This window comes from Carassius auratus, chromosome 16 (assembly GCF_003368295.1).
Source record: "Carassius auratus strain Wakin chromosome 16, ASM336829v1, whole genome shotgun sequence".
NCBI classification, from domain to species: domain Eukaryota; kingdom Metazoa; phylum Chordata; class Actinopteri; order Cypriniformes; family Cyprinidae; genus Carassius; species Carassius auratus.
Genome location: NC_039258.1, coordinates 976,951 through 1,243,399, shown reverse-complemented (window position 1 = coordinate 1,243,399; position 266,449 = coordinate 976,951). Strand labels below are relative to the sequence as shown.

At 35.9% G+C, this 266,449-nt stretch overlaps 9 protein-coding genes and 1 non-coding gene across 15 annotated transcripts; 6 read left to right on the top strand and 4 right to left on the bottom strand.

The window, feature by feature from the left end:
• Positions 1–5,256: 5,256 nt before the first annotated feature.
• Positions 5,257–10,505, bottom strand: gpsm3 (G protein signaling modulator 3). Its single transcript, XM_026283236.1, has 5 exons — positions 10,148–10,505; positions 9,345–9,857; positions 7,065–7,221; positions 6,747–6,985; positions 5,257–5,695 (listed from the first exon to the last, which is right to left on the bottom strand). Exons 1-5 carry the CDS (start codon positions 10,208–10,210, stop codon positions 5,561–5,563), a joined length of 1,107 nt encoding a protein of 368 aa, XP_026139021.1. The 5' UTR covers positions 10,211–10,505; the 3' UTR covers positions 5,257–5,560.
• A 1,034-nt stretch (positions 10,506–11,539) lies between these two features.
• Positions 11,540–23,401, top strand: pbx2 (pre-B-cell leukemia homeobox 2). 2 transcript variants are annotated; one of them, XM_026283234.1, is made up of 9 exons: positions 11,540–11,843; positions 12,465–12,538; positions 14,406–14,650; positions 15,429–15,619; positions 16,404–16,539; positions 16,676–16,817; positions 17,868–17,962; positions 18,103–18,153; positions 22,871–23,401. In XM_026283234.1, exons 1-9 carry the CDS (start codon positions 11,599–11,601, stop codon positions 22,949–22,951), a joined length of 1,260 nt encoding a protein of 419 aa, XP_026139019.1. In that variant the 5' UTR covers positions 11,540–11,598; the 3' UTR covers positions 22,952–23,401. The 2 variants fall into 2 exon arrangements, with proteins under 2 accessions (XP_026139019.1, XP_026139020.1); XM_026283235.1 differs by lacking the exon at positions 18,103–18,153 and having other exon boundaries at positions 11,543–11,843.
• Positions 23,402–26,272: 2,871 nt separating this feature from the next.
• Positions 26,273–36,076, bottom strand: notchl (notch receptor, like). Its single transcript, XM_026283233.1, has 11 exons — positions 35,811–36,076; positions 34,176–34,320; positions 33,136–33,468; positions 32,192–32,418; positions 30,706–31,018; positions 30,458–30,594; positions 29,470–29,528; positions 29,180–29,309; positions 28,546–28,643; positions 27,524–27,858; positions 26,273–27,445 (listed from the first exon to the last, which is right to left on the bottom strand). The coding sequence occupies exons 1-11, from the start codon at positions 35,866–35,868 to the stop codon at positions 26,929–26,931; spliced, it is 2,352 nt and encodes a 783-aa protein (XP_026139018.1). The 5' UTR covers positions 35,869–36,076; the 3' UTR covers positions 26,273–26,928.
• A 1,467-nt stretch (positions 36,077–37,543) lies between these two features.
• Positions 37,544–46,637, top strand: tap1 (transporter 1, ATP-binding cassette, sub-family B (MDR/TAP)). The gene is made up of 13 exons (XM_026283231.1): positions 37,544–37,725; positions 38,233–38,567; positions 38,686–38,881; positions 39,630–39,744; positions 40,126–40,256; positions 40,363–40,568; positions 41,483–41,680; positions 42,095–42,223; positions 42,441–42,629; positions 42,899–43,072; positions 43,383–43,542; positions 44,186–44,322; positions 45,731–46,637. The coding sequence occupies exons 2-13, from the start codon at positions 38,241–38,243 to the stop codon at positions 45,959–45,961; spliced, it is 2,193 nt and encodes a 730-aa protein (XP_026139016.1). The 5' UTR covers positions 37,544–37,725; positions 38,233–38,240; the 3' UTR covers positions 45,962–46,637.
• Positions 46,638–47,433: 796 nt separating this feature from the next.
• On the top strand, positions 47,434–61,261 carry LOC113115684 (bromodomain-containing protein 2-like). 3 transcript variants are annotated; one of them, XM_026283229.1, is made up of 12 exons: positions 47,434–47,571; positions 49,403–49,706; positions 50,603–50,740; positions 51,317–51,464; positions 51,717–51,892; positions 53,670–54,101; positions 54,567–54,695; positions 56,535–56,798; positions 56,932–57,176; positions 57,766–58,082; positions 59,221–59,349; positions 60,776–61,261. In XM_026283229.1, exons 1-12 carry the CDS (start codon positions 47,474–47,476, stop codon positions 60,904–60,906), a joined length of 2,511 nt encoding a protein of 836 aa, XP_026139014.1. In that variant the 5' UTR covers positions 47,434–47,473; the 3' UTR covers positions 60,907–61,261. The 3 variants fall into 3 exon arrangements, with proteins under 3 accessions (XP_026139014.1, XP_026139015.1, XP_026139013.1); XM_026283230.1 differs by having other exon boundaries at positions 49,400–49,706; positions 56,535–56,786; XM_026283228.1 differs by having other exon boundaries at positions 49,400–49,706.
• A 1,252-nt stretch (positions 61,262–62,513) lies between these two features.
• LOC113116792 (H-2 class II histocompatibility antigen, A-U alpha chain-like) lies at positions 62,514–66,887 on the top strand. Its single transcript, XM_026285116.1, has 4 exons — positions 62,514–62,968; positions 63,082–63,339; positions 65,372–65,656; positions 66,651–66,887. Exons 1-4 carry the CDS (start codon positions 62,869–62,871, stop codon positions 66,782–66,784), a joined length of 777 nt encoding a protein of 258 aa, XP_026140901.1. The 5' UTR covers positions 62,514–62,868; the 3' UTR covers positions 66,785–66,887.
• Positions 66,888–70,414: 3,527 nt separating this feature from the next.
• LOC113115683 (raftlin-like) lies at positions 70,415–166,107 on the bottom strand. Of its 3 annotated transcripts, XM_026283225.1 has the most exons (11): positions 165,919–166,102; positions 165,649–165,812; positions 153,898–154,069; positions 120,509–120,686; positions 108,777–108,885; positions 105,151–105,565; positions 98,310–98,513; positions 93,329–93,444; positions 85,570–85,673; positions 80,703–80,778; positions 70,415–77,169 (listed from the first exon to the last, which is right to left on the bottom strand). In XM_026283225.1, the coding sequence occupies exons 3-11, from the start codon at positions 154,040–154,042 to the stop codon at positions 76,714–76,716; spliced, it is 1,803 nt and encodes a 600-aa protein (XP_026139010.1). In that variant the 5' UTR covers positions 154,043–154,069; positions 165,649–165,812; positions 165,919–166,102; the 3' UTR covers positions 70,415–76,713. The 3 variants fall into 3 exon arrangements, with proteins under 3 accessions (XP_026139010.1, XP_026139011.1, XP_026139012.1); XM_026283226.1 differs by having other exon boundaries at positions 105,151–105,562; positions 165,649–166,107; XM_026283227.1 differs by having other exon boundaries at positions 105,334–105,565; positions 165,649–166,102.
• Positions 166,108–170,733: 4,626 nt separating this feature from the next.
• LOC113116791 (cysteine-rich venom protein ENH1-like) lies at positions 170,734–177,211 on the top strand. Its single transcript, XM_026285115.1, has 9 exons — positions 170,734–171,694; positions 172,454–172,525; positions 172,782–172,785; positions 172,892–172,992; positions 173,085–173,175; positions 174,879–175,021; positions 175,834–175,919; positions 176,005–176,087; positions 176,176–177,211. Exons 1-9 carry the CDS (start codon positions 171,617–171,619, stop codon positions 176,316–176,318), a joined length of 801 nt encoding a protein of 266 aa, XP_026140900.1. The 5' UTR covers positions 170,734–171,616; the 3' UTR covers positions 176,319–177,211.
• Positions 177,212–178,745: 1,534 nt separating this feature from the next.
• LOC113115682 (inactive phospholipase C-like protein 2) lies at positions 178,746–219,974 on the top strand. Its single transcript, XM_026283224.1, has 6 exons — positions 178,746–179,354; positions 194,245–196,731; positions 199,601–199,804; positions 206,753–206,828; positions 214,686–214,795; positions 218,868–219,974. Exons 1-6 carry the CDS (start codon positions 179,130–179,132, stop codon positions 219,078–219,080), a joined length of 3,315 nt encoding a protein of 1,104 aa, XP_026139009.1. The 5' UTR covers positions 178,746–179,129; the 3' UTR covers positions 219,081–219,974.
• A 6,710-nt stretch (positions 219,975–226,684) lies between these two features.
• Positions 226,685–226,848, bottom strand: LOC113116870 (U1 spliceosomal RNA). Its single transcript, XR_003294091.1, has one exon. It is a non-coding gene; the product is annotated as a U1 spliceosomal RNA (small nuclear RNA).
• Between the last annotated feature and the right edge of the window lie 39,601 nt (positions 226,849–266,449).

The window sequence follows — 266,449 nt, the reverse complement described above, 5'->3', positions numbered from 1 at the left end:
TGTACTTAAGTACATTTTTCAAGTATCTGTACTTTACCGGAGTAGTTTTATTTTAATTAACTTTTACTTTTACTTCACTACATTCCAAAGCATAAGATCGTACTTTTAACTTCACTACATTTCATAAAACATATCGTTACTCCCTATAATATATCATGCACACAGAAGCGGTGTCTGATTCATCATGAACGAACTGAGTCTTTTCAAAATAAACTTTAATCGGATCGCGAATCGCACCAAACGATTCGTTTACGAATTAGAATGATCCGATTGCAGCTGTTCTGTAGTCGACCACTCACTGATTCAAATGAACCGTTTAGTGCGAGTCTCCAGAAGTAAGAACCGGGAGATCTTGTGAGCGTGCGTGCGTCTGAGGCCGGCGACACACTGGATGCGTGGCGCAAGCGTCTCAGCCGCGTGGCGTGTCGGTTTTTAATTCGGCTCCCATGTTAACAGGTTAGAGTTTACAGACCGCCTGCGTGAGACGCGTGTCTCAGGCGCGGCTCCAGCTGCGCGGAAAACGCTTGCTTGCTAGAAATAGAACCTACGCCTATTTTTACCGCGACGCGCGCGCGTGTTGGAAGCTTTCCCGATCAAAATATAATATGAAAATGTGTTTAAATGTCATTTTGTACACAAATACATATGAATTCCTGATATTTTGATATTTGAAACTCTATAGGTTGACATAAATTCAGATATAAATGTAATTAAAAAAATAAATAATTATCGATTTTCAAATATTGCACCTGTCAAACATAATCTATTTCGCCGTCAATACTTTTGTATCAGTAGTTGTAAAGTATATATTGTTGTAATGAAGACTGGTCTGTCAACGGTCTCCCTCTACAGCAGCAGCGCGCCAGCCTGATATTTGGTAGCACAACTATTAATAGTTCTAATAATAAATCATCATATTTTCATGATTTCTAAAGATCATGTGACACTGAAGACTGGAGGAATAATGCTAAAAATACAGCTGCACATCACAGAAATAGATTATATTTTGAAAGGTTATTAAAATAGAAACCATTATTTTATATATTTTATTTTGATAATTTAGAATTAGCCTACTGAAATACAACCTTTTTTGTTTCAAACAGTTCATTGAACAATAATAAATGAAGTACCTGAAGCTGACAATGAAGTAAATGTATAATAATTAGCAAAGATGATTAATTTAGCGCTGTAAAGGCGCGTATGAGGGACGGAGACGCGCCGCGGAGCGTCAGACGCGCGTGAGGACCAAACAGCAGAATGGTAGGAAACTTCACTCCTCTTATTATTTATCTTTTACTATAGCGATTTATTTTTCGATAGGTGATCTGAGTCTTCATAGATTTATAGAGTTATTAGCCTAGAGTATAGAGTTATTAGAGAAATGGAGTTATTTTTTACATTCTTTGGTCGAAGTTTTCAGATCGGCAATTCGGAGCCTGTTCGCGACTCTGTTGATTCAGATCGGCACTTCGGACCCTGTTCGCGACTCGGTTGATTCAGATCGGCACTTCGGAGCCTGTTCGCGACTCGGTTGATTCAGATCGACACTTCGGACCCTGTTCGCGACTCGGTTGATTCAGATCGGGACTTCGGAGCCTGTTGGCGACTCGGTTGATTCAGATCGGGACTTCGGAGCCTGTTCGCGACTCGGTTGATTCAGATCGACACTTCGGACCCTGTTCGCGACTCGGTTGATTCAGATCGGGACTTCGGAGCCTGTTGGCGACTCGGTTGATTCAGATCGGCACCTCGGAGCATGTTCGCGACTCGGTTGATTCAGATCGGCACTTCGGAGCCTGTTCGCGACTCGGTTGATTCAGATCGGGTCTTCGGAGCATTTTCGCGACTCGGTTGATTCAGATCGGGACATCGGAGCATGTTTGAGATTTTTTTTAATTCAGATCTGGACATCGAAGCAGGAAGTGTTTGTCAAACAGTTAATTGCTGATAAATTAATATTTGGACTTGAGGCTTTTTTTTTTACCTGTCAATTCAGCATTTACATGGACCCACACACAAAGGTGGACACACTCTAGACTTAATCATCAGTAGAGCTCTAAACTTTTCATCCATTGTTATTAAGGACGTTATTCATAACCGTACTGAAAATAAGTAAATATTGTTAGCTGATGCTTGCTGGTGCTAACTTGAGGTAATTTTTATAAATAATGTCCAAATATTTTTATTCAACCACACACACACATCAATTAACAAAAATCATTATGAATATATAATTATATTTTCCTTAAAATCTTCAGGCCTTATTATCATGTAACTGTGGTGTTCTGTAAAACAACAAACTTTAAAATACTTTGTTCTTACTGGTGAAAATCAGATGGTCATCTCTGTTTTCTCTCAGGAGTAATATTCTATTAACGTATCTGTACTTTTACTCAAGTAGCTACTTTATTTGTGTACTTCGTCCACCACAGTCAGTTCGGGAGTTCGTAGCGGGTTTGCAAATTATTTGAGTCAGTTTGGGATCAACACATAACAGTAAAAAACCCTTTTTGGTATTGCTACTCTTGCTTTTGTGTGTGTGTATGTTGTATGCTAAAGTCTGATTTTGTCTCTGCTGCTGATTTATCTGGTTGCTCAAGTATTTATACAAAAACTAATGACTGTTTAGAAGAAACCATACTGAGTCCATGTTTCCTCTTCTCACACAAATACGGCAATAAATCATAATCACGTTTGGTTCAGGAAACACAGCTGCCGCTGACAGGCTCCGTCAGAAAGCGTGCTTGTGTTCAGGGCCATCTAATCTTCCTGCAACAGATTTCTTTCATTTGAGGAAACATGAAGCAGCTGTAAGAGTCTGACAGAGCCTCCTCGACCGTGAGCACAACCCGCTCACTTATTTGAGCGACTGATGCAGGGGTTTGGATGAGGACAGAGCGTCCAGAACAAAGCGTAATCTGATTACTGTCTGATACAGGGAACAATCTCAGATGAACTCTGACCTCAACATCATCTGGATTTAACATTTTTAGTTCTTTTTGTAATTCCCTTTTTTCTTCTCTTTTTAAATATAAAATGTACAGTAATAAATAAATAAAAATATATTGTATTATGGTTAATTATAGTTAATTCAAATGTATTTGTATGATAAGTATTAATAAATAAATAGTAAATAAAATTGTTATATAATAATATTGGTTTACAATTACATTTAGTCACTATACATATGCTTTTATCCAAAGGGACTTACAACTGAGGGACACATAAAGCAATTCTTCTTTAAATTTATATAATAATATATTTCTAATATAGTAGTATCATATTTTGTATAAGAAATTCTACAATAATATAATAAAATATAATTTATTCATATATAGATAGATAGATAGATAGATACATTTATATACTGTTTTACTGAGCAAATTCATTAAGTGTTGCTATATATATATTTATTTAATATTTTAATTATTAAATAATTAGATATCAAATCAATAATAAAATAACATGCATTTTATAATTGTTATTTATTTTACAATAATATTTCTAATTTAATATACAGAATTATTTACTGAGCAAATTCATCGTATTTCTTTGACAGTTACAGTTATATTACAGCATTATTTTCATGAAAACATTATTTTAGCAAGCAAATTCATTAAGTGTGAACAACTATTTTGCAGGAAGGCGTGAAATCAGCGATAAGATTTGTGTAATGCAGGAGCAGTTTAATAAAGCGGTTTTAGAGCGCTTTATGAACGTGCCACAGATATCGTTGTGCTCGATTAAGCTTGTTTCAGTGTGCTAATATATTCAGAGCCAGTGACATTCAAAAGGATATATAAAACTGTGCATGCTAAAACAGAAAACTCATTCTAATGCTTCTCTTACACCCCACTGACTCTCTCTCCAGCCGGCCGTCATGAATCCAGAGCCCTGTGGGACGCCACAGAGGTCACAGGTGAGCAGAGAGGTCAAAGAGGGTCAAGGAGGCGAGGCCTGTGCTAGCATTTACTACAGGACAACATCTTCAACACAAACGCCGAATGTGGGTCTCTTATAGCGACTGAACTCAGTCAGAGCTTTCAGAGCGATAGAAATCACTGGTGTCCAGAATTCAGTGGAGGACATGTGTAATACGTCCTCTCTTAGTGTTTCAGTGAAAATACCTAACATTTACATTGAAACACACTGAAAGCATTTCCAGAACCTGTACATAATGACCCTTTTTTCATGCAAACATTTTCTGCCTCATGATCTTGTAATTGAGCACAAATTGCTGGTAATGCGCAGACAGTGTCATGTTCACAAACCCGATCGCCGCAGGGGAAGCTCGTGTAAAACCAGGCATGAAAAATGCTAATTACCAATGTTAAGAGTATAGCTGGTGATTAGTGAACAACACCTGACAAGTATCGAATGTGTCTCAATGAAGCACCTCATTAAGCTGCAATCCGAAGAGAAGGAGCATCATGTGTGACCTTCAGCGTGTGCTTTAGTTTGAAGTCACTCTCATTAGCCTTCACGTCTGCTCACCTCCATCACCAGAGAACAGGAATCTAATGAGATCTGACTCACAGAGGAGGCCTTCATCTTTCCTCATGCCGCTCAAAACTCGCTTTTTGTCTTTGAACAATGCAAGCACTGGTTTCAAGATCTAAAGCTTAACAAAGTTCTTTTTTTTCTTTAATACTTGGTTTAAAAAATTTGCTTTCTTTTAAAATAATGTCATTTTGTGTCCTGTTTTATTATCTAAAGCAATCATTTTTAAATGTACAAATACTTTTTGGGCCTACCATTATAAGTGGACACACCATAACTGATTATACACTAAAATAACACTTAATATTCCTCAATATAAAGACCCATATGGCAAAAAAATAAATATTATTTTTTATTTTACAAATTATATAAAAAAAATGAACCCAAAATATATTAATGATAAAATGTATTTATGATATATTTAAAATATATGATGCAACAAAATATATTGTAAAAATATACTGGTGATAAAATGTATTAATGAAACATAAACTATATATATATATATATATATATATATATATATATATATATATATATATATATATATATATATATATATATATATATAGGTTTTTTTGTGCAGTATGTGGTTTCTTCATGATACTCAAGTGAGATTCATATTGTTAGTCTCTGTCGCCATCTGGTGGCTGAATCTGGGATGTAAAACAATGGAACTACATCTGAAACATCAGAAATGTTTCATCTGTGCTCTTGAGTTTACACTATTTCTTCATAATAAAATAAACTTTATAATTCACATTTAAACATTTATTTCCATATTTTTGCATATACATATCAGGCAGAGGCAGAGATCCTTCAAATGACCTTTATGTTTAAAGCAAGAGATATTCTGTGAGTCTCCCATTCATTATAGAACTATGAATTCAAGCGCAATGAATGCAGCAATGTTGAGAAGTAGTGCAAGTGTTCTTATACTGGTAGTCTGATCTTAATAGATACTTGTACAGGAAGAGTCTGACAGGATAAACTCACACACTGTAACAGACCCAGTAAAGCAGGAACCTCCCGTTTGATTCTCAGCTCATCAGAGCAGCTATTAATGACCAGGTTTGAGCTCCGTTCTCTGTTCATCCATTCTTCCGCCCTGGACCTTCAGCAACAAAGAAAAGAAATCTTCATCGTCCATCGGTCCTGGAGCTGCACTGCGCTGCTCCTCCAGCCGCCCCTGGGCCTGAAAAAAAAAACAAAAAAAAAAACTGTTTAATAATATAATAAATCTAATGATAATAACATTAGCCTTTACCAATCTTACATTAGTGACCAGAAATAATTGTACTGATTATAAATGTTTTGTGATTTAAAAAAAGGGGCAAAACAATACTTTTTAATATTATAAATATTAATAATTCTAGTAAGATTAGTATAAACAGTAGTATTAAAAAGTTAATAATATAACAATAATTTCAGAAATCAAAAACATTAACCAATTTGACATTACTGACCACAAATTATCATAATATTCATGAACATTTTGAAATTATTATTGTTCAAATTATTATTATTGTAATAATGATTCTTTTTTATGGAATGATATATAATTATAATTATTTTAGAAATCAAAAACATTACCCTTTACCAATTTGACATTACTGACCGGAAATTATTATATTGATTACAAACATTTTTTTATCTTAAAAATTATATTTTTTGCGTTATAATAAATTATTATTATTATTAGTAGTAGTAAAACTTAAGACAATAATAATAAAAATAATTTTAGAAATAAAAAAAATGTGCTTTTACCAAGTTGACATTACTGACCATAAATTATTATCTTAATCAAAAACGAACAATTAATAATCATAATTATAATAATAATTGTACAAATTAAAAATATTTAATATAAAAAAATAAAAAACATTTACTGATTTGACATTACTGAGCAGTAATGTTATTCATTGTCTTTTTGTATTGAGTTTTCAATGGCAAGAAATAAAAATAAATAAACAAAGAAACAAATTAATTCATAATAATAATAAATAAATAAAAATCTAAAATAATGTTTACTATTTTTCTCACACATGCAGTTTAACTGTCTTTTTGCACATATACAGCTGCCTATGTAATATATATTTGGAACGGGGTTCCTCAGAAGAGGATTTGAGGCCCTTGGCATCATCAAGTTTGAAAACCTCTGTGTTGACACACAGACAAACATGCCAGTTACAGACTGTGTCTGTTCCCGCACTGTTGAACAGCGTCTCATTCTCAGCAGCGCTCACTTGTGAGTTGACGATCATGTGGTAGAAGTCCTCTTTGGGTGTTTGCACGGGGGCGGCCCGGGTGACCTCTGGGATCTTCCAGCTGCTCTTCCTCTGTTTGGCTTTGGGCAGCGGAGGTGGGGGGGCAGAGGGAGCGTTCTGGAGCTCTGCTCGCTGGTCATCCAGTCGCCGACCCTGAGAGGTGGCCAACAGATCGAAGAACTCCTCCTTCTGCAGGGACGTCATGGAGGAGAACACCACTGTATGGAAAGACACGGTTCATGAGAGTTCTTGTCTGTGTTTATGGTGAGGAGATGCGTTCGGATGGTGTCTCCTCACCTCTCTGGCTGTGGCGAGGTGTGCCTGGCTCTGAGTAACATCTCCTGCGGCCCTCCAGACGGAACGAGCAGCGCTGGTCATTGAGCCGCCGGCCCTCTTGTAACGCGAACAACAGCTCACACAAAGCGTCTGGGAAATCTGGAGATGTCCTGTGAAGCTGAGCACATCATCATCATCATCAAATCCTTTCACCCAAGATGAAAATTCTGTCACTGTTTATCCATCCTCGTTTTGTTCCAAACCTGTATGAGTTTCTGTCTTCTGCTGAACACGAAAGAAGATATTCTGAAGAACGCTGATGGTAGCCATTGACTTCCATAGTATTTTTTGGCTTCTGCCAACTGTTGGTTACCAATTTATCAAAATGTATTTTCTTTCATGTTTAACAGAAGAAAGGAGCTCATGCAGGTTTGAAATGACACAAGGATGAATGAATGGTGACAGAATTTTAATTTTTAAGTGAACTATACCTTTAATTCAAAAGAGTCCATCCATAAGCATCTAAATATGGTTTAATTTCCAAAAGTCAGATGCTTAGAAAAGTAATATTGTCTCCTCAACACAATCAGTTCCTGAAGGTTAAAATCAAGGCCCTTTTCTTGATGAATGTAATTTTTCACTCAGAAATGTTTATGGAAGAATATTGCATTTATATTAGAAATATTAGAAGTATTACAGAAGTTGTGTAGACTTTTTTTATGCTGATTTTAAATTCTTAATGAATAATTAGATATGTCAGTTTGCATGTTTCAGGACTAATCTTTTGTATTTTTGTCAATAATTTTTAAAAGAAAATAATCCCATGTAATTCCATGACAACCAAAGTAATAATCAGTATTATTATGTGAAGGTTTTTAAATAATATTAGTCCATGCCTGATAGCTTTAATGCTGCTTTACAGTACCGGAGTTAACGTTTGGAGTTAAAAAAGTGTATTATTGTTATTATTATATTAATACTTTTATTCAGCAAAGGTGCATTAAAATATTTTAAAAAGTGAGTATCAATGTTTCCACCAGAATATTTTCTTTCTCTTCGGAGAGTCACAAATTCTTGGTGCAAAAGGAAGATCTGTAAAGTTGCAAAGACTAAAGTCTCAAATCCACAGAGATATTCTTTATCAAAGACGAAAGCAAAATAACTTTTTTATTTGGTCTTCTGAAAGTAAATGCATTTAGGAATCTTTAAGAGCAATGCATTTTATGAACGACTGTTTTGTGAACCTAAGAGACAAGGTCATTCTGACTTTGCTACGACAATCTGGTGCTTCTGAATCAGCTTCTGTATGTATGTTTTGTTATTAGTTTAAGTATTTTGATTCTTTTTAAGTTTCAGAGTTCTGCACGCCGCCGAGATGGTCACACAGTGGAGTCAGCTGTCTAAACCGTTGGTGACTTGTGTACTGCAAACACATACGAGCTTCATCACTGTGTCTGTCACTCCTCTCTGTTCCTCTTTTGAGCTTGAACTGATGGTAAAACTAAGGACATTATTAAATGTCTTTACATTTGTTTTGAAAGATGAAGCTTGCAATTATGGAAAGGGGCATTACATTTTCCAATGAGTGCTTGCAGTGTTCGGCCAATTACAAAGCACGAGTTCAGTTGGCCAATCAGAGCGGACTTTGTAGAAAATGACACGTTTGAGAGAGGCGGGGCATAGAGGACCTACAATAATGTACAGTATTAAAAGAAATATGTGTTTTGTGAACATTAAAGCATGTAAGCATATTCTGTTACACCAAATACACAAAATAAGAATTTTTTAAAAGGCATCACATGACCACTTTAAGCAGCAAATCAGCATATATTAGAATGATTTCTGAAGGATCGTGTGACACTGAAGACTGGAGTAATGATGCTGAAAATTCAGCTTTGCATCACAGGAATAAATTACATTTTAAAACATATACAGACAGAAAACAGTTCTCTAAACTAAAATAATATTTCACAACTTTACAGTTTGTACTTTATAAAAATATTCAACTCTAACAGAAAACTTTTGAAAAGTAGTGTGTATGCTAATTAAATAATAAATAATAAAATATTTATTTAATTTTAGTACAATTATTAAAATTTCTAGAAGTAAAATTCCCTAGCTGTAACTAACACCTATTGGCTTAAAACTAAAAAAGAGGAGAACTTCAAAGGTCCCGCCCACTTAATGATTCAATAGGAAATACATCAACATAGGAAAAACTGCACTTGTTAAGCCATTTCATGGTGTCTTCTCAATGCAATTAGACACACTATTAGATTTGGCATAATTATTAAACGTTACCATTAGTTTTGCATCGTCAGGGCTGAGCCTGTCTTTGGGCCGCAGTTTTACTTCTCCTTGAGTGCTTGGTTTGTCTTGAGTCTCTGCTTGTAGCATCTTCTCTGGTCCCGCAGCCGTCCCGTCTGATGATCCCTTGTCCGTTTTCGCAATATTTTCACAGCCTGCGTGATCTTTCACCATGTCCTCTTGTTGATTTTCCAGAGTCACATTCCTCTCCTCATCTAGTTCGGCCTGCATTGCTTCACTTTCACCTTTTCCTACTTGGACACTGTTGTGATCATGTGAACTTCCCTCTGTGGCTTCTCTATTGCCATCTTTTGTGTTTTCATCAGTCGTTCTAACTCTCAGTACGGTCCTCTCTCTCTCTATGTTGTTTATCACATCCGAAGTTTCATCCCCCTCTTCGAGGATGAGAAGAGGTTCCAACTGCTTGTCCACCGAGGTTTCAACGTTGACCTCTGAGCCGTTCATCGTAGCTTCTGCCAAGCCGTCCGTTGAAGAAAATATGAGAGCCTATAAAAAGTATGAAGTTAGAGATCCCTCATTTCCATATATTGACCAAGTCGAGAGACACTGAACAATCATGCATGTAATCAGCATATATATCTAAAGTGTGCTTATCATTTATAATGCCACTTTTTATCGAGCAATCAAAGTGTAGCCTGTAGTAGAACGACACATATGACAACTAATCTTATATAACACGTTTTCAGCACACGACATAATTATTAAAATATAGTTATAACATGTAACTGCACTTATTTCGATTTAGATAGTGGGTGACATTTTACAGCCCTGCTTACCTTCTCAAACTTAGACGAGTTCAAATGAGGTCCTCTCAGCGGAATGTCAAGTAAAGCCCACATGCATCTCACCTCCGTGTACGGACATGCATTAACTCCCACATATCTCGGCTAAACTTTGAGTGTTTCTCACAAACGAATCTGAAAAGAGCTAAAAGCTGACACGATGCATCGACAGCTTTACTGCTTCACAGTCTGCTTGCTCTGTCTCTTCCTGTTCCTCTCTTATGGCCCTGATCCACCCCTATTTATTTGGCATGTTTCAGTTAATCTAGTGAAATAGGTTTATGTATAGAAATGAACTATAGAAGTGCATGATGCAATGTGCTTCATTTGAACTCACTTTTATTCAAATGCTAAGCTATTTTATAATCGTGCGTATGGGAAATGCGTGCTGCTGACGCTCAACAGCTCTGAAGGTCTAGCATGTTGAAACTGGCTGCCTGTTTGTTTAACACAGTATGTGGTTTTGCAGATTTCCTGTTGACTACCAGCAAAACGAGAAGTAGACTTGGTGATATACTTGAGCACAGAGGAGAAGACGATTGAGCGACTAGAATTTAAAATAAGACACTTGACATTCAAGAAACACGTCCTGTTTCTCCCGCTGTTGATTATACTCCAGACCTAAAGCCTCCAGGCCGTGACATGATGACATGTAAACTGTGCACTTGCAGAAAGGAATTTTGTATATGTTGAGCAACTCAGTGCATGCAAGAATATCACATTTCATAATTCAGAAGTAAAACTGTGCCTTAATAATAGTGAATATCATGAAAATGGTCGAGAACATGACCAGACTTCACATTTCACCCTTAAAACAAACAAACTAATGAATGAATGAAATAATTAAAAAATAAAAATAAATGTAATTTATTTTATACTATTTTTATTATAATTAAGGCAGTTTCTACCATTTTCATTTAAATAATCTCAATGTTTTACTTTTTTTAAATACATTTTTAATTTAACTTATAATTCACGTCATATCATTAATGTAATATGTTTTTCTTCTTTAAATTGGCATAAATTAAAGCATAATCACATTTACATTTACCTTGGTATTTTTTCCTTTAGATTTCAGAATGAAATGTAAACTGAACACGTTACTGACATGTTTTGTGAGATTTATTCACAAAACCCCTGAGGTTCATATTTGTGCATTTAGGCTGCATTTTCATGGAAGCATAAATCCATGTTTCATGGAATTGGTTAGATGAGTTTTCATTTCATTTTACCTCTGTGTGTTGTCATACTGTTTTTGACCCATGCAACAGACTGTGTGATCACAATGTAGTCATATCTTGACTTTTGCATTTGCAGAATGTCTATTTCCATTCAAGGGCACGTTTTTTTATGTGTCAATCGCTAGGGGACTCTAGAGTGGTGATGCATGGACACACACTCACTCACACTCACACACACTCATCTAGATTAATGTACAGCTCAGGATGTTGCAGCCACAGCAGCCCATCACAGGCAACGGGCCCAGCGCAAGCCGCGGTCTCGGGTTGAACGTACACCCTGGAATGCATCCCCTTAACCCGGTACACCCGACTTCTCAACACCGCCCCGATGGAGACCCCGCGGGCCTCGAAGGAACCGAAAATGGACACAACAACCGCCGAGACATCGGAGATATCCTGCAACAGATCATGACGATCACCGACCAAAGTTTAGACGAAGCGCAAGCAAAGTTCGTTATTTAAAATGATTTATTTGAAAACTTAGAAGTTTAGCATTTAGCTAATGGTCGCGTGAGACATGGGTATGCTAAAACATAGAAGAATACATTTTAAATACCTTTTTAATGACATTATTGCATCTTTAATCCACCCAAATACATTTTTATTTTATTTAACAAAACCTAAAATATAAAAAAGGTATCACTCTTAAGATAATTATTAGACTGAAGTTCACGGGCTTAGCTGCTATTGTTTACGTTTTTTTCGACTTCAAACTAACTCTTTTTCTTCGCAATATATACGTAGCAGAACAACGATTCGCTATTAGATGTACATAAATCGATTTATTTTTATTTATCTTATTACAGGAGTAACTTTATTTTTATTAATTTCACAAAAACACAAATCACTGCCTGAAGCTAAGGTGAAAGGCAAATGTGTCATCAAAATAGAGTATTTATTACTTTGAAACAATCTAAGTATTATAAATTGTGAGGTGGTTAAATATTCTATTTTCACTAGAAACGCGATTTCAGCCTTTTATGTATTTAATACGAGTCTTATTGTCTGTTACATCGGTAGCATGCTAATATTAGCCAACTGACTTGCTTTTGTATGTTATTTTGTGACAGAAAACACGCTTTAAACTGTCATCGGATGAAACCGGCTTTATTCAGCGTCCTGTGCGAAATTAAGGAGAAAACTGGTGAGTAACTGGCATGCATTTTATTTTAGAAGCGGTAAATATCATAACTTCAACTTTATAATTGGCTTAAAAGTTGGCATTGGATTTGACACAGGCGCCATGTTCTGCAAGAACAAAGCCAGAGAGTGTACACCTAATAAAAACACAATCATTAGATTTTTTTTTCTTAATAATCGTTTATATTTTATTCTAGTTCAGAAATATATTTCGAAAACAATGTCGTTTGCATGCAATTTTGCATGGTTTAACAGCACGTTTTATTCAAACAATAGCATAATGATTATGGTTTTGACAAGGTTTGCCGCTTTTAAAAATAAAAAAAGTTGCTTTCAAATAATAGTAATAATCTTATACCAAAAAACTGTCTCAGACTGTGTTATTTGCATGCATCATTCTATTTGCATGCATTATTATTATTTATTTTTTTAATAGCATAGTAAGCACACCAATAACAAATGGTTTCTGGTTTGTGTAAAGATCACATTTGCAGTTCCTGAATACCAAATGAAAATTTTTCTCACTATTTTAGCGTTTTGCATTTGCATGCATTAGGATATCAGTGCTTGTAACTTGCTTGTATGAGAAGGTAAATAGCCATCCAGCATATTAACACAAACCTTTTTACACGCATGCAGCTTCCTATTATTGGCATGGAAGAATTGAACTATTAATAATTGTGCAATGTCTTTTGTTTGTATGGAGACTACGTGTAGGAAGTCCCATAAGGGGACTGTAATGTTTACTGTGATGGTTAGTAATTAAATGGCGTTGTGCCTAATGGAGTCTTTTAATTTTCGTGGTTTGGCATGCTCCCTTACATCCCGTGGTATTGAATGCTGTGCACCATTAATCAAACAGTACTGCCCTGCTCTATTCACTGTTTATTGCACAGTGCTGTATTGAACCTTTTTGTAAAGTACATGAATACAAATAAAATCTCTCCTAATCAGACTATGTATAATAGAATAAAGCAGTATTTAGGGTGGTTGCAATGTTAAGCAGTGATGACACAGGAACTGTCAAAGTGAGTCATCCTGCCTCATGTTTTGCCCTTGACTGAAGCACTTAACCTTGTGTTGCTTCAGGGAATAAATTAAAATAAATTCAAATTCATATTTATCTTGTAGGTCATTGACTGCCATTACAGTATCAAACATAATGGATTGTAATATTTCTACTCCTCTGAGAAAATCGATATAGTGTTGACACCCATAAAAACCCAAATTTAGTTTTAAGAAATATGGGTCTTGAATATCTAATTTTTAATGTTTTACATTTTAATAACTCCAAAGTAGTTTTCAGTATGAACATAAACAAATCATTTGGTATTGCCTTCAAATAAATAATGTTATTACGGAAAAATGTGTAAAATTATGTTTTTATTATATCTATTAATGTTTTTTATTGTTATGCATACTGTTCATAGGCACAATTTCTTACATTTGAAGTACTAATACCAGTGTTGTACAATCTGTATTATTAAATGTAAACATAATTTGGTGAATATTAAAGTGGTAATTTTTATTTTTGAATCATGATGCATGACTAAAGGAACAGGGCAGAGATGAAAAAAACATGGAAAAACGTCATTACCCATAATGCATAAGTTCGATCAGACGATTCCTTAATCAGGGATACAAAAATATGAAAGTACAATCTGTAGTTTTCATAAAAGTTGTAAAACTTGTTATATGGCAGACCTTTGCTGACAACTAAAATTGTTTTTTTGTTTTTTTTTGGTGTAGGCAACACATAAAAATAATACAAAATGTTTGTTTATTTATACTTCCGACATTCTAACAATACAAAGCTGCTTGTAAATCAGTGAGTGGATGAATCCTTTAATGGATTAATATCTTATTTGCAGGTCTTGCCATGAGAAATGCTCAGGAGGAGGAGCCTCCAGACCCACAGCTCGTACGATTGGACAACATGCTGCTGGCCGAAGGTGTGGCCGGTCCAGAGAAAGGGGGCGGGGCCGCCGCCGCGGTCTCTGCCGCGACCAGCTCTGGCGGGATGTCACCTGACAGCTCACTGGAGCACTCCGACTATAAAAGCAAGTTGAGCCAAATTCGGAACATTTACCACACAGAGCTGGAAAAATACGAGCAGGTACATATCACTGCCATTGTGCTGGGTAGCCACGCCCACAGCAAAATCTCATTGGTCCAGAATTCTGAATCACAACAATAGAGTGCAGCAGTACACACACACTTTTTTTTAGCAGCTTTCTTTCTGGAAGTATTGTTCTCATTCATTTTTTTCTCATAATGAAGTAAAAGTAAAAAAAAAAAAAGTCTCCCATTACAAACTTTGATTTGAAGAAAAAAGTATTTGAAAATTGGACAAAAGACTAATGACGTTAATGAGGAAAAGAACTGCAAGAACTATTGATTTAAAGATGTTGATTAAATGTAAAAAAAAACTATATATTAATTTTATTGCAAAATAAGGATATTATGCTTACAAATATTTTAAGGTGCAGTAGGACATCTTGGAAAATGCTAACTTTAGCTTTCCCACCCGCCTTCCAAAGCCACACCCCCTGAACACCTGAACGAGAACAGATCAGACGACTAGAGACAACATCAGTACAATACCTCATATGTCGTTAACGAATAATCGAAAGAGTATACCAATGATTAACAATCTCACAGTTCACAGTAGATCTGACTTTAATGGTTCATAAGTTATTGTTCAAAATCAGTTGTTTTATGGAGAAAATGAATGAGATTCTTACTTCTGGAACCTTACTGATGCACTCTATTGAGCCTGAAATACATCTTGATCTTTTGTTTGCACAGCATTGTGGACAGAAATGTGTGTCTGACACAGGAAGACACAGGCTCTGTGTGTCCTCAGCTGTTTTCTAACCTCAAGCTGTTTCCAGGCCTGTAGTGAGTTCACTACCCATGTTATGAACCTGCTGAGGGAGCAGTCTCGCACCCGTCCCGTGTCTCCGCGCGAGATCGAGCGCATGGTGGCCATCATCCACCGCAAGTTCAGCTCCATCCAGACGCAGCTCAAACAGAGCACCTGTGAAGCGGTCATGATACTGCGCTCACGCTTTCTGGATGCCAGGTGGGATTTGTGATATGACATCTTTGCTGTAGTGCACTAATGCATCAGTTTCAGAAAGTGCAATTTGTTTTAGGGACCCTAATAAAAGGTCTCGAATTAGAGCAGAGAATCTTAAATTCATAAAGTCATGGCATGCATTGCAAACTTATTTTTCTATGTATTTTTGTTTCCAGATACAAATATTTAAACATACTCAGGAATTACTCAAGACGTCTTGAAAAACTGAACAAATTTAAGTGAATTCATGCTTAAAGCAAGAACAAATATATGTCAATATGGAATGAAAACTTGCTTTTTTCTTTGAATTAAATAGATTTTACTGAGCCCATTGGCAGTTATTAGTTCGTATTTTAGTCATAAACTCACTTAATTTTGATCAGTTTCACAGAAAACAAGACTCCTTGTGTCATGTCGTTTTTTTCTCAAGTTAATGTTTCGTGATTTGAGAAAACAAGACAAAAACACTGGAAAAATTTAATTTTGTTTTTGCAGTCTGATCAGAAAGTGCAGTGTTCTATCTCCATGTTCTAATCCCAAATACTTTTTATTTTTGATAAACCAGTTAAAAAGAGATCAGCTGGGGTTGGGTGTTTTCAAACTTATACAACATATTGTTAGAATGTACATATTGCGTTCCCTACAATTTATTCTTTACTTGGTCTTAAAAGAATCTTTAAAAAGTCTTAAATTTAGCTTTATGAAACCTGCAGAAACCTTGTGTTCTTCATGTGGATGCTGATTGCACATGTTTTTTTTTTTCTATGATATTTTCTTGTTTTGTCAGGCGTAAACGGCGCAATTTTAGTAAACAGGCCACAGAGGTCCTAAACGAGTATTTCTACTCGCATCTCTCGAACCCTTACCCCAGCGAGGAGGCCAAAGAAGAGCTGGCCAAGCAGTGTGGTATCACTATGTCTCAGGTACCAGCTCCTCTATCAGATCTATTTTCTCTATCTAATAGACCTGTTTTCTTTTGAGCCTGGCTCTCAGTCCACTACGGGAGCGTCCGGTCATCAGAGACGGATCAGTTTCATTCTGGCTCTGAAATCATGACAGGTGTCCAACTGGTTTGGCAACAAGAGGATTCGCTATAAGAAGAACATTGGGAAGTTCCAGGAAGAGGCCAATCTGTATGCCATGAAGACGGCCTTAGGGGCGACACAGAGCGAGGAATCCCCCCACACTCCAAACTCCACTGGTCAGTTCAAGTCTTTAGCTCCAACAGGGCATTTTTACACTAGTTTTGGAGATTTGAAATAGTCCTGAGCGGTATATATTGTTGGCCACCACTGTATGTAAATGTTTATGTATTTGCAAAGAAATACTCTTTACAGTGGCATGCGAAAGTTTGGGAAACCCAAGCTTTCCAAACAAGATGCATTAAGAGGGGGTGAAAACTTTTGAACATGATGATGATGTCCAAGTTTTTCTTATTTTGTTGAAATATATATTTTTTCCATTTAGTTCTGCCCTTCGTAATCAACAGAAGATACTTGTATGTTTCCCGGAACACCAATTAAGTACAATTTAGCTTGATCTTCAAATTCCAAAAGTTTTCACCCCCCAGCCCCCCCTTAATGCATCTTGTTTCCTTCTGTAGCATCAGAGAACGTTTGAACCTTTTTTAATAGTTGTGTTTGAGTGCCTCAATTGTCCTCAGTGTAAAAAAAATGGATCTCAAAATCATGCAGTCATAGCTGGAAAGGGTTCAAATATGCAAAGATGCTGGAAAACTGAAGAATCTGCAGGACCTTAAAGGTTTTTCTGAAAAACAGTTCTCAGTTTAACTGTTCAGAACAAACAAGGGATTCATGCACAACCATCACAAAACAGAAAGACAGTTGAGGATCATCAGGTAACAGCACACAGTATTAACAACCAATAATTTCAGCAATTTTTTGTCTTGTGGTCTATATGCAAAAATCTTTTATGTAAAATATCTTACTCAGGACAGTACTAAATAAAAAAATAACATGCATTTAGTATGATCTCTCTTATTTTGTTAAAATTATTTACATTTTCACCGATTCTTCAAGGGGTCGCAAACTTTCGCATGTCACTGTATACTACTGGTAACACAGTGCAAAAACCTTCTTAATTCATTACAGTTTATATAAAAATTGTAGTACTCGAATACAGGGGTTCCCAAACGTCTCAATTCCACAGTACAGATTGAAAACCTGTGCTCCAGTAAAAGGCATTGTAGTAATGTTTTCCAAGGTTTTTCATATACGACTCGTTCTTCCAGGCTCAGGGTCGTTCTCGCTCTCAGGGTCAGCTGACTGCTTCCTAGGAGTTCCTCCAGTGAACGGAGAGCAGCCGTCCTATCACATGGGAGCTCAGGTATGACTCTCTCACACTCGATCAGCATTCCTGCGACCCGCTGCATGTCTTCGTCTCTGTGCATGAGTTTGGTTCTCACTGTGTGTTTGCTTTGCCATGCAGCTCTGCCTAAATGTCCTTCTCCTCTCTCTCTCTGGTAGGACACTCAATCACGCTTCTCAGAAAGACTCTGTAGTACCAGAGAGAGCCGGGTGAGGAGCTCATCACATGCTCGCTCGTCTCTGCCGTCTATCAGTCTCGCTCTTTAAGTGACTTCACTGTGATCTTTACCCGGTTTTGCTTTTATGCGAGAATTCAAATGCTCTTCTGATTATAATTAAGGCCTATTCATATCAAGAGCGATGTGTGAAGTGGCACATGAATTTTTATGAGAAGCATTCGCACAAATGAACAAAGGTGAATTGCACATATGTGGTCTTACATACAGAATATACATTTTCTAAGCTCTTTGAGTGGAAGTATCCAGAAAAATACTGAGTAATTTTTTTTATTTAAAATTTTTAAATTAAATTTAAATCTGCTAATACAGATTTCACATAATAAAATATTTCAAATGTTCAAAATATTATTATCTAATAATACAGATTTTAGGCTACTTCAAATAAATGTGAAATGAATGTATCTTAATTATAAAGATATGGTCTATTATCAGTATAGTAAATAAGGTGCTGTGGGAATGTTAAAAATAATTATATTTATTATCTAATAATACAGATTTCACTTCAGTCAAGTGTGAGATATGAATATCTTTGTATAATGATAATAATAGTGTTTTATTATTAATAATATAAAAAAATAGATAGTAATAAAACAATTTAAGTGCTGTATAAATGTTTCAATTATTATTATAAAATGTGTATTGTTGTTAAAAATGTTCATTTATATCACAATTTAGATTATTATCAGATTTCACTTGCTTTAAATAAGTGTAAAATAGCAATATATTGGAATAATGATAATATATTATAAGTAATAAAAATATAGTGTGGTATAAATGTTGAAATTATTATTATTATATTTATTATTTAACAGTATATTTCACTTGCATTTAATAGGAATATATCTTGATATAATGATCCTCAAGATATATTCCTATAGGAATATATCTTGATATAATGATCCTCCTGTGGGCTCACCACCTGCAGGAGGGAGCGTAAGGGGCCGGTGCATAGTGGATCGGGCGACAGTCGTAGGCGAGATCCCCGACGACCCGATCTCTGGACACGGAATCTGGCTTTAGGGACGTGGAATGTCACCTCGTTGGCGGGGAAGGAGCCTGAGCTTGTGCGGGAGGTCGAGAGGTACCGACTAGAGATAGTCGGGCTCACCTCAACGCACAGCTTGGGCTCTGGAACCACACTTCTTGAGAGAGGTTGGACTCTCTACCACTCTGGAGTTGCCCATGGTGAGAGGCGGAGGGCTGGAGTGGGGTTGCTAATAGCCCCCCAGCTCAGCCGCCATGTGTTGGAGTTTACCCCGGTGAACGAGAGGGTCGCTTCCCTGCGGCTTCGAGTCGGGGATAGGTCTCTCACTGTCGTTTGTGCCTACGGGCCGAACGGCAGTGCGGACTACCCGGCCTTCTTGGAGTCTCTGGGAGGGGTGCTGGAAAGTGCTCCGACTGGAGACTCCGTCGTTCTACTGGGGGACTTCAACGCTCACGTGGGCAGTGACAGTGACACCTGGAGGGGCATGATTGGGAGGAACGGCCCCCCTGACCTGAACCCGAGCGGTGTTCTGTTATTGGATTTCTGTGCTAACCACGGTTTGTCCATAACAAACACCATGTTCAAGCATAAGGGTGTCCATCAGTGCACGTGGCACCAGGACACCCTAGGCCGGAGGTCGATGATCGACTTTGTGGTCGTGTCATCAGACCTTCGGCCATATGTCTTGGACACTCGGGTGAAGAGAGGGGCGGAGCTGTCAACTGATCACCACCTGGTGGTGAGTTGGATCCGATGGCGGAGGAGGAAGCTGGACAGACTCGGCAGACCCAAACGTACTGTGAGGGTCTGTTGGGAACGTTTGGCCGAGCCCCCTGTCAGAGAGATCTTCAACTCCCACCTCCGGCAGAGCTTCGACCGGATCCCGAGGGAGTCTGGAGATATTGAGTCCGAGTGGACCATGTTCTCCACCTCCATTGTCGCTGCGGCTGCTCAAAGCTGTGGCCGTAAGGTCTCCGGTGCCTGTCGAGGCGGCAATCCCCGAACCCGGTGGTGGACACCGGAAGTAAGGGATGCTGTCAAGCTGAAGAAGGAGTCCTATCGGGCCTGGATGGCTTGTGGGACTCCGGAGGCAGCTGACAGGTACCGGCAGGCCAAGCGGACTGCAGCCCGGGTAGTCGTGGAGGCAAAAACTCGGGCCTGGGAGGAGTTCGGTGAGGCCATGGAGAAAGACTATCGGTTGGCCTCGAAGAGATTCTGGCAAACTGTTCGACGCCTCAGGAGGGGGAAGCAGTGCCCTACCAACACTGTTTACAGTAGAGATGGGCACCTGTTGACCTCAACTGGGGATATCGTCGGACGGTGGAAGGAATACTTCGAGGATCTCCTCAATCCCACCGACTTGTGTTCCGTTGAGGAAGCAGTGGCTGGGGACTCGGAGGAGCACTCGTCCATCACCCGGGCTGAAGTCATCGAGGTAGTTAAAAAGCTCCTCGGTGGCAAGGCACCGGGGGTGGATGAGATCCGCCCCGAGTACCTCAAGTCTCTGGATGTTGTGGGGCTGTCTTGGCTGACACGCCTCTGCAACATCGCATGGCGGTTGGGGACAGTACCTCTGGACTGGCAGACCGGGGTGGTGGTCCCTCTTTTCAAGAAGGGGGACCGGAGAGTGTGTTCCAACTATAGGGGGATCACACTTCTCAGCCTCCCTGGGAAAGTCTATGCCAAGGTACTGGAGAGGAGAATTCGGCCGATAGTGGAACCTCGGATTCAGGAGGAACAGTGTGGTTTTCGTCCCGGTCGTGGAACACTGGACCAGCTCTATACCCTTTCCAGGGTGCTGGAGGGTTCATGGGAGTTTGCCCAACCAGTCCACATGTGTTTTGTGGACTTGGAGAAGGCATTCGACCGTGTTCCTCGCAGCATCCTGTGGAGGGTGCTCCGGGAGTATGGGGTCGGCGGCTCCCTACTTAGGGCTGTTCGGTCGCTGTACGACCGGAGCAAGAGCTTGGTTCGCATTGCCGGCAGTAAGTCAGACCTGTTCCCGGTGCATGTTGGACTCCGGCAGGGCTGCCCTTTGTCACCGGTTCTGTTCATAATTTTTATGGACAGAATTTCTAGGCGCAGCCAAGGGCCGGAGAGTGTCCGGTTTGGGGACCATATGATTTCGTCGCTGCTTTTTGCGGATGATGTTGTCGTGTTGGCCTCCTCAGACCAGGACCTTCAGCGTGCACTGGGACGGTTTGCAGCCGAGTGTGAATCGGCTGGGATGAGAATCAGCACCTCCAAGTCCGAGGCCATGGTTCTCAGTCGGAAAAGGGTGGATTGCCCACTTCAGGTTGGTGGAGAGTTCCTGCCTCAAGTGGAGGAGTTCAGGTATCTTGGGGTCTTGTTCACGAGTGAGGGAAGGATGGAACGTGAGATTGACAGACGGATCGGTGCAGCTTCTGCAGTAATGCGGTCACTGTACCGGTCTGTCGTGGTGAAGAAGGAGCTGAGCTGTAAGGCAAAGCTCTCGATTTACCGGTCAATCTACGTTCCTACTCTCACCTATGGTCATGAGCTGTGGGTCATGACCGAAAGGACAAGATCCCGGATACAGGCGGCCGAAATGAGCTTTCTCCGTAGGGTGGCTGGGCGCTCCCTTAGAGATAGGGTGAGAAGCTCGGTCACTCGGGAGGAGCTCAGAGTAGAGCCGTTGCTCCTCCACATCGAGAGGAGCCAGCTGAGGTGGCTCGGGCATCTATTTCGGATGCCTCCTGGACGCCTTCCCAGGGAGGTGTTCCAGGCACGTCTCACCGGGAGGAGGCCCCGGGGAAGACCTAGGACACGCTGGAGGGACTATGTCTCCCGGCTGGCCTGGGAACGTCTCGGGGTCCCCCCGGAAGAGCTGGAAGAAGTGGCTAGGGAGAGGGAAGTCTGGGCGTCTTTGCTTAGACTGTTGCCCCCGCGACCCGGCCCCGGATAAGCGGCAGATGATGGATGGATGGATGGATGGATGGATGGATAATGATAATAGTGCTCTTTTGTAATTAATAAAAAAAAAGATAATTTTACAAAAACTTTTGTTTATTAAAAGAATTTACAATATGGCTTCTGCAGTGAAATCACAATAAAATATGCCAATATACCGTATTTTCCGGACTATAAGTCATACTTTTTGTCATAGTTTGGCTGGTTCTGCGACTTATAGTCAGGTGCGACTTATTTATCAAAATTAATTTGACATGAACCGAGAGAAATGAACCAAAATAAATGAACCAATAGAAAACATTTCCGTCTCCAGCCTCGAGAGGGCGCTCTATGCTGCTCAGTTCTCCTGTAGTCTACACTGAAGACACGCCCTCTCGTGGCTGTAGATGTTAATGTTTTCTCTTGGTTCTTGGTTCTAAATAAATGCGACTTATAGTCCAGTGCGACTTACTGTATATATGTTTTTTTCCTCATCGTGACGTATTTTTGGACTGATGCGACTTATACGGTAAAAGGTGAATGCTTCTGTGTTACTTTTAAGTACAATGCGAACAACATTGCAAAATCTACAACAAACAGCAAAATGTGAAAAAAAAATATCTAACTTTAAGCCGGATCATTGTAAATAACATTTTCAGCATTATAAGATGTTTTTTTTTTCACTTACTCACTGTGAATAGGCCTTAAATTCTGGCACGTATGCTAGTATTTTATCTCGGTACTGGACGACTTGTGTTGTTCTGGTCTGAACAGCAGTTTTCTTTGTCTGCAGACTAATGGTAGCTGGCAGGAGCAGAACACGCCACCCTCCGCCACTTCACCCAACAGCGATCACTCCGACAACTCGGACTGATGAGCTCCTTCCGCTCAGATCCCGGAGGACACACGAAATGACGAAAGAATGATCACTCTTCTACCCAAATGCAGTTTTAGTTTTTCGCATTTATTTAGTTTTTAGAAGCTCATTATCAGACTCTACATGAAACACGAGAAGAGATCTTCCATGTACACCGTTCATAAAGCTGAGCATATGACAATTGTCGTATTCCATTCAATACGGTAATTTACCAGAATGGGCCTCATTCATGAAGCATGATGTAAATTGTTTGCAAAATCTTAAAAAGAATAATGCATTCAGTGCAGTGCGAGCAGAACAGATTTCTGTCCAAATGTCTCGCACACACATATATATTATATATATACATTTGTGACCCTGGACCACGAAACCAGTCTTAAGTCTCTGGGGTATATTTGTATCAATAGCCAAAAAAACATTGTATGGGTCAAAATTATCAATTTTTCTTTTATGTCAAAAAGCATTAGGATATTAAGTAAAGATCATGTTCCCTGAAGATATTTTGTACAAGTTGTCACGATCATTAGCTGGTGCACCCATAAACTCCAATAGAGGGCACTTTACTCAGGGCTCTGACATTTTTTTTTTTGTCATCCCCTTTTTCGAACTCCATTTCCCATCCTGCCTCATTCCTGGGACTGATTGCACATACACACACACATAAGCAGCACAATCACTCTCAGTCTGGGCGAAGACTTGTTTAGCCCCGTGTAGCATTTCAGAGCATTTTTCCTGTGTTTGTTCTTCCCGTTTTGATTTTGGATTGTGTATACCGCCTTTGCTTCTCTGCCGCCTGCCCCGACCTCTGCTTGTGACTGTTGATTATTGATTCTGGATATCCCTGACGCCATTCCTGATTACTGCCTGTCCGACCAGTCTTATAATAAAGTTCTGCGTATGGATCCCAACATCTCTGACTCTCCTTGTAACAGAAGATTTCGCCCAGACTGAGAGTGATTGTGCTGCTTATATGTGTGTGTAATTAGATTAAGTTGCATCTCTGCCAAATATTGTCCGAAACGTATAAATAAATCATCCAAACATCAGTGGAAAGCTTATTTATTCAGAACTTATGCTTAATCACACTTAAGACTGGTTTTGTGGTCCAGGGTCACATATATATGTTACAGTTAATGCATACATATGTGCATGTGTGTGTGTCTGTGTGTGTGTGTGTGTGTATATATATATATATATATATATATATATAGGCACACACACATGCACACGTATATGGTGTTAGAAAAAATGCTAGCTAATATTAATATACATAAGTTTTAGTTTTGCAAACAATTTATGTTTTTGTTGAGTTGTATGTTTCATGAATGCCCTTTTCTCCGTTTGGATGAATGAGTGTGTTTGTGTGAGAGAGAAGAGTTGGATGAGTTTGTGGCGTTTAGTTGCCATCATGTATTTTATTTGAGTTTTATTTTCACTTTTCCACTACATTACAGCTTCCACTATTTGTTACTGCAATATCTGGGTGTTGAAAGGGGAACTTTTTAAACTGCATTAAGACTGCTTTCATTATAGTTATTATATTATTGTTATCACTGCTCTATATTGTTTATTCAAAGCTCAGATAGAATTGGCTTGGGTGACGGGGGCAATAGAGAAAAATCCAAAGATTGTTTGTTTGGCTTTTTTGGTGTGTGTGTGTTTCTCTTTTGTACTGGGTTTGTGTATGTATCAGTTATATGAATGAGGTGTGTTTGCTGTCTTTATTTCTCGTTTGAATGAGTATATCAACAGTGCTGTCTTTTCTCTGTACAGTGAAACACCTGTATTCTCTACCTCTTTTACAATAAAGACTGTCTGTGTACACATTCACCATTTGCGCTTTAATATTGTTTTTCTAACCTTTATTTTTATCACTGAAAAATGTTTACTCCATTATCATAATATGGCACTTGAAGCCTATTTTACTTTAGTAATCTGGTAAATGTTATTTGGTGGTACTGAATGGTATTTCTGTCAAGTCAGAATCTATGGAAGTAGCATCTAACTATATGTATGTATGTATGTATATATATATATATATATATATGTGCATGTGTATCTATATTTGTTATGTATATATAAATACACGTACAGTATATAATTAGAAAATACATGTGTTAATATATATTCATAAGTTTATTTTAATATATTTAATATTTATATTAATTTTTTTATTGAAAATATACATGCATGCGTGTGTATTTATATATACATAATAAATATATACGGTACACAAAACTTGGATGCAATTAATCGTTTGGATGAATATAATATGTTTTGTCGATAGCATGTATAAATTGTGTTTCAACTCTAGATCAAAATAGGTCAAGGTCAGTTTATTTATATAGCAGATTTAAAATAAGCTAGTGTATGCAAAAGTGCTGTACATAATACAAATGAAGTAAACATGGATATTAAGAGAATAAAAAGAAATGACTTTTCACAATCCATACAAAAACACATTCACAAACATAAAACATACATTTCATCCAAATGCCAAGGAATACAGATAAGTCTTCAGGCGGGATTTAAAAACAGGAAGGGAAGCCGCAGATCTAATGTGTAGAGGTAAACTGTTCCAAAGTCTAGGATCGGCCACAGAAAAAGCCCGATCCCCCTTAAATTTCAAGTGAGAGTGATGTGCAAGAAAAGTTGATCAGAGGATCTGAGGGAGCGGGAGGATTGCTGATATCTGAGAAGTTCGGACAAGTATGATGGGACTAAATCATTTAGTGCTTTATACCAGTGCTTTAAGTGGCCCAAAAGAGGTGCCGGTACTCTATTATAGTCCCCCCCAAAAAAATTTTGTTTTGTTTTTGTTTTTGATGACTCCCCTCATCCCCTGAGGTAACAACAAGTATATTGAAGGGGTTTTATATACAGCAGTCAACAGGCGCCCTTAATAATAAATCCTTTTATTAGTTTGTGGATTTGCTTGAGCTAGAAAGAACTACTGAACATAAATAAAATATGCAAAATGATTTTTAATAACTCCCGAACTGACTGAAATGATTCGCGAACCCCCTACAAACTCTCGAATTGATTCAAATGATTTGCGATCCCCAAACTGATTTAAATGATTCGCGATCCCGTTCCGAACTCTCGAATTGATTCAAATGATCCGCGAAGCTGCTCCAAACTCCCGAACTGATTAAAATTTGCGATCACCAAACTGACTCAAATGATTCGCAATCCCGCTCCGAACTACCAAACTGACTCAAATGATTCGCGATCCCGCTCCGAACTACCAAACTGACTCAAATGATTCGCGATCCCGCTCCGAACTACCAAACTGACTCAAATGATTCGATCCCCAAATTGAATATTTTGTGTTGTGTTAGAGTAAAGTAAACCCTAAATCACAATAAAGCAAAACATCCAAACATTCAACACTTATGTACGGAGCCCTGCACACGACATGCAAGAAAAAATAAATAAACTGTTACTTATTCGTTCCCTCAATGTACTAAAACGTGCACTCGATTACTATTGCATTCCCTCGATTTACTATTGCATTCGCTCGATTAGCTACATTTTAGCAAAACGGGGGAACAAATTAGTAAATCAAATGCACAATTTATAAATCGACGCAATAGTAAATCGAGGGAATGCAATAGTAATCGTGTGCACGCTTTAGTACATTGAGGGAACAAATTAGTAACTCGTGCGCACGATTTAGCCTTATATTTTTTCCTGCATGTCATGTGTGGGGCTCTGTACTTATGGGGGAATAAATAAATATTCTTTATTGTCCTGAAAATAATGTCAAAATGCAAAGTGAAATGCAAAAAGAAGCTCTAAAAAATTTTTCAAAATATATTTTATTTTCTTCATGCAAATTTTTATTGCTTTTGATTTTGGGGGCGAGGACAAGTTTTCCTGAGATTCTACCAATAATATTAAATTATCTTAATAGTCAATAGAGAAATCGATGCATTTTTGAGTTGCCTAATTTCTTTTCTCTGTATCTTCTCTCACATGCTGCTTTGGATGATGATGGGAAGCTCATTACTGACCCTCTCACTCATTTTAGAGTTGATGTTCCTCATACTTTCCCTCTCAGAGTCCATCTGAGCTGCACTGAGGCTGTTCCCTGTGGTTTTGTTCTCTGATTGGTTGGCCACTTCTCTTGGGTGTGGCACGATCACTATTTCTACATGCTCATTGGCTATTTTTTCAGCTGGCGCAGCTACGGACAGCTCTGGTTGGTTACCACTGGAGCGGCGGTTCAGTGCATGCTGGGTACAGGAGAACGAGCGCTGTCGAGGTGCGGGTTGTGGAGACAGGAAGTAAGGCGTTGCCGCTCGAGTAACGTCATGGTTCATCTCCCTCTCCTCGTCCTCCGCTTCTGATGTCACTTCCTGTAGAGTGCTGATAGGCCGAGATGGGCGGCCTAGGATCCTGGGGGTGACCAATGCCGTTGCTGACTGGTTGGGGGATGGACGCCAGTTCTGGGGGGAGGAGCACTGCGTTCTTCCCATCTGCCAATCACTGTTGAGAACAAAACATTAGAAAATGCTGGTAAAATTGTATATGCAAATGGAAGGAACAGCTGCAGAGCTGACTTACACAGGCGGAGGTGTTGACATCCCCCTGTGGCTGATCACTCCTGAAAATGAGGCACTTCTTCCGGGTAGATATGGAGGTGAAGCGACCCAAGGAGAACAGACATACGTGCGATCGTCCCAGAGCACCTCAGTGGTGGGATCTAGAGGAACTGGTGCCCTGTGAACTCTGTGAGCCAATAGGAGCTCGAGGACCTGATGACGTAATCCCTCTCGAGCCACATCCAGTGGCCGCCGCCCCTTGCAGTCAGAGAGATCCTGATTGGCCCCGTTGAGCAGCAGAAATCGTGCAGTGTCATAGCAACCGTGGAGAGCCGAGAGAAATAAAGCGGTTTCACCCTATCGAGAAAAATTTAATTTTATTCCATTATTATTGGTATTTATTATGATAAATGATTCATCAACTTATTGTTCATTCTCTCTGTCATTCAATCTACAGGACAATCTATCTATCTATCTATCTATCTATCTATCTATCTATCTATCTATCTATCTATCTATCTATCTATCTATCTATCTATCTGTAGAGCCCTGGTGGTAGATTTTCAATGTTGAAGCTCTTTTCTTACAGCCACTTTCTATTTTGTGAAGCGCAACAATCTTGTTCTGTACATCATAACTATATTCTTTGGTTTTACTTTTTGGTTTTACTTGTGATGTCCTTTGTGTTCCTCATATTGACAATTCTGTGGATAAATATGAATGGGAATATACTTCAGAGATAAGAATTTCTAAGGGTGCCAATACTTTTGGACAGCATGCATTGGAGAAAAACATTTCTTTCATCCTAAAATATTCTCCCCACTTTAAATTGTTTTACTTCAATGAAAGGTTAGAATATTTTGAATGTAAGATCTAAAAAAGATCAACGATGCAGATTTATTTTCACAGCTATCTTTGCTCATATTTACCAAGGGAGCCAATAGTGGAGGGTACTCCATCTATCCATTCATCTACCAGAATTCAAATTCTGAATGGTGCATAACCCTGGTTTATTTGATTGGTTACGGGTGACTTTTTCTTTACCTTATGGTCCTGTAAGTCCACTGCAGCACCGTAGCGAATGAGAGTCCGTGCCAATGGGAGGTGGTTTACTGAGCATGCCCAGTGGAGGGCAGATCTCCCTGGATGAAGAGAACGGAGAGAGAGAGAGAGAGAGAGAGAAAGAGAGATGCAAGAAGGAATTGACAACAAAGGGCAAGGGTGATCAGGAAATGGCGTGTTGTGGCGCACAGAGGGGCCAGAAAGTAGAAGACGAAGCCAAAAAAAATGGCATGCAAGTGTGTGTTATGAGAAAGGAAAACAGGAAGCAAACATTCAAGACAATAAAAGAGGGAAAATTTAGAGAGATGGAGAGAGAAACAGAGGCATGGAAGGTTAATACATTATTTCCACATTGACCGGGCGCTACAGCACATTAACTGTGTTCTGAATCAGACGTGTTTATCAGGGGTGCTGGAGTGATGTGAGGGAAGCAGGAGGAGGCGGAGGACGGCAGTGGGGAGTTCAGGACAGGACAGAGACAGTGACAAGGACAAAACCAGAAAGGACAAAACACATTACTCCCCAACTGCAAAGGAAACAAAAACTATTCCTGTAATGTATTTCCACTTTGACTGAAGGGCCTCGTTGCACATGCAAGGGTTAATGGTGTTCTTACCCGTATGGTCGGTGTTGTTGACTGGCACTCCGGCTCTCAGGAGCTCCAGAACCACTCGGTCAAGCCCACTTCTGACAGCTCGGATCAGCACGACCGAGCCGTCCGGACCGCACCACTGCACCGGAGCGGCCTGAGAGAACACATTACAAATGATCAGCTCTACAGAGAGAATTCTTCAAATGCATAATGATGCAGCATGCAGAAATCCTTTTAATAACAGATATCATGAGAGTTGTAGTATAATAGGTTTTTAAATGTGCAGGCAGATTGTTAAAATGAGATCAACTCACTGTTCTTGGTGGTCTTTGAGGTGTAGGAACCGCATTTCTTTCCCATCCTCTAGGGGGAGCTAAAGGTAAAACATAGAAACACAACTGAAGCACAGTAGCTGTGTAACATCTCTCCTCCTAGCTGTGCTGAATAGTATGCATGATTAGAATTGGCACTTTTTCCATTCATGATGCATTGAAAATAATATGCAAATGTTATTCAGATGCGCATGATTTTCAAAGGTTATTCTGGGGATGTAAAACAGGTTTTTCAACATGAATCTGTTGAAAGATTTGCTTGAAATATCACTAGGAGATGAAGTTCCCACATGGCATTTACATACTTTTAAATGTTTTAGTAAAAAATAATGTATATATTTATATAGATTCATTTAATATATTATCTAAATTAATCCAAAAACTATGCTTTTAAAATATTTTTTATTAACTGAAATTACAAAAAAATAAAATTAAATGTAAATATTAAACTTAACATTTGTTCTTGTAACTAACTAAAATAAGTTAAATTGAAGTAAAAAAAAACATAAAGTCTAATAAAATATAAAAAATGACCAAAACACATCAGAATTACTAAAACAAACAAACAAAAAAACTAAATTTAAAATGGAAACTGAAAATATAAAAATAAAAGCTCATTTAAAATAATAATACTAGTAGTAGTAGTAGTAAATAAGGTAAAACTGAATTAATCACATCAACTGCATTGTTTACATTATACATTATATTGTTTTCTGTAATATTTTGAATTTGTTTGGCTGTTCTATATAGAGAAAGAGAGAGAGAGTAAATTAACATTTACTAACTACATTTTAATGTAATCTGTTGAATCTACATGTTTTTTTTTTTTTTAAGAAATATGGTTTTGCATATATATATATATATATATATATATATATATATATATATATATATATATATATATATATATATATATCATATATATAACTCTTTTGTTCATTTTCAGCCCTCTCATTCCAGCAGGTCTCACCCAGCATGCGAGGCTGTTGGTGGGTGAAGTGTTTTTGGTCTGGTGATCTGTGGTCACAGATGGTCTTGTTGATGTCCTCCATGGAGCTCTGGGTCACATCGGTGTCACTTCCGATGTCCAGTTCCTTCCTCAGGGGTCTATAATCAGAGTAAAGGACATGGACAATTCCTCCCCATTAGTGCGGTTTCCTCACTCACAGTATGAAAACTCTTCAAAGACCCTCGAGTTCCTCTGAACATCAGACTCACCGCATACGGATCGCATCCTCACCGAGGGGCTCCTTGCGTCTTTTTCCTGACTCCTTTCCTTTCTTGTTTTTCTTCGTCCCATTTCTGTCTTTATCTCTTCCCGATCTGCTTCTTTTCTCCTCAGAGCGGCGGCTCCAGGCTTTGCTGCCGTTATTGCTGTCAGTCACCATGGATCTGTGACGCACACGCTCTCCTCTTTCTCGTCTCTGTCTTCTTCTCTTTAACCACAGAAACAGCACGGTGATGATCACGGCAGCCGCCACACTGAGTCCCGCCGCCACACCGACCACAGGCCACATCCAGACAGGAGAGGCTTCAGGAAACAAAACCTGACATTAAGCAACTAAATAATGCTCAGGAATACAAGAAAACATTTATCACAGCTATAACATTTTAAAACTCTCTTATCTTTTGCAGAGACTTTAATCAGCAGGAGATTAATACATATTTTAGTGCATGGAGGGGAGGATGATTAGTGAATAATGATTCAAATTTGAGTTAATTTCTCACACAAAGCTATCATGTTGTTTCAGAAGAGTACTTTTATGGTGCTTTGTTGTTAGTTAAAAATAGTGTTAAAAATAGTGCTGCTTTTTTGTTTGACAGCATTGTTGTTCTTGTTGAAATAAAGCTGAAATAAAGTAAAATATCAGATGAACAACTTAAAAATAATTAAATTAAAAATTGTGTTGTCTTGGAAGTTGAAATTAGCTTAAATTGAAGTACTAAAAAGGAAATAAATATAAAGATATAGATTTTTTTTTTAATTCTTATAAAAATGGAAAAAGCGCAAGCATAAATAAACAAACAAATAATACAATCTCTAAATATTAAACCATACTATAATAATAATATGTAAATAATAAAATAAATAAATTATTAACATTTAATTTTACAATAAAATAAGTAAAATTAAAGTTTAAAATGTAGAATATTGCCTTAATTATTTTCTTTTCTTTTATAAAATACGTAAAATAAAACTTAAAATGTAGAATATGGCTTCTTAATAAAACTAAGTAAATATAAAGATGGATAAACCTAAATATGAAAACTTAAAAATGTATTGTCTTGGCAACTAACTGAACTTTGAAGTAATAAAATTACTAAAACTGAAATAAAAATAAACCTATATAGAAATGAAAATTAAATGGAAATGTAAAAAAAATGTTTTATCTGAAAATCAAATAAAAGTTAACAAAAATGTTGTTTAAATAAGTAAATAAAATATATAAAACAAACATTTAAAATGTTAAATATGGGCTCTTTAAATAAAATTAATGTTACGTGAAAAACTTAAACCTAAAAATAACCCTCAAATAATTTCAAAATCAAAATATCATACTAATACTAAAATAATACCTTATGCAGATAAAATAGTATAATGGTTTGAAACAATAATAGTAAGTTAATAATAACAGAACTAAACAATTTTTGTAAGTGTCTGAATAACATGCTTATGTTTTGGCAAAGTACAAAGAAAACACACCCTTGTGCTCCTCCTTTGGTAGTTTCACCTCCTCTCTGTCTCCTATTTCCTCATCGACTCCACGTACACTGATCACAGCCTCCAGGATCTCTGGGATCATGGGAAACGAGGCATGATTCTGTGCCAGGATGGCATGCAGGAAGTGTGCCGCCTCGATGGCATACTGGAAACAGGTGGAGGGAAGACGGGAGCAGGGTCTGTTATCCAGCTGCAGGAATAACACTGACCTGTGATACAAAAAAATATGCATGCAGTCAGCACACGTTTGAAAAACAGACCACTGATTATTGAAAAATACCTGTATGATATCATTACTGAAGGCTGTCACAAATAATATCTTACTAACAGTAAAACAAAATGGCCTTAAAATCAAACACTGAATTGTATTAAATTAAATTAAAATAATCTAAAAATAGTCCCAAGAGAGGCTCATAGAAACGGTGTAAAATAGCTGTACAAATGTTTACATTATTATGTTTTTTTTTTTTTTTTTTGCCTTTTCTTTATGGGTTATTTATGTCATGAATATTTTTGGTGCATAATCCCTTGATTAACATGAAAAAAAGAAATGTAGGATCTTTTTTTTTTTGATTTACTTAACATTACTTTTAATTATATTTTATGCTTTTTACAGTTTATTTATGAGTACTTTTGATGCATAAACTATTTACTAACACGGACTATATATATATATATATATATATATATATATATATATATATATATATATATGTATGTATGTATGTATGTATGTATGTATATATATATATATTTAAATTTAAATGTAGTTTATAGTTAGATATTTTTGGTGCATAGCCCCTTGATTAACATGAACTGTAATTATATATATATTATTTTTAAAAGTTACTATTTCAAAATTAAATTAAAGCTTGAAATGTAGAATATGACTTCTTTAAATGAAAACACGAGACAGTATTGCTAACCCATTGCTGTCATAGGATGGTGTTTGAGTGTACAGCTTGTCCAGCTGTTGGGGGTCCAGTGAAAACAGGTCTGTGGTGGGCAGGAGAGGGGCCGTCCCTCTGAGTTTGACGCTGGTCTGCAGGACAGTGCTTAAGGGCCATAACAGAGAGCTGTTCTGGGGCTGACCCCTCTGGAACGGGATTCTAGTGTGCAGTATGAGGCTTCCTTTGGCCCAGACGGGGTAATGCTTTTTTTGGCAGTCCGAGCCGTCCCACCCACAGGGGGCGGTGTTGCATCCCTGGTCGCAGTGGCCGTTGTCATAATGATTTCGGCAATACTGAATATGCCCTAAACTGAGAAAACAAAACATTTTACTTCAAGCATGCATATAACAAATTATAAATATTTGCGTTGCACTGCAACAGATTAATATGCATATCAGTGGTAGGTTCTCGTGAATGGTTTAATAACAACTGCATCCTGTTATGCTTTATACTTTTTAAGGCGTGCAATTTGATGCATTGTAATGGTTACAATTATTTATGACAAATATCGAGTTTTCGAAGGTCGAATTATTTTTACTTCGTTATTGTAGACCTAACGTTACTTAAACATTTTTCAAGTAGGCTTATCTGTAGCCTGAGTATTTTTTATTTTGAGAAACTTTACCTCAGTACATTCCAAAGCATGATATTGTACTTTTTACTCCAAATATTAGTATTTAAGCTGTTATTGTAAATTAAAATCACATTTAGGTAACGACTGAGCTGCTTGTGAACTAAATATGCTGTAAAAAAGTGAGCCATCTATATATTTAGGCCCACCAATGTATGAAATGCACACATTTGTTTATCACCATCTCAACGGGGTAAGTTTTCCTCGCTTTTAAAAATTTATCATTTATTTTGATTTTTTTTTTCAATTATTTGCACAAATAACATATCAGGAACCTAAACTGATATTTTAATATATTTTTATATATTTTGATATATTTTAATATAAATTGAGTAATTTGTATTTTTAAATTGTTTTATGTGATTTTAGCATGTTGGTTTCTTACTTGCAGATGCGTTTGTCTTTGAGGCAGTCGAATCCATCTCTCAGACAGTCAGAAGCGGAGCACTCCTCATCACAAACTCCATTCCCAAACTTGGCCTGGCACATTTTTCCTGACCTACAGTTGCTGTATGGATCACTAGGGGAGCCTTTTTAGGAAAAGCCAAAGTAAGTATGATTATCATGTCATAGAAAAGCTTAGAGTAGCAATGTCGAGCATATTTTTTGAGCTATTAAAAGGGCCCACATCACTAAAGAGGTTCAGCATCATCCTGGCTGGAGGGGGCGGGGCCTTGACCTGAATTCCAAGAGAAACAGGAAACGAGGGGCATGACACAAACAGGAAGTGTCCAGAAGAGTTGAACAGCAACAGGAAATGGGGTGGAAGGGGGGTGGATGAAGGCTGAGGGCATAACTGCCGCGATGAGGGATGTAATAGAGAGGGACAATAGCTTTGACAGGTGTGTGAAGCAAAATCAAGCCATTATGGCTAAACAATAAACCAGAATTTTGTAAAGCAAAACACAGAAAGTATAAATGGGTTTACTTTTACACTGTATATATTTTTAAAATCATACCATATGTGTTTATGGATTGCAGTACTGCAAGAATTATGTTGAAGCAATTTTGACATGACAACCCTTATCACACAAAAATCTTCTCTTCTCTTCATTACACATTCAATATCTAATTTTTGTTGTCTGCTAAAAATCCTGTACATTTAGCATTTTCTCTATTAAAGATAGGCCATGGACAATACCTTAAAAAAAAAAAAAAAAAAAAAAAGTTTGGGTCTGTAATATTTTTTAAACAAAATTATTAATTTTATTTAGTTAGGATGCATTACACTGATCAAAAGTTTCAGTCGTTTATTAATAATTATTTACAACTAATTTGTAATGTTAAAAAATGTTGTATTCAAAATAGAAAAAATATTTTATTTTTTTTACTTTCTATTCATTAATCAACTTTTTTTCTGTACAGCAAAATACAGAAAGTACATATGGACAAATGGACATATCAAGTAGATAGATAGATAGATAGATAGATAGATAGATAGATAGATAGATAGATAGATAGATAGATAGATAGATAGATAGATAGATAGATAGATAGATAGATAAAATACAAATAAAATACTGATGGGTTTACTTTCACACACACATGCACACACACACACACAATAACTTTCTTTTTTTGTAATATTCTATTTTTCAATACAAATATATTTACTTTGCGGGTCTGAGATTAAAGTTTGTGAATTAAACCTGAAAGTAAAAAAACAACAACAACAAAAAAAACGTACAGTCGATACATATTTTTGATTTTATACAAATATTACACATAAAAAACATAAACGAATAAAACTAATAATAATAGAACTAAACTAAACTAAACTAATAATAATAATAGAATGTTTAATTAATTTGCTTGTTTGTTCACGTCTAATTTAATAAAAATGATATACATATCAAATATTTAATATCAAGTTTCTATTCATGTGCCTTTAAATTCAAGTTCTTGCAGCTAGTTAGTGGTACAGTAGATATTAGACAGTGCTATTAACCATCACAATATCATGCAGTCATCTGTGTCCATCCATTCATCCATCGATCCATCAGTTCTGAATTTGACTCACCTTGAGATAATCTGCAGAGAGTCCATATGATGAAGGAGAGTCTCACAGTCAGGTGCATCTCTGAGCACAGAGACGAGTCAGGAGTTAGTCAGGTTCCTCTTGATTGGACACAGCAACCCCCTCGAGTATGAATCACCAAGACCAAGAGCTGGTGTCTTCTCATTTGAGGCTGCTCTTATGTCTTCAGGGAGTCTTGGATGGTTTCTTCAGATGGATGCAGCATTATCCGTCCAGTAAGACTGTGTGAAGTATGTGAATGTTCATGGCTACACCCTCAGCAGCTCCCTCCCCAAATTTGTCCCTCATTCTTTTTCAGAAGCACGGCGGATATCTGGACGACTTCCTGCCTCTGTGTGGAAAAGAATAGGAGCGAGTGTGTGTGTGTGTGTGTGTGTGTGTGTGTGTGTGTGTGTTTGAATCTGAAAGGTCGGTGTTATCGCAGGAGTTTGACCTGATTATGAATTATTTTACTGCATGAATTGTGTTGAAGGAAATTTGACAGGACAATTGAACAATACCACACAAAAAAAAACCTTTACTTCCTTGTGTTCAAACTAGACATAATATCTCATTTTTTATATACCTGCTAAAAGTCCTGCACATTTGTGTTAATTTTTTTTTTCAGTAGTTGAAGACGGTTACACACTACTGATTAAAAGTTTTGGATCAGTAAGATTTTTTTATGAAATTCATACTTTTATAAAGCAACAACACATTAAGTTGTTCAAAACTGTCAGTTAAGACATTTATAATGGTATAAAATATTTATATTTCAAATAAATGCTGTTCTTCTGTACATTCTATGCATCAAAGTATTATAAAAAAAAAATTAAGCAGCACAACTGTTTTTAGCATTGATAATGGTTGGAAATGTTTCTTAAGCAGTAAATCAATTCAATTCAAATCAGCACATTAGGATGATTTCTGAAAATCATTTGACACTGAAGAATGAAGTAATAATGCAAAAAAATCAGCTTTGAATCACTTTTGCAATAATAATAATAATAATAAAAAAAAAAACCTAAAATCAATCAAAAAAAATAAATATATAATATATATACCTTTAAATAGATACTTTTTTTTCCTGCAGTCATTGCTAGCAAGGCACAGAGAGACAGAAGGTAGTATTGCAATATATATATATATATATATTATATATATATATATATATATATATATATATATATATATATATATATATATATATATATATATATATAGGTATTACTCTCTCTCTCTTGCTCTCTCTCTCTATATATATATATATATTATTACACTAATTACACTAAATATTTATGAATATTAATTAGGTCATGCTGACGTTGCTAGGTAACATGTTTAGAGATGTGCACACAACGCGCAGCGAAACGTGTGTAAAGAGACCAGAGACGGGTTCCTAAATGCTGAACTATTTTTAAATAATTTAAAAACACAGCGTCTTAAAACTTTGCACTCAATACGCCAGAGCCTTAATAAAACAGCGATATGAGTCGCAGCCGTCAAAGACGCCTATTTACATACGGGGACAAAGAAAAAACAGCGAAAACCGACGTAAAATACGTCCTGTGCGGGATTTGTACAGACGTTCAACGTTATGAATATGTAATAGATGCGCCCTCCTTGATTGGCCAGTTGCCTACCAACGCCTGCCTACCAGCCAATGAGGTAGGACAACGTCGTTACGTAAAGTGACTTACGTAATTAATATTCATGAGTGGATGGGGTTTTTCCTTGCAGTTAATACTTTCGGTTTCAGGTGTATAGCCCCTGTGCAGGCTACACGAGCCGCACTCTTATTTATCGTCTTTATTTTCAGTTTTTGAACTATGCTGTATTAAATTAATGTGACGTCGACACTGAAAACATTACATTCTTACATTTTAAAGCAGATTTTCAGTCGTCATCTACTAACAAGGTACGTATTGTCCTTCTTTCTGTCCATTGACGTCAACATACAGTGTTGGGCACTCTTTAATCTTGATTTTACACAATACTTAAATAATCTTGTACAGTCAATAATTATTCACTAGGTTTTTATGAAATGGAGTAAGCTAATACTTATTAAACATAAATGAAAAATTTTTTTAGAGTGAAAGTGAAAGTTAGTTACTTACACGAAACCAATAGCAAAAAAAAAAAAAAAAAAAAAAAAAAATACCATTGTCTTACGTTGAACATGGCAACATGATGATAATGACATGTTGTGGTTTCATAAAAGCTGTTTTTTGCACATATTATCCTGGGATGCGTTTCCCAAAATCGTAGTTGCTAACGGGAAATTGCATTGCAACCAACAAAGTTGCTAACTTAGTTAGCAACTATGGTTTTGGGAAATGCACCCCTGGTTGTTTGTAATAGCTAATGCATTTGTTCTGTGACAATACTCAGATATTAGTTTTAAATGCTGTTTTCTCTTTGCCAGTGCTGGAGATGAAGGATAAGATGGCTATCCCTCTGTTCGCTCTGTTGGCTGTTTGTGTGGACGTGAGTGCCGTGATGTTCATCAGTGCCATTCAGCTCTCCCCGTCCTTCATCAATAACACCTTCATCCTGCTGTGGGCCGGTGGACTGCTCCGAACATGTCTCCTCCTCTTCTTCTCCTTCACTTACCCTGGCAGCCCGGCGTGGATGAAGGGATTCGAGGGGGTGCAGACGGCCGTAATTCACGGTCTTCTCTATCCAGTGTATATTTCTGTCCTCTCGGCTTGTGAGAGATCTACAGTGGAGCTGGTGTGGGGCTGGCACACCTTTCAAGGGGTATGTTGTATTTTAACTCGTTTGGTAGTACAGTCACCTGGAAGAGTACTTTTAAATGTCAGGTGTGATGATACAGGGCTATTTTGTGTGTGTGCATTAACATCTGAGTATATTTCAGCTCCTGCAGGGCTACGCAGTGTTGGCTTTGTCTCTACTGCTGTGGAAACGCCATGTTCCCACTCTCCTCCCGACAGCCAAAAAGCAGAAAACAGAGCAGAAGGGCCAGGCTTCACTGCAAAGGCTGCTGGGATACATGAAGCCTTATAGAGGACGTTTTGCACTAGTCTTCTTCTTTGTTGTTATTTCCTCATTAGGTAAAAACGTGCTTATGTATTGTGTCATACATATAAATACACTTCTTCTGTCTAATTTTATGAGTCAAAGTTGGATTTGGAAATACTTTTATAGGCCAAAGACCCCCAATATTAAGATTCTTCTGCAAATGACTCCAATTCTAAAATTAAAAAGGCAGCTATATTTTTTTTATTGTATAAAGACCCATTTTATATAGAAAAAATTACTATTATAAATATGTCTAAAATATTATTTGGCAAATAATTACTTTCTATTACTATGCTGTTAGATGTACTATTTATTAAATCAGTTTATCAATTTATTTATTATTATAATCTAAATTTTCTCTCTTACTGGCCATTAAAAAAATTATTTCACATGACATGTCTCTTATGGCTTTATGATCTGTAAATAATTACCTTGAAATCTAGCCTACGGTGTAATTTAAAACTATAGTCTGACAAATGAAAGAAAGTTAAATGAGATCTAATGTTACTTTTACTTTCACTTTGGTAACGTCTCGTCGGATAATTGTTCAGTACACAAAATCATCCCAGGTTTGCAAACACAGTAAACGTTTCAGGACTTTTCTGAAACTGTGTTGAACATATTGATTAGTCTCTACAGAGATAAGACATTTTAATGTTTTGATTGCAGGATAATGTGGGCCACTGATCATAAATCTTATATATTTTGTCTGTAAGCATATTAGAAGATATAGACATGAATGTAATGAACATGCACATTTGCATACATATTGTCCTGCAGGTGAAATGGCGATTCCTCATTACACCGGTAAAATGACAGACTGGATCATGAACGAAGATGAACCCGAGGCCTTTAACCATGCTATCACTGTCATGACACTGATGACCATTATGAGGTAAAACCAGAAGAAGGACAATCTTTTACACCACTGTCAGGACACTGCAAAGAAAAAACACATTAAACTGATAGAAAGTGACAGTAAAAACATTTAAAATGTTACTTGTTACATATAATGTTACATTTATAAAGTTTGCACAAAAACATTAAGCTTTTTACAGAATTAATGATAATAAGAAATGTTTCTTGAGCTGCAAATCAGCATATAAGAATGCTTTCTGAAGGATCATGAGGCTTTGCATTACAGGAATAAATTACACTTTGAAATATATTCAAGTTGAAAACATTCCTTTTAAATTTTTCACAATAATACTGTAAAAGCTTCTCCAATGCGTTAAAGAGAAATGCACATCTCAGGATTTCCGCCTGTTTTCTCCAGCGCTGTGTGTGAGTTTGTGTGTGACCTCATCTACAACATCACCATGAGCCGAATACACACGTCCATCCAAGGACTCGTCTTCCAGTCTGTGCTGAAGCAGGAGATTGGGTTCTTCGATAAGGCTTCCACAGGTAAACCTGCAAACATATTCAATAAGTGCTGGATTTTTTTGAATACACTGGTGTCTTTTATCATAGAACTGTTGCTATTCTTTAATGCACGCTGTTTCCTGTTCAGGGGACATTGTATCTCGCATCACCACCGACACCAACACCATGAGTGAGTCTCTGAGTGAGAAGCTGAGTCTGCTCATGTGGTACTTCATGCGTGTCATCTTCCTGTTCGGCTCCATGATGCTGCTCTCCACCAGGCTGTCCTTCTTCACCGCACTCGGCCTCCCCATCATCTGGATCATCCCAGAGTTTTCCGGACGGTTTTACCAAGTAAGGTTATTATATATGTAAAGAGTGTGAAGAGTTTTAATACACAGTAGTTATTTCTCTCATACAAAATATGTCATTATTTGGTCAAAGCATGATCATTTTCAGTGATAAACTTTCATTTGAATAATAATATAATAATTGACACTGTTAATATATAACTATGTTAACCACAGATAAATAGGTTAATATTTAAACTAATAGATATCACCATTTTTACTCAGTTGATTATTAATCATAGTGTAAGGCAATTATTCTTTGTATTAAAAGTTTTCTGAAATGGTATGTTTAGATTTGTAAAAGGGGTATTGTGTAATTAAATATGCCATAATTTACATACATCTAAAGAACAATAAAATAATATTGAATAAGACAGGTTTATAATTTTTATTTCATTTTGTGTAAATAGTCCACAGCAGAAATCTTGAGAATATGAAATAATAATAAAGATAAATAAAACTGTAAAGTTCGGTGTATGTAAGTGGCTGAAACTGATTTATTTATGTGGGGAAGGTTTTCTTTTTCATTTTCAGAAAATAGCCTTTTAAGATATGTAATTGAAATTGACTGACGAAATAGAAAATGTAGTAAAAAGGCCTTTGTTTTAAATGTTTTCTTTTCAATGGTCTGTAAGAATACTTGTCATGGAAGCAAAAATGAGAAGTGCATGAAAAAACTATGGTTTTATCTGTAGGAAATAAATGTTCTATGGAAAAAATCATGCACCAAAAGACAAAAGAATGTGCATTAAAAATAGGTTATTTTGTGTAATTGTATGGGAGTAAAATAAAATGAAGCAGCTTTTTCCTAAGGTTGGGTATGCAGATGTTTGTAATGATGCTTTCAGATTTGCTGTTGTTTTTTTTTAGTGCATCGAGAGCATTTGTGTTGATGTGTGATAATGTTTATCCCCATAGAAACTTTCTGTACAAGTGCAACAATCTCTCGCCAAGGCCAATGATGTTGCCACGGAAACCTTTTCTTCCATGAAGACAGTGAGGAGCTTTGCAAACGAGGATGGAGAAACCGAGAGGTACAGGAAGTGCTTAGAGGACACATATGCCCTGAATAAAGTGGAAGCCGCAGCTTATGCTGCCTCAACTTGGACCAACAGTGTAAGTGTTTTAATGCTACACCGATGACCATATTACAAGAGGAGAGAGAAAATAGTAATAACATTTGTCATTGAAGCATATCTTCATTTATAATGTAAATGTTTGTTTGAACTTTTTCGTTTAATTTTTGCATAAAAAAAAAAAAAAAAAACAATATAAGTGAATTTGATGAAAAAAATATTTGACCATTTTCCAAAAATGTATATATATTTTTTTATTTAAAATGATTCAGAATGTAATATATTTTAATATTATATATTTGGTTATAATGCAACATGTACAATTGACCCAGCGGTGCTCAGTCAAGTTTGATTATTGGACTTTTTGTATTAAAAAACTTCAGAAAACTGCGTTGCGTGAATATCCACACTACATTTCTAAGTCAATGTTTGAAATCAAATGTGCATTTCTCAGATGTCCAGTCTGGCTTTGAAAGTCAGTATTCTGTACTATGGAGGGCGGCTTGTGACAGGAAGTGATGTCAGTAGTGGTGATCTGGTGTCCTTTGTGCTGTATGAGCTTCAGTTCACATCAGCCGTGGAGGTAAGACTTCAGATGCCAGACTTCAGTCTGTTTGACTGCAGGCATCATGTTAAACAAGTATCACTGTTTAAGCAAACCCCTAACGCTTAGTATTAAACTTTAGGAATGCTCTGCATATACCCCAGACACCCTAACATTGTTGTGGCAAATTTTACAAGGGAAAACACCACTTTTAGTTTGCTTTTGTGGCTTCAAACCAATGCTTGTTCAATCACAGGTACTGATGTCATACTGGCCGCATGTAAAGAAGGCAGTCGGTGCTTCAGAGAAAATCTTTGAGTATGTGGACCGAAAGCCTGAAACTCCTGATGATGGATCCCTCACTCCTCAAAAACTGGAAGGACATGTGCAATTCAAAAATATCACATTTGCTTATCCAACACGACAGGACACAGATGTGTTAAAGGTATGTATCGAAAGTCTCAGTAAAAAACTTATATTTCACAAAATAAATGCAAAAATAAGAAATCATGCTTTGCTCAAAGAAAAGGAAGTCTGTTTTGCATTGTGACAATGCAACATATTTTTATTACTTTATTGCAATTAAAAATTATCATCTTCGTACTGTAATGACAAAAATATGTGTATATTAAAATTGTAAAATATTTATACAATATTTATAAATTTTATGTATTATATATTTATATATATTTATGTTTTTGTTGGTCTTTCTAGAACATTTCTCTTGAGCTGAAGCCAGGTCAGATCACAGCTCTAGTGGGTCCATCAGGTTCGGGAAAAACCACTATTGTGAGTTTGCTGGAGAGATTTTACCAGCCTCAGAACGGGGAGATTTTACTGGACAAGAAGCCACTGCTGGACTACAAGGACCAGTATCTACATGAGAAGGTAATCTTATTCTTATCTATATACTCTCGGAGAAAAGGTACAATAGCTGTCTCTGGGGTGGTACCATCTGAAAAGGTACACTTTTTTACCTTATTTATGCCTAAATGATGCATATTAGTACATTATAAGGTACGCATTAGTACCTAAATGTTACATTTTAGGTGTCTTTTGAAAGAGTGCCACCCCAGTGACAGCTTTTGTACCTTTTTTTTCTGAGACTGTTCTAATAGCAGCATCTACTGTATATAAATACTTTTCCTTTGTCTGAATTCTTTGTTTGCCGACCTTGTTTAATCTCCACCCTCTTCAGATTAGTGTGGTGTCACAGGAGCCGGTTCTGTTTGCTCGGTCGGTGCGGGAAAACATCAAATATGGCAAAGAAAATGCCTCGGATGAAGAAATGCGTGCTGCTGCCAGGCTGGCCAATGCAGATGACTTCATCAACAGTTTACCTAAAGGATATGACACAGGTGAGTCTTGAAGTCATAGTCCACCCAAAAATTACAATTTGTGGCAAATGTATTCACCCTCAGGTCATCCAAGATGTAGATGGGTTTGTTTCGACATTGGAGCAGATTTGTAGAAATGTAGCATTACAGTACATCACTTGCTCACCAGTGGATCCTTTGCTGTGAATGGGTGCCGTCAGAGTTTTTATTGGTAAACTGGTTGCTTCTGGCCAAAATACAAGTCCATAATTCAAACCAACACTTCATCCACTGAAAAAGTTGATTTCCTGTTGTCCTCTCACATCAAAGTCCTCACAACATATTTGTTTAGAGCTGTTTTGGACAGTTTTTACATGTAAGCTATGATTTATTTGTGCATATTTCTCTCCTGATTCAGAATTTTTCACTGGAGAAGGCATTATTATGGATAGAGGACTCATATTTTAGTCAGAAACAACATCTTAATGATAGATTTCTCTCTTTACAAGTCATTAACTGATGGACTGGAGTGGTGTGGATTTCTTGTGGATTATTGTGATGTTTTTATCAGCTGTTTGGACTCTCATTCTGACGGCACCCATTCACTGCAGAGGATCCTTGGTGAGCATTTCATGTTTAAAAGAGTTGTTTGAGAAAGTAACACATGTTGTTTTGTGTTTGTCAGAGGCTGGAGAGAAGGGCGGTCAGGTCTCCGGAGGTCAGAAGCAGCGTATAGCCATCGCCAGAGCTCTGATTCAGAAACCACAGATTCTAGTGCTTGATGATGCTACCAGTTCCCTGGACACTGAGAGTGAACACAGGGTAAGAGACACACTAATTGCCATCATGAAAACACCTGATGTGTATATTAGGGCTGGGTGATGTATTGAATATTCACGGTACAAGTGCAATAACTTGCATTACACTTAATTATGAATAATGCAGTTACTTTTTATTGGAATAACTTTTTATTTTTAAATTTGTCCATCAAGTTTACTAAAGAGCATATCACTATTAACAAATGTTTGTGATTTACATCTGATTTTAAGTTCAATAGTAATAAGCTTAATTCATTTTTGTGAAACGGTTCAGACTGCCTTAAAATATCCATTCAGAACTCTGTGTAATCAGTAATTTGCATCATATTAAATGCAAATGTTTGTAAAATAAATGTGGGTATATATATATATATATATATATATATATATATATATATATATATATATATATATATATATATATATGTATATATATAGTCCAAAAATAGGTCATGATACAGTCATGATGAATAAAAAAACATATATAGGTCGCACTGGACTATGTCGCATTTATTTAGAACCAAGAACCAATAGAAAACATTACCGTCTCCAGCCGCGAGAGGGCGCTCTATGTCTTCAGTGAAGACTACAGGAACACTGAGCAGTATAGAGCGCCCTCTGGCGTCTGTAGACGGTAATGTTTTCTGTTGGTTCATTTATCTTGGTTCATGTCAAATTAATTTTGATAAATAAGTCGCACCTGACTATAAGTCGCAGGACCAGCCAAACTATGAAAATAAGTGCAACTTATAGTCCGGAAAATACAGTTTATATTTGTTGCATCTATTTAGAAAAAATGGCCAGATGGTTCAGATGGTGGTTCCTCATTAAAAAAGGCCATTTAAGAGCAAAAACCTAAATTATAAATGCATTTATACCAAATATCAGCTAAGTTTGAAAAATATTGAAATTTATCTGTTTAATGATGAATTTGCATAATACATGTAAGTATTTTTTTTTGTTTTAAGTTTTATTTCTTACAGTTGAAAATATACATTTACATTTATTCATTTAGCAGACGCTTTTATCCAAAGCGACTTGAGGACAGTGGAAGCAATCAAAAACAACAAAAAGAGCAATGATATATAAGTGCTATAATATAACACTGAATCTGTTTATAGCTGTTTAATTATTAATTTTGATCATATAAAATAATTAAAACACTTTTTAGCTAAATATATATGGGTTAACAAGTCTTTTTGAGGTTTTATTTTATAAAACAATTTTACAATTTTACCAATGTCTGCTTGGTTAAAATGATGACTCCTCTGAAGGAATAAAAAAGGCATTTAGGAGCATATTAATAACTATGTATTTATACCAAACATCACCTAAGTTTGAAAAATATGGAGATGCTTTGTGTGTTCTTGGATGTGATTTTCCCTGATCTTATGTTCTCGTGCACTTCTCAGGTGCACAGCGCTCTGAAGGAGCTGAAGAACTGTACAGTGCTGCTCATCTCTCACAGACTGAGCGGCGTGGAAAAGGCAGATAAAATCATCTTCCTTCAAGATGGTAAAGTGGCCGAGGAGGGGAACCATGAAGAACTGAAGGCCAGAAATGGACTCTATGCAGAGTTCGTGAAACAACAGAATACTTCAATCCATCGCAACACAGAAGACGTTACAAACTCTAGCCAGTGATCTAGAACAGCTGCTCTACGTTTAATCTCAGCCAGCACAATTCAGATCACAAATCTATGCATTCTTTTTCCATTAGCACATATTTCTCAGCTTTTCAGTTATGTAAATGCTACTAGTGTTTTTAAATTAGGTGTAAATATCACAAAAAAATGCAAGAAAAGATATGGGTGAAAAATATTTCCATTTCTTGTACTACATCAAAAGAATAGTATCTGATTGAAATTATTTGTTGCATAGATTATTTTTAATCTATTTTTAGGGAATTGATTTGACTATAATGTGGTTTACTTTTGAGCTTCGCATTTCTCATTTCTCTTGTTCGTGTTTCTCATTGGAGAAGAATGAACAGAATGATATACAGTGCCTAACAAGCATAATATGCACAAAAAGTAACTAGTACACACATATTATTTTTCATAGTGTTTGTAATAGTAACCACTGGACATGTATTGTATTTCCATGTATTATGTAATGCTTAGCATTAAATTACATGGGTGTATTTGTATAAATGTATTGCATTTGTTTAAATTATTTAAAAATAGGATTAAAATTAAAATTTGGATTATTTTCTCCATAATTTCCCCTATCATTTCTGGATAAAATATGTCCTGTTCTTGACATTTTTCCTCACCCATATACTGTTAGCCAAGGCTTAATAAATCACTTTCCCAGCAAAGTTCTTCATTCATGTCTTTATTTTTGGGGGTTATGGCATTTGTGTTTTTCTAAGGTTTAAATTGTCATGTAAATAAACATAGTGCTTTGTAACTTACAATAATATGGTATTTTAATAAACATTATTGCTTTACAGATGTTGATTATAGACATTTTATGTGTTTACCCAATAATATTGATAGATGTTTGTCAAAAAAATTATAATTATCTATAAATGAAAATTTTAAGAAAGTCCTAACAATTCACTTTTTTAAAGACTGTCCATAATCTTTTACATTTTGCTGTTCATACTCTTCTAATATTTCTTGGGACCATTGATCATTGAAAAAAATCCTACAGTGCAAGAATAACACACGCTCAAATAGACTTGCAATGTAGCACACATCCATACAAAATAAAAGTTTAAAGTATTTTACAGAAAGAAAAACATTTTATTATTTAAAAGGTTGAAAAAGCTTTCGATATCAGTAGGAATTTAAGGGTTATGGGCCTTAATTAACATGCTAAATAAATTATGTAGTGGTTTGTATCATAAACTTCATAAAAATATTATAAATAACGTTTTTAATTATTAAAAAGATTCGTTTAGTTCCTCACAAATTCATCACTAGATGGAAACCGTGAATCATATATAATAAATTCTCTCAGAGCACATTTGTACATAGGCGGTTCTAGCGCTGCTGAAGGACTTGACCCTAAACCAATAAGAAACCAGCTTCGGAGGAGGGACGAATTCTGATTGGTCAGTGGCGTTCTTATATAAAAACCCTGGAGCGGAAATTGAAAGCGCCATTTGCTTGTTGGACGGCGCTGAGAAGATCAAGCACAAGGAGTTGAATGATAAAAAAAAACAGCTGCAAAAACGCAGGATTCCGTGTCGCAAAACAACCCCGATCCATCCGAATGGAGGCGGCCATCAACCCGTCTCTTGACAGGTATTATCGGCGTGCCCTCGGAGCCTATAAACTAATCCTGTGTGGCTATTTAATCACAAAGGATGAGCAAAAGTGAATGAAACGTTAATTTTCCTCCTCAAAATAGGGATGTTACTCGTGTTAAAACAGCCTTACGTCTTTTTAAATGAGTTCCAGCTATTAAAACAACAGAATGCAGCGAGCATCTCTATGTTGTGGGTCTGTACTGCATCATTTTTCAACCGCCATCTTCAGCGTTTAAAGGGCTAACGTTACACTATAACACACACACATACATACACACACACACACCATGGTAAAAACTTAATTTTTGATATAAACGGGCATGTAATTATGTTAACTTGATATTCACACGGTTACAGTGTCATCTCGTATCAATAAAACATTGCTTTATTTAGTAACTGTGCTATTTGGGCGCAAACTGTTTACATTGTGGTACAGTTTTAGTGCTCTTTACATGCATCTCAGCGTTTTGCATGGCTTGCATCTGTCTGATGGTGCTTGTGCATGCAGTTGATGTTTGTGTTTGAGCTGTGTTGTTAAATGTGTGTGCAGGGATAGGGAGGGGTTGATGATTCATGTGGCTGCTGTCCTGTGCTGATTGGGCTTGAATGCACTGGACGCTTGTTTACAAACAGAGCAAAGGCGGGACAGACTTACAGTGTTTCTTACAGTGTCTTTTATCATGCATTGATGATATCGTCTTGCTGCTATTGCACAATTTCCCTCATGAGATAAATTGTCTACTGACTGAATGTGTTAGTAATTATTTTCTAAATTGTCTGATCCAGTTCATGTGTTATTATTCATTGTAAACGATTAGTTGACTTGAAATAAGGACAGTGATATTGGAAGAATAAGAATCGAATGATAAACAAATCAGTAGTGTTCAATATTGAATGTTATTGTTTTTCCGTAAAGCTAGCATGGAGTTAAATAAGGATTATTATTTTAATTGTTGTGATATGATGCAGTATTACTCATGCATTTTAATACATTTTGGACAATGTTCTTGAGTTTCAAACATAAATGCCTGCATTTGACAACATTTGTGCTGACCATGTTATAAAACTGTTGTTAAAACTGTTGGTATATTTTCACTCAAACTTAAAAATATTGCTATTTATTTCTTACATGTTTATTTTATCCGTGTGTATATAACCAGTTGCATCTATAATCAAAGGTTTGTGGTCAGTATTTTATTTATTTTTTTATAAATTAATATTTGTAATCAGCAAGTAAATGAACGCGCCAAATTTAGCGAAATTGACAGTAGATAGGTACCATCATAATGTGACATTAAAGATTTGTTTTAAATGATGTTTTTTAAATCACATGAATAACTTAAAAAAAATCTACATTCTTCAAAATATTAAATTTGTAATTTTAAAATGTAATAAAAAAGAAAACAGTTTTGATATATATTGTAACAATATTTAAACATTCTACTCTTTATTCTATTTTTTTATCAAATAGAGGCAGTTTATTTTTGGCATGTAAAAAATATGGAGATTATTTTATTATACACAATACATAATATGTAATAGCTTTTGAAACTGACATGAAGTTTATCACTACTGGTATATACCATTAAAATTGCCAAATATTTGATTATTAATTCACTTAGCCGATATGTCAGTCTGGTTGTAGATTATGCATGTTTTATGTATCTAATGTAGATTACACGGTTTGTGCAGGCACAAAACAATGCAATATTCAATATGCAATAATGTTTATATTGCATTATTAAATTAATGTTTTTCTCCTTATCCTCTATATCTCAACACTAAATGTGACATCTTTTGTGTTTTGTTGATGACTCCTGCAGCAGCTCTGTGGGAGTAGGGCTGTCTGTCTTGGGTGGGATGGAGCAGAGTTCGGGCAAGCGTATTCGGAAACCCTCGCTGCTCTTTGAGGGCTTTGAGAGCCCGTCTCTGCCCCATGTGCCTCCGCCCCACGTGCCTCTTCCCGGACCCCCTCCGCCCCAGCAGCCCCCGGTGACAGACCCCAGCCGACTGGGACGCTCCACCAATCAGCTGCAGTTCCTCCACAAGGTCTTGGTGAAAGCGTTGTGGCGCCATCATTTCGCATGGCCCTTCCATGAACCTGTGGACGCGGTCCGACTCAACTTACCTGTGAGTGAACGCTTACTTCCTGAGAATAACTTTACGCTTGATTGACTTGATGCACTTTGTTATAGTCACACACCACTGATGAACTGCTCTTAATTGTAATGTAAAAACATAATTTTTCTGTTAAGCTGCTTTGCAATGATGTGTTGCATGAAAAGTGCATGCAAAATGAATTGTCATTGTCAAGTCAATCAAATGTTTTGATTTCACGTATTTTTTCTGTAGAAAGATAAACATATGTAGTTATGAAAGCCTAAATATTGAATGTCATGGATGTATAATTACGGAGTAATCCACTATTTTGTAGAGTGTGTCAATTTTCACCTGAAATTATTTTTGGAGACAAATAACAGGGGGGTCAAAATGACTTTAGAAAGACGGCAGAAATTATATGTTATTTTTACAGAGAGATTGATATGTCTATTTGTAAAACCTGTTGACTTCAGCAGTCTTGGTTGTATTATATGCCAGTGGCTACAGTTCAAAAATGGAAAAAATGCACTTTTCAAGTTTTCTTTTACAAAGTTTGCCCACCAGTAACTCAAGAAGTATTAAAGATATCAAAACCCCCTTTTAGACTCTGGGTCTTAGTAAACTTTTCTTGTAGTATCTTAGATTGTAAGGCCCTGTGTGGTTCAATTGCAGTGATATTGGGATGTAAATATGACTCCAAGAGTAAATTTGTAACTTTCACAACCTTCAACCTTTGCTTTTATTTTTTCTTTGGTATTGCATTAATGAACAAAGACTTTCCAGTTGGAAGTCTAAAGCATGTTTTTGTTGTCTTGTGACAGAGCATCTCATATTACCAGTAATCTACAAACCTTGATCTTGCCTATTATATTCTTATGCACAGATAATATGATCTCCAATGACGCTATTTCCTGTTTTGCTTTCAGGACTACCATAAGATCATCAAACAGCCGATGGACATGGGCTCAATCAAGAAACGACTGGAGAATAACTACTACCGCAGCGCCAGCGAATGCTTGCACGACTTCAATACCATGTTCACCAACTGCTACATCTACAATAAGGTGTGCTCCTTTGGCATTTCCTAATGGTTAGAGCACAAACATAGTCATTTCATATAATTCCTGTGTTATTAAGCACAAAAATTAAATGTGAGAGATTTAAATGGTTGTAGGTGACATAAAGAACATGCATCATTTAGAAATATGATGTTTAAACAGATGTCAGGACCATGCATGTATTAATATTTATATTTCTAATGCTACAAAATATTACATAAATAATACATGCTGTTCTTTTGAAATTACTATAAATAGTTTCCACAAAAAATATGAAACTGCGTTTTCAACATTTATAATAATCAGAAATGTTTCTTGAGCAGCATATTAGAATGAAGGATCATGTGACACTGAAGACTGGATTAATGATGCTGAAACTACATTCAGATTTACTTTTTTTTATTATTATAATAATATTTTACAACTTTACTGTATTTTGATCAAATAAATGCAGCCTTGGCGAGCATACGGATTTCCAAAACCTCCAAAACCTAACTTTTGAATGGTAGTGTACATTTACATAGCAACTGTTGGGGCTGTTCAGGTTTTCTACAGAAGTGTATAATGTGAATTGTCTTTCAGCCTACAGACGACATTGTGCTGATGGCACAGTCTCTGGAGAAGGTCTTCTTACAGAAGGTTGCCCAGATGCCCCAGGAAGAGATCGAGTTGCCTCCTCCTACCCCTAAAGGCAGAGGAGCAAAAACGATCAAAGGACGTAGAGGCAAAGGTGAGTTACACAGTCATATAGGCTTTAGTGTCACATTTCAAGTCAAGTCTGCTTTATTGTCAAATCTTTCACATGTACAGTACATACATACAGAGAATCGAAATTGCATTACTCTCAGACTCAAATCTAGATAATTTGTAGCTAATTCTGGCCAAGAACCACCTATTCAGACTGGAAGATCTCACCTAACTGTCATGTAAAGCGATCAGAACCAGTTCGCCACTTTTGTAAAAATATGTTTATATCCATCAGGAGGAGGAAGTGGTACATCTGCACACCAGGTGCCTGCCGTGTCCCAGTCAGCGTACTCTCCTTCCTCACCCGACACTCCAGATTCCCAGTTTTCCACCCCACCACAGACCCTACTGAGCAACAGCGGCCCTCCTCCATCGCTGATGACCCCAACACCCACCCAACCCACTGCAAAGGTACATACACACTCGATTCAGAGCATCACTCTTACATGGCTGAGCCTGACGCTGGGCATTCATCATCATCTGGCTCACCTGGAGTTACTTGTTGATCTATTATATTATATTATATTATATTATATATTATATTATATATTATATTATATTATATTATATTATATTATATTATATTATATTATATTATATTTTTCTTTGTATATTTAATATATATATTTAATATATATTTTTGTATCTATATATATATATATATATATATATATATATATATATATAATTTTTCTTTGTATATTTAATATATATATTTAATATATATTTTGTATATATATATATATATATATATATATATATATATATATATATATATATATAATTATTTTTTTACACACACAAACAATTAAATATATGCACTTATATGCTTGTTTTTTCTGTTCAGTTTTTTTCTGAATGAAATGAATATTTTTGTTTATCAAGAATGCATTGAATTGCTCAAAAGAAAAGTTTTAAAAAGAAGTGGTTTCAAATAAATGCTGTTCTTTTAAATAAATAAAATAAAAAAGCATATACAAACTATCATAATTTCTACAGAAATATTACAACCATAATCAATAACGGTTTTCAACATGTATAATTATAAAAAAAACTTGTTTCCTGAGCACTAAATCAACATATTTATCAGCATATATAGGATTTCTGAAGGATCATGTAACTCTGAAGACTGGAGTAATGCTGCTTAAAAGCTTAAAATTTAGCTTTGAATCACAGGAAAATATGACATTTGAAATTATATTCAAGAAAAAACATATGTATAGAATGTACATCAGTAATCGTAACTGGAAAGAGTTTGACTGGAAAACAAAAACTACGTTTTTTAGAATACCATTGATGATATCAAAACGTGTTAGCAGTCCAGAAACAGAAATGTTGGAGAAAATAGAAGATCACACTCACATTTTGGGAATGTCTGAAAATATCTACATTTTGGCGAAGGGTAAAGGTTGAGATTAGGAAAATTTTACTCACCTGTTTTTATAGCCTGAAGGGATATACCCCAGGATTTGTGTAAAAACCAGAGGTATATACTGTATATAATCAAACTAAGTGCAAGAAAAACCAAAACAATTAACTGGATGAAGCCACACCCTCCAAAAAAGGAACCTTGATTTATTCCCCGTTGTATTATTTGACAAGTTTGTATGTTTTTACTTTCTGCTCCTCTTATTTGTATTTTTTTTTCTTTGAGTCACTGCTGCTGTCAAGGAATGTTTTAATTCATTGTTTGTAATTTGCTTAAATGTATAAAAGTAAAGTAAAAAAAGAAAGAAAAACGCATTCAAATAGAAAATGGTTATTTTAAATTAAAATAAAATATTTCACAGTATTACTGTTTTTATTGTATTTTTTATCAAAAAAAAATCACAATGTTGGGTGTTGTATATGTAATAAATAATTATGTATTGTGTATATAATAGTAATTTGATGTGTTATATATTTCTATTTATTTAATAAATTAACTAGTTTAATTAACATATATATATGATCAGTATTTAATGCACTTGCATATTATACTGCACTTAGTCTATGCTACTTGTGGGCACTACTCCAAGTCTTCTGAAGCTTTTTGGTAGAAATGTGTGCGGAGCAGACTGAAATTTAATGAATTATTCACTATAAAATGTTGCCTTCTTCAAACATTTCCAGCTAGTGGTAGGTTCAGTTGAGTATGTAGTTATAACTACCTCTAACTGAAAGCCTTATGTCTCTGTCCTCTCTGCAGAAGAAGGGAGTGAAGCGTAAAGCCGACACCACCACTCCCACCACACTCGGCTTTCCCGTGAAGGGAGGCATGGGGAAAGGTCACGGATCGGCCGGAGAGATGCCCCACTCGCTCTCCTCAGTGCCCGTTGATTGTTCACCCAGCATGGGTGTGAATGAGCCCACAAACCTCCAGCCCATCTTGGGGCGACCGCTGTCCCGTCGTCCAATCAAACCTCCCCGTAAGGACCTGCCCGACTCAGTGAGGCCCCATCAGCGGCGGGGGAAACTAAGCAAGCAGCTTCGCTACTGCAGCGGCGTCCTTAAAGAACTGCTGTGCAAAAAACACGCGGCGTATGCCTGGCCCTTCTACAAACCTGTGGACACATCAACACTGGGCCTGCACGACTACCACGACATCATCAAACACCCCATGGACCTCAGCACCATCAAGGTGACTCACATGAACTACACACACAGTACTGGTGCTGATTGGATGGTCATGTATACATGGTTCTGCTGCAGTTTTATGACTCTGGAAAAGTCCTCTGCACAATCTGACTTTGCTGCAGCCTGGAATTGAACTACTGGTTTGGTATGGCCAGAGGAGACCTGGTTCCCCAACTGAGCCTGGTTTCTCCCAAGGTTTCTTTTCTCCATTATGTCACCGATGGAGTTTTGGCTTGCTTAGTTAGGGAAATTTAACATCCAGCAACATCGTCGACTTGATTGCAAAGATAATATTTAAACTAAACTAAGCTGGATGATGACATCACTGACACACTATTTTTCTTATTTTAAACTGTAACGTTGCTTTGACACAATCTGTATTTTTAAAAACACTTTATAAATAAAGGTGACTTGACTTGACACTAAAGTAATCTGAGGTAAAACTGTGCCTGTGCTTTGTGTTCTTCAGAGGAAGATGGATGAGCGTGAGTACAGAGACGCCCAGCAGTTTAGCGCTGATGTCAGACTCATGTTCTCTAACTGCTACAAGTACAACCCACCTGATCATGACGTGGTTGCCATGGCACGAAAACTGCAGGTACATGAACTCAACTGCATCTGCTGTTTTATATAAACATACACCTATATAGAAATGCTTAATTCTGCTTAAATTTAAATAATAATAAAAAAGTAATGTGTTTTTTTTAATGTCAGTTATTTTTATTATCTTTTTTTTATCGTATACTATATATTTATCAGTATTACTATCTATCTATCTATATATATATATATATATATATATATATATATATAGACTTGCATAGACTAGTCAAGTGATTGATTACTTCAACCACTAGTCGGCGCTGTCGGAAACAATCGACTACTCGAGCATGCATTAACCATAATGCGTACAAAGAGTTTGCAAGTACGACATGAATTTTAGGATTACAAAATTGCGTGTAGCTGTTTTTTTCTTTGACCTTATCTATGTTGCATGTAAAATTTAAATATGTAATGTAAAATTAGGGATGTTTCTGAAGCCCAATTACATATTCGGAATGGCACGGATAATGACTTCAAAAATGATTAACAGACAAATAAATTCAGAATAATTCTGCCTGAATACTCAGCTGAAGCTGACACAGGCCGGAGTTTGCTAGATAACAGTTGAGTCGGGATCAGCGCAATATTATACACAGTCCTCTAAAGTCACGAGTGTGAAGTGAATGAATGTAAACTTTATGAGTGAAAAGAGCGCAAATCAAAGCAACAGCATAGCTGTTGTCTCTCTGTGAATCTCTCAGAAATCAGAGCTTGGCAAGAGTGATATCATACCTATAATAATACATCATACACGTTCTATTATTTGTATATATTGATTTAAACCTTAGGCTATGATATGATACGAACTAATAGATTAAGCGCAGCGCGCTCACCAATCAAACAGGCGCTTCAGTCTCTCAAAAACCAAACCAGTTCTAGCAGGCTAATAATCAACTTCGATATGGATAAATTATCTACTTGTCCTACGTGTTTGCATCTTTACCTTTTGCTGGTTTGCGCGGCACACGCACATTTGTTTAGTGAAGTTCACTAAACAGAAAGACTCGCTTAAAGTGTTCTGCATAATGAAAATGTGCACATTGAATTGATTCAGCCGTGTTCAAATGATCACAAAATGTTTGTCATGACATCTCTGCTTGCATGATAAATGTTATTTTAGAAATGATTAGGCTAATTATTTTAGTTTAACACGACATACTTGTTCAGTGATAACTATGAAAAAAAAAAGATAGCCATAACGGTCTTATCAATGCTGTATCCGAATGCAGATACGAAAAATGTTATGACTGTTACAGACACCAATAAAGATACAAATACTGGCTGTTACATGAAAATTTAAATATGTAATGTCATAATTATAAAGTTTTCTCAATTTACATATGCAATTGTTGCATACGGCTATGAATTAATAAGCGTTTATTTATAACAAAAAACAAAAAAACAATTTAATGTCTTTTCATTTACAATAGCATGAACCACAAGTAGTGAGTATTTTTTTTTTTTTTTATTCGACTAGTAGAAATCAGTAGTCGTGCACCCTAATATATATATATATACACAATTTAAAATGTTTTTATTTTTTTTTATTTTTTTTTATAATTAAGAATGTAACATTTTAAGATTCTGGATAATATCAGTTAGTTTTACGTTTTAAATTTTAAATAATTTTAATAAAATAAAATAAAAATTTACTGGAAAAAAATATTATGATATTAGCTGCCTAGTCAAATAATTGTAAAATAAATTTAAATAAAGCCAAATCTATATAAAAAAAAAGATATACAGTAATTAGATAATAAAAATATTTGTATTGTATTTTTTCTTTTTTTTCGAAGTGTCATTCTACAGATGTAATATTTTTCTCTTTCCACAGGATGTGTTTGAGTTCCGCTTCGCGAAGATGCCTGACGAGGTTTCAGAGGAGGAATTGTCTCCAATGCCATTAGGTCGGAATATGGGCATGCTGGGAATGCACCACTCCTCCTCTTCATCCTCCTCTTCCTCGTCCTCTTCCTCCTCGTCGGAGAGCGAGCCGAGCAGCGACAGCGAACCGAGCAGCGACAGCAGCCCGAGCTCAGACAGCGAGGAGGAGAGAGCTCAACGCCTGGCCCAGCTGCAGGACCAGGTGTGTACTCAGGTACACAGACCTTCCTGTTACTCTCTACTTCATACATGAACACAAAATCAAAGACCCTTTTTCTTTGATAAATCTCTCTAGTCTTACTGTGCACGATTCATCCATTCACACATAGAATATGCCTGTGTTTTAGCTCAGAGCGGTACATGAGCAGCTGGCAGCCCTCTCCTCCGGCCCGATTGTCAAACCCAAAAGGAAACGAGAGAAAAAGAAAGACAAGAAGAAGAAAAAGAAGCCAGAGAAACGCAGAGGAAGTCGAAGTGTGATGAGTGATGAGCGGGACAAGCCTGCCAAACTGCCTAAAAGCAAATCTAGCCGTGCTTCACTGTCATCCACACAGAGCAAGAAAGGCCCCGCGAACAAAAGCAGCAAGAACAAGTTCGTATTTTTCACTTCACTTGTTCTTGTTGGGAGTGGAGTAGCTAATATAAGCCCTAAAGAACTTAGCCAAACTAGTGTTGTTACTAAACTAAGACTAAAATCAAAATAAATCTGAAATACAATACAAAAATAGATATTCGATGAAAAAAAAAAATCTAAGAAATGAGAAATGTTGCCTCGTCAACTAACTGAAATAAGTTTAAGTACAAAATTTATTAAAACTGATACAAAAATAAAGTTGTATAGAAATATTTAAAATAAAATTAATTAAAATATATTAAAATATAAAAATTTTAATACATATACCATTGTCTACACATTTCATTTTTAAACTATCATTTATTGCAACAAAAAACATTTTAGCCAAATATTATAAACAACCAGTTTTTCACTCTGATTCTGACCTATTCAGTTTGTGAGTTGTTGGATTAATTCAGTAGACTGATTCAACACAATAACCTGAGATGTTGAAGTACCATAGTAGCATTTAGTTAAGATCTATATAAGATATCTTCACTTTAACCAGTAGCTTCACCCTCCCTCTGTTCAGCATTACAAGTCTCTCTTATTTGATTTACTCTGGCAGGAACACAAAGAAATCATCCTCACCTTGTTTTGCGGCGGCTGCTGCCGTCTCCTTACCGCACTACGACTCGGAGGAGGAAGAGGACGGTCTTCCCATGAGTTACGATGACAAGCGGCAGCTCAGTCTGGACATCAACAAGCTGCCCGGGGAGAAACTGGGCCGCGTGGTGCACATCATCCAGTCACGGGAGCCCTCGCTGCACGACACCAACCCCGAGGAGATCGAAATCGATTTTGAAACGCTGAAGCCGTCCACGCTGCGTGAGCTGAAGCGATATGTGATGACAGTTCTGCGCAAGAAGCCCCACAATCCGTACGGTGAGCAGAGATTTAATGCTTGCTACCTATGACATCCCAGTCAGATGAGAAAGCTAGAAAATATCTACATGTCATGGCAAAACACACACACGTTTGTTTTTGTGAAAAGTGGGTTCATCCTATAGGCGTAATGGTTTTTATACTGTACAAACTGTATATTCTATCGCACTTCACTAACCCTACACTTAAACCTAACCCTCACAGGAAACTTTGTGCATTTTTACTTTCTCAAAAAAACCTCATTCTGTATGATTTATAAGAGTTTTGAAAAATGGGGACATGGGTTATGTCCTCATAAGTCACCCTCTCCTTGTAATACCTTTGTCATACCCATGTCATTATACAGAGTTGTGTCCTGATATGTCACAAAAACATGCCCACACACACACACTCACACACATTTTATATATTTACAATTTATTTGTAATTTAATAAATATAATGCAAAGTAAATATACTTTTAATTTACGTTTTACTTTATTTTTGCTGTCAAACGATTAATTAAGATTTATTGCATACAAAAAAAGGTTTTTGTTTGCATAAAATGTGTGTTCTGTGTATTTATTATGTTTATGTAACATATATTATAATACACACACATATAGAGCATATATTCTGAAGATATTTACATGTATTTGCATGTCTACATTTATATGCAAATAATCTAAACTGTTTAATTGTTTAAATACATTTTTTTTCTGAAATGTGTGCGTATTTATACAGAATAAATATACTCCGCACACATAGATGTATTATGTAAACAAAAATGGTTTTGGATGCGATTAATCATGATTAATCGTTTAACAGTGCTAATATATACATAATAGTGTACAATATGGAATCGACCATCAAAAAAAAAAAAAAAATGTTTCTCTCAATAAATTCTTAATTTGCTGCTTATTAATAGTTAGTAAGGTAGTTGTTAGGTTTAGGTATTGGGTAAGATTAGGGATGTAGAATAAGGCGTTAATATGTTCATAATTAGCACTAATACATGGCTAATATTCTAGTAGTATGCATGCTAATAAGCAACTAATAGGTGTTACCTATTCTAAAGTGTTACCTAAATCAACAGTAGTTATAATGCATGTTTTAGCTAGAATTATTTCAAGTGTAATCTAGATCTGTCCTGTGTGCAGTGGTGAAGAAGGGAGGAGGTGGGAAGAGCCGAGAGGAACTGGCTCTGGAGAAGAAGAGGGAACTGGAGAGGAGGTTACAGGATGTGAGCGGACAGCTGAACTCTGTCAAGAAACCCCAGAAACCTAAAGGTAGGGCTGAGAGCACTCTTCAGATTGCTCTATTATGTCTCTGTGTTCAGGACTCAACAATGAGTCTGGTCTGATGGCCCGAGGCTGGTGTAAGGCCAGTGTTGCCTTTATGGGATCCATTTATATTGTGTATAGAGCTGATGCTGAACAAGCACACAACCACAGAGCGAGCACAGGTGAAAACAGTACAGATGAGATCTTATGCTCAGTAACTATTAGAAAGAAGGGGGGAATGCAACAGACATGCTGCAAGATACTCAGGGCTGCATGATTAATCAAAATAAAACCAAAATCGTGATGATTATGGTTTTGTGATTATGGTGTTGTTCAGCAGCTGAGAGCGGCTTGGTTTCTAGTTAATGCCACGCCTTACAAACGTGCAATTTGGGAACGAAACATGCACCAACCATATTTCTCTGTAATGAGAAGTGCTTCTAAACCAGCTGTCGTCAACAAAAGAAAAGGCTTTAAGGGCGTCCTGTGGTTTTACAACAAAACAAAAAAGCTTGATGGTTTAACGTTTGAAAATGAAAAAATTTAGACCGCGATAAATATTAGTATTGTAATGCTACAGCTGTATTGTAACATAAATTATAAATTTTTATTATTATTAAGTACATTAAAACAATGAATATTTTAATTGTATTAAAAATAAGAAATAGTGAAAAATAATTATTACTTATTAGGAAAAATTTATTTTAATAGTATTAAGAAAGAAATAGTACAAAATATTTATTACTATTATTAATATATAATAACTTATTTGGAAAAATATACATATTTTAATTGTATTAAAAATGAGAAACTACATTAAAGAAGATATTCAATTATTATTAAATACTTTTTAATACTTTTTTTGTTAATTGTATCGCAGTAGTCATATTTCCTTGGTTTAATTATTTATTTTTAAACCAGTCTTAGAAGTTATTTGCTAATAACAACAACAAAAATAATAAGTAATTATTATAGTCATATTGATATAGACTTTTTTTTTTTTTTAAATCATAGTTGTTGTTTTTTTTTTAATTGCTGTTAAATTTTGTTCTTTCCCAAATCATGTAGCCTTACAAATGCTCCAGTATAATACTGAATATTGAATTAATATTAAATTACTCTCTAGTGCAGACAGATTGTATACATCTGGTAGGGATTCATATAAAATTCAAATGTAAATCCAGTAAGAAGCTAGGTTTTCATATCTTGTATTCTTAACACTTTATGAAAAGTTTTTAACCTTTTGAGAAAAAGTTATTTGTTTTTAGTCATTTTAAAAATACAAAACCTACTTCCAGTATTCAAAAATATCTGTCATTGTTGTCTTTTATCTGGACAACCATCCCAACCAAGACTGTTGAGCCCTGCTGAGTGACACCCGCAAAACCAGTTTCCTTCATGAGTGTAAACCGGTTTGGTTTTTATCTTCCAGTGGAGAAGCCCAGCGGCTCGGAGCCTCAGGCCATGGCGTCACGTCTCAGCGCCAGCAGCTCCAGCTCAGACTCTTCCTCATCGTCCTCCTCCTCATCCTCATCTGACACCAGTGAAGATGACTCCAGGTGAAGAGGACTCTGGGAAGGCACAGGAAGCGGGCTCTCTGGGGCGCATTCACAGTGCCTCCTGAATCCAGGAACTCTGTTTACTTCAGTGTAAAAAATGTATATACTATCATTTTTTTTCTTTTATAAAGAAGACTTTTACCAAGATGCCCATAATGGGAAAGAGTGTGTAATCATAACTACTTTTCTTAGTTGACTGAATAGCTTATTGTTTTGTTTTGCATCCATTTTGACCATTTAGTTAAGTCTTGGAACATTTCTTGCTTCTTTTTGCATTGCTTTAAAGATCAGGACTAGTATTTAAATCAACCAAAACTTGTATGAAGGACCTTCAAAGGGGAAATTAGAGAATGAAAATTAAGAACTACTTTGCATTTGCATCTGCTTTCAAACGTTTAGGCTTCCACGCTGTGATGCACTGGACTGTTTTGGGATTTGTTATGTACGTATGATATCATTCTGAATAGTTCAGTAACTTTCCATGTGGCTTCGCAATTTGCTCTCTAGTTTCATTTTGCTATTGCGTTGATCTGTAAGAAATGGATTTGACTGAATCCATGTTTAATGACACTTTTTGTCATAAATCTTTCTGATTAGGCATCTGTTAAAATTGTAGTGATCATATGCATTGAAAATATCAGCCATAATAACGCCTCACCGGACTGGAGGAGATTTGATGAGCATACATAGAGAAACGCTGCTAGATTGAGTGGTTTGAATTAGTTATTTAAGTTGAATGTTAACTTGAGAGATCTGGTTGTAGATGAGACTAAAGGAATCACATTTAAGCAATAGACTGTCATTTATTTCTTGTATATAGAGTCCATAATACCATGCTGCGTTCTCGGTTGTATTTATTTGCATTGCTCTAACCTCTCTCTTTTCGTGAAAATTCTTTTTTGAATATGTAAGACACATGGCAGACTTAATACTCCATATCTGCAGTATTATAAAGAGTTTATGCGCTCTGGATTATACGTTGGTTTTTATTTGGATGGAAATACAAATACAACAAGTGAATGGTGTGAAGTGGTGTTTCAATGTTTTATTTCATATTTTATTTCTTGGTTTGTTGGTGCAGCTCAGTAGCAATGCAAAACAGGATATACTTGGTTGAACAATGTGAGTGTTTACAAGTGAACTTAAAAAACAGCTCGAGTGCTTTCGGTTTAGCACAAGGACATGAAGAAGATCTGAATGCTGGTGTTTTATGAGCGCAAGGTTCCTACACTCATATAACATTTCAATATCAAGGGAGTTTTATTGTATTCAAATTTTTTTTATGTATTTTTTGGAAATTTGTGCTGTAAAATATCTCTATGGCAATTTACATAACTAATCCATCCGTCAACTATCCTATCAAATTTAATAAGAAGAGCTTCTAAACCAAGCTTTAAGGACTTCCCATGTTTTTTTTTCAACAATATATTTTAAAATTAAGATAAAATTATCATTATCACTATATTAATAATAATTTATAAAAAAACAAAAATTTTAAATAAAGATTAACAATTATATGTATGTGTGTGTATATATATATTTGTATGTATGTACATACGTGTATGTATATATATGTGTATATGTATATATTTTATTATATTTCAACTATATATTTATATTTACATTCCTGTCATCATCAACTGGAACCAATCATAGAATGATATGTTGATCGGTGCATCATGTAAAACACTAGTAGTAATAATGTCATTTGATTTACTGGTTCTTAACAGATCTTGGTCCGAGCATGTTCTAAATGAATTGGACACCATGTGTTTCTATTATCATTGATCCTGTTGTTCAGTGCACTGTGGTTATTACAGAAACAATACAGTGGCTTCATGCATCACAAAAGAAGTGAAACCTGATTAGCTGGTGGAATCCAGTGCTCCAGTTTCTCTCTCAGGCATGAGGAAATCATATTGTGCACAATAATGACTGTGGATGAGGAAGTAAATATTACCAGTAAATGCCCCGTTCGTGGCATTCGGCTGATGGCCTTGAAATGTGGCGCTTGTTCCCTCTCTTTTGCACGTTTGACTGTTTTTGGAGTTTTTCAAGAGCTCAAGGTAATGATTTCATCTTCCTAGAACTTCTTTTAAAGCCTGCTGGACTGAAATATGAGTTGTTGACGTTGTGTTTATTGTTTGTAATCCTGAATGTTGATGGTTTTCTCTCTCAGGTGTGAAGCATTCAATGCGTCAGCTGACATACTGTCATATAGAGATGATGGACGCTGGTTTTGAGCTGGAGTTTGACGGAGAGGAGCTCTGGCACGTCGACCCTAATGATTACACAGCAAAGCAGCGTTTGCCGGAGTTCGCAGGCGACTGGACCCTCGACCGCAATCTGCCTTCTCTAGCGCACCTCTCCATCGGCACCTGCTTCTACAATATTCCCCGCTGCATCACAGGAGAGAAAAATCCCCCCGAATCCATCGGTAAACTCTCCATATGAATAGAAATCCTAATGAGTAAAATCTGGATTCAATTATTTAATGCATTAGTGTGTATATTATATTTTATGGTTCTTTTTAATGAAGCCTATCAAAACATGTTTAAGGCAACTTTTATCTCAAAATCAACAGAAAATGTCACCTATTTTATGGCTGTTTTGTATTCTGATGATATATATAACAACTAAGCCATCTTAGCCTAAAATTCTTATTACTTCTTATTACTTATGCAAAAATGTATTATTATTATTTTTTTAGTTAACCTAAAGCTAAAACATAAGTTAACCATACATAGTAATATTTACTATAAAAAGAATCTAATAAAAATTACAAAAGCACACAACCGCATGTAAAGTAAAAAGATGCAAAGATAAAAGCTATAAAGTTATATAAATAATAGAGACATATAATACTATATATATATATATATATATATATATATATATATATACAATTATTATTATAATATTATTAATAATGAATATTTTCATAATTAAGCTCATTTTTCTCTTAATTTCTCGTTAAGTAGAAACTGCATAGAAATATATATTTTAGTAAAAATTAGAAAATTAAAGTAAAAAAGTAAATTAACCTTAGTTATATTAAAAAATATTATCAAAATATGTAAAAAACTATAATAACATATAAAATACCTGCTCATTTGTCTGTAAAATCATTACTTTTTTCAGTTAATTTTATTATATTTTATTACGGCAATATAAAAATATTTAAATGTATTAATTTTGTATTTGTTGTAGTGTGTTTTTAATAAGACTCACCATTGAATTAAATCACCATTAGAAATACACACAATAAAAAGGAAAAACTCAATTGACTAAAAGTCAAAATAAAAATAAATTAACCTTAATTGACCCTAAATAGTAAAATAAATTCATTTTAAAATACGATCAAAAGAAGAAAAAAAGACCCCAAAAATGAAAAAGTGAAAGTATAGAAATAAGCCAATTCAAAATATTCATAAAACTATAATATTATATAAATACTAAAATAACACTTCTCAGTTGTCATTTAAAATCATGATGTATTTAAAACCCATTTTTCTTCATATTTTCTTAAATCTACGATTTATTATTATTTATTTTTTTTTGGAATGGAAAAGATTAATACTCTCATAATAAGTTGCTTGAGTCAGTCAATCAATATAGGCTACTGTATTTTTCGGACTATAAGTCGCACCTGAATATAAGTTGCATCAGTCCAAAAATACGTCATGACGAGGAAAAAAACATAAGTCGCACCGGACTATAAGTCGCATTTATTTAGAACCAAGAACCAAGAGAAAACATTTCCGTCTACAGCCGTGAGAGGGCGCTCTATGTCTTCAGTGTTGACTACAGGAGCATTGAGCAGTATAGAGCGCCCTCTCGCGGCTGGAGACGGTAATGTTTTCTCTTGGTTCATGTCTCTTAGTTCATTTCTCTTGGTTCATGTCAAATTAATTTTGATAAATAAGTCGCACCTGACTATAAGTCGCAGGACCAGAACCAGACTCTTGTCTGCCATTGGTCGGCCAGACAAGCTGTTTCCATACACATATTTTTATGCACATTTGGGATATAGCATAAAAAACGCTGGATGGAAATGCCAGGATGTGCATAAATTCCTAAAAAGTGCATAAAAACGTATGCGCCCAACTAAGTAGGATAAATGTCTAATCCAGTTGGACAACATGCACACAAACTATGGTGGAAACACTTTTACCAAATAATGTTGGGACAGCATGAAACTGGACAAACCAACACATTTCATCTGCACACTCTGAAGCTCATAATTTACTATATATCAAAATTATTATATATGCATCAACTCACTGTGTGGAAACAGTGCTTTATTCACAAATGTTTTATGCAATATTCCAATTTTGCACTAAAGCTTAATTTGTAACTTCGGATGGAAACGTAGCTACATATAGTCTCGTCCTAAGCTCAAACACACAAACTGTGCTTTAAGTTTTAAGTAGTGTTATTTCATATATCTCCCCTATATCTGTGCACAGTTCCTCCTTCCACACAGCTGTACTCCAAGAGCGACGTGAAGCTTGGTGTTGAAAACACCCTCGTCTGCTCAGTGACCGGCTTCCACCCGCCGCCGGTGAACATCTCCTGGACGAGGAACGGAGAGCCGGTGAGTGAGCAAGACGTCAGTGAGACGCAGTATTACTCCAACCCAGACTTCAGCTTTCGCCTGTTCTCCTACCTGAACTTCCGTCCTGAGCGGGGAGACATCTACACCTGCAGCGTGCGACACAGAGGACTGGAGCGGGACATCACCAGGTTCTGGGGTGAGCACTTCTCCTTTGTGGGAAAATCAGACGTTGGGTAAAGATTTCCAACCGCTTTCAACACTGATCTTAGTGTGTGAGAATTTTACACAGTCTTTACCTTTTTTAACCCAATGAAATTGACTTTTTCAAGGAAAGTTTGTGAATTTTTTATTAGTATTTCTGTGCAGCGGGAACAAAGGAATCAAGTCAAAAATTAATCATTAAGAACTAATATTTAATAAATGTTTTTTTTTCTTTTTGTAATGTTTTTAAAATATTTTACTAAATATTAAAACTTATAATAATAATAATAATAATAATAATAATAATAATAATACAATAATAATTATAATACTTTCATACCTTTTTTAATATAATAAATTATTATTAGTAGTAGTAGTAGTGTTTTTTGTCTTTTAATTAACAGGACATTAACACCTAAATGAGTTAAAAATGCGTTATTGATGCCTTTATATTTAATCAAAAATTTTACTTATTTATTATTAAATATAAATCATTGCTTCAGAAGTATTCAATAAAATATATCGATAATATACAGTTTCACGTAAGACAATTTAGTGAAGCAAAGGAATACTACAATCCATATTATTGTTATTATTTGCACACTTCTGAGCAATAAGAACAAAAACATGAGTCAAAAATTCATCAATAAGAACTAAAAGCATGCAAATTTTTTGTTTTTATATTCTTTTATTATTATTATTTAACTAAAAGGACCCGAATGTAGTATTAAAAAGGCCCCCGTAATGACTTTACATTTGCATGATATTTAATAAAAGATTTTACAATTTTTTTAATTTAATGCTTCATTGGTAGTCGATAAAAATAAACAGACTTTATACATGCACATTAATGCACAGACATGAATTGTGGAGTAAAAGGATGCTAGAACGTATGTTGTGTTTTATGTCTAATATGAATCTTTTGCTGTATATTTGAGATGTTTGGATGCTGTTTAGTGTTGGTGATGTGCTGTTGTCTGTGTTCACAGAGGTGGAGGTGCCAGAAGACTCTCAGGAGGTGGAGACAGCGGTGCTTGTGATCGGAATTCTTGTGGGGTTTTTGGGATTTATGATGGGACTCATTATAATCGTAATGAGCAAGATGGAGCTGCGGGCTGTATGATCTCTCACAACATCACAGAAACTCAGACAGCCTTCTGTTCTTCTAGCTCAAACTTGACTGTAAATCATTTGTTTATTCTGATTTTTAAAATTAATAAATGTAACTATTTAATATTGAGTTTTTTGTTATTTGCCTCTTAATTTTAATATATTATATGTATTGTATGCATGTATTCTATTTTATTTATTATTAATTATTTTTATTATTATTATTATTTTTTGAATAGCTCTTTCAGGTGTTATAAGCAAGGACAACCTTGCAAAAGCTGAGAATGGAAAAAAATACTATGCATACAGGATGAACCTATAAATTTACCATTTTAAACATTTTCTTTATACGTTTAGATTATAGAAAGAAAATATATAAAATAAATCACCGGTTTAAGGCATCTGTGCATCATCTAGTACATAAAAAAAAAAACTTTTTCTTTTTCAAAAAACCCAATTTTCACTTAAAAGTATATTGATTTTTTTTATATATATTTCCATTATTTAAAAAAATGACAGAGGGAATGACCCATTTAAAGACTCTTACTCCTGTAGTGATTGCTGTTGCACTGATGCATGTTCAGACTGCCGTTATGAACTAAGCAGATCGAGGTAATTAATTCATTTACAGTTTGGGCTCTGACAGCAGCAGATAAGCAGGTATGTGGGGAGAGCAAAGCTTAATTGCATTAATTAAATGAGGGTTGGATAATCCGCCTAGACTGTGTTTACGTTTGCAGTGATTCCTGATGTGAAGTGCTGCAAAACTTCAATTTTAACAGAAGATTTGAGTGCATCCGCATGCATAAATTACACACTGGTGGCATTAGATGGAAATACTGTAATGTGGTCGTTCTTTTGAATTATATATATAATAATATAGTAATGTTGTATTTACATGAGCAGCTTTTATTTTGTTTCAGGTGAAGTGCTGACATGCACGAACCACTAGATGGCACTGTGTTCCTTCAGTCAGGCTTTGCATGCTAAGATACTTGATTTGTTACCTGATTTGGCTTAGGTAAACAAACCTAACATGTTAATCCAAAGATCCAAGGTTATACGGTCGTTTTGTTTTTTATCCCCCTTAATCTAAATCCTAAAATGTGGCCTGTTTTAAGACAGCACGGGAAGTTAATGGTGCTCTCTCTGATGTTGCACATGAAATAACGTCTATACATTATTCATTGTCCTCGTCTCTCTACATCACTGAAGTGTCATTAGTGTTTTCTGGTAATGGAAGCCGCATTGATTTCATGTGCTGTGGGAGTCTCTGCGTTTGTGCTTGTAGTCTGTGTCTCAAAGAGCTTCACTGAGGTCATTTATACACCATCCGATGATTTCCTCACATGTGCTTCTGGTTAGTCTGACAGAGCTGTTTAGGACTGAGGCACTGCGTACCTGATACCATCTGTAATGCCATATGTTTCACGGTATGGTATGTTGTTGAATGGGTGCCGTCAGAATGAGAGTCCAAACAGCTAATATAAAAAACATCACAATAATCCACAAGTAATCCACATAACTCCAGTCTATCTACTAACATCTTGTGAAGCAAAACGCTTCATGTTCAACCAATTTGATCATTAAAGGGGGGGTGAAATGCTATTTCATGCATACTGAGTTTTTAACACTGTTAAAAAGTTGGATTCCCATGCTAAACATGGACAAAGTTTCAAAAATTAAGTTGTACATTTGAAGGAGTATTTTTGTTCCCAAAATACTCCTTCCGGTTTGTCACAAGTTTCGGAAAGTTTTTTTCAAGTATGGCTCTGTGTGACATTAGATGGAGCGGAATTTCCTTATATGGATCCTGAGGGCACTTCTGCCGGAAGAGCGCGCGCTCCCGTATAGCAGAGCACTGAGAGCACAACAGACTTCACTGATCAGAGAGAGAGCGTCGCGAAATGTCACAAAAGAAGTGTGTTTTTGGTTGCCAGGGCAAGACAACCCTGCACAGATTACCAAAAGAGAAACAGCATTAAGGGACCAGTGGATGGAGTTTATTTTTACAGAGCATCAACGGAGTTGTGCAAGTGTTTGTGTTTGTTCCCTGCATTTCGAAGATGCTTGTTCACAAGGCCCAGTTTGACGCCGGATTTGCGTATCGTTTATTTCTTAAGGAAGATGCAATACCAACGAAAAAGGGTCACGATCGTGTGTTGGAACCGCAGGCGGTGAGTAAAACTGCTTCAAATATCTCTGCCTCCTTGTTAGTGTGTCCCCTCCCATGCCGGAGACCCGGGTTCGAGCCCCGCTCGGAGCGAGTCGTTGCTGCTGCTGCTCTTGTTCAGTTTCAGCCTCTGGTTCTGATTCTGGATCATAAATATACGCTGAATCTGACTGTTAGCCATGGTTTGTTTTGGATTATGGTTTTTTCTTCACGGTAATGTCACAGCTTCCACATGCTCTCAACGCAAAAGCCTACTCGCGCTCGTGATTCTTTAGCTCCGCCCACACGTCACACCTCCAGCCGGTCGTGTTTTTCCGGGAAAAATCGCTACCAGACTATCTTTCTCTTATGAATATAATAAAACTAAAGACTTTTTGGAGTTATGAAGGATGCAGTACTACTCTATAGGTACTCAAGATTAACAGGATATTGAGTGAAAACGAGCATTTCACCCCCCCTTTAATGTGTTTTAACTTTAAAGTTAAAATAGCCCTCTGTTCATAATATTGCTTTGTCCAGTGAAAATGACATCTCATGTGAATCAGGAGAAATATACAAAAATAAAGCATGCTTTAGTCAAAACAGTTTCAAACAAATATGTCCGTGGATTTTGATGTGAGAGGACACAAGGGGATGGACTTTATCACTGGAGGAATAAGCGTTTTTATGGACGTAAATTATCCAGAAGCAACGGTTTAAAGTTAAAACCATTTAATGATTGATTTGTTTGTTGCAAGCTCACAGCTTTTACTTCATAAGATGTTGATTGATAGGCTGGAGTTGTGTGGATTACTTGTGGATTATTGTGATGTATTTATCAGCTGTTTGGACTCTCATTCTGACGGCACCCATTCACTCCAGAGGATCCATTGCTGAGCAAGTGATGGAATGCTACATTTCTCTAAATTCAGTTCTGATCTGCATCTTGGGTGGCCTGAGGGTAAGTACATTTTCAGCATTATTTATAGATTTTTTCCCTGAAAATCTTAAATGTTGTGTGCCATTAATGGAGTTTTTAAATACAGACTAAAAGCATATAACTTCCTGTGGAGCACATGCTTCACCCTAAAATCATGTAATTACAACTTGCATGAAACAAAAAGCATATTTTAGGACCATTAAGATTTTTTTGCACATGGTAACAATTAAGCAAATTCCCTTTACCTTAATTTGTCCAGACATTTTAAGTTTTTTGTAATTAACATTTTTCTTAAAGATGATTCTCATTAGATTATCATTTGGAGAAATGCACCAAATTCTCATGAAATTAGTGCCTTGATGCAAAAAAAAAAAAAAAAAACCCTTCATGATCCTGAACACAAGGTTTAATTTTCTTAATTGCTAAATATAACTTAGTATTTTAAATGAAGTCTGACCTGTGCACTATTAGAAACAGTAGCTTTATCTTGAGACTTGTCAAGCAATAAAGAAGCTGACAGATAATACATCAAATAAAACCTCCAAAACAAATCAAATATAAATCATATTTATTGTATTATACAAATTGTACAGATGACATTATCATGTTGCTTGTCCGTACAAACGATGGAAAACATTGATCAATGTTCACAATGGCACAACAGTGGCTGACAATCAAAGAAGCGACCTGCAAAAATATGGAGGCAGAAATAGCAAAATCCTTTGAGATATACAAGCAGAAATGCAGCATGTTTGACTCTTTTGTTCTCTGAAAAGCAAGAAAACCGTCAGTAAATGGACCACAAAATGAGGTGCATGTGCTTAAGTGTGCATTAGTAGCTACAACGATCCTCCCCTGCCACTGCAGGATATTAAAATCCATTATATAACTAATAAACTGGCACATTTCTTAGCAAAACAACAGCGGACCAGGTCAACCGCTGCATGAGTCACGGGTCACCCTGTCAATACTAAGGGGAGGGTAAATATTACTCGGCATCAGTTTTGCTGATCCTGCCTCACTTTCTTCCACAACCTTGTTTTTCTCTAACAGCTCGTTTGACGTGGCTTCGCCAACCGCTCCGACTGACCCTGTGGACCCAGACCGGACTTACCGTCCATAACTTGCTGACGTCATGCCAGCTATTGTGTGTATTTGAATCTACACGGTGGAGAGTGGGTGGTAAAGACCGTGCATGCTACTTTCACACACTAACCATTCATCACTGCCAGCTAGTTAAACCACATAAAGTGTGTCTACATAGAAATAATAATTTAACCTTCAAAACCTTTAAGAATTGTGTAGCTGATGTGTGTATTTGTTTAACAGGGTTTGAGTTCGGAACAAAGGCTGTGTTTGAAAAAGCATACTATTATACTAATATTTTTATATAATTATCTGGATGCACGTGTATATACAGTACATGGATATGCATGCTACCATACTGTTCAAAAGTTAGAAGATTTTTAAAAATACTTTTAAAAGACGTCTATTACGTCTACACCAATGCTGCATTTATTTTATTAAAAATACAGTTATATTGTGAAATATTTGTTCTATTTAAAATAAGTATTTTAAAATGTAATTGATTCCTGTGATGCAAAGAGGCATTTTTCAGCATCTAAACTCAGTGTCACATGACCCTTCAGGAATCATTTTAATATGCTCACAGAACATTTCTTGTTCAAATCAATGATAAAAACAGTTGTGCTGCGTAGTATTTTTATGGAAACCATGATAGATTTAGTTTTTCTGAATTCTTTGGTGAAAAGAAAGTTCAAGAGAACAGCATTTATTTAAAATAGAAATCTTTTGTAACATCTTCTACTGTCACATTCGACCATTTAATGTGTCCTTACTGAATAAAAGCATTAATCTCTTTCTACTGGACATGAACTTTTGAACAGTAGTGTCCATAATGCATATCCCACCATGCAATGCACTTAACTCGATGCCATAAATTTACATTTACAATGATTAATATTAATAGATGTTACCAAATACTGCTGTTGACAGTGATTTTTGCTCTTGTAGAAGCAGTAAGTCAGTCAAGTTCATGTGTAACTGTGATTTACCTCAGTTTAAGTCAGTTTTGCTCTGAAGCTTCTGGCGTACAGCTTTATTTTCTGCTGTTTGCAGTAGATACACTATGCAGTATGCACTGCAGTACACTAGTATTCCATTCCGAACACAGTCACAGAACTCAATCTAGATAAGCCAAGCTTATCAGAGCAGATGCTGACAGCAGAGCTATATGCATAGCAGCACATACTGTAACATAATTGCTATCCGTCAGTGATAAGCAGGCCCACACACAATCAGTGCCCACAGATGCCCGTCATTCACCAACTTCTACAAACGGTCTGTTTCTTTATTAAGTGTTTTGACTAATTTGAATGTTTTTGTAGAACTCTCTGCTATTGTTCAACACCGTCCACAGATTTTACCACCTCAAAAAGTCTACAGATTCCACCTGTGATACACAAGTGATGCTTGGAAAAAATGCATCTGAATGTCTTTTTGTCTCTAGTTGAATCGTCAGCGCAGCTCTGTCTTCCCCCTGTATTAAAACAATAAACAAGGCCTTTCCCCTGCAGCTACAGTCTAACAACAGCACTGTGACGAAGCACAATTATAATGACAACGTGTCAGAAACCGCTTGGAAAAAGAGCGAGAACCGCTGTCGTGTAAGACGGAAGTGCAAAATGAATTTCTTTTAAATGTACGTGGACAGATTGAAAATGGCATCTTTTATTAGGGAGTTGGGATGTTGATGTCCTTTCTGATGTTTGTCCCAGCAGGAGGGGGAGTGGGAAAGCCATTATGATTTTAAACGTGACCCCTCTGGCCATTAGAGCTAATGCAGAACCACACATACACCGTCCCTCAAGACCACATGCTGGAAAACCCTGACAATGCGAACCCAATATTACAAATACGGCAAGACGCCAACACAACAATGCTGACTTAATGGAAACACAGATGTTGCTCAGGTGAGGTGTAGAGTGGGCACAAAATTCAGCATTAAAATCAAAATGACCATGTTTGTATTTTTAAGGTGCATTAGTGAAATTTTGTGTGTATAAAGGGGTCCATTCATTGTAAGTAGCGTAGAGATGAGTATGTATTATTCCTTACACAGAAGTCACTTTAACTTTTGAGCAACCAACTTGATCATGAGTGAAATCTGTGTGGGGGACACTTTTTCACTTTTACGTAAAACAGCTGATCATTGGGTTCCTGTATTTCATATGCGAATTTGCGTTAATATTAAAGGGTTAGTTCACCCAAAAGTAAAAATTAGGCCATAAATTGCTCACCCTCAATTCATCCTAGGTGTATATGACTTTCTTCTTTCAGATTAATCCAGTCAGAGTTATATATAAAAAAAATATTTCATCTTTTTAATTTTTGTAAGAAAAATATCCATTTATTATTTTTGGGTGAACTAACCCTTTAATGCTGCCCGCACCTTAATGTGCATTTCTTGATGTGCATGATGGATTCGACCCACTAACATTTGACGACCAGAAAGTGGTTTTGAATGATTGTTTTGTCAATTCAAACATCCTTCTGTGAAATATTTTGCTTGTAAAGATTGCATCCCTGGCTAACAAAGTAAGTTCTAAGAACATTTTTTAATGGTCTCATTAAGTTATGAATAATTAATTATTTTTATTGGAATGTTTCCTGAACGTTCCGAACATCCAATTTATTTATTTATTTTTAATGTTTAAAAACATTTTCGGTAATGTGAATGTTAAGGGAACATTTTAGCATTTTACAGACATTATGGGAGTCACTTTTGAATGTTCGCTGAAGTATTAACATTTAAAAAGGTTAAATTAACATCCAACTAAAAGGTTTTCTGAAAAGAGATCCATAGACAATGTATAATGTTTTTGCACTAACATTTTGAGAACATAACATCACCAGACAACTTAGAACAAACATTCTATTAACATTACTGGAGGAATGTCAGTTCATATCATTAAGTGAACCTTGCCAGAACGTTTTGATAACGTTCCCTGTTAGCTGGGTTCTTTTGTTTAATATGAATGTCAGTTAGTTTGATATTTTAACTAATGAAATGAAATTTAAGACCTTTTTCGTGTTCACGTTCACTGTTGTTGACTAAATTTCCCTCGCAAAATCCAGTCATTTCAACAGGATTGTATGCGATCAGGAATTACGTGTGAGGGCGAAAAATTTCCACATGCAGAATTCAACGGGTTCAAGCTCAAAGTTTTTTTTTTTTACCTCCTTTTGTTTTGAAAGTGACTTCTGTGTGAGCTGGGTTTCATTGGGGCGAAATGCTATACTGACCGAAATTTCACTAATGTGAACACCTTTAAGTGTCAAAATGCTTTTTGGCCTATTCTGATATAAAAACACGATGTGTTACCAAGTAGTTGTTTATTGGAAAAGTAATACGTCAAATAATACTTGAATATTAATTTCTATGAAAAGCCTTAACCATTAATCAGACAGGATAATACTTTCTATCTGAAATCATAGTCTTGCGATTCTGCTGCATTAAGGGATCTGATTTCTAAAATACAAGACATTGGCCAAAGAACCATGTGAACCGCATTATCATTGTCATGAAGTAACCCCTCTATCCCATCACAACATTCTGTTACGGATTATCCACGTATCCGTTTATTTTCTTATGCAAATTGAAAAACGGTCTGTATAATAACACCATGAAGTTTCACTCTCATATTACGTCCTCCCCAGAAAATGCAATTTTCATAATAAAAACTGTCAGTATCTTTATGAATTCTGTGCAGTGAAATATTCTAAAAACACGATGTTTTTTTTCATTTCGGGCTGTAGGCACATATGTGCACATCGGTGGTATGTTTTTCCAAGTTTATTTCTGTAATTTGATGCATTTTTAACTAAATTGGGTCGATTTTGATTTCATGTTTACTCATTAGTTACAAATCAAATTGCTGACCGTTTTAAAGCATGGCCATCGGATGAATCAGGGGCCAGAATGAACATCTTGAGGTGAACATTATCCAGTGTCTGGGAGTTCATGTGCATAGAAATGGACCTTCTGTTGTTTTTAATAGAAGAGAAAGGTCCAGTGTGAACAGCCTCTTAGTCGTCTGCTAATTAAAACAGGGAAAGGATCTGTTCATGAGCGTGTCTCATCTTTCTGGTGTTGTCTTTCTCAAACAAAATCACTTGTGATGTTTTATTGCCTCTGAGAGCAATGTTGAAAATGTTTGAATTAGAGCTAGAGCAGATTGTCTCCAAGAAAAAGTCAACTGAAGCCCAAACAGACACTTATTTTGCCATCTGCCTCTTTTAAAAGCAATAATACACCCTGTAAATGATCATTCTGTCATCATTTAATCACCTTTTTGTTGTTGTTGTAGCTGTTTGTTTTTCGCACATATTCTATGCCCACAAAAATTGGGCAAATAATATATTTCAAATTAAATGGACTACTTTTCTGATGCTTTTATTGAGCTCAAAAGTATAGAAGCCAAAAAATGCTTTGGTTAATCATAATTATGATATAATTGTCATCATGACAAAAATAATAAAAGTCAAACTTATGACACAAGTCAATTATGAGATTAAAATTAAAAATTATGATATATTAAATAATAATTAAGATTAATGTTGAAATTATGGCATAAAAGTCACAGTTATTTGTTTTTCTAATCTATAATAAATTTTTAATTTTATATGTTATAAAATGCCATCATACTTGTGAGAAGAAAAAAGTTATATTTATGTCATAATTATGAAATTTTATCGCATAATGTCAGAATTATGGCTTTTTTAATCAGTTTTTCTATTTATCTCTCAGTGTGTCAAAATGTTGACTTTTTATGAGTTTTACCTTTCAATGTTGATTTTTGTCAATTTCTACCCTTTATCTCATAATTATGACTTTTTATCTAAGAATGATTTTCATTTACTAATGCATTATTGTCTGTTTTTTTCTTATGTGGCAGACATTGGCTTCCATACAAACAGCCTTCATTCGTGTATTCTAGTTTTCCCATCAAGTCATACATATTTGAAACAGAATGAGGGTGAGTAAATGATGACCGAATTTTCATTTCTGTGCAAGTTACTCTTTTAAACCAGTGGTGGATCTGCTCTGAATGCTAACAACTAAACCAACAAAAAGTCGCCCCTACTCCACAACAAACTTTTTAAATAGTAATATCCCAGTTTGTTTCTCTGTCAGGTGCGCTTCTTCCCCTAACTTTTGAGAATCTTTTGTTTGGACAGTGTCATGAAATATTCTTATAAACGTAAACAAAAACATACACAAACATATGCACCTTCCATCACAATAGATTGCTTCTCGCAGCAGTGACCTTCTCCTCGGAGCGCGTCTGAGATGCCGTCTTTGAGTCTGTGTCGGCCCCCAGGGCTCATTGAGTTAATATTAATGTGGTTTTCCCATCCAGTGCATTTACTGATAACAATCTCTTCTCATCTCTCCTCCCTCTTCCTGGATACCAGAGTCCTTTCGGCTCATTGATGGGGAAGGGATGTTATCGCCCGCTCACCGGCGGTGAGTTAAATGTTCAGCATTGGTAACAAGAGGTGGAAATGTCAGGTGAGGTGTTTGCGCGACAGTTCACTTGTCTTAAACCATAATCTACAGGACATCAGCCAGTAGTTTTGTCTTGGGCATCTAAAGATCAATAAAACAACTCTTGCTTCCTTGTTTTCTATATTGAACTTGTTTCAAGGATGTTTAGATACTGGAAAACAAGACACAATATTGATAAGCAAACTGATTTTTTTGCAGGGTAGCATTAAGAACATTCAGATGTCCACTTCCATTGGCTCGGTGGGTATGAGTGCATCCTCAATCCTGATTGGCTGAGCTGTCTTCCTGTTTGTCCACCTCTTCATCCTGTCGTCCTGTTTCTTGTGCTGTAGGTGCTTCTGTTTTCACGCCACACTCTTCCTCTTTAACATCTACCTCATCTTGAGCACTTCCGTCTGTCTTGCTATTTCCGCCCGCCGCCTCTTGTTTTTCCCTTCCTGCTCCTAGCGTCCCTTCCTCTGTCTCGTTCCCTTCCTCTCTGTCCTCTTTCTGTTCACTCTGCACTTCAGCATCAGTCTCATTATTCTGGTTTTCCTCCTGTCGTTCACTCACACTTGTATTTGTCTCTTCGGTGCTCTTCTCAGCTCCATCACAGGGCTTTTGATCACTTATCTCTTTCTCTACGGTGGGTGTGGAGTCTTTCTTCTTCTTGTTCTTTGGTGCGTCTTTGACCGAGTTCTTGTTGGACTTGTTCCTTGCTTTAAAGATGACTTTCTGAAACAGAAAATGTCGTCATGGAGTCTTAGTCCATTTTATGGATATGCAATGAGATACAGATAACAGTTTTATGGATTACCCTTTTTAAAATAAAAGTATGCTTGGTTGTAATGCTGCTTCATCATTTGATCATTTTATGAATCACTGCTTCCATGATAAATAGCATTGTTTAAACGTGTTGTCCCTATTCTCTTAATGAGTAATGGGTGTTTTTTGGGTGTAACGTGCAATAAACCAATCAGAGTGACATCGCCCATTCCCTTTAAGAGCCAGTTGCACTCACTCCATGGTGGATTTGCTGTTTACATGGCAGGATTTGCAAGCGCAAAGACAGAACGCGTCTCCAGAGATGAAACAGAACTGCTTGTGCGTGAACCAATAGCCTAATTCTGATACATACAATGGCCATTATGACACGTAGGCATTTTTGTGACTTGGGACGCATTGCGCGGGGTGTATGATAGGGCCCTCTGTATGTTGAATTATAACTAGGGCCGGGACTCGATTAAAAAAATTAATCTAATTAATTAGAGGCTTTGTAATTAATTAATCGAAATTAATCGCATTTTAATCGCATATAAATATTTTACTTGAGAACAGTGAGAAGTAATTTTTTTTTACATGGATTTATAGTATACCATTGAATAATGACTGAATACATAAGCTTAAGCAACAAAATATTGTTTATTTTTGTTCAACCAAGTCTAGCAGACCAGTGCAATTTTTGCCATGAAGTGTAGCAATAGCATATTTAGAAACAATTTAGAAATAGTACATTTCAGAAATTCAGGAAGCTTATAGGTGCTGGAACCTTCTGTAAAGTGTTTTTTTAAGTAAAACACAATACTGTCAATTACATTCAGAACATTGGAAACCCTGACTATTAGAAAACATCTCTCTGTTGCTTCAGAGGCCATAACATACTAAGTCCAACTCTCAATAACCTTGGCCAAAACAATAAAGAGTTCAACATAAACTTTTTGCACCAACAAAATAATACATAGTTCAACATAAAGTGTAAAGTCCACGCTAGCTGCTATATGTTTTGCGTTGAGGTGATACTTGAGGCTCGATGTGCTGCTGCAGTGATGTGCGAACGCTAGTTGGTGCTTCAGTATAATTGGTCCCGCCGAAACTCATCCAGTGAGAAACGTTCCACGGTGCAAAAATAAGTTATTAAAAATGCGGGAATTTTTTTTCTGTAATTAATTAATCTTAATTAACGCGTTATTTTTTGTGTAATTAATTAATCTCAATTAACGCGTTAAAGTCCCGGCCCTAATTATAACTAACTGGAACAAATGTAAAAATGTATAGATAAAAGATGATTTTATTTTAGTTTAGTTTTTGAATTTGGCCAGTGGTTATGAAAACCGCTTGTCATTTTGTTAATGCGGTGTGCTGTCACCCTTTCTATGGAAAAAAAAAAAAAAGTCAAATCATGCAACATCAATGTCATTCAGTGTCTTTAATTGAGACAAAAAAATATATATATATATATATATAAAATTGAAAGCTGACTGCCTCTGAAAGATGAAGGAGATTTAAGTTTTGCGTTGGGCACCCAGAAGTCTAGGATCGGCACTGATAGCAACACACAAATGTATATATATATATTCCAGTAACAAATGATATAACTAGATTTTTTTTTGGTATTTGCAAAAACAGTGCAGTAATATCTATATTCAAGTTACCTGAGGTACATATATATGTAGTGCCAGTTTCAGTTACCCGGATGAACGGATGACAGCATTCCTACAGACAACAGTGACATTTGGTTCTTTTTTTTTTGCATTTATTTGAATTATTAATTTAAAAAAAATATATATTTCACCATTATCTGAAAGCTGAATTAATAATAATATAATCAGCTTTCCATTGATGCATGGTTTGTTAGGATAGGACGATATTTGGCTGAGATAAAACTATTCTTGTCAGTGTATTGTGTCTTCATGGAACGTGATCTTTACTTAATATCCTAATGATTTTTGGCATAAAATATATTTTTTTTTATTTTGACCCATGCAATGCATTGTTGGCTGTTGCTACAAATATACCCATGCTACTTGTGACTGGTTTTTGTTCTCCAGGGTCACATATTTGGAAACTTCTGATCATTGGATGCCACGATTAATTTATTAAATTGAAAATCTCCAGAGAACCGTGTAATAAGGATGATTAGACGTGTTATGGTGCCTCAGCAGGTGCTTTCATACAGAAACACTGGCAGCAGCACCTTCGGTCATACCGCCTGTGAATGAGTTTGTGCCGCTGTCAGTTAGGATGTACTGTGTGAAGGAAATGTCAAAAACCTGTCATGATTCACCATAACTAACCCAATGTCAGAAGACCTTCACCCAGATCATGTTTGATCACTGATAAACAAACTGAGGAAGCATGAACTGTTCACGGAGAAACTATAATCACCTGCATGAAGTCTTTGCTTTTTATTTTTGTGCAAACTGGTAGATTGCCATTCAGAAGTTTTGTATAAGTGATTAAAAAAAAGAAAAAATTAATAGCTTTATTCAACAAGGATTTAATGAAATGAATGCAGCTTTGGTGAATATAAGAGACTTCTTTCAAGAGTGTGGGTGTGTGTGCATTTCAAATCTGAATTAAATATAATACTATATAATCAAATGCTTTATGCTTTTTTAATCTTTATTAAACCTGTTCAAACAGCAAACCGGCATCATCATTATTAAACAAACTGACAATAAATCCATGTTTATCCATTTAAGCACTGAAACTCCAGGAGTAGAAACATTTCTGACAGACGTCACTGCCTCTCCTCACAGTGATTGGCTGCCACTTTTCTGTTCTTCATTTGCATTAAGTATTTTTTAACTTTAGTTTTTAACCCTGTAGATGCCACTGATTGTTGCCGTATTGCACTTGTAAAAGTGAGAGATGATGCTTACATGACAGAGTACACACAAAGCTGTGGTGTCCTCATGCAACCACGAGATGTATGAGACAGGAAGCTCAGGGCTTGCATGCCACATGACATTTTTGTTTTCGGAAAAAAGTTCATTTAGATTCTCTCCTCTGTTATGGTTGTGAATACAAATTCCCATATTGAGTTACATATACAACTGATGACAAGTGTGACAGGTTGATTAAAGCTTAGCTCAGTTCATTTGCTTTGGCCCTTTCTTCCCAAAAAAATGTAAAAAGTCTACACTGGCGTGTAAGTAAATATCATCAGGAAAGCCAAACACGCAGTAACACCCACTAAGCGCACACTCGCTCTGGTTTTCTTTGAAGTGACATGGAGCTAAATCTTTGTTTAAATTATGCATTGTTCTGTTCAAGCATCTTGTGCTTTCTGCCCCATTTTATCTGGTGCTTTAAAGAAATGCCTGATGCCTGCACTGAACCCTGCAAAAACACTTTGGCTGTTAACATGTTTCAGCCGGGAAGCAAAGAGAATGTGAGGAACATGATATTAACCGTGTGTGTGTGTGTTTGTGTATGTATTTGACAGCTCTACGTCAGTAATGCAGCTGGAATAAGAGGTCACACACCTTGGATTCCTTCTTCTTGCGAGCCAACATTGGTCTTTGGAGGAAAACGATCTGCTTGGTGGCCAAACTTCCATCACTGGATAAGAGAGACGAAGCATTTTAGATTGTGAGGTATGATCATAGGTTAAACAATAATAATCTCACTTCCCGGTCCATGCAACCATTTTGACTAGAGGTGGACAAACTTTTACCCAGAGGTGTAAAAAGTACTCAGTAAAAATTTGACTCAGTGAAAAGTACAAGTATCTGGTCAAAAACATACTTAAGTAAAAGTAAAAAGTACAACTTTAAATGGTAATGAAGTATTAACACAACTTTGCGACCTCAATATGCTTCCTCAGAATTGATGGTGAACTTTCGAAGCCAGACATTTACCTGATGAAAGTCATAACTGAAGTAGAAATGTGTGTGTTCTCACGTCACGCACACACGTTTGAGCTTCTGTTTACCATATTTAACGTGCATAAGATAAAATAAAAATATAATGTACTTTTCAAGATATAATAAAATTTGTAATGAGTAAAAAATAAAAAGTTTTTTTCTTCAGAACTTTAATCAAGTAAAAGTACAAGTAGTCAGTTTAAATTGTACAAATCCCCCAAAATAATACTTGAATACAGTAATAAAGTAAAATTACTCAAGGACTTTACACCTCTGCTTTTACCAAAAAAAAAAAAAAAAAAGTTGTATAAAAGTTCTATACATTTATTTTACTTTTACTAAAGAGAACCAAAAGTCACACTTGTACTGTAATTTAATTCTGTAAATAATAATAATAATAAAAAAATCCAATATATGTACATGGACACATGTAACATTTATTTTATAAATATATAATTTATATATATTTTTTTTTATATTATTTACACTCAATGCACACATACGTGTGTGTGTGTGTGGGTGTATATATATATATATATATATATATATATACATATACACACACACACACACACACACACACACACACAGGGAGAATACAAGTACAAAAATATAATTATTTAATATTGCACATAAATATATTAAATATTTGAAGATGTATTTATATATATATATATATATATATATATATATATATATATATATATATATATATATATATAAAATGTATCAGTGGCAAGTTTTTTTCCCCCTATTCCCCCCCTTTTAGTGAGTGGCATGGGTGGCCCTGGTTTGGGCATCTCTGATCTAAACCAACTTTATTGACCAGCTAGTTTCAGTGTTTTTTTTCCCCATCTTGCCCGAATCTTTCTAGAGCAGTCGCTTCATGTTTATTAGAGTGCGTTTGGATATTCAGCATCTTATCTTGTATTTATAGCTCCAAAAATATAGCTCCAAAAACCTTTGGAGATCTGTTTAAATTTCTAGCTGTGAGCGCTGTGGGAACATCCGGCATTGAAAGGGATGAACAAAATATCTGTTTTGTGAAATCCTGTGAAGACTAAATCTCTCTTTCTTGCTGTCTTGTCAGGGTCTTATCGCAAATATATTTAGAGAAGGAAGTTTCACATCATGGAGCAAACACAGAGTGCTGTGAGTTTTGGGTGTTTGGTGTAAAACCACGTTTAAACCGTTCAGATAAGCCGTTTAATCTTCAGTGGACATGGAGTTGTGTTACTAAACAGTCTCAGTCTCTTTCTCTCTCATGCTCGCCGTTTCTCTTTACAATTCTGCTACAAATCTCTTACATCAAACGGGCCTCTGCATCTCCGGTATATGCTGACAATCAATACCAAATGTCTAATTCCCCCTGCTTTTTGTTCCCACTTCTTATTTTCTTGCTTGTCAAGGAACTGTATATTTATTCAAGTGCTTCCTGCTTAAATCAAAGAGGCAAAAGTGGATTCCTGCAAGCCTCGGTCCATTAAAATGTAAACGAGTGGCTGGTCGGTGAAATTACAGCTCTGGTCTTCAGTCTCGCCAGCATCCAATCTAGTCTGTGTCTCTGCTTTATAGAGGACAAGACACCCCCATCATTAAGGGCTTAATTGAATGGTAACTTCAGCAATTTTGAAATAATGAATGTACAAGCCTTGGGTACGATGTGCTGCATAGCCGTGAGAAGTGTGTGGAAATACAACAAACAAACTCATCTGCTTTCAGAAAAGTGCTGTTTGTTTGGCAAGACGACTTCTAGATGATTGTGATTACTAGAAGACTTTTTAGTCATTTTCTAGACTAGAGATTATACTTACAAAGAGTGGATTTCTAGCTCATCAAGAATTTTAGATCTTTGCATAAAAAGTTTCAGTGTAGAAATCTCGTTTGCCTTTGCCATGACAGTTTGTGGTGAAACACTGCTTGTAAAATAAATGGCAAAATATTCAATTAAGTGCAGGTACAATTAATTGCAATTAAATAAAAAATGAAAAAGTTTTGTCTGTCATCATTTTTTTTTTTTTTTGAAATCACCAAGGCTGGGTTTATTCGATCAAATATACAATAACATTGTAAAATATTGTTACAATTGTAAAAATAGCTGTTTTCTACATAAATATATATTTTAAAACGTAACTTATTCCTGTTATGCAATGCTAAATTTTCAGCATCTTCAGTCACATGATCATCAGAATTCATTCTAATATGCAAAAACATTTCTGATATCAATGTTTTGTCACTTGTTGATTCATATTTTTGTAGAAACCTTTATACTTTTATTTTTATTTTTATCAGGATTATTTGATAAATAAAAATGTCAAAAGAACAGCATTTTTTTAATATAATTTTTTTTACACATAAATATCTTTCCTGTCACGTCTGATCAATGCAATGCAACCTTGCTGAATAAAAGTCTTAATTTCTTTCAAAACAAACTTACAGACAATTTGAACGATAGTGTACTTTTCAAAATAGTAGCTTGTACTAGTAAATAGTAGTTTTATATCATGAATAATAAAACCGGATCTTCACTAACACTGGTATTTGTAGTACAGCGAGTTTTATATGTTACCATGTTATGCTCCGCCTCCCAGGAAAACAAGGCCAGCCGTCTCCAAGACATTGAAAAGTGACAGTTCTGTAGTATCTAGGACAGCGTTTTGATTAATTAGCCACATTGCTGCTGTTGTGTGTTGTGGTATTATGTGAAAGTCTAAAATAGGCCCGTAATTAATCAGCAGGGGCTGCAGGACGGATAGAAACTACAGAGTGACGTGTGAGAGAAAGGCCGAGGCGGGATCGGGTATGACAGATGGAGATTACATGCTGAACCTCAGTTCGACATCGCCGGAAGCGTCCGCTCGCCATTACAGGAATCATCAGTTAGCTCGTATTGACATTCCATTACAGCGAGCAAACAGTGGAGTTCTGTGCCGGTCATTACATCTGACTCCATGAGGCCCGCAGAGCGCTTTATACCCCGAGCACTTCGTCACAGTTGGAGTCTGGGACATACCCTTACTACGTGTGGGCTGTACCGTTTTTTTTTGGTGATGGAAATGATGCCTCATGAGGTGTTTACACAAAATCAGTTGATGGCTTCATGTTTCCTCTAAAGCCTGTTCATGCTGGAAGACTTCAAACCTAGTCGTTTTGTTGTTTGTAGTTGGTATATTTATTATATATATATATATATGTGTGTTTGTGTGTGTGTGTGTGTGTGTGTGTGGATTTTGTTTCCATAGAAAGCACATTAAATGTAAGTAAAATATCTACTTTTAAGGTTTTAGATACGCTTTTGGAGAATAAAATGTCAAAATTTGGTTGAAATAATGTTACATTGTCATTCAGTGTAACAATATTTATGCAAAAATTCAAACAACATGCTTATTCTGACGTGTACATATTAAAATATCTAAAAGAATAATGGAGCATAATAAATTTGATTGTGTTTTAAAGTAGTACAAAATTCTTACTGACAAATGGGCAAAACCTAGGATAGTGGCAAATGTTAAAAAAAAAAAGTAAAATTCAACTCATTAGTGTTTGGGGTGAAAGTAAGAAGTCTTTTAATATGTCATAAATAGATTTTTGTGTTAAATATGCCTTACAAGATTGTTACACTGAAAGACATTTTTCTGGGTGTCTTCTGTAAACCAGGGCAAAATGTATGATATTTATTTTTTGTTCAGAAAAACAAAAACAAAATTGCAATTAAATAAAACGGAAAACTTTTTGGATTTTTTTTTTTTGGGGGGGGGGGGGGGGGGGCTACAAAAAAAAGATTAAAAATTAGATTAAAAATTTATAATAATTTACATTTTTAAATATGAAATTTATAAATGAATATTAAGTCATAAATTAAGTCATGTATAATTATATAAAAAATCTGGTTTAATATGGAATCGTGTATTATTGCCACTATGAACATATTGCAGAGGAAAGCGTGTTGAATATAAATTACGGCAGTGCATTATGTCACGAACATGATTATCAATGCATGAATCAAGATCACTTTGATTCCTTGCATATTTTACCATGCTCTGCTTTTTTTTTTGCCACACTTTTTTTTATCTCACAGCAGACGGATCACGTGACCTTTGCTGTCATCTCCATTGGTAGTTGTTGCATTGCTTTGCTGATCATTTGCAAAGTACATTTTTCTCTACTTTTTTGTTGAATGCCCAGTGATCGCGCATGTTTCTGCAGATCACCAGCTTTAATAGAAAATGCATGATTTTTGCAGTTAATCGCTGTCAGTAGATGTGAATTCCCGGAGTGCTAGAAGTCTAGCTGAACACACCACAAGTCTATGGCTGCACTCCAATTTGCATACTAATCCTAATCTCATGTACTATATAGTACAAATAGTGAGATTTGGATTAGTGTGTGCCAAATCCTTGTATAAGGGTGTCTGGGTACTATTTCCAGTGCATTCTCCTTAAAGCAAGAAGTTAAATAATAATGAACTTTAAGGCATTTACTTTACCTGTTAGTCTTGATGATGGGTGTAGGCAGCACACAAGTGAGTCTCCATCCAAATGAAGCCAGCGACTGCAGCAGGGGAATATAGTCTGTCTTGACTTGTAAACCCTGAAAATAAAAATGGGTTACCATGAAAAAATGCTTTCAAGAGAGAAAAGTCCACACATATCGCAAACAGTTTATTTATTAGGGCATAAATTAAAACATTTTTATATGGTGACTCTGTTTATATGCACCCTCTATTGCATTTGTGTGTACGTTTTAGATACTTAAAAGTAGTCTGTTTTTAATCATTTCGTATATTTACAAGGTATTAAAGGTTGAAAAACATAATTTATATATGAAAAAAACTGCTTGTCTATATTTGGAAGTTTCATAATAAAGAATGTATATGAATAAAATTAAATAATTTATCAGAAATGTGTCAGATACCGAGGATGTGGGTTTAGCATGATAGAAAACAAATCCTATTTACCGTAGTTACCCATTCACTTACTATGTGTGTAAAAAAGAAAGCTAATTTTATAGAAAACTTTACTTGGACCCCAGGGTCTCGTCTGATTCAATTTAGGTAAATTCAGAATGATAAAAACGAAGGTTTAATATCTGTTCTGTTAGTATAACAGATGTTAAAATAAAAGCAGTATTGTATGAAGAGCTGCTGAATGTGTTTCTGCAGCGTTAATCAAACAGGGTTGTTTTGAGCAGTTAGGGGTTGTACTGTGGTTTCAAAGAGAACGCTTGTCTCTCATTTCAGGAGGAGCATGCAGGAAGTCAGAGCGGTTTAACGGCACCTGTCCTCAAAAGGAAACCATGTCGCGTGTCAGCCATGTACACACTTATAATGATAACACAAGACAGTGCTACATGATAATGCTTCACTTGCAATAATGTGCCATGGGTTTTTTGGCACGATGCGCTGTACGTTATACATGAGTCACTGTGGAAAGTTGAGAGTAGATGGTAACACTGGAGAGGCAGAATCGAAGGGCTCTGTTCTTAAAACAGTAAGCTGACTTCCTGTCCACTGCCTACAGAGGCAGCAGTCTTCTAAGGCAACAACTGAAATAATATAAAATAACTTTTCATATGCATAAAAAGATAAAAAGTACACACACAATCATTGGGTAAAATTGGGTAACTGGTTTAAGTATTATTATTTATAATTGTTTTGATGCATTCAAAAACTGTGTGTTATTATAGTATATTTATATCAAAATATCTATAATTGATATTTTAAAGAATTTAACATTTTTAATATGTATAATTTTGTTTGTGTGTGTGTGTGTGTGTGTGTGTGTATATATATATATATATATATATATATATATATATATATATATATATTCCATAATGTAAATATATATATATATATAGATTATAAATGTTAATCATTATCATTCATTGTATTTATACATTATTTGTGTGTGTGTGTGTGTGTGTGTGTACAGTATAATGCAAATATTTTAATACATAAAAATACATATGTCTTATTGATTAAATGATACATTTTCATTTATTTCATTAATAAAAATAATATAATACTATATTACTATTATAATATTAATATATTACTACTTTATAAAAACAGAAGGAAAATGTATTATATGATAAATTATTTTTAATTTGTTGTATTTACATATTGTCATCAGTTGTTGTTGTTGTTGTTGTTGTTGTGTGTGTGTATTGACTTTTTTTTCTCACAATGCATTGTGGGAATGCCCTCTATGTGCAGAATACATGTGATGCTGCCTAAAATCTGCCTGCCTCTCAGAACTAGCCTACACAAACGCTGCCCACGTTGGTTTTGGGACAGAGCCAGAGTCTTAGTTTAGTCCTTTATGGAGGTTTTGTTTCACACCCTTCCTAGTTATGAAGCCCTTTTGCCCAGATTGGATGACATTGTTGTGGGTCGTGAGTGGAGACCTCTGAGGCCCAGGTTTCTGTTGAAATGGTTTTTGTGTATTTGTGTTGGCCAAGACCACAGCGGCAGACATTGGGGAATCCAGATATGTGAGAAGAGGTTTTTGTTGGAAGCGGTCCCAGTGGTGGACTCTGTAAGCGGAACCGCAGATTCAAAAGTGGAGGAGAATTGAGAAAATATGGCGTGTTTAATGGCTTTCCATTGCTGCGGGACTGTGTGAACTTCTACACTCTTTCAACATGGAGGACTCCTCGAGTAAAAGAGTCATAAAGTCAACATGAATGTCAGCTTTTGCAATATGGCACATTCCTGAGAAAACAGATGATTAGTAATAAAAAAAATAAAAAAATAATAATTTTGGCAGAAACATCATCATATTACATCAATAATTGATTGGATTGTGACAGAGAAAATGGAGTCAGGTGGTTTGTCTTGATTTTACGTGTTGTTTATTCTATTGTTATTTTATTTTTTTCCAATGAAAATTGGTTGTTCTTTGTTTTAAAGGGACAACAAAATCAAGATCTTATGTGTGATTTTATTTATTTGTTAATATACAGTCTTTTGTATTTATTTACACTTTTATGTAATTTATATGTTGGTGGTGCTTACGTATTTTGTAGGTTGGAGGAGTGTGGTGCTTTCAAAACCTGTAGAAAACATTGCATTTAGGAAACCTGTTCGATAGCAGTAATAGTGCTAAGTCTTAAATGCAAAAACGAAAGTTTTAAATGTTTGGGAAGGTTGCATTAAATTAAATGAAACATTTTAAGACATTTATAATGTTACAAAAGATTTCCACAAAAAATATATTAAGCAGCACATCAGTTTTCAATATCACTAATAACAAAAAAAAATTTGGCAGTAACATTTAATAATATCAGAATATTAGAATGATTTCTGAAGGATCACATGACACTGAAGACTAGAGTTATGATGTTGAAAATTTAGCTTTGCATCAAAGAAATAAAATACATTAAAAATATATATCCAAATAGAAAACCAATTATTTTTATATTTCACTATATTGCTGTATGTACTGTACTTTTGATCAAATAGATTCAATTTTGAGAGGAAGATACTTTTTTCAGAAACAACACACATCATACCAACCCCAAATTTCCTCTAGAGCATCATTAAAACATTTCTAGGGAAAAAAAAAAACTAAAAACAAAGATTGCACCAGAAGATCTCAGAGATTGTATTAACCTTTTCAGACAAAGAAGCAGATTGCAGCTCACAGACTTCCATTCTCAACAACTAAAAATAGTCCAGCCTTATTTTACACCTATATCACACTTTTCTACCCAGGGTCTACAGAACGGCATATCTGTCATGGATGTTCGGCTGCCGCTGATATATATATCCTCACAGCCAGACAGCAACCGTCTCCCTGTAGCGTTAAAATCACACACACGTCATAAACTTACTATAAACTCAGTATACTGGAAATAGACTAATGAAAGTCACAGTTTTTTGGTTTCAGAGCCATGTAGTTCAGCCACATTCAGACAGACAAAGGGAAGTGTTCTTTGAAACGGCAGGTCGCATGTTTTTCTCACCTCCACAGGAGCCATAAAGGTCACATTGCCAAAGGCCGTGTTTTAATGGTCTATCTACAGTCTACATATCACACCGCTCCACTGACTACACTGACCTTCAAACTTTACCTTCTACTCTAACTACATACTAAATATATATCACCCGAGGAAAATTATATTGCTCAGAGCTTGCTCGGGCAAGTTTCTCCTTTGATGCTTCTCCTGTAGCTACTTGAACTGACTTTGAGCAAAGTTTAAGACATCTTTGAGCTCTGTTATGAAACTCCAGAGTGTTTTTCTCATGCAAAACTAAACTTCGTTATTAGCATCCTGATGCAACCATGTAATAGTAATCTTATTTGAGCTCTAATTGGGTTGCTGGTAACTTTTTAAAACAGTTATGCAATGCTTAACTTGTTAACTTATTCTGCTTTGTTAGATCTCTCTCATCACGGGCCAGCGAGGACAAAAAAGTAGTTTTTCGCCCGATTCCTGTCCTTTATAGTTGAATAAATCCAATCCGAGCAGCAGAAGAACTGCGATCCGGGTAAAAGTGATTAGAGTTTAGACTGTAAGACGTCGGCACGCTTCAAGACATGCGAGAAGAATCTGAGGCTGCTGTAGTTACACAAGCTTTAGATAGACATGAATAATTTGAAAGGGAAAGAAATCTTGAGAGCTAGACAGGAAAACCATAACAAGATCGGTCTAAATTTCACATTGGGTCTTTAGATGCCACGGGCGAGGGATTGTTTTGAGCAGTCGTCCCCGGGCCTCGTCTGTCTGTGTTTACTCACAGAATGTTCCTGAAATAGGACGCAGGGTTAAAGCACAGCGGTAACTGTTTTCATATTCATGTGATTATCATCCAATTTCCTTTTCTCTTAGTGACCAGACAATGTGCAGGACACTTTATTCAGTTAAAGCAGTGTTTATACTTCACAAACATCATGATTGTCACCACCTGTGGTTTTTAGTATTACACATCTGAAAAGCAATGCAAGAACACAATTAAAGCCAATTTTTCAACTCAGTTTTTGCCTCAAAGGATTTATTCTAATTAAACGAGTGTGTGTGTGTGTGTGTGTGTGTGTTTGGCTTAGTTCCTAGCAATGCATGTTACTAATCAAAAATTAAGTTTTGATATATTTATGGTAGGCAATTTATAAAATATCTTCATGGAACATGATCTTTATTAATATCCTAATGATTTTTGGCACAAAAGAAAAATCTATAATTTTGACCCTTACAGTGTATTTTTGGCTATTGCTACAAATATACCCACGTTACTTATGATTGGTTTTATGGTCCGGGTTCATATATGTATGCCATTTATCTGAGAGTGGAAAAAGATCATTTATTTCTGTTTTTTTAACATATAAATGCACTACATTTCTTGTAATTTCATTTTTTCTTGTAATTTATATTTTCTTGCCATTTCAATTTTCACTTGTGCCTTCTCAAAGCTCTGACAGTATTTCTTATTTTAAACTTTATTTTGTCATCACATTTTACTTTATAGGTGCCTATATTTTTTTATTATTAATAATTATACAGATACATTTTAAAATATAGTTATTTCTTATATTTGGTCAATTGTATCTAACAGTTCTGACTCTCTTTTCTTTTAATGTATTTTTAAGGCAGTTACCTTTTAAAACATTTTTATTCAATGCGTTTCCATCTGAGAAAATCCATTTGACTATATGACTTTATATCTTTCAGTTGCACCTTTATTTCTCATAATTATGGCTGTATTTCTTATTTTAATAAGTCAGCATTACCTGTTTTACTTTATAGACATCCATACTGTACGTTCGAGTGTCGCCACTGCACTGCAGCTCTCTCTGAAGTCTGCTGCTCTTCTCTTAATAACACACCCTTATATACAGAGAGAGCTCACTGCGACTGATAAAAGGCTGTTAAGGCAATTTCCTTCTCAGTGGATCAAAACTAATAGGTGTTGCTGTGAGTAAATCTTCAAGGATTATTCCTCAAGGAAATCTAAAATGGAAAACAGTTTTTTTACGTACGTTTCAGGGGCTGAGCTCTACCGACAGAGCGCCCTCATTACATTACATGTCCAAGGTTACTCTGTCTATTGATTTTCCTTTACGACAAGAATAGAGTCCTCGCTCAATTTGACTCGTATTGAACAAACATGGCTGAGTAACTCCATACAAGTGCTTTGGAGATTTATGCGTGCAATTAAACATTTAATTAAAGGTATAATAATAAATTATATATTACATATATAATCAAATATATATACATTTATATATTTAATTACTCCCTTTTGATTATATTCATTAATTTAGTTGCTTTTTATGTATACATTGTACTGTGTGAAATTGAGTAAATAAATACATAAAAAAATTACTGGATTTATTAACTAACAATTTATTATGCAACTAAAAAACAACTTGTATAAACACTGCTTTATACATAGTTAAGTAGAAATAATATTAAATAAAAGCAAGAATATTTTTCACTATATATATATATATATATATATATATATATATATATATATATATATATATATATATATATATATATATATATAATAAATTGTATATAAATGTATATAAATATAAATAAATTATATATATATATATAAAATAAATTGTAGAATATTGTAATTGTAATAACTACATAAATAAATATATTGAATGATATCATACATTTTTATTTGTTGCACTACATTAAAAAAAGCATTTCTCAGAATGCCATCATTGAGTGAATGACTAATGTGCAGTGATTGTCTGATGCTGTTATAGAAACATATTTCATGAGACGTTTGAAATAAACATGCAGGCTCATTGAAGACTATCACTGACAGAAAATGTCGAAGGCAGACAGTGAGTCAGACAGCAGCTGAACAGATCAATTCAAAATGTCTTACTGCATTAGTGAGAATCCCTTTCTGTCAGATGAATCTGTATGATTCTGGTGTCTGGTATATACATCAACCTGCCCTTACACAATATGAAAACTGAATACCATTCATGAAATCTTAAATTACAATCGTGTTGAATGCTGGGAGATGTGGAGCAGACTTGTAGATTTAAAAGAGGCACTGGATAATGCTGGACAGAAACAGAGTGTCCTTACCCTCCACTACAGAAACACCGTCATGGCCGAGTAGAAGAGAGGAAATGAGAGAGGACATCAGAGAGCGATTGAGAGCTGCAGGATTATAGAATAAAGCTTAAAACTCGATTACCCTGATAGCATCAGTACACAGTGCTAACTAACACGATGGTGCACTCTTTGCGCGCTCCTAACACACACACACACCTAGCCCAAATAAGCCCAAGCTAGACCAACTTGAAAAGAATCAATGGCGAACTGGCACAATATCTGATTTCAGCAAGCATAGCTAAGACTCTCTGAGCAGCAGGAACCATTACTGTCACTCAAACGGGGGTTTCCTGCTTTTTCTGTGCATTTCGTGCTGTGCTTCTAGACATTTTTTTTTTCTTCCAGTTTTTGCCTAATCTAAGTTTGTGCAACAAATGAAAGGAAATAGTTCTCTCAAAAATCTAAACTGCACATTTCTTCACCCTCAAGACATTGAAGATGTAGTTTTTTTATATACATCTGAACAGATTTGGAGAAATTTTGCATTGCATCCTTTTCTTACCAATGCATCCTCTCCATTATCTCTCCATGAACTTTCTTCAGTAAGAATGTACAGAAATCCACTCTAGTTTCTTTAGCACTGTTTTGCTTGTAAACAGTGCTTGATCTGTGCATATTCTTTTCCTGATTCAGACCAGACAACTTTCTCACTGAAAAAAGCTATGTTTTTGCTCATATTTTACGCGGAAGCAACGGTTTAAATGAAAACATCTTAATGACTGTTTGACTGCAAACTCACAACTTTTCACTTCATAAGATGTTAACTGATGGACTGGAGTGGTGTGGATTATTGTTGTTTTTATCAGCTGTTTAGAAGCCCATTCTGACGGCACCCATTCATTGCAAAGGATCCATTGGTGAGCAAGTGATGGAATACTACATTTCTCCAAATCTGATGCAGAAACAAACTCATCTTCATCTTTGATCGGCTGAAGGGGAGTATTCAATTCTAATACATTTCACAAATAATTACAGTAAAATGAAAAGTAATGCATTGAAATGAAATAAGAAATTCTGAAGTAGAAAGGTTAATATAGTTTTTTTTATTGTAAAACATTCTCCAATTACCTTATACTCTGAATAATCATTTTTACAGTGTACATGACAATAGTATTCTGAATGACTGAATGCAAACGTGTTTGAGTGTAACTCACATCAACGATTGTCCATTGTTCCACCACTATAGCGTCGTACGCAGCAGCTGCATTGGTGTCACTCTCCATCCCCTCCTGGAACACAAACACACTGTCCACAGTCTTGACGAGAAAATCTGCAAGAGATAGAGGAGAAATCAGTCAGTGTTCTGGGTTTAATATGATGGCTATTGAACATCAGTTGGGTTCACTCTTGGATATACTTTCGCTTTAACATCTATTAAACCCAGAACATTCCATGAAAGCTAAATGTACGAAAGCACAGGAAGAAAAGGGACACCAACTATAACTGGAATTCTAGGTGATAAAAATATAACTAGAGAGAGAGTATGTGCGGATGGGGAAGTCATTTGAAATATTTCCAAGTGTCAGCAACAAGACAGACAGAGACTAATGAATGACCAGCCTAATTAGCCAACACATCCATGTTGGAATGTAGAACATTTCGGGCGAAATAAATAAAGCTCTTTCAAATGCACATTTTAATGGCCTGATGTCGCTGCCGCCCCATGTGGTTCCTGCGTTTGGCCCTGTTTTAGAGTGATCTTTATATATGGCTGGATAATAAGCTCTGCTGAGTATTAAAGACGAGCACAGGGGCATCTGGGAGCCGGCTCACATCCCGTGTTATTTCTGCTCGGTGTCCTCTCATGGCTCAAGAGCTTCCTCCATTTACACACTAATACTGTTTGTGCTGCCCCTGTCTGCTCTGGGAGACACTCCAGATTACATTATAGGGGGACTGAGGGATGGGCGACCGTGGGCCGGCCCCGATGGGAAAGGGTTTTTTCTCGGGAAAGGGAGGGGACCGGTGTCTGTTGCCTGCATCCTTCCATCAAAAAAAACCATTTAAGACTGCACTTACTCAATTGAAGGCATCTCACTGGCCTTTCAAACAAAGCCATTGTTCTGGCCACCTTGCATCAGATGTTCCCACTTGGGATAGTAATTGGAAAAGTCAGAGGGAGATTGCCTCAGCTGTCGAGTCTGTCTGCGGTGTCTCAGGTGAGCGACTCCGACAGGGAGACGCACCAGACGTGGGCTCAATAAGCCGTCGAGTCTGCGAGAGGACCGTTTATGGAGATTGACAGAGAGAGATTGTCCGTTTGATGGAGTGAGACTGTCGGGGTATGTGGAGTTAGTCTGGCCAGGTCCTGCTGACTGATAGCGGTCAGGTTTAAGGAGCTGCTAATGCTCAAGACAGCTTATGTATATTTTACAACGTGGGGCAGAAACGGGCCGAGACAAGGTGGAGGATGTGAACATATTAAATGTCAGTCACTTGAGCAGACAAACTACTTCAGAGAAGCTTTACTGTCCTGACAGGGATGGTGTCTTTGTTAAAGGTTAAAGGCTACCAGCACCAAACAAACGCAAAACTAACGATTAACTAACATTCTGTCTATCAGCTGTTCTATAGTTCTATCTACTGTATCATTCTGTCAATCTATATCTCTCTCCATAATCTATCTATCTATCTATCTATCTATCTATCTATCTATCTATCTATCTATCTATCTATCTATCTATCTATTATTTTTATTGTTCTGTTATTCTATTGATTTGTCTGTCTTTCTGTTCGTCCATCCATCTATAATTTTTTATCAATCTGTTGTTTCATCCATCCATCCATCCATCCATCCATCCATCCATCCATCTATCTATCATTTAATTTTTCTGTTATTCTATTTGTCTGTCTGTCTTTCTGTCTATCCATCCATCCATCTATCCATCCATCATTTTTATCGTTCTGTTTTTCTATCTATCTGTCCGTCCGTCCATCTATCTATCCATCCATCTATCGTTCCTGTTTTTCTGTTCGTCCATCCATCTATAATTTTTATCATTCTGTTGTTCTATCTAACCATCCACCCATCCGTCCATCCATCCGTTCTATCTATCTATCTATCTATCTATCTATCTATCTATCTATCTATCTATCTATCTATCTATCTATCTATCTATCTATCTATCTATCTATCTATCTATCTATCTATCTATCTATCATTGAATTTGTCTGTTATTCTATTTATCTGTCTGTCTATCCATCCATCCATCCATCCATCCATCCATCCATCAATCATTTTTATGGTTCTGTTTTTCTACCATTAACTTATGAAAAGTCTACATGCTGCTGTTGCTTTGATATCACATTGTTCCCGGTCTCCACGGGGCTCTGCCAGCACCTCGCCGTCCTCCTGCTTTAACACGGCCCTCACTTCCTGTTGTTTTTCTTTCACACGTGTGGTTGACATGAACACCATCATTTGTCTCGACTCATGAAACATATTGTGTTTTACTTTACATATTAATTTAGTGATGCTTATGAGGTTATATATTCTACTTTTATTTATTTATTATTATTATTTTTAAATATTTATAAATTCAAGTTTTGTATTTAATATCCCATGTATATATATATATATATATATATATATATTATTTAATCTTTTTTATTTATTTTTATTTTTTTTACATATTTTTATTAGTGGTCTTTGTAATAAAAAAAAAAAAAATATATATATATATATATATATATATATATATATGCACACAGTGTTATTGTAATATTATATTATGCCCTGCTGTAGCATTTATCAACATCTGAATTTTATATTTATATTTTCTGTTAATGTTTTAGTAAATTTGTAATGCAATTTAGTCCATTTTTTGTGGTATAACTGTTTTGCTTTATTCTTTAATTCAGTTTTACTAGTACTTCAAATTATTTATTTCAGTTTCTAGTTTCATCTAATTTTATATATTTGATTTTATTTGAGACTGATTTAATAGTTTTCTTTTATTGTGTCCTACTTTATGTTAGTTATCATTTCCTTTTTTAAAATTGTATTTTAGTTTATTATGCATTGCATTTTAAAATATTTTTATTAGTAGTATTTGAAAAAAAAAAAGTTTTTCATCTAATATTTAGATATTGTTTTCTTTATGCTCTTTTTAATAGTTATATATATTTGTGTTCTACTTTACATTTTTATTTGGGTATGGTAATATACAGTATTCCACCTAGTCATTTGTACAGTCACTTTTTTGTGCATATTTTTTAGTTTGTTTATTCATTGAGAGTATTACATTTTTAACTCTATTTATTAGTGGCTTTTGCAAAGTCAAGCATGGGTATCATTATTGGTCATAGTCACGGTTAGTATTGGAAGTTTATTAGACGTGATTGCTTGTCCTGCCTTTGTCTTAAGGACACGAATAATGTTTCAAGTCATGTTATTTGGTAAATAGATGTCTGCTTTTACTGTTTCAGACTTGGGTAGAGATAAAACAGGCAATTTGTATTGAATGAGGAACTTGTGCCACATCAAGGTCAGAATAGAGATTTTTGCTTGTATATAGCCAGCAGAACCCCACAGCTTTGTAACATTGGGTATTGCACAGGCCAATACCACTCTTATTTTCCTCAGAAAATATAATAATCAAATTAAATCTGCTTTTGCTCAGTAATTACCTCAGGACGTCTTCCCTCGGTAGAACAGCACAGAACTTGGCAGGGGTTTACTGACTATACAGGGGAGTCATTAAAGAAAATTAATTAACTAATACGAAGCTTGGGTTTTGCATCATTGCTATCACTGCACACGTTCTCTTGCCACACCATTACCACCTGAAGACCCAGAAAGCTCTAAATGATGACAAATACCCTCCTCTCCCCATGTCCCCGATGTCATAACCCAGCCACAAAACGGCGTATATTCAGTTAGCCATCAAAGAAGAAAGCGAAACTCAAAGCACCAGTGCATTTCCCTCAGTGCTGGAGATCCACAGCACAGATCTCTACTGCGCTTTCCGAAAATGCTTTCAGTGCACTCAAGTGAGCCAAACCCATAAGCTGTTTTAATAACATGATTAATTAATTAGTCAGAAAATAAAATATGGCACCCTAGTATAATATCAAACTAATCAATTTTCCAAATAATGCTCATCCATTTATTAGAAGACGCATTTAATTCAGTCATTTATCATCTATAGGATGAACATATATTAATATTAATAATATTAACACTTATTTATAACCCCTATAAAATAACAATGGTATTACCATAGAAAGATATAATAGAAAATTATTATTAATTTTTTTTTTTTACTGTGTTATGTATGTGATTTTAATTTATCAATTTATTTGGTCAAGGTAGTCTCGAATTATCTGTCTGTAAATATGTTAAAACTGTCCCCCCGTCCCGAATACGGGACGCCTACATTTACTTCACTATATTACTATATTTCGTTGGAAAGGTCTAAGACTCCCAAGTATATAAGTTACCAATGTTTTTTGTTAAATATTATCCAGGAAAAGTAATAGATTAATTTTTAGACAAGAGTGCACCCTCAAAAATCTAAATTATAACAGGAGTTTTGACCTTTGTTTTAAAAAAAGACTTCCTCGTTCTCTGAAATCACATTTTATATGAGTTATCACCTGAAAACTTAAAATCTCAAAATTCATCTTTAAAACCCATTTTAAAATCAGACATTGCATTACCATGTAAATGGTACATCATTATCATGTTACAAAATGTTTTCAGTCATGAATTATAAAAAGTTAGTTTTGTATCATGGACATTCAAGTCTATCTTCAAAAACGTGAGTGACCGTTAAGGGGTTAATAGATTTGAACTATACTTAGTATGAAATAAATGTATTTTTAATATTATTATTATTTTTTTACTAGGGAAGTCATGTATTCAATTTTTATTTAATTTTTTTGTCAAAATAAATATATATGTACACCCACACACACACACACACACACACACACACACACACACACACACACACATTCCACCATTTAATAAGTTTTTAGAAAACCATAGTAATACAAAGTTTGGCTCTGAACACTTGCACCATGTAGTATATTTAGTGATGGGATCAAATGCTAATAGCATCACTGAATCATGGTACTACCATAGTATTTTGTATAATACACTAGTGTGATGAAGTATCAGCACTAACTCACCGTTGTCTCTGGTCAGCTGAAAGTATCCGTCCACTAGTGAGGCTCCGTTGTTGAAGTGTTGAGTCATGTGATCGAGCCAGTTGGCCTCCATCGTGCAGATGCCCTCGCCCTGCGGCTGAACTCGAAGAGGCACTTTAACTGTGTAGTACTTCAGCTGACCCTCACGCCGACCCGGGTAGTTAAACAATCCAAAGAGCTCGGCTCCTGTGCAAATAATAAACACTCATTTTAATGGAATAGATAATAGTTAAATACATAATTATTAATACATAATAGTAAAAGTTTTAGTTTACATAATATATGTGTGTGTATTGGGTATATTTATTGTGTGGCATATAAAAGACACACACACAGTATAAATTTGGAAAATATTTACATGTGTATATTTACAATCGCATAATCATATATATATATATATATATATTTAAAGTAATAGCACAAATTTGAACCATAAAAAAAAAGAAAAACATTTTCATTGATTCTTAGATTTAAATAACAATTTATTTCAGGCTCATTTTTATTTAGTTAACTTGATGTAAAAATATATCAATCTATGTATATATATATATATAGATTCAAGTATTTATTTAAATATATAATATTTATTTATTATAAAATACATGTATAACACTTTTTAAAAAAAATCATTTGATTTAATGGACCTTGAGTGAATATTTAGTCAGAGGCAGAGACTAAACTTGTACTAACCATCTTAACCAGAGACTAAACCAGTAATAACTGACCATCATAACCCAAACTCAGACTGGTCTCATCAGCACGGTTATGAGATTTGTTGCTGCGTGAACTGCGTGTTCCTACACTGTGGCCCTTCACACTTAATTAATTAGCTTGTAGATGGGCTTAACAACTAATTAGCTGGTGTCCTGGTCTAGTGGAGGTGAGTAATTAAGGAATGATGTAGTGGTAATCTGAAACGAGTATTTAGGACCATCGTTTCTCACTAGACCGGTCCCACTGGAGAGAACTGACCATTCGTTCTTCTCAATGAGATTATGTTTGGCTGGAAAACAAAACACAATTTACATCTGCCACAAAGAGAAAGAGTGCAGACCTAATGGATTACGATAGTCGAAGATGAATTTGTTTGTGTGCCTGCTTTACCCAGTAAAGCCTCCCTAGTTTCGGACCTATATTAGAACTAATGGGAAATTGACCGAAAAGATAAATATGGATGCACTTTTGTTCTGGCAGCGATCATTTAGATTGCTGCTGACTGCATTGAGTCATTAACCTCCTCTGACAGAACCAAGAGAAGCCAATGAGAGAGCGATCTCAACGGTTTGCATTTACAGCACAAATCTCAGCAAGAATCAATCATTTATTGTTGTTTTACTTCAACTGGGGTACAACAGGTTCTTCCTATAAACACATTTCCTGTTCCATTCACAGTACATGTGCATCACTTTATTACAGACTGATTTTTATTTCGGCCATTTTTATGAATAGAAGCCAGAGCGAGATTTAAATAAGGAGGATCTGCATCCACCACATGAGGAGAAAAAGGTAAAGTCAACTCATATTTGGAATAAATAACAATTTTATATATATATATATTACTTTTTATAGTCTCAATAAAAAATGTTTACTAAACTATTGTTGTTTATATAATTTGTTGTTTATATAATTTTTTTTTTTTTTTTGCGACTCAGTTGATTCAGATCGGCACTTCGAGCCTGTTCGCGACTCGGTTGATTCAGATCGGCACTTCGGAAGTCTGTTCGCGACTCGGTTGATTCAGATCGGGACTTCGCAGCATGTTCGCGACTCGGTTGATTCAGATCGGCACTTCGGAGCCTGTTCGCGACTCGGTTGATTCAGATCGGCACTTCGGAGCCTGTTCGCGACTCGGTTGATTCAGATCGGCACTTCGGAAGTCTGTTCGCGACTCGGTTGATTCAGATCGGGACTTCGCAGCCTGTTCGCGACTCGGTTGATTCAGATCGGCACTTCGGAGCCTTTCGCGACTCGGTTGATTCAGATCGGCACTTCGGAGCAGGAAGTCTTTGTCAAACAGTTAATTGGTGATAAATGAATATTTGGACTTCAGCATGTACATTGACCCACACACAAAGGTGGACACACTCTAGACTTAATCATCAGTAGGGCTCTAAACTTTTCATCCATTGTTTGTGTGTTACCCAAATAAAATAATGACAAAAAGTATCGTTAAGTCTTTGAGAACGGGTTTCTCAAGACAGATGGTGCATTAGACCAGGGGCTCATCTCCTGTTTCCAAAATATGGCGTTATTTTATGGCGTTATTTCCGTCAAATGTCGAGAGCGCAGTATTGTTGCGCGAAAGTACATTAATATAATGCGCAAATCTCTGTCCTCGAGCCCGGAATATAATGTGCGGAACGCGAATGTCTGGGCTCGCTCATCAGAGAGTGTTGCTCTTGTAAGAATTTTCTCTGGGCTCGCTCATCAGATAGTATGCCTGCACTTAAAACTGAGAGCGTGCGCCCAGTTCCCGCGCGCAAGCAGAGAGATTTGCGCTCGCGCATTATATTAATGTAGCCTACTTTCGCGCTACAATAATGCGCTTTCGACATAGATGAAAGTCATCATTGCTCGCGTAGTATAGACCCAGCTCCCAACCCAACTTTGAGAATAGATTAACGCTACTTATTTATTACTAATATATGTTTACATTGTAAAATATTTATACATCACATATTTTTTTCTTTTACATTAAAATTTCCAAATTCCAAAATTTTTATAGACAAAAAAAGAGTACATACTAAAAAAAAATTAAAAATAATAAAAACATTTTATAAAGAAATATTTTAATTAAATGGTGTCGAAAATCTATATTCTTCTATTTTTTATTTTATTTAAATTGTTGCATTAATTTTTTTATTGTATTTAGTGTTTTTTATTATTTATTATTTATTATTCATTTGGAGAATTTAAGATCAAAATGTGAAAGAAACAAAATGTTTCTTTTACGGTGCAGGGACAGTGAAAAAGTTTTAGGAGAGATGTTTAGATGAAATCCACTTAAATATTAAAGCTGTATTTGTTCATATAGGTAATTAAATAAAACTGGCTTTTTAAACGCTAGCACCATATAGTTTTTTTTTTGTCCAGGTCAAATATGATTTAAATAACTTATGTTATATGATATATTATGTAATATCATCATAAATCTTACATAATACATTTTTTTTTTAAACCGCTTTCCTTCAAAGTCTCATGGTTCATCAAATGCTAATCACTACCACCGTAGTATTTTTATAATGAACAAAATCTAGTTTAAACAAAGTTTCAAAATTAATTTTCACATCAATGTCATACATTTGTACTGTTTAAAGCTGCATACATTTTCAGAATTTGGGGAGGGAAATGGGATTTAATTGTAATGAAAGTAATAAAAAAAACATATTCTTTCTGTATTTAAGGTACAAACTAAAACTGACTGGTTGCAGCATTACATACAATTCATTAGACACAAAGTCAAGCTCTCCACACATGATGAAAGTCGCTGTGTCTGTGACATTCTCTAACTTCCAGAGGGTTTTGGTGAAGCGTGGGACATTTAGTGGGGAAACAAGCACACAAACGACCCTGTTACAGGCCTCCAAGCTCTGTGTGATCAACCCTTTTGACAAGGTCAAACACGCTGGATATCTACAGTTAGCACTGCCAAGGAACGCGACATGTCATCAAGTGTTTGCCTAATCCACATTTGAATTGCATCATATCAACACACAAACACAACCCCACAAGTCCTGACCTCCGTCTTCACTGGAGCCCATAACTATGGAAATATTCAGATTGTGGATTGCATCCCACCGGCTGATTGCCAGAGTTACTGCTCAGATGTAAATAGAAGTTTTTTGACTCAAAGGAGCAAATTCTCGAAGCACATCAAGACAGCGTGTCTCTTTTAGCATTGCAGGCGCTTTCTGATGGATTCCCTTAGTGAATAATGTCTTAAAACAACACAGACAGTATTGAACACGGTCCAAACAGACATCGCTATCAGTGGAACCAATTCATATTTAGTTCATTTCTTAAAAATAATTGTCACCTACAAGTGTTAGTGCTATTTTAGTATCTTTGAAATACTTTTTTAGTTTTTATTACTATTTTGAATTAATGTCTTTGAAGACACTTAAGAAGTAATCCATTTATTTATTTATAATTTGCATTTTGTTATTGTTGTGTGAATACTTATATATTTATGTTTAATCATTATGGATATTTATTTATATTTCTTCGGCATTTCATCGTTGTGTTAGCATAGGAATTAATAGTTAGAAAATGAGAAAAAAGTAATGCCTTTGCAAATGCTTACTGAACAATTTAATGTTTTGAATTGAATTTGAAAAACAAATACAAATATTTTTAATTAATGTATATTTTATTTTTAAAGTATTTGTAATTTTGTTGTGTATTTTGTCAAGTTTTTGTTAATTTCTATGTAAGTTTTAGTTGAAATTTTACATCAAGTTCCGAGTTGAAGCTACATTTAATCTAAATTATTTTGTTGTTAATTAAGTCAAATTTGATTAAAAAATAAATTTTGTAAAAAATGAATTATATATATATTCAAGTAATGAACATGATATGGTTTTAGTTGACTGTAATATCCCTGACCATTATACTGCAATGCATTTGTTTCTCTTTTTCTTTTATTTCAAATAATGTGCATATAAATAAAATAAAATTTCTTTAAATTATTATTATTTTTAATTCCTATAGAAATGTATGACTTAAGTTCTTTCCCACAATTTTAGAACTACAACCTGAACAACCTCTCATTAAAATAATGACACATGCTACAATACACTTCATTTTGCTTTTTCACATTCTCATTTCTTTTTCATATTGGTTTAAAATGCAACTTGCGAGAATAACCCAGAATACTGGCCTTTTAAAATTCATTTTACTATGTAAAGCGCTCTGAATTACTGCTGTGCATGAAGTGAACTATACAAATAATCTTTCCTTTTCTTTCTGAAGGCAGGTTTCAAGTCTTTCCAGCTGCACGGTGGGATGTAAAAACCCTTTGACAAACCTGCATCTGAGCTCTGAGCATTTCACACTGCTGACCAACGTCATGATGTTTTATAGATGTCCACCAAGAGCATTAGAGGGACTTGTGCAGGGAATTACTATATTTAAGTCATAAGGACACAGCGCTGTGCAAAAGACTCCTGGCAGCTGTCATTTTGTGGCTGAATGAGAGAAATTGGTGTAGCGTGAGGCCACCGATGGCGACAGTAGCATACTTCCACTGCTGACGAAGTCACTTCCACATCCAGATGGAGACTCCCAGCATGCATCATTCACATGGTACGGCGATCTCCGTGCACAATGCCACAGTTTTTGCAAAAAAAAAAAAGGCTCCCTAGCTAATGTTGAGAATGAGGTTTGCCATCTGGTTACTGGCGGAAAAACAAGGGTGAACAAAGCCTAATCTAGCACCCGCTGTGTGGGTTTTTGTAAATGCCAAGTCTGCCCAATCCCATACGCCAAAGCATTGCTTAAACACTGTGACAATGCTTTTCTGCAGACAAGAATGACAAAATCAGACAAGTGAGATGCTTTCACAGTGTGAGACACCCAGAAGACAAATGAGTTCTGATCTTTCTAACTGTCATCACCACTTAAAGAAAAAATTCTAGCTTTATTTTGTGCTGTCAATACTAAAATTAAGTAATATTGTGATTTTAATGCATTTTATTTCACCAATGAAGTGTCTTTAGACTAGCTCTGGAAAAAATTATAAAAAAATCAGCAAAAAGACAAAATACAAGAACAAATTATGGGATTATGTTAAGTGAGATGGAAATAAAATGGACAATATGTTGACTTCTAAAGGCAATTTTTATAATGTCTATTAGATTAATTGTCTGCCATCATTTTGGGACAAATATTGATATGTAGTTACTCAAAATAATAATGTGATTGAATTTAACTGAATTTGTTATTGACTGTCTACTCTAAAAGGAAAATAATTAAATACTCATTGAGTGTTGAATACATTTGGATTATTTTAAACTAGAGATGAATCTGTTTTTGTTCAATTAAATGAAACATTGTAATCACCTATTAACCCATTCAGTTAGCAAATTAAATCAACATATATAAAATAGCAATAAATACATAACTTTTTCGAAATTGTAGGGCCAGTATTTTTTTTTCTTTTCATTTTAATATATATACACGCATGTAAGAATTTTAGTATATTTATTCAGCAAGGATGCATTAATTTGATTAAAAGAAACAGTCAAGACATTTGTTGTGTTACAAAAGCTCTCTATTTTAAATAAATTATATTCTTTTGAACTTATATTCATCAAAGAATCCCGAAAAACTACATGTATCCGATTCCATACAAATATGAAGCAGAAAAGCTGTTTTAAATATTGATAATAATAATAATAAATTTTTCTTTAGCAGCAAATCAGCATTTTAGACCGATTCCTGAAGGATCATGTGACACTAATGATGCTGAAAATTCAGCTTTGCATCACAAAAATAAATTACATTTTAAAAATATATCACAATAGAAAACAGTTATTTTAACTTGGAATAATATTTCAGAATATTGCTGTTTTTACTTTAATTTTAATCAAATAAACGCAGCCTTGGTGAGCAGAAGAGTCTTCTTTTTAAAATACAAAAAACAAAACTTTTTGAACCGTAGTGTAAACACTTATCTTGAATATTATCAAAATATCATATACCGAAAAGCATCACCCAGCCCTGGCCAGCATCATGTGTTGGAAATAAAAGACACTTTCTATCATTTTCGTAACATAGTTATGTGAGTTTTCGTTTGATCAAAGGATAAAGACGATCAACCCACCACTCTTAGTCAGGGCCAACCTGCTGGGTTTCTCGGCTGTGTCTGTGATTTTGGCCGTGTCGTTGTTGTTGTGTGTTAGTGTATCTCCTTGCTGTGTTTCACCAGATCCTGATTTCTCAACAGAGAGATCACATCCTCCGTCTCCACCTTCAGAAGATTTCACGTCTTCTCTCAGAGCCTCACCTCCCCTGTTTTTCCCTTCGTTCTCTGCTCCGGACTCGTCTCCCAGCTCCGGATCCTCCAGGGGACTGGGACTGGGCGTCAGCCCCGAGCCGTGCAGCGAGCTGGGGCTGGAGTGCAGGGAGAGGGAGGGTTCCTCTGGTTCTCCGTGCCGGAGCACGTGTGGGCGTAGGCCAGCTGGCTCCTGGATGAAGCCCACAAACATGATGCCCTGATCCGCAGCATCCTGGATCTGCTGAGAAGAGAGATATGAACAGAGTATGACTATATATTTTGCTTGCCAGTTTAGACAACATGAATTTCCGTGCTGGTCTGGTTTATGCTGCTTAAACAAAAAGCTTGTTTATTGTAGCTGACGATAAACAACTTGAAATCCTTAAGCCGTCTTCCTCGTGTGCTCTGAGAACAAAACAAGCACGTAACCACCAGTCATTAACATATGAAAAGCCTTCGCACACAAGACAGAATTGTAGCTTTGAATTATCAAGGAAACTTTACAAATTATTGTCTATGAGTAACATTTTTGAAATGTAAATGTTGTTTTGTTTAAAAAAAGTTTCAAATTGGGAAATATTATGTTTTTTCAAATGGCTGTTTTCTCTTTAAAATATGTTAAAATGTATTTTTTTCCTGTTAATTTTCAGCATCATTAATCCAGTCTTCAGTGTCACATGATCTTCAGAAATCATTCTAATATACTGATTTGCTGCTTAAGTAACATTTCTGATTATTATCTTAATCTTATCATTATTTCTTCTTATATATTATAAATATGTTGAAAACTGTTTAATAATAAATTGTTTTCAAAATAGTTAATATTAATATTTTTGTGGAAATCTGGATGCAACTTAATAATAACTTCATAATAACTACCCTTTAAGATTTTGGAGCAAGATTAAGAAAAAATTAATACTTTTATTCAGCAAGGATGCATAAAGTTGATCAAAATTGACAGTAAAAACATTTTATAATGTATAAAAAAAAAAAAAAAATCTGTTCATCAAAAAAAAAAAAATGATTTCCACAAAAGCAAAAAAAAAAAAAAAAAAAAAGATTTTTGCAACACTGATAACAATTAGAACCATTGTCAATAAGCAATAATAATAATTTACCCCCAAGATTTCTGAATTATCATGTTGCACTGAAGACTGGAGAAATATTGTTAAAAATATTTCAGAATATTACTTATTTCAATCAAATACATGCAGCCTTGGCGAACATCAGAGACTTTTTTTATTTATTTAAAAACATATGAATTATTCCAATCCTTGACCAGTAGTGTACATCCTCCAAATGTGAGATTACATGGTTTACTGTGCCTTCATGTTTTTCCATTTGATTTCTTGTAGATCTTGTTTTTTGGTCCAGCTAAGCAGATCTTTTCAAATCTGTTTATATTTTATTTTAGCATTCCTTGACAGTTAATTTTCAGTTCAATTTGGTTTGATTATTATTATGATGTTATTGATGTTGGGCAAAATTTGTCAACATGGACGATCAGATAAACCTCTCGAGGGCTTTGCGTAGCATCGTGTTGGTGTCGTTGAATGAGATAAGAAGTTTCATTTCAAAAAAGTAGTTTCATTAATTTCCAGTTTCCTCATTGGCGGAACATTAAAACGACTGATGTGCCACATTACCCAGTTCAAAACAATATATTGCAAAAGTGGCTTTCTTTCTTCCACACCATCAGCTATTTGAAATTAGCAAGCGCTGATTACAATGGCAGCGGTCCACCATCGACTGCCCTCTGCATCCCAAATCAGTCGAGCATCTACCACTTTATTGTCAGTTCGCGTTTGAAAGCCAATATTTGAATTCTCATCAAACCAAATTGAATCGTTAACTGTCAAGGAATGCTAATGATGCCATTTTCCATTATGCTGCTTTAATAAAGGCCACCCCGAGGCCTGCCACCGCTATCTTCGCCTACACCGGCCGAATCAGTTTCCGTGAGGTGCGCAGGTTATTTTCTCTAAAATTAAACTGGGAACAAGCCCGTCCTTTCCAGTCACATTGTTTAATGCATATTGAACGCTGACGCCGGGAGTCCTGTCATTATATTTGCAACAATGATGCAAATGAAATTGCATAGATAAGAAGCCATTTTTCTCGCCGGGTTCCTCCGTCGGTGAAGGGGCACTGAATAATTTCCGAGTTTGATATGACGGGGGGGATCATTGTCGTGATGGATCATGGCGATTAATTGCGTCCGGATGTGTGCCTCTACAGATCTGTGATCTCCAAGAAGTATACAGACACAGGGAGAGTTCAGACGAAAGTTTAGGGTCGGTAAGATTTGTAAATGTTTTTTAAAAGTCTCTTACGCTCAATAAGGCAGCAGTATTTGATCAAAATACAGTAGACACTGTGAAATATTATTACAATTTAAACAGTATATATATATATATATATATATATATATATATATATATATATATATATATATATATATATATATATATATATATATATATATATTAAAGTGTAATTTATTTCTATGATCAAAGCTGAATTTGAAACCAATTTAAACGCCATTTATCTTTCTTTTTTTTTTTTTTTTGACTATTTTCCAAATACTTTTTCATGTTATAGAAAAAAGAACTCCTTGCCAATATTACCTTCAAAATACTATAGTGACTGTGGTATTTTGCAATATGGACAACTTTACAGAAAGATCCTGAAAGCCTTTTACATGGTTTTAAGGTGTTGATTACGTATTAATATTAATTTACGATCTTGTAGTGGTAACAATTACTCTGTTCAAAACCTAGTGTGCTTCCTACATAGGTAGCATTTTAAGGCATCATGAAAACACACAAAGGTTGTTCCAAAAGTAGGATTATCTTGCCTTATAATATACTTACAAAAGTATATATCCTACCTGGTTTTCTTATGTTTTATGTTTGATAATAATTTTTATTTTCGAGAATGAATGTAATTATTTGTACTGAGATATATATATATATATATATATATATATATATATATACTTTTTTTTAATTTAAATCTCTCTCTAGCCAACCCAGATAAGACTGCCTTATAATAAATTAATTAAACTGTTGCAATCAATAAAAATATCATTAGGTTTCACATAAAAAAAATATAAAATAAAAATAAAAAACTTAAAATTAAACTAGAGAAGAATATAGTTAATAAATGCCATATTCACAGATATCAGAGTTTATTTATTTAGGCTTGGGCCATATTCTAAGGCTGCACTGCATAAATCCTTCATGAAGGAGTCAATCCCATAGTGCATTGCAACAAGCTTAGTGAAAAAAAAATCCATTTAATATCTACCTTACATGATACGTTTCAGGCAGAACTGATAACTCTACTAAATTTAGGAAGAAATGTTTAGCAACATTGTTATATGTGCGAGTAGATATAAAAATTAATGATTCAGTTATGTGCTCTGAAGAAGCTAAACGGTAGGTTCTTACTTTCTTCACATATCCTTGGATGTGTTCTGTGGTGGGAATCTGGTCTGCAGACATGCATTCCTCCAGTTTGAGATGGTAAGGCTCAAAGTCTGCCGGATTCTTCTCCCAGCTGAAGAGAGAGAGGGAAACACCGCTTTAGTTTCAAACATGCCCTTAAACAGGTGCAGAGCAGCGATATATCACCCACAAACTCGAACAAGTTCATTTTAACAACCTGATTATACATAACGTTAGTGAGAAGATGGAGAACATCTGTTCACAAGGTTTATTATTGGAAACATTTTGCACAGCGTTGGCTGGAAATGAGTGCTAGAAAGACACATTTGTACTAAATGAGCAGGTGTAATACTTGAGTTCTGCTTTCTGTCTCTGAGGTGATTTCCTCGGGCATTGTTAAAGGTGAAGTGTGTCGTTTATTAGATGTTAAAATACTTTCAGTCCCAGTTTAATATGCAGAGTCAACTGTAAGTAAAATACTTGTAGGTTTATTAAAGTCTTCCTGCTTGCTTTCTACAAAAAAAGGTACAAAAGCTTTCACTGGGGCTTTACCATTTCAAAGGGTACTAATGTGTATCATTTGGGAACTAATATGCATCTTTACTGTAGATTTAAGAACAGTTTACTTGCTGAAAATTTATCCGCAGACCATCCAAGGTGTAGATGAGTTTTCTACATTATCAGAAACATCATTCCATCACTTGCTCGCCAGTGGATCCTCTGCAGTGAATGGGTGCCGTCAGAATGAGAGTCCTGAACAGCTGATAAAAACATCACAATAATCTACACAACTCCAGTCAAGTCCATCATTTTACTTTTTGAAACTGTTTGGAATCTCATTCTGACGGCACCCATTCACTGCAGAGGATCTATTTTATTTTTTTCTGAGAGTGTGGTGTTGCACTCGACCAATAGCATGTGTTGGGGGTGTGGTTATCTCTTTATTATTATTATGAATGATCCGATCTCAAATGCTCTTTTTTTCTTTCTCCAGTGGAACCATGCAGAGATCCCAGTGAGATGCTGATCTCAGGGACACCCATTCCAGTCTCTTCTCTTCCCATCTTCTGTGTGCATGTGACATTTGGGACAGAGATTAAACCCACTAACCCAGAGCTCTATCCAACCACACAGTCGCAGCGCAGCAGGGCCCTGACTCACCTCTGTCATGCACACACACACACACACACACATGATTTCACACTTCCCGCCAACACACGGCCATCTGCTGCCTGAACACATTCCCCTCATGGTGTTCCTGCAGCACTTACGACTGGATCCTGCAGTCTGGCTTTAACATGAAGATAAACAAATCTGAGCAGCGTATGAGCGGCAGAATGAAAGGCCTGTCTATTTAACAAGTTAATTTAGTGTGATTAACAACAATAAAAAAGGAAAAACATGCTTTCTTGCAATTAATCACGGCCCCTGACATGTTGGTGAATTTTGTAATATAAATAAGATTTCCTACCATCTGAGCAACTGCGAGTTTGCAGTCCTGTAACCGCTTGTGATAACATGCAAAAAAAAAAAAAAAAAAAGCTGTCTTTCAGATATACTTTAATTTGCAATCTCATTACAAACATGACTTTTTGAACTAAATGCCCTTTTTTTTCAAGATTTTTGATGCTCCCTGAGTTTTGGTTCAATACAGTCTTGCATTAATGCATTAAATCCATTTAACTGATAAAAATGTAAACATTTTTAAACTTTCTATTTACAAAAAAATCTAAAGAAAAATAAAAATTTCCACAAAAAAATCGAATAATCAAAAATGTTTCTTGAGCAGCAAATCAACTTACTAGAATGATTTCTGAAGGACCATGTGACATTGAAGACTGAAGTAATGATGCTGAAAATACAGATTAGAATCACTTAAATTACATTTTACAATATATGAAAATAAAACATGGTAATTTTAAAGTGCAATAACATTTTATAATATTACTTTTTTCACTGTATTTGATCTCAACTGATTTATTATAAGAAACAAACTTTTTGTTTAGTGACCCTACACATCCCGTGGTCACTGAGTTTTTCATTCAAAAGACCCACGCACTGATTCTTCTTTTGTGTTCCACCTAAAAATACACCAGCATGAAGATGAGTAAATAAAGATTTTTCACTTTTGCATGAACTTTTCCCGTAAAGAGATTACATTTGTGATATTTCCTTCCTACAGGCCTAATGCACATACAGAAGAGCGATCCTCCTCAGTACTTGGCAGCGCCGAGGCTGTTTGTGGAAACGCTTTAGCGAGTTAAACAGCAGTAACTTTGACAGAAAAGATCTAGCCGCTTGCTCACACGAGTGCCGCTTCTGGGAATAAAAAGCTTTAAGCAACACTGATCTAGACTTCCTTTAGAAACAGTTCGCTCAAAGGTTTCTCTCAGACACGGATCTTAGACACAGCTGGGTTGCACTGTTGGCAAACGCCTGTTTGCCTGCGGATCATCTTAGTTGGTGTGTGTGTGTGTTTTCACCTCTCTCTATCAGTGCCCACAGGAATACTGATATCACTGGTGCTGTCAGATTCAGTGTTTCCTGGTCTGGAGGCTACATCCAGCTGTGTGCGTGTGCAATTCTCAGTGGCATTGCCATGACAACAACCTTCGATGGGATCCATCAAATCTAGGTATCCCCATCTTTAATCACTGCATTAATAATGGATCACATCTTTCTTGATGTCAGCTTATTTACCAAGCTATGAATAATGTTATTCAAGCATATCGGCCTTAATGGTTTCTGGTCTGTACCGGTACCCCTGCGAGGTGCTCGGCAATTATCAAAAAATGATGCATAAATCACCCACCCTCGTCGCTGAAGTGGAACTGTAACTAAAATTGAACATGGGGGGCCTGACAGTTGACATTTGGAATTCTACACACAGTCAGCCACCGCACACATTCACTGCTAGGTTATAAGTAAAGCCCGACAAATCGCTTTAAAACTAATCCCGAGATCCTGCTTCACAGTTGTGATGTCTGCATCTACACGGGCCAGAAGTCAGGAGCAGCTCCTGCTTCAGTGGTGTAACGTTTCGGAGGGGAAACTGTAGCAATGTCACCTATGAGCTCCACACACAGCGGCTAATCCTGATGTGAGAGAGCTGGGTCTGCATCCAGAGACACTGGGTGAATATTAAACATGTGACTGACTGATGTCTGAACTCCATCCCATCTCTTCTGTAGCTTCTCTACTATACTAGAACAACAACAGGTGAAGGTGTCCAGTCAGATCCCTGTTTAAATTACTTAGAGGGGCGCGATATGATCAGAATCTTACCACAATGCAAGTCATTTTTAACTCTTAGATCTTTGTATCAGTCATTTTTAACAGCGTCTTTATCACAATACAACACATTTTTTACCAAGATCTTTCCTACATTATTGAAATGTCTTTACCTTGATACAAGTAATTTTAAACACCTTAAACACAATACAGGTAATTAAAAAAAATATTTCCCTCGATAGAAGTCATTTTTTAACAAAGTGTAATTTTAAGTAATTTTTAAGCAACATCTTTAGCGAGATGCAAATATTTTTTAACCAATTTCTTTACCACATTCAAATAATTTTTAAACATCTTTCCCACAAATAAAAGTCATTTTTTTGCCATTTTTTTTTACCCTGATAATTAATTTTTAAGCAACTTCTTTACCTCAATAAAAGTAATTTGCAGCCAAAATCTTTACCTCAATACAATCTTTACCACAATATGATACATTTTAACTAAAATCTTTACTTCAAGATCTTACCAGCCGATATCAGTAATTTTTAACCAAAATCTTTACCCTGATACAAGTCATTTTTAACTGAAATCAGAGATGCTACTAAATTAAATTGAAGCTATACACTGTATCTCTCAACATCAAATTAATAACATTTGGGAAATTTTCAGCTCACATCAGACTTTTTTACCACCAGCTATTTTTCCACTTAAGACAACCAAATGGTATTGGTACTTTCTAACAATTTTCTCTTGCTTACAACAAAATCACCTATTGTCCAAACGCCTTCTTTACTTGCATCTCACTGATGTGCTAGACAACATTATAGATACATTATTGATAGACCTATAACTGTTCAGTGTTAACACATCGAGGTCATAACTGAAACTGCTTTGAAACTGTGTATTGTGAAAAGTGCTTTACAGAGAAATTTAAATCTCAGCATTGAAGATCCGAACCCCTTTTCACATGCATTTTACATCTCTATATCCTTGTAAAGATGGAACACCACTGAGATGAAACCATTTCATTTACCTCTAGAAGGTCTTCAACCAGTTTTAATAAGCTCGATCAATACCAGCCGATCAACCATCTAAACCAATGACCAGCTCAGACCATCAGAAGTTGCTTTTAGCTGGGTTTCCCGTCAGATCCTTCTTTCATCTCTCATTTTGTTCCGTTTCCTCCTCCTCGTCCCCTCTCCAGCTCTCTCGTCTTCTCCTCTGGACGTGTTTGGGTCTGTTTGTTTTGGGAGGACGAGGAATGGCTACATGAAGGTTTTCTTTCATCTGCACTTTTCCTCCCTCTCCTCTGTGATCGCTGGGATTGGCAGTGGAGGAGCAGAGCTGTGCCCTGTTTGATATCTCGCCTCTCTCTTGCTTTTTTTCGCAGGTTTATCCCTCAGGGCCGCTGCTGATGTGAGCAACTGTCTCCACGGTGACAGACGCCAAAGATAAAGCAAGGCAGCTTTGCCGAAGCTATCAAAGGTTGGCAGCCGCCTCTATACTACAATTCCTCCCAACACACACACGTGACAGAATCCAAGTCTGATCTTTTTTCTTCTTGTTTTGCTCTCGGTCTCTTGAAGTCTTCACTACATTGCATGCACATCATCCCAACATCACGCCTACTCTATGAATGAAGCTTGACTTCTTAAAGGAAGAGTTCATCAGAAAATTCTGTCATTATTTACTCACTCTTATGTTGTTCTGAACTCATATGACTTTCTTTCTTCCACTGAAACCCATCTTCAGAGGAATATTGCACACTGCCATTTTCCATACGACAGAATCATACAGTTTCTAGGAGCTCCCAAATGACAAAACACAAAAAGGTAACTGTAAAAGTAGTCTATATACCTACAAATCATCTGATAGCTTTGTGTGAGGAACAGACAAGTCACTACTCAATAAAAAAAAAAAAAAAAAAAAGTTCCCTATCCATCATTTAGGTGCAGGTTTGGCATCAATGATATATATATATATATATATATATATATATATATATATATATATATATATATGTTACATTTAAATAGTTTGAATATACAATGTAGAAATATATAATATAGAAATATACAGTACAGACCAAAGGTTTGGAAACATTACTATTTTTAATGTTTTTGAAAGAAGTTTCTTCTGCTCATCAAGCCTGCATTTATTTGATCAAAAATACAGAAACAACTGTAATATTGTGAAATATTAACTTAAAATAATAGATTTCTATTTGAATATACTTAAAAAAATTAATTTAATCCTGTGATGCAGCGCTGAATTTTCAGCATCATTACTCCAGCCTTCAGTGTCACATGTAACATCAGTCGATCACATCATCATTTAGAAATCATTCTAATATTCTGATTTATTATGAGTGTTGGAAACAGTTCTGCTGTTGAATATATTTGATCAATAAAAGGTTAAAAAGAGCTGCATTTATTCAAAAGAAAAATTCTAATAATATATATTCTAAAAATATATTTTCTTTACTATCACTTTTTATCAGTTTAACACATCCTTGCTGAATAAAAGTATTGATTTTATTTAAAAAAAGAAAGAAAAAAAATACTGACCTCAAATCACTGACCAGTAGTGTATATTGTTATTACAAAATATTTATATTAAAAAAAAGCTTCTTTTTTTTCATCAAAGTATCAGAAAAGAGTATCACGTTCTGAAAAAATATTAAGCAGCAGAACTGTTTCCATCTTTGATAATGAATCATCATATTAGAATGATTTCTAAAGGATCATGTGATAATGATCCTGAAAATTCAGCTTTGCATTCACATAAATAAATGATACTTTAAAGTATAATACATTTAAAAACTATTATTTTAAATTGTAATAATATATCACAATATAATTTTTTTTTCTGTATTTTTGATCAAATAAATGCAGGCTTGATGAGCAGAAGAAACTTCTTTCAAAAACATAACAAATAGTAATGTTTCCAAACTTTTGGTCTGTACTGTATACATTTAGAATAAAATATTTAAATATATACATCATTTAAATGTTTGGGTCAGAATGTTTTTTTTAAGGAAATTAATACATTTATTCATCAAGGATATAAGAAAATCATAAATAAATAAAAAACAGTAAAGGCATTCATACTGTAACAAAAGCTTCTGAATGTTCTATTTTAGAATCTTTAATATACAGTATATCATGGTTGTAGCAGAAATGAGTCAAATCAGACAAATCAAAGAGTCTATCAGAGCTGTGTGCATTGAAACGTGAGCTGAATTCCTCAGGAAGTCATAAATCAGTTCTAGTGCCACAAGAACCAAGCAAGATAACCAACCAACCAACTTGTTCACACAACAGCTTTCAACATTAACACCAATAGAACAATTATTAACAATTTTAATTCGAAGAAGAGATTGTCAAATTTATTGTTCGTGATTGAAATGCAACGCTGGACATCACATGTAAACCCAGGAGATCAAGTTAAATACTTGCATTGACTTCCCCCCCCCAGCCAGTGAAACCAGACTGAAATTCCTAAGGGGGAAGGGCTTTAAACCTTTGTCTTCACAGAAAAGTCCTTTGCCAGAGAATGGCAAAGAAACCCTTTTTATACATTATATATGGACCAGAATGAACTCAAAAAAGACTTATGAATGAATCATTCCATTGCTTAACTCCATATTCATTTACGTGTAACCCACACATTTGACTATCATGTATAATCACTTATTGTGTATGTCTTTTGATAACTATAGGATACCTAGTCATGTCTAGTATTCAAATAATCGCATTTTCTTGCTTGATATTGTCCTGACAATCATTTATTTGTAAAATATATCATAATCATGTTATAGGAATCATGTCCAAAATTAGACCCTGTGAGGCAAGAACCACATGCTTGGTAAGATAAACAAATGATTTATGATACCCCAGACTCAAGGCCATATCTGATTGGTCAAGGCAACATTTGAGGGGTGGCCAACAAGGAAGTTTTAAATACTTTGGACCCCATGAAATTTGGCTTTTAGTTCTAGTCTAGCTGCTGCTATTAGCCATGTCGGCTTTTAGTTCCAGCCTTGCTCGTGCTATCAGTCATGCCTGCTCTTAGCTTGTAGCTTTGCTACCTAGCTTTAGCTTGTAGCATCTAGCCATGCGGTTAGTCATCATTGTTCTTTGAGCGCGGTTCCAGCATGCCTGCCTGCTGCTACTTATGCCACAATGAGAAGGAACACAACCTAGTCTCGTCAAACTTTATTTCTTTTCTTTTCCGTTTGAGAGTTTCGTGTTCTGAGTTAAGTTTTGTAACGTCCATTCAACTTCAACCAGCGAACACGACTCTGCACTTTCAGCCACCGCTCAACAACCACGGGCTTCCCAAGACGTCACTTCACTACTGAACTTCAAGCCAATCAGCGACACCGGGATACCCCTTTCAACTGGAGTCCCTTTCACAGCAAACGAAGGCAACGTATTCCCAGATATTTGTTGTGCTGGTGTATCTAATATAATTTTAACCCCATTGAGGAACTCAATGCAAGGGTTAATTACGTGATTGATGGTTGTTCATGTCTATGCAATTTAACGTATTGCTGTTAACTTGGGATTCCATATTTCCATTCTCTTAAACTCATCTTTCCCTAACTTTCGACCTCCCTGAAACTTGTGTGAATGTGTGTGTGCGTGCGCTTATGTGTTAGATTAGTTTATATGTCTTAGATTTATCTAATAAAGCCTTATTCATATTGAAAAGAGAAGTATCTTGTGTTTTGTGCTTACAAGTTAATGTCTTAAACTGCCGATCTTGTTACTGTGCTAATTGATAGTGTTTTCACTATAGTTTGGATATTAGTATCCAGCGCAGATTTGATGTTAAACGGCTCGTTCACTGAACCGCAGGCGCGTCTCCGTGAACAGCCGTGAAACAGTGATTCTGTTCAAATTCCCTTTAAAATCTTAAATGATTCCCTTTGAGCTAAATTGACCTGTTTCCCTTACATGGTCTCCACAAAAATGTGAAGCAGCACAACTGTTGTCAACGTTATTAGAATTACACTGAAGATCATGTGACACTGAAGACTGGAGTAATGATGCTGAAAATACAGCTGTGCATCACAGGAATAAATTACATTTTAAATTGTAAATTGTTTTAAATTGTAATTAGATTTCACAATATTACAGTTTTTCTACTGTATTTTTGATCAAATAAATGCATCATGCATGAGCTTGATTTTTTAAAATATAAATATATGTATATGTGAAATTATATAGGAATACTGTGATAATTCTTTAGCTAAACCATCCAGCCGTTTTTGACAGTCACTGTAGGTTGTTGTTGTATAGAAACCAGGAGTGTCTAGCTTTTCTTGAAATGTCTCCTTTTGTGTTCCACTTTAACAAACTGGCAGCATACACCATGGGTTTGAAACTAAATTGTCATTTCTGGGTCAACTGTTCCTTTAAGATGAGTGATGGAGTGTGTATATGCCTTTAATAATGAGTTTTTGTGTGAGCATTCTTGCTTTTCAGCGCATGACACATTACCGTGAGGGGAGGTCGAGCTAAGAGTTCATCCTGACATCCACTGAACTGTGTAATGTTACAGTACAGTTTACAGCTCGAGTCATACCGGCCCTCACAAAGTGGAAAATGACACTCGGGTGTAAAGGAAAAGTGGCCAGAAGATCAACAGTAATATAGAAAGGAATTTTTCCTTCTTAATGTTTTGTATTAAACCTTAATTTGCCAGGAATGTGTTTCAGGATTCCTGGGGCGTCCATGATAACAGAATAATTCCAGGGCTTTTGAGTTTGCCGTCACTGTCCGGCCCCGTATCTGCCGTTCTGAGACTCAGAGATTCCAGGATCAGACGGCACAGATTCCACACTGCATCTCAGAAGCCACTTTTTCCTTGCACAAACTGCCGGTCCCTAATCGGGAACTAAAGGTTCATTTATGTGCAAAAATGGGCTCTACATTGGCCCCTGAAACCTGCTGGTCTTAACCCTAACATAAGAGGCCAGGGGTTGGGATAATTTCCACAAAACATCAAGTCAGGTAAATTAAATTGCTTAATTTTTCTCAGTAAAAATTTGAATATAACAGGACATAAAATTCATCTTATAGTTGACATAAAATGAAAATGCAAATTAAATTCCTAATGTTTTGAAATGCATTTTTGAAGGAAGTCTCTTTTGTTCACCAAGACTGCATTTATTTGATCAAAAGTACAGCACAACTGTGAAACATTATTACGATATAAAATAAACGTATTCTATTTAAAAAAAAAATGTTATTTATTCCTGTCATGCAAAGCGGAGTCTTCATGATCCTTCAGAAATCATTTTAATATGCTACTGAAGAAACATTTCTTTTTGTTAACAATATCATTTTTCAGTTAGCTTAGAAAACATTTGTTCTGCTTTTAGTTTTATATCATTTCGAATGAATCAATTGAATGCATCTTTGCTCCAATCAGGAACCAGTGGATTAAAACCAAGCCCTGCCCTACATGTGTTCTTATTTTTCAGTAGTCTATATTCTTATTCAGTTTGGTTGAAAAAATCACTAGTGTTTCATTGCAACTTTAACCATTTTGTCCTCCAATGTCAACTTATACTGTGACAAATAAACAGGATCTTTTGCAAACCTGAAAACAGTCATCCAGACACTAATATCACTATTGATCTCTAAATGTTTTTAGACTTAACAAAGTTAACAAAGACTGTGATGCCGTATGTTTGTTTGTTGGCAGGTTATGCAGCAACACATGCAGTTACATCATCATCGTTCCGCTCTCGAATCAGTGGAAACCTGAGGCTGAATCTCTGCCCCATCATCACCTCACTTCCTTCCTCCAGGGAATCTCCTCTAAGAGGTCAGAGGTCAGCGGGGTCAGATGGAGATGTGGGTGGACGTCAGCTCAGTGTCTCCCGCTCAGTGCCCTTTACGCCGGTCTGGACGCTGTGTGACGGCCATCCAGCAGCGCTGCAGGCAGGAAGTGGATGTGACTTTGAGTTCCTGCCACTGTTTTGCCAGAGGATTATCGAACCGCTCTTCAACCTTCACCAGCTCTGTGTGACAGACTGTAAAGTGTTGGCCTCATGCAGACAGACTTTGGACTAACAGCATGAAGGCTTACACTGTCCACTGCTTGACTGACATTTTTTCAGTAGTATGTATCGTTTAGCGGTGCTTTTTCTGAAAAGGTTTCAAAAACTGTAATAGACTGTTAAATTTAAACGATTGCACGTCTGCTAGCGGTTGTACTAAAAAACACCAAATTAAGTCACTTAAGCTCACAAGGGCTTTATTTATTTGATCAAAAATACAGTAAAAACAGTAATATTGTGAAATATTATTACAATTAAATGTAATTTATTCATTTGATTCAAAGCTGAAATTTTCCGATTTTTTTTTGTCGAAGCCATGATAAGATTTTTGATGACTAAAAAGCAATGTTATTTTGTATTTTTGATAATATTATGGTTTAATATTTAAAATTTGATTTTAATAAAATATTTATATTTTCTGCTTTTATGTTGTTTTCTGTAACTTTTAGTTAAAGTTTTAGCAATTTTGTTTCTATTTAACTTTTTTTTATATGCCTTTATACGTTTTTAAATAATTGTAATTATTTGTTTTAATAATAACTTTATTTTTAAATTTAATTTTTAATTATAGTAGAATTTTTTTTTGTTGATTTAGATATTTTAGTGCTTCAACTTAGACTAAAAGAAAATAAGAAATGTTGCCTTGATTCAATGTTTATTTCAAGTACTTTTAGTTAAGGATGATAAAAAAAACAGTATTTATTTGAATTTTTTTATCTTGTCTTTTACAAGATATATATATACAAACTTTTGGACAATAAAGTAGTGTATGTACATCAAGAAGTCATAAGTTGGGTTTTTCTTTTTACAGATAAAGCTCAAACAATAAAGCAAATATGCAATAGTTTCATGCTGTTTATTTGCTACTGCACCTCAAACTCATATTTTGATGTCACTAATCTTGTACATTTGGCCAAATTTGGTTATTAAATCTTCCTCAGAAGTGTTTATTCCCTTAACCTGGTAACTTATTCACACATCTACCTTTTCATGTGGACTAAACATATTCTTATGCTGGATGATGTCAGAGCGAGCGGATTTTGTCATCTGGCGGACGATAATGGGTCGTGAAGGGCAGGGTGGAGAAAATTTTATGGTAAGTGGCTGCAATCAATTTATTTTAGCTACATTTAAATAAACACATTTTACAGTACACAAAAGTTTGTGGCAGCACCACATACAGTACATCTAACCCAACAGCAACACATGAAGTCTTAAAGGTACAGTAGCACCACAGCCAGGTGAACGATCAGATGGAGGATGGAAAATGCTCATAAACACTACATTATGATGTTTTGTGGTGCAATAAATGAACATTATAGAGACTATAAAAACATCATAAAGGATTTGAGGCATAAAGTGAAGATATTACCCCTGTAATAAATGTGAGAGCAGCTGTCATGTTTCCATTAGGCGTGTTGTGACCCACCTGTCTGAGACTTTGATGAGCACTGCCCGGTAGAGCTGGCGCTGGACGCTGGCGGGCTCGGGGCCGCACGGGTGGACGAAGGGGTGCACAGCTGCTAGAATGAAGCCCTGCTGGTACAGATCCTGCAGCTGAGACGGCAACTCCCTCACCGAGGACAGACACAGCGTGGACGTCCCATCTGCCAGAGGACACAGAGGGGTGAGAACAGCACTCACTGGACCACACACTTCCCTTCAGGTCTGCACACTAGCAAATATCTCCATATCTTTCAGCATATACAGTATGATGTATTTATTTATGATTGTTCATATTTAAAATTGTATAATATGGTAAGCACACACACACACACACACACACACACACACACACACACACACACACATATATATATATATATATATATATATATATATATATATATATATATATATATATATATATATATATATGTTTTTACCATTTTAGCCAAACAACCAAGTAAAGGAAGGAAGAATATTTAATTCACAGATTTATTGCATCCAAAATAAAAGTATATTTATTATGTATATATAAATACAAACACATGTTTATATATTAAATATATTTATTTATAATATAACTTATATCAATATAAATATATGTAAATACATGTAAATATGTTCTGTATGCTGTATGTGTGTCTTTTATTTTGGAAGCGATTAATCATTTGACAGCACTATTCCTGTATATAATATAAATAAATATTTACATTTTTAAAAAATACCAACCAGCGGCTTCTATGATTATTTTTTTAATTATTATTTTTAATATGTTATATTTGAGATTATAATATATATATATATATATATATATATATATATATATATATATATATATATATATATATATATATATATATATATATATATATATATGTTACATTTAAATAGTTTGAATCAAGCTCATGAATCCTGGAAAGAAATATATATATTTTTTTAAACTTTCTTTACAAAATGTAAATTTTAACATAAAACATTTGAATATCTGAAAAATATTATTATTAAAAAAACATTACATATTTTTTTGTATTTTATATATGTTCAATTATTATATTTATACTCTTTGTAATGTAAATATTTTAGTTTTAATATATTTACATTGTTTTTTAGTTCTATTTTTATTATGTGTTTTTGTGTTAATTCTTTATCTTTAGGACAGTAGACAGGAAAGTAGGACATATTGGATTTGAACCTGAGTCCCCGTGATCAACAGCTCTTATGTGCTAAAGATGTGCGTTATATAAATCAACAGCCAAATCATTGCAGCTATGAATCTTTAATATAACACCCAATCTTTTGAGCCTTACAACCAATGGACGGTCAAACACAGCTTGTTGTTTTTCCATTGCTTGGAGTCGTTCTCCAGGAGGATTTGCTAGTTTGTTTGCGACGAAAGCCAGAAAGACTCAAGGGTTGCTTTAGCAACAGTGCCTCACTAACCTTGTCTATGATTTAATGGGCCTGGTGAAAAATCCAATTAAACCTGATTGTTTAGCTGGTGGTGAGACGAGAGTGTTTTACACAAGAGCTTTGATATCTTTCTGACAGCCCAGTCACACCCAGCTCTGGCTGTAATGAGATACACTTGTGGAGTGACCAGACATTTGGAAGTGGGAGGAACACCTTCCCCGTTTTAATCTAAAGTCTTGTCTGGGCATAATCGAGAGAGAGAGAGAGAGAGAGAGAGAGAAGACATGCTACATAACAGCAAGAAAGTGTCAGAATCACCCAGCTGTGCGACAACACAGCAGATCTGTCTCACAACGCAGCCAAGACCACAATATGTTAATGAGAAGACATCGACCACGAACGCATTCTATGCACACTAATGCAGACGTGAATGATCGGCTCATGCATTGTTAGTGTGGGGTGCAGTTGTACATACTTAGTTATTGCCCACTATAGTGCACATTTTAAACAGAATGTTAATTCTGTAATGGGCCTTACTTACAAGTTTGAATGACATTGTGTCTGGAATGGCATGCTAGCACACTACACTCATTATTTCTGCAGTATGTATATGTGAAATTTATATATGCATGCAATACCCAGATTATATAACATTTGGCAAAATGCAGTATGCAACTGAGCAGAACACTGTATCCCACAATGCAAGGCGTTAGACTTGACATCCTATTCAAGTGTGACAAATGATTTCACTTCAAAATGTATATTTTCAGACTATTTTGGTCTTCTTGTTTTTAATTCCTGTATCTAAACAATCTTAAATCAATAAATATTTGCTTTATGATGCAAAAAAAGTGAGTTTAGTTAGTCATTTTATATTTAAAACATGAAAAATATAAACAAATCAAAATTATTTATTTTCATTAATTTTTTAAAAAGTCAAACAAAAGGTACAAAAAAAATATTTTTTTGGATATTAATTGTAAGATAAACATTAACTATAATCCCGATTGTTTGTAATCTTGTAAAAAAAAAAAAAAAACTTTTAAAAACAAAAAAACTTACGTGATTAGACTGCCAAATCTTAAGACATTTTTTATATAATAAATATGTACAGTATGCATTGTGATAAAGTGACCTTAATGTTGCCTGCTAATGTTTAAATACATTACAAAATACACTTCAAGATAGTGAGTAGCACGTTAGTTTTCAAACAGAGCCAATGACTCATCTGAAATAATCAGCAGTGCACACTGGACCTGGTTAAGTTGGTTTGTGGGTGGTTTGTGAATGAGACACATGGCTTTGCACAACTATTTGTGAATCGTCCCAGAGAGAGAAACAATCAGAGTTCGTCTGTCTGCTCACAGACGGCTCTGTGCCCATAACACTGTCATATAAACCAACCCAAACAACTGCCTGGAGTGAGTTCTTCCAAAATAAGCACAGTCAGCTGTGCCTCCCATATACTGTATGTCACATGTGTGCAGTGAGCTGGAAGAGGTCGACTTCAATACTGAACTCAACCTTAAGATCAACAGGAAGTCGAGCTCTAGACCCTTCTTCTGCTTTTTAATCTTAGAACAACTCTAAATTTATTCCGAGACGAAGACAGATGTGTGTGTGACTCGACAGCAGTTTTGGAAAGCCGTACTGTGGTGTTACACAGCTAAAAATGTCTTCCTGTGAATACCAAACAAACAATAAAACCCTCATATTTCCAGATAAGAATTTCAGATCCAGATACGCTTGCAGATTTATCATGGTCTCTTGCGAACTGTGCAATATTTATGTTATTTTTTGCTGTAAATAGGGCACCAAAATTGATTTTGGCACCATCTTCCAATGCCAAGAGGAGGAAATTGAGGAAATTTACCTGCCATTAAAAGAAAGAAATAGTAATAATCTTAGAAGCCTCTGTTTATCATTTTTCATAATTTAAATGTTTTAAAAAATAATTTAAAAATAATGTAAAAATATATAAGGAATATATTCATCAAAACATAATAAATTATATATATATATATATATATATATATATATATATATATATATATATATATATATATATATATTTTTTTTTTTTTTTTTTTTTTTTTTTTTTTTTATAATCATAGAAGCCATAATCAAAGATGCCACTTTGCTAGCAGTTAGACATGATTAACTTTTAGATATTTTAATATTTGTAACTTCATTTGAGGTATACTATACATATAAATCAATCATACTGTACTTACACTTCAAAAACACTGTGTCCAATTGTGCTGTATTTACTCACAAATGGTGCTTCAAAACAAGTTTAGCCTCTTTGTTTTGCGCTTGGCGAGTGTTCATTTTGGCTTTTGGTAAAAAGGACAAATGGAAGATAAATCATAAGATGGAACTGAAATAAAGGGCTGATTGTGGCTGGATGTATTTTCTTCTTTTCTCAGGCGTAATTCCAAAGCTCCATTGTAAAATAGCACACACACAAAAAAGCAAAGGGCGCTTGAGGCAAATCATTGGCCAGCTAAAAATATCCCTGGATTGCTCAATCATATTCTCCACAAGCCGTGAGATAAAACGAATGATGAGAAAATAGTCCACAGATACAAAAGCCCTCTAAGCCGTATGTGCACGGTTGGATCTGTTTAAGTATAATTAATCCTGGTATGTTTGATTTGATTTTTTGCTTTGTGTGTGTAAACAGAGATTCTCCCCAGAGGCAGATGCATGCTGGGTTTGCCCTCTCACAGTCGATGCTATGAGCTCTCTCCGGTATGTGCTTTACTTTCTGTGTCTTGTAGACAAAAATAAGCAAGATATTTTAGCACATGCCACTGGGAGAACACATATTAGGATGTTGCTTAAGTTGGCCTTAATCACCATAAGAACTCCCAAAACACCCAAGTCTGTGGCAGCCAATATAGAAAAGCCTTTATCAGACCCGTGAACCGGAGCAGATCAGCCTTTGATAACATATGAGATAGCTCATCCCATAGGAAAGACAAATCACTAAGGAGCGCTCTATAATATCTCAACTCTTTCTCCCAGACAGTAATGAGGACAAATGGAGAGCAAATGCACAAGCCTTTCAGATTTCATTTTCTGGAGAAAAAGACCCCAGTAACCTCATATACTGTGTTTTTTTAAATAAAGATTTTGCAATCAAAAATGTGAAACATATATTTATGTCAGAGATGCCCAAATCAGGGTCTGTGTGCTAAATATATGCCATGTCACAAGAATGTGCCATTGAAGCTTATATATTTAGCTGCAATTATTTGTAAAAAGAAAAAAAAAATCATTTTTTTTATTTAGTCATTTATTTATTGCATTAAATGTGAAAAGAAGTAAGTGTAAGTATTTAAATTATATTTTTTTTTTACCTTTTTTATTTAATGCATTTTAATATATTATAGTTGGATATAATGCAACATTGTTATTTGTATAACATTGTAATGTTATTTTATTGTTTTATTTTTACATTTAAATGTTACAAAAATTATTCATGCATTTGATTTAAAAAGATTTTGAAAATGACAGAACATTGAATTTATTTTAAATGTCATATATATCATATAATGTTGTATTATATGGAAATAATAAACATTAATTTTGCCCTACGCCCCTCAAACAAGGTACATTTTTGGCACTCTGTCTTAAAACGTCTGTGCATCTCTGATTTAAACATATTTTATACTAAAACATCTGAGGACTGCATTATTTCTCACAGCTGAGCAATAAAGCTGTCTGCTTAGTGCGCATTTCTGTCTTAGCTTTAGGTAATATTCATTAATGTCAAGACATTTTTAGCTGGAAGAATTATTATTTCAATTATTTGCAAATAACAAAGCGTAGAGGTGAAAATGTGACATTTAAAGGTTTAATAATATTATTTTGCCTGCCAAACTCGCATCTGAAGTCATATGCCTTGGTAAAAGTTTATTTCCTGTGATTAATAATGGTAAGAGTAATAATGGTAACCCTTGCCCAAAGACATTAGACACAAAAACTCAATTACAGCAGCAGACTGTGGCCAATGCCGCAGAGATTATTAATAAGAAATGTAATTATTTTTACATTAACTCTAATATGCGACCCATCCGAGAGTAAATGATCACTCAAGAACACATACTTTAGGAGCAGTATTTAAAAAAGATTGCGTCAGACAGCCATGTCTTTCCACTCACCGATGCTCGGTTTTGTGAAGTGATCGAGTCCCTGTGCCCTTTAACCCGGCACTGACGTTACAGATCATTCACAAGCCAGTGCATTTAAAAAGAAACGAGGATGAAATGAATTAACCCAGAGATATGGAGAGAATGTGGTGTTCTGCCGCTGGGGAACACAGTTCAATCCGATTTGCATGAACTTTGAGAGAGGGTTAGAATAAAAGATCTGTGGGAAGGAACTGCTTATGTCTTACATTTCCGCACCATTTTATCTCATGACTATTAACAACATGCATGTGTTGGAGCGTGTTAATAACTCATCTGGAAAGTTTTGCACTAGATCTGGAGCACTTGCAATGATCAACACCACATGCAGTGTTAAAAATAAAGCTGTGAAGCCACAGAAGAACCATACATGGAACCTTTCAGTAAACAGTTCTTAAAAAAAACATCATTTAAAGAAAATTATTCTAATCTAAAGAACCTTTTTCTTTACTCGAAGCTCATAGTACCAATACCAGAATACCAAAATTTCATGGTTACCAATTTTGGTAACATTTTATTTTAATATAAAAGTTTAATCATTTTTATTTAATTTTAATTTTTATCATTTAAATGTAATTTATATTATTGTTTTTCAACTATTTAACTACAAAAAAACTTAACTGTAACTATTTTTATTAAAAGTCATACCTATCTTTCAATATTGTTAAATGTTGCCATCAAATATTCAATTATGTAAACATTGCATTAAAACTATATATTTTAAAGTTAGTCATGAGCACATTATAGGTACAGATTTATTTTGACATAATTTTTTTAAGTCATTGTTGTAGTTATCACCATGTCAATCATTGTAATTTCATTTTAAATCCTGCATGTTAATACGGTTGTCAATCTGAAACTTTGCAGTGTAAAATATCAAACTTTTATTTAAATTATGATTGGGTAAAGAATCTGAACAAATACGACTCCTTTAGAAATTAATCAATAGCTTAATTGATTATATTTATAACCAAAGATCGGTTCACCCGCAGTGCAAGATGACTGAGTGAAAACTATCGTTATAATAATAATAATAAAAAAAATCTCAGTATTGCATAATAAATCTCTTCTTTACATCGTGTTTAGACGATGAGCGTGTATTGATCTTGTATCTGATTTAGAAGCCTCTGATTGGCCACTGAGTTCACGCGCTCAACAAACACGTCTGTGATTGGCTACAGTGCTCAACGCTGCAAAAACATGTTGTAAATAGAAACCTTTGACGTTTCTCACAGAGTGCCCGCACATAAATACACTGGAACATTTGAAAGCAGACGTCTATCAGTGGAAACCGAATCACCACAGTACTTTGTATCATTATGTTTTTAAAATGTAAATATCGAATTGCTACCGAAGTACCTACAACACTATTTTCCACTGTAAAGAACCATTTTTGGATGTTAAAGGTTCTTCATGGAACCGTTGATGCCGATAAAGAACCTTTATTTTTATGAGCTGGGGCGTCAGTGAAATATGTTGTCTGTGTGCCTAATGAAAGAGGATTATTTTCAGTGTCGTGAGTGGAAGTGTTTCTTCGGGCTAGGATCCGTGGAAGACTGCTTTATGTCATTAGTAGTCATTGCTCACAGTCGGCGCACGAGCCCCAGGGCACAGCGGCACGCGTTAATTACTCCACTAATGACCCTTTGTGAGAGAATCAAGCTGTGGCTGTGGAGCGGTTCTCAAATCTCTCTCCTCCCCTCATTCTGCCTCTCCCATCATGGCCTCCGCATCACTCCTCTCATATCTACTACCTCTCCATTGACTGGCTTCTTTCCCTCAATGGTTTTTAAACATTTTTGTGATGTGCAATTGCTGTTGCACTACTCTCTTCCAAATAGATGCAGTGCAACATGTTTGCATGCACATAAAATAAATAAATGAATAAATAAATAAAAAAATCAGGTGTAGGGTTTACTTTGAAACAGCTTTCATTTATAAATTGCAGTAAATTGCAAGAAAACATCATGCAACACATTTAATTAAATATGAAATTTAGAAGTAGAAAAATTGAAATATATTTGTATCAATAGTGAACAATACACTCTATGGGTCAAAATTATTGATTTTTCTTTTATGCCAAAAATCATTAGGATATTAAAGATCATGTTCCATGAATATATTGTGTAAATGTCCTACCGTAAATATATAAAAACTTATAAAAAGTAATTTTCATTGCAAAGAACTTGTAAAAGAACATAGAAATTGTATTATTATTTTTTTAATAGTTGTAGCTCAGCCAAATATTGTCCTGTCCTAACAAACCATACATCAATGGAAAGTTTATTATTATGATGATTAATTTTGTTGTCCATGGTCACATTCTGTAAAACATCCTGCAGTTTTCAGAGCATGAAAGATGGCTGACTACCAGGTCTGCATGCGCCAATGCTGACAGATAGTTTTCTCCAGACATGAATAGGCAAATGCAGAAATATGACAACTATTTCAATTTTACTACTACAACTTATTTTTTCACTTAGTTGCAATGTACCATTTCTAGGTTTTAATCTAATGTTTATGTTTTGAGTTTCATTTCAATTATGTAAAATTTTTATAAGGTACTTTTTCGCAGACTGTGATGACATATTTCCACTTTTAATAACTGTAAATATTTTTTATATATATATATATATATATTAAATGTATTTACAAATATAATGTTTTGTAGGTGTGGCGAGTGGGGCGGGGCTGAGAGGCGTGGGAACGAGGAGTGAGGCCAGGTGTAGTGATTGGAGATGAGCTACACCTGAGCCCCACCGCTAGTATCGAGTCCCACGTAGGAGATGGAAGGATATAAAACTGGAGCGACGACCGTGAAGGACGAGAGAGGACCAGGCCTGGGACATTATTTTATGTTTTGGCTTTTATTTTATGCGCGTCAGTCGCCCTGAGGGGCTGACGCGCTGTTTTGTGCTTATTTTTGGATATTAAAATGAATTTTGATTGTGCGCCGGTTTCCGCCTCCTTCTTCCCGATGTATATGGAGATTTGTAAAGCGTTACAGTGGTGCCGAAGCCCGGGAGAAGGAGGGACGCGCTGCTGAAGATCCCTCGCCGCTGTGGTGAATCCGCGGTGCCCTCGAGCTGGCGAGGTTTGTGCCGCCATGGACGCTCGAGGCGGTGGGCTGGAGCGAGTTGCCGGGGACGGGCGAGCTCGCTGCCGACCGCCCACGACAAGGAGGGGCGGCTGCCGTCCGTGAGGGAGCGGAGGAGTCGGCGCCGTTCGCCAGGGGGCCGGAGCCTGCCGCCTCCGTGACGGAATCCGGAGGGGCAGGGAACGGGGGACTCCTGCCGCTGCCCAAAATCGGAGGAGCCGTCGCCGTCCACCGGGCGGCGGAGGAGTGTCGTGCCGTCCGCCGAGGGCCGTCCAGTGCCACCGCCGGGCACCGCGGAGGAGATCACCCAGCCGGTGGAGGGCCGAGCAGCAGTGCGTCTAGGAACCGGATTTTTTTTTTTTTCCTCTCTCCCCTCTCTCGTCCCTGTCGCTCCTCCTTCCATCTCCTTTTCTCTCGCCTCGTCTGTCCTACCCCCAGGTTCCCGCAGGTCCCCGTGAGCGGTCTCCCCCGGAGGGAAGGGGGGGGGGGGGGTAGAGCGCAGTCTCGGGAGTACCCCCCGGCCTGCGAGGGGCGATGGGGGTATGTGGCGAGTGGGGCGGGGCCGAGAGGCGTGGGAACGAGGAGTGAGGCCAGGTGTAGTGATTGGAGATGAGCTACACCTGAGCCCCACCGCTAGTATCGAGTCCCACGTAGGAGATGGAAGGATATAAAACTGGAGCGACGACCGTGAAGGACGAGAGAGGACCAGGCCTGGGACATTATTTTAATGTGTGTGCTTTTTATTTATGCGCACCAGTCGGCCGTGAGGGGCTGGTGCGCCGTTTTGTATTTATTTTGGATATTAAAATGATTTTGATTGTGCGCCGGTTTCCGCCTCCTTCTTCCCGATGTATATGGAGATTTGTAAAGCGTTACAGTAGGTTTTTAAAGATTTTCATCTAATATTTTATTTTATTTCAGCTTCATTTTAGTTAGCCTACTTATTTATTTTTATTTTTTGTTCTGGTTAACAATAACATTGTTTAATAGATTTGTTAATATGTAGCTTTTATTTTTATATTTTATTTCAGTTACCAACAATGATTATTAATGGTTTAAGTTCTAGTTAACATTAGAAGCGTTTCGTCTCAGGTCACAATGACGGCGGGGGAACATGCACCTGGATGCTCTCTTCTAGCTGTTAGACTAATCTTCTAGAGACTGTTAGTTCTAAAGTACTAAGACACAAACAAGAGGTGGCAGCTACAGCTCCCTAGAGACAGAATCTTTCTTCTAAGGCCAGATTGAGTGTTAATGCCTTGTTTAACCACATCCACATCTTTATAAATGTAACCCTGGGTTAATTTCTACATGATTATTTTTTATTATCATTTGCATTTTATTTATTTGTTTATTTTATGCAGAAATGCGCTGCTTGGTGATGAGAGTTTATTATTAAATCAAAGTGTACCTGTTCAGAAATGGTAATATCTGTAAGTTGTATTTGGTTTAAGGTTATTGGCTAAAAACAGCTTGATCCCGCCTCATATCAGTTATGGCAGCTGTGATTGGCCAGGGCTAGTGTGAGTGAGGAGGTGAAAAAAGAAGGAGAAAAAAAAAGCATGTTGTCGGCATGATAACAGAGCGCGCTGGTTTTATTTGTGTAAAAATATAGTCTTTACTGCATTATTTAAGTGTTAAGCTGAATAGTATTCTGTTGTGAAGTCAACACGATCACACAACAAAGTCAACACGACGATTCGGAAGAACTGTTAGTTTATTGCTTGATCGCTATCGCAGTAAATTGGACTATTTATGTTACTGGTGAGAAACTTTACTCAAGTTTAACGTTATCCCTTACATCGGTGTGTATGTGAGAGCATCAAAGGTGATCTAAGTGATTACTAAGAACTGTTAGTGCATCGATTGAGAGTGACGGAGCCACTGAGGAGGAATCCAGATAGCGCTCCTAATCGCCGAGTGGTTAGGAGTTCCTCTGGCATCGCGGGAACATCACAGAGCTTCCTAAACGATGAGGGTTTCACGTGGATCGATCTGACGGGTGACGGGAATCGTTAACCCTTGCCATTTACATTCAGGTACCCTTTGTTTATTTTATTTGTGCTCTTATTGAGTGAAGCGGCCATTTTACGTTTCATTCGGCCTCAACGCACACAAGCAACGTTTCAGGCCTGCAACGGGTGTGTGTGTGTGTGTGTGTGTGTGTGTGTGTGTGGTGGGCCCACAATAAGTTGTTTATTTTGAATTAGTGGAGGATATAACGGTTTAATACTCTGTGATTCATTGGGTATATTAATCGAGTGTTACAGTTTAAATACTTGACTGAAACTGAAGTTCATTTACATAATCTTACTTTATTTATGTACTGAGTTTACATAGCTATACCAGAATTACATTGGTGTGTTGATTTATATTTAGTGAAAACAAATTTGTACTTTGTGTATAATTTGAGTAATTTAAAGGAGAATCATTAGCCTTAATTCTATGAAAGTTTACAAGATTAACCCTTTAAGTGCCTATTGTTGTGCATAGAAGAGTAAATCAAACACTGCATTTGAAAATTCTAATTTATTCAGAAGTTGGTTGAATTCATATTTAATTTGATTTGATTTTGTTAATTCTGTTTATTTTTCCCTTTTAAATAAATCCATTGTATATTTCAGTTATAGTGTGGTCACTTTAATGGAGTAGATAGGTAACTGTGGTTGATTGATATTAGTTTGCAGAGATCTAAGTTGCACTTTACAAGAGGTGGTGTGGAACCAAGGGTCACAAATTGATTGTAATATCACGTCGAGAGGCAAATAAACGAATCTGGGTTCAAGCGTCCAGCATTCCGAAGGATAGATACATCTAGGACAGCAGGGGGCGCTACATAAAGTGGGGGCTCGTCCGGGATGATCCTTGTTCAGTATACTGTTTGAAAATCAGTAAAGTGCTAAGAGAGTATTATCTGCAGAAAAGTTTAGTTTATGTGGATCAGGCAATTATGGATGTTGATTACTCTGTCTTACAAGCTGAACTTGACAATTGGTGTCAGAAAGCAATAATTGATCAGAAACATGCTGTGCTACTGTTGGGAGTGCCTGCAGATGTGGAGGGGCCACTCATTGAGGAAACTATGCAAACAGTCAAAGCGTTAGGAAGAGTGAGAGTTAGGGATTGTAAAGAAGGGCTTATTCCAGGGTTTTTACTTGTGCTATGTGAGTGCAAAGAAGTGGTTGATCCTTCTCGCGTGCCTGAAGAAGTGATACCTGAAAGGGGTGGGGCACCTTGGAAGATGATTGTAGCGAAAAGTGCTGAGGGCCCGCCTGCTGGGTTTGCTGAGAAATTATCAAAGCTGTTAACACAAGAAGGAAAGTCTTTCACTGATCTTCAAGCTATGTTTTCGACGCCCAGCTCTAATGCAGGTTCTCCAGAAGCAATAATCCGTGCAGTGGGTGAATTGCTCGAAAAAACCTCAAAACCTGTCAGTGATGGAGGTGCATACCGACGTTTGAGGATCTTTTCAGGTACTGTTCCTACTCCAACAGGGGAAGAGGCCTTGGAGAGTTGGATGGATCAAGCTAGAATGATGATCGTGGAGTGTGAATGCTCAGAGAAAGAGAAGCGCCGACGTATCATTGAGAGCTTGAAGGGTTCAGCCCTGGATGTTGTGAAGGCTATCAGATTTTCAAGCCCAGATGCAACTTCTCTTCAGTATCTCGAGGCTTTGGAGGGAGCTTTTGGAACTCCTGAATCAGGAGAAGACTTATATTTTGCTTTCAGATTACTGAGGCAGAATCCTGGTGAAGCTCTTTCTGATTTCTTGAAGAGAATAGAGAAATCCCTGACCAAAGTAGCACAAAAAGGTGGGTTACCCTGGAAGAATTTGGACCAAACAAGAGTTGAGCAGCTAATTCGGGGAGCTGTTGAATCTGACTTGTTGTTGCTTCAGCTGAGGTTGAGGGAGAGACGAGAAAAGCCACCTACCTTTCTAACTCTTCTGAATGAGATAAGGGAGGCTGAAGAAAGCGAAGCTGCCAGACATAGTCTGGGTTTCACTGTAAAGCCAGTTCCCCGGCCACGAGAGAGACAGAGTAGTTCAGCTGTAGTGAGAGAATTGAAAGCTGAGATTGAAGAGCTGCGGACAAGAGTGGCAGAAGGACCTTCTAAAGTAATTGTGCCAGAGGCGATGTTGGAGTCACAGCCCATACCAAGTAGGAGAGGAGGTGACACATCAGTGGATCCAGAAGTACACTCACTAAAGAAACAGGTGCAAAGACTAGAAGAGCAGTTAGCTTCACTGAGTGTTAGGCATTTGCCACAGACGACAATAGATCCACGATCACTGGAGCAAGCTGATACTTCTGTGAAACCTAGATTTGAAAGGGCTAAAGAAGATTACTTCTGTTACAAATGTGGGGAAGATGGCCACATTGCTCCGAAATGCAAAGCTCCTGAGAATTACTGTCTGGTGATACAGAAGCTTGTGCGATCATTACGGAAGGCTAGAAATGAAAGAACGGATCAGAGTAGTAGTAAACACACCAGTGATAAAGCCAGCTTTTCCCGCAAAAGCCAGACAGTTGTGGCTGAGAAAAGTAGTCTTCCTGTAGGGTTGGTGGGTCCAGCTCTGACGATTACTATGAAGATCAATGGTCAGCCCTGTGAAACCTTACTAGATAGTGGATCGCAGGTCACTATCATCTTTGAGCCATGGTACTCTGAAAACCTGTCATCAGTACCCATTCAGCCTCTATCTGGTTTGTCTATTTGGGGCCTTAGCACAGCTAGCTATCCCTACAAGGGATATGTCTTGGTGGATGTTTCTTTCCCTGCTTCTGTCATGGGCGTAGAAGAGACTGTTTCCATCCTGGCATTGGTTTGTCCAGAGCCAGAAGGGCCTAAACAAGTGCCTGTGATTATTGGGACAAATGCAAGTTTTTTCCAACGTCTGATTGGACTTGGCACAACTGGTCATGAGACAGAGGAGGCACACACATTAAGGATTCGGTTTCACAACTCAGAACTAGAATCACCTACAAGAATTGACATACCTGCTGGAGAAGTAAAGTGGGCAGGTCCAGGTGCTTGCGTCATACCATCAAAAGGAGAAATGTCTGCTGTTTGTGCAGTTGAATCACAAAAACCGCTGGAGAAGGAAATTTTTACGGTAGAAACCCCTTCAGATGATATACTGCCTGCAGGACTGTTCATTCTTCCAGTTGTACTGCCTTCTTCTGCTGTAGAAGAGAACAAATTCAAAGTGTTGATTAAGAACGAGACGTGCAAAGAGGTAACAATACCATCTGGAACAGTCTTAGCGCATGTGTATCCTACAGATACAGTGACTGTGGCATCAGTTACCCCGACAAAAGCCAAGACAATTGATCCAAAAGTGTTTGATTTTACCAAGTCCACCATTCCAAAAGAGTGGGAAGATCGATTTCGTCAGAAACTGTCTGAGAGGGGTAATGTCTTTTCTCAGGAGGAATGGGATGTGGGACTGGCAAAGGACGTTAAGCATTGCATCCGTCTGAGTGACACTAGGCCATTTAGAGAGAGATCTCGGCGAATTGCTCCAGCTGACATTGATGATGTCCGTCGACACCTAAAAGACCTGTTAGCTGCGGGGATTATTAAAGAATCCCGAAGTCCTTATGCTTCCCCAATTGTAATTGTCCGTAAAAAAAGTGGAGCAATACGCATGTGTATCGATTATCGGACTTTGAATAGCAGAACTCTTCCTGATCAGTACACGACCCCACGCATAGATGATGCATTGGACTGTCTTGCAGGAAGCAAGTGGTTTTCAGTCTTAGACCTGAGGAGCGGCTACTATCAAATAGCCATGGCTGACGAGGACAGGGAGAAGACTGCTTTTATATGTCCTTTAGGGTTCTATGAGTTTGAAAGGATGCCACAAGGAGTTAGTGGAGCGCCTGCAACATTCCAAAGACTCATGGAACGTGCAGTTGGGGACATGCATCTGCTAGAAGTGATAGTGTACCTTGATGATATTATTGTCTTTGGGTCCACTTTAGAAGAACACGAACAGAGGCTTTTGAAAGTCTTAGACCGTTTGGAGGAGTATGGTCTAAAAATCTCACTGGATAAGTGCCAGCTCTGTATGTCTCAGGTCAAATATGTGGGCCATATTGTCTCTGCTGATGGTGTTGCTCCTGACCCGGAGAAAATCGAAGCAGTCGCAAAATGGAAGGTGCCCACAGATGTAAAAACCTTAAGGTCATTCCTAGGATTTTGTGGGTTTTACCGACGGTTTGTTAAAAACTACTCTGGGATTGTGCGACCCTTGACAGAACTCACCAAAGGGTATCCTCCAGCCAAAAGGGGTGGAAAGGTCACCACAGAAAGAAAGTACTTCAAAGAGTCAGAACCATTTGGTGAGCGGTGGGGCAAAGATTGCACTGAGGCCTTTAAAACCATTATCCACTGTCTTACCCATGCCCCTGTCTTGGCATTCGCTGACCCTTCCAAAACCTATGTCTTACATGTAGATGCAAGTGGGAATGGCCTAGGTGCAGTACTGAACCAAGAGTATCCGGAAGGACTTAGACCAGTTGCATACGCTAGTAGGAAACTGAGTACAACTGAGCAAAGGTATCCTACTCACCAACTGGAATTCTTGGCACTGAAGTGGGCCGTAGTAGATAAATTTCACGATTACCTTTATGGAGTAAAATTTGTAGTTAGAACTGACAATAATCCGCTCACTTATGTTCTGACTACAGCTAAGTTGAATGCCACAGGTCATCGCTGGCTAGCGGCATTGGCTACATACGATTTTAGCCTTCAATATAAGCCAGGACGTTATAACATCGATGCAGATACGTTGTCTCGCTATCCTTTGGAAGGTGGGTCACCTGATGGTTGGACTGAAATATCCCAGTCAGGAGTAAAAGCAATCTGTCAGAAGGTGACAAGTAACAAAGATGAGGGATCTTTCTTCAGATTGGTAGATCAGTTGGGAGCCGAGTCAAGCATTGTTCCGCCTGTTTATGCATGTTTTACACAGCTGGAGCTGGGAACTCTGAAACAGTTGACACACGCTGACCTTGAGTTGGCTCAAGACAAAGATCCAGTCATTGGACCAGTAAAGATAGATGTGGAAGAAGGAAAGGTACTTATAACTGGTGCAAGTGCTAACCCACAGATGACTCTATTACGGAGACAAGGTCCTAAGCTGGTCATCCAGAATAAGCTGCTGTACAGAGTGTTCATCAGTCCCTGTGGGAAAGAGAAAAAACAGCTTGTTTTACCTGAACAGTTCCATAAACAAGTTATGCATTCGTTACATGATGATGCAGGACATCTGGGAATTGAGCGGACTACAGAGCTTCTGAAGGACAGATTCTACTGGCCACAAATGACTTCTGAAATCGAGAAGTATGTCAAAACATGTGGGAGATGCATAGCCAGAAAGACATTGCCTCAGAAACGCGCTCCTCTGAGTAACATCATTAGTGATGGGCCAATGGAACTTATATGTATTGATTTCCTGTCAATAGAGCCAGATTCCAAAGGTATTGCTAATGTCCTGGTCGTCACTGACCATTTTACACGCTATGCCCAGGCCTACCCAGCTAAGGACCAGAAAGCAGTGACAGTCGCAAAGATTCTCTGGGAGAAGTTCTTTATGTATTACGGACTTCCAGCCCGCATACATTCAGATCAAGGGAGAGACTTTGAGGGTCGACTTATTAAAGAGCTTCTGGGAATGCTGGGGATCAAGAAATCAAGGACGACACCTTATCACCCTCAGGGAGATCCACAACCTGAACGATTTAATAGGACACTACTCTCCATGCTGGGAACTTTGAATGCTGCAGAAAAGCAAAAATGGAGCCAGCATATCAGCAAATTGGTACATGCATACAATTGTACTAAAAATGATGCTACAGGGTACTCACCTTACTTTCTTTTGTTTGGACGAGAAGCCCGCTTGCCAATTGATGTGTGCTTTGGTACTTCTTCAGAAGGAGGAGAAGGACAGACATATCAGAAGTATGTCGAAGAACTGAAGACAGATCTTCAGAAAGCCTACCAACTAGCTTCTGAAACTGCACTAAAGAATCATCAGAGAAACAAACGTCTCTATGATCAAAAAGTGAAATATCAAAGCATAAGGCCTGGAGACCGTGTGCTTATTCGGAATCTCAGTTTCACAGGAAAGCACAAATTGGAGGATAAGTGGAATTCTGCCCCGTACATTGTTCTTGAAAAGCTTGACAATTTGCCTGTATACAAACTCAAATCAGAGGAAGGAACTGGAGGAGTCAGGACAATGCATAGAGATCATCTCTTACCTATTGGAGAATCGGTGAGAATGCCCAAACCGGATAAGAGACAAGAAGTTCCTCAAAGGCCAGTCACTAGGTCTAGAGCTACAAAAGAGCACAAAGAAACATTGAGAGAGGAAAGGCTATTGGAAACTTCTGTAACTACTGATAATTCCTCAGGAAGTGAAGATGAAAACTATGGGTACTATTCTCCAGACCGGTCTAGACAATGGACCCGGTTAATTCCTGATCTCCAGCACAAGCTTGAAGTTAAAGAGGATGAAGTAACTGCCCACACAGACAGTGAATCTCAATGTTCTGGGGAGGAGGAAATGGTGGAGGACACCTGTGAAAACGAGGATTCCAGAGAAAATATGCATCCGCTTGTAGACTCAGTGGAGGAAGAATTTTCAGAAGAAGGAGTAAATAGCTCTGAAAATGCATCAGACTTGGGGGCCGAACCCATGGGGCATCGTCCTAAAAGGAAGCTGAAACCTGTGTCTAAGTTAAGCTACGATGAACTAGGCCAACCTAGTGAGAGACCCATAACCGTTGTGCACAGAGGAATAGTTATTCATCTGACAGATTCCTCAAGGATTGAACTTTGCCCTTCAAAAAAGTATCAAACCCCATCTAAATGTGCCAGGAGTACTAGAATATGTGCTAGCTCTGAGAATAGACTTATTATTTATATTTAAGGTCTGTATACTCATGGGGACATGAGAATTTCAGAAGGAGGAGGATGTAACCCTGGGTTAATTTCTACATGATTATTTTTTATTATCATTTGCATTTTATTTATTTGTTTATTTTATGCAGAAATGCGCTGCTTGGTGATGAGAGTTTATTATTAAATCAAAGTGTACCTGTTCAGAAATGGTAATATCTGTAAGTTGTATTTGGTTTAAGGTTATTGGCTAAAAACAGCTTGATCCCGCCTCATATCAGTTATGGCAGCTGTGATTGGCCAGGGCTAGTGTGAGTGAGGAGGTGAAAAAAGAAGGAGAAAAAAAAAGCATGTTGTCGGCATGATAACAGAGCGCGCTGGTTTTATTTGTGTAAAAATATAGTCTTTACTGCATTATTTAAGTGTTAAGCTGAATAGTATTCTGTTGTGAAGTCAACACGATCACACAACAAAGTCAACACGACGATTCGGAAGAACTGTTAGTTTATTGCTTGATCGCTATCGCAGTAAATTGGACTATTTATGTTACTGGTGAGAAACTTTACTCAAGTTTAACGTTATCCCTTACATCGGTGTGTATGTGAGAGCATCAAAGGTGATCTAAGTGATTACTAAGAACTGTTAGTGCATCGATTGAGAGTGACGGAGCCACTGAGGAGGAATCCAGATAGCGCTCCTAATCGCCGAGTGGTTAGGAGTTCCTCTGGCATCGCGGGAACATCACAGAGCTTCCTAAACGATGAGGGTTTCACGTGGATCGATCTGACGGGTGACGGGAATCGTTAACCCTTGCCATTTACATTCAGGTACCCTTTGTTTATTTTATTTGTGCTCTTATTGAGTGAAGCGGCCATTTTACGTTTCATTCGGCCTCAACGCACACAAGCAACGTTTCAGGCCTGCAACGGGTGTGTGTGTGTGTGTGTGTGTGTGTGTGTGTGTGGTGGGCCCACAATAAGTTGTTTATTTTGAATTAGTGGAGGATATAACGGTTTAATACTCTGTGATTCATTGGGTATATTAATCGAGTGTTACAGTTTAAATACTTGACTGAAACTGAAGTTCATTTACATAATCTTACTTTATTTATGTACTGAGTTTACATAGCTATACCAGAATTACATTGGTGTGTTGATTTATATTTAGTGAAAACAAATTTGTACTTTGTGTATAATTTGAGTAATTTAAAGGAGAATCATTAGCCTTAATTCTATGAAAGTTTACAAGATTAACCCTTTAAGTGCCTATTGTTGTGCATAGAAGAGTAAATCAAACACTGCATTTGAAAATTCTAATTTATTCAGAAGTTGGTTGAATTCATATTTAATTTGATTTGATTTTGTTAATTCTGTTTATTTTTCCCTTTTAAATAAATCCATTGTATATTTCAGTTATAGTGTGGTCACTTTAATGGAGTAGATAGGTAACTGTGGTTGATTGATATTAGTTTGCAGAGATCTAAGTTGCACTTTACAAGAGGTGGTGTGGAACCAAGGGTCACAAATTGATTGTAATATCACGTCGAGAGGCAAATAAACGAATCTGGGTTCAAGCGTCCAGCATTCCGAAGGATAGATACATCTAGGACAGCAGGGGGCGCTACATAAACACTACAGCATCTCTAGTGGGAACAACTAGCTATTCCCTCCTAGTCAGATCAATAGATGGAGAGACATATTTTGTCATTTGAGCTGGAGACATACAGTATGCCACAGAGTGTGTTTACCAGTTTATTACCCTGCACTTGACACTCTGACACGCAAATATAATCTGGATGCAAATCATTTTATTGGCTGTAAAAGTTGCAGTAAACGATTACAGACTCGTATATCTGTTGTTATTGGACATTAAAACTGAATCCCTGTGATGTGGAACCACTGCACAAAGACAAAAGAAATACATCAAGTGGTTAGTCATGGAATATTGCAAGTGAAAAATCCTTTGTTTTCTTGTGCAGCACTAAAATGAAACAAAGGTAGAGGCATAGTTCAGCATTGAATGAGAGCGCTGTCATCGTTTACTCACCCTCATGCCATTCCAAACCAACTTCCTTCAGTAGAACAGATTCTGCAGCATTCAGAGTTGAACTGAGTGCCTTTAAAAATCCAATTCTATTCCTGAATTTGAACTGAGGTATAGCGAACAAGATGAAGAAGTGTGATTTGAATTTGAAATTGGGCTAAAATGTTAAAGCTGGGCAGTTAGAAGTTGTAATTTGAAAATAAGTAGAATTAAAATGAATAAAAATATAAGAATTTAAGAAAATGAAATTTAAATGACAAATTTTTACCTAAACATGCAATGTTAGAACAAATAAACGATGATAGATAGATGATAGATAGATAGATAGATAGATAGATAGATAGATAGATAGATAGATAGATAGATAGATAGATAGATAGATAGATAGATAGATAGATAGATAGATAGATAGATGGACAGACAGACGGACACACAGACAGACAGATAGATACATGGATGGACAGATAGATGGACAGAAAGATAGATGGATAGATGGATAGAACGATAGATAGATAGATAGATAGATAGATAGATAGATAGATAGATAGATAGATAGATAGATAGATAGATAGATAGATAGATAGATAGATAGATAGATAGATAGATGGACAGACAGACGGACACACAGACAGACAGATAGATACATGGATGGACAGATAGATGGACAGAGAGATAGATGGATAGATGGATAGAACGATAGATAGATAGATAGATAGATAGATAGATAGATAGATAGATAGATAGATAGATGGATAGATGGATAGATGGAGAGATGGACAGACAGACAGACAGACAGACAGACAGACAGACAGATAGATAGATAGATAGATAGATAGATAGATAGATAGATAGATAGATAGATGGAGAGATGGAGAGATGGACAGACAGACGGACGGACGGACGGACGGACAGACAGACAGACAGACAGATAGAAAGATTGAGATAAAGAGAGATAGAGAGATAGAACAAATGATAGATGGGGCTTATTTTCAAATGAGCCATTGCTTTAAGCCATAGAGGAGTGCAATTTTCTGGCGACTGAGTTTTCCAGACGCTAATCAGACGCTACAGTCTATGTCTGATGGGATGCATTAAAGGTGATTTGTTTTCCAGGTAAAAAGGTTTTATTAATAGCCTTTTAGTGGAATTCAGTCATTTGCTTGACAGGACATCTCAGATGCCCAGGAGTCCACTGACGGCCCTGTTGCTAAGTGACAGCTCTTGGGAAACAAGCTCTGTTAAAAAGAGGAGGCTCGTTCATCAGCGTTATTTCTGTATCCATTGATGAGCGTCTGGAAAAGCTAAGAATATTACTCCGTTGCCATTGTCAGAAAGCTTTATGGGCCCAGTGCAGCAGTCACACTCAATCTAACAATCAAGTGCTATTCAACCCGTGCAACAGTCATCACGGCACAAGTGAAGAAATCAATTTGATGTACTCTGATTGTGGCTCTTTTTTTGACATGATATAGGAGCCGCCGGGCTGTTAATTCATGATTTCACACTGCTGTTCCATGCCGCTGTGTTAGATGATGCTGTCGTTACTCCTTTATTATTTAAGCAGCAAATGGACGGCGGTTTGTGTGGGCATTAGTCAGTGAAACTCGGAAAAGAAATCATAAATAGTATGTAGTTATTGACAGAGCGATGAGATGCTCGTGATGCAGTTTTCTGAATTTCATTTAAATCTCAAGCTTTCATAAGAAGTGACACGAGGGCCTGTTCACATCAAGCCTGATGCAACGAAAACAACATGATTTGCAAAAAAAAAAAAAACACAATTCAGAAGTCTTTTATGTGCACCAGTGATGCATTTATTTGATTAAAAATACAGTAAAATTCTGAAAAATGTGAATCTTGTGTGTGTGTTTGTGTAGTTGAGTGAGAAACAAGGACCCAGAGATCGTGATCGAGATAGAAACTTCGGCATTCCTCTGGGATCTGTACTTGAATCAATTCATAATGTACATACTGTACATACAAACCCTCTGTAATTGCTACCAGAATGCAATGGGGCCGAATGCAGCTGCGTTGCAATTAAACATCTGCATGTCCTCCCCACACGTCACTGCATGACAAGATTATTTCAGTATTTACAGTATGAGAGTAAGTTAAAAGGTCACAACCTCAAAACAGCTGACAACATACAGGAAGTTCGTTTTTTTCTCCACGAATTATTATTCTTAAGAAATCCGTTTCAATTCTAGAAAGGAAATTATCAAACTTGCCGAACTTGCATTGTTTAAAAACGCTTTTTAGGACTTTCCTCTCATCAATGAGACTGAGAAGGACCAACATTTCACTCGAGTCCTTCTGACAGCAATCACCGAGGCCATTTTTGAAATATATTCATCATTCTTGGGACTAAAATAAGCACTACATTATTTTAACTACATGAAAGGAGGCAAAATCTGTTTGTAACCTTTAACACATAGATGTGAAAATGAGACACTGTAGATTTGATGCCTCTTAATAAAAAATGAACCGTTTTAATTTATTATTCCCAAGTGTCAATCATCTCATGGCAGACGTGTGAAATGAACGGAACAACAGGTGGTGGATTGTCATGGAAACTGCTCCACGATTCCAGCATGGAGGCCGATTCCATGGAAACACAAGTCCAAAAATTCACTCAAGTTGGGTGTGGAAATGTGAGAAATTATAGTGTATTTGAGAAACGCCATGAAAAGTCAGTCTGCAAAAACAACCTGACAATCTGACAAAGATCTTCATCACTGAAGAGAAAGAAAATTGGTGGATGATAGTCGAGCTGCATTCAGAGGCACAAATATTCACTTCAGCTCTGATTAGAGTCCAATCAAAGAATGAATGGAGATTTATGAGTCCTATAAAAGGGTTCAGTGTTGAATAAGATGTCCTAGATGATGAAAAGAAACTAATTTATGTCTAATTTAAAAATGTTATTTAAAATGCATGTGCCGAGTTCTTAGAATTGATAAAGCTGATTGGCACACACTCAGTAAACAGCAACAGCAGTCAAACACTGAGCTCATCAATTCCAAGAAGAAGCTTTTGTTTGCGATGTCATTTCCCTTTCATTTTCATGTCATCTGACATCATTTCAAATCAAAACTTTCAGAAGACGCATATCTTATTTTTCAGTTAATATCAACATGCTTTTCACATATAAGCCTGCTTATCAACAGATTCCAACTCAAGGTGGTACACAGTGCTAGAGAAGACAAATAAAGAAAAAAGTAATTGAAACTTAAAAAGGTGGCTTTGAATAATAATAATAATAATAATAATAATAATAATAATAACATTTCTGTTTTTCTGTTTTCTTATTTTTGTGTTTTCCAGAACCCAAAGAGACACCTCAAAGTCAGATGAAGCCACAAAACAAAATTAAAGAGAGTAGCCGCAGATGCTATATACAGTATATATTTATTCTGTTTTATATATATTTATATGTACACACACACACACGCACACACACACACACACACACACACACACATATATATATATATATATATATATATATATATATATATATATATACACGTGTGTGTGTGTATACATATAAATATATATAAAGCAGAATAAATAAATTAATATATATAGGGAGAGTGCAAAACCATTTGGGTCATGCACTGTATTTTAAGTCATTTCAACGTTTCTGAAGTTTATATATATTTGCACGTGTGTGCATAGCGTATGGACTGCTTTTAGGGTGTTGTTTATTATTTCTTCTTAAGGCTTTTTCAGCTGTGGTCACCATCTATTTTTAATAGACATAGCAACGCTGCAAATCCCCTTTTGTGTTTCACAGAAATGATGCAAGTTTTGGGTGACTACTAAACGATTGCATTGGCCTCAGTTACATCAAAGCCATGAACATGATTTGCAAATTTGAAATGAATCAAAAGAGCGTTTAATTATATAAAAATATGTAGTGCATAATACTTTTTTTTCATAAGAGAAAAACTGTAAATGTTAAATATGCATATCAAAGATTTTTGTATACAATCCTCAAAACTGACAGAAAAGTCAGTTTTTGATTATGTTTTTTTTTCTTCTTCTTTTTTTTTATCCCTTTCAAAATGAGATCACAGAAAACAAGCTCCTTTGTTAAATATGTGTTGTTTACTCCACCGCTGGAAACTTGATGATTGCATTTGAACGGAATAAATTCTACCGGGTCTGAAGCGACTGTGATGCTGACGGAAGATGATTGGCTTGTAAAAGTTCAATGTGCTTCTTTAACGCAGAAGCCCGAACAGATGCTGTGATGTAAAGCAGACACTCGGGGCTGAGGGCAAACATCTGCACGTTAGCACCGTAAAGCAATCCAGCTTTATCAAGCCACCGGAGGGAAGATCAATGCAGAGGCGACCTATTCTCCCTCATAGTGACAAAGTGGAGATGTGCACCAATAAATGGGCTTTACTTTGACATTATACTGAGGCAAAAGCCATTTAGACGAAAGCGGCCTGACACAGGAAAGATGTTGAGCAGAGTAAGACGAATTTCTTCCCCTGCAAGCAGCTATAATCTGAAACAAACTGCAGCGAGCAGAGCTTTGACACTGACTCTGTCGAAAAAGAGGAAGGAACTTTGCAGAGATCTGCACTTCCTGTTTATAAGAACGCTGTCATGCGCTCGCTTTTGACAACACGTGATTTTACTGATTTTACACGTGTGACATAACCACAACAATAGACCTTGGTGACTTGGTGTTAGTTTCTTTAATGCATCAGAAGCACGATGCCATGAGGTTTTGTTTTGAACATGATCAGATAATAAAGCATTATCTAACACTAAAATCATTAGAATGAAAAATAATGGTCTCCTGTCAGATATCTTGACTTCTCTCAATTCTGACGTCAGCTTAATATTTAAATAATTAAAGGAATAGTTCACCCAAAAATAAAAATAAAATCTGAAATTGTACCCATCCTCAGGCCAATCAAGATGTAGATGCATTTGTTTCTTCATCAGAACAGATTTGGAAAAATTAAGCATCACATAAAAAAGTCAAGCTGTCTGAATCAGGAGAGAAATATGCAGAGACCAAACATAATTTAAAACGAAAATTAGACCTAAACAAATATGTGGGTGGATTTTTGAGAGGACACCAGGGGATGTACTTTTTCACTAGTGGTAGCATAATTATGGATTATGGACTGGTATTCAATACTTTAAAACAATAAAGTTGAAACCCCTTGATGATGGGGTTGACGACCCCTTGAATTGTTTCTAACAAACATGCAAGTTTTGGCATCACAAGACATCAACTAATGGACTGGAGTTGTGCGGTTTACTTGTGGATTATTGTGATGGTTTTCTCAGCTGTTTAGAGTCTCATTCTGACGGCACCCATTCACTGCAGAGGATCCATTCGTGAGCAAGTGTTGATTTCTCCAAATTTGTTCTGATGAAGAAACAAACAGATGCATTTTGGATGGCCTGCGGGTGAGTACATTTTTATCTATTTTTATCTATTGGATTATTTTTATTATTATTATTATTTTATTGTCATTTAATTATTAACTTATTGTTCAAACACAGTTCCCATATTTTGCATGTTACATCCTATTGCAAAACATTTTTTTTTTTCCTGAAGGTCACATACTTTTTCCTTTGCTATTTGTTGAGAAAAATAAAATTCATTTCTGCTGAGTATCATAATCTTATTTTGTTTGTTATTTATGGAAAGTGCTATTTATGTCTGGTTACATTGTACTGATGTTAAATTATATAGATTCACATATCAGAACTGTATGTTTAATTCACTCTTCTGTTCATTAAGGCAGACAGGATAATCTTTAGAAAGATTAAAGGAGACTTTTAAAAGAGAAGGCCTGCTGGTCAGGTGCTCTTAACACATCAAGAAAAAAGTCACAAATAGTCTCGAAACCTGATGAAGGCATTATGACTTAGCTGTTGACATTTTATATGTGTATTTCTTGTGCAAGAACACAGCTGCCAGAATCATTTACATGAGAATGTCATTGTTCTGGATGCTAAATGGTTAATACCCATCTCAGCTCTGATAATTTTCAGACAAAATGTGGTCAAGGCATTTTATTTATTAATTTAAAAAAAGTTCATTAATTTTTTTTTTTTTTCAATTCTAATAAAAATAGTTACAAAAGAAGCTAAAGCATTTATTCATTTAGTTTTACTATTCAGAGGTTTGGAGTCTTATTACTTTTTAAAATAATTAAATTGTATAATTGCTCATAAAGAATGTACTTATTTGTTAAAATGCCTGAAAGAATAACCTTGCAAAAATGTATCACGTTTTACATAAAAATATGAAGCAGCACAACTTTTTTCAACATTTATAATAATCTGAAAAGTTAATTGAGCAGCAAATCAGCATATTAGCAAGATTTCTGAACGATCATGTGACACTGAAGACTGGAGTAATGATGCTGAAAATACAGCTGTGCATCACAGGAATAAATTAAACTTTAAAATATATTCAAATTGAAAATTGTTATTTTAAATTGTAATAATATTTCACAATATGTATCTCTTTCCTGTATTTTAATCAAATAAATGCAGCCTTGGTGAGCAGAAGTCCCTTTTAAATTTCCCTGATTGCATCACTCGTGTTTAACCTCAACCTCAGTCCAGCAAATTCCTCTTCGTGTCATTCCAGTTTAACTTCCTGTGGGATGTGACCGATTCAGATTCCACCTCGAGAACCCGAATAGCCCATTTGATCTATAATACAGGTCCATCTCGGTGAAAAGTTAAGGAGTCTACGCGTCCACATCAGAGAGAATATAACATAAGTTAACCTGCCTTTGTGCTGAAACCCTGAACCTGACAACAGCAGAGAGCCTCCGTTTCACAGGCTGAGGTTTGAGCTTTGGCTCTCTAGCAGGGTGCGGGGTCTGGGGTCCGGGGCCCGAACTCATCAGCGCCATTGCAGCCCTCCACTCATCGAAGATGAAATAAGGGAAGGTAATGTGGGGAAGCAAATGGCTGTGAATTCTCCTCTGAATGTGACTCCCGCGGCGTCCCTCCGACTCAATTTTCACGCTGCTTGGCTGCAGAATAAAAGCAGCGGTCCCTGCATCCACCTGCTCTAATCCCCTACACAACTACAGCTCCTTTAACCCCGTGCCGACGGTCCTCGCCTTCCCTTTCAGCTGCTTAGCAAAAAGCCCCTCTTGTATTATTGACTGACAGGTTGAATAAATGTATTAGGTATCACTGCATTTTAATAATCTGCCCTGTTCGCTGATGATATCAGGGTTGCGAGCGTGATTTGGAGGGCGGCGTGTGGCCGAGAAGCCGTCCGTAAGTGTGTTTTCTATTCCTCTTCCTCTTGACATTTTAAACATTTGAAATCACATTTGAGGGAAATAAAAAACGTGCAGGGCATCTTAAGCACCACGCGGGCGTATTTCGTGTGATGAGTTTTTCGCCACACAACTTATTACAAGGCTCATTCGCTTGCCTAGCAGGATGTTTCTTTGTACACCAGCACTGGAAAAAATGGATTTAGAAAGAACACAGTGTTCATTTGGTCTAATTGGTGTTTTATCCCAGAAAATACTATTATTGTTCAGAGATTTTATTATCTTTTTAGTATCCAAGATGTCCTTGTCTGAACCACACAGGAATTTTCCTGTATTTAATTTTTACAAGTGTTTTATCAGGATTTTGAATCTTACACTTCATTGCATTGTTTTAGAGTAAACCGAAATGTCCATAAAATTAATGGATAATGTTGTGTGTAATGAGCTGCCAGTATTTTTTCTGTTATTTTACGGGTTTATTTTTTACAGTGCAGGATGTTATTATTATTTAAATACAGAAATGCATAATGATTTCAGGTAAACATCAGACGTTTACAAAAATTAAAACAGACACCAATGAGACAGTGAAGCAGTGCTATTTCCATACTATTTAAGTGAAGTGAAGCGAAAGTGACATACAGCCAAGTATGGTGACCCATACTCAGAATTCGTGCTCTGCATTTAACCTATCCAAAGTGCACACACACACACACACACACACAGCAGTGAACACACACAGTCACACAGTCAAACTCTCTAAACACTAGGCCACGACTTTCATGGAGAAGTCGACTTTACATACTATTTACATATTTTAATTATTCTTTAAAATATACTTTATTATTTGAATTATAGTTAAAGGATTATTAATTTAGTTATGTTATTTAGTTGTGCATTTTTATTAGTTATTATGTCTATATAATATATTTTATTCATTTTTTGTTTGAGTTATTTTAGGCATATTTAAAAGTTCAATTAAATGAAAATAAATGTTGCATTGGCACTAAATAAAAATAAGTGTAATATTTATAAAGTAATAGGTTTATTTATTCACTTAAGTTACCATTTACTTTATTTCAAATAACATTTTTTTTTTTTTTTTTTTAGTTATCCGTGACATTACTGTAGAAATATAACATGAAATAGCTATAACATGAAATAGCACTATAACATGAAACTGAATAGCAGATAATTGTTTTGGGAGGATTTTGATCACAAATGTTTCATATTGAAACTATGTTTTTATTGCAGGTCTTCAGATCTAATGATTTTGAACATCTTGTAAGAAACTAGAAAAATTGATGTGATTTGAGTTAAATCTCAGAATTGGAAGACTTCTGCAAGAGTCTTGGTGACAAAATTATGTGTGATTTTCCTATTTTGTATGATTAGAGCAGTCAAGTAAGTTAATAATGTAGATTGCTTGGTGCCTCGTCTTCCACGCAGTTGCAACATCTGTCTCATGTCACAATATCACCATAACATCCTAAGATAGATTGATGGGTTAAGCACCACGCTGGCATATTTCAACTTAAGAGACCATTTACTTGCCTACCATGTTGTTTCTTTGTACCCCAGCATCTGGGAAATTTGATTTAGATTCCCCTCATCCCCTGAGGTAACAACAACTATATTGAAGGGCTTTTATATACAGCAGTCAACAGGCAACCTTGATAATAAATGCTTTATTAGTTTGTGGATTTGAAAGAACTACTGAACATATATAAAATGTGCAAAAGGATTTTGAAAAAATACCCTTAGAAAGAGCTACTGCATTACTGCATTCAAACTTCCAAACTGACTCAAATGATTCGCGAACCTGCTACGAACTCACGAACTGATTCAAATGATTTGCGTTCCCCAAACTGACTCAAATGATTCGCGAATCCGCTTTGAACTCCCGAACTGATTCAAATGATTCGCAAACCCTATACGAACTCTTGAATTGATTCAAATGATCCACGAAGCCGCTCCGAGCTCCCGAATTGATTCAAATGATTTGCAATCCCCAAACTGACTCAATGATTCGCGAACCCGCTCCGAACTCCCGAACTTACTCAAATGATTCGCAATCCCGCTCCGAACTCCCAAACCGACCCAAATGATTCGCGAACCCGCTCCGAACTCTCGAATTAATTCAAATGATCCGCGAAGCAGCTCCGAACTCCCGAACTGATTCAAATGATTTGCGATCCCCAAACTGACACAAATGATTCGCGATCCCGCTCCGAACTCCCAAACTGGTTCTAATGATTCACGCTCCATACTCCGAACTAGGAAGAATTAGGAAGCGTGCATTGTGAAGGGCGCTCTGAAAAGCAGTAGTGAAGGTAAAGGATTAAAACCTCTATTAAAACAGATGTCCAAATGAACGTACTGGTACGCTAAAAGCACGTTCTGGGCGCACAGAGAGGGGGTGGTACGCTCAAGAGCTATATTTGGAAGTGGCGGTATGGGTGCGTACCAGTGTTGTGTAATATTCGGTTCCTGTGAAAAACTGTTCCCGTGGGTGGAGTTTACATGAATATTCATTAGTTCCCTTATTGTGGGCGTGTCCTTGAAAAAACGTGCAAACAAACGGAACTGAAAATATCAGTGCACGCTCTCAAATCGCTACTTGGATTAATGATTTATTTTGAACAGGTAACGATTAAGCACTGAAGTGCTTAAAACACTTCAGTGTCAAAATAATGCAGTTTGTGTAATATAAATCGTCTGTAAGCTGATTTGCTTGATTGATTGCAGGCACACAGAAAAACAAAAAGTGAATAACCTATGCTAACCTTGGGATATATAGTTTCTTAATCTTATTTTTTTTATATGTTTAGCTTTTTATACATTTCATTTGTGGGGCATTAATTGCTGTTTGAACAGTATGATTAGCTAAGTTAGGCTACTGGTGACTATTACTGCAGTGTATTCATGACAATGCTTGAAACAAATATATCTGCCGCCTAATAAATATAGCTATAGGCTAGCTGTCCTGTGTCATTTATAAAAACTTTAGTTTGTATGTAGCCAGTGTTTCTGTTACCCAAATAAGTCACATACATAGGCTACTGAACACTATTTTCTTGCAGTGAAAATGTTAATATTGTAGTCAATCTAATTTGTAATTGGTTATATAAAACGGTGCATAAACCTTAAAGTATTGTTCTGATGCAGTCTTCTTGGACATAGGTCAGCAGCTACTCCAAGAACATTATTTTTACATTTGGATAAGAAATCATGTGTCTCATCATCACCAATGTTATAATATGGCTTTGATTTGCATTTGTGATGTTTCCACATATATTGATCATCGTGTAAAGTCACTGTCTGTTTCAGACTGGATGAGAGAGCTGAAGTCACTGGTACAGTAGCTGATCATTGTATGAACTGGACATACATGAGGCTGTTCTCATCCAGAGACAATAAATATCTCAGACACTCACCTCATTTTGCATTGCTTCATTCCATGCATACTTTCACACAACTTTCCTTGTCTTTTGAATTTGAGTTATATTCATAAAGCAATTACTTCTGTACTTGTCATAGTAACATTTAATGAATGTAATATTTATGTGATCTACAATATTTTAGAATATCATTTTATAATTTTAAATAGTAAACATACTTAAAGATAACATGTTATTTGTTAACCTGCATGCCATGTTACTATTAATACACATCAGAGAACTGTCAACATTTAAGAGTGTTGTTCAATTATTGAAATATTAACTTTAATGAATCTCAGAGGATATAAATTTTCGGTAAGCGACAGGAGAACAGAGTTTGGCTGACAAAGAAACATTTGGGTTTCATTGTATGTAATAGTTGTAAAATGTGAAAAACAGTTTTGAATAAGATGTTCAAATGTTAAACATTATTTATATCACCACAACATCTCAAGATAGATTGATGGGTCAGATCTCTAAAATAGACGTGGCAGTTCACACAAAGCCTAGCGAAGAGAAGCAATGGTACAGGTTGACCATGGACACATACATTGAATTAAGGCGATTGACAAATGTGCAGTCCAATGTTTCCACCCATGTGGCTTCAGGGAACATTAAGCCAGCCGAGGCAATCTTGCATGAGAAAGTTTATTGTCTTCGTCTTGTAGATGAGACATTTGCTGCTCGTTCTCCCCCTCCTTTAAAGTGCTTTGCAACTACTCCTTTATGAATAGCAATATATTTGCAATAATAGAGTAGAGGCAGTGTGGAGAAATGAGGCGTAGTAGGGGATGTGAGATATGGGCCAATACTGCTAAACATAACAGAGTTCTCGTATTGCGGTGCTCACTGCAGTGCACATATGCACCCATCTTGCCAAACTCAAGAACATATAGAGCAATCGCATAGCTAGGCTGTTTTATTATAGTTATTACCGTAAAAGCGCTGGCAAACTGTCATTTCAGATGTCAGTCATCTGGAACATTGATTTGGCCCAGGTAATTTGCAGAGGTGAGCTCAATAATGCCTCAAACTGTGCTCAAGTTTGCAATCAAACATCGAAAGGTTTCAATTTAAACTCAAACACATTTCATCAAATTTTTCCCGTGATATCCACAAAACAATGTTCTGTAGTCTTACTCTAGTCTAACGGTGTTGTTGTGTCTATTTTCTTTGCTTTATAAACATCTAAGACTTTGATACTCGGACAAAGCAATAATTTCGTTTCTGAATTTGAATTTAGTATTGTGGAAACAGGATGCAGAATTGCAAGTCACATTTGAATGTGTGAAATTGAAATAAATTAAAATTAAAAGAAAATCAGTTTAACTAGAAAAGAAAGGTTTTTTTCAACACAAACTTTGAGGGTCCTTTTTTAACGATCTAAACGCACAGTGTAAGCACGGCTCGGTGCACTCAGGGCGTGTCCAAATCCACTTTTGCTATTTTAACGACGGAAAAAACGGTCCGTGCGCCAGGGTGCATTTTGGTACGGGTTGTCCCTATTCTCTTAATGAGTAATGGGCATAACGTTCAATACACCAGTCAGAGTGTCATCTCCCATTCCCTTTAAGAGCGAGATGCGTTCTCGCCATGGCGGATCGCTATTTACATGGCGGAAACTGTTGGCGGAAAAGCTGAATGCTTCTCAAGCAAAGGAACTGATCTGCTCGTGTGTGAAGTTAAAGAAGATAATCTACAGGACAAGCAGGAATCTACCAAAGCAACGCGCGATGAGACAGTTAATATGTGTGTGAGTTGTGTGTTGAACGATTGTTCAAGTAATTCGCCAATTTCATTCATCATTATAAGTAGTAATAGGCTGAATTGCAAATAGGTAGCCTAATTCTAATACATGCAATGACTATCCATCATTACATTTTTATATTTATCTAGCCTACACAATAACATCCTTTTACACTGTAATCCTTTTGTTTTTAATATTTGGCATGTTTGTGTGATGGGCATCCCTGTGTGTAATAAGCAAAGTCAACGCGCACCATGGACCCGCCCAGAGGTGCATTTTCTACCATTGCGCTCTTTTAATAACAAAAACATATTGCGCCATTGACTTTAGACTTTAGACCAGGTTTGAGTTGGTCTATGGCGCTGTCTTTTTTCAGCTCCTTAAAATAGCAATGCACCAGCAATGCGCCTGAACACACCTCTTTTTTAGACAAGCACGCACAAATGGGTGCAAATGCATTTGCTAATTAAACGACGTGGCGCTGGACGGAAAAATGCGAATGGCACCGGACTGAAACTAGCAAACACACTTGCGCTGCGCCTTGCGTCGCATTGCGTCGGGTGTATGATAGGGCCCTGAATGTTGGCTTGAAAGACTTGCTTGAAGGTTTAGGGGAAAATATTTAGTTTGAAGGAGTTTGAAGGGTTATATCAACATAGATAGATAGATAGATAGATAGATAGATAGATAGATAGATAGATAGATCTAAATCTAAGATTATTCTGATCTGTGGGGTAAGATGTCAGCGAGACTTCTGGCTCACACTACATCTCATCACCCTCTCTCCGAGCCCAAGCCGAGCACCGTTAGTGAGAAATAACAACACTGACAGCTATATTTAGCCAAGGCCCTCTGGATCTTCCCCCATTAGCCACCTCACAGCCCGCAGGCTCCAACATCTCATCGGCAGCCACCTCACAGATCACAGACACCTTGCCGTGCACCTGAAAGCCTCCTCACAGGAACACATCGACTGCCAGAGAGCCAGGTACAGTCTGTCATGGAGCGCGTGCTGCGGTATTAGCAGGCAGCTGTGATTCACAGAGAGAATTCTGGGAGGATTTGGGGATTGTCATTTGCAAGTGTCATCACTTCGGGGATTTGCGGAGCAGCAAAGAATCAAGGAACATTGTTGGAGAATCTCCATATGCCACGGTTTGATTTCTCCTTTCAAAAGTTCCTTGCAAATTATCCTTACCTCAACATTTCTAACTTCTAACCAGAGATAGGAGAACGACTGACAGCTTACCATCTTTCCCCACCAGGAAGTCCACGTGGTGGTACGTGTATGCAACCCCGACCTTGGTCTCCACCTGCGGTCTCTTGAGGGTGGAGTAAATCTTTCCCGGACTGTTGTCTTCCGTCTGACGGAACTTCCTCAACCCGCAGCCCATTTCTGCCGAATGAGTGCGCACTTAAGCCTGAGATGAAAAAGATACAGTCAGAAAGACAAAGAGGTTCAAACAATGTCTTCAGCATTCACAACAACACTCATGTAGATGCATGTGTAGACACAACAGAGCTGTCCTGAAATTCAATGCACTCTTAAACATAGAGGGTCCAAAAAGGGGTTTTCAGCGATACCACAGAAATCCATTTTGGGGTCCATAAAGAGCCTTTCAGTGAACTGTTCTTAACCTATTTGTTTTTTAGTGTGAAGATCATTTTAATAATCTCAAGAACCTTTTCAAACTATAAAGAACCTTTTGTGCAATAGAAAGTTCCATGGATGTTCTTTATGGAACCATAGATGCTAATAAAGAACCTTATATTTTAGGAGTGTTAAATGCTTTGATGGATACATTTTTTTTTTTTTTTGGATTATATATATTCAGTAACTTACTATTTACTGTATGCATCATCACCAAAACAATGTTCGATAGAAACAATGACTATATTCTGAAAGCATATTAAAGTGCCATTCTTACTGTTTCAATAGAAAGCTTATCTTTGCACATTATAGAATACAAGGATTATCTGCTATATTTGCCAAAATGTGTTGCCAACAGAGATTACTGCATGGAATATATGTCACACAATGCAATGCACTCAATCTGACCTTCCAGTTGTCACAAAATAATATTTAAAAGAAATGCAAAATATCTTTATTTAAAATTAAATGTTAAATCGGTGCTAATAGTCTCATGGGATAGCTCACTGACATATAGCACCACAGTGTTTTGGGCGTCGCGAGTTCGAATCCCGGCTTGTGGACCTTTCCTGATAAATATTAAAAATATTTAATCGTTTTTTAAATAATTTATCAACATTAAATAATTATGTAAAATTATGACAACAATTGGTAAATTGTATTATTACGCTTCATTATTGTTAAAATCAATATTCATGTAATAGTTTTAATAGAAATTAAAAATTATAATACATTAATGATGATACAAATTATACAATTTAAATAAAAATTTACAAGTAACAAATTAGATATTTAAAAATAATAATGATTCCTTTTGTTATTAAGTTTTTAAATGATTATTATTACCACTAATAATAAGATAATTCTATTATTATATTGTATATTTAATTTCCAAGATGATTGTACACCACTTATTAAAACATGCAGTGTAATGTTTGAACTTCTGTTATTGTTAATTAATTTCATAATGCATTCTGTTTCACATGATATTATTCAAACAATAGTAGGCCATAAACAGTATATACTGCAGGGTATTCAGTTCCAAATATAGTCCATCGTTTGTACTTGTTATTGCTTGTCAGTGGCAGGTGGTGCTAAAGGGGAGAGACATTCTCATTCTGTTCTCATTCTATTTTATAATGACATTCACTTTTTATTCAACAACAATTTGCATATGCTGTAGTCATCAATACTTTTAGTCACTGTACACAGTATGCAAGGTCCCGCTTTGTGTTTAATATGCTTAGGGCTTCATCTGTCTGTCTGGCACATTTTTTAAATATTGCATATATCTTTTTAAGGTTTAGATGTCAGCTCAGCAGTACACTAGCTTATAGATGACCTTAAACCTAATAGACAAGGACTACAAAACTGCAAAACTCCAATTTCGATTTCAATCTCATTACGACTAACTCCACTCACGTTCTGCTTTCTTTCAGGTGTTTCCCATGTGGAAAGTAATCTGTCCGTTTTCTCATGTACCACATTAATTTGCCCAGGCGTGCACTGCAAAAAACTGTGCGCTGCTGTTCTACAGTTCCTTTCAGCCAGGTACTGGCTCATCCTGTGCTTGTTTGGCAGAAAGCAAGCAGAAAAAGACCCAATTAAGGGCACACTAGATTACGAAATCAGCTACTAAATAAATAAATAAGAGGCATAAATGGGCTTCAGCACATCATGGGAGCCCAATCTTTCAGCTGGCAGGCTGGGAATTAACACGTCCAGCCAGCGAGAGGCCAAAAGTGCTCTCTGTTCATCAGCCAAAGCACCTTCCTTTTCCAAATCTAAAGTGACAGCCGCCGACAGTCGCAAGCGGATCAGAAGGGTGCAGGTAATATCCCATTGTGGCCAGCTGATTAAACCTAGGGTGGGCCATTGATGAAGAATACTCTCTATTATGTTCCTGTCTAATTACAGCGGCCGGGAAGCATAATCTGAGAGGCGGCGACGGCCGAGGGTTCTAGAGAATACACGGTTAATGAGGTGAGCCGCTCGAATGAAAAGGTGAGAATCAATCACAGAAAATCAAGGAGCAGATTGCTCATTAGGAGTCAGGATAATGCACAGCGTGCCGGAAACTCCAGCGGCAGGGCGACTTTAATTAGGGTCCAGACGAGAGGCCATGCAGATTTATGAACGCTGTCAAAAGAATCACTGTTTCTAGTGACGTGGACGTGAATGGATGCGTTCGGCTATCCGTGGCTGAATCCAATCGGGGAAATGGCATCTCGGGTACAACGGTCATGCATCAGCAATTGGATTTTTCTAATCTGATCAATTGAACAAATGAAGTGCGGGAAGATTTTAGACTTGTAGTGATTTTTTGGCTTGGGGAGTCAACATGAAATGGGTGCACGACTGATTTTAATTCGGTAATGGCACGTTTCTGAGTGAAACAGGCTGTTTAATGAGAATTAAATGAAAGGTAGGACTTTTTGTCCATTGGTAATTGATTGGATTGTGAAAAGTGTGCTTTTTTTAAGCTGATACTTTTATTCAGCAAGGATGCTTTAAATTTAAAATATATGAAGGTAAATGTATTTATAATATTGCAAAATATGCTTTTCTGACTTTCTATCCATAAAATGTTCATGGTTTCCACAAAAATATTAAGCATCACTTTTTAAACACTGATAATAATTAAAAAAAAATGTTTCCTGTGCAGCATATCAGAATGATTTCTGGAGGATCATGTGACACTGAAGACTGGAGTAACGATGTTGACAATTCAGCTACGCATCACAGGAATAAATTACATTTGAAAATAAATTGCTATAAAAAATTGCTATTTGAAATTGTAATACTATTTCAAAATTGTACTGTTTTTGCTGCATTAAAAAAATATATATGCAGCTTTTGTGATCAGAAGAAACTTCATGTGAGTTAAAATGGAAAGTCACTTTAGAAGAAGAGCATTTTATTAAATTGAGTTAAAAGGATTACAAGTTTTTTATCCAAAATCAATCAATCAATTATTGATATATAACCCTGGACCACAAAACCAGTCATAAGTCACATAGGTATATTTGTAGCAATGGCCACAATAGCCAACAATACATTGGATGGGTCAAAATGATAGATTTTTGTTTTATGCCAAAAATCATTAGAATGTTAAGTAAAGATTGTGTCCCATGAAGATATTTAGTAAATTTCCTACCATAAATATATCAAAACTTAACTTTGATGAGCAATATGCATTGCTAAGTACTTCATTTGGACAACTCTGAAAGCCATTGTTTGCCCCTTTAGAGATGTGAGATTTTCAAATAGTTGTATCTCGGCTGAATGTTGTCCTATCTTAACGAACTATATATATATATATATATATATATATATATATATATATATATAATTGCATTATATATTACTATTTAAATTTGCACATTAGACCAGGAATATTCATAAAAACAATTCAACTGTCAATTTTGATTTTATGTTGGATCATGATAATTCATGTATTATAGAACCTGAATGTTAAAGATGTTTTGACTTGGTAAACAGTATGTTTGTCTGTTTCAAATATCACTCTCTTCTGATATTTTTCAATCAGATGGAAAAACAACAGACTGCCCCTAAAATAGCCGTCTTTGACATTACCTCAAGAAGCACAAAGTGGCTTTTTCAGACATCGCTCCATGTTTTGAGCTCACACATGCTCTCTCTAGAGGCAACAGGCGAAGCGTGTGCTCCGTCAGAGAGAGAAACCAAGCAAAATAAAAAACGAGAGGGGTGGTGCGGCGCGTGAGGAAAACAAAGTTGGTTGGAGGGTCTGATATTTGCATAGCTGATAGAGACGAGGAGGGGGGCCATGAACGAAGAGGCGAGGTATTTTTAGAGCTGACGGAAGAAGTGGGAGATGTTTATGATTTCAGAGTGACTACTCCCTCCCCGAGGCTCTGCTTCACGCTACAAGCTTTTGGCAGAACTGACTCTCTAGTCAACCTGGCAACAGCTCCCTCATGCACTGTAGACTGACAAGAAAAGAGTTCACTTCCAGTATACCATTGCACGGTAGTCTAAATTGAAAGACCAAAAAAAAAAAACGTTCTCCTGTGACTTTTCAGAACGTGAAACTGATGAAAAAGAAAATCCTGGCAGGCCTTTTGATGAACGTTCATTTGTTCCTCAACCTCTCTGTGCTTAGCAAGCGCCTTATATCTTGAGCGTCAGGAAATGTTTGCAAAAAATTATAATTTTCCCAGCAACAACCCATCGGTGAGAAGCGATGAGCCGTATGTGATGACCCCGCTCGGTTTCAGCATTCCTCACTGCTCTAATTCAATAACTGTCTGCAAAGGACACAACTTCAATGTCACGGTTTGTGGCTCCGTTCAAAGCTGCGGTTCAGCTCGTGTTTAGAGATGCATTCCCTCAAAGAGAGACTCACAAACACTACTCTCCATTTGACCCATTTTCTTTAATGTGGCAAATCAAGCACAAGGCATGGTTTCCTGACTCATGTTTTTTGCTCTCCTGGGGTAGGAATGAGGCCGTCTCCCTGTTTGGACTTCCTCCTTCCTTCCTGGACGTCCTGGTCTCAACAAAGACCCCTCACCTGAGCAGGACATTGTGAGGGAATGTGAACACACTTGAACAGACAATGTCAGTGTCAAGATCCAAACAAGACAGAAGACACAGTAAAAGCATTAGATTAGTAATCTAAAAATGCTAAAAACAGATAGAGGGATTTTTTTGAGGGGGCAGATGAATTAGGGAAATTTTTACTTTTAGCCCCATATGAACCATAATGGAAAATGTTACTAAAAGTTAAAAATAATTATATGTGTGTGTTTAATCAGTGGCACTGTTTAATATCATCAGGTATTTGTTTTTATATTTTATGATGTTTTTTTTTTTTTCAAACCATTTTTTTTATTGCAAAAACATCTTAGTACTTCGGAGTTTTTTTTTTTTTTTTTTTAGCATTTTTGTCAGGTCATTTGTGTCAAAGGTTAAAAGGTTCAGTCAAAGCTTATAAGCTAGTTATTAAATGTCTTATTTTCAATAATGTTATTTTCATAGGAGCCTGATAAAAATGCTAGTCTCAAAGTAAAATCTTTGTTTTACAAATAAACTGTATATAAATCATCATAGTGTTATTTATGCATAAATATACTTATATCATGGTAAACATAAGCAATACTCTCAAAAAATTCCTAATGAAAAAATGCAGAATTGTTATAATTTTCTGTTAAACTATGTTAGATAAGGTTGAGCAGTTAGCAAAAACATCTAATTAACTTATCAAAGATTAAAATAAATAAATAAATACAAATTATTATGGTTAAGAAATAAATGCAAATAGATTTAATGGAATAATTCGGAGAGCCAAAAACTCAGATTTGGAGGAGGGGAAGATTTTCAGAAAATGAAGGCAACATTTTCTGAAAATCTTCCCCTCCTCCAAATCTGAATTTTTGAGCTCTCCGAATTATTTCATTAAATCTATTTGCACTTTAAGATTTTCAGAAAATGTTGCCTTCATTTTCTGTATTCCTTCACAAAGCTATCGTATGCCAAAATACAGAAGACCAAGCTTTCCTCTGAGGACTCACTTCCCGGGTAAATATAATGTCAAGTCTAAACAAAATGTCACAGCAAAATTTAGACAATAAAACTGGGGTTAATTGGTGTCTTGGGAAAGCGTTGCTACTGTATGTCCTTACAAGCTCCAGAACCTTGTGTTCCTGGCCACTGCTTCACTGCTTGCTCATAGATAATTAGAAGAAATAGGAACCCAGGTACAATAAAAGCCACAATTATAGATTGAATCCAATTTCAGACACACTGCAACTCGTCTGACAGATTGTCTCTTTAAAATCCCTTTCACTGCAGCCCTTCGGATGGGGGGTTTGAGGGAGGGGGGTACTTTCCCTTTTGTTCAGCATGAACCTAGAAAACCCATCCGCTCAGCATCCAAGGTCTGGGCATGGACTCGCTGGAAACCCAGACACAGCGGATGGAATTGCCATGGGAACAGGCCCCTTGACAACGATTTCATACCCAAGAGAAGAAAAGAGAGCAATATCTCCCCAGTCTGTTTCTTTCCCTTTATTCGCTTTCTTTGAGATTCTCTCTCATATTCTCCTTCTCTCTCATCTTCGCTTTCTCTTGCTTCCACTCTTTCTCTGATTCTAATTTGGATTATATGCCTTTTCATTCTTACCAATACAAGACCGATACAATTTGCTTTTTTAAAGAGCTGGGCGATATCACAGTGATTGTAGAATTATGTCACAGATTTTTGCTATAGACTTTTTTTATTTATTGCATTAGTAGATATGAGTAGATTACATGGTTTATATTATTATATTTTGTGAAAAAAAAAAATAATAATAATTATGTGGAGACAAAATAATTATGGGGAAAATGCAGAGCAACGTCAGTTAAAATATTATTTTAAATCATTTAATTGTTTCTTAATTTTAGTTTTTTTCTTGTCGGTTTTTTTAAGGGATAAAATAAGATATTTTTGAAGAATGTTGATCACCAAACAGTTGACAGTAGCCATTGACTTTCATAGTATAGAAAAAATGGAAGTCAGTGGCTAAAGTCAACTGTTAGGTTAACAACATTCTTCAAAATATCTCCTATATTCAACTATTCCTTCAAGTGTTTTATAATATCACATTTCTTTTAAACTGTCACACTTGTTCATTTGTTATGAAAAATCAGATTTTTCAGTTTATTGTGTCCTTCAAATAAAAATAGAAACAGCAAAATACTTCTGTTGAAGTATTACATTTAGAATTTTTATCCTAAAATGGGCATTACCTGTGGTCACTGAATATATAAACAATTTTTATAATAATAATAATAATAATAATAAAATGAATATATTGTGACTGTACACTTAAAATCAAATGTTCCAAGGTTTCTACAGCAATGCTAAAGAACCGTTTGTGGTTCCCTAAAGTTCTTAAAAGCAATCATTTGAATAATCGAATAAACATTTTCCTTGTACACACTCTTAAAAATAAATGTTCTTTATTGAAAAATATTTAACATACATGGAACCTTTCGACTGCACAAAAGGTTCTTTAGATTTTTAAAATGTTCACACTATATGTTGTTTTAAGAACTGTTCAATGAAACTTTAATTAGGGAACCCAGAATAGTTCTTCAATGGCATCACTGCAAAACAAATCCTTGTCAGTCTTTATTTTTTTAAGAGTTTAAAGAATCTTTTGAGATTCTATTGATGTAAAATGTTCATGGAACTCTCTATGCCAATAAAAACCTTTGTTTTCAAGAAAAAAAGTGATATTTTCTGTCCTAGCACCCACCCCAGTGCCCATATGTGAGACAGTATGCTGTGAAACGTGTGAGACTGTTTTCAATGGAAACAATCCAGTTAATTTGTAAAGTGAGAATTAAATAATTTAGTCTCTTTTGAATCTGTTCCTCTTTTAAAACAAAGCTCAACTTCTGTTGCACTCGAGCAAAGTATCGACATGTCCTTCCCGAACACGACTCAATCAATATCGCTGCAATTTTCCCAGCCACTCGTTACCAAGCGAGACGATGAGTCTTCAAGAAGTATTAAAGCTCTTTTATTCTGCGTGTGTTTTCCTGCAGCGCTTGCATTTTTCCTGCTTTGATTGCTCTGTGTTGTGCCTAGGCATCGCCAGCGGCCTGAATATTTGTGGCAGGAGCTCGTCGCTGCGACAGGAGGGAAGAACCTAATCTACGCTCACATTCAGGAAGCGTAATCTGTTCAAAGTGGCACCTCACGCTGGAGAAGAACAAAAATTACCATTTATCTTCCATCAAGGCGCACAGCTAAAGCTGCGTTTCATCTCCTCAACTGACTCAGCTGCGGAGAAGGTGCCGAATGCGCGGCACAGACAGCGAATGTGACATCTGATTTGTAGGCTGTCTAATCACAGGAGAGAAGATGTACATTTTCTCTCAGAGAGAGCAGAGGAGAGCCTGCCCTAATTGAACGCGAGGAGAAGCCGTTCAGAGATCACAGGTACAGCCAGGCGAATAACACACCGGGCTTTTTGCGCGTCACGTCTCGGAAGGATGTCGTAATTAAGTTTCGAATGCACTCGAAGCGTTCCAATTATCTAAATTAGATTTAATTGAGCACAAGAGAGGATTCTCTGTCCTAATTAGGTTACCAAAATATTGAAGCTTCACGTGTATTAATCATGTTCCTAAAACACCAGCCCAGCTTCCGATGATGATACAGGTAGAATACACAACTGCAGGGGTCATAAAGATGCAATTATCTACACTTTTGCTGCGTGCGACTTATAAGGTGAAGGAAATTACAGATCAAGTTGTTATTCACAAGATTTTCTATGAAAAAGGCCGCCACTGTTAAAGCCAGTCTCAAACATTCCCAGTCTACTTCCAAAAGTCCCAAACATACATATTTTTCATCAAAAACCTAATTATGTTAATTATGCCTTCCACATTAATACCAGTGTTATTTAGGGTGACTAGTACATCATCTTAGTCCTGGCCAGGACTTCTAAAATGCCAAAAATGTCCGGGTTTTGGCTATGTTTTCATATTTGTTGAAGGTAATGAGTAAAAGAAGTCTGAGCAATAAGGTATTATACATAATCGATCAATCGTGATGTGCAAGAAGGTGGGATTTACAGAGAACAGACTCTAGAGACCATTTCTGTAGGAAAATAAAGCCAAAATCTAGACATTTTAGGCAATTAAAAAATCCTGGCAGGGACATGTGTGGGGAAAAAAAAGCATGCATATGGTAATCTGATATATTTGGATATATATTTTACATGTAAAGAGTAACTAATGTTATTAATAATAGCTCTGTTCTTATTGTCTAGTCACCAATAGTCTCATTAGTGTTTAGTAAGTCAAGCACCACTAGTTACTTTAATACTAAACTTAAATATGTTATTTGACCTGTGATGTTTGTTGCTACTCTTTTGCATGATACAATATTTACTTTTTTGCTATACGTTATAATATATTTAAAATTGCATTAAATGTCCTGTTAGATTTACAGTTTTGCACTGTATATGGTAAGGGGACTTACAGTTAACGACTTAACAGGTTTTCATCATGGCATTTACAGCCTTCTACTGTTAAAATTATGATCATTTTTAATGTGCACTTTTTTTTTATCAGTAGTGAGCAAACTTTGAAATGTCACAAGGGCACAGTAAAACAGATTTAAAATCTTACTTTGTTGTTGCAGGTTGTCTACAGAGCAGCACCCAGCTGGAAACAACTCACAGCACCCTCATTGACACTGGCGAGTACCATTCATATTTCTTTTTGAAATTGCACAAAATCGAGTATTTGTTTTTTCTCCCAAGGACACAACCACTGAGCTGTAATAAAAAGGTCCTGCTGATGCACATATGACACTGAAGTCAGCATTTTTCTCCAGTAACTCGCTAATAGCGATAATGCGTGGGGTCGGAGGTGACTAGCCTGTGATATGATGCACCAGATTCCTCCATGACAACAGCAGCTCTGTGTGTCAGCTCCTGAGGCACCCGGCACAGCACAACTCAATGCACACAGCCTCTGAACCACCGTCTGGAATTGATTAATTCTTTTTTCTTACATTCCTTTCTTAAAGGGCGTTCACACTGACAGCTATTTGCGTCTGTAAGACATTCATTTATAATGAGAGTTGGCAATTTCTGGCAATATGACTGACAGGGACTGTTAGCGGGACCGCCTACTAGCATCAACAGCACAATTAGACTGTGTATAGATTAGCATACTAACATACTACTCATACTCTTTCAGTAAAATTCAGTATGCATGCTGTGTACAGTATGCACATGTTCTATATGCATGTAAGAATTATTTGATAAACTAGTACATGAAAATGAGAAGTACTCAAGAAAGAACAGTGCAACAATGCAATGCACTCATCTTGACCTTCCAGTTTTGGCTTTGATTTGTAAAATTTTTTAACTCTTTCTTGACTTATTTGATCAGACTGCCAAAGATGTATATACAAAATTTCAACATTTTAAATTAAATAGCTATTTTTATTTCCAAAATACTATCACACATAATGTAATGAGCGTGTGAAAAAGAATAGTTATATATATATAAAAAAAAAACATTATATATATATATATATATATATATATATATATATATATATATATATATATATATAAATTAATTAAATATAAATAGAAAATAAAATGGCAAGTACAAATGGCACAAATAAAATGGCAAGTACATACAATTTCTAAAATAATTAAATTATAAAAATACAATTTTATTAAAAATATCAATACTCAGAAAAACTACAGTTACATTAATTAACACTAAAATAACAATAAATATTTCATAATGTATAGTTAATATCATAGTGTAAAAAAAAATTATTCCCATAAACTAGCTTTTTTTAGAACATGGCAGGGAAATTTTTGTGCAAAAGCCTAAAAAAGCTTAGAATATTCTCTAAAGGTTATTTTTTTTATGTTTTATGCTATGATCAACAGCAAATTTGTTGGGCTGTTGGTTTATATTTCGGCACTGTTGTTGTATAAGGAAGCCCCACCTACAGTGTAAACTCATTGGTCCAAAAGTATGCTACACATAACAGTAGCTGATAGTAAACTTGTGATAAAACAAAAGTAGCAATAGATATGTTTTTCTTTTGTTGTGATGTACCTCCAAGAGAAACAAATTAACGAAATAGAAAAAGATGTAGGGTGGGGACTTGTTTCTTTCCATCTGATGTTGATTGGATGGTGGATCTGAATGTGAGCTTGCAGCTGACTTAAAGAAAGGGATTTATGCACACTAAATGACTGGAGAAATTTTTTGTTTGACCACAAGACATTTTGACTAAGAGGTCAAAAAATAAAATAAAAGTAGAAATAAAAAATAAAACATGCACAAAAGTACAATTTAGAGAACAGCTGAATTTTAATTGCATACCGACTTTAGTTTAGACATCAAATATCTTCAGATTCAGCATTTTCGCTTTCAGTGTGAACACAAATGATGTTACTTAATGCTGATGTTTGACTTCATGTAGGACACAGTTTAATGCTCCAAAGATATTTAGCTTACATCCTATTCAAGAGATCTCTCACCAAAATCTGCTAACACTTCTTTAAAAAAGCCAATGGTCAAGCATTGAAGACAAGTCTGCAGTTTTCCTGTCAGTATCACACTTTGTACATGTGACTTAAACTAAACCATTGATCTGTGTGATTACAAGCAGCATGCTTTTCGCCGTAGCGCATCACACAGTGGCAAACTTGTGGCTTGTGGCTTCCCATGTTTGATTCTTTATCACAGCACTGTTGTCATGTTTGCTTTCCTCCTAGAGAGACAGCATGCTTCATGAAGCGAGAAAATCAATGGAAACAGACCGCTTACCTGTTGTGGAGCTGTCGACAAGCAGAGGCTGCAAGTTTGAGTCAGCGATCCACTGTACGCCGCTTGAACCAAGAGAGCAGCTCTACGTTTCCCTTTGGATGTGACGGCACAGTAATAAGAAGAAGCGAGGATCCCGATCAGATCAGTCCTCCTGCGGCAGGCAGCTAGTGGAGCGCAGAAAACACACTTTGTGTGCTGCCCTTAGGTCATGCTCAAAGTATGTCTGTGCAATGTTCTGCAAGCTCAGGGAAACCACATCCTCTGACATACCTCCTGTATCCTGCTGCCTGTGTGCCGTCTGTTTCTCTCTCGCTCTCTCTCTCTCTGACTGTCTGAGATGACCCAGAGACAGTTCACGCCCCCCTCTCTCTCTCTCTATCTCTCTCTCTGGGCTTCTTCAGAAACCGACACAGTTCCTGCCCACCGACTGAAGAATCCAACTGAGGAGAAGGAGATAGAGGAGGAGGTGCTGAGTACGAGAGAGAGCAAGAGAGCGCGCGAGAGAGAGAGAGCGAAGGCGAGGGGAAGGGAGATGGATAAAAGGGAGAACAAGAGAGCGGGAGCAGTTATTTTACAAATTACAGGGACATAATAAAGCAATGATAAGAGCTCAGCATGTGGAGGACTGAAAGAGCAAGGAAATAAGCAAAATACTGTAAACAGAGTGAAAATTCTGCAAGGAGATCTCTGTTGTATCTCAATTGTTTCTCCAAGACCTCAAAGAGGTTGAATGGAGAGCAACTTAGTTTGTACCCTCCAAACTGATTTATTTTGTGGAACACTTAAGAATAATTGCATAGCCTTTTTATATGTATCAACGATTATGTGCATGAGCTGCATGGCTGTTGAGCTCCAAAAAGGAAACAAGAGTGATCCATGCAACAGACAATTCAGGTTTGTCATCACAGGAATAAATTCGATTTTTAAATATATTGAAATAGAAAATAGTTATTTTAATTGAAATAATTTTTTTAATTTTTACTGTATTTTTTACATTGTGAAATTATTATTTTAATAAAATGAATGGAGAAATTTGTTGTTTGACCACAAGACATTTTGACTAAGAATTATGAGGTCAAAAAAATTTAATAAAAGTAGAAATAAAAAATAAAACATGCACAAAAGTACAATTTAGAAAACAGCTTAATTTTAATTTCATAACGACTTTAGTTTAGACATCAAATTGTTGAGCTCCAAAAGGGAAACAAGAGTGATTCATGCAACTGAAAATTCAGGTTTGTCATCACATGAATAAATTAGATTTTTAAATATATTAAAATAGAAAATAGTTATTTTAATTGAAATAATGTTTTACATTTTTACTGTATTTTTTACATTGTAAAATTACAAGTATTATAGAATATTTACACAGCATCTTTCTGTATATTAACAATTATTTGCATGACTTGCAGGACTGCTGCGCTCCAAAATGGAAACATGAGTGAAACAAAAGTGATCCATAAAAAACATATCCTACGTTTTCTGTTGAAGTCGAGTCTGAAAATGCAGCTTTTCCGTTACAGGGGTGAATTACATTTTAAAATCAATAAAACAGTTATTTAATTGTAATAGTATTAATAATTATTTATTTAACAATATTAACATTTACAATACTATAGTATATTCATTTACATTATATTACATATTCATAATTGTAATAATTAATAAATAATAATAATAAATTGTAATATATTATTATTTTATAAAAGACTGTTTTACTGTATTTTGATCAAATAAAGGAGGTCAGTATACTTTCTATTATATTTTGTAATATATAGTTCATTCAAGAATATTTGCATGGCTTCTTTCTATATAACAAATGTACATGACTGTTGAACTACTGTATAAAAGGATGAAAACATGCAACCCATGCGTTATATTTTAAATCTACTGAAAGATAGCTTTGTGTAAGAATCAGTATTATGAATACATCTTTCTGTCTACCAAAGCTCACGAAGTCACTGAAGGAGAAACGCCACCAGTTCTTGTAAAAGCAATGGTCCGGATTGAGTACATGAAACAGAGGATGACATTCGAGAGCTTCAAGGAGGTGAGGAGAGACCATATCTCAAATGTGCTCAGATTTGCAATGATACCAAAGCATGCACTCAAAATGACCCTAAGCTAACTTAAATGATCCAGATCACTTGTGCTCTTAGTGTAAGAAACACTTTTCTCTTTTGCTTCTGTTTTCGGAGTTTTGAGAGAAACAAAGCGGGCTTCAGTGAAACGTAGCTGAGCAGTGAAAGAGTGACCTGTGAGCATGCACATTCTCCTCTGGGGAGGTGTTGTGGTGCTGGCTTGTTCTGGGGTGAGAGGGCCTGTATTTTTCATGAACCCCAGACACGGCCCCCCATAGCTGTGAATCCATTATTCAGACCGGTCTGAGAGAAAGGAAACACGACGGCCCCATCAGAATAGCACCATAATCAGCATCATTTTATCCATCACATCTCTATGATGAAAATGACACCGCTGCAGCATTTCATCAGAATTGTTTTAATGGGAAATATTGTCTTTAAGGCACTCGAGAAGATTGACGTTCCCGTTTCAAAGACTGCTGATAATGATTTTATGCACAGCCGAGAACACAACTGACCCCAGGATACAAATTAATGACATGAGCCGAGACGAAAGAATACAAATCTTTCTGAAACAGGAAATCCTTTTGGTGACTGATCCTTGTCTCAAGTACAATCGCTGATAACTACTCATCATGAGGTATGTTGAATTATTGATTACAATATCTGACAATATAATACTTTATATAAAGGGGTGTGTGTGTTTATATATAATATATATTCATGTCTGGATAAACAATTTTTATTTAAAATTTGTTATAAATGTTTATATAAAATGATATTGTAATGTCTATAATTATAATATAATTAATAAGAATTGTAATAGTTTGTGTACACACACACACACACACACACACACACACACACACACACACACACACACACACACACACACACACACATATATATATATATTCTTTTTATTAGACTAGATGGGTACACGTTATACTTGCAAATAAACTGAAATACTTTGATGCATTTTCTGCACATACTGTAAGTCACTTACCAAAGCAAATTATCACAACTAATGAAACATTTTGTAGTAATTATACGAAATGCTCTCAGATTCCTGGACCCCATCGTATGTCAAAAACCCCACAAAAAAGCTTGAGATGTTTGATATGTGGACCAGATTGAAGCTTGAAGAGAGGAAGGAGAGATGGTGGAAAATGAGAGCTCCCACTGTGTAATTACCGCTGCGTTTATTGCGAACTAATCACTGCGTAATCCCTGTGAAAATAAAGAGCACTACGGCAACACTGAACACTTCACTGACTGCATCGTTAGAGGAAACCCAAAAGTGTGCCGAGCAGCAGAAGACGAGAAAACTCACTCCTGCTCTCCATCAGCTGATGCTGATGCTCTTTCTGGACCAAACCAAGCTTTCCACACAGGAGACACGCACTGCATGACCTCTGATGACCTTTCGTCTGATGCTGAGGTCATCTGAGATCATGTCTGGATTACAGTGATGAGCCCATATTTCAGACAGACTCATAATTTGGCTTTTTTGAGGCATCACTCTGATAAAAAATGTCTTTCAAAACCAAATTATTAATACTATTTATTAGGATTATACAATATGGATATTGTATACAGTAAAATATGTTTTACAATATGAATTGTTATTTAATATAGCATAAAAATTGACCCTAGCAACATCAACATCAACCTTGCTTTGAAAACCACTTCGATACCAAATGTATAAACACACATATAACTCAAGTGTAAGACATTCTGAAGAAAGTTTGTGTGTGAAATCTATATTTGGTTCCACAGTGCCTCCTACTGGTCAGACACGTGTGTGTCGTGGCCTCGGAGCTCGTGTTCATGCAGGTGTTTTGTGGTTTTTTGATTTTTATATATATTCTTTCAGAATCCTTTCTGAAAGAAGTGTAACCCTTTACATTATTGTTGACGTGACGAGTCGAGCAGTGACTTACTCCCATCTAAAACGCTTGTCTTATTATTGTGGAATTATTATGCATGTCATTTCAGTGATTTTAAAAGAGAGACTACATGGATTAATTGTAACTTCGTCATGCAACAAGACTTTAAGCAAACTGCAAGAAAGCTCCCAGGGTTGTTAGAAATGGTGACAGGTGTCAGCATCAAACATATACATTTACCTTTGAACTGTTACTTAATTCTGATGTTTAAAAATCTATCTCTGTCTATCTATATATCTATTTATAATTTAATATACCAGTGTAATACTGTAATTTATGTATATACTATAATGTGTATATTTATTATACATATTTATAATGTATAAATTTATATATTATTTATTTTTATTTAGGTTTATTATATTGTAAAAAGTATTTACAGATAGACAAACTCTATATACAGTGTGTGTCTATATACTCTCTCTCTCTCTCTCTCTCTCTATATATATATAATATATATATAAATTCCATTATTACATTTTAGAAATTATAAAATTGATTATAAAACAGATATATAATTATATCCCCATATATGAAGTATTATATTGCAACATTTCATTATTTTAAACAATAATTTTAGATACAGATAGATATTATGTAGATAGAGTACATGGATAATATATGTGTCCAAATGAAAAAAGTTAATTAATACTCAAATTTTCATTGATATTTCTTAAACATGGAAGTAGCGACCTGAATATATACCTGAAAATATATTTTGCATTCTTTCCAAGTCACAAACCAAGGAAAATTATAAGTAATGAAACAATTTGTATATGTTTTTCCATTTGATTAATTTCTTATGTAATATATATATATATATATATATATATATATATATATATATATATATATATATATATATATATAATATCACTCATAAAGCAAATGCTATTACAAAGAAATGGCAAGTAATACTGAATTAAATGTGAAGTTTAGAAGTATAAAAAACTTAAATAGTTTCATTTACAACTTCAAAATACTTTTTGAGTTTTTTTTTAAGTGTGTGTGTCTAACAAAGCCTATGTAAATATAATATGTAACGTATTCCAAATGCCTAATTATGGCTCATTGTGAACGGTTTGCCTTTACCTAACATCTGACATCCAGTCTGAACGCAGTGATCTTTATGGCAGATTTGCTCAGCCTGCTGTAAATCCAGCATTTATCACTCAGTGACTGTACTCATGAGAAGCATTGTGATCGTCACTAACTGCAGGAATATAAACCTCTCACTCCTGCAGCAGAATAATGCCATCGAATACATCAACTCATCCAGCTGAGACAAGGGAACGAACAGTTCAATTGAAATCGAAAGGTCTTATGATGATGTAAAAATTGTCAGTTCTATGCAACAGATTGATTACCATCCATTGCATTATAACCCTCTGAAAAACCAAAGTAAAGGCCTGGAGACACATCTAATGTGACAGAGTGCTTTAAGCTTTAATGTTTTTATCTGATATAGCTCTAATGTTTCTGTTTGTTAATTATCCAGGTCAAGTGTAGGGTTATTTTGCTCAGTCAGACTAAACCTGTTGTCAAAAATCCCATGATGAAATACAGTACACAATAGCAGACGTCACACTGTAATAGTCTGAATTCATGAGGGTGATTTACAGAAAGTAAAGTCTACAGTCTCTGTTTAATTCTGACTAATTATCCCTCTCAAAAAGAATTATAATGTTTATTCTTTAGCTGTAGACTCTGGTCCATTGCCACGTTGTCCGTTCGATTTATCATTGTTGCTTTGTTTGCAGGTTCTTTAGACATCTTGCCTCATTCTTCTGTGGGTTAATTCATGCTGTTCTTTAAACTAAACCTACACCCTCGTGTTTACACTCTCATGTTTGCTTCTAATATTAACCTCTCAGGTTTTGTATTGTTTTGTGAAAATATTGCTCAAGTGGTGTCACATGTCACTGCTGACATGGGAACATGTTCCTGAGATCATTAAGATGCTGGGAATATAAAGGGAATAGTGTGGGACTTGACCACAACATCTCATATGGGCAGGTGAGGAGCAGGTCGGATTCCTATCAACTATATTTGATTTAGATTTTATATAGCATATATCTGAAAAAAGACTACAAATGAAGCTTTTAGAACTTACATTTTCAAAAAAAAAAAAAAAAAAAAAATCTAAATTAGAGTTTATCTTTAAAATATTTACAAATGCATTATAAAATTGTTTTTTTAAATATGAAACAGTTTTCCCCCTCTATTTTTAATCTTTTTTAGGTCTTTATATTTTATAAGAACTACAAAAAGAGTTTTCAAAATTGAAACTGTAACTGTTGTTTAAAAAAAAATCCACAATATTCAAAAATGTTTATTTAAATTAATTTAGCTTTTATTTTTATTTTTATTACTATTATTATTATTATTATTATTAGTGTTATTATTATTATGCAGCTTATACTATGAAATACACTTTCAAAATTTCATTTTTAATGTGATTGTAGTAAAAAATATATAGATTTTTAAATATTCTAGATTATCTTTCTTACGACTTGTATTTTATACAAAAAAATCTTACTTTTTTTACTTTAATTAAAAAAAGTTTTACATTATATATATATATATATATATATATATATATATATATATATATATATATATATATATTACACTTTATAACCTTAAATCATGTGTGTGTGTGTGTGTGTAAATGAAAGAATTAATATTTTCAAACAATAATTTTGAATCATAAATTTTTTCTTCTTTATGTTATTTATTTATTTTTACACACTGCCTCTGCAATCTGCTGGACAGAAGGACGCAAAAATGTTTGCAGTGACAATTTGTATCCTGGGGTTGCTCCATATGAGCGCTGCCTGCAGCTTGGTGAGTCTGATTTAACAACAACAACAACAAAAAAAGGCTATTTTGCTTATGATACTGGTAACTTATTATTTGTTATGAGTAACTTTTGACTAAATTTGTTTCTAATGATTTTAAAATGTCACGAAACATGCTTGAAATCAGTTCTGTAATCTATAGATACAGTAAAGCATAAAGATTTGTTATAGTTCAATTATAGTTTTGTTATCAATAATTGAGTCTTTCATATTTGTCTTTTTTCTTGTGGTGGGATTTCCAGTCAGGTAAGCTTATATTACCGTACTGCCTATTATAAATCTGGTTACTATGCATTAAAATGCATCATCTGAAAATACTTGTGACTGATTGTTCTGTCTTTTGCCCTCACAGGCATCTGTACGGACCTGCCTTCTGTCCAGCAGGAGATCGTGGATGTACACAACGCCTTCCGAAGGGCTGTGGTGCCAACTGCCAGCAACATGCTCAAAATGGTAATTCATTCCCTTATAATACACATTTTACACATGCATCTTAGTGAAATTCTGCCATATGCTGAATGGAAAGAGTTTTGTGTCATTAATAGAGTTGGAGCGATGCTGTGGCACAGTCAGCTCAGAGCTGGATTGATCAGTGTAACATTACACACGGACCACCGAGCAGCCGCATGATTGACGGTATGTCTCCCAAAAACACAGTTAGTTCAGGTCTTTTATTTTTAAAGCACTTTTCATAGTACATGGAGTTCTAAAGCAGCTTTACAAAGCTCATAATGCCTCCAAATAGCAAGCCAATGGTGAAACCCTGAAGTATTTCAGTACTTTAATATTTTAATGCTTTAATATTTATAATATTTTATGACAAAGATATATGTGTTTGTGTCTGTGCATGCATGTATTTGTTTACATTGTACATTAAAAGTTGAAACAGTTTTTTAAAAGTCTGTAAATAAACAGAAAGACCTGAATCTACAGTACTGTGCAAAAGTCTTAGGCCACTAGTATTTTCACCAACAAAAAATAGTTTTAAGTCAGTTATTTCTATCTTTTGCTGTAGTGTGTCAGTAGGAAATATCAGTTTACATTTCCAAACATTATGTTTACCCTTAATTGTAATAATCCAGTGAGATTTTTTTGTTTGCAAAAATAATGTTTGGAAATGTAAACGAACATATCCTACTAACACACTACAGAAAAACAAAGAAATAACTGACCCTTTTTTTGTTGGTTAAAATACTAATGGCCTAAGACTTTTGCACATTACTACTGTATAAAATGTAACACATTTTATGGAAGCTAAATTCTGCCTTGGAATAAAAAAATTAATAAGTAGATAAATGTAAAATAATTATTTTATTACTTATAATTATTTTTATTTATTTTTTAATCAAATTATTTCAATTAATTTAACATTTGGGAGGATCTTTTTTGGCATATTTAAACAAATTGGAAACTACATTGATCCCAAAACCAAATCACTAATAACAAATATTAATATTAATGCATAGATAATAAATCTTTGAACAAATGAACTTTTTAGTGCATTTTAATTAACTGCTGTTTAGATGATTTTTTAAAACTACAGGTGTGTAGTATTGTGTGACAAAAAAGTCACACAATACTTCCTTCATCTTCAACACTAGATCCATTGTTTTATATATATATATATATATATATATATATATATATATATATATATATATATATATATATATATATATATATATATATATATATATATATATATATATATATATATATATATATATATAATTTTTATAAGTATTTGTGTACTATATTTCTTTTAAATAAACATCATTGCTTCAATATTTTGTTATGATTATAGTTAAAGTCATACATAAAAAAAAAAGTGGCTTAACTGTCCAAATACATTTTGAGGCCACAGCCACCAAAGCAATTCAGACCTGAGAAAACAGAAGATTTCTTTCATCAACCCACATGCATATAGACCCAATATTTATACAGGAGGATTGTGCAAGTGTTGACATGCTGACTAGTCCACACAGATGAAGGAGGAAATGACAGTGTGTGTCACAGTCACATGCAGTGCGTTCTCGACGGTTTCACTTCAGCGAACCATTACAGCACTGAAGTTTATTACTATACACTGTAAGAAAAACACATTGAAAAATGGAAAGGGATCCATTGAGTTTGCAAAGCATAATTCAAAATACCGGTAAAAGATCTCTGAAAATCACTTTGTATTAACACAGTACATCAGGCCCTCTTTTACATTCTTTAGTGTCCAAAATAACAAAAGGTCCTTTAAATCATATCATTTCATCATTTCAAGCAGCCTGCAGTCCATCAGATGCAGTGCTGCAGTTTCCCTCATCGAATATTTTCTCTCTAATGCACAGGATATGAAACGGGTGAAAATCTCTTCAAGGCCTCTGAGGATTATTCATGGACCAAAGTGATAAATGCCTGGCACAGCGAAGTCAACAATTATGAATATCCCACCGGATCCACCAACGGTCTGTCGATTGGACATTACACACAGGTGACGTTCATATATTTCAAATGGCAACAATTCATCTTTTTTTTTTTTTTTTTTTTTTGTAAAAAGCCAGTAGCTCTTAATTTATATTTCAGTCATGTATGATATATATATATATATATATATATATATATATATTAAATATATATTACGAAACATAATTTTTTTAAAGAGTGCTGGTGACTTCACAATTTTTTCCATACAATGGAAGTCAATGGCTACCGTCAACTGTTTGGTCACCAGCACTCTTCAAAGTATCCTGTTTTGTAATATGTATTTAATTAGACTTTAAAAATACATCTATTTACTGAAAATAATGCTGTATACTTTAATAGATAAGTGCAAACCTTAACTGCATGTTATTTTTACAATGAACTGATTATAGTGTATTACAGTGAAGCTGAAGAGTGCTTTTTAGACCCACTTTAGTAGGACTTAATATATGATTTCATAGTTCTAATTTCTGAAATATGATCAAAGTGTACTGCTGAATGCATTTATGGTAAACTAAAATATACTTTAATTTATATTCAAACTCGTGTGTTGTCTATTTAAACGTATTAGCAATTATACATTTGTAATGATGAAGATGCAATTTAGTATATTTACTCTACTGTATTTTCCTAGGGGTTAAGTTTGAGTAGTATTTAGTAGTATATAGCACACTTTAAGTGTGTTAAGAAAGTGTGGCGTGTAAGTGCACTACAGATGCACATTTAATATAATGAAACACACTTCTTTTTCGGCAGAATTGCATTGCATGTGTTTGTAGTATGGTTAAGTGGCAGATTGTAAGATGTAGTGCTTGTGTTCAGGTGGTGTGGTACAGCTCGTACGAGGTCGGCTGTGCCGTGGCTAAGTGTGGAAACTCCTACTTCTACGGATGCCATTACTACCGCGCGTACGTCTATGCGATATTTCAAGGTTTTATTCCTAAAATAAAACACAATTTGAGGTGTTCATCCATGTTTCTTCTTCCATTTCAGAGGGAATTTCAGAGGAGTCCCGCCGTACTCGCAGGGCGAACCGTGTGCCGCTTGTCCGGGCAACTGTGAAGACGGTCTGTGCAGTAAGTGCATTTCTGTTTTTAGTTGCACGATGATGACTTGAATGCGATTCTGAGAAGACTGACTTTCAATTCTCTCTTCTTCTTCTAGCTAATCCATGTCCGTACATCAACACGTTCAGCAACTGCGATGAACTGAAAGAAATAGCCACTTGTGACCACTCCTTCGTGAGCGAGTATTGTCCAGCCAGTTGTCTCTGTGAAGACAAAATCCACCCTATTGCAAGGAAATGAAATCTTCTATGGCCATATTGCATGAAGTGAGGCCTGTTTTGGATAGTTGTAGCACATATCTCCTATAATGTGATATATATATATATATACATATTCTTACTTCTTTCTAATTCTGTTCTTTCTATATGTGGAATACCTCATGTGATGATTATTCAAAATCAAGGGTACTGTACTTTAACAATATGATGGAAAAGGCCAGTCTGCATTGCTTTGTATCATTACCTCAACCTTTTTTTCAGTAAGGCCTATATGAGTGAAGCCATTTGTGTTTTATAAGCCTTGTAATCCCACATACTGAAAACAATAGCTGCTGGAGAAAGCTCAGCTTAAGACAGGATACGTCACAAAAGACAGACTGAGTCCATGTAATGATATTTTCTGCAATACTGCACCCTATTCCTGCAGTTTATGTAATAACATCACTTTATTAAAATCATTCAAGTGATTTTAGATCATGTCATCATGCTTCACTGATCCATGCAAGTCCACATTATAAATCAATAAGCAATGTTAGGCTGTAGACAGTGCTTTCACTCTGGCAAAAATAATTGCACTTTTACCTAGGTGTCCAGCAGGCGACGCTGTTGCACACTATATGATCAACACAAACATTTCCTGCTTCCTGTCAGAAATTATTAGAATACTTGTCTTTTCCTTTCAGCTGATGATCTGTGTTATATGTGTATAACCACACATCCGTGTCTGGCGTGTTTCTCTAGCGCGTGCAACTTTCATCTGCTTGAAAGCTACTTGTTGAAATGTGCATGTCACGTGTATGAGAACACAATATGAGGAGGCGGGCTTAAACTGCTCAGGGTGGTCAAATAACAAGCAAGCTTTCATGTGTCAGTGATTCAGTGCTGGGGAAATTAAAAGAGCAAAATCATGCAGTCATGTGTGTCCAGTCTCTCCATTTGCAGTTAGAGCTATATAGCTGCTGAAAATGTACTCACAATCAGGTCATCCAAGATTTACATGAGTTTACTTGCTCATCAGTGGATGCTCTGCAGTGAATGGGTGCCGTCAGAATGAGATACAGCTGATAAAAACAATAATAATCCACATCACTCCAGTCCGTCAGTGAATGTCTCGTGAAGTGAAAAGCTGCGAGTTTGTAAGAAACAAATCCATCATTAAGATATTTTCAAACCTTCCAACCATTACTTCTGGCCAAAATGGGTTCATAATCCGTAATAACATTTCTTGCAGAGAAGAAGAAAAAAAAAAGTCACATCAAAATCTACATGCATATTTGTTTTTCTATCATATTTGGGGTTTTATACAAAAATTTACTTTTGTTTACCAATCTCTAGGTTATTCTAATCTTCAGTACCAAATTTGGCATAGATCTAATCTGATGTGTCATTACTAATAATCATCATAAACATGCTAAACTCTGAATTCAATATGGCTACCTGAGGCCAAAGACTATGGCAGGGTGTAGTACTACCATCATTTACTCAAACAGTCTGAAATCCTTTGAAAATTTCCTTTATGAATTGTATGAATCCTAAATGGGCTCAGACACTTGATGATGATCTATTAATGGAACATGTAAACAATGCAACAGATAATACTGATACTCACTCAAATAGTTTAAATATTAAACTATTTAAAAGTAACGTGTGTATTGCTTCATCTCCGAAGTCATCAGAAAGTACTGCAAAAATAATAAATGCACAATTAATAATTGTAATATGCATAAATATTGACACATAATCTCTAATAACTGAACTAACATACTGTGGCTTGTGATGTAGCAGAGTTTAACAGTCTGGCTAACGCACATTAACTACTACATCTTTTCATGTTTGTTGAGAAGATTTCCTGCACAAATAACAGATTTTTCAGCACATTTTTGACTATTAAGCAACAGCAGCATGTTGTTAACAGCCATCTGTCTTGACATGCATGCATGTTCCTCTGAAAACATGTTTAATTGTTGTTATGATTATTAAGTAATTGCATAAATTCAACTACCTTACTGTACTGTGGCTTAATTTGATCACTTAGAAAGAAAAGCATATCTAGCAATACTGGTTAACTTACTATACGCACATCAACAACAATAATAATACATATATTAAGATTACATTTTTCTAGGATTTAGGGGTTTATAATTTTTCTTCCAGTTTATAGCTTTTAAATCAACTTGCTTAAATTTAAAATGAAAATAGTATCAGTCGTCTGGGGAATCCACCCTCATTAGTACAGTGTAGTTGCCGTTTGTTCTAATGTATGACAGAAATCACACAAGTTATCTTCAAGTAATCAAGTTTTAAAGAATGATTCTGAAACCAACGTGCTTGCCATCAAACATTTGTTGAATTCTGTAATAAAAACTTCTGACTCCTAACAGTTATTAAGGTAACTTAGATGGAGAAGCGAGTTTCCTGTGAATTTCCCCATCATGTGACAACATGCCCCGGTTTGCCTGCAGCACATATGTTCTGACATGTAAAGCTCTATCTGATCACGGATCTGCTGCTGCGCGGTGTTTCGAAGCAGCAGCGTAGTACACCGATGCGAAGTGAATTCAGCAGATGGCAGTATCTGTCAGACCCGCGCGAGCGCCTCAACAATGACACTTGCAACATTGTAACATTAAAACATTCGAACGCGGTGCGCGCAGATACAATGTATCGAACGCGGCAGAAGCTGCCGAGCCCAAGCAGAGACGCCGACGAGGATTAAACCTGCGATGGCTCTCCATTTCTCTCTCACGTCTCTCGGGGAGCTCCAATCTCTCGATACTCGAACCGACAGCTAATACTGCCAGGCACAGGCGGCTGCGTGCGTTACACGGGGCTCATGGCGGAGTTTGTCGCCGAGAACTGCGGGGGCTCATCGCCGAGCGCTGGCGGGAAATCCGCCCAGCCTGGTGAAGATGCGGACGGCAGTGCTGCGAGCGAGGTGTCGGTCTCAAACGGTGACTGTGGACTGTGTGCGCCCGAGAACCAGGGGCTCGAGACGGCCAACGCGTCTGTGGTGCTGGACGGCAAAACCGGAATCCCACGGAAGGCCAGTATTATTAAGGTAAAAACGACCAATGCATTGGCGCTTTTCTCATTCGTGGGCTCGTTTGATGTCAAACCTCGCCCTCATGCACGGCTAAATCCACAGGTTTGGAGGGCTTATCTTATGGATGAATGCACAGAAATCACAGCCCATCTTGAACATGTCTTTGCTGTTTCCTCCAGATCAGATCATGAGTGCTTTTCGAGTGTTTTGGGATTTCATGCTGTGCATCAGTCAAGATGAAGTCACGTGCGCTCCTTTACATGCTTCTCTTTCCTTTCAACTAACTAGCATCTGCGTGTTTAAATGACTAGTTAAGCAATCGGCTGTATCCTTTCAGGGATCTGAGGTTCACAGCAGGTCAACAGTTCACTCTAGCTGTTGCTTCTAATCCAATTACTGTATTTCTCTGTTTACAAGCTTAACCAATACTTGTTTATGAGACAAATAGCATTAACCCAACTGATATCTTATGTCTCCTACTGATTGCTTGTGTGCATGTCATCATTAATAGTGAAAGTGAAATATTCATCTGCAAGTAGCTGAGTGAACAGTGCATTTCTGAACCACATATAATGAAAGGGTAAACACTGGTAATCTGTTACCAGTAGCATTTCCTAATTAGTTACCAGTGTGCTAATGACTGTACTAGTAGCTAATGAATGTTGAAATGGCCTCACCCATCGCATTTTATGCCAATTTTCACTGTCCGTGCCGTTCCAGACTTGTTTAGTTCAGATAATGTCAGTGTTATTGAATCATGGGTAACCTGAGCCCTTCTGCTTATTTAACACATATTTATTGTGTGTACGCCATGATCATAGGTAAAAATACTGTAAGTATTTATAAGCAAAAGTATTTATTTGGGGGTTTTTATGGTTCATTTAGCAGTGTCACATCTTCAAGGCCACTACTGCTTTAAATGTGTTTTTACAGTCTCTAGCGAGAGAGAAATTCACCGCCGTGCATTTGAAGTCTGGGATGAATTATCACAGTCAGTCTCGCAGTGGCTTCTAGCGAATTTGTTGTGCGTTATTGGGAAATTTTGACCGTTTCCTGTAGAAAGCTGTGACAGGAAATATTGCTCTACTTCCCCATGTCGACTGCTGTGGCACCATTTTGTCAGTTCCATCGAAAAATATATATACTTTAACCAGCACAAGTTTGCCCAAACAGACAGACCGATGGCATTTATATGTAGGTCATATGTTTACTGAGCAGAAGCGGTCATCTGCTGTTGCTCACTAGCTTTGAAACAATCTCTTCTTTTCCTCTGATTTAGTTCTGCTGGCTCTGTAGCGTTTGTATTTGTGCCATCTGTGGTCCAAGTCCTGTGCTGAAGCTGGCAGAAGGCAAGAACGTGACAAATGTCGGATGACTTGTTTAGAGGAGAGTTTAGTTGTAGAAGAGGAAATGCTTTCCCTCAGCTAAATTTGTTTCACTATGCGTTGATTTTAGTTCCTGTACTAACTACAGTGTTTCCTGTGGAAAGATTCTTCATGGGTTTTCTAGCTCAATCAAACCATGTGGTTAGCACGATCATCTCAGGTGAACCACGGAGATGTGAACAACCTTCCATGAGCAGAAGAAGACTCGGTGTGTTTTCACAACACGAGGCCTTTTTTGGGTGTGACAAGCTTGCTTAACAGTGGCAATCCTTTGTTTTAATTAGAGAGAAAAAAAAACTTTATTTCATATTTATTTATTTAAAAAAAATGTCTATAAATTTAGTGAATTACATTATTGGACTTCCTTATGATTAATATAATATTATAATTATTAGTAATGGCATTATGATAATTATTATTACTGAAAATAATTATTTATTCTTAGTAGTAGTCCCAAATAAAGACATTTTTGTAATATTGTAATAAGACATTTAATATTTATTTATCTAAATCTAGGAGTTAAGGATAAATAATGATATAATACTTGGTTTACAATATTGTAAAAATTACAATATTAATATTTGTAATTGTCTTCATTTCAATTTCAAAACCTAAATTATCAAGCTTTTATTCAGGCTGAAAATCACTTCTCTTTTCTTAGCAACAGCTGGTTTATATACACTTCTCACACTAAGCCATATCACTATTTCAGTTTTGTTTTAAGTAATCATGCAGCACGAAGTTTATTTTGGTAAAAATATTCAAAAATGTATTTTGAACTTGTCATGGAAAACCTGTATGATTTTAGTTTTACTAACTGGCAACATTTTCATTTTTAACCAGTTATTAATTTCAAAACATACTGTAAACATTTTGATTCTTGACTCATTTCGAGTCATTTTGAGTCAACTAACCTGCAGTTCAGTGAGTCGTTTGAGATGATTCTGTAAGGCAGTGAGTTGTTTGACTGATTCGTTTTGGTTTGATTCAAACTGATTCACCAATAACTGATTCAGTTAATTTCATGGCTCTTTTGAATTGTGGTGTATACGAAACAGTATAACAGTCTGACTGTATCAGACTCTTGTATTGTCACAGATTTGGGTCAAAACCCATCTGTGTTAATCTAAAGATATTCAGTCAAGTGTAGATGTTTTTAACCCAGTGATATAGATATGGATATATAAACTGTACAAGTACAGTATTGAGGCCCGTGCTCTTTTGTGACTGTTGGCACCGAACTTTGAATCTCAGTCCACAAGCAGATGGATAGTGAAGCGATTTACATTTGTGTCGTGTAGAGTTGAGGAAAGCTCTGACTGATCTTTAACCTCACAATAGCCTGTCACGATGAAGAGAACAAAGTATAGACTGTATCATTCTTGCAAAGTTTTTGTATTGACCGCAAAATCATTGTATGCATATATTTACACACACACACACACACACACACACACATATATATATATATATAATTAATTAATTATTTTTATTATTTATTGTCCAGCCATAACACAGACATGAAATGTCACATTATAAATTTAGCAGAAGATTCTCTCTCATCTTGTTTAGTAGTCTAATTAAAAATCCTTATTAGCTAGATGTGATTGTTAATATTCAGAGCATCCCAGAGAAAGAAGGTTAAGCAGAGCTGCTGATTAATTTGTGTCATCGCCATAGGATGATTCAACGTTACTATATCTACAATTGTTCAAACTCACCAAAATCTGTCGTGTGTTGTTCTTTTAGCTGTTTTAATGATAGGGATAGTTCGAGAGCAGACAGGAAATGACAGGGAGAAAAGCAGGGAGCAGGAAATCAATGACATAAGCTGGATTCAAACTTGTGTCGCCCACATAAGCACCACTGACAGTACTGTTTCTCTCTTTTGTTAATCATTTATTTCAGAATAGTTTATTTGAATATAAGGCTGCATTTATTTGATCAAAAGTACAGTAAAAATGGTAACATTGGCAATGTAACCAATTTCTATTTGAATATATTTTAAAACTTAATTTATTTCAGTGATGCGCAGCTGAATTTTCAGCATCATTCCTCCAGTCTTCAGTGTCACATGATGATCCTTCAGAAATCATTCTAATAGGCTGATTTTCTGCTTAACAAACATTTTATATTATTATCATTGTTGAAAACAGTTGTGCTGCATCATATTTATGTGGAAACCTTTATATTTTTTAAGCATACTTTGTTGACTAGAAAATTCAAACGAACAGCATTTAGCGTAATTGTAAGAAATGGTACTACGGGTTCCTTTCTTTTTTTATTTAAAATAACTTATGAAAGTTCCAAAGAACTTGTTTTGTCGAAATATATTTAGCAAGATCTCAAGAAAAATCTGTCTTGATCTCAAGAAAATAAGGCTGAAAAAAAATGTCTGAATGTTTGAAAACACTATTTTTACTTTTCTATTTAGTCCTGCAATGATCTTGTAAATCTCAGTGCTGTTATTTGCCACCGTCCTTATCTGACGAATGAATCAGCGCTTTATTCACATTCAATTTCTCACAGCTTCCGTTCCATACTGGAAGCTGACTGACACGTGAGTGGCATTGAAACACTGCCCCGTCATTACACTCTGATCTGCACATGTATTGTATTTCAAATGCATTAACTGCCACGTCTCCATCAGGATCCACCATGATAAGTTGATAGCAATGGTAGTTTACTTAAATGATGGCGAGACTGTTATTATGCTAATTTTCTCTGTTTAAAGATTGCAATTTTACTTTTCAAGATGTTGCAGCTTTCAAGAACACATCACCACTGGTGCTTTTGTAAGCTTTCAGCAGAATCATTTTCTACCAGATGCAAAGAATCAAAATTAAGTGCAGTTTGCACAAGAAGCAGAAAGCGAACAAAAATGTCCAGTTGCATGCATTTCTGTGCAGCAGGTACAGCAGATCGAGACAGTACCCATGAGTAATTGCATGTGAATTATTGCTGATGTCCTAATCAGCAGTTTGGTATGGCATTTTTTCTTCATTGCTGTCAGAGGATGTGGTTTCATCATTAACGTACGTGTTCATTTCGGCCTGTGAAGGGAGGTCTCTGAGGGGCGTAGGCATACATTAAGGCTGGGGTTGAGTTCAGATTTAGAAACTAACAACACTTACGTGCACAGGTTGAGTGCTAGGCTATGAGAAAAATTAGTGTAAATCTCTAATTTGAGATGAAAACAATGACCTGACAGTAATTTGAGGGCAACCCCTGTTACTATAATGAGTTGCTATTTTTATTCTTCAGCGGTAAACGCCCTCATCCTTAATTTAAAATGCTGCTGACTGATAGCAGGTGCTGATATGAGTGTTGTTCTTACACATCATCTCTGCTTTGTTCCATAGAGCCATTATTCTTTTTTGTTTGACTAAAACAGCAGTTTTAAATGGCTGTTATTGCTGATGTGGGTATTGTGACAAAGAGACGATTCAGACCAGCCTGTGCCCTTAAAACATTGCCTGTCAGCCTTTTTCTCATGCGTTCAGCAGAATGTAATTGTGAAGATGGAGACTGCCTCTGATCAGCAGCTGAAATCAGTCACGATCCCGCATCAGCGCACAACAGATGACAAAATTTATGACACGAAAACTTTTGAGGCATATTGCACAAATAAATCAGTCTAAATCGAGCTTTCATGAGTAATTTAGAATTTTCAGAACAAAGATTTTACATTAGAAATTAGCCTAGATGAGGAAGAACTATGGAATAAAACACATTATTATATTCCCTATTAAATTTTTAAAATATGAATTATTTTATTAATTAGAAAATTAGAAGCACAAAAGAAGCACTTGTGAAGAAAAATATCAGAGGTTTTTTGATACAGGCCAAGAAGAGACTGGTTTTCCTTTGCTAAAGTAAGGAAACTTTGCTTCCTTTGCCCCTTTAAACAAACATGCGAGACTCGTATCCCCCAGAACAGCTTGCATGTTTGACAGTCAGCAGAAGTGAAAAGAGAAAAAACATATAAAATATGGGCTAATTTTCATTTTTGGTTGAATTAACCCATTATTGTTAATTCTTTTGACAGTGTTGGCATAGGGCATCTCAGGAACTGCTTTGAGTCTTACCTCTCAAATATGTCCTTCAAGGTATCTTGGAAAGGTTAGGTGTCCAAGTCACAACATCTAACTACTGGGATGCCTCAGGGCTCAGTTCTTGGACCATTTCTTTTTTCTGTCTACATGGCATCACTAGGCTCTGACACTCAGAAACATGACTTTTCATATCACTGCTATGCTGAAGATACTCAACTCTACCTCTCATTCCATCCTGATGATCCAACAGACATTTCTTGCTGGGTCAAGGACCATCACCTTCAACTCAACCTTGCCAAGACCGAACTGTTCCAGAAAATTCATTGTTTCACCACAGTTACACCATCCAGTTAGGTACATCAACCATAACCTTGGAGTTATGATTGATGATCAGCTGACTTTCTCAGACCACATTGCTAAAACTGCCTGGTCTTGCAGTTTTCTAAAACTTACTTAAACTTTTCTCACACATAGTATAACACTGTCCAGAAATTTCATAATTTTTATGCTTTGTTTTAGAATTTTCAAAAAATTGCTTATACATTTCCTGTTAATCTATGTTGTTACAAAACATTAGACTGAATCTTTTCATCAATTTGTTTACTTTCCATTAGCACAGGTCTTTATTTGGAACTGATTGATTGTAGACCTCATTGATATATAGGAGTATGTATAGGAGTATATACTCCTCCATTTATGGAATATTGGCAAAATTATCCACAAATATTGCTTTTTTCACTCAAAAACTGAAGTGCATGAGTTCAGATCATTATATAGTAATCAGTATGATGAGAAATGTACACGCCTTTTTAGATAAAGGATTTTCAGCACAGCCAAGTGTTAAAAATACAGTAAAACATCATATTGTGAACTCTTTTTACAAATTAAAATAACCATTTTCTATTTGGCCGCATGTTAAAAGCTTCATCAATTTAATGCATCGTTGCTGAATAAAAGTGTTAATAAATAAAAAAAAAACTAATACTGACCCCAAACATATTAATTTATAAAGCATATATTTGGTCATTCCATCCACCTCTGAGTAGCACAAGCTAGCAGTGGTTTGTTGGTAAAAGTGTCACTGTATCCGTTATTAGGTGTGGTGCACGTTAAAAAGGTCAATGTGCACTTTAACTAAACACTTGTGTGTTAAACGAGTGAATGATGCAAGCTCTGCCACGTTGTTCATGGTCTATTCATTGAATGTGGCGTCATTCAGTCTCACTCTTTATATAAGCCACTTGATATGGATTAGATAGAAACCAGGCCTAAACGGCATTGCAGAGACAGATAGCGGTCGGGTTCAATTTGGCGTCCACCGAATGCTTAATTTACATGCTCATCAATCACTAGAGCAGAGATCTTAACTAGGTGCTGTATTAACTGAGTTCACACATTCAGTGCTCGAAGCTAATGCCTCTTGCTGTATTTGAATAAATCAGTAGCTCGAACTGCTATTTATACATGACACATTTTTGTAAATGCACAGATAGTGTGGCCACTTTCCTCGGCCAGTGACACTTAAATGAAATATTTATATATGTGCTGGAAATAAATGTCCAGATTCCCCCCCCCCCCCCCCCCGTCTGCTTTAAACAGCTTTTAAAAGTAGTTTTTAATTTTTATAAGAAAGTACTTGCAAGACTTTTCTTTTTAAAGATTGTATGCAAATGCAAAGACTGCATAATTTCTTCCCCATTTAATGATTTCTAATTAGAATATTTAATGTTTTATATGAAAAATACAATGTTTTATTATGTATATCAGCTTGAATTTAAGACCGTACAGAAAACACTGCATTAAAAATCTTTTAAATCTTACTTTTTACTTTTTTTTTGGATTCTTTTATAAACGTAAAATTCAAAAGAACATTTATCTGAGAAAAAATATTTTAATGTCTTTACTATCACTTTTGATCAATTTAATGCATCTTTGCAGAAAAAATATTAGCACAATGCACAAATACTAACAGTCCTTAGAAAAAAACTTATTTTTTAATGCAATACATAATTACATATACACTTCCTTTTGCTTTTTAGGTGTAAAATGACACGTTCAGGTTTTGTCAGTCACCCCAACACATGTCTTTACATGTATTCTTATTCAACTGGTGAGAAATCCACATTGTAAAAGCCTGCATCAGTTCAGAGGGTAAAGAATAGCCACCCAGCATGGTGCATTCAGATTTGATTTTCATATTCATCAGGGAACACTTTAATTGGACACTTTCTTCACAGGTAACACACTCATGTGCGAAAAGGGACAGCCGTGATTGAGGTGCAATAGCCACCCTGACAATTCTTTAGTCTGTAATGCAGGACTTAATTAGCAATCCATGCCACCATTATTGAGCTGAGAGGAACACTTCACATGTTTTATGAGCGTCTTGAGAAGAGCCCTGCTGCTTTGCAGTGTGCGTAGGAGGTTAAAACTTGATCATGATTCACTGGACGCATCCTTTCAGCCGAGAAGGCACAACTTTGGAAAGTTTGTGTCCTCAGATTTAGTTAATTTGAGATCACTGTTGAGAAGTTCAATCAAAAATCCCCACAGAAGTGATGCTTGAAAACATGTGGTCGACTGATATTGATTTTTGTGATGGCTGATGCCGATAACAACTGTCAACCATGTTGGTATGCAAATGAGCGGTTTACCCAGCGTCTTTTTATTTTTGGTTGTGCATGCACACAGAAGCATAACAATTGACTATCAGTTCGCAAAGAGTTTGATTGGTTGAAATAAAATACTTTCTGATGTTCATTCATGCTCATTTCTAGTGGCTGACCGATATTGTTTTTTATTTTTTTGACAGCCGATGCCAATGCCGATATCTTAGAAAGCAGGGTTGCCGATATAAAGCCAATATAATTGTATTTATTTGAATTAATATTCAAGACATTTGATATCATTTGATAAATGTGTAAAATAGACATAGGCCTATTTATACTTTAGATGACCATGTATGTTTCACAAATAAATAGAAATATAATAAAAAACGAAGTAAACACTATGACCAACAAGGCACTAAGTATTCTGGGAAGTTTATGTGCATTGGTAATAATTTGTTTTATTTTATTTAAGCATTTTTATGGTTAACTGTATTGGTAATTTTCAAAAACGATTTGCCGATAAAATTATTTAAAATCGTAAAAAAAAGCCCTTTTATTTTTGAAATTCATTTTAATTTTTACACCAGACATATATATATTTTCAAAATATCAGTTATTGCTCTACTTGATCAATAATCATCAGCATCAGCCCTGAAAAACACATGGGTTAAAGCATTTTCAGCAATGACAAAATAAAAGTCACATGTGCTCTCAAAATAAAAACTTAAACAGAAAAGCCGACACATCAGCTAAAGAGAAAAACTCGTCAGTGATATCAATAATTCAAAACGCCAAATATCCAATACATTAAAATGATGTCTACTTAGGCAGCTCACTTGGTTTTGGTACAGAGCTGTAGATGTTTTACAGTTTATACCGCACTGACCAGTTTTGCATAACGGTTGCAAAAAAGTGAAGTTGGTTTTGAGAAAAGCTTGTGCAGCATTTGTTTGCTCATGCTGCTTCGTTCTTTTTCTATGCTGTTATTTAATGCGTGTTTTGTGCCAAATACTTTTCAGGGTTTTTTGTACTTTTCACTTCGCTGGAGATGCTTTTTAAGCGATATTACCCGGATGTTGTCATGTAATTGTGATTAGTGTGTGGAGTGTATTAGAATCCAGCAGATGTCAGCCCTTTTTCTCAGTAAAGCACTACAGTCTGTACAGCAGTGTAATCACAAAAAGTGACATATTGAAGACTAGCGGATAAATAGCATCTCCCCGGTGGATATCTGTGTGGGACGTACAGTTCACAACGGTGCAGTCAAACAGAAAAAAACGGCTTTCAATCCATTAGGGACTTCTAATCAGGTGGGAACGTGGAATGGTCCCTTATCAGACAAACACAGAGGAAATTGAGGCAAAAATACACTGGAAATCCTTCATCTTAATGACTTTGTCCCTCGTTCTCTTTAATCCCTCAGTTAACATGTGTGCGCTTTTATCTCTCCAAAACTTTGTCGCTTGTGTTTCAGGCAACTGAGGAGCTGGCAGCAAATAGAGCGACCACCAGCTGCTTCTGAATCGTTTCTGTACTTGTAATGTGATTTGAAACGCTTAATTTAATTAATGATTGCACTGGGCAAAATCCCTCGCAGTTGTTTTTTTGTTTAGTTTTTTTCTTTAAAGTAACTAGTTCAGTTACTTTGTTTGATGCTGTTTTAAATATTAATACTGTATTACATGGTTAATGACAGAAATGAGAGGTTTATAGGGTACATTTTGATTAATACTATACTTTTCTTAGTTTATTAACCACAGTACATTTAAGACAATTGTTTTATACAAGATTTCTGATGACATGTTTGGATTATCTAATTAAATATTACATTAATTTGAATGCATTAACAGAACAGAAATCTGAATACTAGATAAAACCAGGTTAAAAATTCTTTTTCTAGAATTTATTTTTTAAAGAATTTCATTTAAATTTAAATCCGAAAAAACAGACAACATATATATTTTTTTATGAAATGTGAAATAAATCAGCCTAGTGATACATGAACAAACTCCTCTGTAAAAACCTTCAGAATATGGATAGATAAAACTATTAACTTTGTTGTATCTAAGTGCAAAAACTAATTTTGAGAAAACAGCCTTTACATGTATTTTAATTGAAATCTACAGATGCAAATAGATAAACTGTAATATAAAATAGACACAATAAAGTCAAATTAGCCCAAAATCAACCATACATTTGAAAAATAATATTAAGATTGTGTTTAATATGATACTATTAAATTCGTATGAATTATTAAATTCACAAAATATTAACATTCACATGAATTTAAAGTAGTTAAATGTAACGTAATTGAGATAATAGAACTCCCAAGTCTGCTTGGCTACATTTTTATCATAATAATGTGGTTGGACATGGGATGTTGGCTTTCATGTGAACCGTAATCAAATTGTGTGTGTATTAAAACAATGAAACGGCTGACCTGATCCCAGCAGGCCTGAAAAGAACTCATTATGTAACTGGCCAGAAATAGACTTTTTAACGGAAATAATAAAACGGCTGTTGAGACGCTGGGGAGGGTTTACAGCATTGTTTTTCTAGCCCGGGGATGTGAGGGTGTCCCTTACTCGCCGTAAGGAAATCCTCGGGAAGGACGCTTGGCCTTGAAGACAGAAACCTCCCCCTGAATGAAACCACACCTAAAGGTCAACGCATGTGTTCCCAGACAGGACCTTCGGCATTTTTCTCCAGATCAGGCGGATTATATTTAGTCATGCGGTTCTGCTTTTCCTCTGAACGTTTAGGTTAGACTACATTCGGTGGCTGGCCACGGAGATTCCTTCATGTTCCCAATCTAAACTATTTCATTAGTCCTGTTTGTTTAAACTGGTTTCACTTTTAGTGCTGCTTGGAAAGGGACTTTTATAGGCCTGTCAAACAGTTCATTGCCAACCAAGTGCCATGTGGCCAACCCTGTAGAGCCGCAGGAAAAGTGACGGCATGATTGGCTGATGGCAGCACAAGAACGCACACAGTCCCGAATCTTTCACTAGTCACAATCCTGAAGCATGGAAAATGTCATGATTTTAAGAGCCCTCCAAAAAACTAGTAAAACATCTATTATAAAATATATTACGTATTATCAGTGGCTGCTTACTAGCGCAAGTGAAAAGTACTGCATATGTGATGTTTTGTTCAAAATATTGGTTTCAATGTTTTTTTTTCTCTCAATTTGTTCAGAAGAATGCATTAAATGAATCACAAGTGAGATTAAAGACATGTTGCAAAAGATTTCAATCTCACATAATTGCGGTGCTTTTGAATTGTATATAATTTTATATTCATTAAAAGAATTCTGAAAAAATGTATCCACAAATATATAAAGTAGCACAAACCTTTAAACATCATATGTGTTCTTTGTAGCGCTGTCAAACGATTGATGGCAATTATCGCATCCAAAATATATTTTTGTTTACAGAATATATATGTGTAGTGTGTATATGTATTATGTCTATATAAATAGACATACATACAGTATATATATTTTTTAAATATTTACATGTGTTTATATATTTATATATATTATTTTTTATATATATATATATATATATATATATATATATATATATATATATATATATATATATGGAAACATAACATATTTTTCTTAAATGTATACATGCATGTGTTTGTATTTATATGTCCATATTAAATATGCACTGTGTAATGCAGTAATGATGCTGAAAATACAGCTGCGCATCACAGGAATAAATTACATTTTAAAATCTATTCAAATGGAATACGTTTCACAATATTACTGTTTAATGCATCTTTGGTCAAATACCTATGCGAGCATAAAAGACTTGGAAAAACATTTAGAAATCATGACAAACCAAACTTTTGAACAGTAGTGTACCTTATTTAGTCTTTGACTTGACCTAACCGAACAAGGAAAAACTATAAAAAGTGGATAAGATGATATTCTTGGTCTCAAGCTGAGTGCTGTCTGAAGAGACCTGAAGCGACTCCAGCCTCAGATGGTGGTCTGATTCTCACGATTGATCTTGCCAAAGGCTGTTATTGGTTGTAGATGCGGTCAACGGCACTGTCATGTGTGACATGTTATTTTTGTTGCCGTCTAAAAAATTATTATTTTTCCTAGTCAGTCATTTCCTGGACGTGTCAGTCATTCAGCATGAGCAGAGGAGGTTAAAGCGTAAGATAATATTTCGACTAATTCCTCAAATGTCTTCAGTGTTTTTCATAAGCCTTGAAGAATGTACATTATGTAACAGTTGACCGCTGTTTCTTCAGGCCTCCGGGTCTCCTGCCCCTCACATAATACCCGGTCAAGTCTAGCAGAAAACACACTTTTGTGCTGGATAATTAAGTACATACACACAGACTAAATACACACTAAAACGGCTGACTGCTTGTTAGTAAACTCTGCCTTTCTAGCAGTATGAGCGGTGTGAGTATGAAGTTAATTACACTAGATCGTAGGATGAAAAAAAGGAGATCAAATGCATTTTAAATAATATATAAAATGATTACAGTTGTTTGAACAATATTATATTTGGTAAAGGATTTTAGAAAGCTCTTTTTTTTTTGTAATGACTTTGATGTTTTATGATTACTGTGGGCTTATTCCCTCCAACCAGAATTTAGGTTAACCTCCAAAGCTCAGTTCTTTCCAACAGGAAGCACATTTCCTTTGACCCAGCTAGAATAAATTTCCGGTGGACCAAAGCCATTGACATTCACATGGGCCATTACTCTCAGTAAGTGCTGGAGCGGCATCATATTGGGAGACGGTCAGATGGATGGGGCCAGATTTTGGCTTGACCTCTCAGGAGACATGGGGTTACTTATCATGGGACATTGGGAGTGCCTGTGTTTACTGACGGGTAACAATCCATTGAACTTCTGGTGTTTTGGAGCAGGTAGAGCACCACTAGGACAGAGATGTTCAGGAAATTATGTGCTGAATACTAGAGAAAAGAATAGGAATTACTGAGCTTTGGAATGTTTTGCCATAATGTGAACAATCCGATTATGGACAGATACAGCTTAGACATTTACTATATAGTTATTTTATGTGTAGATCCAGTTTAAAGTTATCTCATTAAAATCAATGAATGTCTGTTAATTGATGTGACTGTCACAGCTGATGCAATCTGTTATATAAGAGACTCATGTGAAACTCTGTGTTTCCGTGTCTCTTGGGGTCACGGTCCCTGGAGCAAACCATACAGTTTCTGCTCCACCTATTATTTCACATATTCTGAGCATTACACATGCTTAAAAATGGGTGATATGACCAACATATGTTATTTTGCTATTTTATTCATTAATGTTTAAATAATCTGACTCTGTTGTGGTATGCTGTGCCTAGTTTTCATCATTTCATATACACAAAACCATAATTTTCCCTCACTGATTATCTTTTTCAGTTGGAAATAAGTCATGTTACAGAAGGTGTGTGGGATTTAAATAACAATGTGAAGCATGAATGCCTTTTTGTAGATAATCCTATGAATTCAGCCACTTGTTGCACCTGCTTTTTGTGTGTTTTCTTACTCAAAGTACTTTTATTTAATTGCAATTTTCCACTTTATAAATAAGTGGTTTTCACAAAATATAAATATGCATAAAGTGTCTATAGATATAATAAAGTGATATTGTTACTTGCGTGGTGTATTTGACAGCAATGCTATGAGTTTATTATATCCGAAAGAACTTGGAAGTACAGAATGTAATTTAAAGTCTGTATGTGTTTTAACCGTATATCCTAATGCAGTTTGTTTGTTTAATAAAAAAGGAAAAATAGCTGTAAGCAGATATATGAAAGAAATGGTGCCAAGAACATTTAAACTTGTATTGCATTTTTCTTAGGCCTTAGTGAAGACTTTAGTGCTCTCTCATGATGAAACGGTTGTAATTATTATTTCATTAAGCCTGGTTTAGCTCAATATTTTCCTGCCTGTAGGCTCAGGGTGTTATAAAAGTAAAGGACACGTTGATGCTCTTTTGTTCACAACACCAGCAGTGATTAGAGATGATCCAACAGGAAAATTCCAGTTTGTATTGTCGTTTTAGCCATTTTGTTACTCCTTCAACATATTTGAATATGCAAATTCAGTAGTTTATATTTTAAGGTCAACATCAAATTACTGTTTTAGACATTACTGGTCTTAAATATGCAAATGATGCCAGTGTTTCCCCTGCCATTATATTAGGGGGCGGTGATATTAACGTATGCTGTCACACTAATGAGGACATAAATACATGAACCACATCTCCAGAGCTGCTCTGAGAGTCCATTTATGTTTCATTTGAGTAAAACTATCCTCATGTCGTATACACACAGAAATGTAAAGGTATTCACGGCAACCTGTCAAAATTAAAGTTCAGTTTAACTCGAATATATTTTGGCAGAAATATATTACTATTGTTCAGTAGAATGTACAGTACGTATGGCTACTACTCCTAAAATGATTAAAACCTTATTTTTAAGCAATACTCATACAGTATGTCTGTTTTAGTGTAATATTAAATCCCCTTTGTTTTCCCAAAAATACAATTTAATTTTCATTAATTAAAAGATAAATTAAATGCAAATGTACAACACAGAATTGTTACGGTAAAAAAAAAAGAAAAAAAAAAGGCTATTTTGAATTTGGTAAAAAAAAAAAAAATTCTAAAATAATACAACGTTTGACTGATAATTTTTCAACTGTTTGTGCTGATAACTGATAGCTTGTTTTCTGTAAATTTGGGGGGAAAAATTGGGGAAAGTCAAAATGTTATGCCTATGTATATCCATATATGTGTTTGTCATATTATAGTGTAGTTATCCAGCGGTTCATTACTGATGATGAATTGCTTTATTTTCCAGGATGGTTCCAGACGTTGCAAGGAAAGGAAAAAGACGGTGTCCTTCAGTAGCATGCCAACAGAGAAGAAGATCAGCAGTGCAAGTGACTGTATTAATTCTATGGTGGACGGGTCTGAACTGAGGAAAGTACGCTCCAATTCCAGAGTCTACCACCGATATTTCCTCCTAGATGCAGACATGCAGTCTTTGCGATGGGAACCATCCAAAAAGGAGTCGGACAAGGCCAAGATAGATGTAAAATCGATTAAAGAGGTGCGAACCGGTAAAAACACGGACACCTTTAGGACCAATGGAATTTCAGATCAGATTTCCGAGGATTGTGCATTCTCTATAATCTATGGGGAGAACTATGAATCACTTGATTTAGTGGCTAATTCAGCCGATGTAGCAAATATATGGGTGACTGGACTCAGGTACTTAATATCTTACGGAAAACATACACTTAACATGATTCAGAGCAGTCAGGACAACATGCGTGCGTCCTGGGTGGGCGACCTCTTCAACGAAGCGGATGTCATTGGTGGAAAAAGCATTAGTCTTTGTTCGGCCGTACAGCTGATCAAGAATTTAAGTCCTGGGCTGAAAAATGTCAAGATAGAGCTTAAGTTCAAAGAGTTGCACAAAGCAAAAGATAAAATCAGTTCTGATGTGATCAAGGAGGAGTTCATCGAAGTCTTTCACGACCTTTGCACAAGACCAGAAATCTACTTTTTATTGGTCCAGTTCTCAAGCAACAAGGAATTTCTTGACACCAAGGACCTGATGATCTTTTTGGAGGCAGAGCAAGGCATGGCCAAGGTGAGCGAAGACATCAGTGTAGAAATTATTCAGAAGTATGAACCCTCGAAAGAGGGGCAACTCAAGGGATGGCTCTCCCTGGATGGGTTTACCAATTACCTCATGTCAGCAGACTGCCACATATTTGATCCTGAACAAAAAATAGTATGCCAAGACATGAACCAACCCCTTTCTCACTATTACATAAACTCTTCCCACAATACCTACCTGATTGAGGACCAGTTCAGGGGTCCGTCAGACATTACAGGCTACATCCGTGCCCTAAAGATGGGCTGCAGGAGTGTGGAACTTGATGTGTGGGATGGGCCCGATAATGAACCGGTCATTTACACGGGCCATACAATGACCTCGCATATTGTCTTCCGCAGCGTCATTGACGTCATCAACAAGTACGCTTTCGTAGCCTCGGAATTTCCTCTGATCCTGTGCTTGGAGAATCACTGTTCCTTGAATCAACAGAGGGTAATGTTTCAGCACCTGAAGAAAATACTCGGAGACAAAATTCACATGGATCCTCCAAACCTTGAGGACAACTACCTTCCGTCCCCTTCTGAACTAAAGGGCAAGATTCTTCTGAAAGGAAAGAAACTTGCGAGCAACTGCACCGGCTCCGAAGGCGAGGTGACGGATGAGGATGAGGGTGCAGAAATGTCTCAAACGACGAACAACGAAGGTGGTGAGCAGCAGACGGTTGTTCAACCTAAAAAGTTCCAGCTTTCTAAGGATCTCTCGGACTTGGTGACCTTATGCAAGTCTGTTAGGTTTAAGGATTTCCAGACGGCTTTCCAGAACCAGAAGCACTGGGAGCTCTGCTCCTTCAATGAGGTCTTTGCCAATCGGTGTGCCACTGACCACCCTGGTGAGTTTGTTAATTACAACAAGAAGTTTCTAGCGAGGGTTTACCCAAGTCCAATGCGAATTGATTCCAGCAACATGAACCCACAGGACTATTGGAAATGTGGCTGTCAAATAGTAGCAATGAACTATCAAACACCTGGTCTCATGATGGACCTCAACATCGGCTGGTTTAGACAAAATGGGAACTGTGGGTATGTTTTACGCCCAGCGATCATGAGGGAGCATGTGTCTTATTTCAGTGCTAATACTAAAGACTCTGTTCCAGGAGTGTCTCCACAGCTTCTTCACATTAAGATAATTAGCGGACAAAATTTCCCCAAACCCAAGGGCTCAGGCGCCAAAGGCGATGTGGTAGATCCCTACGTTTACATTGAAATTCATGGCATTCCTGCAGATTGTGCAGAACAAAGGACTAAAACGGTCCATCAGAATGGCGACAACCCCATCTTTGACGAGAGTTTCGAGTTTCAGATCAACCTTCCGGAACTGGCAATGGTGCGCTTTGTTGTTCTGGATGACGACTACATTGGGGACGAGTTTATCGGTCAGTACACAATTCCGTTTGAATGCATTCAACCAGGTTTCCGCCACATTCCCCTCCAGTCGCTGACGGGTGAAGTCCTTCCACATGCCTGGGTCTTTGTGCATGTGGCCATTACTAACCGTCGTGGTGGTGGTAAACCTCACAAAAGGGGGCTTTCGGTCCGCAAGGGTAAAAGGGGTCGTGAGTACGCCTCTATGAGGATACTTCTCATCAAGGCTGTAGATGAAGTCTTTAAATCTGCTGCGCTGCCACTTCGGGAGGCCACTGATCTCAGAGAGAACATGCAGGTGAGATAACGCATACCTCATTGAGAAACAAAAAGTTGTGACATGATAAAGGCTCTGGTTGAATGCAAAAAATTAAGGTGAATACTGTAAAATCATTCCTAATTGAGATTTAATTAAATTTGAATGTTTTGTAAGATTCACCCCATTCAGTATGTGCAATCTCAACTCCGCAGCAAAATGTTCAGTTTGCAGCTTGCCCGACTGTATTTCAGTGTGCCAAATACCTTCTTTTAGTAGCATGAGAAAGTTTCCTCAAATTAAACTTCAGAAAGTTGACCTTGAGAAGGAAGCACAGCTTACAGGACATTTCTCTTCAAAAGACCAGGAGCATTTGAACTGAAATCTCTCTGGCACTGATAAACAAAAAGTGCTGATTTTAATCAGCTGCAATTGCTTGACGTTGCACAACTTGTTGGACTGGCACAAAAAACACCTTAAAGATCGACTGCAGACCCTTTTTTAGCCATCAGAACTGAAAATATTCTCATATATAGGCTACAGGTAGGAGATCAGCCAAATTCCTTTTAATATTTGATGTGGAAAGTGTTATGTAACACAGGGTTTGTATGTCCCGAGGCATGTGTCGATTATATCCCTTTAGAAGAGATTAGGTTGTCTCATGGATAAGAGGGGTTAGCATTACTATAACAAGAATGCACTGAGAAGATTTTGAAGTCAGGAAACAGTTTTTTTCTTCTTAATAAGATTAAACCGCAGATTGGTTTTTGGGTGGTTGCCTTCAGAATAAACAGCAATCTTGTCAGAACGACCTTGATTCATACTTCAGGATCAGTGATGATCAAAAGAATATTTCAGTGCAGCTTCTTTATATTAATTCTTTGTGGGGCTGGAAAGCTTAAAGAAATGATTTCTCAATATTTTTCACAATAAATAACTTCCGGCTAGTAAAATGTTTATAAACAATGGTCAATTATGTATTGGCTCATTTAAATGAACATTCTGAATTGATTAAGAGAAAACATTTGATTTTTTTTTTCTTTTTAAACGCACAATATTTAGTTTTATAGTATATTGCCAGCAATTACAAAATGAATGCATAAATTTAACTCATATCCCTAATGTTTCAGTTATCTCACATTTAAAGGCTTAAAATCAGAGAACGGAGCAGTATATGTGGTCTCTGGCTTTGGTGTTTTGTTTTTCTCAGCATAAGCTATTCTGTTCATAACATGCATTAAGGGTATTTTAATTATTCTGTTTACATTGGCATTCTCGCTGTAAAAACACTTCCAGGCTGTGATGCTTCTGCTGCATTCAGTTGTAAGCGTGGGTAAATTTGTGTCTGGTAAATATTGCTGTTGCATGTCTTTTAAACTTGACGAAAAATGACGTCTTCCTCCCACATTCAGAGGAGTGCTTTTGTAGAAAACGGGCTTTACCAAAACCACTTCCTATCGCATTTCTTGTTCATGGACGTTCACTTTGGGGAAGTCGGCACATTGTTACCATTGTCTTGGTTTTTGTTTTCTCGTCACCACCCACAATGAGGTCACCGGTTATGATCAGAATAGTATGCTACTATAGTGCTCTTGCTATTTCCGCTGCGTGTTATGTAAATGCATACACAGTATATTAGGTGTAGCATGCAGTATGCATACAGTACATTATCCCATGATGCAATGCACTCAACATTCCCAATGTATTGTAAATGATCTTGTCAGCCTTGATTTTTTTTTTCTTTAATTATTAATTGATTAGACTGCAAGTTTAAATGTGCAAAATACTGTGTATTTTGATATTATAACTAGAAAGCACTTGCTGAATTACTCATGCAAACTGATAAGCTGATGTAACTTTTAAGGTGCAATGCAATTATATAAAATTGCATTTTAGCAAATTCTATGCACAGATGCACACATGCAGTATGTTAATATTCCATTCAGATCATAATAGCAGCCAGTCAGTATTGTACTTTGTCATAGCATTTTAAAATATGTTTGGTTATGGATGTAATATTTGGGGAAAAATCAAGTTGTGACTTTTATTTAATAAATTGTAATTCGATTTAAATGTGTTTAAAAAGAAAAAAAAAATGCATCCAGGTTTGCTACATTATGCTTCCTTTAGTTGCTGCACAGTTTGGCCAAAACTCTGTGATGATGTATCAGTGTGACTATAAAATAATTACAATAATAAAAAAAAACTTAACGATAATGGAATCTAATAAAAATAGATTTAGAAGAAAAACAATACTTTTTAAAAAATATTAAAATTATACTACTACTACTACTACTACTAAATATATTACAATTCTAAAATAAAATAAAATATATTACTTTTGTCATGTATTTTACTGAAAAAGTGAAGAAAAATTATTATTACAAAAATTTGTAAAACGTCAGACCTTTTGAAAATTATTCTTGATGGAACACCACATGTAATAACCGTAATGTAGATTTTTTATTATTATTATTACTACTGTAAAATCTTGATTTCTCCATTTTTCAAATGTCAACCCATAGAAAACTTTTGGGCGGAAAACCACAGGGTTTCTGTTTGGTTGATAAACGCTTCTCATTTCACGTATAAGAAGATGGTGGTTGCATGTTGCGTTCCCAAAATGCACATTAAAGTGACCCAAAGAGCAGATACAGAAAGGACGGTCTCGTGAATAGCTCGCAAAAACCCTCAGAAAATGAGAATCTCGCGTGTAAAAGAACACAGCGCCATGCTTCACTTGAAGCACACAGCGCATATAGATAATTATTCAATTGAAGCCATATTGTAATTTTGGTTTCGTTTTGATTAATCATGCAGCCCTACATTTGGTGTAGATAATATCATTAACAAAACAACTTGTTCTGTCCTGCAAAGCACACTCACTCTTTGACGTACATGTCCTCCACAGAATGCCATAGTGCCGTTTAAAGAGCTCTGCGGTCTGTCTGCGGTGGCCAACCTGAAGCAGTGTATACTAGCGCTCTCCCCGCGCCTCATCGGGCCGGACAGCAGCCCGCTTCTGCTGTTTAACCTCAGAGATCAGTATCCCACCATGGAGGCCCAGGGCCTGCTGCCTGAAGTCCTGAAGAAAGTGGTCACCGCGTACGAGATGGTGAGTGCATTTCTTTAAAGGAAGAGGTCCTCCAAAAATGAAGAAAATAAAAGGTCTCGTGTTTCCAGACCTATGTGTGGTTATTTGTTTTCACTGAAACACAAAGAGAATATTAACATAGCTGTTTTTAATAAAACAGACTGTATTCAGAGTGTTCAGGTGCCACAGAATAGCTTTGTTTGGCTGAAATCTATTATTCTGGTCCATACACTGCAAAAAATGATGTTCTTCAATATTTTTGTCTCGTTTTAGTATCTAAACATTCTTACATTTAGAAACATGAGAAGCAGAATGAATTTCAGAAAACAAGACTTTATATCAATCAAAACTAACACAATCTTGTGTAAGACACAAAAGTTAATTATACATTTTAATCTTTATTTAAACCTTTTTTTTAAATGATGTTCCTCCTCAGTGCTGTTTTTTCTTGTTTTCCAGTACAAATATTGAAACTGTTTCATGTTTATATTTAGATACATTTATTTGAAGTGAAAATACTTCAGACATCGTAAAGAAAAAAAATAATCTGCAAAGACAGATTTTTTTCCTGTTTGAGAAGCTTATTATGTTTAATTTTTATAATATTTTCGAACTCCTTTGGCAGATAATCTGTGTTTTTACGTGTTTTATTATAAACTACATCTTAAAGAACTTAAAGAACATCTTAAGTATTTTTGATTCTCCCATAAATGTCTTGATTTTAAGAATGTTTAGATATTTATACTACAAAACAAGGCAAGAAAATATTAAGAAAACCATTTTGCAGTGAATTGTGGAAAATTAATGGCTTGGAAAACTTATTGTTGCTGAAATGTTTAATAACCAAAACAAACAAGTCCATGTCCATGAGCTTTCCGAGAAATTCTGCAGGCACACACTTAGTTTGCATGATTTTATGTAACCTGACGTGAAATAAAGTCTTTTTGGATACACTGTGACTCAGATTTGATGAGTTGCGATGATGCAACCATGAATAAAGCAGGTCTGTATCCATGGGTCATGATAATGAGTCGCAACAGTTTTTGTTTTTGCTTATGTTTGAATAATTCACCATCACAAATTGTAAATTCAAACTCCTGGGAAAACTGCCCAGAGAATAGCCGTGTTTCGCGGTTTGATGAGCAGGAACAGAATGAAAGTCTCCAAGCTCTGGTTTCACGAGGAACACAACAGATCCATATGAGACCGAATTCCTCATATCATCAACATGTCAAAAAATTGGGTTATTTATCATCGCATTAGTTTTATAAAAAGTTTGCAACAGCATTGTTCCAAAAACAAACACAGTTATGAGAATAATCACAGAAAAACACATTTTTTGGCATACATGAATGAGCTGAACGATACGCACACCCCTGAGGAAACGCAGCGCTGCTTGTGCAGTTGAACAAGGGGCTGCTGTTGTCCTCCTCCTGGTCCCCCGCTCTATAAATACCCCCTACAGTGGTTTGTCTGCCACCAAGACTGTAATTTCTCCAGCCATTAGTAATGTAATGACAGTGGGCTTGTCAGCGATGAGACAGCTGCTGCAGCTGTGCGCACATGAGCCTCTGATACAGATACACCCAAAAAGATGTGCTGTGGCCTAGAGATTAAAGATCCAGTCATGGAAACCCAAGAAATATCAGCCGATTTGAAATTATTTTGCATTTTGAATTTTCAAAAGTGCAAAATTGTTTCTAGTTACTCTCTTCTCTGATTCACAGTTTCATTCAGGCTCTCCTACTCTCAAAGGCTGCTTTTATTTCTTGCAAAAAAAGCTGTAAAAAATTATAATTTTGTTGAATATTATTGCAATTTCAAAAGAACATGTTAGTTTTAAATATCTTTTTTAAATGCAATTTATTCCTGTGATTCAAAGCTGAATTACTCCAATCTTTAGTGTCACATGATCCTTCAGAAATCATTCTAATATGCTGATTTGCTCAAGAAACATTTCTTATGAATGTTGTCTTGTTGTTGTTTGTGAAAACTGTGATGCATTTTTTTCCAGGATTCTTTGATTAATAGAAAGTTTTACAAAACAGCATTTATTTGAAATAAAAACCTATTGTAACATTTTATATTATAAATGATTTTACTTTTGAACAATTTAAAACATCCTCTCTGAATAAATCAATAAATGAGTAAATAAGCAAACAAATACATTTGTAGTGTATGCCTACAAATGCATTCCCTTCAAAGCACTTCTGTTAATAATAATAATAATAATAATAATAATAATAATAATAAAAAAGAAACATACCAGATCATCTGTGTTGGCTCTTGGGTTCTTAAACAAATAATAAATATGTCGGAAAGATTTTGCAGTGAATCGATCTGATTAGATTTTTGGATGATTTAAATGAAGAGCTAGTTTGATAGATTGTTGATTAAAATGCATTCATGAACTTTCACCAGTGTGCCATTGATCATAATTCGTAGCTTTAAGTTACTCTAAATGTGGTTGCTTCTATAATGTGTGTATTTTCTGTAGAGGATGTGAGTGGTATTTGCCTGTGCAAGCCCAGATCTGGTTCTTTCAGTGATGGTTTTGGTTGCAGACGAAGACAGCGTCTACATGGATCTAGAGGGGTGTGAAGAAATAGTTTTGACACTTGTGTACTGTTAGCGTTCCTTTCTGCATCTGTCAGGTCTGGGCGACCGTCGGCACGTGGCGAGGCCATCAGAAAGTGTGCGTTCCGACCCCACTTCCTGGAAAGTTGCCACAGCCTCGTGATCGATCTCTGTGAGAGCTTTCTGAGCACGAGCCATCAGAGAAAGACGCTGAAGCAGCAGTTCTGCTTTTTGTTTCCGTGGAATGATTATCTGAACCCAGCAAGTGACCCTGCCATGCTTTTGGCCACTGTAGGGATGTACGATTCAATTAAACTGACCTGCGGTACATGAGGACCTGTGCTGATAACAGTGCATTCAGTTAAAGTTTCTGCATCACAAGAGCCAGTCATTTGCTCAAGATTCATTGTCATATGAACGACAGCACAAACTGGTTTGCGAAAATCATCATCCTTTTGTAAGAGTCACATTTCTGTACTATAACAAAACAACAAACTTTTTTTCAGCAAGATTTTTTCAAATAAATAAACTTTGTATTAATTAGTGCTGTCAATCGATTAAAAAAAAGTAACTAATTAATCGCACAATTTTTTAAAATTAATCGCGATTAATCGCGATTAATCACAATTAAAAGACTGAAACTTTTTGGATATGTAAATGTAAAATGTAAATAATTAATGTAAACTCAAGACAAAGAAACTATTTAAATTCAAAATATGATTGTTTATTGGAATTTTTGTTTAACTTGTAACACAGATTTTCTCATGTAAACAACATACCTGCAATAAACCATCAATATCCTCCAAATTAACTGTTGGCTTGAAAGCCATATTTATTACAGAAATAAAAACACAGGCATGTAAGTAACATTTGAATTTCAAAACAATCAATGCCAATAAAAAACAAAAATGATTTCCATGTTGAATTCTAAGTGGACTGCAAAAAAATTCCAAAGTATAGTCATTGCCAGTGCTTTAAGTGGGCCGGTACGCACCGGTACTCAGTACCGCCACTTCCAAATATAGCTCTTGAGCGTACAGCCACCTCTACGTGCGCCCAGAACGTGCTTGTAGCGTACCGGTACGCTCATTTGGACATCTGTTTTAATAGAGGTTTTAATCTTTTACCTGCACTGCCGATTTTCAGAGCGCCCTTCACAATGCAAGCTTCCTAATTCATCCCACCCAGAGCAGAAACTACATTACCCATTCACCCTTAAGTTACACAAGTGAATAGCGCATGTGTCGCTTTTCCCACTGTTAAGTGTCAACAACTCAACGTGGCCGGAGAAGGTGTGTGAAACTCGTTATGAGTTATACTAAAGCAAAATCTTGAGTATTTATTGTCTGATAAACATTAAAAACTGTCTGCGGAGGTTGAGTCGTCCTGCAGCCCCCGCTGGCTGTTCATTGGATGCAGCATCTTTTTTCTAAGTTCTAAAAAAATACCGTAGACGGCAAGGCACAAATTTAGATATTCATTTATCTAATTAATCTATAGCCTATGCACAAAGACAATATGATCTTTTTGTCCCCTTTTTGTTTTAAAGCTTGATGAAGAGTGAGAGCGCAAGTTGCTGCAGCTGAGGAGGACAGTGATGCACGCGCACAGGAGTGATTGACAGTTCGCGGCACTGTGTACAAAAAATACTCCGCTACACAATTATTTCGTTATTTTCCTTTAAGCTTATTAACGTTAGCGTTACAGAAAGGTCTGATTTACCCACTGTTACAGTCATTGTTTTTTTTTGTTTTTTTAAACAATGACATTTGAGTTCATGATTTTAATGTTGCTGTTTCTTGTGGCAGACTAAATGAAGAGTAATGTTTCTTGTGGCAGACTGAAGAGTAATCCGGCAGAGTTTTATACTGAAACTTTTCGTCTAAAAGTCCTTCCTTGGTCTTATCCATATTTCTTTGCACGTTGAACACACATGGCCACAACTGGAAAAAAAAAAAACTGCAACCGCGTTAATTGCGTTATTTTTTTTTAACGCGTTAAATATTTCAAATTAATCGAATGCGTTAACGCGCTAATTTTAACAGCACTAGTATTAATCAAATGAAAATGTATGGTGTTGTCCATAAAAATACGAAGCAGCACAAAATAGCTTTAAATCAGCACATTAATGATTTCTGAAGATCACCTGATGTTGAAGACTGGAGTAATGATGCTGGAAATACTGCTTTGCATCACAAAAATAAATCACATTTTAAAATAGATTCTAATAGAAATCAGTTATTTTAAATTGCAACAATATTTCACATTATTACAATTTTTACTTTATTTTAGATCAAATAAATGCAGTCTTGTCGAGCATAAGAGATTTTTTTAAAAATAATAATAATCTTATGTACCCCAAATATTTCAACAGCAGTGTACTTTATCATAAAACATTAATCATGATATTTATGCATTTGCTCTGAAGTGATTCGAATGAAGGGAGTTTTTTAATTTAATCAACCATCATTTCTACAAAACAGCCGTTGTTTCCAAATAGATTCAAGGAATTAAATGCAGGAAGTTTCAACAATTAAAGCATGACTTCACATTTCCCACTCTGTTACATTTTGTAATCTGTAAACCCTTCCCAGAGGTCTTTGTTTTTATGATACGGGCCAGCGTTTCAAGAGTCTAAAGGTCAGAACGTGCATATGCATAATCTGCATGAATAAACTTAAACCGAGGCTTGAGACTGAGATGAACTCTGCTGTAAATTATGACATATAGGTCATTTACATATATTAAATATACAGTAGCTAAAACATTAATTCTGTATTTCTAAGTGTCTTAGAGGGGTAGAGAATAAACATGAAAAACAACTTGTAAGGAAGCTAGGTTAGCTTTATGAGTGAACTTCAGCGAGGAAAATGGCCTTTAATAAATGCAACTTCACTTTGTCTTTCTTGGCAGCATGCATCGCATACGAGAAGGTTTTTTGTCTTTCTGATGTGGTTGGTGTTGTGGCGCCGCTGGCCTGTGCTGAGACGTCGGTCTGAATTAGTTTTAGTGTGTGTCTGAATGGTCTGGCGTAATTAAATGTAGGAATCTTCTCACCTCATTAGAAGTGTGTTGGTCCACGTTCCAAAAAAGAGCGAGCATATCTGTTACATAATCTGGCCCACTTTCTGTCCTGCTGTGACTTTCCTCATTAGGCCACCATGTACTTCCTGTTTTGCATTGTAGCTGCTAATCTTACGTTATTCAGAAGGTTAAAAATAGTGCTGTCAAACCATTTTTGCGATTTTAATCGGATACAAAATAAACGTTTTTGTTTGCATATTATATGTTGTGTATTGGGTATATGTATTTATGTATAAAGATACACACTTGCATTATATATTTTGAAAATATTTATTTCCATATTTATATTCATTCATTTATTCATTCACTCACTATATATATATATATATATATATATATATATATATATATATATATATATATATATATATATATATATATATATATATAAACAACATATTTTTCTGCATTATACATGCATGTGTGTATTTATATATTCATAATAAATATACACAGTACATGCATATATATAATTTGATTAAATATAATACATAAATACCTTTAATTTTAGATGCGATTAATCTCATTTAATCTTTTGACAGCACTAGTTTAAAAAAATTAATAAAAAAAAAAATCCCTTCAGACTCCATCAGGCCATTTTTATTTTATTAAATTTGTTTTTTTTTAAATTGCAATGTATTTATTATGTTTCATATGACCTCTGATATAATTTGCAATATTATCTAAATTAAACAGCTACTGTACGACCCATATTCGGGTACAAATTCACAAACATAACGTGTTTTCTTGCCATTTATTCAAAAGTAGTGCATTTGTTTTAATTTTATTTTTTTATTATTTTATTTTTTTTCAAACAAAATGACTGTATGTTTCATATGACCTCTGATATAATTATACACCTACTAGTCTATGACCCATATTCAGGCATAAATTATAAACAACTGAACTGTCTTCTGTCAGAAGACAGAAACGGTCTTATCATTTAGACAGAAGGAGAAAATAATAATACTTATTTATTTATTTTAATACTTCTTTGCCATTTCTTTCTTTCTTTTGCTTTATTTTACTGATGACTGGAATGTATTTGTTTTGTTTAATATAACCTTAGGCGCAAATTCATGGATATGACATTGTGCAAAAGTAGGACACAATTTGTATTTTATTACTAACTATTGGTTGTAGGCTATTCTTTTATTTTCTGTGTGACTGGAATGTATTTGTTAAATTCTGATGACCTCTGAATGTACACGAGTATCTGCAGGGCACAGGCCACTCCAGCACACTACAAATGAGCTTTACAGCAACCACACAGATGCTCATTAATGTCCCTTTCTCCCGTGTTCACAGATGATCCAGACCAGCCAAACGCTCCTGGAGAACTCGGACGGTGTGTACGAGCGAATACTGCAAGTCCAGAAATCAGGTAAGAATGAAAAACCGCAGAGATAAGGCAAGCGAGCGAGAGAGAGAAAGACGCGGTGTTCCACAAGGGACGGGTGTTTCTTGGAACACAGTGGATCGACGCGGCCCTTCGATCGCAGCTCCCTCTGAAATAGACAGAAAACACAAGTGCGTTCATACTAAAAAAGCTCAAAGAGAAAGAACTAATTATGCCACGCTGTGTTATATAAGGCTCATTGTGCGTTTCTCTTCACCTGTGTGATGTCCTGCTTTTCAAACGCCTTTCAAGTAGGGTTTTTTGACTCTCAATAGTGTCATTCGCTCTGTTCTCTAATTAACGGGGACTAAAAGGGTAAACATCTATGGCCTATCAAAGCCATGCAATCAATGTGCACCAACAGCTGCACGATGCAATCGCCGAAGATCGGCCTCAGTTGCATTCACTCTAAAAATGAAAGAGAAAAGCCGAATGCAGAAGAAAGGCACTGTGTTTTAACAAGCGTTGTGTAATTTTAAGTTGCATCTGTGGCCTTTTGAAATTGCATTGATTTTTTTTTTTTTTTGAAGTGCACAATGTAGCTTCACTTCTGATCTCACAAATCAAATCAAATCAGATGGAGGAATCAAAATGTAATCTAAATGAAATGTAAATATTGCCAGGCAAATGGTGCTACTTCAAGTTTTGCTTTTTTTATAAGTTAAAAAATAAATGTGCATCATTCCTGCTGTGATGCATATTTCCATATCTGTGTCCGATTGCGTTCATAAAACCTTGTGATGCGGGGTGGAAACATTGATAATCATTTAGTTATGTTGCTGGGAGTCAGTGATTGGCAGGTGATCGATGCGGGAGGCTGGCAGTGTGTTTGATTGATCGCAGCTGATGGAATCTTGGCACAGGAAGCTGTTCGAGTTCATTAGATGTTCTCTCGATGAACAATTATCAGCCGCACCTAAACGCACACACTACACTTCTGTTTTGTCAAACCAACACTAAATCAATAAGCTTGCCGATTGCTTCAATACCGCATGTCATTTTCTGTCCTGTTTGGCTTTAATAATGGCCAAATAAATCTTGATGCACAATGGTTATTAATGCTTGTTAACGCAAGTTACACGATTACTGTTGCTCATACATCCAAAAAGGAACATTTGCTGTTAATTTAATCATCAAAAATGTAGGTGTTTTTTTCTTTCTGAACATAACAGTAAAGAAGATTTTTAACTAAAACTGTGGTCCTTTGTGATTCATAAAGGTTTGATCTTATGATGAAGGAATCATTCAGTGCTCTAGTTCTTCTAATAGTCACTGAACAGAGGGAACAATTTAGACTGGGACCGGTGATATGCGCATACATGAACTGAACACGTTTTTATGGTTTCTCATGGTTCATGTAAAAAGAGGAGCTAATGAGAACCAGTTTATTCACTTTACATACTTTCAATGTGTAAACATCCACGTTTCACATCATTTTTGGGTGCTTTAACCATGTAATTGCATATAGGTTACGTATATTGATTGATTGGCTAAAAAAACTAATGAATCGAACCAGTCCAAAAGAACCATTTCGCCATAAAGATTCAGATTTCCGCATTTGCTTGAGGCTCTGGATTATGAAGTTCAGTTTCTTGCACAGACCGGTTGTTTTGCTTCAGAAGAAATCAATATATCATAAGGAGCCATGGGTATTCATTTTGTGTTCCTTGATATGCGTTTTTTTATTTAAAAAAATGCTATCTTGCATTAATGAATCACCAAAGACCAGGGTTTCAGCTAAAAATCTTCTTTACTCTAATCTTGGATTTTCTGAATGGGGGGGTGGGTGGGGGGGGGGGGTAATATTACAACAAATATTCCTTTTTGGGGGAACTATTCTTTTATCCCTAAATCACAAATGTTAATTCAAAACTTGGTTCCTCTTTTTAAGTGCACAGACGTACATCCTAGCAACTGCTGAGTTGTAGCTTTAGAATGAACTATCTTTAGATTTTCTGAAGAAAGCGTGAGTGTTGCTTGCCTTTGATGCTAGAGTGTGGGTGGTTGCCAAGACATGGCTATATGCTTGCTAAGTTTTTCTGAGATGCGGTTAACATGTAAACAGCAGCATTAGATGAACTTAGAACAACCTAGCAACCACTATGAACATGCTGCATAAACATACAGAAAGAACCAATCGCAACAGCTTGCTTTCTTCAGAAAGTGTAAAGATGACAGTCATTATCAATCTATCACTCAGCCGCTTCCATCTTTGATTTCTTCTGCTTAACAGTCATTTTCTCCCGCTTTTAATGCAGTTGAATATCCTGCGTCAGAAGTGAGACGAACCACAAAGCTTTAATTGATTTCCAGAGTCTGTGGCCACATCAAATATTCATCCTCTTTTGTCCCGGCACGAGCACACAGAGAACGGCTTTGTCTGATCTGCAGTAAACACTGTAAATCAATCTCTGCGGTTTCTTGCCTCTCTTAAGAAGCCCATCTCTGCCTGGTGCACTTCAGGGTCCCGTATGAACACATTAGTTAATGTGGATGAACGGCCCACCGGCAGCAGCTTTGCTTCTCTTGAGGTGTGTTGGAGATGGACCGATGGAGCTGTATGAGGAGCTCGGGCTGCTAACAGTGAATAGGGAAAGTGGGTCAATGCTTGGCCGTTCCCATGTGGAATCCAGTGGAAAACTCCGGCATCGACAGCACTGAATAATCACTACTGGCCACTGTAAAAGAGCCAGCAGGTATTGATCCACACGCAGAGTAAATAACATGCTGCCTTTTGAGTAAAGCCGTGCCGGCCAGTGCTCCAAGCATCTAAGAGACCTATAGAGGATATACCTTTGCTGTAAATATTAGAAAATTTGTGCACTAACAATCACCCTGATGCCAGCGGGAGTTGGTTGCTTGTAAGGAGGCTGCGCTTATGATATGCTTTGGATTTGATATACTAGTAAAGCAGATGCATGGCTTGCATGCAGACCAAGATAAAACAAATACAATCCCCTGAACAGTGTAAAACTAAGATTATTCAAATATACATGTTTTTGTAATTAATATACAGATTAAACAAATAATATGTTGAAAACTTTAAATTAAACCTAAAAGCATACATGAAAATTTGAAATGTTGCCTTGACTGCTAACTGAAATAAAGAAATGAATCTATTAAGCAATATTAAAAAACAAAAAAAACAAAAAAACTATTGAAAATGACAAGCGCAGAACAAAATTTTAAATTAAAACTAAAAATATAAAAATCTAATTCTTAGCTAATAATATACACTATATAAATAACACTGCATCTACTGTAAGACAAAGATGTATAAAAAAAAAAAAAAAAAAAATCTTGGCCATAGATGGACACAAGTCAGTTTTCATGCTGTAAAGAGCCCTCCATATATATAACACACACACACACACACACACACACACACACACATATATACTATTTGTTACCATGGAAATAAGTCTCCACAAAAATAATGGGAAATTTAGATCCATTTTTAATTTGGTGATTTCTTTTAATAAGCTAGATGGAGCGCAGCAGAGTAGAACAGAATTCAGGGGCTTGAGAGGGTCTCAGCTTGACACGATGTAATAAAAACATGACCCTGTGTGCGGAAATGAAAATACAGGGTCACAGCAGCTGACAAAAACAGAGGTGCATGCTTATTAAGATAATTACGATAATCTGCAGGACGAGCGGAGAGAGAGCTTCTCTGAGTGTTCTTTAATTGAGTTGGACAGCGAGACTTCACATACTGCAATGACAAAACATGATGCTTTATGTTTTGAATTTGCTGTTTTTGTACGTTTTCAAGGATGCAAGGTGCTGAAAACAACGTGATGCAGTGCAACAGTGTATTTTATAAAACTGAAATACAGTAAGCTATAGTTAAAGGTACTATTATAAAGTACTGTAAACAATAAAACATTTCCAATACCCACCAGTGTGTTGTTTATGATTACAACATTAAATTTAAATATTAAAAGTCTTAAAAAAATTAAATATCACATAAGGAGGATAACAGACTGTTTTTGTACATCTAAACCAACTGGAAGTGAAAGTGAAAAACACCAGAAGTCTCATATTGAAGTTACAAATGTCAAGGTGGATACAGTATAGAGGATATTGTTTAAAGATATAGCTCACCCAAAAATGTACATTTGCTGATAATTTACTCACCCTCATGTAATCCCAGCCGTAGATTAGTGTGTTTCTTCGTCAAAACAGATTTGGATAAATGTAGCCTTCTATTGCTTGTCCACCAGTGGATCCTCTGCAGTGAATGGGTGCCGTCAGAATGAGAGATCAAACAGCTGCTATAAAACATCACAATAATCCACAAGTAATCCATACCACTCCAAACCATCAGTTAGCATCTTGTGAAGCGAAACGCTGCATGTTTGTAAGAAACAAATCCATCATAATGTTTTTAACTTCAAACCATTGCTTCATTTTAAAATACCAGTCCATATTGCAAAATAATGCTCTCTCCAGTGACAAAGGCCTCCAATCTGAATCAAGAGAGAAATCTGCACGGATCAAGTACCATTTACAAGCTTAAACTGTTCTGAACAAATATTCTGGTGGATTTTGAAGTGAAAGAAAACAAGAGATGGACTGTTTCACTGGAGGAAGTGTTATGGATTATGGACTTGAATTTTAGCCAGAAGCAACCGTTTAAAGCTGAAATGCTTAATGTGTTGGTGTTGATGGTCTGGAGTGGTGTTTGTTGCGTGTGGATTATTGTAATGTTTTTATCAGCTGTTTGGACTTTCATTCTGACGGCACCCATTCACTGCAGAGGATCCATTGGTGAGCAAGTGATGCAATGCTAAATTTCTCCACATCTGTTCTGAGAAAGAAACAAACTCATCTTGGATGGCTTGAGGGTCAATTATTCTTTTAATCTGTTCATGTAAAGGTCTATTAGTGCATCCAAAAAGCTAGTTTAAGTTGCCAGCATGCTAACCCTCGTTACTGTGGTTGATCGGCGGTGCATGAGGCATAGCAGCATGCCAGACTACGTGCATTTCTGTAAAACGAAGTAATTTAAAGCACATAAAAGGCTATGAAGTGATGCACCGGTGTCTTAGAAGCACGCTGCCGCCCTCACACGTGCATTGGGGAGCGCTGCTGCGTTCTTTCATGTTGTCTGCGCAGTGTCACAGAGCTGGCGTCCACAGAGACGCAGCGCGTGTGGAATGACAGCCCGGGTTTTCCCACTCTTCCTACAGTATGTTGCTAGGCAACCCCTGCCACGAAGAGCTGTCGGAGTGCCATTGGCCGCCTTCCTCGACTCGATCACGCATCATTAACCCGACAGCACCTCTCCTTGCTTACCGCCCGTCAAATCCGAGGGGCTCGCAGACGTGAGAGCCCACCACCGCTGAGGTTAACAGAGTGTGAAAGTAACGCCAGGAATGAATACAAATCATCTTGAAATATGCTCACGCTGCTCGCGCTAATGGCTTCCCCCTCTTGAGCATTATTGCTCTATTTGTACAAAGTCTTCCCAGGCTTGTGTGCTGCCTCATTGGCCAGCGATCTGCATCTAGAGACCGTCGTTTAAGCCGTGATCTCCTTTCAGAGAGGTTTTTACAGCTGTGGGAGCGTTTGAACACCTAGATGTCATCGCTGAGAATGTGAGACGGAGCGCAGCAGATTCACAGTTATATTCTCTCACACGCTGTTGCTACTGTACACAAAAAGACCGAAACAGCACAGGGATTGGTGGACTTTCTCATTGTCAGTCATTCAGGGCTTTTGGAGTAACACTTCCTCTTCATTCCCTAACTGTGCTTTGCCAAGTTGCTGATCACCAAATCTGCAAGTTGATGCATGTAAATATGCGGCCATTTCCAGTAAAAACTGAAGTTTTTGATTAGTTTAGTGTTTTTAAACAGAAAAATTCCATTTGGAATATGTGTCAATATCCAAAAAAGGACCAAATAACCATAAAAAGAAGCATAATAAATTTCAGTCTGTTCCTCACACAAATTTTTAAGTATGATTAATAGTTTTATAGTTATTCTATAATTATTATATCTATACAAAGGGAAAGGAAAACTTTACAGGGCTCATATGATGCGATTTCAAATGTTTCTTTCTCTTTGGATTGTTACAAGCTGTTTGTGAATAGATAAGATCCCTGAAGTGTCAAACCCAAAGAGATATTCTTTATAAAAGTTGAGACTCATTGCAGATTTGTTTCCTGGCAGCTTGAGTCCTGGAAGTGGCATTGAAACGTTGCATTTTCACCCATATCTTGTCACTGAAAAGAGATGTTTCCTCTCCTCAGTGGCCATTCTTTAGATCAGTGCGAACGAAAGAAAGACAAAGACAGAAACAGAACGGTGCAGTTCTTTGGTGACAAATCTCTTCAGTGTTCTTTGCCTTGATGCTAATGCACGCTGAAAGGAATTTATGTCTGTCTGCTGCGCCCACGCTCACATCTCCTCAGCTCTGCTTCGTCCCTTCTTTCTTTTCTTCCTCTCTTTCTCTTTCTGTTTTAATATTGTTATTAGCCACCTGTTTTCTGATCGCTTCTCAAGCGTTTATCATCCTCCTTTGCGCCACGCGGCTCGTAATTTACTGCAACAAGCCGCCAGTCTGGACGATGAAAACACTAAACACAAAGAGATGGATCTGCTGTCTGTGACACAATAAGCCCTGTCCCCGCGTCTCCCACGAGGCTTTAATCTGAACCAACAGAATAAACTCACCTCGTGGTGTGTGTTGAGATGACAGGAAGTGACTGTGTTTGTTTGAACCGTGCGCCCACATCCCATCGTTTCTTTGATCCTGGTAACTAAAGTTGTCAAAGCTTATGAATGCATGAAAAGCTTGACTAGTTGCATGGATGTTGTTGCTGGTTTAGATGGCTTGAATCTCTCTCAAATTGGCCACGAGCCATCCTTATTGTTTAACCCGATGGGTGAGTTGTGCATATTGATCTGGGACGTCCAACAAACAAAATATTGGACTATTATTTGCAGTGATTTAAGGCACATTTTATGTTCTTTTAGACCAGTTTTACAATTGTTCTGTATCTCACAATTCAAGAATCTGAGCACGTTTTAACTGATATATATCTCTGAAATGCAAGAACTAGTTAATGTGGTTCATTTTTATTAATCAGTTCAAACTCTGATGGAAATAAGCTTTCATATATTAAAATGATTCTATTAAAATGTGTAGGTAAATATTGTTGTTTATTTTAAAGGATTGTGATTTTTGGTGCATATAAATGGAAATATATAAATATTTTTTTGCTGATTTTAGTTTTTAAATTAAAAATGTTTTTTAAAATTAACTTAATTGGTTGGAGCCATGATTTCTCATATTTAATCACAAACTGCAAATACATTAATGTGGAAATTTACAATACTGTTCAGAAATGTATGGTCCGTACATTTAAGAAATGAATTATTAAATTATATTTAGCAAAGATGTGTAAAAATAGTCAAATGTGACCGCAAAAACATTTAAAATATTTCTGTTTCAATTGAATGCTGTTATTTTGAACTTGTTATTCATCAAAGAATCCTGGAGAAAAAATGTATCAGGTTTCAAAAATTTGAAATGTTGTTAAAAGTTTTTAATATTGATAATAATAACAAATGTTTTTTGAGCAACATATCAGCATATTAGAATGATTTCTGAAGGATCATGTGACACAGAAAACTGGAGTAATGATGCTGAAAATTAATAAAAATAAACAGTTATTTTAAATTATCTCAAAATATTAAGTTTCTTTTTTTGTCTCTTTTATATATATATATTAATAATATATATTGTCTCTTTTATATATATATAAAATTTGGACATAATTATGGCCATATTTGCCAGCTTTGATCTGAACTTCTGAATGTGTCGTTTCAGCGATGGAGTTCCATGAGAAACTACACGACCTGGCGGTGAAGGAGGGACTGAAGGGAAGAAAACTGCACAAATCTGTAGAGAGCTTCACCTGGAACATCACCATTCTGAAGGTGATCACAGCTGTTTAGCACCTGTGAACAATTCTGCTTCTACATTTGAGATGACGATTTGCATATATTTGACCATAAGTAGATTTGAACACTCAGATGTGCTGCTTACGATTTAAGATGCTGTGATGTATCGCAGTTAACATCTTGAATACTTAATGAGTATTAATACTTTCTCTACCAATGTGGCAGTTTTGGGACACTGACGGTTTAATTCGGGGTTGCACAATAGCCCGTAATAGAATTCAGAAGAGCACCGTTAACTAGATTTGCATTTCCTGAAAGAAATACCTTGGTGCTTACACAAGGCAGTCAAAGAATCATATATGTGCAGGTGTTAGACATTTGGTTCATCATTAAAGGATTCATTAACTAGGGAACTTTTGTAAAAAAAAATATTTTGTACATATTTATTAAACCTGTCATTATGTCCTGACAGTAGAATATGAGACAGATAATCTGTGAAAAAATCAAGCTCCTCTGGCTCCTCCCAGCAGGGTTTCCGCGGGGTCTTAAAAAGTCTAAAAAAGTCTAAAAATTCCAAATCACAATTTAAGGCCTTAAAAAGTCTTAAATTTGCTGGAGTATTGTGTTCTAGGTCTTAAATCATTTTAAACAGGTCTTAATTTTCCTACGTCCATGTAAATCTCATTGAAATGCTCCCGCAGCGCTTTGAATGTTTTTTTTTTATTTAATCCTTGGTGTTGTAGTTCCTTATTTCGCTAGTCCAAATATAATTGGCTGTATTACGACTACAAAATAGACCAATATGCAACCACCAATCAGCTTTGAGCTTTCATGTTATTGGTGCGAGTCTCTTGGATACCACAGACAGATGTAAAACGGATTTTTTATTCAGCTATGGGGAAGTGTAAGTTTAGCGATACTTGGCTTGAGAAACCTGAATTTAGTGCTTGGTTAAAGTCAGTTGCAAACAATGTATTTGAAGCCTACTGCATCTTATGCAAGAAAGCAATTAAATTGGGAACGTTGGGTGTACGGGCGCTGGAGTCTCATGCAAAAAGTTATAAACATCTAACTGCTGTGAAGGGTCTCCAGCAAACGACAGCCATCAGCCAGTTCTTGCAAGTATCTGACGGCTCCAGCAATACTTCTACACTGCCTAGGCGAGGCCCACACAGTAGCTCCGCAACTCCCGCAATCGACCTCCGTGTCGCTTTTGGATCAGAGCCAACACTAAAAGCGGAGGTGCTCTGGGTTCTCCACACGGTGACTAGACACCAGTCCTACAGTGCGAATGAGGAAATCGGGGAATTGTTTCAAACGATGTTTCCGGACTCTGAGATTGCTAAATCCTTCAGGTGCGGGAAAGATAAAACGTCATACATTACGCGCTTTGGAATAGCGGATTTTATAAAAAGAGAACTAATTTCCAAAATCACGGGACCGTTCGTGCTGATGTTCGACGAAAGTCTGAATCGCACCACCAAAACGAAACAGCTGGACCTGCACATACGTTTTTGGGAGGGCGGGCATGGGGCATGCAACAGCTGTCTTCAGTACTATGTTCAGTTTGAATAAATTAATTTAGTTTGCAAGTAATTTTGAGACTCTGCGTTTCCTTTGTACGTTTTTTTTATGTCGTGATATAGGTCTTAAATTTCATTCATAATGGTCTTAAAAAGGTCTTAAAAAGTCTTAAATTTGACTTTGTGAAACCTGCAGAAACCCTGTCCCAGTGTCCTATTGCCATTTGCAGAAATCCATCGCTCCCAGTAAGAAAACAACCAATCAGAGCTGCGGTCCGTAACTTTGTTTGTGTTCAAAATGTAGAAAAATGTATATAATAAGCGAGTACACCATGAATCCATTTTCCAAACCGTGTTTTTGGCTCGTCCTGAATCACTAGGGTGCACCTATAATAAGTGTTTATATTCGGACTATTTTAGATTGCTTCGGGGGTACAACGGCGGAGTAACCCAGTACCTTTGTGGTTCTTCATAGACATAAACAGAGAGAAGTAGTTCCGGCTACGATGTTCTTCCACAAGACGCAAGCAGTTCTGTTTATTAACCGCTAGAGCGTTAAAAGTTCCCTACCGCAGCTTTAATTAAATCCTTCTGTATAAAGGTGGTTATTGATTCATTATATTCAGTTCATCAAAGCATGTGTTCATCATTATAACCGGATCCTAGATTTTGCGTATGGTCTCAACCATTCACAAGAAGCACTTAGAAGCATCAGTATTTATACAAGTTTATTATTTATTACAGAAAATGAGTAGCACCTTAGGTTTCGAACAAAAAAAGCATTTTTTTGACCGGGAACACCACAAGTGTAACAAGGTGAAAAATATCCCCCCAATATACAAAAAAATATATATTTATTCACTTGCATACATACACTTATTTATATCTTATTTCTTTTTTTTTGTAGTTGATACAATGTGTAAACAAATTCAGTAAGTTTAGTCCAATGCAATAATATTAACTTTTTCAGGTAAAAAACAACATCAGGGTTCTACGTATTTTTATAGAAACTTTTTTTGATTTACAATTTTATTTTGTTTACAGCACATTTGATATTTTAATAGAATTGTGTTGATGTTGCATACTTGCATCTTTAAGAAGTCTGACATTTTCATGTCCAATAGAATCAAATGTGAAACATTAGCTGAGTATTTAGGTAAGTTTAAGATTATCTGATCATTTCTGGTTTGCTTGGTTGATGGTTGACGAAAAGGTTTTGTGCCTTCCAGTGCCTAAACACACACACACACACACCATTGGAATAAGATGGAGGTCATTTCAAATTGAAGTGCTTCAGCCGGACAGAATCAATTTGAGCGACATCGTACCATTAAAAACCATTTGGGTGGTGATTTAGTTTGCTTAAAGAGCATCAATGATAGAGTAATTAAACCGTTAATGTGTCTGTGATTACACAAGCCTGTTATTCCAAACCGATCCATTGTGTTAAAAATGACTAGTGTTCATCACAGCCATGTTTCTTTCTCATTTCTTCTGCACAACACAAAGGACAGCGTTTGCTGTGGCCAAAACATTTACATCTGCTCTGGACATCAGTGTGTGACGTATCACTCTAGCACTTTGATAAAGCTCAAAAAATCCCTCCACATATATGCTGTACGTTTTAAACTCACCACAACTTTGACTAGCGTTATTTTATGTACTGTTCTTAAATTGTGCCTGAGCTGGCTGTGCTTCATGTGATCTGTGCAACTGTGTATTGATTTCAGGCAAATGTGCAAATATAATGAAGTATAACAAAGTTAAAAACTATTGATAAGACGTATTGACCAGGCTTAACCAACCAATATTTACCCATGCTGAGGATATTTATGAGCAGTGGAGTTAGTTTCCTTTGTGCAAGTACATACTTCACATACACATCAGCATTTTTTTGTCAATACAAACATTTAGTGAGATATTGTTTAAAAGAAATGTTTATACGCATATATATTTGTGTATACAGAATACTATTACAATATTATTTTATAGTATTTATTAATTACATTTTTATTTTAATTTTTGTAATTTTGTTATGCATTTGTCACTTTTTGGCTTTTTTTTTACTATATTTTGTCTGTAGCTTTTATTTAATACTTTTTATAACATTTTTTGTATTTACATTTTATTTTAATTTAGTTTGTCACTTATCAATATTTTTTCTTTTGCTTTACATAATTTAGTAATATATAACGTTTTTTTGTGAATTTTGTCTAATGCAAATATATTATTGCATACTTTTTAAAATAATATGTTTTAAATCCCTATATATATATAGAGAGAGAGAGAGAGTAGTGTGCTATTTTAGTTATTATAGTACTTAAATTTATATAATATTCACATTTTATTTTTATTTGTTTTTAGTCATTTTAGTAATTCAACCTAAACTTATTAAACATATGTACGTATATGTTTATATAAATGTTCATCTCTCTCTCTCTCTCTCTCTGCAGCTGATGGTATGTAAGTTACAACCGTGATAAGAACAAGTCTTGGCATGAATATGAGAATATTTTCTGTGAAAAGTACTTGTATCCAGTTATTAGTGACGGAGACCCCTTGTCTCTGCTTGTGTGTGTTTTCAGGGCCAGGCCGATCTGCTGAAACACGCTCGGGCAGAAGTGCTGGAAAACGTGAAACAGATCCACTACGCCGCGCTCACCTGTGACCTGGCCAAGGGAGGAGTGCGACCCTCATCCGGGTCGGGCTCCAAGATCCGCCGCAGCCTGGACGCCATCCCGGAGACCATCGCAGAGAAGGCGGTCAGGGAGGACGACATCACAGACGAGGAGAACTGAGTCGAAGCGTCCCGCCAAATCCCATAAATCCTCTCCCAGGGTCGCCATGTACCGAGAGAACATTTCACAAGATCTCAAAAGCGTGGATTCAGAATGAAACGGAGCCAAGGCGTCCTCACCTTCCCGTTCCCGTCCCCTGTCCGTGTCTCTCCGGCGTCAGGTGGGTGTCGACGAGGCCGAACTTCGCTCCAGGGTTTTCTACAAGCACAAACATTGAGTATTAGGAGGAATTAGAACTGGAGCCATGAATGTAACGAGACGTCGTGTGCGAGGAAAGAAGGAAGCTGTTTACAATAAAGAACTACTTCGTGTTCTGTCTGCCAAAATCATATGTGTGTGTATATACAGTATAAATATATATATGGAGATCTGTTACCTTTTTTGCTATGTGAACTTCTAATGGATCAGATTATTTTGTTATGAGAAATGGATGTTTTAAGAGCTCATATTTTATTTGCTTGTACAGAACTTGAGATGTGGATCTTGCGAGACGGCCCTGGCCCTTTATGGGCTTTTTTTAAATTACTTGTATAAATGCAGGAGGATTTCGAGGATGTGGTTCGAGAGAGAATCAAGATTTAGATATTACCAGCAGTTACTGTACATGAGAGTCTCTGGATGATGGTTTTGTCTCTTTGGCCACGTGCACAATGAAAAATTGAAATGCACTTACATGTAATCATTTAGCAGATGCTTTTATGCAAAGCAACTTACAAATTAAAATTTACTAAAGTTGTCATTCTGTGTGTGTACAGAATACAGGCCTAAAGATTTTGCATAACGTGTTCCTAAAAAAAAAAACACGAAAGCCAACAGTTTAGCCCAGTGGTTCTCAACCTTTTTACCTCTAATGCCAACGCTATCTCACGGCCAATTCGTACGTATTTTACGAGGTGGCTTATTCGTACGAATTTGTACGACCTCACTCGTACGATTTTATACGATTTGTCTAAACCCCAGTGACGGTTAGGTTTAGGGAAGGGGTTAGGTGTAGGTCATACGTACAAATTCATACGAATTGTTAAACTCGTAAAATACGTACGATTTGGCAACAATCGTATGAATTTGTACGAGTGTGGTCGTACGAATAAGCCATCTTGTGAAAAATGTACGAATTGTCGTGAGATCGGGTTGCCAATGAACAATATTTAAAGGTCCTGCTTAATTTAAGGGATTAAAAATTGATATTTTTACTCTATTCTTTTAAAATCTATTGGAATATGACATGCAAAAAAGAAAAGAAAAAATGCTTGTTTTAGGATTGTATTAATTTATATGACTTTTCCTGGACTAGCAATTAAAATTACTTGAATTAAATAAAATAAAAAAATTTGAAGGCCTCACTTAATTTAAGGTCAAGATCAAGGATAAGGATTTTAAAAGAATTTATTCACAACTAAAAATTTGAAAATTCTTTATACAAAATATGAATTATCCTATAAAGTTTTATTAATTGACTTTTCCAGGTCTAGAAATTTTAAATGAATTCAAATGAAAATTCTAATCTTTTTAAGTCATCTTGAAGCCCCTCTGGAGGATTTGCTCATGTTGAGAACCATTGGTTTAAATACAGTAGCTTGATTGTTAATTGTTAGAACTGTTCTAGTCTTTCTACTTTAAAATGTAATTTAATGTTACATTAAATGTTACAAATTTGACTCCTAAACTGCTGGCGAATTTGAAATTTATTACCAAGTAGATTTCTCTGAGTGAATGAGTGGCAAGCATATTTCCCTGCAGTGTGTCGGTGGCCTTTGAGAGCAGACTGAATACTGTACTTCAAGTGTTAGGATTACTGTTTCTCAGTCATTCCTGGAAACAAAGTAGTTCATGTGTGTTCAGATGAGATCCTGCCTTGTTGCTGAAGTTGTGTCTTACATTGCCTTTTTTAAACCCAACTTCTCGTTGCTTCTAGTTTGTAAAGTGTTTGTTTCCGGCTCATTCCGTTGGTCTTCTCATTGTGCCATTCTACTGTTGGACCCTGTGAACCACTTCCATTGGATTTTACATGTTGTGACCAGAGATTAAACTGGACATGAAAAGAAACTAGTCTGTTTATACATTTCAGTCAGTGCTGTTATTGTGTATTTATAACTATAGTTAACCATTTATACCAGTAAAGAGTGGATGATAGTTTCTAAGAGAATATCAGTTTTGTTTAACTCTGTTAAGACCCAGTGCTCTGAAATAAACCATGTTAAGTACATTCTTTAACTGTTACGAGTTTCTTAAGGCACTCAAACCAGTTATAAAAGATTTAAATGCCTTTGAAAGAAGTTTCTTCTGCTCACCAAGCATTTATTTGATTTAAAAATACAGTAAAAACAGAAATACTATTGCCATTAGAAAAATAACTTTTATATGTGGGGATATTTTACAATGTAATTTATTTCTGATCAAAGCTGAATTCTTAGCATCATTACTTCAGTCTTCAGTGTCACATGATCGTTCTGAAATCATTCTCAGATGATTTGCTATCAATGTTGAAAACAGCTTTTTTATTCATTTTACCAAGAATCTCTGCTGAATACAGATATATACATATATAATATAACATAAGTTGTAAGATATACTAAATTTTTAAAAATGATATACACTAGCAATTCTCAGAAAAAGTATTGCAAAATATAGTTTTTTTTTCTCGCAATTAAGAGAAAATGTTTTATATTTTGCCTTTTTTTTATTATTATTTATTAGGTAATGAATATATCCGCTAATTGAGGCTTATTTCTGAATTTTCTCAAAATTGTAAAAAAAAAAATACACACAATAGTGTTATATAAACTCAGATTTGCATTTTTTTTTTTTTTTTTTACTTGTGAAATAAAACGCAGCGCTAACTTATTTTTAACCTCTGGTGGAAACGAGCTTCTATAGTTTAATTAAAAAATAATTTAGAAAAATGTATAAATAAAAAAAATATATATAATAATTAACACCAAACTTTATGCACCCTTGGGTTTCCTGAAAGGTTCTATACGTTATCAGTTACATTGGATTTGCAGTTATCTCATTAAACTAAATCTAGTTATCTAGACTTCATCAGTTCAAGCGATGTCCTTTCAGCATAAGAATGTGTCCAGGTAAGACCGACAAAGATTCAGTGAATGCAGGATCTGTCGTGTATGTGAAAGATCATTAAATCACTGGCCTCTAAAGTGTACAGTAATGACACCTGAAAGAGACGCTATACGCTCTCTATCTCTGTTTACCCTCCAGCCATTAGATGAATCACACTTGGCTCGTGCTCATGAGCTTGCATAACAGCAATCGTAATCATTATTGCGACGAGAGTCTCTGGTGTTATTACCCAATAGATCTCTCTCAGACGGCTGCGTTTGAACACGGCCCATCCTGAGAGATCTATAGCGACCCCAGAGAACCAGTTCAGATTATTCACTCGATGACATTATGCTCACAGACTGAAGGCATTACTATTGATTACATTACAATTTGTAGAAAGCAATGGAAAAACCCCAGGGACATTTGGGATTGCTGATACCTGGAAAGGTTTGACTGGAAATGGGACAAAGTTATTAATGTTTCAAAGTCATTTATGTTTCATCCACTCTAATGTGACATTATGAGACAACTCTTCCACAAGACCTGTGTTTGTTCGTTCTAGATTTTTAGAAGCGTCTGTGAAAAATGTGATTCTCTCCATCAAAATGCAACATAGATAAAAATGTTGAAGAAAATGCTGCTTTTTTCTTACATATTATGCAGTCAATAATTTCAGTAAAGGAACTTTTTTTTTTAAGTCGTACGTGAATTTGAATTTTCCCATTTATGTTTGGTAGAAGAGTTTGTTTCTTCATCAGATTTGGAGAAATGTAGCATTACATCACTTGCTCACCAATAGATCCTCTGCAGTGAATGGGTGCCGTCAGAATGAGAGTCCAAACAGCTGATAGAAACATACAGAAGTAACTTTAAATGGTTGCTTCCGGCCAAAATCTGACAAGTCCTACATGTTTGTTCCTACTGAACTCTTTTTGACTGTAAACAGTGCTTGATCTCAGCATATTTCTCTTCTGATTCAGAGAAGATGACTTTCTCACTGGAGAAAGCAACATTGCTTTTATGACTAGAGGATTCATGTTTTAGCTGCAAGCAATTGATTGAATTAAATGATGGAGTGGAGTGGTGTGGATTACTTGTGGGTTATAGTGTTTTTATCAGCTGTTTGGACTCTCATTCTGACGGCACCCATTCACTGCAGAGGATCCATTGCTGAGCAAGCGATAGAATGTAACATTTCTCCAAATCTGTTCCCATGAAAAAAAAAAAAAAACATCTACATCTTGGATGGCCCAAGGGTGAGTAAATTTTAATTTTTGGTTGAACTCTTCCTTTGTTCCTTTAATGACAGATGCACTGAAGAAACAAATTAATCATTTACAAAACTCTAAAATGTATTTATTTTGTGTATTTTATTTAAATGGCAAAAATGTCTGTACAACAAACACCCCAAATCATAAATGTTGTGGAAACATCTGCATCACCCATGATCTTTCCTTAATATACTAATGAGTTTTGGCATATAATAAAATGATAAAAAAAAAACAGTAATTTTGACCCCTACTATTGCTTAAAATATACTCCAGCGACTTAAGACAGGGTCACATATAAGGGGATTTTTTTTTTCTGTATTCTTCACAAAATGTGCACAAAAGAAATTGTAGAGGCACCTTTACAACTACAAATGCCAAAAAAGAAAATGGAAGAAAAAAGAGTTTTCCAATGGTGATTAAGACATGGTGGTGTGCACTTATCTAATAAATATAATCACTGCTTGAAGGCAGAAGAAGCCACGGCATGCACACTAACAGTAAATCACTGCTGTCATGTACCTTCAAAGATTCACAATCCTCTTTGTTTGTACTTTTACAGAAATTCAGACAGAATGTACTTTTGCTACCTCACAGAAGTGTCTTGTTAGTTTCCATTAAAGAGTCGATGCCTACTGTACCACGGGGTTCAAGATCTGCGTTGGATCATTGTGTGGAGTGAACAGAACCAGTCAACACTCACAGAACAAGATATACAAACACATCTGAGAACATCAGCCAAAGCCAAATACCTGAATTTAAGTTAGTTCCAAACAGTCCAGGCCTTGCTTGATTCATATCATCTTCAAAATCGAATTAAACAGAGTGGTTTTAGTTTTTATGTTATTGCTCTCTGGGCAGCTGCAACAAAGCAAAAGAAACAATAAAGCTCAAATGAGGCCGTCAAATGGAAGCCAAGCTAGATGCATTTACTCACAGCCATTTCTGCAAAGCAATCAATCTGTTCTCTGCAAAACAACAGAGTTCATCGAGTTCTCTCGCACAATGGACACAATATCATTTTCATGGCAGGTTTCATTCGGAGTGAATCTGAGGCCTGTGTACTGACTCCATCACTGACCTCTAATGCACTGCGGCTTTGATCTACATTCACAATCAGAATAAAAAGCTCCTCTAAGTCTAGAGCTATTTTGACCTCCCAGAGGAAAATGTTATTGCTCAGAGTTGTTCTTTCATAGTTCATGAGATGAGATGAGGTCGCAGTTGTTTCAACTTTTTTTCTCATATGTATCTCGTAAAATTCATTTGGAGAAATAAACGTAATTGAGACAATTATTTACACACAGTAAATGTATACAGCTTTAACGGGAATGTGAATAAAAGCTTCGATCTTTTGGTGCATTCAAATCATTTTCATATACTGTGTATTTCAAGATCTGCAGAACAATGTAGCTAGCCTGTGTGTTTATGTTTCAAAATATATTTACTCAAATATATTTTCTACCAGTTTATCATTTGGCCATCTTTTTGAAAATATTAAAAAATATTTAGAATATATTTAAAAAATATAAATATATTTTCTTGCCCCTGAAATACATTTTGGTATAAGAAGTTGAAACTGTAGGTGTTCTGTTAAAAATATATAAGCATGGAAGCCTACGCAAATAATGCTATTTTGACCAAAATACAATATATGTTTTCTTTTTCAGCAACTTTTTCACCAAATTTATGTTAGTGTTCAACTTGTTCATCAACATCTAGATGAACCAAGAAACAAATCTGTTTGACACTACAGTTTATCAGTATTCAGGCCAAATGCGTCATTTAGTGTCCGTATTGTGACATGAAATGTTTATTTATATGTATGCTAATATACCCTTCTGCTAAAGACATCAATATTTTTAGGCTACGCATTTGTTTTGTTGCATTTAATCTGCTGCTCTTATGGAAAACTATTCAAAGTCTTAGAGCTTTGTGAAAAGAACGTTAACGGTGTAAAACGTAACGGTGTAATTGTAAAAAATCCCACTTCGAGGAATTGCGGGAACACTCACTCAAAACATAAACCTGAACTCTGGAACGTCGCAAGACAAGCAAGAGCCAATGGAAATAGACCATTTTCAGAAAACTGATGATGCATTTCAGCAGTCATTAGCATCCTAAATCTTTGTAAGTTTTTTATTTATGTATGTATTTAATATATGTATATAATAACACTATACTTTGTATTATATCACTTTATTTAAAAAAAATAACACCAATGGGAGGGACAGTAAATTTGACATCATTCTCTTTTCTGACTGCCTTTGTCAGTGTCTCAATTTTTTGAACACTAGCGTGGACTTTTTCTTTTGCTGTTTGAGCAAATAGGAATGCAAAAAATATTATATTTGTGGTAGGCTACTCTCCCATTCCCTGCTCTCGAAGTTTAGGCTTCCCCAATATGAAGACTTTCACTGCTGAGAAATGTAAAAAACAGTTATTAAAAGTTTATTCAAAAGTTTCAATTGTTTTATACTTATGGCAGATCGGAATGACGATCAAATGTGAGTGGGCTGCTCACAGAAAGAAAGAAAACGTTTTGCCTTGGGTAAATTAATATTTTATAAATATGTATATAGGCTATATATCATGACTAGCTCTATATAGGGGGTGAACTCCGGTCTGAGAGAGCCGCAGCCCTGCGGGGTTCAGCTCCAACCCTAATTAAAACTCACCCGCCTGTGGCTTTCTAGTAACTCTTCAGCCCTTGATTAGCCTGTTTAAGTGTGTTTGATTAGGGTTTCAGGAAAACTCTGCAGGGGTGCTGCTCTCCAGGACCGTGGTTCGCCAACCCGGCCTACATACACATTTCTGATAGCTTCTCTTTGAAAAAGCAAAGGCCTTATTGGCTCACGGAATACATTTTTTTAACAAAACCATTTTACCCTTGCTAATTAACAGTTAACTTTGCGAGATGTAAACTCAGAACTCAGAGGTTAAATTACGTACGTTTTTTTTTCATGGTGGAAATGGGCTTCCGTAGGCCTTGTGTCTTGGGAGTGAAAATGCTTTCAGCAGCTGTGTGATATTCAGAAGCTTAGCAAATCTGAGCAGAGTTTGAGTCCGTGTTTACATTTACATATTTAGCTGACGCTTTTATCCAAAGAGACTTACAATTGCTTTATATATGTCAGAGGTCGCACGCCTCTGGAGCAACTAGGGGTTAAGTGTCTCAGGGACAAATTGGTGCCTCACAGTGGATTCGAAACGGGTCTCTCACACCAAAAGCATGTGTCTTATCCACTGCGCCAACACCACTACATACAATTTCAGGGGAGAGCGCGAATGCAGTCCCCCACTACCATAAATAATGCAGTCGAGATTCCTGCATTTGGGGAATTCGCAGGGGTCAGCATGGCCGGAGTGCAGTGGGCAAGCCTCGCCCTGGGTGAACCGCCTTCTTGATCATGGTGTCTCCCCTGCCAGGTAAGTGTTTAACGTGTGTAACTCTAGAGGAGACATTTTTCTCAGGAAAAAAAAAAAAAAAATGAGTGTCAGTGGTATGTTATTTAAAAGCCACCTCTTTTCTGCGGGACTGAGCGACAGCCAGAGGGCTTCGGCATGTTTTCTTTCTCTTTTCACGTGTCGAGTCAAGCATTCAGTGCTTCATGCTCGGCTTGCTTCTTAACTAACCCTCCGAGTCCCTCTGTCCTATAACAGGCTGTTTTGTTGTGGCACCTCCTGCACTTCAGACGCAGATTGTGTCCCTGCTGGGATCATGACCGGGACACAGACCTCGAGGCTGCACAAAAACAGCCAGCGAATAGCTTCCATAAATGCATACAAGCTGCTTAGATGGCTAAACGTGGCCTATTTCTCCAGTGTTAAACCACTCTCCCCACACAAAGGCCATTGAGAATACAACCGCTCTCTCCTGAGAAGAAGTCCAAAGACTCTGTAAGTGACAGTTTATCACAAACACCTTGCTTTCTTTCAGTCTTGTTTATTCTAGTGTCTTGTTAAAGGAACAGTTCTCCCAAAAAGGAAAATTCTGTCATTGTTTACTCACCCTCATGTCATTCAAACTCAGTTTTTCTTCTTCTTCCATGGAGCACAAAAGCAAACTTTGTAAAGAGATTTCCTAAGTCAAAAAACAAGGGTCTGAAATAATATGGTTTTAGATTGAAGAGGGAAACTTCCAGCAGACAGAAGAAACTAGAACATGCTTCTGGTTTTGTTTGAAGTATAACACGGGGTGTGGATCATACCCTGATGGATGCATGTTTTCAGTTTCTGAAATGATTTATTTCCCTCTTAATCATGAGGAAGTGTTTATGTAAAAGCGTACCTCAAAGATTAAAACATCACCTGACACCGAATTCAATTTCACATTGAGATGAGCCAAACTAAATACACGGGTCAGTGAGTGCTTTGAGCTAAAAACAACTTCAAACTATTTTATCTGATCTAAGAAAATCACATCTCAACTGTGCAGATCTGATAATAAATTAAGAGCTGAGAGGTTTAAACATCTCAGACTTTGTTTTGATTTGCCAAGATGCCAATCTGCAATCAAGTCAAAATCAGATCTCAAGATCAACACTCAGTAGATCCAAAACCAAGTGTTACGAGCTGTTCACATTCAGTTTAACATGTATGACATCTATTATCATCATAAATGTTAATTCAATTCTAAAGATTTTTAAGAGAATCATTTGAGATTAAGATGATACTTCCTTGAAATGCCATTTAGTCTTCTCAGATATGAAAGAGCAAACTTTGATTCCTCTGACTTCACAGGATATTGAATTTGTTGACTGCTGACAACAAAAAGTAGTCACCTTATATTTTCCAACAGAAAATTAACATTTCAAACTGATGTCTGTTTAATTTCTGTATTGCGTGTCCTATAAATAAATTAAATTAAATTGAGTTGTTTGACCTATGGAAACCATGTGATAAAAAGTAACAATTACAATTTCACAATTAACTTTTTTATTTTGTCACAAATTAGAATTCTGAGATATTGTTTAGAATTCTGAGAAATCTGAACTGTGAGATATAAACTTACAATTGCAAGAAAAATCATAAATGTAAGATTCATTATTTTCATAAATAAATTAGAAAAAGTCAGACTTGTTAGATGTAAACTAATTAGTGAGAAAAAAAAATCACATTTACCAGTTTCATTCTTCATTTTCATTTTATGCCAAATTTTTTTTTCAAAAATGTCAACTCAGAGATCTAAAAAAAATAAATAAAAAAAAGCCTGGGAAGGAAACATGTGAAAAGTAAACTCAGAATTGCAAGGGAAAAAATTCTGAATTCTGAGTTAACATCTAGAAAAAAAAAATCTCCAAATTGCTAGTTTATATTTCAGAGTTTTAGTTTTTTTCAAATCCTAGATTATATCTAGGCTCCATGGTGACTTCTCAAAACCTTTGCAGACATCTGAAAAAAAAGAAAGAAACAAAACTAACAAAGAAAAGTAAACTCGGAAATGCAAGAAAAAAAAAAAAGGAGAATTCAGCGTTAACATCTAGAAGAAGAAAAAAATTCTCCAAATTTCTAATTTTTAAATCAGAGGGGTTTTTTAATTATTTTTTATTCCTAGTTTATATCTTGCAGTTTTGCAAAAGTCCAAACAGTGAGATTAAACATTGCTATTCCCTTAGGTTACCTTAGGCCCATTAACAAAGTCACAAGACCTTAACAAAACTAACAGCTTTTCTCATTTACACAATGACTGCTTGTTCTGGTCAACCAACAGTGTGGCCCTTTCTTCAGCGAGGAACTTTAGTCCGAGATTGTGTGTGTGTGTGTGTGTGAGCTTGTGTCGCTCCCCTGTAATGATGTGTTCTTCAATCTGCAAAACTGGAACAACAATAGAAATGTTTGACCCCAGAGCACCCAGTGTTTTGTACAGTTACGGAGCACGACTACATAATTACTCATTTAATTCGCCTCTCAAGATGCTCATCTTTTGTGCACGCTGAATGCTAAATCACGCTCGAGGGGATCGTGTCTGAATGGCTTTGCTAGAACTCACTAAATTCAGAGAAAGTCTGTGCAATAACACTTTTATTAGACTATCCATGACCACTACTGTCACTGTGGTGTTTACTAAAGACTGTATCACTGTAGCATTGAGTTTTGCACAGGCAAGTATCACTCAGTATTCAGAAAGTGTAAAAATCTAAGCATTAGTCAGTCTTTCAGTCTCATAAACAACACAGTGTTCATAATCCTTCCAATTAGTTGCAGCTTCTCATTACATTTTCATCAGCAGTTCTCTTCAGGACAACTGTAGTCATTAAAAAACCTCACCATTAGTTTGATTAGCTGATTTGTTTCGGATCATCTCGTAATGTCTAAAAATGAAACACTGCAATATTAATCCATATTCTCCGCAAGTTAGCTTCTTTCATTTCACTTCATCACGTGCCAGGTCAGAAGAGGAAAGTTAAACTGATTGCAGTGTTGTTACTGTTAACTAAAACTGAGAAACTAAAACAAAACAAAAAGTTTGAAACTAAAAACGCTACTTTTTTAAAAGTGTTTTGGCCATTCATTTACATGAGTTTTATGGGCCAAAAATGCTTTTGAGGAGCAAGTTTTTAAAAACCTATAAAAAAAAAAAAAAAAAAAAAAAAAAAGTGAATTAGTAAAAACAGTGGCGTCATGCGCATGTGTATTATGTATTCAGTTTATAGAAATGTGCAAAAGCATATACAAAGTGGCATCTCCATCTGGAATGCGTATTTATTTATATCAGTGTGAAATAAATTACTAAAGTTGAAATAAACAATTAGAAATAGCACATAATAATATTAAAATAAACTTAAGCTAATAATAATAATACTAAAAATAAACTTAAATTATAATGAAAACAGAAAATAAAAATAAAAGCTAATTCAAGATATCAATAAATAATATACTGTAGTAGTATATAAATAATGCTAAAATAACTGTGTGGCTGGCATTTATTCAGCTGAAATAAGATATGACCACTGATCTATATATATAGCACTTTCATTTGCTTCATGAACATTCTTAAACATTCATAAACTTTATCATCTTTACAGGTTAGTGATTAACTGTTTATTTTTTTATGCATTTAGTTATTCATGAATTTACTTTTTTTTTTTTACCTTATATATAGCTGTATGCGTTTTAATTGTACATCGCCTTTTCTAGTTATTATAGTATATGTTTGTTTAAAAGACAAGTGTGTGTGATTATTCTGCAACCAACTATTTGTTGAACAAGTGTGAGATGGAGGAAATCTTCGGAGCCAGTAGTGTCACAGAAATTCACACTTGTCTTACACTTACATCAGATACACATTCTGTTTGCACCAGTTCCAACCGTATACAGTTTTATGAATAGGTTTGACCTGCCCACATTTGTAAAAAGTCTCAGCAGCACGCGGCACACAGAAGGACAATGCATTCCTAGTTGCATGCTAAGAATCCTAAATAGTGTGCAAGTTTACAAATAGTACATTCAAAAGCATTCCATATGTTCACGTGGATTATTCAAGTCTTCATCTATGACTTTTAGTATACTTTAAGTGTAACAGTAGAAAACTTTGAATACCCACAGCTACAAAGTACATAATGTATATTTCTAAGAAGTAAAATAGACTGAAAGCACACTCGAATAAAGTTTTTTTTTTTTTTTTGTAAGGGCAGCAGAAAAACATTCTTTTAGTGTATAAGATAGGTTACATAACTGAGACATAGCCTTAGGCTATGATCATGATGCCTTCTCTCTGAATATCGCTCAATATATTCCATATGCTGCCTACTGCTTTTTAAAAATAGCAAGTGTACTGTTGGTAAGAAAAATGCAAAGATGGTATACAGTCACATCATTTCATTACATTGCATGTTTAATTCAGTCAATGACATCCAGCTGTCATTTCCAAAGTAGAAAGTTTAAATCCAAATCTGTTTAGCAGTCAATCAATTATAACAGTCAAGACAGACCTGTTAAAACTGAAGGTAGAGTCAAGCGCATTTGCACTGTTGGATATAGAAATTAATTTGAATAATATGCATTCAGTGCACTGTATGCATACTATATATATTGTATGTTAGCAGCAGGCTATTGTGAACATACAGTAGCAGCCTTACCATGTGCCAGTGATGATCTCAGACTGCACTCTGGTGGTCACTGAGGGTCCTGCAACATGTCAAACATATCAAAGGGCATAGATGGTTATCAGCAGCTCTGATAGGCTTTTTAATTAGAACAAATGCAGAAATATATGAATAAATCTGAATAATATGTACAGTATATATACAGAGGCTGAATATATATCTGAAGATTTGCACAATAAATGGGCCATTGAGATGTTTTGATACGTTATGGTTAATTACTATGTATTTGTGAACATGAACATTAATAAACTAAATCACAAATTATTTCAGACAATTGCTACAATTATGTAGTTTGGAATGCAAGATTATGCATGAAATGATTTTGGCAAATGTATGTTTAGTTGCACAGTTTTCAGTTACATTAATATGGTGAATGGATAGATGGATAAATACCACCTAAACAAACAATAATTTTTATGTTACATGCTGAAATGGAATATTTATAGAGTGATATACTGAAGTTACACTACTGTATTGTATTGGCAGTATTTTAACACTGGCTGGTTCTGCTATATAACCCTGTTGGGTGGGCGGTGGGGGGGGGGGTGTTAGATAGAGAGGGAGGGGGGGGGGGGGGGGGGTTGGGGGCGAGAGAAATCACAGGTGAAATTTTGTTACGAAGTCTCAATTTTCTCATAGGGAAATAACTCCTGTATCCTACATTTCTGAAGCAAACAACCTGCGAAACTTACTATATTTTTAAACTTTGTAGTTTTGGTAAACTATAATAACCTTGGTTCTGATAGGGATTTGAAAGAGACGGCAAAAGAAAAAAAGAAAAAATTGAAACTATGCATAAAATGCTTTACAGTTACAGATAGCAAAACAAACAACCACAACTGTAAAAGGAGAAGTGAACATATTTCACATTTCCTTTATTGTCATTTGGTAGAAACTGCCAAACGCATGACAACAAGAACAGGTTGTGTGACATGCCTTCACCCTCAGTAATGATTTAAAACAACACAAGACCAAATCAGATGACACTGATTAAATACAGATTCATTTGCAACAAAAGTAACTATAGATCGAGTATTATAATTTATAATTCTATTTATTTGCATAAATTATTTTTTTAATACATTTTTATTTCAGTATTAATTATAGATATTTTAGTAACAAGTTCAACTAAATGAAAATGATTAATGTTTTCTCGGTATAAATTTTTTTTTCTCAGTTAACATTTATCTCAAGTCAAGTCACCTTATGTATGTGTATATATATATATATATATATATATATATATACACACTATACAGATTGTTTCTTTAGTATTAAACAGGACAATGGTGTGTTGATAATGCAAGAGGAAAATAGTAAACAGTCATTTGTGTTCATTAAAAGTCAATTGATCATTTATTCAGTGATTCAAATTAGCAGAAACATCTGAGATCAGGAAGACAACTTCATAAATTCTTCTGAGCTTTGAAAGATCAACAAATGAGCAATGCAGTTTTGCAATCAATTAAAAATCTTTTACATTTTGGAATAAAACCTAAACAATGTAATGACTCACTAACTTGACAGTTCTCTTTATTGTGAACTAGAACTGATGAAGATAGTTGGTTTAGTTTGTGCTCCACTAGAGGGCAGGTGAAGCTCAGGAAACCATGTGTGTTTGTGTATGTGAGCGTGTTTGCATGTGTGTGTGTGTGTGTGTGTGTATCTGAAAGCCCTTCTGAGTGTTTGTGTGTATGTAATTATGGCTCCGGTCCCCGGGGGGCCAACAGAGGGAGCTTGAGAGTACGCTGACACCCGTCTGTGCTTACTCTCAAATCATTCCCAGCCCGGACCTCCGTTCACAAGCACCCTAACATGCCACGTCTGCAAAAAACCCTCATAGAGTAACCTTTCCCATGATTCCCTCAAGCTGTGTGTGTGTGTGCTGCTCGACAGAGCGTTTAACAGCCTGTGGCATCTCCTGAGGACAAACATCTCTCTTTAGATGGTGACCTTTCACCTTTCAGTGACACTTCTACCTTGAGACGCTCGATTCTGTCTGAAAAAAGAAAAGAGATGAGAACTTCATGCATCTTTTTAAGATGAGGAACATGAATTTAGACCGGGCCTAAAGTACAGCAGCTCCGACTGCTTGGTTTTCTGTCGTCTAGCTGCTGATGCAACCGCTCGGCTGTTTACTCGGATATAAAAAACAGCCCACGAAGTACATTAAAATGGAAGGCAGCGTCGAGGTGACTTTAGCGGCTAATTAAAAACAGATGTGTCCATTTAATATTCTTAATACTTGGAGGGAGAGAGACAATCACTGCAGAAATATCTATTTGCCTCATTAAATTGAGAAGCTTGATCATGATGAGGGATGAAATAATGAATGAAGACAGGCATGTTTACCAGGTTGTTTAAATAGAGTTTGCCAGAAGAGACGAGGAGAACAAAACCTGCTGGCTGTGGGAGCGTTCGCCTCGGCTGATGCTTATTATGACTGACGCGAGCAAAACCGAGCATGGTGGTGCAAACAGAAAGGACAGGTTTAGATAAATCATACGGCTGTCAACACAGCGTCAAACGCCTACTGCTTATTTTACCCACAGTGACCATTAATAGACACGGAGGAGTGCGGCAACAGACAGGTTCTGCTTTGCAACGTTTACATCACAAAAACAGTCACGTTGCATCAATATCTGAGGAGCTGGGTAAAACATTCAAATATACAGATGCTTTATGATGACATCATATGCAAATCTATCTATCCATCTCGTCTTTTCACGCCTTACATGACACCTTTGTCTCAGTTTGACAAAGGCCTGAGAGTGAAATTTCTGAATTAATGAGACTAATCGCTGATCTGTTATGAGGGATAATTAGTCCAGCAGATAATAGTGACACACATTCATTCCCATGTCTTCCCAGGTGGTCTCCCTCTCTTTCAGACACAAAAGAGCACAGGACTGTTGTGCTCGGTGTCTAAATGAACATCTTGCAGATGCTAGAATGGTGTCCTGTCACACCTGATTTGTTAAATCCAACAGGAATGTTTAAACCACTTTAACTCACACACTATTAAACTCTGAGGTCATGTTACGTTACAAAAACCCTCTCCTGGTCTCAGGACGAGCGATTCCATTACCACTACAGTGATAAAATCATCAAACTATCACTCACAAAGCATCACATCCACATCCGTCCATCCGTCCTGTTGTCAGTCGGTGATCCTGAAACACAATGTCACAATGTGTTAAAGAGTCGTGTGGAAATTTGGGTTTGCATAATTGGAAGTGATCTACAATAAAGTCCTTGATGTCTGTTATACTAGTTCCTATGACAACTATTTATCCATAAACGATTAGTTCTTCATTTGTGCAGTAGAAGGTACTTGCTGGAAGCCATTGACTGCAAAGAGAACTGATACTAATAATAAACCAGTAGCAAGCAGAGTACACTTTATATATCAGATAGTTCTTCTAACTTTCCTGGAAACACATTCAATGTCATTGACATTTCTGATAAAAACACATTATATCAATTTGATGCATTGACTGGCATCCGTTAAAGCCTCTACTGAACAATATTTGCTCATGAAGAGTTGTTGATTCAGATTATTATAATTAATAAACACAGCTGTGCTGTAGTCACTTTTATAGCTACATAGCTATAGACGGAGCCTGGTTTCTCCCAAGATTTTTTCTCCATTTCTGTCACCGATGGAGTTTTGGTTCTTGCCTGCTGTCGCCTCTAGCATGCTTAGATGGGGACACTTCATTTCCAGCAATATCATCAACTAGACTGCACAGATATTATTTGAACTGAGCTGGACGATGACATCATTGAATCAATGATGAACTGCCTTTAACTGAAAACTTGAGTTTAATTTTGTCTTTTGTGCATTATTACACAATATTTTTCCTGTTTAATACGGTAAAGCTGCTTTGACACAATTTGTATTGCTAAAAGCGTTATATAAATAAAGATGACTTGACATGGACAGCAACTCACACCAACACATGCTTTTAAAGCAAAAGCGCTCTTTAAACACAGGCCTTGTGTGGTCATATTAGCAACATTTTGGCAGAAATTTCTGTTGTCAGTAGTGTAGCAAGATATGAAAATCAGCTCACACAAAAGTCATGGGTCAGTGAGGTGAATATGCATGACCAATCTGAACATGAATGAAATCTGCATGGGGAACTTCTTGCCACAAAACTTCCTTTCCTTACGGATTCCTAATAAAATGAATGGAATCCACCTATGACTAAGGGTCAGAGTGACTGCACCTTACAGGGTTAGCCTTTCTTTAACATAATCTATCACAACAGCTATAGGCTAGATATAGATTACTGCGAGATGATAAAACAAAACTAGAAGTTTAGCCAAGATTCTCTTCAAAGTAGGTTGAACAGGTAGTTTACGTTAATGCATTAGCACTACCAAGGACAGTCTATGAGCTGAAAATTCCTGACCTTTGAAAAAGTACTGCGTCATGAGTAGGGACTTTTTCAGGGGCAAATTTTTACCCTGGAACTTTATTTAGATCCTGGTTTCTGTGGTCCCACATGGAAAGAACCTATATGTGGATATATGCGCATATATGAAACCTATATGCAGCGTATATGCACATATATATGCCGAATATATACTACATATATGCATATATATGCCACATATAGGCAAAATTGAGGTGCATATATGTGCATATACAGGAAATATAGGTCTCCTGTATTGCTTCTTCATATCCACATATAAGCCCTTTACATACACAATATGTCTTCTATATAGCTAATGGCACATATATGTACCTATATAGGTATATGTATGCACATATATATGTGTACATATATGTATACATATGTGTGCATATATGTACACATGTATATGTGCATACATACCTATATAGGTACATATACGTGTACATATATATGTGCGCATATATGTACATATAATATAGGAAAACGGCCAATTTTATATATGTCACATATATTAAAACCTATATCAAAACCTATATTGAAACATATATGTTTATATAGGTTTTTTCCATTTGGGGTGGAACTACACAGAGTACCGGCCCGAAGTTCCTAGTTCCTGGGAAAAGTTCCTGTGATGGAAACAGGGCTATATATTTTCTTATCTCTACATTGGTGCTGTCAAAAATTAACGTTTGAAAATGTTTAAGTTTTTCTCGTTTCTCATAAGCCTAATAAAAGCACACTTATGAATTACAAACTAACCACAAAAGCATTAACACTGATGATGATAATACTAACAATGGATTTCTCTTCTCCTGACTGGAAACAAAACCTGAAAGATGGAGAGAATGTTTCTCCCAGAGGAGAGTTTCAAGCTCTCACTCAAAGGAGTCCTGCAGGACGGTGTGCGTCCCTGGAGCCGAATCCGCCAGCTCACAGATCCCACGATGGGACAGCTTCATTAGCGAGCCGCCGACAGGGGAGTTATTACCAGCGGTCCTTCTCCATAAACGCCTCCACGTTTGACGCCAGGTGGGCTAGTCTGTTAATACCAGTGTTAATATTCAGCAGCGAGATGAGCTGATGTCCACAGAGAGAGAAGCTGAGACAGGAGAGCGGGGTAATATCAGAGAGCAGGGCCGCGGGGTCGAGGTGGTCTGGAGAGACACTGAACTGCAGCGCCTCAGGCTATAATTAGTAGCCGGAGACAACACGACTCACCAGAGAGAGAGTTTCAGCGAGGTAAACAGGGACATCAGCACTTGAGACACAACAATAATTATTAATCATGAAAACAATCATCACTGCATTTACTTTTCTATTACGAAGCAGAAAGTGAGTGACCAGAGATCCTCAGTCAGCGTTGGAGGCTTTAGGGCCTGTTGAAACAAAACAAAAAAAACATGCATCTCAGGTGTCAGAACTTTTTCTGAAAAATGTGCGATCCGATTCAGTTTACAGATATTTACTTTTTTATTGTGGAGGAAACAGACCTAGCAAAAAATGTAAATAATATTATTTCTTCATGCATATGACTGGTTTTCAGAGCCTAGTCACCGCAAGCTTTGATGTTTCTATGAAAAAACCATGCATGACAAAATACTTTTAACAAATACTATTATTTATTGGATGTCCATGTATTTTCATTTATATATATATATATATATATATATATATATATATATATATATATATATATATATATATATATTAGGGTGGTGAACAATTAATCTCAGTAAATTTTCCGCAAATAGCATACATTCAGCATTATACTCAATATAAATATAAAATAAAAATATATTTTTTATACTACTACTACTATTACTAATAAAAATACGTTGTTAGGTCTTTTTAAAAACTTTTTTAGCTTAACAACATGAATGATAAAATATCAAATAAAATAGTTTTAAAAATATATATATTTCATAATAATAATAATATACAATATATAATCATTTATAATACATTTACATAATTCTAAAATAATATTTTTATTGTTTGGTATTATTATTATTTTTTTTTTTTTTTGGTGCAAAAATGTTCAGAAAGGAAACAAAGTGAGTAGGGATTGTCAGACGTTTTGTAGTCTTAGCCTTGTTATTTAGTTTTGTCCTACAAAAGTTATCACTGTGGTGGTACATTTTCAGAAGGTACTAATATGTACACTTTAGGTACTAATATGTACACTTTAGGTATTAATATGTACCTTTAAGGTAACAATATGGACAGTTTAAATGCAAAGGTGTGCCTTTTGAAAAGGTATCGCTCCAGTGACAACTTTTGTAACAGTTCTTCTGAGAGTGTGTGAATAGCTTTTACAGTTTGTATTATTAGTTACTTAAGTTTTTTAATCATTGTTATCACTCATACACCAACAATGTGGCCTGAAACACTACAAATGCTTGTCATTTGATCCAGTGTAACTGATGGAACAAAACCCCCAATTAATCACCAAACAATACTCCATTTTTCAAGACCTTTGGGGAGGCGTATTTTATCCACAAAGTCCTGATATTAGATACTCCACTCACCCCAAATGGCTATATAAACACGCCGCTTCAGAATGACTTCTCCATATAACCTGAGAGCGGTAGGCAGAGATAGACAGCGAATCCCTCTCCGCTGGGAACTCCAGAGTCACTGCAACACAGTATCAAACGCTGAACCCTCGGTGCGTTGTGCCAAGGGGCTGATGGGATATCTCTGGGGAGCCATTAGCGCTTCGATCTGTGGTAAAGCGCTGGGGAACCAGCACAAGTCATGAGAGAGAGCAGAAAAACTCACAACACACTAACAACACCTGTCACCCCTGCGCCTAATGAGAGACACAATTAGCAATTAACAGTGCGATCTGTCAGCACTGATACCTGCCTCCCCGAGCTCACCTCGGCCCAGCTGGGACAGACGGAGAGAGGGAAACATCCCGAGCTCTTAATCAGCAGAGAAACACACCCAAAGAATCACTCTCAGACCAAAACTGGTGAAAAATCACTGGCTTCAGGCCTGATTTGATTGAGCTTGAGCTACTTTAATCATTAATTGCGGTTTTAACTTATGAAACTAAATAAAAAAATAAAATCAAGAATGAACTTGAAAAAGTAAAAAGTCAGAATTGCGAGATATAAACTTGCAACTGTGAGAGAAAAAAGAAAGTCAGAAATGTGAGATATAAACTCGCAATTGTGAGGGAAAAAAAAGTAAGAATTGTGAGTTTATATAAACGGGCTTCCATACATTTGTCATTTCATACAAAATTTTTATAAAAAACAATTTAATTCTGAAATTGCTAGTAATTTTCACAAATAAATGCTGAAAACAGCAAGTAACACATTATACGTATATATATACTTCAATAATCTTTATTTACAACTTCAAAAATATTTTTTACAGTGTAATTTTAATGACATTATTCTCAAATGCAAAAATATAAAGTGTCAAATTAAGTGAAATACTTGCATAGTGCTGTTCACAATACACACTGTTTGAGAGCAGCTTTACAGAAAAATCATGAAGTTATTGTTTTTAATATCTTAATATCTTCAAGCCTAATCATAGCAGAATGAAGCTAGGTGATAATATAGCTAATATTTTGCAACAAGAAATTAGTAGTATATATATATCTCTGTACTTGAGTATACTGTATGTGCAGGGCAAAAATATAGTTTAATTTTGTGACATCAATAAAATGTCAGTCTGGATTTTTCCATTGGCTGTTATATTGTTGCAGAATATAAGCTCTGTGACCAACAATCTGCCCCTACACATTTAACAAACATTTGATGATACAATTTGACGACTTTTTAAAAAGGTGCCACCTTTCGTTATGGAGGTTACCCCGACTCCAAATTTTCCTTCTATTATATGATTATTCTACTCTGTCAAATAAAAGGCTGTTTACATGCATAGCCGCTAATTATTGACACGGCTGACAATATAAGCAGAACATATAATTGTTTAATTAGGGACACTTATCCTGCATTTTTAAATCTTTATTTGAATGTGTCACTTAACTTGAATTCAGCAATATATATTAAATAAAATTAACTTTTATTTGAATATCCCAATATGCTATTGTGCTCTACAATATTTCCATGAATAAATCTCTGTCAGAGACAACCAGCCAATCACTTAGTTAGAAAGCATGCTGACATCATCCACAGCAGCGAGGTCAGCCCCGCCCCCTTACTCCTAGCTCAAGACTTGTCTCTATTCCTTAATAAAAGTCTCCGCAGCTGTATGAATAGATTTTAAGAGAAAACTCTTAGCTAAAATTTCTTAATGCTATTTATAAAAACTCTTAGTGGTAAGATAAAATGTTTTTTGAATACAGGCCCTGAAGCCTGAATACAATTACCAGAAGAAAAAAAAAAGTTGGGCTATAAACAAACTACAACACCATCACATGATTTGAGGACGATAGAACTGTTAAAACTAATTTAGACTCATTCCTAAAGGATTATATACACCTAGAGTGATTTAGTCCCGAAACAACATTCCCTATTACCCCATCGTCAACAATCCTCACAAACTATCGCTGTCACCTTACAAAAACAGGTGCTGCTCAAAGAAGGCTTGAACATATGCAAAGACACCAAACAACATCAACCGCTCTAGTAAAACACTTCAGCATCAGACGGGAATTACTGCTATTTCTTTAGGCTGCGAAAAGTCCAGACTGGGACAGATCTGTGTGTGGAAGTGTCACGTGTGGATCGCAGCTATTGTAATAAGATAAGACCTGCCTGATACACCTCCAGGATAGTAATTGTGTCAGCCCATGAGGTCAATGGGGAATTGGAGTGTTAAATCCAATTTTGAACTTGTCTCTCTCGTTCTGCGGGGTGTACAGGAGTACCAACCATATGCCACAGTCCCCGATTTCACAAGATGAATATGGATGAGAGCCGAGCTGCTCTCACATCTCCGAATAGAAGCCAAATCTACCTGTAGGACTGGGAATAACCCTTTGCCCTGTTTTACAGTCAAGCTAAGTGTGTGATAACAAACCGTTGTGTATAGTGGCTCACTCCATGTCTATGAAGGGCATCCTGCTATTGTCGACAGAAAAATTAATAAATGATACCGGCTTGACAGGCAGATTAGAGTCATTCTTGATAAACAATGTTAGCAGAAGGCCATTGTTGAAGCTAAATAAGTTTTTAACTCTGAAATTAATGAAGTATGAAGTGTAAACTGTAAGGTAATAGTGTAAATATTAGTAGATGAATAAATATTAATCAATCAATCATTCTGACCAAGAGGTGCATTTGTACCGTCAGGCATGAAACAGCATGTTTTTATTTTGAGTCATTTCCATGACTATTCCAGTGACAATGGGATTTGTAAAAAAATAAAAATAATAATAAATAAATAATAATATTCATAATATATATATATATATATATATATATATATATATATATATATATATATATATATATAATATTTATAATATATAATATAAATAATCACATCAGTGTTATTTCAGTATCACTGATATACTGTTACAGTTTTGTTGATATTTTGTTTTATTAATTGTTTTTTTAATCTTAATTGTATTCATTTTGAAATTATTTGTTTTTATTTTATATTTATACTTTCTCTTTATTTTTTTATTTGTATTTTTTAATATGTCCATACAGGGTTTGATCCTTTTTATTTTTTTGTTTATTTTAATATTTACATTTTTTTAAAAGTGTTTTTGTTTTTCATATTTCAGCTTATTTCAGATAACATTTTATTTCACGATTTATGACTTTTGTTTTAATTAACCATATTAACACTGGATGACACCCACAAAATATATATATATATAAATATATATATTTGTTTTGTTTTTTTATTACAATTATATATATTTTTTTCTTATTCAGGCTTGGAAATCACACTTTTAAAATATCCAGATTTTCTGGATTCCTACTGTTCTGGCCACTGACCACTTCACAAGTTATTTCTACATTTAGTGTAGTCAGTTTTGTGATCTGACAATGTGTTCACTGACCTACAGTATAAGGGAGCTTTTCAATTCATTCCGCAGATTTTCTCTTACAATCAGTGTAGAAATAGTGCAAAAACCTTTTCTGACAAATTAAGTACTATATAAAAATTATTGCAAAAAAAAAAAAAAAAGAAATATAACTTGTGTGGTTATCAACAATGCATATATCATCAAACCTCAGCAAGTTGTCTCGTGCAAACAGTAAATCAACCCTGTGCTGTGGTCAGTGAATCATTCATCTTTGTTACGGTATTTACGCGTGTCGGGGTGACATCTCACGCGATGCTCAGGACAAATCCTCGTCTCATTGAGAGGAACGTTTGCCATCTAATCACTCACACACAAAAGATGTTTAACAGCAGTAAACAGAGGTGCAGCTTTGTGCTCACCATTTGAGATAGAATGGAAATATTGCATTGTTGCATAATTGGAAATATTGTTGACTAAAGATGAAACACAAAGCAGAGAGTCACTTCAGAAAGTAAAGCGCACAGCCAGCAAAGCTAAGGTAAGAACTTACAACGTTACAGTTACAGAAAAGATGACAATACCTTGGTGGTGCATGATGGCCTTATTTAACCACATCCTTTGGCAGCTTTGCAAGTATCTGTGAAAGAAGAAAAAATGAAGTGGCAGATGAAGTGAGAGAATAATATATCAGAAAATTATTATACTTCAATACTGAAAAGTATATAAAAACACTTGGTATTAGTGCTGTCAAAAGTTTAATCGCGATTAATCGCATCCAAAATAAAAGTTTTTGTTTACATAGTATATGTGTGTACACTGTGTATATTTAATATGTATATATAAATACACACACATGTACGCATATATTTCAGAAAAATATGCTATTTTTATAAATATATTTATATATAATATCAATTATATACATATAAATATATACATGTAAATATTTCCAAAATATATACATGCATGTGTGTGTATTTATATATACATATTAAAAATACACAGTGTACACACATATATTGTAAACAAAAGCTTTTATTTAGGATGTGATTAATCGCAATTAATCTTTTGACAGCACTACTTTATAATTAATTAAACTGATTTATTTTAATATTTCAAAAAATTGAAATGAAATAAAAGTATTAAGATATTAAATATAAGATTAAACTTAAAAAAAAAAAACTTATAAAGGTGGCCTTGGCAACAAAGTTAAATGATTACAATAAATACTAATAAATACTAACAAATAAATAAAAGCTAAATAAAAATATTAACGCATATAACAATTACCAAAAGTAAATAGGAATACTAGTTGCTGTTTTTTAAAAACAATTAAAAAACACATTTTTATTTTATTTCACTTGCCAAGACAACATAAATTGTAGTACTAAAATTAAAACTAAAATAAAAATATACCAAAAAAATAAATAATAATAAAAATGACAAAGAAATTAAGTACATCTAAAAAGAAAACTGAAAATAAAAGTGAATTAAAAATATGAATAGGTACCATAACAAAGCATAATAGACCAAATAACACTATATCAAATAAACTAGCAGGCAATATCTGGACATACCAGATTAAATATCTTATGATTTTTGATGTCTTTATAAAAAATTGCTGTAGTCAAATATAAAGTGTGAAGGAAAAGCATCCTGAAGTGCTCATCATAAATGTTCCTCCCACACTAATGTTTAAAAGCATCCCAGGATCCTCATGAAGCTGGTTGATGACTATCCAGCCCATGAATAAGCTAAAATATAAGAGCAGTTTCATCAGTTTAACACATTTGTTTGCTACATGATACCCATGCGGTGTCCTTTCATAGTTTTGGTGACAATAATATTAATCTGAAATGTGGAAAACAGTCCGTCACGAATGAATAGATGCGTCCAAACTTCTCCACGCAGCTTAAGAGAAGATCAACTCCTGTATTATCTCTGAACGACTTGAGAGCGATATCACACTCACTAAGGACAAGATGGCATATTTTGGGTCAGCGTCGTTCCCTGCGACAGATCCCACATGAGATGGATGGTTTTGCCCTCAGGTTGGCTCGGCCTACCGGGAGCGTGGCGTGCTCTGTTGAAACGCAGTGATTCACTCCACACAGAGCATCGGTGATAAATCTCTTTGTCGCTAATGAACTGCATTTAACAATAAAATGCAGCGGGAAACGGAACATTTCATTTATAAGAAGATCAATGACACTGACAGGCCCTTCTTCGCTCGCTTTCGGAGAAGCGCTGGCGGGCTTGTGCCGTGCAACAACCGCCATCAATCACAGACGCTACAACAACCAGATCAATCAAACGTGATGCTCGGGCGCAAAATACAAAGCATCGCAAGGAACGGGGGGAACGGGCCCCTAATCATGTGTCTGAGAGCAGGTTTAACCCGTTCACTCAAGCGTGATTGTGTTGGTACACGCGTGACGGCAGAACACACGCGAGCTTCAGAAGTGAGTGATCATGAGTGGGGTCGGGAAGCGCTTCATCAACGACGTCCTCCATCTGCGGAGCGACAGTTCATAATTCCAGGCATCTGCTTTCATTTATAAAGTGATCACTTAGTCCTCCACGTCTCTCTCCGGTTTCACAAACCCCTGTCGGAGTTACTGCGGCCCTCTGGTCCTCTTCAGATCTGAAACAGATCGAAACAACAATTCAATGAAGCCGCTTGAATGATGCATTTATATGTATGGAAAAGCCTAGACATGCAACTCATTTTGGTCTAATGCTAACACTTTATTTTAGTGTCCTTGTTGCATGTTACAAGTATTAACATTAAATGATGCAGTAAATTACATGAGCTAACCCTGCACTCTTAAAAATAAAGGAGCTTCTCGGTGCCATAGAAGAACCTTTTGATCTAAATGGTCCATCTAAAGAACCTTTAATAACAACTGAAGAACCTTTCTGTTTCCCAGAAGCTTCTTCAGATTATAAAAAGGGAAGAAATAGACGATTCTTTGTGGAACCAAAAATCTTTTTCTAAGGCATCTCTGTGAAGAACCTTTTAAACGCCTTTATTTTTTAAAAGTGTATATGTAAGTATGTGTTAAATGTACAAATAGAAAAATATTTACAGTCTATTTAATATTTAAAATGAATATTTAAAATATTTAAAATTATATTTAGGTTCTAAATGACCGTGTTTTTATGAGATGAATAAAACTGCAACAAACCTAAATTAGAGTAAACATCACTATTAATAAAACTTTAAAATGCATTATATTGATAAAAAGTGACATTTATAATGCAACTATATATATATATATATATATAATATTACTATTATACTATTACTTATAGTATGCTACTACTATTGCAACAATTACAATTTGGGATGTAATAAATCTCCCATACTATTCAAACTGGGACGCAGCCTTTCTTTGACCCCTGTGACCCTCTTTATTTTTACACAAAACTATAACAAGATACATAAACGTCTATTATAAGAACACTAAACCAAACACACCACATAGAAGCAAAATAAGGCACTCTTTAGTTTAAGGCAGTGGTTCTCAAAGACAGGGTTGCAATCCAAAAAAAATTGTTAAATGTGAATAATGAAGTGCAACTGAGTCGATGGCCAAAGTAAACCCAGCTGAGAACCATTGATTTAAAGCATGCTGCATCAAGTAAATAGCTTCATATTCTATAGATCAGGATGCATCACAATAAGAAAATCATTAAGTCAATTAGTGTAATATTCCATGCATTATAAGTACGTAAATATCTTCCCTCAATCAAAACACCACAGGTTATACACAAATGACATACTTCCATTAGTGTGCTCCTCTCAAAGATGATCTCATCTTATTTGTGTACTGTACTAATGTTGATATACTATCTTGCAACCTAATGATGGTGTTGAAAAGCGATTTGTGACCAGTAGGTGGTACACTTCTCACATTATACTGCCGGCAAAGGCCTCATTTAAAAACTTGCTGTTTGATGATAATGAAAATCTTAAACTCTTGTTCCATCATTAAAAATAAAAACTAACATCTGTTGCAAATATATTTGGATACATTAGTGTCACCTTTGGGATTTGTACCAAATCGAAATCCTTGACGATTAACGACAGCGTCAGACCAGTGAAATGTAGTCCTGGAGCCATTAGAGAGATAATACATATCAGTCTGCTTATTTACTGCTCCTGACAACTTCGATATGACGCCCGCAGACCTGCTCAGTGATGTTCATAAGCCGAGAGAGAGGAGGAGAGGAGAGAGGGCTGGGATGCGCAGGGACAGATGACTCCAGAGGGAAGAGCAAAGGTAACACATTGTAGAAGAACACGCAAATGCCCTGAAATTAACTGAGCGCAAATTATTTCAATCGGATGAATTATAGCAACCGAAAATGTCTGTATTAAAGACTTACAATTAAGAGCAGGTGTCGTTTTCTCCACCGTCCCACATAGAACAAGATGATAGATAGATAGATAGATAGAACGATAGATAGAACGATAGATAGATAGATAGATAGATAGATAGATAGATAGATAGATAGATAGATAGATAGATAGATAGATAGATAGATAGATAGATAGATAGATAGATAGGACGATAGATAGATAGATAGATAGATAGATAGATAGATAGATAGATAGATAGATAGATAGGTAGATAGATAGATAGATAGATAGATAGATAGATAGATAGATAGATAGAACAAGATGATAGATAGATAGATAGATAGATAGATAGATAGATAGAACAAGATGATAGATAGATAGATAGATAGATAGATAGATAGATAGATAGATAGATAGATAGATAGATAGATAGATAGATAGATGGATGGATGGATGGATGGATGGATGGATGGATGGATGGATGGATGGATGGATAGATAGAACGATAGAACGATAGATAGATAGATAGATAGATAGATAGATAGATAGATAGATAGATAGATAGAACAAGATGATAGATAGATAGATAGATAGATAGATAGATAGATAGATAGATAGATAGATAGATAGATAGATAGATAGATAGATAGAACGATAGATAGATAGATAGATAGATAGAACAAGATGATAGATAGATAGATAGATAGATAGATAGATAGATAGATAGATAGATAGATAGATAGATAGATAGAACAAGATGATAGATAGATAGATAGATAGATAGATAGATAGATAGATAGATAGATAGATAGATAGATAGATAGAACGATAGATAGATAGATAGATAGATAGATAGATAGATAGATAGATAGATAGATAGATAGATAGAACGATAGATAGATAGATAGATAGATAGATAGATAGATAGATAGATAGACTGTATAGAACAAGATGATAGATAGATAGATAGATAGATAGATAGATAGATAGATAGATAGATAGATAGATAGATAGATAGATAGATAGATAGATAGATAGATAGATAGATAGATAGATAGATAGATAGATAGATAGATTTTTTGTTAGTGAAATTAAATGCTGGCTTTAAAAGTTTTCAAACTCATAATTTAGAACTAAAAATATGTGACAGTTCCACCTGCAGACGCGGTGACACCCTCCTCCTCCTCCTCCTCCTCCTCCTCCTCCTCCTCCTGTTCCACTGCCCTGTAAAAACCTCCACACAGCTGAAGTGGAGTAATTTATTAGTCTTAAGCATCTCATTGACAGTCTAAATGGTGGAAACGTCCATGTCACCCAGCTGGCAGTCTCCACGGTAATGACTGCCCAACAGGAGAAGCCGGGTCACTTGTGTCTTTACAGTCATCATTAAGCACCATTGATTTAATGAATACATCATTTATGAGTGCTTGGACCTTCATGGCCCGCTGCCTCATTAAGTGCAAAGCAAACTAATATGAAGAGCCACCTCACCGTCACCTCCAGAGAACGAGCCAATCACGCGCCTCTCAAGAGCTGACACATTTTGTCATTGCTCATTTCCCCTGACCACCCACCGAGACCCCAGTAAGGGAGAATATGTTTTCTCTCCTGAATATTAGCTGTGATCTGAAAAGTGGAGAAAATGATTTATTCACATATATACATAATGTGCATGTGATAACGTCCTGATAAAAATGGTTTTAAAGGACATTCAAACTCTACAAGAATCACTCTAACTTCACAACTTGAAGTGATGATGATTTAACGCACAAATTCTGTCAAGAACATGTGTGGGTCGTATTTCAGCCCAAAATCTAAGAAATTACATGAGCGTATAAAAAGCTTTAAAGGACCCTTTTTTTTTTTAGATCTTTTTTGTTATTTTCATGACAATTTCAGATCTTATTACCATAATGCTAGGAACAAACTGATGTATTTTTACAGAAATAAACAAACAAAAAATTAATCTAGAAATTTTAAATAAATTAAATACGAAAACGAAGTGATGAGAATCTAATGGGAATCGACACTGACAATAATGTTGTGACGGGGGGAGGGGGGGACTCTAAAGAAAAACATCTGGATATTACTGTAATGACAATTAGAGGGGAAATGGGTTTATTTGTCAGGAAAATAATAGCATAATGGAAAAAAGATACAAAATAGGCTTCTTTCTATCTATCTATCTATGAAAGAACATCATATATTTAAAAAAAAATACATATATTCATACATAAACTATATTTTTTAATGATTATATAAATGTTAAATTAAATAACAAAAATGCATTACAATAATGAGAATCAACATCAAACTCAAAATAAAAACATCTGGATATTATAGTAATGAGAATTAAAGGGAAAATGGGGTTATTTATCCTGAAACTAATGGCAAAATGCAAAAACCTAAAATATGCATCTTTCTATCTATCCATCCATCCTTCTATGAAAGAACATTATATATATATATATATCTAAAAAAGTTAACTATTACAGTAATGAGAATCAACGTCAAACTCAAAAGAGAAACATCTGGATATTATAATAATGAGAACTAGAGGGAAACGTGGATTTATCTGTCATATAAATACTGACATGAAGCAAAAAAAATAGAAATTAGATGTAATTTTCCCATTTCCAAAAAATATAATCCATTGTAGATTTGATTATATTTCTCACTATATCTCAATACACAATTACACCATATTCTGTGAGTTTAACCGCAGGCTGTTTGCACCAAAATACTGAAACCCAGCTGCTGTACGGTTGCATATATCATCTACTTCACAGATCTGAGTGCTGGAACTTTGTTTTATAATAGATAATATGAAGTCATTCACCACCTATACAGTCTCTTTATCTTTGTCTGGGGTGGTTATTTATCTTTCTTGCTTTCCGTTGTTGTTGGAGTAACCTGAGATTGAATTGGGCATGTGTGTGGACATCCTGGAACGAGATCTCCACGCCTTCCCCACACGGTCTAATCGAGTTTCGGCTGGGCCTGCCCCCACTCTCCTCTCCGGCTCTGCCAAAACGGCCCACCACCCATCTCGCTTCCCCCTGGAGTTTGAGCTGGTGGTTGGCCTGAACTAATTCTTTCTCAGTGGGGAAACAATTAACGCCCCTGCTCCCAGCTTTATGGTCAGACAGGCAGCTGCTTCTCTCCGTTTCCGGGCGCATTACTGTCGGAGGAAGTGTGAAGAAGAGGAGAGGCCGTGTGCTCGCCGACAGCTGTTAAAGCAGCGCTGCTTTCTGCTTATGCCGCACAAGTGCCCACTTACTCAGCTCTAAACATAACCTGTCAGAGCGAACCGCCATCCATGAAAACACAGGGCCTGACTGGATTGTGTGCGATGTGGCAAATAAGAGCAATGGAGGGAAGATAACAGGCATAAAAAAACCTGATGCCATCAGTGCAAACTACATCAATCAAGTAGGAAGTGAACTGCATGTACAGACTGCTTACTATACTGTTTATCCCACTGTTAGTGCAATATAAAATTACTCAGGATTTTGGTCATATCGCCCACCTCTAACGTCTTGTTTTCAGCATTTGAGCAATGGAAGCAACCAGGCATCTGACTTTGTCCTTGATGGTCTCGTTGTTGGCGTGTCAGCTGGTTTCTCTAAGGAAGAAATTATATTAGTGAAAGTATTGCATAATAAAGATGATACGCAAACCAGAAGGCGTTTGTTTGCAGGACAAAGATCGTGTTCGCCTGCAGGAGGAGTACAACAGCTGGAAATGACTGGAAATGATGCGGCTATGAATATTAGAATGCACTCAGATTCATTTTGTGGCTTTTAACCACCAGAAAACATAACATAGGAACGGGATATTTACTGAACTGTAATTTATGGTCAAATCTTAGACAGATATTGAAAAGATAGTATTCTTAAAAGGGGTGCTACAGTTTTTGATAATTTTTTACTTGATCTAATATCATTGAAAAACTATATAGTAATGTGACCAAAAACTGCAGATTTAAATCAGAATAATGATTAAAAATAATAATAATTAAAACAAAATAATAGTGATAGCAGAGACAATCCTGCCCTCTGCTCAAGCTCAAAAAAATATTTTAAATTAAAAAAATAAAATATAAAATAAAAGATTTGCCAAATAGTTAAACTAAGCCGTAACTAGACAAAAGTAAAATAAATAAAATAATATCTGAAATTAAATCATTCAGGGATAATCTTCCCCTTCTTCTGAAACTTTAAATATTTTAGTCATATTTAGATTGAAAAATGAGATTTGAGAGTTGCAGTGAAGGGGGAGATTTTCAGTAAATACCAACCAAAATTTCTTCTGTCCCTCTCATAATATTATAGTATAATTTTTTAAGCACTTTTATGGTGTTTTTTTTTTTTTTTTTTTGCAATATCAGATAAAGAGCTTGATTGACATGGTGAAAATGTTTATTTATATATGCCATTTTTTCTTTAAAGAAATTGTTGAACTATGCAGTAGGGGGGACAAGTTAAGCGTCTTTTTTTTCCATTGGTAATCAGCAGCGGGGCGTGCGATGGCCTCATTTAGCCAACTATGAGCCCGACCCCACCCTGAGACGACTGTCATCCATTAATTACACTCAACGCTTTCCAGAGGACAACCTACACAACACCGGGAGATGAGATGAGTGAATCATCGGAGATGAGGAGGGGACAGAAAAAAAGAGTTTCTATAGAAGCAGAAAAAAGCACAACATATGGACGTAGGAGAACATCCATAAAGAACGTATAAATAAAGGAGGGGGAGGTGGAGAAGCTCTCACTTCGCCTGGTCTCAGCGAGATGTTAAAAGAGAGAGCAAGACCTGTGTCTTCTCTCGCTCTAATTATTCCAATTATCATGGCACACTATGAAAACGTGATTAATAACACTGAAGATATTGTTGTGGCAATTAGCCATATGGTGGTGGGACTCTGCTCTGTCACGAATTCGCCATTAGCATCTACTTATGTTTGTCAGGAGCGTGCATCCATGACAAGCGTGAGTTCTGCTCACCTTGCTCTCCCCGAGGTGAAAGTCACGGGAGAAATGTCGATTTCTTCCAGCTCCTCGTCTCAGTGAATTTTTCATGCCGCATCCGGTTGGACTGGGGACAAATGTCAGGTACGGTCTGGAGCGAGCCGTCAAAGCACCGCGTTTAGCTGGAGGCTTGAATGTACCCCACAGTTTTTTCCCACAATGCAGCATGGCTAGCTACAAGAACATTGGCTCTATACTGTACTTGGAGGGAACGTCTCCTGTTGTGACAAGCTCACACTAGAGTCTTCAAGACGAATATGGAAATATAGCAGCTCTCCTGTAATGACTGGGGAGAACCAAAACAACAACAAACATTAGCTCGTCTCGTGCTAAAATAGAGAAGATAGAGAAAGTAGAAGGGAAGGAATGCAAAAACTTTCACCTAATTCAACTTAATTTAAGCAAAACATCTTTATTTATTTAATTATTAATTATGATTTCCATTTTGGACTTTGACTTGTATGGTCAAAAATAAAATAAAATAAAATAATTAATAATAACATAAAAAAAAAAACATCATTACATTTTCAGTGAATATCAAATAAGCAAGAGCACTTTTATGCTTGAAAAAAAAAAACAATCTCCATTTTGGAGCTTGACAGACATGGTATAGCATAAAATAATTATATATATATATATATATATATATATATATATATATATATATATATATATATATATATATATATATATATATATATATATATATATATATATATAATTTTCCAAATAAAATAAATCAACAAAAAAATGTCAAATTGTTCAGTGCTAACTTTCCCCCTGCTGAAGCTTTTACAAAATTTATTACAAAACAACAAAATCAGTGAACATCAACCAAAATTTCACTCTCTCACACAAAGCTATAATATGTAGTCAAAAGCACAAACTCTTTAAAAGATGATTTTTGCTTAATAGAATGGTCAAAGTTAGCAGATATGACATTTTATTTCACGATTTTATCCCCAAGAGGTAGCTGCTATTGTGATATCTAAATAATAATAATAAGAGTTCAACTAAATTAAAAGTACAAATTAATAGTGAAATATAATAACTTGCACATACTGAATGTCGAAAAAGTTAATTTATTTCAGTAATTCAACTCAAACTGTGAAACTCATGTATAAAATAAATGCAGTGCACACAGACTGAAGTAGTTTAAGTCTTTGGATCTCAACGAATTAGAATACTTTATATAAAAAATAAAATACAAATTTGTGAATTGTTGGGCTTCTGGAAAGTATGTTCATTTACTGTACCTGTACTCAGTACTTGGTAGGGGCTCATTTTGCTTTAATTACTACCTCAGTTCGGCGTGGGATGGAGGTGATCAGTTAGTGGCACTGCTGAGGTGGTCTGGAAGCCCAGGTTTCTTTGACAGTGGCCTTCAGCTCATCTGCATTGTTTGGTCTTTTGTTTTTCATCTTCCTCTTGACAATAGGCCAGGGTTCAGGTCTGGTCAGTCAAGCACATCAACACCTTGCCCATTTAACCAACTTTTGGTGCTTTTGACAGTGTGGGCAGGTGCCAAATCCTTCTGGAAAATGAAATCAGCATCTTCAAAAAGCTGGTCAGCAGAGGGAAGCATGAAGTGCTCCAAAAATGTTTGGTAAATGGGTGCAGTGACTTTGGTTTTCAAAAAACACAATGTTTTCAAATCAACACCAGCAGATGACACTGCACCCCAAATCATCACAAACTGTGGAAACTTAACACTGGACTTCCAGCAGCTTGGGCTATGAGCTTTTCCATACTTCATCCAGACTCTAGGACCTTTGTTTCCAAATGAAATACAACATGTGCTCTCATCTGAAAAGAGGACTTTGGACCAATGGCAACAGTCCAGTTCTTCTTCTCCTTAGCCCAGGTAAGATGCCTCTGACGTTGTCTGTGGTTCAGTAAATCTCTTGACACGTCTGTGTGTGGTGGCTCTTGATGCCTTGACCAAAGCCTCAGTCCATTCCTTGTTTACTGAGATTCTTGAATTGATTTTGCTTGACAATCCTCATAAGGCTGTGGTTCTCTCGGTTGGTTGTGCATCTTTTTCTTCCACACTTTTTCCTTCCACTCAACTTTCTGTTAACATGCTTGGATACAGCACTCTGTGAACAGCCAGCTTCTTTGGCAATGAATGTTTGTGGCTTACCCTCCTTGTGAAGGGTGTCAATGATTGTCTTCTGGACAACTGTCAGATCAGCAGTCTTCCCCATGATTGTGTAGCCTAGTGAACCAAACTGATGAGAGACCATTTTGAAGGCTCAGGAAACCTTTGCAGGTGTTTTGAGTTGATTAGTTGATTGGCATGCCACCATATTCAAAATCATCATAATTAAAAGAACCAAAGACTTAAACTACTTTAGTCTATGTGCTTTGAATTTATTAATACACTAGTTTCACAAATTGAGTTGAATTACTGAAATAAATGAACTTTTCCATGCATTCTAATTAATTGAGAAGTACCTGTATGTATATGTGACGTACCATTTATACCTTCTGTTATGTTCCATTAATTGTCATATTTGCATAGTTAAAAGGTCCAAGGTGAAATATTTAGATAATAAAACCTAACCCTAACCCTGGCCTCTATATGTTTTGATGTATTTGTGAAATCAGCTGAGAAGGAAAATAATTTATAGTGAATAATGTGATAAACTGATCACAATAAGACCTGGAATGTGCAGTAAGAAAGTAAATATGGGCAATTTTGATTTCATGTTGTCTTGAAGTAAAACATAACATGATGGATTTGCTTTTAGTTTGGTTGAGCATCATCCAAAAAGCGGCGACAAATCGCTTCCATCAAACCCCTCGACAAACCTGAGGTGCCAACACAAACAATGCACAATACTACAGTAGAGAAGGCACAAAGATGGAGATGGCACATTGAAATAGTTCCAGACCATACAGAGGGACTTAATATGAGCTTAAAAAGAGGAGTGGGAGAGGAAGATGGGCTTTTCATAGGATAATTAAAACAGCAAGATGGATTCTGTAATTGAGTGGAAAAAACAAGGATCTGAACAACATCTGTGCAATCCACATAAATTATTTCAACGAGAAGCCGACGCTACAATAAAACCCTCAGCCTTGAATCCAGACATGCTGTCAAATACGTGAATAGGTCCTGGGATAACAATCCACCTGTACTCTACTTTAACATACAATGATGGAGGACGCCCATGACATCATGACCAAAAAAAAAAAAAAAAAAAAGTCTTGCTTTTTGCATTTTTGAAATGAACCAAAAATATTAATAACTCACCTCACACTGAAAGACATATGTGACCCTGGACCACAAAAAAAATTCACAAATAGCACAGATATATTTGTAGCAACTATCGACAGTACATTGTATGGGTCAAAATGATCAATTTTTCTATTATGCCAAAAATCACTAGGATATTAATCAAAGATCATGTTCCATGAAGATATCTTGTAAATTTCCTACCGTAAATATATCAAAATGTCATTTTTGATCAGTAATATGCATTGCAAACAGCTTCATTTGGATAACTTTAAAGGTGATTATTTTTTTTTTTTTCAATATTTAGATATTTTTTTCACCCTCAGATTTCAGATATTCAAATATTTGTATCTCGGCCAATTACAGTCCTATACTAACAAACCATACATCAATAGAACCCCTAACTCAACTTCAAAAATTTTATTTCAATTTAAAAATAAATTTTCCAAAAAATGACCCATATGACTGGTTTTGTGGTCCAGGGTCACATATGCAAATCTTTGCCAAATTAGCTGAGCGTAACTTCTACTGTCCCAGTTTTCTGTGGTCAAAAACAGAATTAATTAAAAGTTAAAGAGAATGAACAAATCATAGATTCTTGATTAAATTGCATTTTGGAATTTAAAAATTATCTAAGCTATCAACTTAAATATACTGTAACATCCAAGATGTGCTACTCAAGTTAAAAACGGCATAATTTCATGGCACACATGCAATGTAAATCAACTTTTCTTTAGAGTTCCTTCTAAAAGATCAAATATTTTGGCCTGTTTTTTTCAGCATTCACACCGAAATTCAAGTGGCGTTAAGTCAAGTGGCAGATGCTTTTCTTCCAGGAACTTTAGTATGTACTTGTTAAGCTCAGTATATATTGCACACATGCAAATAAAAATCGAAAATTTCACCCTCAGCAATGCAAAAGAACAGCTTCAGCGTCTGCTTTCTCTAAAGGTCACTGTGTGTCCTGTTGACTTCAGCTACTGTTCAACCAGCACAGTGGCTCGTTTGATGTTCAAAGGGTGTGACAGACTGACTTCCTGACAACCACCAGATCGACTTCTTTCCAGCCCCTCGAAATGAAAGCCTCAAACTGTCAATCTGTCAGCAATACACCCATGTGGTTTTGAGGGGTATATGCTGCACTCGACAAAAGCAGACTGAAAATATTTTTGTATTGAGAATGGCACCATCAATGACAAAGGCTCAACAGGGTGAAGTTCACATATTGAGCACAAAAGGCAAGGCTGAAAAAGAAAATGCTAGTAAAATGGAAATCACCTGTTCGTATTGCATTGCACATGCATTAGCGTTCACAGGACGGCATCTAGCTGTCCTGCAAGCATAAACAGAAATATTAGAAGTTAAGTCTGTGTGTAAGGGCTGCTTAATTATACATTGGCTCAACGCATGAAAAAAAGAAACTTGCTGCCTTTAAAGATATGTATTGTAATTGAAATCTAACAGCGCAAATATACAAGGTGTAATAAGTTAAAGACTTGCATGTGTATTTTGGATGTGCATGTATTTTGGAGGCACATGGAGCAGTGTTATGAAAAAAACTAAACAAAACATTGGTTTTGTCTGTTGTGTCTTGTCTTAAAATCAGCCATATTGCATAGATTTATTTACTGACCTTGTTGCAATGCATTATGGGATTGCCCATGAACGATACATTGCTGCCTTGGTTAATCGTCAGCTTAATCATTATGATATCTACTGACGTTTGCGAGAAATAAATTACACTCGATGAGTCGCTTTGTACACCATGCATTTTATAGAAGATTACTGTGGAAAAACTTGTGTAGTATTGATAAAATTTTCATATGCTTTTAAAACTGCAAATAGGAGAGAGACTTTGGGTTCTGCAGTAGGCCTCACAGCGTCCAGCACTGAAGAGTGCAGCAGATGGCTAGTGGTGCATATTTAATGCAAAACCTGAATAATGTCTGAATTAAAGATTGTCTGCAGAGCTCTGCTTCAATTGGTGAACACTGGGCATGTCAAATGTTTTCTTCACAAGCTGATCATGTGTCTACAGACATGTCTGAGGAGCATGAGTTCTTCTACATGACAGGAAGAGGTTCAGTGAGTTGCTGTGAAGCGTTTGGTCTGAGTTGAGTTCAGGTGACAGACTGCATAATGTGAAAAGGCCATGTGCTCGAGTTGTTTTCGTTACCATATGTGTGTCAAACCTAAAAAATGTTTCCGTTCATTCAGTGTTTTTAATGCAAATCTGTTCTGAAGAAAAGAAAAAAAAACAGACTGTAGACTCTATATGCTCTTATAGATATTGGTGTGAAAAAAAAAAAAAAAAAAAAAAAAAATGAGATAATGAGATCTCAAATATCTCTTGCATACCTGCAGTGATCTAACGTGCATCACATCTAGATTTCGGAAATGTCCCTAACTGTGCTCAGATTTGCCAAGATGAATTCTAATCAAATTATTGCTATATCAATATATAAATAAGAATTTGCTCTGCTATCGACATTAATTTTATAGTGCTAGTTTAAGAAAAAAAAAAAAAAAAATATATATATATATATATATATATATATATATATATATATATATATATATATATATATAATTGTTTAAGTATTTGTTATCAGATTTGATGGTGCAAAATATTTTCAGATTGTTTTCCCATTTGCACTTCCCAGCAGTGTATTATCTATTTTTGTATTATATATAAACTATTTTACAAATATTTTGAACTTTTACTTTTTTATTTTATTTATTTATTTATTTTTAGTTTAAGTAATTTTGTAATGGGCTTTTGTAATTTTCCTTTTTCTTTTTTCTATTTTCTATTTCTTATTTTAGTACTTGCACTTAATATTTATATTTAATTAGTATATTTAATTAATTAGTTTTATATATTAAAGTTAGTTGCAAAGGCGACTTTTAAATGTTCTTTCTTTTTTAATCTAATATTTATACTTTCTTTCAATTAAAATAAATTATTAATAATAATTATAGTTAACAATAACAACACTTGGAATAAAGTTGATATTTACATAGTACAAACCATAAATAAGAGCTCCAGAAAAGGCTTGCACCTAAGCTCACCTTGCAACATGCACTACACAAGATACGTGACATAAATCACATACCAAGTCATGATTTGAAGGCACATTTGGAATGTAAAAAGCTGTAGCCTGAACAGATCCTTCTCTATGTTTCACATGCTGTAATGATATGCAGAATTTTGTGCTTGTATTCATCACCCTCTGGGTATTCAATAATCTAATATTACAATTGGTCATGGCGAATGCTAATGATATTGATAGCAGATGGCAGCTGGTGAAGCTAAACCCACACCACCCCACTGTGCATTCATATTACTCTTTTGATGAGCAGGTGCTCTCGTACCCGACAACACACTTCGCACACAGTTCTACAGATTATTCCTTTTTCGCCACATGGACCGCAATATTCTTAGTTTCCTAAAGAAATGGAGTACAAGAACATTCAAATCTGTTTTCAGCACGGTTTTAATATTTAAAAAAACATTAGTGAAAAAGTGAAAAACACCCAAGGCTGTGCATTGCCATCATTTTACCACGGTTCAGGTGCTTTTAAAGCCATTTCCCGTTTATAAAATGCACAGTTTGTTGTGGCGTATCACTTTAATCGAATAAACCTTCGTCCTCAGAAACCTCTCGAAAGCTCAGAAAAGAGTTTCACATCAAACGACCAACTTGGAGAAGAAAAGCAAAGATAATGGAACACTTAATCATCTATGACAGCTTTGAGCTTAAAATGTTTATGATACATAAAGACAGACTATTAAGGCATGAGTGACTTCTCCTGATGACTAACAGATGGTATTAATGCTAATAGGAGCTGCATATAGGCAAGAGCACTGTCATTTTCTGCTTTCCAGATGCAAGATGATCTGAATTTGGTCAACCATACAGGAAAGACTGCATAATGGAGCGCTTTGAACAACATTTATGGATGGACACGTGCATCTATTTCCACAATGAGGCAACCATCATTGAGTTTTTGACATTTTATTGTTCTACTCCAAGCTCGGAGAAGGTATATCAAGTGAAATGAGTTCAGCATAAACGAGCATTGATTTCCCATGCTGGTTGAATATTAAATATGGCTCGGATAATAAAGGATTGTCCCAGCATGGATCATTAATGAGTTGAGCTGGATGGAGCACATGCTCTTGGTTTGGAGTGAATGGTGGGGTGGAGAAGTCAATGACAGCGTGTTTCCTGCGCTAACAGGATTACAGCACAATAATGTGACTTTGAATCTTTGTGTTTCATGGTTTCGTCTGTCTTTGTATCTCCTCTGCTGTTGTTGTTTTTGTCTAAATGCATGTTTCTGTTTTTCAAAGGAATAGTTCAAAAATTGTATATTCTGTCATTATTGACTTTCTGCTTTGGAACACAAAAGGAGACATTTAGAATGTTCAAAATCCCGTTTTTCGATGCAATGAAAGTATTTCATTAAATAGCAACTGTGTTCCTTCAGAGACTTGGAATATAGTGTATGAGTCATAAGGACTATTTTTAGGATGATTTTAAGGTGCATCTTCTGGTTCTCTGGTCTTCTGATTCCATCCACTTTCACTGCATGTAAAAAAGCAGCTCATCTGTTCTTCTAAACCTCTCATTTTGTTTCTAACAAAAGAAAAAGAGTGGTTTGGAAAATCATGAGGGTGACTAAATGATGACTGAATTTTAATTTTAAAGTGAACTATGCTTCTAAATCAAGCTCTTAATAACAGGGTTATTATAGTTAAATACAAAGCTATGTCAACAGGTTCTAACTAGTGCTGTCAAATGATTAATCGCATCCAAAATAAAAGCTTTTGTTTATATAATATCTGTGCGTTCTATGTATATTTATTATGCATATATAAATACACATACATACAGTATATATTTTGAAAATATTTACATGTATATATTTATATAAATATAATTTATATTATACTGTGTATAAATATAATAATATTTAATATATAAACAACATATTTTCTGAAATATATACATACGTGTGTGCATTTATGTATACATAATAAATATACACAGTACACACACATATTATGTAAACAAAAATGTTTCTTTTGGATGTGATTAATCGCGATTTATCATGTGACAGCACTAGTTCTAAATCTATCTACTTAATTATTTGCATGGCACAGCTGATTGGTTTCTGTTCACATCAGTGGTCAATGAGCTTGTTGCTCAACATTCAAGTACTTGGCTTGTGCTTGTTTTAGCAGTTGCAGCGCACCTCAGAAACCCTCCACCATCCCCAGCTCCACCTGTATAGATCTGCTACGGGGTAATTATATGTATGTTACATATAGGAGTTATTTCGTATTTGTTATACTTACATGTCTGTAAGTATCTGTACTTGCTCTGCCGCAGCAGTGTAGCAGATCTATTACATCAAGACCAAACACATTAGCCTATTACGATGCTTAACGCTTTTACAAACCTATTACAATGCTCTGTCATGACAACTAAAACTAACATTAAACCAAAACCATAAGACAAATTCTTATTTGAAATAAAATAAAGGTCACACTTTATTTTAGGGTCCAATTCTCACTATTAACTAACCATTAACTATGACTTTTGCCTCAATTAACCCCTTATTTGCTGCTTATTAATAGTTTATAAGGTAGTTATTAAGTTTAGGGTATTATGGATGTCATGCATTATATGTACTTTATAAGCACTAATAAACAGCCGATGTTAATAATAGACATGCTAATAAGCAACTAGTTATTAGTGTGAATTGGACCCTATACTAAAGTGTTACCAAAATAAATATAAAAAAAACTTCATTTATCTTAATGTACTAATGAATAACTAAAACAAAAATAAAAATGAATAGTAAATTATATAAACATTAAAAAAAACCTAATAAAATACAAAGCTGGTGAAATGTGAAGTGTTGCTGGAGGAGGAAACAATCATAAAATCATATATGGTGCCACATATTAAACAGCACACTTTACTTTTAACTTGTCACATTATGATTCCTATTCAACTTCCTCACTGAGTTTGAGTCACATGACATCTTCAGCAAGCGAAGGCCACTAGACTGATCCACTTTAGAGATCATAACACAGCTTCCTGCCCATTACAGACCAATAATGGATTGCTTACTATCTATAGACTGCTGTAATTTTCTATGATCTTCATAATATCAGCCTTTAAATGTGCTTTTATGACTCCGTTCTGCTGTTTTGCATAGTTTTAACACTGTTTACTTTCCAGCAAAGTTTTGTTTGTTTATATTGTGTTTTCCTCAGATTTATTCGTGATTTATAGTGTTGTTGTAATTAGACCGTAGATTGCACTGGTGGTTTATGGAAGGAATCACTTTATGTCCTATTATAAATCAGACACATTTATGAAGCGCTCTCAATTAACTACAGACCTCTGTATTAGTGAAAAGCATGTTTTGATGTGCCTTGCTGAGATTCAAGCCTCAATGTGAGTTCATCTCGCAAATAAAAGCTAGCCGATAGACAGGAGCTTGAAGCGTTGAAACAGTTTTACACAAATGCAATGAGAAAACACTGTTAAGATGAAAGTGACATTGAAATCATGGCACTTTTTGTGGGGTTTCCTTGTAATTTCTGCAACAAAAAGCCTACGGCGCCAGTGATCAATATGCTTTTTGTACTCAAACACAAAACAGTTATGCTGCAATCAATATCGTAAAGCATACGTGCCACCAACTAAATCACTACACTGTGTGTCTGATATGCAATTCAAAGGACTTTACTTTTTCTTGGATTGATGATCCACATTGAATTTTAAAAGCTAGTTGCAAAAGGCTGTAAAGAAGCTACTTATGAGGTCTTGCTCTTTTTGGCCCTATAGATATTGCCATTATCAAGTGCATTTAAAAAAAGATTTGCTCAAATGTTAATGCAAAGAAAGAAGGTGTGACAGTGTAAGTCATTATAATCAGTAATTATGTCCCCACTAGATGCAACACATGCCTCGTTTGTCTGGTCGTGCCAGGACATGGCATTATAGTATGTTAAAGGACATAACATTTCTGTCATACCTTTTAGGTATTCAGCCAATCAGCACACGCAGGATAGCTGGCCAATCAGAGCACACCTCGCTTTTTAGATCGATGAGCTTTGTAAAAATCGACGCGTTTCAGAAAGCTGGGTCATAGAGGAGCAACAATACTGTACATTATATGGAAAATAATGTGTTATTTTAACCTTAAACTGCATAAACACTTTGCATTACACAAAATACACAACATAACGTTATTTTTGTTGTTCCGTTAAAACGTTGTTTTCTTCTGAATGATGTAAGCTGAGCAGTGGTTGCAAGAGGAAACCTGTCAGGAAACAATTATAAAATCCCATTTGGTGTCATACAAATAACACATTTCACTTCACATCCCATTACTTCCTTGCATCTTATGATTCCTGTTCAACTTCCTCATGATCAGTGATCTATTTTGACTTTTACAAGTTAGTTCCAAAAGTTTACAAAAAAATTACTTTTGAGGTGTTGTTTTTTGTGTGGGAGAAAGCCTTTTAAAGTTAACTCATGAAAATGTATAATCCTGCACTCTACTTAACTATGTATATATTTTTAAACCATTTCAATCAACTTCAGCCTTAAACCTGATTTTAATCCAATGTATCTACAAATGATTCAGGTGCGTGTGCAATATAATTTAGTTTAAAGTAAACTTAACTCATATAAAAATTAAGAATGGAGAGTTAATCCAACAACAAATAAAATGCACCAAAATAATATCTGGATCCACCTTTAGTCTAAATTCAGTTTTCAAAGATGTGAAAAAGTCCATAAACTCAATTCAATTCAATGTTGCATTGGTAAAAATGTAATGCATGTCTGAGGAAGGACCAAAACATTGCTTGTAAATTAAAATAAAGTTTTATGATGATATATGAATTTAAAAGAAAGGCAATTGCAACATTTCTCTCACAATTCTGACTTTTCCTCACAATTCTGACTTCTGTCTCAGAACTGACAGAATGATTGAAACAATTGCAGTTGAGTGTTACAAAGTGACTTTTCTTTTCAGAATTGTTAGTTTATATCTTGCAATTGTTTTTTTTTTCTCAGAATTGAAGCTTATATGATATAGTTTATAGCAGAATCGTAAGATGTAAATTCGCAATTTTAAGAACTCTCTTTTTTCCCTCTCAGAATTGGACTTTGTAACTCACAATTGTAAGTTTACAGTTTATCTCACACGTCTGAGAATAAAGTCAGAATTGCAAGATGTAAACTCGCAATAATGAGAAAAATATTAGATAAAAAGTTGCAATTTTTTTTTTTTTTTTTTTTTCAGTGTTGGAAATGGGTTTCCATCATATTCAGTCAACATGAGCAAGACCTCATAAGGAGCTGCTTTTCTTCTGCAACTAACTTGTGAAAGTCAATGTAGATCATCACTCTAAGATGTCTGGTTTATATAAATGTACAATGAGAGTTAACTAGCACCAAATATAGTTAATTTAACCACAAAAAACAAAGGGTTAAACGAAAAAAAAAAAAAAAGTGAAATCCTGAAACATCTCCCAGACTGGATTTGAAAGACTAAATTGCTCCTGTTAGTTTATGAAGGGCTTGGCGTGAGCTGATGACTTGAGCTGGTGGAAAAGAACAGAGAAACAGCTCGACATCAGAAATCTGCCGTTTCCTCATTTCCCGTGTGTGACGGAGAAGCACGTCTTTCCCTCATCGTACCTTCCAGCACACATCTCTGGAACCTGATGCTCCGCGTTCCTCCATTAATCCCCCTCTGTCGGATCCCGGCCAGGTAATTACTGTTTAAAAATATTTCAGCCCATTCTTATGCCTGCAGAGGAAAAATGGGAACAAAGACAACACAGTTATAAACAACGACAAAGGCCTGCTTTAAATTCACTCATCTTTCTTCCCTGCAATTGGTGGCTTTGTTTGCACAATGTACAAGGTGTCTGAAACAGAAATCTTTGGCTATTTCATATTCAAATGTGGCAGTCACGCTCTAGTTTTCTACGCACAGAAGTTAGGCCTGTTTCATTGTGATGAGGCGAAAGCACACATGTGCTGCCTTCCAAACAGGCTCGCTCTATTAGTGCCTACAAACAAAGCCTGAAAGCGCTCACATATATCCCTTTTTAATGTGTCTCTAACCTCACAAAACACACATGACACTGTGTTCACATGCTGCAGTTACTTTCACTGATGCATAAATGTCATATTAGATAAACTAGAGCTAACGTAAGGTTAACAGCATGAAAAAGAACCTTTCAAAGAATTCAATATTTATTTGAGCTTTTTGCCTTTCCTTTTAGGTCTTGACCTTCTTGACTCTTTCCAGTAATTCAAATCATACGTCATGAAAAAAACATTATATGGTCCAAGTTATTGTACATTACTTTTATCTAACATTTATATTAGTTAAATTACAATAAAGAATAATTATATATATATATATATATATATATATATATATATATATATATATATATATATATATATATATATATATATATATATATATATATTAATAATAAAAAATAGCTTACATTCTAGATCCTGTTACAAAATACTAAAGTTACTGAATTGTAATAAAAATAATGTAGCCCTTTCCAATAATAACCTAACCTAACCCAATTTACAAACACACCCACATCTATACAGTACATATATACATATATATATATCTGAAAATGCGTAACTATATGTCTGTCTATTCATTTGCAAACATACATAGAACATATGCATTTTATATGTAGAAATGTTTACGTTTTAAAAAGCATGACAATATTTCATTATGCAGAAAAAAAAAACAATAAAAATAATAGACCTATTTTGTACCTCATTCTTGCACAGAGTCACATACTCACCCTTTCTCCTCTACAATCCCCTCAGTCTCTCTCTCTCTCTCTCTCTCTCTCTCTGAAGCACTACTCTAATGCCAAACACACAAAAGGTCTTCTGTTAGAATCAGCCTCTTGGCCGATGAGGATAAACGTAGGTGACATGGAGTAATGAAGACTCGGTGCAGTTTAAGAGTCGCCTCAAATGTGATTAGTGTAATTAGGGCCTTATGACCTGTTGTGCCACCACATAACAGCATAAAATCAGATGACCGTTTGATATCACCCACAAATTACATCGCTTTGACAATCTTCAAAATCAGTGCCATTTCAGGCAATCAAATGTACACCTATAATATAGTAATTGTGTTATTTATTGATTTATTTTTATTAGACCCTTCATTAATGTACCGTTAACTGTCTTTTGATATGTTTCTATGTAGGCAGTATTTTATTGCATTATTCTAAAATAGATAAATTCTTGCTAATCAGCAAAAGGCACCGAAGCTGTTAATTTAATGCTAATTAATTTCATTTGTAATTAATTGAATGTGATCATAGAAATCCTTCTGTTGACAAGCTCTTTTCTTCAGCTGTCTTAAAGGTTCAATCGTGAGTTTTTCATATCGCTCAAAACACCCACTCACACCGTAAACGCTAAAAACCTGCCAACGTTCATGCAAATTCTCTATAATCAGTTGAATCATATCAAGTCATTGTTATTTTTTTCATTATGCACTGTCCGTTAAGTTGAAGTTAACTTCAAAGTTTCCTGCATTACACAACACAGTATGCAGTGCAGTTTTTTTAGGAGGCAAGACATTCAAAGATGTGGTGTCCAGCATGATATTTCATGATATTTTGGAGCCGGTGTCTTATTGCTGAGTGATCGTTCCGCTCGTTTGAGCGTGCATGGCTTGTGTCAGCGACCCTGATGGTTAATGCTCAGCAGCTCAGGTGTGCTGATGCTGACAGGTAGTGTTCACGCTGAAGCACACGCTCAAGGGAAATCAAGCTTGCGCTCCAAATGAGTCTGTTTACTGCACGAGGGAAAACAAACAGGCCGCATGCTCATCAGCATCACAGTTATAGGACGTACAAACAGGCCCTACTTTTACAACCACAGCAGTGGCGTTTAATGCATACTAATCATGCACCGTTTCACCGCCAACTTCTGACGAGTCCGTAGAAATACGAGATAAAAAGGCAAACAAACGCAGGCAGGCGGGTTGATGCAACACACAGACACATAATGCATTAACTATTGTTCATAATGGATGCTTATTTCAGAGTTATGGCATCGTATGTAAATGGGTCATATGTCTGAGGACTTTTCCATATTGAAAAGGTGTTTTTTTATATATGGGAAATATGAAAAGAAAATGTCTGTATAATAATAATAAATAAAATTACATAAAAAAAATAAAGAATAAAAAAATTCAAAGTGCAACAAGGAGAACAGGAAGGTAAAACTACAATAAATAAAATAAAAACAATAAACAATAAACAAATAAAATTAATAAGATTAGTAATAAAGATGAATAAGTATTATTTTGCATGTAAAGCCAACTGAAGGTTTAAAAAAACCTTAACTTAACTTTTACTACTAATACTGTTTCTTATCTATCTCTATGAATATTAAATCATGAATATTGAGCATTGCTGTACATTGCATATTTCACGCACCAGAACTAGTTGCACAAGACTAGTTAACACCCATCGTATCTATCATCAAAAATCACTCTGCATATCTCTTTAACACCTGAGCAAAGGCAGAAAGGCAGCAACGCAAATGACAGCGTCTACCAGATTTCTCACAACACCCGCAAACACACATATTAATAAGCTCATAATTATATATCACCTCTCCAAATCGAGTCGCTCAAGCTGTTAGTTAAACAGAGAATATGCCAAACACGTTCAAAGCCAAATTAGGACAGCAAGAAAGGCAAAAATTGACAAATGTAACAATGACTAACTAATGCCTCAAAGATGCTGCTGAAATAGAGGAATGTTATGAATCCTAGTTATGTTTGGAAAGCATA

Excerpts from the sequence above, each read along its gene's own strand:
- LOC113116792 (XM_026285116.1), top strand. The coding sequence starts at position 62,869 with ATGCCCCGTTCGTGGCATTCGGCTGATGGCCTTGAAATGTGGCGCTTG. Across the intron at positions 62,969-63,081 it reads GAGTTTTTCAAGAGCTCAAG|GTGTGAAGCATTCAATGCGT; the intron begins GTAATGATTTCA and ends TTTCTCTCTCAG. Across the intron at positions 63,340-65,371 it reads AAATCCCCCCGAATCCATCG|TTCCTCCTTCCACACAGCTG; the intron begins GTAAACTCTCCA and ends ATCTGTGCACAG.
- pbx2 (XM_026283234.1), top strand. The coding sequence starts at position 11,599 with ATGTTGCAGCCACAGCAGCCCATCACAGGCAACGGGCCCAGCGCAAGC. Across the intron at positions 15,620-16,403 it reads TCACGCTTTCTGGATGCCAG|GCGTAAACGGCGCAATTTTA; the intron begins GTGGGATTTGTG and ends TTGTTTTGTCAG. Across the intron at positions 18,154-22,870 it reads GTAGTACCAGAGAGAGCCGG|ACTAATGGTAGCTGGCAGGA; the intron begins GTGAGGAGCTCA and ends CTTTGTCTGCAG.
- LOC113115683 (XM_026283225.1), bottom strand. The coding sequence starts at position 154,042 with ATGGGCTGCGGGTTGAGGAAGTTCCGTCAGACGGAAGACAACAGTCCG. Across the intron at positions 98,514-105,150 it reads GTTGGCCCTGACTAAGAGTG|GAGCCGAGCTCTTTGGATTG; the intron begins GTGGGTTGATCG and ends TTATTTGCACAG. Across the intron at positions 85,674-93,328 it reads AACAATGGACAATCGTTGAT|GGTTTACAAGTCAAGACAGA; the intron begins GTGAGTTACACT and ends TTTTATTTTCAG.
- tap1 (XM_026283231.1), top strand. The coding sequence starts at position 38,241 with ATGAAGGATAAGATGGCTATCCCTCTGTTCGCTCTGTTGGCTGTTTGT. Across the intron at positions 38,568-38,685 it reads GCTGGCACACCTTTCAAGGG|CTCCTGCAGGGCTACGCAGT; the intron begins GTATGTTGTATT and ends AGTATATTTCAG. Across the intron at positions 42,224-42,440 it reads AGTTCACATCAGCCGTGGAG|GTACTGATGTCATACTGGCC; the intron begins GTAAGACTTCAG and ends GTTCAATCACAG.
- LOC113115684 (XM_026283228.1), top strand. The coding sequence starts at position 47,474 with ATGATAAAAAAAAACAGCTGCAAAAACGCAGGATTCCGTGTCGCAAAA. Across the intron at positions 51,893-53,669 it reads CCACCCAACCCACTGCAAAG|AAGAAGGGAGTGAAGCGTAA; the intron begins GTACATACACAC and ends TCCTCTCTGCAG. Across the intron at positions 59,350-60,775 it reads GAAACCCCAGAAACCTAAAG|TGGAGAAGCCCAGCGGCTCG; the intron begins GTAGGGCTGAGA and ends TTTATCTTCCAG.
- LOC113115682 (XM_026283224.1), top strand. The coding sequence starts at position 179,130 with ATGGCGGAGTTTGTCGCCGAGAACTGCGGGGGCTCATCGCCGAGCGCT. Across the intron at positions 196,732-199,600 it reads ATCTCAGAGAGAACATGCAG|AATGCCATAGTGCCGTTTAA; the intron begins GTGAGATAACGC and ends TGTCCTCCACAG. Across the intron at positions 214,796-218,867 it reads GGAACATCACCATTCTGAAG|GGCCAGGCCGATCTGCTGAA; the intron begins GTGATCACAGCT and ends GTGTGTTTTCAG.
- notchl (XM_026283233.1), bottom strand. The coding sequence starts at position 35,868 with ATGCACCTGACTGTGAGACTCTCCTTCATCATATGGACTCTCTGCAGA. Across the intron at positions 33,469-34,175 it reads AAAGACAAACGCATCTGCAA|TTTAGGGCATATTCAGTATT; the intron begins GTAAGAAACCAA and ends TTGTTTTCTCAG. Across the intron at positions 27,446-27,523 it reads ATGTCAACACCTCCGCCTGT|TGATTGGCAGATGGGAAGAA; the intron begins GTAAGTCAGCTC and ends TGTTCTCAACAG.
- gpsm3 (XM_026283236.1), bottom strand. The coding sequence starts at position 10,210 with ATGTGGGCTTTACTTGACATTCCGCTGAGAGGACCTCATTTGAACTCG. Across the intron at positions 7,222-9,344 it reads CTGACGATGCAAAACTAATG|CTTCACAGGACATCTCCAGA; the intron begins GTAACGTTTAAT and ends TGATGTGCTCAG. Across the intron at positions 6,986-7,064 it reads ACCTCGCCACAGCCAGAGAG|TGGTGTTCTCCTCCATGACG; the intron begins GTGAGGAGACAC and ends CTTTCCATACAG.
- LOC113116791 (XM_026285115.1), top strand. The coding sequence starts at position 171,617 with ATGTTCCTGAGATCATTAAGATGCTGGGAATATAAAGGGAATAGTGTG. Across the intron at positions 171,695-172,453 it reads ACAACATCTCATATGGGCAG|AAGGACGCAAAAATGTTTGC; the intron begins GTGAGGAGCAGG and ends TCTGCTGGACAG. Across the intron at positions 173,176-174,878 it reads GAGCAGCCGCATGATTGACG|GATATGAAACGGGTGAAAAT; the intron begins GTATGTCTCCCA and ends TCTAATGCACAG.